This window comes from Zalophus californianus, chromosome 1 (assembly GCF_009762305.2).
Source record: "Zalophus californianus isolate mZalCal1 chromosome 1, mZalCal1.pri.v2, whole genome shotgun sequence".
NCBI classification, from domain to species: Eukaryota; Metazoa; Chordata; class Mammalia; order Carnivora; family Otariidae; genus Zalophus; species Zalophus californianus.
The window spans coordinates 86973667-87184952 of record NC_045595.1 but is presented as its reverse complement, the minus strand read 5'-3'; the positions used below and the strand labels follow the sequence as shown (position 1 = coordinate 87184952).

At 40.0% G+C, this 211286-nt stretch overlaps 2 protein-coding genes across 2 annotated transcripts; both read right to left on the bottom strand.

The window, feature by feature from the left end:
* Positions 1–25661: 25661 nt before the first annotated feature.
* On the bottom strand, positions 25662–183580 carry COL6A5 (collagen type VI alpha 5 chain). The gene is given in 45 exon segments (XM_027584713.2): positions 25662–26477; positions 42645–42886; positions 43602–43698; positions 45071–45760; positions 58645–58853; positions 61040–61127; positions 64418–64483; positions 64486–65076; positions 65624–65717; positions 68105–68589; positions 70661–70672; positions 74217–74253; positions 74370–74405; positions 76782–76844; positions 78099–78161; positions 79522–79557; positions 79679–79729; positions 81194–81256; positions 82580–82642; positions 83679–83741; positions 85183–85245; positions 85738–85773; positions 89449–89502; positions 89959–90024; positions 90912–90974; positions 92846–92899; positions 92987–93031; positions 93140–93166; positions 93511–93582; positions 95407–95460; positions 97033–97125; positions 97708–97850; positions 99764–99845; positions 99955–100295; positions 102023–102374; positions 102376–102599; positions 111727–112302; positions 114323–114544; positions 114547–114723; positions 114726–114875; positions 118121–118681; positions 123768–124400; positions 136433–137032; positions 138261–138356; positions 183494–183580. Coding segments are annotated over 44 exon segments (7824 nt in total). The 5' UTR covers positions 138328–138356; positions 183494–183580; the 3' UTR covers positions 25662–26457.
* LOC113918943 (60S ribosomal protein L36a) lies at positions 162241–162576 on the bottom strand. The gene has a single exon (XM_035726144.1). It carries the CDS (start codon positions 162559–162561, stop codon positions 162241–162243), a length of 321 nt encoding a protein of 106 aa, XP_035582037.1. The 5' UTR covers positions 162562–162576.
* Positions 183581–211286: the final 27706 nt, after the last annotated feature.

Genomic DNA, 211286 nt, shown 5'->3' with positions numbered 1-211286 from the left:
CTCATGGTATAGTGTCTAGATTCTAAGAGCAAATGTCTTAAGAGACAGTAGAAACTGACTATTTTGAAGTTTGGGCCCAGAAACCGACACAATATAACTTATGCTATAATGAGCAAGCAGTCCTACAGCCAAGATTCAAGGTCATGGAACATAGATCCCACTTTCTAATAGGGAGAATGTCAAAGAATTTGGGGGCCATGTCTTAAAATCATCACTTAAACCACTGTGATTTTGAGGTTTATATATTAAGGCAGCTAGTGTTACAGTTAGAACCACTACAAGTGAGAGAGAAGGAAAGTGCCAGTTGCCTAACATATTGTAATTATAGGTCACCAACCAACCAACAACAAAACCTGCAGAGGACGGCCATTAACTTTTGTGAATTATAAAATGAAGAGATCTTTACGGGGCTTCTGCAAAGTCCTACTGGGTTCAGCTTTAAAATGTACTTGCAGACCTCTTGTATGTCAGCAAAACCTACTCAACAACAAAAACACTGCAGGAGAAAAATGGCAAAGAACATGAATAGATGGTTCACAGAAGGGGAAATAAACAGCTGATGATATAGAAGAAAGCTGTCATCGTCATTTACTGGGTTGCCTGCCCAAGGCCCACTTCCCCATCCTAACAGCACTAGGATTTCCCTTGAGAAGTTATCACTTTCCCTCTAGCTATGATTCAGTGGGGGTGTAATGAGGGCACTGCCCATTCCCAGCCTGAGGGCAGCGTCAACTGGAACTTGAATGTTAAGAGAGGAATAAAGAGACCAAAACTGTGGGGTTCCATTTTGTTCTTGCACTGGTGTCCTGAGCAGCCTCGACCCAGGGATGCCCTTCTTACTGAGTCCAGTGCTGGCTGGGGGACTGCTTCCTTACCTCCCGAGACACCTGTGTCCTGCCCATTCTTTAGCCTGGTCTTCTAGCCTCCCATTAATCCTGTGGGCCTCTGCTGTCCCTCCTCTGCATGCCTCTTGTTTGAACCCATCCAGAACTATTTTCTGTTGCTCACAATGAAGGAACGCTAATCTATACAAATGTTCACTCATGACAGTAAGGAAATAAGTCTATGTTAAAGCAATGAGATAAATTTTGCTTATCAAACTGGCAAAAATCTTTAAAAAATAAATGGTACTACCAGTTTTGTTAAGGTTTGGGGGAAAAAAGGACTCGTTCATAATTGCTTGTGGGAGCGTACATTGGTACAATCCTTCTGGAAGGCAGGGCAGTATATGTGAAAAAGTTTAAAATGTGCACATGTTTTGACTGAGTCATATAAAATTTCTGTATAAAGAGTTAGCTGCTAGGATATTTATTAAAGTGCTGTTTTTAACTAGGCAAGATGAGAAATAATATATGTAACTTGGGTGATCATGTAATGTATCATCCATGAGGGGACAGTTTTGAGATTGAAAGAAGAAACTATTGATAATTATGCCAAGATAAGAGGCATAAACCTGCTTCAGGCAAATCCAGACGATCATAGTCACCCTGTACAAAGGCAGTGATCAGGGGGTAGTACCATCCTTATGGTACATCCTTCCTGTACTGCGCACCCAAACAACAGAATTCAGTCAACCTATTAAAAATGGTAGTAAATTAAAATTCTGTATTTATTTAGGCCTGTTTCTGGAACTTCATTTCACTACATTAATTCACCTATGTCTTTTTGCACCCATTTGAAAAATATTATGGCTTCGTGGTATGTTTCAATATACAGTAAAACAAATCATTGAGTTTTTTTTCTAATTCTTCCAGATCAAATTTACAACAATTTTCTCAAGTTCTCTGCCTACCCACCCCAAAATGTTAAATTATGTAATACTTTGGAGAGACATGACATTTTAAAATATTCTCTTTTAAGAATATGGCATGTATCTACTTTTGCTTTCTTTGATAATCCTCAGTGGAATTTATAGTTTTTCTACATTTCTTGTTATGTTTATGCCTATGTATTTTGCATTGTTGTTGTTGCAGATACTATCCCTTCATTATTGCTACATTAAAAAATATAGATTTTGGTATATATGTATAACCAACCATCCTACCGAAAATCCTTTCCAATATAATAGCATTTAATTACATTCTGGGGGGTGGATTTCTAGATTCTAGATTATCTATATTATCTAGATTTCATATTATCTGAAAAGAATAACAATTTTGCCTCTTCCTGTCCCATTTTGTTTTATTGTCCCATTGTATTTGTTAGTATTCCCTGAATAGAGCTAATGATAGTGTTAACAGGCATTACTGTTCATTTCTGACCTTAATGGGAAGGTACCCTGTTTCCTGTCTTCCACACATTGTTCTTTTCCCAACTCACCTACTTATGTCTCAGATCTCAATTCATCACTTCTTCCAGGATGACCAGTTCTGTAGGTCCTGGCTCGACCAGTCTCCCTGTTACTTTTTCACACTGCATCATGTCCCTTTACTTCATTGCACTCACCTCAGTTGTAATTTCAGATTTAGTTGTGTGGTTATGTGATAAATGACTGTCTCCCTCGCTTACCCGTAAACTTCATGAAATCTGAGAACTTGTCTGATTTTGCTCACAATGGTATATCTAGTAAAGGGCTGACCGGGTTGATAGCTTGACAAATATTTGTTGATGATAATAATTTTCTCATCTCTGAGATGAAGATTATAATAATACCTACTTAATAAGGCAGTTGTGAGGATTGAGTATATAAAGAGCTTTGAAGAGTGCCTGGCTATTATTATTGGAAAGATCTTATGCTCAAGAATGAAATGGATCTTTCAGGAAATAACCACAGTTATACACATGAATTTCTGCACAGATGGCAAGTGCTGGAGAAAGGGGCGTTATAAGAATAGTCTCACATTTTGGTGTATTTTAGGGGATTCTTAGTTTAGGAATCCATTTGGGAGCATCTCTGACATTAGTTACCTTGTCTTGGCTTACATGCCTTCTCTGCAAGGAAGCTCAGGATCTCTCAAAACCTATTGGACAGTAGAGATTTAACATTAAGCATGTCCTATTTGTTCAAATAATTTGCCCAGTCTATAATTTCTTTGACCACTATACAGATTTTTTTAAATTTTGTAACATTGAATATAATAAACTTTTTTCCTTTGTGATTTTTTCATTGCTTTTTGCATAGAAAAGATGGAAAAAATAATAGACAACAGAATCAGAAGCATAAATGATCAATATATATGAGAATATTTAGTTTCACAGTAATCAAAAGTATATAAATTAAAATAATGGGATTTTTGCATATAGAATTAACAAAAATAGAAAAAATATAATATTAATTGTTTGGATGTGATATGATGAGCTTATATAGTACAGATGAGAAATAAGTCAAAAAATGGGCAGAAGACATGAACAGACACTTCTCCAAAGTAGACATACAAATGGCTAACAGACACATGAAAAAGTGTTCATCATCATTAGCCATCAGGGAAATTCAAATCAAAACCACATTGAGATACCACCTTACACCAGTTAGAATGGCAAAAATTGACAAGGCAAGAAACAACAAATGTTGGAGAGGTTGTGGAGAAAGGGGAACCCTCTTACACTGTTGGTGGGAATGCAAGTTGGTACAGCCACTTTGGAAAACAGTGTGGAGGTGCCTCAAAAAATTAAAAATAGAGCTACCCTATGTATGACCCAGCAATTGCACTACTGGGTATTTACCCCAAAGACATGGATGTAGTGAAAAGAAGGGCCACATTCACTCCAATGTTCAGAGCAGCAATGTCTGCAATAGCTTAACTGTGGAAAGAGCCAAGATGCCCTTCAACAGATGAATGGATAAAGAAGATGTGGGCCATATATACAATGGAATATTACTCAGCCATCAGAAAGGATGAATACTCAACTTTTACATCAACATGGATGGGACTGGAGGAAATTATGCTAAGTGAAATAAGTCAAGCAGAGAAAGTCAATTATCATATGGTTTCACTTACTTGTGGAACATTAAGGAATAGCATGGAGGACATTAGGAGAAGAAAGGGAGGGGCACCTGGGTGGCTCAGTCCTTAAGCGTCTACCTTTGGCTCAGGTCATGATCCCAGGGTCCTGGGATCCAGCCCCATATTGGGCTCCCTGCTTGGTGAGACTGTTTCTCCCTCTCCCTCTGCTGCACCCCCCCCCCCCGCTTGTGCTCTCTCTCTCTCTCTCCCTGTCAAATAAACAAATAAAATCTTTAAAAAAGAAAAAAGGAGAAGGAATGGAAACATGAAGGAGGGAATCAGAGGGGGAGATGAACCATGAGAGACCATGGACTCCAGGAAACAAACTGAGGGTTTAGAGGGGAAGGGGGTGTGGGGATGGGTTAGCCCAGTGATGGGTATTAAGGAGGGCATGTACTACCTGGAGCACTGGGTGTTATACGAAAATAATGAATCATGGATCACTACATCAAAAACTAATGATGTATTGTATGGTGACTAACATAACATAATAAAATAAAATAAAATTTAAAAAAACTATTAAAAATGATTTGACAATATGTATCAAGAACCTAAATTTAATGTGATGGCTAATTTTATGTGTCATCTTAGCCACAGTACCAAGGTATTTGCTCAAACATTATTCTATGTTTTTGTGATGATAGATTTTTAGGTGAGATTAACATTTAAATCAGACTTTGAGTAAAGCGGATTTACTCCATAATGTGGGTGGGCCTCAACCAGGCAGTCAAAGTCCTCAATTAAAAAGACCTCTCTTGGAACACCTGGTGGGTCAGTCGGTTAAGTATCCTACTGTTGATTTCAGCTCAGGTCATGATCTCAGGGTTGTTAGATGAAGCCCCGCATCGGGCTCCATGCCAGGCATGGAGCCTGCTTAAGATTCTGTCTCTCTCTCCCTCTGCCCTTTCCCTTTGCCCAAAAATACAAAAATAAAAAGATCTCTCTCATGAGAAGAACTGGTGCTGTCAGCCAATTATGTTTCCCACAGCAGGAGATCAGAGTGGTGCATTATTCCATGGCTTTCCCTCAGAAGGAAAGAAACTTTGGATTCTTTGGACAAATGACCAATTCCAGGTTTGAACGGGAAAGGTAGAAAGTAAAACTGGGATATTTTGTATCAAAAAATAAGGAAATACTCAAAGACTAAGGGGGTCATGTATGAAAGGGCTCAGGAACTATCCTGAAGGGGTTACCATTGGCCACATTTGGGACAATGTGTGCACTGCATCAAAGAGTATTGCAAACAACTGATGGTTACCAGAGGGGAGGTGGGTGGGGGGATGGGTTAAATAGGTGATGGGGATTAAGGAGGACACTTGTTGTGATGAGCACTGGGTGTTGAAAGCAAGTATTGAATCACTAAATTGTACACCTAAAACTAATATTACACTGTATGTTAACTAACTGGAATTTAAATAAAAACAAAAAAATATATAGACCTCTCTTGAAGAAGAGGGATTTCCACCAGAAGACCGCCATCAGACTCAAATGGTAGCATTTCCTTGAGTCTCCAGTCTACTGGCCAACCCTGAAGATTTTTGCCTTGCCAGCCTCCACAACTGCATGAGCCAATTCCTTAAAATAAATCTCTCTCTCTCTATATATATATATATCCTATTAGTTATCTTTCTCTGCAGAATCCGGCCTAATACATTTAGTAATACTCAACTTGAACTTAGTAATACCATTTCTAGGAATCTATCACAAGGAAATAATCATAAATATAGTACAAATTTATATAGCAATAATAGAAAAAATGGTAAGAAATATCTTATGATTAAATAGGTATATTACACCATATGTACCCATAGAAGGAAAGATACAGTCTGTAGTCACTGAAAGTCATGTACTGGAATAATATTTACTGATATGGGAAAATGTTCATTTGTGGCATATTCCCATCCCTGTCCCTATATCTATGTATCTATGTACCTATCCATCTAGATCTGTCGAATATGGTAGCTAGCTAGTAGCCACATGTAGCTGTCAAGCACTTGAAATATAGCTAGTTAGAATGAGAAAATAAATTTTTAATTTAATTTTGATTGCTTTAAATTTAAAAGAACTTATGCTTAATTGAGGTATTAGAAAACTTTTAAGTATGGAACAACTTAGATATTTTGATCTACTCTTTTTTTTAAGACTCCATTTTTTAAAAAGTAGCTTTAGTTTCACACCAAAATTAAGAGGAAGGTACAGAGATTTCTCATATACCTCCTGCCCCCACAGATGGATGGCCTCCCCCATTATAAACATCCCCTAATAGAGTGGCATATTTGTTAAAATTGATGAACCTACATTCACACATTATGATCACCCAAAGTCCACAGTTTACATTATGGTTCATTCTTGATATTGTACATTCCAGAGTTTTGGACAAATGTACACTATGGATCCATCATTACGGTATCCTACAGATTATTCTCATTGCCATAACAATATGCTGTGCTCTACCTATTCATCCCTTCCCACTTAAAATGCTTTTTTCCTATTTTTTAAACTTGAATTTTATGAAATCTAAATACAGACTTAATACTTTTGATGAAAATTGAAATAAGCTTTAACTATAATGCCAGATTGTACTGCAAATTGTATTTTTGAAGTTTTCTATAATGGTCACATTATTTTTATAATCAGAAAACTGTTAGTTCAAAAAGAAAATATAAGGTTATTTTTAGCAGCAAGAAATAATGAAAATATTTCCAAATGTGCTTTTCATGACGTTCATAGTGTAAGTATCCTACTTTTCAGGAACAGAATTTCTAGGCTGTTGGAGAAATAATATTTCAAGCGGTACCTAAAATTTGAGGAAAGCAGTCAGTCTGGATCTACATGTGGGAATTTGAGAACATTTGTTAATACTTTAAATACGACTATTGAACACATTTTATGAAAACTCTTTTCTTGAGCCATGAATGATTTGTTACTATCTTTCTGAACTCTGGCTCTGAGTTAATGCTTTCTACTTCCTGAGGGATTTTATAATTAGATTTTGAAAAAGATAAACTGTCTCTGGAAACTATGTAAAAGACTAATTTCTGAACAGCTCTATTCTTGTGAAGGTCACACTTTGACCAAAGGAAGAGAGAGCTTGCAATTTTCACTGATATTTTTCTTCCTTTCTTCTGCAATGTAACAGTTTGTGAGTAAACTTTGAGGAAGGCTTTCCATCAGAAATTTTCTGAAATGGGATGATTCTGTCCCCCATCATCACTCTTATTCCACATCATAGGGCAAAATTCTGAGAGTCTACAGGGATTACAGGAATTAGCCTAAGCTATTTGTGACTTTCTTCCTACTCGCGGTCACGTCAACTCTAAATAATCCCTAAAGTGGAAATCATGAACACTGTGCACTAGCATTGATTATTCATTGGTGGGTATTTCTTTCTTTTTTTTTCAGATTTTATTTATTTATTTGACACACAGAGAGAGAGAGACAGCAAGAGAGGGAACACAAGCCGGGGGAGTGGGAGAGGGAGAAGCAGGCTCCCAGCTGAGCAGGGAGCCCAATGTGGGGCTTGATCCTAGGACCCTGGGATCACGACCTGAGCCTAAGGCAGATGCTTAACGACTAAGCCACCCAGGCGCCTCATTGATGGGTATTTCTATCTTTCTTTAAAGACAAAGAATCCGAGTATCAAAATATCAGAAACATTAAGTGTGTAGTAAATGTCAGAACTGGGGTCTACTATCTTTGAAATTCTAACACCAGTGTTCTTGTTTAACTGGAGTTTCTCAGTAGACAGAATGTTGTAATAGAAATATTTGCTGTTACACCCAAAGAACAAATGATCCAATCAAGAAATGGGCAGAAGACATGAACAGACATTTTTCCAAAGAAGACATCCAAATGGCCAACAGACACATGAAAAAGTGTTCAACATCGCTTGGCATCAGGGAAATCCAAATCAAAACCTCAATGAGATACCACCTCACACCAGTCAGAATGGCTAAAATTAACAAGTCAGGAAACGACAGATGTTGGCAGGGATGTGGAGAAAGGGGAACCCTCCTACACTGTTGGTGGGAATGCAAGCTGGTGCAGCCCCTCTGGAAAACAGTATGGAGGTTCCTCAAAAAGCTGAAAATAGAGCTACCATACAACCCAGCAATTGCACTGCTGCGTATTTACCCCAAAGATACAAATGTAGGGATCCGAAGGGGTACGTGTGTCCCAATGTTTATAGCAGCAATGTCCACAATAGCCAAACTGTGGAAGAGCCAAGATGTCCAACGACAGATGAATGGATAAAGAAGAAGTGGTAGATATACACAATAGAATATTATGCAGCCATCAAAAGGAATGATATCTTGCCATTTGCAATGACGTGTATGGAACTGGAGGGTGTTATGCTGAGCAAAATAAATCAATCAGAGAAAGACATGTATCATATGACCTCACTGATATGAGGAATTCTTAATCTCAGGAAACAAACTGAGGGTTGCTAGAGTTGGGGGGGAGGGATGGGGTGGCTGGGTGATAGACATTGGGGAGGGTATGTGCTATGGTGAGCGCTGTGAATTGTGCAAGACCGTTGAATCACAGACCTGTACCTCTGAAACAAATAATACATTATATGTTTAAAAAAAAAAAAGGAAGAAGAAGAAGATAGCAGGAAGGGAAAAATAAAGGAGGGGAGATCGGAGGGGGAGACGAACCATGAGAGACTATGGACTCTGAGAAACAAACTGAGGGCTCTAGAGGGGAGGGGGGTGGGGGGATGGGTTAGCCTGGTGATGGGTATTAAAGAGAGCACATTCTGCGTGGAGCACTGGGTGTTATGCACAAAAAATGAATCATGGAACACTACATCCAAAACTAATGATGTAATGTATGGTGATTAACATAACATAATAAAAAAAATAAAAGAAAAAGAAATATTTGCTGTTTGTTGTGCATTAGAAAATAAAGGAAACTTCTGGTTCAACATGGTGGATGACTACACATATCTACCTCTTCTTGAAAACCCTTTCAATGACAACAAGAGCAAAAATATTAATGCACAAGGACAAAGAGAATTAGAGGACATTCAGCCACTAATGAGAATTAACACACTTTTTTGGAAGAGAGAAATCTCTCAAAGAGAGTGGTGACTTCCTTAGCCGAGTGGAAAAAGCTACAAACTGTGGGTGTCCAAGAGAGACATACAAGACACAATCTGAGTCTTCTCTCAGAACCTTGGAAAAGCTTAAAATTTAAAGCAGCAGGTATAGTAAAAGATGTGGAGAAGCACAAAGCCACTGTGGGAGTGACTGAAATCTTCCATGCAAAATGGCTGGGGCCTTAGTTCTCTTCCTCTATCCAGAGTTCGTTGACAAGCTTCTCCACAGAGAGTTTCAAATGAGCTATTTGCTACTGACTCTTAAATAGAAACAGACAGCCAAAGATCACTGGGCAGTTGAGGAAAGTTTCTAATATGAGAAAGACTCAAACAAACAGAAAAAGTAACATGGAGAAAATAGAGGACTCAGAGCCAAGGCGATTGCTAAGGAAGTAGAACAAAAGAGAAGTAGAGAATGGAAAACAGGATAAGAAATTTAGAAAGGTCGATCTGGGAGATTTTAGCTTGCCACAAATAGAGGAGAGGGAATTTTCAAAGAAAAAAAAGAAAGTTCCCCAGAACTGAGAACTTGACTTTCCAGATTGGAAAGGCTCTCCATGTGTTCATCTCAATTAATAAAAAAGAAACACACTCAGATTGATATTTATGAATTTTAGGACTCTGGGAATAAAGAAATATCCTAAAAGCTTGTGGTGGGAGGGGCACTTCACATACAAAGAAATGGGGATTAAAGTGACATTTGACTTCTCCAACCAAAACAGGAAGCTACAATACCGTGGAACAGAGCTGTCATAATTTGGTGGCAAATTATACTCAATTCTATGCTCAACATAACATTTTATACACAGATAAACCATGTGTTACTTTCCTAGGGCTGCCATGACAAAGTACCACAAACCGGGTAGCTTAACACAATAGAAGTTTATTCTCTCAGTCTTGGAGACCGGAAGTCCAAAATCAAGGTGTTGGCAGGGGCTTATTCCTTTTAGAGCCTCCAAGACAGAATGTTTCCTTTTTCTCTCCTGCCTTCTGTGGTGGTCAGTTATCCTGAGTATTCTGTGGATTATAGATGCACCACCCCAGTCTCTGCCTTCATTATCACGTGGCCTTCTTTCCTCTGTGTGTCTGTCTCTTTACAAAGCCTTAAAAAAAAAAAAGATTTTATTTATTTATTTGACAGAGAGAGACACAGTGAAAGAGGGAACACAAGCAGGGGGAGTGGGAGAGGGAGAAGCAGGCTTCCCGCCGAGCAGGGAGCCCTATGTGGGGCTCGATCCCAGGACCCTGGGATCATGACTTGAGCCGAAGGCAGATGCTTAACGACTGAGACACCCAGGGGCCCTGTTCATAAAGCCTTCTTATAGGAACACCAGTCATCAGATTTTGGGCCCACTCTAACCCAGTATGAGCCCATCTTAACTAATTACATCTATGAAGTACCTATATCCAAATAAGGTCACATTCTGAGGTTCCAGGTGGACATGAATTTTAAGGGGACACTGTTTAACCCAGTACAAACCATCAACCAAGAATAAAGACATTTGGGGGCATGTAAGGAATGAACAATTTTATCTCCACGTATTGTTTCTTAGGGAAGTTACTGGGGGATATATTTTTCCCAAATAAGTAAGCCTCTTTAAGCCTAAGAAAAGAGGAAGACATGGAACAAGGTAACAGGAAATCTAACAAGGAAAACAGAATTAAGAGCCCCACAGAGCAGAGAAGGGGGTAATCTAGGAATGAAGTCTCCTAGGGCAAGGGAAAGAAAATGCTAAATATCTGATATTTGGAAAATAAAATTTCCAGTTGTTTGACAGAGCTTAAATTCCAAAATAAAACAGAAGTTGAATAAGAAAGAGAACATATACATAGTCTCTCTCTTGGCTCATTATTAGGTAATCCTTATATAGTCATAAATAGTAACCCTAATCCTTGATTTAATGAAAACTTAGGGACTATTATCAAGAAGGTGACACTGAAAAATTATGTTAAATAAATTGCTAAATATTCATTAGTCATAACAGGAAGTCAGCAAATGATGTGTAAAATTAATAGGACATAAAATTGCAATATTAGCATGTTATTTAGAAACAAAGCGATAAAAACTAGAGGAAGAAAGTAATAAAAGTTTATATTGTAACCTCTAGGAAACAGATCTGGGCAGGGAGTAAGAGGTAGCTGTTGTCTTTTAGTATGCTTTTTAGTGTTATTTGATTTTTATAAAATTTGAGCAAGTAATACTTTTATAACAACTCAAATTAAAAGAGAAAAGTGTAATGCAATACACTTAACAATTACCTGATCAGTGTGTTAAAATACAACTTCTGTGTTAACATTTAGGGATCCTAATTTAGTAGGAAGGGGGGCCTAGAACTGTATTTTAACAAGGCCTATGAAATTCTGATGGAAGTGGTTTCTGGACCCTGCTTTGAGAAACACTTTCCTGGAAATATCCACACATTTCTGGGACATCAACTCCAGCTGGTTTCTGGTAGAGACCAAGTGAGCTTGTTTCTATGTATGTGTTCACGTCCATCCCCTCAGTGATAAGTGCTGAAGTGAGAGGCCTAGATGCTGAGGTCAGGAAATATGTTCAGGCAGTTGAAAAGTCTTCCAACCAGTCAGGTTGCAAACATTGGCAGAAGCTCTGAGGGCAGTCACTCCTGTGTTTACAGGAGGCTGAGTCAGTCTGCTGGGTACTAAAAGGTATATACAAAATGAAATGCCATCGATTCTGCCACACCATTGCTATGGTGCCCAAGGTCACATCCAAGCCTGTGTCCAGGAGAATCTTAGACATGTACCCAGTGGGAATGCTGAAGTGAAAGCTGTTGCAGAAATCTGCTACTTAAACAGTGACAGAAGGTCATTGTGACAGCAAATGTATTGTAAAAGTCTTATAAAACCATGATCACCCATTTCTAAAGTTTGACACAACCCTGCTCCTTGGTCTCACTTGAAAGTTATCACTAGCCTCCCAAATAAAATCATAAGGGATGGTTCCTAACTTCTGTTGAGGAGTTGCTGTGAGCCAGGCACTCTTTGCTATACTTTATACCTGCCAAATCTTACAAAACCATTTTCACAGATGAGAAAAATGCAGATTCCAAGAAGTTAAGCCACAATCCCAGCATTATATAATCAGTATGTGAAAGAACAAATCTTACTTTTTTCCACAATTCCAAATTGCATCCTGGACCATCTTTAAGCCTACAGGATATCAAATAACAGAACTAGATCATTCATATCAAATCTGTGGAGTGTGATCCATTTATCACCAAATGTGTTCACTGAATAGAAATCCTGCTGGTCTGCCATGAGACTCTCATACGGGTGCCTTAGAGGGGGCCAAACAGAGCAGCACAACATGTGAGACCCAATGGAGCACCGGCAAGGGTCACCAAAAACCATCACAGCTCACTGTCACAGCTGTGGGTAACCAGCAAGCATCTACAGCCAGCTGGACATCCGAGGGGGTGATGAAAAGTGGGAGTATTACAGGAAGGGAGCAGCTGATTGTAAGCAAAGACCAATTCTCAAGATGAGGTCACTGACTGAAGAGTTTCAGAAAGTTGCTGCTGATACCAAAGAAAGTAACAAATTCTATGGGCCGCCTGGGTGGCTCAGTCAGTTAAGCATCTACCTTTGGCTCAGGTCATGATCTCAGGGTCCTCGGATTGAACCCCACATTGGGCTCCCTGATCAGCAGGGAGGCTGCTTCTCCCTCTCCCTCTGTCTGCCACTCTCCCTGCTTGTGCTCTCTCTCTGTCCAATAAATAAACAAGATCTTAAAAAAATAAAGTAACAAATTCTTAACCTCAGAATTTATAAACTGAAGGAATTTGGGGAAAGATTGTATTGATAATGATGATGAAGAGGAGGAAGATAGTAACAGCTAACATTACTTGAGTACTTTCCATATGCCAGGCATTGTGCTGAGTATTATCTCATTTAATTCAATGAATTACAGTTTGTATCCCCATTTATTGATGAAGAAATCAAGGCCCAGAGATGTGGGATTCACTCACAGTGGCACCACCAGTTAGGGACAGAGTTAGGACTAGAGTTCCATCATGTGATGCCTAAATGTGGCTGTTTTTTTTCCTCTGTACCTTATAGCCAATTTCTTTTCCCATGAGAATGTGTGAAAAGAGTACAGTCTTTGGAAGACCCAGGCAGACCCAGATCTAAATCTTGCTTTTCCTTGGATTATGTGACCCTCTCTTTCTGAGTCCCAGATCCTTCATTTATAAAAGAGAGATAATCTCTTACTTTTCCTTTTGTTGTCAGCATTAAGTGAAATAATGTATATGAAGTACCTATTACAGTGTCTGGTACACCGTAAGAACTCAACATGTGTGGGTTTTCTTTCTTTTCTTTTTTCTTTTCTTTTCTTTTCTTTTCTCTTCTTTTCTCTTCCCTCTTCCTCTTGCTTTGGGTGTGGACGTAATGTCTATTTAGTTTTTTCAGTTATCTGCCCTCTTAGATGGTAATCACCATATATCATATTGACCTTCCAAATGGTTAAACTGTGTATTTGCACACACACAAAGACACACAAAATGAAGTACTTGGAGGGAACAAAAACATTAAGAAACAATTTTAATAAATTTAAGAAACATTAAAATCGATCCTTTGTCTGTGTTGCTAATATAGTTAAGTAGTATTTAGCTGGTGTTGAGCTGTGCAATAGAATTGCCTAGAGCTTTAAAAATGCCCAGTGTTTAGGCTGTACCTCATACTAATTTAATCAGGATCCCTATGGTGGCGGTCAGGCATCAGTAGTTTAAAAAAACTCCTCAGATGCTCTCAATGAGCAGTCAAAAGTGAGAACCATTGGAGAGGAGTTAAGATGGCAGAAGAATAAGGGACTCTAGGCTTGCCTCATCACTCAAAAACAGCTAGATAAACATCATATCATTTTGAACACCCAAGAAATTGATCTGAGGACTGAGAGAGCACAACTGTACAACTAGAGATTAAAAAAACAAAAAACAAAAAAACCCGCCACATCGTGGAATGTAGGAGCTGTGGAGAGTTGATTTGGGGAGAGAAGAGTTGTGGGTCCCACAAAGAGGAGGGAACCCTGATCACTGAGGAGCAAGAGAGAAAGAATGAGAAAAAGAGTGAAAGTGCATGCAGAGAATTGCACAAGAAAAACTTTCCCCAAAACCATTGACTGGGAAGGGGAGAGGGGCTGAATAACACAAGTTTTTATTATCAGTGGAGCACAGAGTCTGAGGTTTGGAGGTCTGTGCTATTGCCAGGGTCACAACTGGAGGACTTAGCGGTGCTCTGGTGGAAAGGGCAGAGACCTGGGATTGGAGGGCATGGTCTGAGGATCCCCTGGGTCACAGGGGAGAAGTAGTTCCCCTGCTTGGAGTGGATTTGGGAGTGGTGGTACAGGGACAAAACACCCACAGATGACACTGAGCTGCCTCATTCCTTAGCACAGGAACAAAGACACTGGCTGAGGGCAGCAAACCTTAGTGTTGGCTTTTAGCTGCTCTTTACTATAAACTCTGAACCGCTGTGTGGTCACACAAGAGATTTCTGGGACAAGCTGCCAACGGCCACAGTGCGGTGAGACCCTCTCCCAGAGGGATCAGCATAAATCTCTAAAACCTGGTGTTTTGAAAGGCAGCCACATACCTGAGATTAAACACAGGAGCGCTGAGCCCCCTAGCAGGCGGACAGCTCAGATGCAGGAAGGGTGAAGGCAGGGATCTGGTGAAGGTGATTGTTTGCTCTTCTGTGAGGGCTTCCTGAAGACTGACAGGTACAAGCTCCCCACTCCAGGGACTAGAGAGCAGGGAGATGCCATTTTCACCCTGCCCATGAGGGCAACTTCAGGGAGCAAAACAGCACCACCTAGTGGAGGCTGGAGCTGCTTACACTAAGCGCTGCACCCTGCAGGTGCACCTCTACTATGGAAAGTCGGCCTAAGAACCAGAGCAGCAGGGCCCTCAGCCAGAAGACCAGCACAAACCATTCACACATACCAAGTCTCCTGATCGTGGAGTGCTGCAAAGCTTCAGCTCTAAGGGAAATAGGATCTAGCTTATTTTTATTTTAATCAAATTAATTAGTTAATTAATTAATTAATTTGGGTCTAGCTTCTTTTAATGAGCAGACCAAAACACACCTAGGATCTAGCTTCCTTTTTTGTTGTTGTTGTTCTTTTTGGTTTTTGTTTTGTGATTTTCTTTTTTTTAATCTAGCTTCTTTTAACAAGCAGACCAGCAGACCAAAACACACCTAGGATACCTAGGCCCTAGCTTCTTTTTTTTCCTTTTTTTTTTTTTTAAACCTCTTCTTAATATAGCCATTACTCTCGGGAGCAGGAATGCAATAGGCTTTCCTAACAATCACACACAAAAAAACAGTGACCCAGACATAATGCCAAGATGGAGGAATTCCCCCTAAAGGAAAGACAGGAAGAGGTCACAGCCAGGGATTTAATCAATACAGATGCAAGTAAGATGTCTGAACCAGAATTTAAAACAATAACCATAAGAATACTAGCTGGGCTTGAGAAAAGCATTAAAGACACTAGAAAATTCCTTACTGCAGAGATAAAAGAACTAAGAACTAGTCAGACTGAAATGAAAAATGCTATAACCAAGATGCAAACCTGAATGGATTTAGTGGTAATGAGGATAGACAAAGCAGAGGAATGAATGAAGATAAAATTATGGAAAATAATGAAGCTGAAAAAGAAGAGGAAAGAAAGGTATTGGATCATGAATGTAGACTTAGAGAACTCAGTGACTCCTTAAGGCATAATAACATTTGTATCATAGGAGTCTCAGAAGAAAAGAAAAAGCAGGTTTATTTGAGCAAATTGTAGCTGAAAACTTCCCTCATCTGGGGATGGAAACAGACATCAAAATCCAAGAAAAGCCCAGAGAACTCCCATGAAATTCAACAAAAGCCAGCCATCACCAAGACAAAACATCATCAAATTCACAACATACACAGACAAGGAAAGAACCCTGAAAGCAGCAAGGGAAAAAAGTCCTTAATCTACAAGGGAAGACAGATCAGGTTTGCAGCAGATCTGTCTACAGAAACTTGGCAGGCCAGAAGAGAGTGGCAGGATATATAATGTACATGTTGAACGGGAAAAATATGCGGCCAAGAATACTTTATCCAGCAAGACTGTCATTCAGAATAGAAGGAGAGATAAAGAGTTTCCCAGAAAAACAAAAACTAGAGGAGTTCATAACCATTCAAACCAGCCCTGCAAGAAATATTAAAGGGGACTCTTTAAGTGGGAAAAAAAAAGGACCAAAAGTAACAAAGACAAGAAAGGAACAGAGAACATCACCAGAAATACCAACTTTATAGGTAACACAATAGCACTAAATTCATATCTTTCAATAATCACTCTGAATATAAATGGACTAAATTCTCCAATCAAAAGACATAGGGTATAAGAATGGATTAAAAAAATAAGACCCATCTATATGTTGCCTATAAGAGATTCATTTTAGACTAAACAACACATGCAGATTGAAGGTCAGGGGATGGAGAACCATCTATCATACAAATGGACATCAAAAGAAAGCCAGAGCAGTCATACTCATCCCAAACAAACTAGGTTTTAAAACAAAGACTGTAACAAGAGATGAAGAAGGGCATTATATCATAATTAAGGGGTCTATCCATCAAGAAGATCTAACAGTTATAAATATTTATGCCGCCAACTTGGAAGCACCTAAATATATAAATCAATTAATAACAAACATAAAGAAACTCATTGATAATAATACAATAATAGTAGGGAACTTTCACACCCCACTTCTGGCAACCAGCAGATCATCTAAGCAGAAAATCAACAAAGAAACAATGGCTTTGAGTGACCCACTGGACCAGATGGACTTAACAGAACTATTCAGAACATTTCATCCTAAAGTAGTGAAATATATATTCTTTTTGAGTGCACATGGAACATTCCTCAGAATAAATCACACACTGGGTCACAAATCAGCCCTCAACAAGTACAAAAAGACTAAGATCATGTAATGCATATTTTCTGACCACAATGCTATGAAATTGGAATTCAACCACAAGAAAAAAATTTGGAAGTACCACAAATACATGGAGGTTAAAGAACATCCTACTAGAGAATAAATGGGTTAACCAAGAAATTAAAGAAGAAATTTAAAAAAAAATGCATGGAAGCAAATGAAAATGAAAACATGACGGTCCAAAATTTTGGGGATGCAGCAAAGATGGTCCTAAGACGGATGTATATTGCAACAGAGGCCTACCTCACAAAGTAAGAAAAGTCTCAAATACACAACCTAACCTTACACCTAAAGGAGCTAGAAGAGAAACAGCAAATAAAGCCTAAAGCCAGCAGAAGAAGGGAAATAATAAGATTAGAGCAAAAATAAACCATATAGAAATGGAAAAAACAGTAGAACAGATCAACGAAAATAAGAGTTGGTTCTTTGAAAGAATTAATAAAATTGATAATTCCCTAGCCAGCTTTATCAAAAAGAAAAGAGAAAGGACCCAAATAAATAAAATCATGAGTGAAAGAGAAGGGATCACAACCAACACCACAGAAATACAAACAATTATGAGAATATTATGAAAAATTTGTATGCCAACAAACTGGGCCATCTGGAAGAAGTGACCAAAACTGAAACAGGAAGAAATAGAAAATTTGAGCAGACCCATAACCAAAAAAAGTTGAATCAGTAATCAAAAATCTCCCAACAAAACAAAGACCAGGGCCAGATGGCTTCCCAGGGGAATTCTACCAGACATTAAAGAAGAGTTTATAACTATTCTTCTCAAACCGTTCCAAAAAATAGAAATGGAAAGAAAACTTCCATACTCATTCTATGAGGCCAGCATTACCTTGATTCCAAAACCAGACAAAGACCTCACTAAAAAGGAGAATTACAGGCCAATATCCCTGATGGACATGGATATAAAAATCCTCAACAAGCCACTAGCAAATTGAGCCCAACAGTACATTAAAAGAATTGTTCACCACGATTGAGTGGGATTTATTCCTGGGGTGCAGAGGTGGCTCAATATTTGCAAATCAATCAATGTGATGCACCACATTAATAAAAGAAAGGATAAGAATCATATGATTCTCTCAATAGATGTAGAAAAAACATTTGACAAAGTACAGCATCCATTCTTGATAAAAACCCTCAACAAAGTCAGTATAGATGGAACATACCTCAACATCATAAAAGCCATATATGAAAGACCTACAGCTAATATCCTCCTCAATGGGGAAAAACTGAGAGCTTTTCCTCTACAGTCAGGAACAAGACAGAAATGTCCATTCTCACCAGTACTATTTAACATAATACTAGAGGTCTTAGCCTTAGCAATTAGACAACAAAAAGAAATAAAAGGCATCCAAATTGGCAAGGAAGAAGTCGAAGTGTCACTCTTCACAGATGCCATGATACTCTATGTAGAAAACCTAAAACACTCCACCAAAAAACTGCTAGAACTAATACATGAATTCAGCAAAGTTGTAGGATATAAAATCAATGTACAGAAATCTATTGCATTACTATACACCAATAAGGAAGCAGCAGAAAAAGAAATCAAGGAATTTATCCCATTTACAACTGCACCAGAAATAATAAGATACCTAGGAATAAACCTAACCAAAGAGGTAAAAGATGTGTACTCTGAAAACTATAGAACATTTACGGAAGAAATTGAAGAGGACAAAAATAATGAAGAAAAAATTCCATGCTCATGGATTGGAAGAACAAACATTCTTAAAATGTCTATGCTCCCAAAACAATCTACACATTTAATGCAATCCCTATTAAAAACTCCCAGCATTTTTCACAGAGCTAGAACAAACAATCTTAAAATTTGTACAGAACCACAAAAGATTCCAAATAGCCAAAGCAATCCTGAAAAAGAAAGGCAAATCTGGAGGCATCACAAGTCTGGACTTCAAGCTCTATTACAAAGCTTCAGTCATCAAGACAGCATGGTATTGGCATAGATCAATGGAACAAAATAGAAAACTCAGAAATGGACCCACAACTATGTGTTCAACTAATCTTCAACAAAGTGGGAAAGAACTTCTAATGGAAAAAAGACAGTCTCTTCAACAAATGGTGTTGGGAAAACTGGACAGCAACACACAGAAGAATGAAACTGGGCCACTTTCTTATACCATACACAAAAATAAATTCCAAATGGTTGAAAGACCTAAATGTGAGACAGGAAACTATCAAAATCCTAGAGGAGAACACAGGCAGAAACCTCTTTGACCTCAGCCGCAGCAACTTCTTACTAGACATGTCTCTGGAAGCAGGGGAAACAAAAGCAAAAGTGAACTATTGGGATTTCATCAAGATAAAAAACCTTTGCATAGTGAAGGAAACAGTCAACAAAATTAAAAGCAGCCTACGGAATGGGAGAAGATATTTTCAAATGACATATCTGATAAAAGGTTAGCATCCAAAATCTATAAAAACTTATCAAACTCAACACCCCCCCAAAAACCCCACAAATAATCCAGTTAAGAAATGGGCAGAAGACATGAATAGACATTTTTCCAAAGAAGACATCCAGATGGCTTATAGGTATATGAAAAGATGCTCCACCTCACTTGGCATCAGGAAAATACAAATCAAAACCACAATGAGATATCATCTCACACCAGTCAGAATGGCTAAAACTAACAACACAGGAAACAACAGGTGTTGGCAAGGATGCGGAGAAAGGGGAACCCTCCTACACTGTCGGTGGGAATGCAAACTGGTGCAGCCACTCTAAAAAACAGTATGGAAGTTCCTCAAAAAGTTAAAAATAGATTTACCCTATGACTCAGGATTGCACTACTAGGTATTTACTCAAAGGATACAAAAATACAGATTCAAAGGGGTACATGCACCCTGATGTTTATAGCAGCATTATCAACAATAGCCAAATTTTGGAAGGAGCCCAGGTGTCCATCAACGGATGAATGGATAAAGATGATGTGGTATATATATATATATATATATGTGTGTGTGTGTGTGTGTGTGTGTGTGTATGTATATATATATATATACATACACACACACAATGGCATGTTACTCAGCCATCAAAAAGGATGAAATCTTGCCATTTGCAACAACATGCTGGAGCTAGAGAGTATTGTGCTAAGCGAAATAAGTCAGTCAAAGACAAATACCATATGATTTCACTCATATGTGGAATTTAGGAAACAAAACAGATGAATGTGTGGGTAGGGGAAAAAAGAGAGAAGGAGGGGAGGGAGACAAACCATAAGAGACCCTTAGGGATAGAGAACAAACTGAGGGTTGCTGGAGGGGAGGTGGATGGGGTATGAGCTAGATGGGTGATGGGCATTAAGGAGAGCATTGTGATGAGCACTGGGTGTTACATGTAAGTGATGAATCACTAAATTCTACTCCTGAAACCAATTTTATACTATGTGTTAGTTAACTAAGTAGAATTATTTTTAAGATTTTATTTATTGATTTGACAGAGAGAGACACAGCGAGAGAGGGAACATAGCAGAGGAAGTGGCAGAGGGAGAAGCAGGCTTCCCACTGAGCAGGGAGCCCAATGCGCGGCTCAATCCCAGGACCCTATGATCATGACCTGAGCTGAAGGCAGGCGCTTAACGACTGAGCCACCCAGGTGCCCCAACTAAGTAGAATTTAAATAAAAATTCGGAAGAAAAAAAAGTAAGAATCGTCGAGCTACACTAGAACAGTCATTTTCGAAACGTGGCCCCAGGACAAGCAGTGTCAACACCAGCTGAAAACTTGTTAGAAATGCACATTCTCAGGCCTCACCCCAGGGCTGCTGAAAGAGAAACTCTGGGGGTGGGACCCTCCAGGGGATTCTTATGCACACTCAAGTTTGAGGACCACTGGCCTAGATATCCAGTTCTCTCTCTTATTCTGTCTGAATTAATAGATTTTCATGTCCCACTCATTGCACCTTTTAGATATTGCCCTTTCATGTCCATGCATCTCCAACCTGAGCACCTCAGTCCATTCTTGCCTAGAAAACTGATTACCCTGGACTGGTTCCACTTCCTTTCAATCCCCTCCTCCCTCCTTAGCCAGTACCAGCTGTAATAAAGTCTAACCACACTCCTTCTCCGGTGCCTCCAGAGTAGAATCTAAACTCTCCAACATGGCACACAAGCTCCTCTCTGGCTGGCCTGTACCAACTTCTCTATGCCCATCTCCCATCACTCTTAGCGTCAGGTTAGCGATACCAGATCCATATAGTCAATCCCCTTCCCCATGAAGACAATGAAGCTTATGGTTTAAGCAAAAACCTATTTTAAAAACAAAGACCTGGGAGAGACAATGGCTTTTTGCTGGATTACTTATCAGATTTTTGCTTGACTAAAGTGTATCCATTTTTTTTTTTCATTCAGATCAAAGCACCTCTTCTCGAAGAAACCTTCTCTGGGTTCCCTGTCTGGGGTAAGGAGTCCTCCATATCACAGTGCTCTCTGCATACCCTCACCTTAGCATGACTACATTACATTGAAATGACCTCGTTCTGGGTCAGTCTTCCCAGCTAGAAGACCACGAGCTCAAGGCATATGTCGCCTTTTATTTATCTTTATATTCTCCATCTCTGGCATAAAGCATGCCAAATGGCATATGTGATGCCAAGCTGAGCTGAGAGTCTGCAAAAATGCATCGACTCATTTGCAGAGCTTCAAGCAAGTGAATTCTAAGCCTGTACTTCTCAAACTTAGATGTGCGTATGAATCATCTGGAGATTTTACATGTAGGTTCTGACCCAAATGACTTGAGGTGGAGCCCAGGAATTCTGCATTTCTAACAAGTTCCCAGGTGATGGTGATGTTGCTGGTTCATGGTCCATAAGCTACATCTTGAGCAATTAGTATTGTGGCCCCCAAAACCATGAAACACAGGGTACTTGTAGATCAATTTATGTAATACTAGAAAAAACCTTTTTACTTTATAGAAGTGATAGTAACTGAGAAGATAAATGATGATTTATGCCGTTTACTAGTCTATTTACTAAGCTATTCTCATAATACCTCATCATCCTGGAGTTGTATATACTCTTGTAAAAGACTGTAAACAGGCGTCTTGTGAGCCAGGCCTCCACACAGCTGTTGTTCTCATCAGAGGAACGGAGAACTTCCTTATCAGCAGCAATTGTGGAGAGGACAACTTCTAGCTGTTATAGGAATTTTTCTCAACACACAATCCAAATTCAGTTTGGGAAGTAGAAACTGGGAAGAAGTGAGGGAGGCCAACAGGATATTAGCCAGGATCAGCAAGATAGGGCTTATTCATTCATCCCTTCCCTGCCCAAAGAAAAACAGTTATTGAGCGCATACTACCCTAAGTTCCAAATGTGCTACAGGGTGAGCCTCTAGGGCTGTCAAGGTGGGTGAGTCCAGGAAGAACAGCACAGATTTTCAACCATGATTATTCAGATTTTCAACCCTACTGCTCACACTCAGATAAAAGACTTAGGAATCAGATTCAAGATGTTAAATGAAATTGCTCAGAGATATCACAGGATTCTTAGTCATCTGTAATTCTGACCAGCTGTTCTGCAGTGCATTGTCATGTCATATAAGGCTGCAGTGCTCAGTTATGGGTTGTTTCTGCTCAGAAATTCCAGGAAAGTATGTACTTTCTGCATGTGCCATGGCTCCTTTCTGAGGACATGCCATTTCGTTTACAGGTCACTCTATATTCAAATAGATTGGCTATTATGGTATGGTTCAAGAATTTCTTTTAAAATGTGCTGGTTTTTTCCTTAAAGCTTTTAAGAAAAGGCTTTTCGGCAACTAACCACACCCGCTGTGGCCTTAGCTTCCACTAATTCCCAGATATTCAATTCAGTCACACATTGCCCGTTGCACAAACATGCACACAGGTCTTTTTTCTTCTTCTTTTTTAAAAATTTTATTTATTTATTTGACAGAGAGAGAGACAGTGAGAGAGAGAACACAAGCAGGGGGAGTAGGAGAGGGAGAAGCAGGCTTCCCGCTGAGCAGGGAGCCCGATGTGGGGCTCGATTCCAGGACCCTGGGACCATGACCTGAGCTGAAGGCAGACGCTTAACGACTGAGCCACCCAGGCGCTGCACCGCCACCCCCCCCCCCCGACAGGTCTTGCGGGCTCTTGTCCCCTTGTCATTTTTCATGCAGTTCCCTTCCTATTCATAGGAATTTTTTCAAGATGAATGTGTTTATTCATTCATCAAACCTTTATTGGATACCTTTTAAGTGCTAGGCAGTATCCTGGGTGTTGGAGATACAGTGATGGACAAGTAGGGGTGCTCACTTGGAGTGCTTCACAGACAAGTGAATTAGACAAGCTGTTATAACCCTCCCTGATAAGGAGCTAGAGGGAGAGATCCCACACTAGGAGAATACACAGTGTGGTGGGGGTTACTGTCCAGCTTTGGAAAGTTCATGGAAGGTGTTCCCAAGCAGGTGAGGGCCAGCCCAGAAAGATGAATAGGAGGCACTAAGGGAAAGAGATTCCTTGCAGTGGGATGAGATTAGACTGGAAAGGTGAGCAAAGGTCAGATTTTGCAGGGTCTTTTAAGGCGTGGAAGGCATTTGTTCTGTTATCTTAAAGGAACTGGAAGGAGAGCATTAATGATCTGTAAGTACAGACTTGGTGTGAATCCCCTTTATTCCTTGAAGTATTCTCCAATGATTAAAATCCCAAATGATTTTTTCCTTTGATTTCCAAAGCAATTACTGGCTCTCCTTAGCAGCCTTACTCTGAATTCATGCACAGTATTTTTTATCATCCTATGATCATTCTCTGCTCTTGGTTCTCAACATTTTTGTCCACAGAACAACATCCAAGTATTATATTTTGGGCTGGAATGTCCAAAATACATAACACATTTCTTTAAAAGCTCCTTATATTTAAGTATAATTGTTCCTCCAGTGAAACAATGTCACTTTCTATCACCCCTCTTAACTCATGTGCATCAAATTGTGTTGTACAACCTGAAGTGACCACTCAGACGCAAAATTCACATGAAAAGTGAATGTACACTCAGTGGTAACACAAACTAATTTTATACATTAATCAAACTTATGTGGCATACTAGTGATGGGCAAGTTTCCCTGGTGCTTGCTGTTAAAGGAGAACCATTGTTCTAGGATGTTACCTAACTCTAGCAACCTTGACTTAATGCAAACTCATCAAGGGCAAGGACAGTTATACGTATTTTTAATTATTTAATTTTTTTTATAGAAACATGAGTTTAAGATTTTATTTATTTATTTATTTATTTGAGAGAGAGAGAGAGTACAAGCAGGGGGAGCAGCAGAGAGAGAGGGAGAAGGAGAAGCAGACTCCCTGCTGAGCAGGGAGCCCTATGTGGGGCTTGATCCCAGGACCCTGGGATCATGACCTGAGCCAAAGGCAGATGCTTAACCAACTGAGCCACCCAGGCGCCCCAGTTATACATATTTTTAAATTCCTCACAGTTCTTAACATGATGTTGGATGTAGCATAAGGATTTACTTGAATTTTATGATTATTTTTATGACTGGATTACTCTTTTTTAAATTATGAAATATGTCAGGCATCCAAAAATGTATAAAAAATAATATAAAGAACACCATTTTTTCTAATTTCCGGAGTAAGAAATAAGACATTATAATGATAATTGGACCCCTGCTTTACCCCTCCCCACTAAAAGATAACAACTATTGTGAATTTGGTGTCATATAGGTGGTGTTATACATGCTTTTATTTTAGTTGTAGGCAATCATAAATAGTAGGTAATATTGCTTCTCAGGTTTAAAATGTTGTATAAATGATGTCATAATGTATCATTCTGCAACATCTTTTGTTTCAATATTATCTTTTTTATTTGTCCACTGTTTATAGATGCAGCTCTAGTGTACAATATATCCCATTTAGGATATTTCAGTTGGTTTCAACTCTTCACTGAAACACACAATGCTGTGAACATGTTTTCATTTGGTTCATCTTATACATGTGTGAGAGCTTCTACAGGCATATAGATCTAGTAGTGGGACAGCTGGGTTGTAGGATATGTGCATCATTAACCTAACAAGGTATTGCTAACATGCTCTTCAAAGGTGGAACAATCCACACTCCCATAAGCAGAGTGTGAGTTTCTCTGGCTTCACATTTTTGATAATGTTATTTTCATATCTAGGGATCTGATGTATTCCTCATACATACATTTATACACATGTGTACATATCAGGATTCTTAGGGAAAAACAAAATTTTATTAAAGAGTAGAGTTTGCTTTAGATCTTCCCAGAGAGTAATATGTGGGTACCTTAAAATTTTTGACAGTCTAGCTTTAATTGATTGGTATATTTATAAATTATTCAAACAAAAAGAGTAATGTTAAGGAAAATTATGTGGGATAAGTGCAAAATTGCCAATAGTATTACCCTATCAACATAGTTGCTTTTAAAATACACAAAATCTACTCACTTGGCAATTCCCAGTTGCCTTGACCAAATTGAAAAATTTAAAAAATGAATTCACTATTGGCTTATTTTACATTATATATATATATATATATTTTTTCCAAATATGTTTAATCCTGTACTGGTGTTTCAATGGGCCTGAGTTAGATCAGGTAAATAAAAATGAACAGAATACACTTCCGGGTCAGACTTGCTTTTATTCTAGACATGTTTCTTGTTCCATTGTAATTCCCAAGAACAGCTCTGGTCATATAGAATATTCATGCTTTTCCATAAAATTTTTTCCCCAGCAAAAATCAAGTACATACAAAGCAAAGCATGTTAAAATGTAAAACAAATGATCACAGCACAAAACAGCCATTCATAAAATTAGCCTCATCTCACATTTTTCTTTCTCACGAATTCCATTCTTTTCTGTGTTGTGGTAAAGAGCAAGCATTGACTGTGGTGGTAGCAGCTTGGCAGGTGGGTTTTACAGGGCCCTCAGGGCTAGATGCGCCAGGAGAATTGTACCAGAATTGGAGAGATGGACATGAGTTTCTCATTCTATGAAGAGATAGGAGACATTCCTAGGAAATTCTAATTCTAACCACTCTTTATTCAACTGCCCAATTTGAGATGTAGATGTGATGAAAATTATGACAAAAATCTTCTTTAAGCAGATATATCATCATATTGCCACCTGAACCGTGCAGAGCTGTCAAAGAAAAGATTCAGTTAGCTTTTCCTGGTCAGTTATCACAGTTCACAGAAGAAATGAAATCATTGCTTGTTTCTCAGTTCTGCTTGTTGATGTCTTCACTCAGAAAAGTCTCCCTTTCGGATTTGAAACAGAACAAAATTAGCACGTTATTAGCCATTAGTTTCATGAGAAGTTCCTGTCCCTCACCACTCCACTTCTAACAGATGATTTATAGTTTCTGGTTAGAACCACATGGAATTACATATTGCCAATGGAGCTATCTTCCTTTTCTGCTATGATCACCTTGAGTCCTCACCACCTGCAAAACATAAAAATATGAATTGTCCTTAATGTCACCGGATTTGTTTATAATGTTCCCTCTAGACTCGACACCTCTTTTGCCACATATGAATTGAACGCACATAGTTTTGCCATTTTCAATAGTCAAAATAAAAGGGTGATGTGATGATATATACAAATGAGCAACATATAAGTAGAACTATAGATATGCTTCTTCCTGGGAAAATGTTGGTACATTCATCATCTGAAATTCCACACTTAGCACATTCAGTGGCTGGTATCACTGATTCAGAGCAGGAGGGAATGTGCAGAGCTAGGACTTTGCCCAGAATCCTTCTAATCTTCTTTTTCAGCATTAATTTCCAGGACAACATTCCTCCTCCTCCTATCCCTCTTCCCCTCTCCTCCCTAACCACCCTTGTGTGAGTTTTTGCTTCAGCATCGGCATCTACTATTCTTAAGAGGGCTGCTGTCCAGCCACTGGAGTGGCTTTAATCACATATAGCACGAGTGCCTAGGAATTCACAGCCACTGGCTGGTCGATGATCTGCTAAGAGAGTGAGAAAGCCCAACTTCTTTGTCTCAGGTCAGGATGACTCTGCAGCATAACTCAACATACCATTATATCTGCATGTAGCAAGCTGAAGCTGTACTTGGTACTTTGCCTGAGATGACACCCTTGTTTGTCTTCCACTCCTTCCCTGTCTTGCTTCCTCCATTCCCTTTCAGTTTCCCCTGTGAATGAGTGCCATCTCAATAAATCACATGCACACAGATCCTCACCCCAGGGTCAGCTTCAGGGAACCTGACCCAAAAGCAGGATATGAGAGATGATCCTACATACTTGTCTTCAGACTTACTTACATACCATCTCAAAGGAAAACAATCATGTACTCTTGCCTTGCGTATTTTAAAGTTAACATCTAATTATTTTCTCATTATGAGTTTAAGTATTTGAACAGGATGTAATTTGTGACGTATTATAAAAACTCACATTTAGAAATAAAACTCATTTTTATTATTTTTTAATAATTTTTTATTGTTATGTTAATCACCATACATTACATCATTAGTTTTGGATGAAGTGTTCCATGATTCATTGTTTGTGCATAACACCCAGTGCTCCACGCAGAATGTGCCCTCTTTAATAGCCGTCACCAGGCTAACCCATTCCCCCACCCCCCTCCCCTCTAGAACCCTCAGTTTGTTTTTCAGAGTCCGTCATCTCTAATGGTTTGTCACCCCCTCCGACTTACTCCCCTTCATTCTTCCCCTCCTGCTATCTTCTTTTTTTTTCTTAACATATATTGCATTATTTGTTTCAGAAGTACAGATCTGTGATTCATCAGTCTTGTACAATTCACAGCGCTCACCATAGCACATACCCTCCCCAATGTCTATCACCCAGCCACCCCATCCCTCCCACCCCCCACCACTCCAGCAACCCTCAGTTTGTTTCCTGAGATTAAGAATTCCTCATATCAGTGAGGTCATATGATACATGTCATTCTCTGATTGACTTATTTCACTCAGCATAACACCCTCCAGTTCCATCCACCTCGTTGCAAATGGCAAGATCTCATTCCTTTTGATGGCTGCATAATATTCCATTGTGTATATCTACCACTTCTTCTTTATCCATTCATCTGTCGTTGGACATCTTGGCTCTTTCCACAGTTTGGCTATTGTAGACATTGCTGCTATAAACATTGGGGTGCACGTACCCCTTCAGATCCCTACATTTGTATCTTTGGGGTAAATACCCAGTAGTGCACTTGCTGGATCGTATGGTAGCTCTATTTTCAACTGTTTGAGGAACCTCCATACTGTTTTCCAGAGGGGTTGCACCAGCTTGCATTCCCACCAACAGTGTAGGAGGGTTCCCCTTTCTCCGCATCCCCGCCAACATCTGTCATTTCCTGACTTGTTAATTTTAGTCATTTTGACTGGTGTGAGGTGGTAACTCATTGAGGTTTTGATTTGGATTTCCCCGATGCCAAGCGATGTTGAGCACTTTTTCATGTGTCTGTTGGCCATTTGGATGTCTTCTTTGGAAAAATGTCTGTTCATGTCTTCTGCCCATTTCTTGATTGGATTATTTGTTCTTTGGGTGTTGAGTTTGATAAGTTCTTTATAGATTTTGGATACTAGCCCTTTAGCTGATATGTCATTTGCAAATATTTTCTCCCATTCTGTCGGTTGTCTTTTGGTTTTGTGGACTGTTTCTTTTGCTGTGCAAAAGCTTTTTATCTTGATGAAATCCCAATACTTCATTTTTGCCCTGGCTTCCCTTGCCTTTGGCAATGTTTCTAGGAAGAAGTTGCTGTGGCTGAGGTCGAAGAGGTTGCTGCCTGTGTTCTCCTTCAGGATTTTGATGGACTCCTGTCTCACGTTTAGGTCTTTCAACCATTTGGAGTCTATTTTTGTGTGTGGTGTAAGGAAATGGTCCAGTTTCATTCTTCTGCATGTGGCTGTCCAATTTTCCCAACACCATTTGTTGAAAAGACTGTCTTTTTTCCATTGACATTCTTTCCTGCTTTGTCGAAGATTAGTTGACCATAGAGTTGAGGGTGCATTTCTGGGCTCTCTATTCTGTTCCATTGATCTATGTGTCTGTTTTTGTGCCGGTACCATACTGTCTTGATGATGACAGCTTTGTAATAGAGCTGGAAGTCCGGAATTGTGATGCCGCCAGCTTTGCTTTTCTTTTTCAATATTCCTCAGGCTATTCGGGGTCTCCTCTGGTTCCATACAAATTTTAGGATTATTTGTTCCATTTCTTTGAAAAAAGTGGATGGTATTTTGATGGGGATTGCATTGAATGTGTAGATTGCTCTAGGTAGCACTGACATCTTCACAATGTTTGTTCTTCCAATCCATGAGCATGGAACGTTTTTCCATTTCTTTGTGTCTTCTTCAATTTCTTTCATGAGTATTTTATAGTTTTCTGAGTACAGATCCTTTGCCTCTTTGGTTAAATTTATTCCTAGGTATCTTATGGTTTTGGGTGCAATTGTAAATGGGATCGACTCCTTGATTTGTCTCTCTTCTGTCTTGTGGTTGGTGGATAGGAATGCCACTGATTTCTTTCCATTGATTTTATATCCTGCTACTTGACTGAATTCCTGTATGAGTTCTAGCAGTTTTGGGGTGGAGTCTTTTGGGGTTTCCACATACAGTATCATATCATCTGCAAAGAGTGAGAGTTTGACTTCCTCTTTGCCGATTTGGATGCCTTTGATTTCTTTCTGTTGTCTGATTGCTGTGGCTAGGACTTCTAATACTATGTTGAATAGCAGTGGTGATAGTGGACATCCCTGCCGTGTTCCTGACCTTAGGGGAAAAGCTCTCAGCTTTTCCCCATTGAGAATGATATTCGCTGTAGGTTTTTCATAGATGGCTTTTATGATATTGAGGTAGGTACCCTCTATCCCTATACTCTGAAGAGTTTTGATCAAGAAAGGATGCTGTCCTTTGTCAAATGCTTTTTCTGCATCTATTGAGAGGATCATATGATTCTTGTTCTTTCTTTTGTTAATGTCTTGTATCACGTTGATTGATTTGCGTATGTTGAACCAACCTTGCAGCCCAGGGATAAATCCCACTTGGTCGTGGTGAATAATCCTTTTAATGTACTGTTGGATCCTATTGGCTAGTATTTTGGTGAGAATTTTTGCATCCATGTTCATCAAGGATATTGGTCTGTAATTCTCCTTTTTGATGGTGTCTTTTTCTGGTTTTGGGATCAAGGTAATGGTGGCCTCATAAAATGAGTTTGGAAGTTTTCCTTCTATTTCTATTTTTTGGAACAGTTTCAGGAGAATAGGTATTAATTCTTCTTTAAATGTTTGATAGAATTCCCCTGGGAAGCCATCTGGCCCTGGGCTTTTGTTTGTTGGGAGATTTTTGATGACTGCTTCAATTTCCTTAGTGATTATAGGTCTGTTCAGGTTTTCTATTTCTTCCTGGTTCAATTTTGGTAGTTGATACATCTCTTGGAATGCATCCATTTCTTCCAGGTTATCTAATTTGCTGGCATAGAGTTGCTCATAATATGTTCTTAGAATTGTTTGTATTTCTTTGGTGTTGGTTGTGATCTTTCCTCTTTCATTCATGATTTTGTTGATTTGGGTCATTTCTCTTTTCTTTTTGATAAGTCTGGCCAGGGGTTTATCAATCTCGTTAATTCTTTCAAAGAGCCAGCTCCTAGTTTCGTTGATCTGTTCTACTGTTCTTTTGGTTTCTAGTTCATTGATTTCTGCTCTGATCTTTATGATTTCTCTTCTCCTGCTGGGTTTAGGCTTGATTTGCTGTTTTTTCTCTAGCTCCTTTAGGTGTAGGGTTAGGTTGTGTATTTGAGACCTTTCTTGTATCTTGAGAAAGGCTTGTATTGCTATATACTTTCCTCTCAGGACTGCCTTTGCTGTATCCCAAAGATTTTGAACAGTTGTGTTTTCATTTTCATTGGTTTCCATGCATTTTTTTAATTCTTCTTTAATTTCCTGGTTGACCCATTCATTCTTTAGTAGGATGCTCTTTAGCCTCCATGTATTTGAGTTCTTTCTGACTTTCCTCTTGTGATTGAGTTCTAGTTTCAAAGCATTGTGGTCTGAAAATATGCAGGGAATAATCCCAGTCTTTTGGTACCGGTTGAGACCTGATTTGTGACCTAGGATGTGATCAATTCTGGAGAATGTTCCATGGGCACTAGAGAAGAATGTGTATTCCGTTGCTTTGGGATGGAATGTTCTGAATATGTCTGTAATGTCCATTTGGTCCAGTGTTTCATTTAAAGTCTTTATTTCCTTGTTGATCTTTTGCTTAGATGATCTGTCCATTTCAGTCAGAGGGGTGTTAAAGTCCCCCACTATTATTGTATTGTTGTCAATGTGTTTCTTTGCTTTGTTATTAATTGCCTTATGTAATTGGCTGCTCCCATGTTAGGGGCATAGATATTTACAGTTGTTAGATCTTCTTGTTGGATAGACCCTTTAAGTAGGAAATAATGTCCTTCTTCATCTCTTATTACAGTCTTTGTTTTAAAAATCTAATTTGTGTGATAGAAGGATTGCCACCCCAGCTTTCTTTTGGTGTCCATTAGCATGGTAAATGGTTTTCCACCCCCTCACTTTCAATCTGGGGGTGTCTTTGGGTCTATAATGAGTCTCTTGCAGACAGCATATCGATGGGTCTTGTTTTTTAATCCAATCTGATAGCCTGTGTCTTTTGATTGGGGCATTTAGCCCATTTACATTCAGGGTAACTATTGAAAGGTATGAATTTAGTGCCATTGTATTGCCTGTAAGGTGACTGTTACTGTATATTGTCTGTGTTCCTTTCTGATCTATGCTGCTTTTAGGCTCTCTCTTTGCTTAGAGGACCCCTTTCAATATTTCTTGGAGGGCTGGTTTCGTGTTTGCAAATTCCTTTAGTTTTTGTTTGTCCTGGAAGCTTTTTATCTCTCCTTCTATTTTCAATGACAGCCTAGCTAGCTATAGTATTCTTGGCTGCATATTTTTCTCGTTTAGTGCTCTGAAGATATCATGCCAGTCCTTTCTGGCCTGCCAGGTCTCTGTGGATACGTCTGCTGCCAATCTAATGTTTCTACCAGTGTAGGTTACATATCTCTTCTCCCGAGCTGCTTTCAGGATTTTCTCTTTGTCTCTGAGACTCGTAAGTTTTACTATTAGATGTCGGGGTGTTGACCTATTATTATTGATTTTGAGAGGGGTTCTCTGTGCCTCCTGGATTTTGGTGCTGTTTCCTGCCCCACATTAGGGAAGTTCTCTGCTATTATTTGCTCCAATATACCTTCTGCCCCTCTCTCTCTTTCTTCTTCTTCTTGGATCCCAATTTTCTAATGTTGTTTCATCTTATCGTATCGCTTATCTCTCGAATTCTGCCCTCCTGATCCTGTAGTTGTTTCTCTCTCTTTTTCTCAGCCTCTTTATTTTCCATCATTTGGTCTTCTATATCACTGATTCTCTCTTCTGCATTTATCCTAGCAGTTAGTGCCCCCATTTTTGATTGCACTTCATTAATAGCCTTTTTGAATTCGACTTGGTTAGATTTTAGTTCTTTTATTTCTCCAGAAAGGGTTTCTCTAATTACTTCCACACTTTTTTCAAGCCCAGCTAGTACCTTTACAGTCATGATTCTGAACTCTAGGTCTGACATCGTACCAATGTCAGTATTGAGTAGGTCCCTGGCAGACGGTACTACCTCTTGTTCTTTTTGCTGAGGTGATTTTTTTTCATCTTTTCATTTTGTCCAGAGGAGAATAGATAAATGAGAGAACAGAATGCTAACAGGTTAACAACGTCTCCAGCAAATATACTCTATAGAAATCAGAAAAGACCTGAAACCAGGGGACAAGAAAGGGAAAGAGAGAAGAGAAAAAAAAGGAAAAAGAAAAAGATAAAAACAAACAAAAACAGAACAAAACAAAACAAAAAAACCCAGAATATGATCAAATATGATCAGGCTAGTCCATCGATCAGTGCCACACACTAGATTTTGGGCGTATTTTGGTCTGTTAGAAGAAAGTGCCTGCTAAAATTTTAAAGGAAGAAAGACTTATATATGTACAAAATAAGGGTTGATACAATGAAGCGATGGAAGATGACTATAAAGATGAAAATTATAAAAGATTTTATAAAAGGAATTGATAAGATAAGAAGTTGTTTTTAATAAGAAAGAAGATTTAAAAAAAAGGGAGAGAATGTGATCAGGCAGGAGACTAGAACAAAGCCATACACTAGTGATTTAGGGTATATTTTGATCTGTTAGAAGAAACTGTATCTCCAAATTTTAAAGAGAGAACAACTTATATATATATATATATATATATATATATATATATATATATATGCACCAAAAATAAGGGTAACTACTATGAAGGGATAAAAATATGACTCTAAAAATGAAAAATAAAAACTTTTTTTTTAAAAAAGGGATTGATAAGATGTTGGTTGAAAAAGGGAAAAAGAAAAATTCAAAAAAAACAGTTAAAAAAATTAACTTCGAAAAACTAATGAATTATGGTAAAAAAGCCATGAATTCTATGGGCAGTATTCCCCTAGCGCTGGAGTTCTCCCGTTCTCCTTGATCGGTAAACTTGGTCTTGGCTTGCTGGCTGTTCGTGCTGATCTTCTGGGGGAGGGGCCTGTTGCCGTGGTTCCCAAATGTCTTTGCCGGAGGCGGAATTGCCCCACCCTAGTGAGTCCGGGCTAAGCGAGCTGCTCGGGTTTGCTCTCAGGAGCTTTTGTTCCCTGCAAGCTCTCGGTACAGCTTTGGAGGACCAGGGTGAAAATGATGGCCTCTCAATCTCCACCCGGAGGAGCTGAGAACTCAGGGCCCCGCTCCTCATTGCGCCCCCAGAGAAAAGCAGTTACTCCCGTCTCCCCGGTCTCCGGCCGCACTCCGTGCTCACCCGGCCTGTGACCGAGCGTTTCTATCTCTGGCAACCGACCCTGTGTGGAGTCTCCAAACCCAGCAGATCCCTGCGGTGCGCTCCCGCGCCGCTCCTCCCTGGGGAGGAAGGGGCGTCTCCCCAGCTCTGCTGCTTGTTGGGTCCCTGCTGGAGGAGCAGTGGCCCGACTGCTGTGAATCACAGTTTATGGCAACCCCGAGCTGAGAGCCCATTCCCTGGCTCCGTCTCTGCAGCCAGCTTCCCCGCTCTGATACCTGGGAGCTCTGCCGCACTCAGGCACCCCCGGTCTTTCTGTGATCCCGAGGGTCCTGAGACCACACTGTCCCACGAGGGTTCCACCCCCCGCTTAGCCACTGGAGCGACATCCCTCAGCGGAGCCAACTTCTGAAAGTTCCGATTTTGTGCTCCGCGGCTCTACCACTTGCCAGAAGCGGCCGACGGAGGCCCCCTCCCTCGCCGTCTATCCTCCCGAATATCGCCTCGGATTCACTTCTCCGCACGTCCTACCTTCCAGAAAGTGGTCGTTTTTCTGTTCAGAGTGTTGTTACTATTCTTATCTTCAATCTCCTGTTGAGTTCGTAGGTGTTCAGAATGGTTTGATCCCTATTCAGCTGAATTCCTGAGACCAGACGAAATCCAGGTCTCCTTCTCCTCCGCCATCTTGCTCCGCCACCCTCACATTTTTATTTTAATTTACCCAATAGAATATTTATAGCACAATGATTTGATAGCACCATTTTCCATTTAAAATATTATGTAAACATGCTCATGGTTCAAAGTCAGATATTTTGTAGTGTTCATTTTTCTCCTTAAACATGTATTTCCATTCCACTTCCCACACAGAATTTCATTTAACTATAATATATTTAAATGCTTTAAAATCTTTTATTGTTTGCCTAATCATAATCCTCTGCAAAAAATATACTTAAGCACATGCTTTTTATTTCCTGTGACTATAAGCTTCTATGTGCTAACATTTTTTTCTGATGGATTACCATTACAATTTATCAAAACAGCATATGTATTTAAATTTTGGTAATTCTGCCAAAACAAAAGTTAAAAATTTTATTGGAAATGCATTTCTTATTGAGATGGACAGTTTTTGCCTATTGCTTTTACTTACTACTACAATTTATTGTTAGAGTGAGGCAAAGTTTAATATTAATTCTATTAATATTTATTTTTATAGATTTAAGTACTGATAAATATTGTTTACATAGACAAATGGATTTTGAAGGAGTTTTATTATGGCAATACCAAACAAATCTTTGAAATCTGAGTTATGTGCCAAAAACTACACAGTAATCTTTCAAAAGGTTTTTTTTACAAAAGAATCTGTTACCTAGTCACTGGATAACATTTTCTCACTTCTGCGAAATGTACCCAAAAACACTTCACTAAACTTATCAAATGGCTATTAATAATACTGGTTATTCTTTCACTTACAGGTATGGTGTTTAACCTGAGAAACTAAAATATGGCTGGAAAATCTTAATATTGATAAATAAAGCACACTTCACATGTATGCTATTACTATATTTTTTATAATATTTCTTATGATCTGTTTTATATATTTTTTTCTTCAGAATTTTGATGCTCCAACTTAGCTCATTCTCTTAATGGGACATATCCCCCAACATAGCCTAATTAGCAGAACTAGTCCTTACAGTAAAACCAATCAACACCTCTTTCAGTTGGGAGATTTGGTCTTCCAATCAAAATAAGTATGTTACTGAGGGTCTCTGTGATGACATCTTACTTATGATTCCATTCCAAGATAGGTAAATGATCAAGGGTTTTGCTATGATTTTTTTGGCCTGATGAAACAATGCTTGCTCTCCATCGATACTTCACTTATAGGCTCTTTGCTTTGTTCTCACGGATTTCTCACTTAGAAGAGATCTATCTTTTGCCAAGATCAGGGGATGGAACAGGCCAGATTACTAAATGACACTTATCATCACTCCTACCATCCTCACTCTATAGTATACCTGAATTCAGAACATCCAAACATGAGTTCAAATACCTCATTTCTAGCAACACATTTCTTTCTTAACAGAAACATGTACAGGATGGGAAAGACCTGAAGGCTTAACGGAGGCCTGCAGATCCAGTATTTAAAATGACTCCTTGTTTGACAACATGCTCCCCACCCCCTGTCCTGTGCCTCCCTAGGAGGGTTTACATTTGGGAAAAGCACATAATCAGATTCAGAATGGCTGAGAAAGGGATGCCTAGGTGGCTCAGTTGGAAGAACATGCAACTCTTGATCACAGGGTTGAGTTCGAGCCCCACATTGGGTGTAGAGATTACTTAAAAATAAAATCTTAAAAAAAAAAAGGATGCTGAGAAATATGCTTTTTTTTTTTTTTTTTTTTTTTTGCATGAGGTGGGGGAGCATTTGTAAAACGGGATGCAGGAAAGGAGACCCTCCATGATTCCTCAGAGAGAGACATTCTCAGGTAGACAGAGTCCTTTAGACAGACTAATTTTTAGAAATCCTTGCCCTGGGAAGTCTGTGAGTCTCTCAGTATGAAAAACACTGGCCTTCCCAAGCTCCTCATTACACAGATAAGAAAGTTGAAGACTAAGGCAATCAGGTGACTATTTGAGATCACAAAGTTAGTTGGTGACAGAACCAAAATTAGCATCCAGATCTCTTCATTCCCAATCTGGCATTCTTTCTACCATGGCCATCAAATCTAATGTCATTTGTCATCATCACGGGCATCACCATCATCATCATAATTTTAAATAATAGTTAACATGTATTAAGCTTTCACTCTATGTAAAGTTCTGTTTGAAGCACTTCACATTTGTTTAGTGATCACATTACCCTACAACGTAGGCTCTATTATTATGTCCATTTTACAGATAGGGAAACGGAAGCTCAGAAAGCCAAAGAAATGTGCCTACGATCATATGAGCAGTAACTACAGAAATAGGAGTCAAATCCATGTCCCCATCCAGTGATCCCTGGATTCACTCTTTCAACTACTGCTTCCCAAAGGGTTTCTGTAAAATACTAGTCCAATAAGATGCTCCCTGATACAAGATTCTGTGGTCATAGTGGTTTCACTATAGCCCCTCTCAGAATCACAGTGAAGATTAGCCCAATAAAGGCATTGAGAAGTCCTGCAAAAATGATACCTACTTATCAGTGTTTTACAGGAAAAATTTCCCCCCAATTACCTATTAATAGCTAATGAAAGGACTCCCATTAAAGAAGACTCGTTTAGGCTCAATATTTGTAACACTAGGTCAGTGGTTCTCAAACTCTAGCCTGCATCAGAATCATCGGGAGGGCCCCAGCCCTAGAGTTTCTGATTCAGCAGGTCTTGGGTAGGATTCAAGGATCTGCATTTCCAATGACTTCCTAGATGTTGCTGATGTGATGGTCCAGGGACTACACTTCGAAAAACACCACACTTGATATTAGAAAAATAAAAACAAAGAAACAAGCCCTAAATTGGCATAATGGGAAAAGGCATACAGTTATAATTTTTAAAAATTCACATTAAAATCTTGCAAATGTACATTATAATGAGCAAAATAATCTGTAAATTAAGTTGATGGATAAAATTGAAAAGATTTTATCTTTTTGAAAAGAAAAGCCCACTCTCTTTGGGAAAACAAAGATAAGCATAGCAAAGATAAGCATATAAGGGCTGATCATTCTTCACAATGGATTTTTATTTTTAATTGTCAAATATATTACCAGACTTAGATCATTCATGTAGGATAATACCAGCTGATTATGTACCAAGCACAGTGTGTATTTTGACCTTCATATGTATCATCTCCAACCTTTCAACAACCCAGATAATGATTTTTTTTTCAGATAAAGATTTTATTATCTTTTTTCCATGGATTAACTTTAAGGTGAATATGTGTTCTATAAACATAATTGTAGGGTATAAATCTTTGTGACAAAATGGTATTGGACTAGGTGCTGTGAATATTCTTTGGTAAGACACTTTTAGATGTCTGCAGCTTCCATTTCCTCATCTATAAAAAGATACAGGACAACTCACTGATTTCTAAAGTCATTCCAGTTTCAAATTCTAATCTTCCATGATTCAAGAAAGAAGCCAAACTAACATTTCCTAAAGAGACTCAGACTGACTTCAAGGAGCAGAGCTGGCCAAATGTCACCAAATCAAGTTGTTGGCTAGAACTCTCAGAGGGAAATGAGTAAAGAGATTTCTAGTTGTAGGACATATAATTAAGTAGAAAAGTGGAGGAAACTTCTGGAAGAAAGAAATTTGGAAGAATAATAACAAACAAGAAAGGTCTCGGTAATGCTCACTTGATAATCCTTTTGAATTACCAACCTTATCATTTTCAGCAGCCATCTCACCTCAAGATATCTAACAGGACTGACTGAATAGAAATTTATAGCAGTGTTTTTCAAACTTATATGCACATTGGAATTTCTCTGGGGCTTCAAAAAAAAAAAAAAAATGGATGCCTGTGTCTCACTCCCAGAGAATATGACCTAAGTGATGTGGAATGTGAGCTGGACTGTGGAATTGTCAACAAACACCCAGGTCATTATAATGCAGAGACAAGCTTGGGAAATGCTGATTTATAGGGTTCCTTCCTGTGATTATGTTGTTAATTATATGCCCTGCTGTGGACTGAATTGTGTTCCTACAAATTCATATGTTGAAGTCCTATCCCACACATGACTATATTGGATATAGGGCCTTTAAGAAGGTGACTAAGGTTAAATGAGGTCTTAAGGATAGAGACATGATCTGATAAAAGTGGTGACCTTAGAAGAAGGGACACTAGAACCGTCTCCACCATGTGAAAACAGAGCAAGGTGGTTGTCTGCAAGCCAGAAAGAGAGCTCTCATTAGAAACCAAATTGGCTTGTGCCCTGATCTTGGTCTTCCCAGACTCCAGAACCATGAGAAAATAAATTACTGTGTTTAAGACCCCCAGTCTATGGCATTTGTTATGGTAGCCTGAGCTGAATAAGATATCCCCTCCTACATCCACCCTCTCTATCTCAGATCTGATTCCTTCTTCCAGTATTGGGACAGCACACTAAATCAGGACCTGCCAGACCAGGGTCAAGTCCCAGGAAGGCACTAAACCTATTTGAGCTTCAGTTTCTGCATCCAAATATGAGGGGTATTATTTCCTGTCTCCTACACAGGGGTTTGGAGGGAACTCAATGGGATCATTTATATGAAATTACCTTATAGATAATATGGCTCTGTACATGGGTGAACTGCAGCTGGTACATGCCACTTTGTCTCATTCAACCAGCCTCCCTTTCCAATCCCCTCCTTGATTTCCCTCTTGGGTCCCCTCCTCAGTATGTTCTCTCAGCCGTCTGGTCCTTAGTCATTTGGCCTCACCCCAACTCCCTGGTTCTCCCATCACTGCTTTCCTTTAACACATGTCTGTCAGCAACAAATCCTCTTAGTTTTCCTTTATCTAGAAATATCTTTCTTTTGCCCTCATTCTGGAGGGCTATGTTCACCGGATATAAAATTCTGTGTTCTGAGTTCTTTGATTTCAGTATGTGAAAGAAAAAGATGTTTCACTGTCTTTCATCCTCCATGGTTTCTGATGAGAGATCTACCATCATTTGAAGAATTGTTCCCTTCTTTTGTAATATGTAGATTTTCTCTAGCTGCTTCAAGATTTTTCTTTTCTGTTTTCAGCAGTTAATGATATGTCTTGAGTGGGGTTTTAAACTCTGTAAAGTTATATCTTCTATGAATTTGGGAATTTTTTGTCCATAATTTCCTCAAATATACATTTTCTTCTAACTGAATCTAACTTCCTTTTCTTTCTACTTTCCTTCTAGAATGCCAATGAAACAAATGTTGGCCTTCTGATATTATTTTATAAGTCTTCAAGGTTCGGTTCATTTTCAAAAATCCCTTTCAGATTATATAATTAACATATCTTCAAGTTCACTGACTCTTTCCTCTGTCATCTTCCTTCTGCTTTTTGAGGCTTTCCAATGATTTTTTTTTTTTAATTTCAGACACTGTATATTTTTTCACTTCTAAAATTTCCTTTCAGTTCCTGTTTTTATTATGTCTATGTTTCTATTTTATTATGTTCACTTAGCCAACATATCATACATCATTAGTTTTTGATGTAGCATTTGATTGTTTTAAAGATTTTTTAAATTTATTTGACACAGAGCAAGTGAGAGAGCGAGCAGGAGAGAGAGAGTGCAAGCACAAGCAGGGGGAATGGCAGGCAGGGGAGAAGCAGGCTCCCCACTGAGCAGGGAACTTGATGCAGGGCTCCATCCCAGGACCCTGGGATCATGACCTGAGCCGAAGGCAGATGCTTAACTGACTGAGCCACCCAGGCGCCCTGTTTTTGATGTAGTGTTAAATGATTCATTAGTTACAGATAACACCCAGTGCCCATCACCACACATTTCTGCTGAGAATGTCTTTTGGGTTCATTTCTGTTCATTTCAAGTTGTTTGCCTTTATCTCATGGAATAGAGTTCTCATAGCTGCTTCAAGGGCTTTGTCTGTTGGTTGTCTTTTCCTTTGAGAATAGTTCACATCTTCTGGTTCTCTGTATGTTGTCTAATTTTAGATTTTATCCCGAACATTTTGAATATTATATTGTATAGACTCTAAATCCTAGTATGATTCTGTGTAGAATTTTAATTTTTTTTGTCAGCAGACAATTAGCTTGGTAGGTTCAGAATGCCAAGTGCTGTGTTACCTCCTGCGGGCAGTGGTTCCATCCTCAGTTTAATGTCCAAAGCCTTTGCTGTCCTGTCCTGGATCTTCCTCATCCATGCACAGCTTAGTGGAGAGCCCAGGGCATGTGCAGCTCCCATAATTAGAGTTATAGGATCCCCTTCTCTACTTCTCTTCTCTCTGGGGCTACCCCCACATGCTGGGCAACAGGGCCTCTCTTCCTAGTTCCTCTGGCCAGAAAAACAGGGTTTCCCTTTAGTTTTAGCTAGTTAGTCTTCTACCCAGCTCCAAACGGTGCCCACCTTCAGCACAAAACAGTGGGTGAAATAGTGAGAAGAGGGGCGCCTGGGTGGCTCAGTTCATTAAGCATCTGCCTTCGGCTCAGGTCATGATCTTGGGGTCCTAGGATCGAGCCCCACATCAGGCTCCCTGCTCAGTGGGGACCCTGCTTCTCCTTCTCCCTCTGCTTCTCCCCCTGCTTCTGTGCTTTCTTGTGCTCTGCCAAATAAACAAGATCTTAAAAAAAAAAAAAAATGAAAGAGAGGGAAAATGGGGATTTCTTCCACCACCTCTGACAAACAAGGGCCCTTTTCCTAGTGTTTATATATATATTTATATTTGATTTTCCTTTTCTTACACTTCTCTCCCCTTTCTATATTCTTCTACCCAGAAATATGAGGTTTCTACTGAGTTTTAGCCTCCTGACCCACTGCCATTACACAGTTCCAGGACTGGGGTCTGCCCTCAGCACAAAGCCACAAAAGAAAACAGAAAAGAAAATGAGAAACTTCACTAAAATCTGCTTTTTGTTACCTTTCAGAGATCTCAGGTGGTTGCTTTTTGTATTTTCTCTAGAGTTCTCAGTTGTAATCAGTGGGAGAGAAAGGTAATATCGGCTTAGTCCATCTTGAGGCTAAAGTAGGCTTAGTCCATCTTGATCGGAACCAGATATTTCCTTATTTTTATACTTGATTTTCCTTTTCTTACTTCTCTCCCCTTTCTATATTTTTCTATATTTCCTCTATCCTCATCTCTCCTATTTTCCATCATTTTGCTGATTATGTTCAATATCTATATACTAGCTATACATATCATTATACCCATATCTAATTCATATAGTATAGATGTATATATGAAGTGTTGATATATATTACATACTTACATAGCATTGTACATATATACTGCATACATACATGGTATTTCATTATATAATCATGCCAAAATTTATTTATCATACCTGCTGTTGGGCATTTTTGTTTCCACTTTGGGGCTACTACAAAAGTGCTGTTATGAATATTCTAGTACATAACTTTTGGTGAATATATATTTTTCTGTTGAGAATATATATTAAAGTTGCTAGTCATAGTATATGTATACTTTCAGCTTTAGTAGACACCCAAGAATATTTATTTTAAAATAATTTCCCATATAGTTTTGATACACAGCAAAAATTGTGAATAGCTGCTCTAGAGCCTACTATAGCTTCCTGTTCTCCATCTTCCATTTTCCCTTTAGCTGTAGGTCCAGAACCATCTCCTCACATTGCCTAAGAAGCTGCCCTCAGCCTCCAAAGAAGTCTCAAAACCACAGCAGCCTTGTCCATTCCAGGCACCAGCTAGAAGCACACACCTCAGAGCAGGAAAGCCTAGGATACTAAGGGAGAAGGCAGACCCTCAAACACTGGAGGTTTGTTGCATAGCTCCCCCCCGCCCTGCATTTTGCACAAGGATGCAGGGCTCTGCTTGCTTACTCGGGACCTGTGTGGTCCTTGTTCTCATCCCTCTCCTGTCTCCATTCCCTGACACCACACCAAACATTGCCTACTTCTAGTTCTGGTTTTGTCAACACCATTGACTCCCTTTTCTGCCTTTCTAGAGTTATATCTTGTTTGCCTCCTCATTTTGGGAACCCCTTGCAGCCCTAGATGATAGGCACCTCTATCCTGTCATTTCTACCTGTCCTAGTGAGTTATCCTTGCTCATCCTTGCTCATCTCCCACCAGAGGAAAATCCAAACAAAAGTACTTCAGGGTCTTCAATTCTACTGTACCCAAGGTTACCTTTTTTATCTCGTTGTTTACCATCTGCTAGAGCTGGCATTTCTTCTGAATGTGCCTCTTCTTTATCGTTCATCAGTTCTCCAGTTGAAAAGAGCATGTATAACTTTTGGATCAAATCAGTAGTAGTCTCAGAACCATTACTAGGATTGTTCCCTAATACAAAGGAATGCTGCTCCTGGGAACCAAATTCATCAAACAGCTCACTGTTTCCTGTCTCTATTTTATACACCTCAGGAATAAAGCTAAGGTGACAGAGAAAAGAGATAAAAAATACATTAGCCAAGCCCCTTGCAGAATTAAACGTAAATACAGGCAGATATAGAACAGCAATAAATTTTGTGCATGTGATTGGAATAGTCCAAATAGTTTATGGATGAAATCTGACTCAGGGGCAATTTTTTAATATTCCAAAGGGAAATTAGAATGTTGTATCAGTGGTTTAGGACTCCAAAGAAGTCTTATTTTCACCACTGAATTTTTATTGACACTTAAGGGTTGTACTTTGCAAAATCAAACATAAAAGAATCCTTCTTACCAGTCTTCATATGGGTTCTGTTTTTTAAATGGCAAATGTTTTGGTTGCTTTTGCCATTTTTTATCTTTTGGTTTTTCTTCTGCTTTAAACTTGTGGTACCTAACATTTGATGTTGTAAGTTTTCTGTTTTGGCAGTACCCAATATTAGAGTGGTGTTATATAAGGTATTACAAAGAGCCTTTTCTTCTCATAAAAGCTACAGAAATGGAAACATGGTTTTTTCTAATATGGGTCATATTCTATCTGCTATTAACTCCGGATCTGTGAGTCATCACAAACCAGGAGTATTTTACACACACACACACACACACACACCAACCAAACTTGCATCCTGAAAACTAAAGCACCATTCATTGCAAATTATTTTTATAAGGACTGTTTCCAACTGTAGTATTACCCAAACTGTGAATTTGCCAACTCACAATACATTGTTTCCTGAGCCAACGTTTTCTGGATTGGGAGAGGTGATGTTAACACACTTGGGTCTCAGATCTGCAGGGGGATATTTGTTGATGGCACCTGGAGAAAGAGTGGGCTGGTTAATCTAAATTTTACCCTTCTATAGTCTATTGTCCAAAGTCAGTTCATCTTTTCCTGTGGTTGGAGGTGTCTTCAAGAGCAAATTAATTTTATAAGGTAATCGGCAAAGTAGACACCCTTTGATATTTGCAATACCTCATTGGCAAAGTCAATGAGATACAGCAGTGATTGAGTCAAAAATTCTCAAACTCTGTATTTCACAGGCTTGTGATACAATTCAAGGACATCTTTCAATCCCTTCTAACACCTATTTCTCTTCCTCTAAAAGGAAGGTCTTTCCAGAAGACACATTGAGCTATTGAAATTGTTGACCCTATTTATCTTAGGGTTGGAAGAAGGCATCATTTTTTTTTGCAAGTGACAAGCCTGCTACGATACCCATAAATTGTGATTTCCAAAATTCCTGAGGGTTACATGAGCCCTGGGGCTTTGTGAGTGGCAGCAAATCTGCATCTCTGTTATTCTCTGGTAAACTCGCAGGAGCTGCAAATAACTATTCAATGTGGCCTCTGCCTCACTCCTAATCCCAGCACAGGCCAGAAATTGCTTGATGTCACAAGCTCTCATGTATACTGCTATACCCATGTCTAAAATTGCAACTCACGGACAGAGGCTGGGGCAGTCACTCTCAAAGCCCCACTATAAAAAGACACCCTTAAGACCCTGCTTGGCTATGCCTGAGCCAGTTGTCTGGGACAAAGGCTCTAGAAGAGATTCTTGTCCATGGCTCAAAAGAATTAAAGTCATAACCAAAGGTAATTTACAATGAAAGATAAAACAGAAGTCCTGGAGTAGATGGAGGGTGATGGTAGTGGGATATTACTGATTACAGCACTGTACTTTGTTAAGGGTATAGGAATTGAAATATGGTTTAAAGAACAGGAGCACAGCTCTGGGTTCAGAATGCATGGGGCTGAGTCTCGAATTTGCCAACTATTAAACTGTAAGCTTTTGAGCAATTTATTTAATGTCTCTGAACCTTAGTTTTCTCACTTGTAAAATGGAGATACTAGTACTTTCCTTTGAGGGCTGTACTGAGGATTAAATGATATAATCCATTTAAAGAAGTTGGTACATAGTACCAAGTACATAGTAAACAGATTATGGTTAAAAAACACTTTCTACCTACATGGGGGTTTTCTGGCAAAGACCTTGACAGTGCAGCAGTAAAGTTCAAGGTCAATAAGACCTGATATTTTTCTCTGGTTTTCTCACTGCCTCCTACTCACACCTTAGACTATACCACTCGCCATTGAAGTAAGGATTTATTACTAAGCCAATTGGTGGATTGTACACAGAGACATTAAATCTACTGCAAAAGCAATAGAAGAGAAAACGTTTAATGACTTACGTCTGATTAAATGAACAAATGGCTTGACAAACTTCGTGATATAGTTCAAATCTGGTTTGTGGGTTCTGCCAAGCTGGACTAAGTGATGATCCAGTGGGTGGCTGGCTAATTCTTCTAATTCCTTGTCATTGTGTATAGGACCAAAGGAAAACACAAATATGGAGTAGCCCTGACACTTGGCTCTCAGCGCTACATTTCTTAAGACTTCCTTGTCTAAGGGGTTGGTTTCGCCAGCAGATATAACAAAGATAACTTTGTTTTTCCTCAGGTTGGGGGTTCCTACAAACACATTGTCAACTGTCCACTGCAAAGCATGGCCAATAAAAACATCTCCATTGAGCTGTTGAAAAGAGTCTTGGAGATGATGTTTCATTTGGAATATACTGCTATAAGTAACCAAATCAAATTCCAGGTAGATAGGGCATTCTTCACTGTTGGGCATATAGCCTGGAGGAGAATAGCTCAGGACTGCCACTCTGTCTCCTAACATGGAGGTCAGTGGGTCTGGGGCAATGTAAAAGTAATCAAGCACTGAGATTAGAAAAGCTTTCACTTCCTTAAACTCATCATTTCCTATTCTTCGGGAAGCATCTATGAGGAAGGCCACATCCATGTAATATTCTTGAAGAGGGGTATCTCCAGGTTCATCAGTAAGACCTGGTTCTTCTTTTCTGCCATGGTTTTCATGTCCTGCAATAGAACAGCTCAAGTCACTCTTTTTAGTAGAAGACTAAACTTGGAACTCCTAGCCAAGGATGACCAATACACATCTTGGGATTTTGCCATGCTTTATTCCCATAACCATGGCAGACAACATAAGTTAATTACAGTACTTGTTCCCAGATGCATTCTCTAAACATGTCTCTACACACTGCATGGGAAACCACTGGCATTCAACAGGTGCTGTCATGTGAAAAGAAACATATTTCTTAGCCTATTTCAGATCTTTGTCAAAGGACTGATTGATCCTCTAGCTATTTTCATATGTAAGATGAGAAACATATAACTATTTTTAGTGCACTCCACATGATTACAAAATTTGAAGTACACATTTGCATGAGATCTAATTATTATGCAGTGGCCCTAAAAGTATATATGTCAAAGTCATATTTGTTGATGTCACAAACACATATACCTTTTTCAAAATATGTACCATAGTATGATGTCATGAGAACAAGTATAAATGCTGACTTTAGAATCCAAACTCTGTGTAAGACCTTAAAAACTCTAAGATGTTGGTACTTAAGGTGCCAGTCTGCAAACAGTTTATTGGCCCAGGACAAAATAAGGAGCTTGCACCATGTTGTAAGTCATCAACATTACTAAGCACACTGTTTAGTTTGGCTATTTTTTTTTTTTTTTTTTTGGTAGCAAGACTTTCTCAATGAAGGAAACAGTGCCCTGATTTACATTCTGATGCTAATGCCTTATCTTGCTGTAGATCAGACTTTAAGTAGCACTGCTCTAAGCCTAAGGGATCATAAAACCATGTCCACAATCATGTGGATGGTGACTGGTCAGTGAAGCCACAACAGGAAATGCCAGCTCAGAAAGACAGGAAGTAGGTGGCCAATGTTCTTTTTTCTGTGAAAGAAGTGTGTCTATAAACCTAATCAAGCAAGAAGTAGATTTTTAACTGGCAAAAATTTATTGATCCCCATTTGTGCTCAACCCCATTATTCATGCTGTATATTTATTACTTTATTTACTCCTCATAATTCCCACAAATGAATTAATTAACCTGTATTAATGTCATAAAACCTTAATAATAAAATAGAATGCAAAAAAAAAAACCACCATAGATAATGTTATTAACAGGGCAAACGCTCCATTACATGTTTGTAGCTCAAATAATTCTGAATTTCTAGGGTAAACTCCACATTATTTTTTTTATCTATTGTTGAATTTTTTTGACAAAAGTTATGTAAAAATTGTAAGGTGTACAATGTGGTGTTTTGATATCACTACACCTTGTGTAATGATTATGACAATCAAGGTAATATTATTGGATTTGATTTACTTAAAATTTTGTTTAGAATTTTTACAGCTATGTTTATAAGGAATATTGGAGTACAGTTTCATTTTCACGTAAAGTCTTTGTCTGGTTTTGCTATCATGGTAATCTGACCTTAGAGAATGAGCTGGAAAGAATTCCTTCCTCTTTGGACTCTGAAAAACAAACTGGGGGTTCGGGGGGGGCGGGATGGGTTAGCCTGGTGATGGGTATTAAAGAGGGCACGTTCTGCGTGGAGCACTGGGTGTTATGCACAAACAATGAATTATGGAACACTACATCAAAAACTAATGATGTAATGTATGGTGATGTAATGATGTGTTCCTTGGCCAAAAACTAATGGTGTAATGAATAAAAATAAAAAAAAAGAATTCCTTCCTCTTTGATTTCTATAAGAGTTTGTGTACAATTGATATTATTTCTTCCTTAGGTGTTTTGTTGAATTTACCAGTGAAGTCATTTTGGCTTAGAGTTTTCTGTATGGGAAATTTTGAACTACAAATTCAATTTCTTTAATAGGTTTAGGGCTATTTAGATTACTTCTTGAATGAGCTCTGGTAATTTGTGAATTGCAAGAAATTTGTCTATTTCACCCAAGCTAATTTATAGGCAAAAAAATTATTTATCATATTCTCTGATTGCCCTTTTAGTATTTGTTTCCTCTCTCATTCCTGATATTAGTAGTTCTTCTTTTTTTTCTTGGTGACTTTGACTATAGGTTTATTGATTTTATTGATATTCTCAAAGAAACAGCTTTTGGTTTTACTGATTTTCTCTTTTCCATTTCATTGAGTTCCACTTTAATTTTAATTCCTTTCTTCTGCTGCTTACCCAGGGTTCTCCTTTTTCTGATTTCTTAAGGTGAAAGTTGAAGTCATTGATTTGAAAACTTTCTTCTTTACCAACATAGGAATTTAATGCTATAGATGACCTAGGTACTGCATTAGTGGAATCTCACAAATTCTGGCATATTGTGATTTTATTTTCATTCAAGATACTTTCTAATTTTCCTTTCGATTTCCTCTTTGACCATGGATTTTTTTTAGAAGCATCTTATTTAGTTTCCAAATACTTAGGGATTTTTTGAAGATCTTTCTGCTATTGATTTTTAATTTAATTCTGTTTTGGTCAGAAAATACAGTTAGTGTGACTTCAATCTCTTAAAATTTTGAGAATTGCTTTATGGCCCACAATATGGTCTATCTTGGTAAGTGTTCATGTGTACTGAAAAGAATATGTATTCTGTTGTTGTGTGGAGTGTTCTATAAATATCCATTAGGTGAGGTTAGTTGCTAGTGTGGCTCAAGACTACTGTCTTCCTGCTGGTCTGCTACCAAGTATTGAGAGAAGGTATTAGAACTCTGATGCTCTTTTCATTTTTAAAAAAAATCCTTTTTCTCCCTGAGTTTTATTTTGGATAATTCCATTACTACATCTTCAAGTTCACTGATTTTTTCTTTTACCAAATCTAATTTGCTATTAATCCCATCCAGTATATTGTTCATCCTAGACATTGCAACTTTTATCTCTACAAATTCTATTTGAATCTTTTTTTTTTGTATCTTCCATGTCTCTACTTTTTCACATATGAGATATAGTTATAATAACTGTTTTAATATCTTTGTTAATTTTAACATCTGTGTCAGTTCTCGTTTGTTTTAGAGTGATTATGCTCTTGATTATGGTCATGTTTTTATGCTTCTTTGTGTTCCAAATATTGTGAAATTTTCCTTTTTGGATGTGGAATACTTGTGTATTACTACAAATATTCATGTTACATGAAAACTATTTGTTCCTTTTAGGTCTTGCTATTATGATTTGTTTGGCTAGTCTAGAGCAGTGCTTAATTTAAGACTAATTATTCCCCCTACTGAGACAAGACCTCCCTGAGTTTTCTTTCCAATACTCTATGAATTATGAGTTTTTCCAGGCTTTCTGGCAAGAAAAGGCACTGTTCCTGGCCCTCTGTGAGCAACTGGAACTATTCTGTAATCTTTTCTGATGGTTCTTCCCCCAGGCTCAGGGCATTTCATCACATGCATGTGCCCTCACCACTCTGCTGAATAATTGAGGGGACCCTTTGCATATCTCTGGTGTTCTCTGTCTGTGCAGCTCTCTCCTCTCTGGCATTTTGTCCTGGGAACTCTTACCACTTTGGTCTCCCTGGATTCTCATCTCTGTCTCCTCATCTCAAGGAGTGCATTGGGCTTCACCCCAATTCCTTCTTCCTGCCCCATAGCAGTAAGCTGGAGCAATCATAGGTTTTACTTCATTTGTTTTTGTCTCTCAGGGATCAGTCTTTCATTTCCTGATGTCCATTGTCTTGAAAACTATTGTTTCATGTGTGTTGGTGTGTAGAGATACAAATATTTATCTAATAGGTGAGATCTGGCCATTTTGTTTGAGATGTTCCTATGTTCTCTTCCTTCTCACAAAAGGACTAAGAACTCATCATTTATATACCAGATTCTTCCTTTATCAATACATTTGTAGTAATTGACAAGATTTTGCATTTCACAAGCAGGTATAAAATTTGTGGGCTTCCCATTCCCCACCAGGAACCTAGTTTTAAATTCTTGGAATTGTTTATCAAGATAAAAGCCCGTGATTAAACTATTAAATATGAAATTGGAAGTGCAGACAAAAGCATTTATGTCATATTCTTCCTTGCTGTGACTGCTATGTAACATACTTTAGCCCTAAAACATCACCATCAAAAACACTTCTAGAGTTCTTGGCTATAGTGTATTAGGCTGTGAAGGTCAGTCAAATGGACACTTCTGTCATGTGGAAGTTTACAGTCTTGGAGATGACTAACCACTACCTGCTCTGTCATTAGGACCTTTGTTTTCCAACTACAGTATTTTGGCTTCTTTAAGAAGAACAATCAACACACTTGGTTAAAGCATGAGGAAAAGTATTTCATAAATGTTCTGATAGAAGAGGAGGATTGACTTATGATAGTGAAATATTTTTTCATGCATGCCCATATCAAAAAGATTACTGATTTTCCCCCAATTTTCTCTTTATAACTGAGCAAAATCTCCATCCTTTTCCAAAGTACCCTGAAGAATTATTTTCTAAGGAGGCATATTTTCGCCCACAAAATCTGTAAAAATAGGCTCTCTTCCTACTTACAGGATTAGCATGAGAATCAAGAAGCTAAATGTAGATTCTTATGGTTTGAAACTCTAAAATTAGTCAAACATGAAGCATGATTATTCTACTTTGAGTCAAAATTCATCGTACTTAGGGAGAGTCGGCCTTCAAAAATATTTTCTCTCAAGAAAACCTGGCAGGAGTGTGGACACAATATATCCATAGCTCACAGCAATGCTGTGTATTTTCTGGAAATGTCAGGGAGCCAAATTTCCATCTTCAAGTCTATGGAAGAATTTCCTCAGAATGGCGGAGGAGGAAAGGCTGGTTCATTTTATTGTGGAGGAGGCTTGGAAGGAATGAGGGATCCAGCTAGATTTCCAGGGAAGCGGCCTCAGCGATTAGCCTAACTTTGGCCAACATTTAAGCCACAATACGATGTGTGCTCCAGTAACTTTAGGGAGAAGTGGGGGTAGAAAAGGAACTTAGACAGAAAGGAGAATCTATAAGACCTGAGCCATTTGGACTGGGATTACGTATGCTGTAGAGTAGCTATGCTGCCTTACATGGCGTTTGTGGTAAACCTCAAGATATGCATGAGTTATCCAGTAATCTGCTTTGGAATTTGTCCAGGGGCCAAAATTAGCCATGTGTTCTTCATAGGCAAGCCACGTGTACAACTGGGGCTACCTTACATATCTATTTCTATCCACATGAACTGTAGATTAAATTAACCTTGTTTTATAAGACTTCCCATGAGGTTGGCAATGTTTTTTTTCCTGCTTTTCCACTGTCTGAGTATTTGATTGAGCATTCAGTTCACTTAGGTCTTATGCTCAGCTCTGTGCATGTCTTCTCTCATTTAACCTTCCACAGGGCACTATGAGGGTGGAATTACCATCATTCCCCTTTTACAGATGAGCAAGCAGAAGCTTGGAGAGAGAAAATTACTTGGCCAAGAAATGACAGCTTCTAAGTGGTAGAGGAAGGATTTGAGCCCCACTCATGTAACTCCTTCAGAAGAACTGGTCCTCAGATATGAGGGTAGAGCACACATTAAGGGACATATTAACCACTTCACCAAAGGCCCTGGGACCTGGTGTGAAAAATGAGGTTCTTGGTCAGTTGCTATTCCTTCTGAGTGAAGCCACTAGAGGAAGTTTTCTTCCAAAAGTAGGCAACCATATGAATTAAATAAAATTTGCAATTTTTTTTTTCTCTAGGCATTGTAGAGCAGCAGTCATGAGCAGAACATTTGGAGTTTGTTTGAGTCCTGTCTCTGCCATTTGTTACCTCTGCGACCCTGTGTCCCTCCATACTTAAGTTTCATTATGTAAAAAACAGTAATAATAAACTAATAAAACCTAATAAAGTTTTTTAGATAATTAAATAAATTTTGCACAGTGCCTAACATATCCTAAGTACTCCACAAATATAATTTTTAGAGGGAGATAAACAAATAGAAAAGTCCCAGACATCTGAAAATCCTGCCCATGTTACTATATTTCACAAATGAGAATTTCCATAAGAAAAAAATGCAGTCAACAGGTATTAGTGGAAGACAACTTGCACATGCACATATGCGCACATGCTCTCAGAAATGAGAAAACTCATTCTGCTGTGTTTGTGAATGTTTAACTACAGAGGAGTTGGCAATAATTTATGTACCTCTCCATTTAACGATGCCATCCCAGGCCTGTCCTCCCTCCTGTCTGCTGAGGTCACTGGCCAGGCTCTAAGCTGGGGCAGCAAGGGAGGGAGGCACAAGAATTTTATGCAAAGGGAAATACAGACATATTTAAAATTCCCTTCTTTTATTGTATGAGGTCCTCTTTCCCCCATTTGCCTAAACAAGTAGAAGAGACTGTCTTAACATAGATTCATCCTCTTCCCCCAAAGACGTAGAATAAATATTTTTCTTGACCTAGACTTTCTAGGTGGCACTTAGTCTGAAAGGCTCACTCTTGCAGTCTACTTCACACTCTGAAACAAGTCTGCAGAAGGTACCAGCATACTGAGAAAAAGTGACACATGCCTTAGGAATTATTTAGACCCAAGCTATCCAGATCTAGCATTTTGGTCTTTATGGTGTTATTCTGTGCTCTGGCTTCTGGATGAATTTATAAGCAGTTTATAAAGCCAGTTTATTCTGGCATTTTAGCCTCTGGATGAGTTTATAAGCAGGAATTTTTTTTAATGAAATTAAATTTTTGAAATAAAATTGCACTACTGAAATTATTTAAAAATAATTCTCCCAAATGATGATGTGATTGAACTTATTCTGAAATTTGGCAACTGGATTAATTTCATCTGTAAATGCAGACAATGCCATCACCAGGCAACATGGCATACATAGTTAAAAGTTAGTGGGCATGGGTTTAAGTCCTGGCTCTACCACTTAAAGCTAAGAGCTTGAAGCTCTTAACCTTTGCATCAGTGTCTTTATCTGTAAGATACAAAATGTAGGGGTGCCTGGGTGGCTCAGTCAGTTGAGTGTCTGACTCTAGATTTTAGCTCAGGTCATGATTTCAGGGTCGTGAGATCGAGCCCAGTGTCAGGCTCTGTACTCAGCAAGGAGTCTGCTTAAGATGCTTTCTCTCCCGCTCCATTTGCCCCTCCTCCTGCTCGCATGTGCACACTCTAAATAAATAAAATCTTTAAAAAAATACAAAATGTAATAAAATAATAATAATAATGATGATGATAGACTTTTTGGTAAAGATTAAATGAAATCATGTGTATAAAGTTCTTAGCATTGGCCTGGCACAGAGTTGTGCTAAGTAAGCAGTAGATTCTGTGGTTATGATTATTCCTCACACATTGTTCAATCATCAAGTGAGACAGTGCATATGGTGCTTTGAGAATTGCACTGCAGGGAATACATATTGGCCCCCAAAGCATTCCATCTGCACTTTTAATTAAACTGAATACTTTCTGACTCGTGTTATGCATTTTTTTGTACACACAGAATATACTCTGTCAGACCAAAAGCTCCTTGAAGACAGGGCCTCTGTCTGAGTCTTTAAAAAACAAGAAAACAAAAAACAAAAAAGCACTCCAAGCCCCCAAAGAGACTAACTCAGGGCTTAACTCAGAACAGGAGCCAATACATATTTGCTACATGAAAGAACATCTGAATAACCATGGAAAATCCACAAAAATGCCCAGTGTTTTCACATGGTAAGCCCTCAATGGGGGCTGTCACTGTCACCTTCATCTCGACCACCCCCCCACTACTACCATCCCACCCTCACACCTCCACCACTGTTCCCACCACCATCACCTCCCCACCACTACCAGTATCACCACCACGATCATCACTACCTCACTCTCATACCCCTACCTCCATCTCCACCATAAACAGTATCGCTGCCACCAACATCTCTACCACACACCTTTACCACCACCATCAGCAACAGCTAACACCTTCACCACCACTGTCTTCACTATCACTGCAACTAGCACCAACACGGTCATCACAACCCCCTCTAACACCACCACTATCACCCAATTACTACAAGTATCCAAGTTTTATTCCATAAGAAAGGGGTCCACATGAAAAAAAATGTCACTAGTATTCTAGAACACTGCTTTATCACTTGCAATAAATGATTGCTTGAGACATACAGAAACCTCATTTGAATTCAAATAGTCCACATACGCCAAACAATCATGTTGCATCAGTTTTGTCCACTGCAAAACCTTCATGGAAGACAACCAAAACTGTAATTACAATATAATAAATTCCCAAGTAAAAGTAAATGCAACAACCTCAGTCTATAGTTTAAAAAAAAAAAAAATCAGGAAACTCAGTTTATTCCCCAGAGAACATCAAGGTGGTTGCAATTTCCTAAAGAGTTCATGAAACATGTCATTAAAATTCAGATATGACCACAATTTTATTACTGACCTCCTCTTTAGAATGTATACTGAAATGAAAGTAGGACATTCAACTGGTCTTCCACAGGTGACTCAGAAGCCAATTCCGCTGCACTTAAGTCCAGGACAGATTTGAATTTAGCAGAAGTCAAGATAATATATTCAAATTCAATACATGACAGCAAAAATTAGAAACAAGCTAAGTGTTCAATGAGATAAATAAATTCATTCATTGAAAGTAACATTATGAGATACAGAAAATCAGTATGAAGCAAGCTTGCAGCAATACGTACAATGTATGACATAATATGATCTGAAAAGCAGGATATCCAATTGAATGAAATGATGTAAACCTATAGACCAATGGAAAAACCAAAGAATATATTCCACACTACAAATAGCTTTTGCTCAATTATTTGATTTGAGATTCTTTGTATTCAAATTTTATATATGATAGTACTTTTATAATTTTTTAAAAATTAGCAGAATCTTGACAGTATAACGGGGAAATAGTGGACAGGGTGTAGGAATTGTGAGTCCCCATTATGAATCTTCCTGAATGAACTTGCAGGCATGAAGTTTCTTCTAAAACTGGGTTTCTCCCACTATTGACAGTTTGACAGGATAGTTCTTTGTTGTGAGGGGAAGGTCCTGGGCATTGTAGGATGTTTAGCAGCATCTGTGGCCTCTGTCCATTAAATGCCAGTAGCACCTCCCAGGTGTGACAACAAAAACTGTCTCCAGACATTGCAATATGTCTCCCAGGGTGGGTAGAGTGCAATTACCCCCAGGTGAATTTGCAAGAGGTGATCACTAAATACCTTTCCAGCTCTAATACCCTGTGATTGAATCAAAGTTAAAAGACATATTGGTTTAAAAAAAAAAAAAAAAGCTGATTTGCAGATCAGAATCAGATTAAGGTTAGAAAAATAAAAAATGTAAAACAGAGCCTCTGTAAATTCCCCAAAGCACAATTCCAGGCTAGTTGAAAGGGAGAGGTGTTACTTCCCATTTCTGAGTGAAATTCATTGAAATGATGTTATCCTATGGCCTGAGACCCCCTTAAAGCTATGAGTGAGCCTCAGGCTGAGTTTGTGTTGGTATTTAACATTTCAATACAAATTATCTTGTCCTTTAATATTGAAAGTCAACTAATTATATCTTAAATATTGGTTAACCTAGTATCTTTGATGAAAGTGCTAGGCTTGTCACTGGGTCAACAGTTGCAACTTAATTAGAATTAAACCACCCATTTTTCATTACATAATTCCAGAGAACTATGTGTATTCCATTGGTAAGTAATTAAGAAGGACTGAATTTTCCAAAGAATTTTTATATTGCACATGTTGTGGTCAAAATTCATGATATTATCTCTATATATTTAGATCTTAAAAAGTGGTGTTTTTAGATGTTGGATGGAGGGAAGCATGACTGTTCAGTGGTTTTAGATGAGTAAAATAAAATTATAATGCAGTTCACCTGGAATCCTTTGGAAATAGCAATTCCCACTTCTGTTCTGTGGTACTAGGTACTCAATTTCTTTCAGCTCCATTGAGAATCGCAGAGCAAATCCGGCATGCCAAAGTGGTAGGATTGAGCAGTGGTTCTTAAAACACAACCTCTATTAGAACCACCTTTGCTGCTTGTTAAAACTCAGATTGCTGAGCCCCAGCTCTAGAGTTTCTGATTTGGTTGGGCTGGGATGTGTGCTGAGAAGCTGCATTTTAATAAGTTCCCAGTTTCTGCTGATGCTGCTGGTACTGCTGATGCAGGGACCAGATTTTGAGAATCCCTGGGATAGTGGATCTCAAATTTGCAGACATACAAAAATCACCTATGGTGGTTTTGAAGTTTCTAGCCTTTTCCTTACCACTCACACCCCTAAATATGAAGTAGTGATTCTGAGGAGGGCTTAGCAACCCGCAATTATGAAGGACTTGCAGGTGATTCTGATACAGACTGTCCTTCAGCTGCTATAAGGATTGGAGAGGGCCAGGGAAGGTGATGGATTGAAGACGAACTTGGAAATCAGAGCAGGTAGTAAGAAGCAGAGGGAGAGGCATAGATAGAGAGATAGTGATTGTGCTTCTCGTGGAAGATACACAACTCATTACCAGCCCACAGAACTCTGGAAACTATACATTTCTTTAGGTTTAGATTCCTGACTTTTCCCCAGGACTCTCAGTTCCAAGGGCAGAAAGATCAGCCCTCAGCCATAAGAATCACATTACAAATGAGGAACAGGCACGGCATATGGAGGTGCTTATGCAAGTTATCAACATTTTATTTGTGCAATACATCTGGAACTAATCAAAGTTCATCTCTTAGCAACTGGAATAAAATATCTGAACCACACAATGTACTCTCCATGAGGATGGCACATTATATAGAAAGTCCTCAGTAGGTTTTGGCAACTGGCTAAAGATGAGAAAGGAAGGAAGGAAGGAAGGAAGGAAGGAAGGAAGGAAGGAAGGAAGGAAGGGAGGGAGGGAGGGAGGGAGGGAGGGAGGGAGGAAGGAAAGAAGGAAGGAAGGAAGGAAGGAAGGAAGGAAGGAAGGAAGGAATAGCACAAAATCCCTAGACAACACTTGTGATGTGAAACTCAGATTTATTTTAGAGGATAAAAAATATCTATTATCCTTAAGTCTGAGACTCACACTGTTTGCAGGCTACCACAACATTACATAATCCTCCAGGGAACTCCCAGCACACTTCAACCCACCGCAGGAGAAATGAAGTGGAGAGGGGCAACTAATAATCTACATTTTTTTCTTAGTAGAGCCATGTACAATGATTTCTTCAGCCAAAATAAACCTTCCCCTGGCTACAAGCATCTTGATTCCCCAACATCTGGTAAACCAAATGAAAAAAAGTCTTTCTATTATTACTAAACAATGGTTGTTAAAAATGGCAACAAAGATGAATTATTTTTCTTTCTTTTTCTTTTTTTTAGATTTTATTTATTTATTTAATAGAGAGAGGGGACACAAGCAGAGGGAGTGGGAGAGGGAGAAGCAGGCCTCCCGCTGAGCAGGGAGACAGATGCGGGGCTCGATCCCAGGACCCTGGGATCATGACCCGAGCCGAAAGCAGACGCTTAACGACTGAGCCACCCAGGTGCCCCTCTTTCTTTTTTTCTTAAATATCCAATCATATCTGTCTTTTCCCAAAAAGATTCACATTTCTGAGTTATTAGACTTTAGGATGCTTACCTCTAACAAAATAATCACAATTGATAATTTGGTATTCTAACCCTGCCAAACAACGTTTTTTTTTTTCTTTTTAAACCAAACCATAATAAATTCCTGTACCATAACATTGAAATGAACACCCAAAAGAAGAAATATCTTATTCTCTTCTTTAAGCTATGTCTATATGATAATAAAAATTGTTTAACTAAAAGATATACACAATGAATACCTTGATGCCGTGGTACTACAGACATTTCGTTTTACTGCATTAACGTCTTTTTTTAAGCCTATTTTCAACTAATGATTGACTTTTTTATTATTAATTCTAGCTTTGAAAAGTCAGTGGTTTTAAAGTGAAAGTGCAAATATTGGTCTTTCATAAATAGGGGGACAGTGTGGGGATGTGAGTGTTGAACCCAAGGAAAAGAAAAGGTATTTATCCAAGGAAGTTGCTGAGAATGAATGTGATTCATTCTTAGGAATAACTGGCATGAAATTGGCCCCTTTTTCTTTTAAACTTGCATCATCTAACAACTTACATGATACTTCAGACATAATGCTTTCAATGCTGTTATTCTGGCGAAATGAGCATTTTGGAAGCCTCTACATGCATAGCTGGAAATGGTTGAAGTCTATTTAGAATGTCCTCCCTTTTAATGAAAACACAGACAAAAATCCTATGTATCTGATTTGTTTGAAACCTATTAAATTCTGCCAGAAGGTATTCTTGCTTTGCCATTCAAATGTAGAGAGCAGGGCAGAGGGACGGTCTGTGCTCTCTCATTTCCAAGTACCTCAAAAATACCATACCTTCTCATGCAATCACAGAGTCCGAGGCACTGGTCCAGCCAGCTTTTAAAGTGATTTTAATCCGTCCTTTGCTCCGATGTTCTCTGTATTGTTTCCTTCTACATCACACTAACCTTCTAGAGAAATCTTAAGCCTGGTGAGAACATCAGGGACATTTCTTAGAGCTCATATCACTGGTCATCTCAGTGGTGCCTATCACCATGTAAACCTTCATTTTCAACAAAAGCAGTGGCTGTAGCTACCACCTTGAACTTGAAAAAATTTGCCTTAGAGAACAGCCTTCATTTACTTGATTCTCTGCTAGTATTAAAAGACGAGGACCTAGGGGCACCTGGGTGGCTCAGTCATTAAGTGTCTGCCTTCAGCTCAGGTCATGATCCCAAGGTCCTGGGATCGAGTCCCACATCGGGCTCCCTGCTCTGTGGGAAACCTGCTTCTCCCTCTCCCTCTGTCCCTGCTTGTGTTCCCTTTCTTGCTGTTTCTCTCTCTCTCTGTCAAATAAATAAATAAAATCTTTAAAACAAAAAGAAGACGAAGACCCCGTTATTTAAAAATTCCATCATAACTTTTTGTTTCCTTACCAGAAGTTAAACTTGCAATTTCTTCAGAATCCTGACCTTTTTCATATGTGATCGCTAATTCTTGTGGCATGAGCATGTGGCTTGGTATGTAAACCAAATGGTTACTTCCATTGTCCTCCCACAAGAAGGAGGAGTCTTTCCCAGCACTTAATTCCTGGCCAATGAAGCTGTTCTCTCCTGAAGAAATCTCATATGGCTCAGGAGTAAATCTAGCAGATAAAAACAAAAGTTTGAGATGAATCTTGGTAGCTTTGGGGAATGCAAATAAAATATCTCAACAATTTGATATAGTTACTTAATCATTTCTTAGAAAAAAAACCAAGTGGTAAATATCTAAATTCCTTTCAATAAAATTATTAAGATTTGTTATTATTAAAAAGAATAAACTGACAAATAAACAATTCCCATTTAGCCTTCCTTTTCCCTCATCTGCTTATAGCCTAATAACTATTATTTTGGAATAAATTGAGTCTGATTTGCCACAGAGTTTTAGATAAATGACAGGAAACTCGATCATAGGTTATTTGGAACAACCATACAATCTCTCAGATTGATGTCACTCCCCATAGAAAACAGAGAAAACAGAAATCGAGAACTGTTCTGAGAAGAATAAGATTATACAAAACTTATCTCATTGACATCAGATCTCTTAAAATGGTGTCTACATTTATATTTTTAGGAGTTTAAGAATTCTCTGTGATAATTTGAGAATGTGTTTTTATTTAGACGATGTTAGAAAACATAGTCAATATAAGTTGATTCTTATTTTTGTTCTATTTATGCACCTTTATGTCATTCAATGTCCATGTTCATATTTGTATTTGATACTAGTATTTGGCACCTGGCAATATTACTTTAACTGTTGGGAGTTAATGAGGAAAGGGAAAAAAGTCAGACATAATACATGAATAATACATTCACACAAAGCTAAAGCCAAATGATATGACACACAATATGAATGACAATTCTGCAAGAATACAGGAGAAGACAGCGGTGAGGAATTAAGGCATCATGCGACAGAGTAGGCAGCCTGAAAGCAGGCATACCTCTGCAACATGCATCATATTTTACATTTCTTTTACCACATTTTTTCAGTTTTCAGGAATTGTATTTTGGCAAAGCATAATCATCCATTATTAAATTAGTGTTTTAAATTTGTATTTTGCTGAGTTTGCATGGATTCGATGCACATTTATTTTAGTCTGATAGTTGCACAAGAACTATAAACAGAGTATTTGCAGCTATATTTATGTTTGTATGTATCTGAATAACATTATATTTTGTCTGCAGTTCTGTAAGAATTGATTTGCCTTTAAATGAATTTATGACCTATTCAATGCTGGGAAATATTGCTTCACATGACATCAGTGCCATATTGTTCTTCAGGTGTTGGCAGCTGACACTTCCTTGCTAAACTGCCAAGTGAATGAAATCTGACATTATAGGAATATGTACTTGAATGAATTCTGAGCACGCTTCATCTTGCCATTGTGCTTCTGGATGTGTGTAAGAGACCTTATCTATACTGAGAAGCTCTTTGTTTAATTGCAATCTGAGAAGAAGAAGTAATTACGGGCTTAAATCTGGGTTTTTTGCAAGGCTGCAGTTAGGGATCCAAGCTTGGGGAAATACAGAGAAGCAGAGAGAAACCAAATGGGCCACTCATTCTGTTTAGGTTCAAGAATTTATTCAGATTATTTATATTGTTACTTAGGATACAATTTTAAGAAAAAATACTTATATGTGCAATTACATGGTGGGATCTTTTATGCTATCTTTTGTGGGGGATGAAACAATGAATTGTATGTAACCCCAGACTTCACTGAGACAAGACATTGGGATAAACTGTAATAACTGCCTCCACAGAAGTTAAGAAGGTACACAAAAGTAACGATTTTCAAAGTAAAAATGGGCTTCAAAGAGGAGATAGCTTCCGTCAGGGCCATGGACGTTGGGTAAGCTTTCACTGGAAGGGACAGGGTTCCAAGTGGTGTGACCCAAGACCAAGGAGGGTGAAGCAACTGTTCACACAAGGCAGATAAGAGTCCATTGTGGCCAGAATTGAGTTCTGATCCTGGAGAGAGATGGGAAGTGAGGTTGCAGTGGCTAAGGCTATATTGTGGGTTCTATTCTGGGATAGATTTCAATGTGGGAACTGCTCAGGAAACCATGAACTGAAAGGCAGAATTGTAATACAGTTCATGAGGATGCTATAGAAACATCAATCCATAAAGCATCCTTGCTGTGAAGCTTCTGCTACAGAAAATGGAATACATGGGAAGACTTTACTTGAGAGACCTTATTAGCTTCCTCAACCTAATAACCTGCCATCAGCAATTATACACCCATCAGTCAATTAACAGTCGCTTATAAATAGAAGAGATTCCTAACTCACAGAAGATCACTATTTTGATAAGCTTCTCCTCTTGAGATGAGTCTACAGGCATTCTCAAGCACTGGTGGTGGGTACTCGTTGAATCCTCCTATGGAGAGAGCAAAGTTAGAGTTAGGTTTTTAATTCAGAAATTATGTTTGCTAAGGAAAAAGAATCCCAAAAGGAATCTTCTTGAAGCAATCAATGTCACTAAAATGTTTCAGCAAAACTTGGCCGGGGTGGAAGCAGAAAATAGTAGCAACTAGAAACAGCATTTAAAACTTGATTTTAGAGTGTTTTGCAGCCAAAGAATTAGTAGGCTCATGGAAAACAAACCTCCTCAGATTGTTCATTTAAGGTTAATTGTGATGCAGAAACACATGATTTCCACATGCTCAGGCTAACAGAATCTAAGGGAAATTTATTCTGAATCTGTCAAGTTTTTCACTCGCGTTTTTGTTAATAGAGCAAACATAGAAAGGGTAGCATTTTATTACATGCTGCTATTTCTGTTCTTCTGTACCCATTAACACCAATTTCCTAGGAGGAAAATAATCAAAGAAAAAAGATTTTGGCTTACTGACCTAAATAATATGCTCCATTATTCCCTTCCCACTGTTGTTTTATATTAAAAAGTATATCATTATTTTTCTCATTCAGGAAAATACTTTTTAGTTAAAGGAGGCTTTTGGCCATGGAATGATCCACAATTCCATGAAAATATCTCAGAGAATGTTTATGGTTTTATAACAATTGTACTTCTCTTGTTCTAAGATGAGCATTCCCCACCCACCCCCCACCCCCCATCCCCCATTTCTCTGAAATAGACTAAGTCTTCTAATCAATTGCATCTGCCAGGTGCCGTTAGTAAGGCGGGAACAGTGATACAGGACGCATTGCCTGTGCATGTGGGAGCAGCAAACATGCCGGTACCAAAACTTGTAGAATGAGGGTAGTAGTTTAGGAATAATCCCCAGAAGTATTAGTAGAGGGGTCTTTTAACCACTACGAACCAAGTGGTTATGGGAAGGCACTGAACTGGATATATTTACCAACATTGTTCAGGTGGCAATCAAAAGTAAGCTAGCTCTAATCATTGCAAAGCCTAACTTAAGAGCCCAGCAAGACCAGCTTTGAATTGGTTTTATAGAGTTTTTTAAAAGTGCTGTGTCGCCATCAATCTTGATGACATAAAGAACAATACTGCATTGAACAAGATAGATCTCGGTGAATTGGAGTCAAGAAATAGCTCACAGGAGTCCAGTTTATGAATGTAAAGAAGTGCTAGGAATGCCCCCACCAGTCTATTTCACACATATTCCCTGTTCATGCATGCACAAGAGTGACATCTGCCAGTTTGTCTAAAAGAACTCTTCAGTTACTATACAAAACTAGAGTTTGCAGATAGGCAAGTTGGTATCAACATTTTAATCAGAAGCACTTTTTTATTTATTTTTACATAATATAATGGTGTATCATACAATTGAAGGCATTTAGAGTTAAAGAAATAACATGATATTCCCAAGGGGGAAGTTACTGGATTTTGCAATCAAATATGAGTTACAGCAAAAAGGTGGAGCCCTCTCTGCAATGGAGAGTGAACTCTCAAGATATTGTCATGATAGTGCTATTGGAGATTCCTTGAATACCAGGGCCACTTTGGACTTTAAAGTGTGGTAGTTTGTTTCCAACAGAACCTAGGTCTAAACCTGGTAGAGTCCCAGAAAGAAAGGGTTCAGCCCTGATTCTGTAGGATGCCCTAGAGGCAGGGTTTCTCAACTTCAGTGCTATTGACGATTTGGGCTGTATCTTTTTTTTTTTTTTCGGGGGGTATCCTGTGCATTGTAGGATGTTTAGCATCATCTCTGGTCTCTGTGTACGAGATACTAGTATCCTCTCCCTCTCCCTCAGTTGTGACAAAAAAAAAAGTATCTCCAGACATTTCCAAATGTTTGGGGGGACAAAATCATTTCCAGTCAAGAACCACTGCTCTAAGAGTTTCTCAAACCATTTGTGGGAAGGTATTTTTATTCCTAATCCTTTGCAGACTGACACTTGTGGTTTCTATCTTGTTATATGAGACAGAGTACACTGTTCATGCACTTGTATGCTGTGGCAATGTCTACATTGCTACCCTATGACCCAGCAATTGCACTACTGGTATTTACCCCAAAGACACAGATGTAGTGAAAAGAAGGGCCATATGCACCCCAATGTTCATAGCAGCAATGTCCACAATAGCCAAACTGTGGAAAGAGTCGAGATGCTCTTCAACAGATGAATGGATAAAGAAGATGTGGTCCATATATACAATGGAATATTACTCAGCCATCAGAAAGGATGAATACCCAACTTGTACAGCAACATGGATGGGACTGGAGGAGATTATGCTATGTGAAATAAGCCAAGCAGAGAAAGTCAATTATCATATGGTTTCACTTATTTGTGGAACATAAGGAATAGTATGGAGGACATTAGGAGAAGGAAGGGAAAAATGAAGGGGGAATCGGAGGGAGAGATGAACCATGAGAGACTATGGACTCTGAGAAACAAACTGAGGGTATTAGAGGGGAGGGGCTGGGGGGATGGATTAGCCTGGTGATGGGTATTAATATTAAGGAGGGCACGTACTGCATGGAGCACTGGGTGTTATACAAAAACAATGAAGCATGGATCACTACATCAAAAACAAATGATGTATTGTATGGCGACTAACATAAACATAATAAAATAAAATTTAAAAAAAAGTTCGCAGATGCTTATTCTCAATTTATGTATTTCTCTCTTGCAGATCAGTTTGTGGGTATTATCCATCTAATGGGTGACATTTTGTAGGGCATTGGCCTCAAGACTTCCTACTCAAAGTGTCATTCTTGGACCAGAAGCATTGGACATCACTGAGGAGACTGTTAGAAATGCAGAATCTCAGGCTCTACCCTGTACATACTGATCCAGGACTTGTGTTTTAATAAGAGTCCTGTGTGATTTGTATGCTTATGCTCTTCTGGAAGCACAGGTCTATGCTGTCTTTAAACCTTCATACAGGTCTCCAGGGCATGCCACAGTTGAAAATAAACTAGGTGCAGTGGGCAAACTTTTATGTAAATGCTCATCAAAGGACTGCTAAAACTTCTTTAGGTTGAGCAGGTGTGGGCTCTAGAGACCTCCAATCACTCTGTGCTTTTAGTGCTGAGATTTTGTAATAAAGACATTCTATCATGAAAAAGTCTCACCACATTAGGACCAAGGAAAAACAAAGTATAAGTAGGATGTGTCCCATCCCTGTCCCCATCTTCACCATCTAATTTGTATATTTGGGTAGCTATAGATTCAAAGATGTGTTACTATTAACAAACACTAATTTATTAAAACAAAGAAGAAAAACAAAAAATGACTTACGTCTGATTGAATAAATAACTGGCTTTATAAACTTCGTAATATAATCCAGATCTGGTTTATGAATTCTCCAAGCTGTATAAGATGGTGATCAAGTGGGTAGCTGGCTAACTCTTCCATGTCCTCATTATATGCAGAGCACAGGGAAATCACAAATATGACATAGCCTTGACATTTGGCCCTCAGAGCCACCTTCTTTAAGAATTCCTTTCTGTCATGATATTCTCCAGCTGAGATCACAAAAATGACCTTGTGTTTTCTCAAGTTCGGTGCTTGTGGGAAGAGGTTCTCCACAGCCCATAGTAGGGTATGGCCAATGGTGGCTTCTCCTTTTAGCTGTTGGAGGGAAGACTGGATGTGCCTCTTCATTAGGACTCCGTCATTGTAAGCTGTAAATCCAAACTCTGTTTTCACCACACCCTTCTTTCTCCTAGAACTATCCCAAGGAGAATAGCTCAACAAGGCAATCCTATCACCAAAGTCTGAGATTCTAGGGTCTGATGCAATGTGGAAGTTGTCAATCATAGAGCTCACCAAGGTTTTCACAGCCTTAAACTCATCATTTGCTATAGTCCGAGAATTGTCTAAGAGGAAGGCTACATCCATGTATGAATTTTCAGGTAAAAAAATCTCTTTGATGCAATCATTCGGAAAACATTTATCTGAAAACACATAGAGAGACATGATTGGTTCAATGTCTGCACAACAAGACACTGTTGTTTGAGATCTTTTTCAAGTGATTCAGTGACTGATTACCAAGAAATAATAATCTGATCAATACCTCTTTAATCTCACATTATTTAAATTAATGAAGAATTTTCAATGTCCCAATATTTCTGTGGCCACTAGAAGGCAATTTGGGAAGGTCTTTGTAGAAAGCAGATGTAGGTAGTATGTATGCTTGAAGTCGGCAAGTCACGTCTAAACTCATTTAGAAACTATTCTCAGTATTTGGGAGGTTTTTGATACACACTACCAAACTGTCCCCAAAGAAAATCCACATCAATTGGGATGGTATTTTAAACCAATTTTCACATTCTCTGGAAGCTCTAAATATTACAGAAATTGAAACCCTGATGTATAGTGTTGGAAGACGGGGAAACTTAAAATAGAATCTATATTCAAAACTAGAAATATCTGATAAAGCCAGATTTAATAACTCACTCAGAAGGCATTTGTTGCTGCACAATAAATTCTCATGAGTCTTACCATAGCAAAGTGTACAGTGTTGAAATTTTTCTAATGGCTCATACTCCCCATTTGGAGAAACTGGGATCACCTGAAATGTTCCAGTGTTGTCAAACTGTAATGAAAAACAAGTATATGCTTATTTGTTCATTTTCTTTAACCATTATAAGGAAGCTATTGTGTGCTCACTTTAAGGATTAGTTTGAAAAACCCCTAACTAATCACCATTATCTTGCATTAGAGCCCTTTGCTCTATTCAGTACATCTTCTCTCTTTCTTTCTCTCTCTGCTTCTCTCTTCCTCTCTCTGTCAGACACACACCATCCCCCTTTTATTCTAGACAACACAAAGAAGTATGTAAGGCAGGTATCAGCATCTTTATTTTATTGTGAGAAAAATATCACATGATAACCATCAGATTCACCCACCGGGGCAAGCATTAAAATCTCACACTTATTTCCAATTCTGAAATTCTTCACTGAATTGTACATGCTTCTTTTTTTTTAAGATTTTATTTTAAGTACCCCATGTGGGGCTCAAACTCACAACCTAAGATCAAGAGTCTCATGCTCTACCAACTGAGCCAGCCAGGCACCTCTATATGCTTCTGGTTATGCACCAGCTGATTATGTACAACACATCAGCTTCTGAAGTTGGATCCTGCAGAAATTTTATCTACATACAAGTTTCCCTTGGCCTCTTTAAGCAGTGATCCCAACTATTTCCACCCCAATAACACTATGTAGAAGAAAGTATATCTTTCAGATGTCAAGTGGACTTCTTCGATCACAAATTCTGATTTAAAAGTTTATTTCCAAAGATAGTAGACAAAAGACACTAAGTCTATTCAAAATTCTTGGTAGTACAGGGCCTGATTTTGTCTGTCTCTTGATTGTTTTTCTTGCATTAATACTTACTGAAATGGGCAATATGTAGCATTCATTCATTCTCTAATTCACTCATTCATTCAGTGAGTCAATAGCTATTTATTGGGCATTTACTCTGTTCGAGGCACCATGGAAGGCAGATACTTTCATTACAATGAAAGAAACCTATCATTCCCAGGTGATGATGAGGTATCTCTCAATCCACAAGGATACTCATGCTTTTTTCCCTTCTCCCTTGGGAAGGTAAAGGGTTAGAAAAGCCGCACCCTGTTTTTCTGTAAAGTGTGGAGTGAGCATTTGAAAATACTTATAATTATTAAGTCTTATAATCATAAAGCATTTACCAAATTCCTTACTATTTTTTAATGAAAATTGGATGCTTTGGGTATTATTTTGTATTTGATCTTGTTTGTCCCACATGGGAAGACTAAATGCTGCCTTGGTAAATCAAGGAAGTTTATTCATAGGAATAAACCATATGCTCTTCATTCATTCATTCGCTCATTCATTCATTCAAAAAATACTTATTGAATGCCTGTAATGTTATAGGTAGTGTTCTAGGCTCTGGGGATACAGAAACGAACAAAGCAGATAAAATCTCTACCTTATAGTGCAGTAGGGGGCACATACCATAAAATAACAAATAAGTAAATAATCTAGTATGTTGGGAGGTAATTATTTTTATAGAGAAAACTTTGACTTCCTTCAATCCTTTTTGTCAGTTTCTATTGTGACTCTCCCTGTGGCTCCTATTCCCAAAAACTACCTGGATTTGTCATGAGCAGATTGATTCTCTTTGTGTTATAGAGGGCTTCTTTTTCTTTTTACAGTAGAAATATAGATGTTTGTGTATATATCTAGACCTTTATAACCTCTTGGACGACACCATGGCTTCATCCAGCTCCAGGAGCATGTCGTTCATGGACAATCCGAATAAATTTAAAAACAATAGAACAGTAGATGGAGAAATTCTTCAGTTTGGGGGGGAGGAGAGGAAGAAACATAGGTTCCTATAAGAATTTGCCAATCCAAACCTCTCTTGGGTTCATATGTTCATTTACATTAAATGTTTTACACAACATTAGGGGCTCAGAGATCCCCTAAACTTCATCCATCATAAGTTAAGACCAGCTATTCAATGAGATATAGCAAAGCAGATGACAGATGTGAGAAACACCTGATCTGCAGGAGGCTGGCAGAACCCCATATTCATGGTCCCTTCTATCAGACAAACCTTAGTTCGAATTTTGATTTAGCCATTTATTAGCTGTACAAAATTGGAGAAGTCATTCAAATTCTCTGGGCCTCAGTTTCCTGTGTTTTAAATGGAGATAACAACAGCATTCACTTCAGAGGGCTGTGAGTATGTATGTCAAGTTCTAGGGACAGTGCCTGGCGTACAGCTAGAGCTGAGCAAATGTGGCTACTGTTATTACTGACTACTGTTGTTATTAGACATTGGATTTCATGGACCCTGGCAACAACACAGCTGGGGAAATTGCAGAAAATATCTGTATCATGTGTCATGTAATATCATGGATCCCACCCCCCATACTCGCCACTATCCCCATCTTACCATGTTACACATGAAGAGGTTGCCAAGAGAAGTTCTTACCTCAAAAGCCTCAAGGAAAATCCTTTCGTTAAAAGCAAAGACTGCCGGACTGATATCCAGGGCACTGAACTCCATGGTGGCGGTGATGATGGATGACTGACTGGCCGCTTGTCCATTACCGAAAAACACAGCAACTTTCCTCACATTGGCTCCCGCATATGTCCGCTTGAAAACGTTCCTGGCCACAAACCTCATTGCATTACCAATGTCTCGGGCTTCTCTGGGGGGTCGATATTTCATTTGGGAAATAAGCTGGAGGAGCTGCTTCTTGTTACAGTAGTCTGACCCACGGATGAGGTAGCTGGTGCTTGAGTCATAGGAAACTACAACAACTCTTGCTCCCACAGGGCAGTTACTTTCTCTGATGTCAAGGTCACTGACAATGGATGTAATGATTTCCCTCATTTCATTAAATCTCTGTTCGGAGATACCGTAGGACTGGTCCAGGGCAAATACCAGCTCTGTTGGGTACACTGGACATTTTTCTGCAAACACGAAAAGCAGAAGTATGACGTTATTTCACTGATCAAAAGCCCTTCCCATTCCTTTTACTCCAGGGGTGAGGCTGGTTCACACCAAGGACTAGGGAGATGCAGGTGCTGCCTCCAGCTCCAGAACAAGAGGTACGCACAAGTAACTCTTTGTTCATGTTAAAGTGTTACATGAGTCTAGAGCGTGCATATGCAGTGGTATAATACTCAGACTTCACAGCCCTCAATCAGCCTGCTATTTAAAAAGAAATTGACAGGAGTACTTGGGCTGATAGAACAGTTCTGAATCCTGATCGTGGTGGTGGTTACATGAATCTATGCATGTGTTGAAATGGAACTCACACACAAAAAATTATTTTTACTGTAAGTAAAATTTTTAAAAAATTAATAAAAGGAAATGATAGCTTTGAGGGTTTTGAGTTTACTGTCTTCAAAAATCTTCAGAAATGATCTACTAATAACTATAGTCAGTCAGAAGATTTTCATCCACTTATGCAATAAATTTTCACTAAGTAGCATGCTGGGTGATATGCAGGGTGACATACCTTGAGATACATGCAAAGATGACCCAAATTCAAGCCTGCCCTCAAGGAATCTATCCTGGAGATGATTGCTCCATGGAGAGGTACAGAGTGACTATTATTCTTCATGAGCATTTGGAGGCCAAAGAGGCTGTTTCCCAAGAGAGGGGCCCTCAGAGCCCTGAGAGACCCTGAGAGCCCTGAGGGACCCTCAGAAGCTAGCTTTTAAATGAAAGCAAAGGTGGCTGGAGGAAGGGAGCAACATGACCACAGCAGGCTTGCAATGAGCTGTTATAAAAATGGGGCTGTTTGCAATTTCCAACTCAATGCTAATAATCTTCTGGTGATTGAACTTTAGGAACCTCATAGGGAATCTGCCCTATGTATCAAACCTAACTTTTCAAGGTGCTATTAAAGTCTGAACACAGGAAGAGAAAAAGGGATTATTTAAAAAACAAACACCCTCACCTACATAGGCTGCTCTACTATCCTCAAGCTGGCTAACTCCCCAAGCACATTAGATTCTAAATATCCCATACTCCAACCCACTGTTCTCAGCAATAGAATAGGAGAGGAAAGGTTGATTTAGAGATGTTTTGAATCAAGGAATTTACAGTGAAGAAAAAATATCAAAGCTAATAATGAACAGTAAAATATGAAAAATTAAGTATTCTTCCCTTCTTTGCCCTAATACTAAAAATTATTCAAGAAGCGGTAGGCAAGCGTCTTCAAGACTGACCTATTGTCACAAATTCTCCCAGAAAGCAGAACCAGTTTCTATTTGTTTTTATTTTCTCCTTTTCCTAGTGCCCAGCAGAGTACCTGATAAACTTAATTCAAATCCATGAAGTTTCATTGGGTACTTATATGTGTAAGTTTTGGGGGGTTTTTTTGGTCTGTTTATTTTTCAGAATTAAAGTTGATGATGCCAAATTTGGGATAAGGTCAAACTTTTGGGATAAGTCCCTATGGGTCTACTTCAGCAGGCTTCTGGAAGTCCAGGAGCTCTTGACGTTGACATAACCGCTTCAGCGGCAATGGGGTCCAAGGGATCTAAGGTGCCATGCGACACCCACTGGTAGTCCAGGCCCCAGGAAGACCATCCACAGCAAGGTCAGGTGTACAAGAGGTGGGCACTTGGTGAGATGAAATATGTGTGTGTGGGTCAGAGACAGGAAAAGAAACATCACTGGTCCAAGAAGCCAGTGTCCACAGGGTCAGCAACAGAGCAAGAGAACGTGGTCATTCAGAGCCCGGTCCCTGAATTCCCCAGCAATGCGGGCCGACTCCATAAAGAAACTGAATTGTGAAACTGAGACAGGACCTAGAAAGCACAATAGTGTGAAGGGGCTTGGGCCTGGGTGTCACCATTTTACAATCAGAAACATGACATTGACAACTATAGCCATAATCACAAAATTGAAGTGTCAGCATAGAAGGAAGAAGTCCTTTTTCCCATGGGGCTGAGAGTTTCTTTCAAATGGGTCTTGTCAGAATGCAGCTAATTACTTCAGCCAGAAGCACAGTACGGTAAGAACACTCACCTTTCCAACAAGCTATAAAAGAGAGAGAGAGAAGAATCTGTTACATTTTTGGCACACAGACAAAATAATCCCCCAGAACAAAATTTCAGCAAACCTTAACATTTGTTTGACTCTACTTGCAAATGAGGCTAATTCCCAAATTACAGGAAGTCAAGGTTAGAGGCCTGAGGAACACATACACTGAATTTTATTAATGGGTGAACTTCCTGACCTTTTCTCCTTGTGAACCATGGCCAGCAGACTTCAGCACAATTTCGGCTGAAATCTGAAACACTGATCACTTGTCTTAGAAGTAAAATAGATGAGCCTCAGATTAAAAGGCAAGATAGCTCAAATTCAATTTGTTTTGTCTCTCTTCTTATAGCCTTGAGAGTCATTCAACAAGGCAAGGCTAAAATATGGAGCTTATTTTCCTCCCACCTTGGGAACCTCTCTTTCCTGCAGAAATGTGGGGATTTCCAAATAAACTTGGTCTCTGCTAAAAAATACAGCGCTTGGGTTAGAGTGATCTCTGTATCTAGAGAGAGGAGGGAAACTCCCAAGGGTTTCTCCTGAGCAAAACAGCATCTGGTTTTTCTAAGTGATTTACTCTATAAACAGGGGACCAGAGGGAGATGTTGGTAAATCTTTAGAAAGCACTGGCCTGACAATTTCCTTGCTCATGTTTCCAATTCTTAAAAAGCAAATGAGTCACTCCGATATAATAAAAGATTTTATTAGCACTGGCAACAACCTAGCCTTCACCCTGCTGTCCCACAGCTCATGCTCTCTCACATCACCCCTATTAGCACCTTTTGACTGTTTTAATCCTGTGGCTGCTGAGATGCTAACCGCCAGCAGACAGGACTCAGAACCCACCGCCTCCTCTGCATCTCAAGGCCTGCAGCAGATCCCTTTTTCTCTGAGAACCTCCATTTGTCCACCTCCAACCTAGTTGTGAGGCTAGAAACCCAGGCTCTGGAAACAGATGCACCTGTCTGGGTTTGAGTGTGGCAAAGCTGCTTGACTTCAGGGAAACTACTTGATCTCTTTAAGTGATCCTAAAAATCTTCTTTATTTTTCCTAAAAATCTTCTTTACTTATGCCCCTCCCTCCAAAATTCTAATCATTTGAGCCCTCCTATTTTATTTGCAACTGGTGGGTTGGCTGCTAAGGTGTGCCAATCAGGGCTTTGATCATGTACCCTTCTACCTATCGGGTTATTGTTCCTGCATTGATGGTCTTTTGGGCTGACATTTGGAGACTAACTGCCTTAACCTGTGAACCTGTGATAGTACCAATGTTTTATGGTTAATTGTTTTGTTCAATTAACAAAAGTCACTTCTGCAGAGGCTGCTAGGTGGGATGCTGCTGTGGTTTTGTTTAAGCTGGTGCAGTTTCGTCTTAGCTGTCCCAGCTCCTTGTTTTCTTGTTGGGGACCCTGGCCCTGACTACGTAACTGTCCAATTAACTCCTAACACAACCACCCCCACTCCACATTCCTTTCAGCCCCCTAGAGCTCTTATTTTATTCTGGGGGTGGAGTCCCAATCACCAGCTCAGGACTGGGGCCTCACCCCGGTGTTGCAGGGCTGGGATGCTGCAGGACTGAAAAGCAAACTTGGTAGACCAGGAGTTCAACCCCACAGGGCCTTCATGATGTCACCTATAAAGTGGGGCCCTCTGAATTAGCTCTAAAGAACTGTCACCGAAACCCCAACTTGGTTCTGCATTCTGGAGTTCCATGCTCCCCAATCAGCACCGTGTCTGGTTACAGAACCCACATGCCCCTGGCTCCCTAATTTCTTGGCTAACTCCTTTCATTCAGTGTTGGAAAATTGTCTTTAAATCCCTAACCCTCCACAGACCAGTAGTCACCTCCCCCACAACTTCCTTCCCCTTCTTTCTTCCTTGGGAAGATATCTGTTGATTTCCTGAGAAGAATTCCCCTCCCCTCAATGGCTCTCTCCCTCTGTTCTCCCCCCCCCCCCAGGACCCCAGACCCGGGTTCTCACTTCCTCTGTGTGGTGGAGAGCCTTTCGATTCTCAAGCAGTGTCTTTCACTTGGGTCCTCTCCCTTTGCGTCTTCTGTCCCTTGGCATTTCTTGCTTTTTTTCAAGCTACCCACATTTGCTGGACCTCCTCATCTCTGCAATGCCATTTGCTGTCCTTTGGCCCCACTCTTTTTGCTAAGATGTCTTCCTGAATTCATCCCTTGGGTTTCTGTTTCTTTCTCTGTAGTTTCACATCCTTAGGACCTCACCCATCCCTGTTGGCCTCAAGGGCCACAAGTCTGTGAGTGACTTGAACATCACAGTCTCCTCACTTGATCCTCACCTTTATGACAGTCCATTTATTTAGCTGCCTGTAGATAATTTAGGGCCCATACGACATCCCCCTATCTCTAAAATGTTTAAAGTCATCTTATTTTCCCACCAAGTGATTTCCCTTCACATTTCCTCCTGCCTTCTCATCCTCAGTGGTCCTAAGCCTCTCCTGCTCTAGCGTTATACTTATTTCAAACTTTTTTTCTTTTTGTTTCTTCCTTGCCCCACACTTGCAATGATTACATCTTTATCCAGTCTCCTGTGGTAAAGTCTCTCCAATTTTCCCATCTGACATTCTTCTGACTGTGATTGTATAAGCATCATTGTAAGTCACAATGGAAGCATGAAAAAACAGATCACTTAAAATTCTACCACTCTAACAAAGTAAGTTGTTACATTTTTCTACTTTTGCTTCTAGAACTTTCTCTGTCTTTTACATATAGGTAAATATTTACCTATATGTAAAAATAATGAGGATCCAATTTAATTTTCTGCTTTTTAATGACAATATTATTTATATTCTGATTGAGTCTTCAAAAAAACCAATATCTGCTTAGTATTTGATCAGAAAATGATGCACTATAACCTAATTATTCTCTAAATGCAAATAGTCTAAAGGTATATTCATTTTGCTCTAATGAATAATATTTCAACAAGCATATTTGCATATAATTTTTCTTTCTTTTGCTTTATTTCCTTGGGATAAATTTTCAGAAACTAGATCACTGGGCTTCTTCTACCTCACTTCCCTTTCTTCCTAACCAAAGACAATCTGTCTATTTGTTGACTTCTGCTTTATTCCTCTGCTGAAACTATTCTTTTGCCACTCCCTCATCACTTCCCCATAACTGAATTCAAGTACCCCTGTCCAAGGAGACTTCATTTACTAAGTAACTAACTGACTAAACCCAAATCTCCATGCTCATCCCTTTAACACCAGGCCCTTGCAGACCTTTGTACCAAATCGTGTGAGCGAATTCACACACCTTTTGAGTTGGATTCCAATTGTTTCCCATAAGCACATTTTCTCTCCTATATGAATCACACTTCTTGAGTCTCTTACTTATACCCCTTTCCCTCCCACCTTTGATGTGAGCTGTTCCTACAGCAAGTACTCAGGACAAACCTGTTGCAGAGGACACACGCCACCAGTGGATTCAGCTTACTGATTCTGCATACCCACACCACACTCATCCTCAGTGCCCTCACCAATCCACCAACCCCCCCGTCCCCTGACACACAGATACTCACGACTATGGTCCCGCATGAACTGGATCAGCTCACATTGCTGTAAATAAAAAAAGAGAAAGAGAACAGAAACATGAGCACAATGACCTCTGAGGGGCCATATTTATTTGCCAGTGGACTGGTTAGGTTTTCATTTGTGAATAAGGAGATACATACGGAATATACAGGCTTCCCCTCCATGCCTTTCATGCCCTAGGAAAACAAAACCAGAGCAAGTTATTGGGATGTGAACTGGAGTCTTTAGTGACAAAACAAGAGTAAAGGAAAAAAAAAAAAACCTCATTCTTAAAAGCACAGCTGGCAGAGAGTGGTTAAAGTATTCCTGAACTAGGAGATTATGATGCTATTTCCCCACTTAAATCAATGGTGTAAACTTCTTTGTTTCAGTGTTAGATCAGTTAAGCTAATGTCTGCCCAGAGTGAACGGAATTACTTTTCTAGGTGAGAAGAAACAAAAGTATTTCTTAAAGATGTTTGTACTAAGGATATAATACTTAAAAGGCACTTCTCATGAGAAAAGTTGAAATGTAAACAGCAGGCTTCCCAAAGCATGCCACAAGGAAAGGAATTTATTAAGAATTCAGAGGTACAGATGTATGACAAATCAAGGAGTTTAAAATGCAGGTGGTAGCATACACCTCTACATATGTGAAAGAACTGGAGATAATTACGTAGCAAGATGGGCATTATACAAAAGAAGAGCATTACACAAAAGAGTAAGCTCATAAATGCTGAGAGGTTATAAACAAAGGAGTACGCATGATTGGCTGAAATGAATCAAGGAAGCTTCCTAAAAAAAAAAAAATGCTTTTTTTCAAGCTTGAACTTTTTTTCTCTTTTCCCCTATCAGGATCAGGCTTCTCCGTGGCAGCAGTTCTTAACATGTTCAATGCACATAGGTCTCTTTTGGCAACTGGTGAATGCTAGTAGGCTGGCTCCAGAAAATTCTATTACAGGCTCACACTCATACAATTTCACTGGCCTCAGAAGCTCAACCAGGGATGTCAGTGTAAGAACCCCTGTCCTAAATGACAACTGGGTCATCTGTCCATCCATCTATCCATCCATCCATCCATCCAATTAACAGTTAAACGTCTACTGAATCCTGAGGCGGCCCATTGTGCGCTGCTGGTGTTATCCAGAAATGTTGTGGCATCTGTAATTCTACCCACTGGGAGCACTGGTTCTTCCTGACCAGAATCAGGAAATTACATATCTCACTAAGAAATGCAGAGTCCCAACCTTCCTTTTCTAAGTTATGGCACAAGACAAAAAAGAATGCACAGCCATTTAAACAGAGAGAGGAACAGTTTCTGGCTAATAAGTAAGAGTAGGCAGTCCACATCTTACAGAGGATCAGAGCTCCAGAGCATCTGTCCTAACGGACCGAGTTAAAGAAGAACTTCAATTAAGTTCTTAAGCAGAGGCTGAGGACTGAGAGCCCAAGACAAAGAAGCTGATCTGATTCTAGCAGACCAGCAGGCCCAAAAGAGAAAAGCCACATTCTGGTAGACCAGCAACCCCAGGACAGTGAAACCATGCTCTAGTGGACCAGCAGGGCCAAACACAGAGGCTGGGAAGACGTGGGACCCCACATGAGAACTCCAGAATCTGGAAAGGAGATAAATCCAGAGCAGATCAGTATGGCTCAGAAACTAGAGTCTCACCCAGGAGACTACATATTCACCAATTCCTTAACATGAAAGAAAAAAAAAAATGTATTAGAGTATCCTTTAGAGCCAGTTGACTCTCACTCTATTGTCATCCATTAAACATCCATGCTTTTGTCTTCTCTATGAGGTCCCAAGTTAAAGAACTCCTCCAGGTAGTCACAAAACACTCAAGAGTGCACAGAACAAGATAAGCTGTTTTTCCACTCTGTACACAACGCTTACTGCGCCTTCTACACAAACCCCGGTGCTGGCAACTTTTAGTTCTTACCTGACTATGCTCATCAGGGGAGAGAGACGTGTAACTAAATCATTATGATAACAGGAGAGGCACTAAAATAGAGATATGGGGCGTTTCATCACTGGGAGATATGCCTGACTCTGCCTGGGATTGCTTCCAGAGGTGACATTTCTCTTGCACTTGGAAGCAGAGTGTGAAGCTGTGGTTATATTTCCAAATCTCTCTGGAGTCTATATTTTGAAGTTGGGAAGGCAACAACAGTGATTTGGAAAACTATCAACTTGTCTTGCATGCTGGAACTTTGCCAGGACACCTTTATGATGCTTATACATTCCCATCCCTATTTTTAAACTTTAGTAAAAAATAAATAAATAAATAACAGTTACAGCTAATATTTGCACTAAACTTTATCATTCACAAAGAGTGCTCACATTTGAGAATCCGGTCCTCACTGCTACCTTTTGAGGAGGTAGGACAGAATATGCTGTCTCCATTTTAGAAGTAAACCGAGAGAACAGGTGACCAGCCAAAGGGCACACAGCCAGCAAGAAGCAGAATCTGGACTTGAACCCAGTGCTCTGACTTTAAAATCTGTACCCCTTTTGGGGAACAACCTAGAAACTAGTATAGGCTACTTATTTCTAATGGTGTACTTACTGTCCGTCCAGGAGGGCCTGGGGGTCCTGGAGGTCCCTCTTCACCTTTCAGGCCTATGGTGAGCTGCAGATAAAAACATGTTTTAGTTTCCACACTGTCTATCCATGGAAATGACCTCAGTTTTAATGAGGCTTTATAATTGAAAAAAATTTTTTTAAGATTTTATTTATTTATTTAGAGAGTGTACCAGTGGGGGGAGGGGCAGAGGGCGAGGAAGAGAGAGAATATCAAGCAGATTCCAGGCTGAGCACAAGCCTGATGTGGGGGCTTGAACCCACGACCCTGAGATCATGACCTGAGCTGAAATCAGCAGTCAGATATTTAACCAACTGAGCCACCCAAGTGCCCCTTAAAAAAAAAGTTTTTAAAGAAAGCAACTATTAATTCAACTCAAGTAAATTCCTTACTTGTAATATAAATAGCCATTCTTAACCACTGGAAAACCTCCATTTCCCTTTTAGACCCTCCATTTAGTGACATACTTTGCTCTGGCACTGGCCGTACATTTGAATCTAAATTAGTCATAAACTAGGATTGGTGCTAAAAAAAAAAAAAAAAAAAAAAAAAAAAAGCAAATATACTAGGGCACACAGAGATCTAATTAAAAACCTCCCATCTGCAAAGGATCAAATACAAAAAATAATTCTCCACATACATAAGAGGACATGGGTGGGCTGTGTCATTCCCATACTTCAAGGTGATAGATACAGATGTTAATGACATTTATCCAGCCAGATGGAAAATATCTCTTTCATGCTGATAATGACCACTGATGTTACGTTCACACTTCCAAATGAAAAGATGCTTGTCTCAGCATTTTGTTTTTTAAAAAACTATAACATTTTACTTTACACTTGGCTAATTAGAAGGTCTCAACAGCCTTCCTTAAAATGAATGCCTTAGATGACCTTGGGTATGGGTAATGGAACGGTCAGAAAACTCTCAGGAACACAGCGGGAAGATGTCAGCTGCATTTCCACTCCGGGTTAATATTCTGGGCTTTAATATGTGGCTTAGAAAACACTGGAAGGCACTGACATTTCTTGGAATAGCCAGTTATCAATCTATAAATCTTTAAAATAGTTCAGATTCATGAAAACATAGAATTTTAGAGCTGAAAGTGATCTTTGGTGTCAAGTTCAAGTCTCATGTTATAGAAAGAGAGACCCTGAAATGCTGTGGTGAAGGTCACAAAGCCAGGAAGTGGCATTTCAGATGCCCTTGGGTTAGAGCAATAAACCACATTTATTATTACAACATAAAAGCCACAGTCTTCTAAAGAAACATTTATTATTTCTGGAATTATAGGTCACTTACTGTTAATCCCCTAAATCCTTTGGGTCCAGGACCCCCAGGAATTCCAGGATCACCAACAGCACCCTAAAGATTCAGATATAAGAAATCAATATATTAAAATATTTGCTATGAAAGAATAAAAATAATTCTCTCTAATCTAAAACCTAATTGATCTTATAACTATACTATATATTAAACATTAAATGTCACCTTCTCCTGTTGCTTGGAACTAAGTTATTGATACACCTAAATATTCCCCAAACTATTTTTAATTTTCTAAGAATACAAATATTTATGCATGAATATCAAGGAAATGGCTGCCCAATCAGCTACTAAAAATATCTAAAGAAAAAATGCTTGATGATCAGGGAAAACATATGGAGTATTAACTACAGAAAATACTAAATAATTACTTCCTAAATTCATGAGTCATTTCTGAAAAAGCTGAAGGTAAAAAAAAAAAAAATTTGCTCTGACCTTGGTGGGAAATGAATTTTAGTACCTATTTATCAACAAACTAATTTCACATTTATCCCTAAACTGAAATATGCTAATTTTCTCCCTTTATCAGTAAATTAGAAAACTGGTCTTCTGCAATGAGAACTGTTGTCCTAGTAGTTAGTTATATAGTTCCCTCTTGCACCCTTCTCTAGCTAAGAAAAGAATCTCTTCTGGTAATTCATCCATTGAAAGCACTTTTAAGAGGATTCAAAAATTGACTGTTTTCCTGTAGTTGATTTGATTTGCTTAGACATTCAATTTTTTGTAATCCATATTTTGTATTTTAATTTGAGCACCAACTATTGGAAGATACTCTTCTGGACAGGACACTTAAAAAAAAAGAAAAAAAAGGAAATCTTATCCCAGAATTCCAGTGTACAAGAACAGGGGCTGCTCGGACTGAAAAGGAAGGTATGTCTAGTGGTAGAGCACAGAGGGGGATTTCAATCTGGAAGGCTAGGAGGGATTCTGGAAACGTTTGCTCAGGAGAGGAACACGAGTAGGTCATTCTGTCGAAGACGCCAAGTGACAGCGGTGTTTGGGACTAACTGAAGCACGGAGAAGGTGGAAATGGAGACCATGAGAAGAATGTTGCCACCTTCCAGGCAAGGGGAAGTGAAGGCCACAATGATAAAGAACAAAGAGCAATAGCGGAAGCCAAGAGTTTGGAATGAGATTCCCGAGGCAGAGAAAGCAAGAGCACAGAAGAACTAGACTTGAGAGGATGTCTAGAGGTAGGAGTTTCAAGACCGGGCACATCAGGCAACAAAGGACAGCACAGTCTTTTCCAATTTAAAGGTCCAGAGTAGTTAAGTATGGTCCTTTACTCGGGAAGCCCTGGCAAAACAATTGCCCTGCTTTTTTGCTTTTTTTCTTTAACCTTAATTCTCAAGTAGAAAGTTAAGGTCATGGTAATTTCAAAACAAGGTCATGTGCACAGTACCTTTTGCCCCATATCTCCAGGGAAACCTCTTGGGCCCTACAATTTGCAGCAAAGAACATAAATAAATCAACAGACCACTTCTGCAGTATGATCGTTTCTTCTTATATTATTTAGGTTGATTTCATCAATTAAAGAAATAATTGCTTTCCATATTTACCTTGATTCCTTTTCGTCCCATATGACCATAGCCTGGGATGCCATAATCTCCCTGTGAACATACCAGTTCATTTTAATTTCTCAAAAGTGAAATTTAATTGCAATCTATACTGGTAGCAGGAGAGAAGCACTGGGGACTTCCAGTGGAGGGGGCCTTATCAGTGACCTTGAGCTCTGGGGACATGCACATTGCTGGGTTTTCCTCATTTCCTGCTATATGCCCTGGTACTTTGGCCAGCTCCACCCTGCAAATACTGCCGAGGGCAGAGGGATGCTCAGGACCAAGGGACGCAGCGGCAGTTACTTGCCTGGAATACTGAAGCTGATTCAAAGGACATGCTGAGGAATTTCCCCAAAGAAGAATTGCTAACGGCTGATAGCCATACGGGAAAATGTCCTCCTCACTAGTAACCAAAGAAATGCAGTCTGAAACAGTAATGAGATGCTATTTTTTGGTAATTGGTAAAGATCAAAAAAAGAAAGTGACAAAGCCCACTGTGGGTGTGGATGCCCTGAAGCGCACATTCTCCTACATAACACATGGGTGCATTGTATCATTTGAATATTCCTGAGGCCACTTTGCAAAAGAGTTCAAGGCTTAACTTAAATAGGCACATACATGTTCTTTGAACTGGTCACGCTACTTCTGGAAATTTCTACATAGAAATTATGATTTTGTCTAAAAATTTAGTTAGATACAATAATGTTCATTGCTGTGCTGTTTATGACAATAGAAAATTGAAAACAATCAGGCATTCAATAGCAAGAGATTGGTCAAATGAACTAAGGTATACACATTCAGTAGAATATTTTGAAGCTATTAAAAGTGATGTTTAGGGGAAAATGTAATGACATGGAAATATGCTCATGATACACTGGTAAAAGGGAAAAACTGAGTAATTTTTTTGGTATCTCCAGGATGTTAATAATATATATTTCAAAATAGTGAGATTATGGGGAATTTTTCTTCCCCATTTCCCATCTTTTATGCTTGGTAAATTTTCTACAATATCGATATATAACGCTTATAATAAACATTATTTTTGAAAAGAAATGAAAAAAATCTTTCCTATATTGGCTGTTCCATGGACAGAGATGCTGGTATGGAGAGCCGCTAGAACAGATGGCTCATTTTTTGGCTCTACTCCCCTCTTCTTGCTGTTGCCGTAGAGTTTTGCAAGACAGGGAGAGAGATGGGTAATTCTGTTTTTCAACTGCCATGCATCTATATGGCCATACTGGTTGTGAAAATATTGAAATGTCCTGCTGTAATTTATCCATTATCCTTTCTGCAAGCCCCCCTTGCCCTCGGGCTGTTTTCCCGTGCTTTAACAGACAGACTAGCTATAGAGGGAGAGCTGCAGGGGGTGCGAGTATGTCCCTGCATCTTCCTAGGAGGTCCTAAAATACCTTTCAATACCCCAGGCGCTTAGGCTGGTGGCATCAGTCCCCTTCTCTTTACCACAGAACTGAGCACTTGGAGCAGTGAAAAGTTAAGGGTCCTAAAATGTCATACCTGTCTTCCTCTTTGTCCGGCTTGCCCCATTGGCCCTGGATCTCCAAGAATTCCAGGTTCTCCCTAGTAAGTGAGACAAAAAGAGCTTCAGATCAGTAAAATAAAACGTGGCTCCACCATAGGAGTTGAGATGGGGAGACTCGAGCCTTTCAGTGAGGGTTCAGTGCTCAGCAAGGAGATGGGGTGTAGGAAACGAGTAACGATCTCCCCAAAGGTAAGCAGAAAACTGCAGCACAGCCCAAGCCTGGGCACAAGCACTGCTTTCCCTGGGGGATGGGAATGACTGAAGGAGGAGGCGAAGAGTAGAAAATCTCCAGGGAAAGTTGATTCATTGGCTGATGTGTTTGCCCATCCAAGGATTTACTCTCCCGGAAAATAAAATGTTGAACAAGATAGATGTGGTCCTGACTCACCAAAAAAAAAAAAAAAAATGTGGTTGGAAAGAGAGACGATTAGACAGGCAATTATAAACTCAGGGGGCTACAGCAGTGAAGGAGAGGGGAATCTAAATTGGATTTGGTGGGGCTAGGGAGGCGAGCTGCCTGAAGGAAAGGAGCAGGGGCGCTGAGGCTTGACGGCTAAGTTATGTGAGACAGAAAAAGGATCGTGGAGGAGTGAGGATGGTCTGGGTAGAGGGAAGGCATTGGTGAGAAGCCTGGGGCAGGCGTGCAGGAGGGAGAAGTGCTCTGAAGCCTCAGAACTAAACAGGGTCAGAGGGCCTTCTAAGCTGCTTTAAAGTTTGGAAATTTTCCTAAGAGCCATAGGGAAGTTAAGACTGGCTGCATAATTTGTGGGGCTCAGTGTACAATGAAAGCATAGGCCCCATCCTCAAATACGAAGACTTTCAAGATGGTGACAGCAGGACATTAAACCAAGCATGGGGCCCTTCTGAGCTCGGCCCCCAGCGTGACCGCACAGCTGCCTGGCCCGCAAACCTGGCCCCGGAGCAGGGAGCCCCCGGAAGATTTGAACCAGGGGAGTGGGATTTTGAATGGGCCCATAGTCTGCGATCTGACAGACTCCAACAGAGCCGCTTCAGAGACAGTAGGGTGAATTAGAGAACTGTATGCACAAACAGATTTGAGTCTGGACACCCCTTACCTCCCTCCTGGACTCTGCATTCAGGACACTGGGGAGGTGAAGAGATTTTTCAGAGTTGTTTCATGTCTGAGATCACTGCGTCTCTCTTAGTGAAATGGGGCCATTTCAGGAAAGAGATAAGCAGTTAGAAATTCTTTGCTCAATGGGAGGAAAAGAACGTTATCAGCAGAAAGCCGGTGGGTGGTTGATGGTTCCTGGATCATGTGAGGAATTAACATGGAAATCAAGAAAAGAAGGGAGGTACTTTTTTCTCAGTACTTGACATCTTAAAGAGGTAACACTTACTTTTTTCCCTGAAGGCCCAGGACTTCCAACGTTCCCTTTAGCTCCCACTGGCCCAGAAGAGCCCTGAATGAAATTGTGAGACACATATGTTGGCCCTGTAGCAATTCTTAGAAAACCCATTAGATTAGTTTTGCTTTTCTTCATGTCATTTCCAACAGCTCCTTGATGCCTCCTTAACAAGAGATCCAGCCACCCAGGGGAGAGAGACATCTGCACGCAAAACAGGTGACTCAGGGTATAGTCCTGGTTAGAGGACCATGAGTCTTCCTCTGCAAGGATACTACTGGTCCATGTGGGGCCTTAGTGAGAAATAGAAAAGGTGCCCTTGACATGACAAATGTTAGTTCTAAATGCCACAGATTTGTTATAATGTACTGATTTTATGAGAACGAGACATTGCCACTTGTGTGCACTACACCATGTGCACGTCCAAAGCAGAATGTGTTTCAGTCCCAATCTGCAAATGGGCAAAAGTATCTTCCACGAACATGCTGGGTCCATAACTGGGCAAACACAGGTATTCCTTCTCTTCTGAGCTCCTGCTCTCAGAGCTGAAGAACTGAACAGATTCAGAACATTTTTCATAGGAATCCCTCACCATCCGAACTCGTATTACTCATTGTCAGAAACTCAGGGACCAAATAGATTCAGAGGGTGAATTCAAAGCTGAGCTGAGGATTCAAGTCAATTTGGGTAACAAAGGATCTTTGTAGAGTCAATTTCAAATATCTACAGTCAATGGAGAGACACATGGCACAGATAGATTTTTAAAAGTCAGAAAAACCAGAATAGTGTGTTAGGATTTGAAATGTCCAGAAGTCAGCAGGATTTGTATTCTTCCAAATGCTTTCTTCAGGCTGAGGCGATGGGTTTGTACCATCCCAGCAAAACCCAGTGAAGGAGAGAGAGGGCTTAAGAGACATGCAAGGAATCAGAGCTATGCTAAAAACTTGTCCCCGGTTTTTCCCCCCAAGTCTGTCCCAAGTTGATTGAAAAATAAAATACCCTATATGTAGATAATATAAAATAAACTATATAGGAAGATGTGTTTGAAGTAAGAGGAAATGGTGTTGCTGGAGACCATTCCTGGGTTACTCACCTGAGGTCCTTTATGCCCCTCGTTTCCCTTCTCTCCTTTCCTGCCGGGAATTCCATTTAACCCCTTTTGTGGTAACAAAAGAAATACAGTGCGATGAAGCAATGAAAACGTACTTATGAAACACGTCCACAGAAAAGCACTGGTCCAACCCTTCAAGTAGCCTTTTAACTCTGAGGTTAAGCATATCTTACAATAAGAATGGAGAGGAGGCCCAGACTCAGTGGTACAGATTTTATCAAGGAATTCTTGCCTGGGTCTAAGAGCATCCCACTCTGACAGGGAGAAATGAAAAGGAGAGCAAAGGGAGAAATAAAACCCTTAGAAGAAGGAAGGAAGACGTAAATAGCAGTCAGATGGATTCCTTTGTTGGGGCAGGTTACCTGGGCCAGAGTCCTTATCATCAATGTGTAAAATAGAGAGCAAAGTTGTTTCAAGTTCTCACAAAAGGACATTTTAGCAGAGGAATTTAAGCATATTTTCTACTATACTTACCAACAAATACATGTATATATACTATATTTACCATACAATACACATACAGATCTTTTACGTAGAAGAAAAAACTAGAGGTGCTGATAAATTTTCCCACTACCAAAGCACCAGCTATAAAATGGCCTCAGCTGCCCAGTGCAAATGGTGGTTGCACCCACTGGACTAGCCTTGGTTCACTCCCTAAGTATCAAAGGGACCCTAGAGTAGCTGAGGTAACATCACCCCTTCCCTACAAAGCCTGGGGATAGATCTAGACTGATCCCATGGTTACTCAGTCTAAAGGATTTGCTAGCTGGTGGCTTGGTTCAGGGACCCCGGAATCCTCAAGAGAATACCAAATTCTACCTTAGTGTGAATCATCTGAAACTTCCTAGAAGAAAAATGAACATAGGTCTATGCACACCTTCCAGACAAGTTCTGGCTTACAGGGGGCTTCATAAGGTAACTAAATACTTGTGTATTACAAAACCATTACCTAGGGATGACCCCAGCATCTTTCCAACATGAGAGACAGAGATGTCCTGACTCCGACGCTCATATCAGTAATGATATGACCAAGAAAAAAATGGCTCATGTAAAGCCCCATCAATAATATTCTAAAAGCACACTCACCCCCTGTGAATCAGTTTTAGATGAGTTGAGTAATAGTTTCCAATTCCTAACTTTCCTTCATGGGATCTGTGTGCAGGGCTTCAGTTAATAAGGAAAACCAATTTGTTGATCCTTATATTCATTACTAATAATATTAAGGTTTTAATAACTCATTATTACTAACAAGCTGATACAATAGTGGTGAGCACAAGAGCATCCATTTCCTCTATTCAAAATAGGAGAAGGTTTGATGGAGAAAAATCACTCTTCCATGTAGAATTCCAGAAACATGGTCCAAGGAGAAAGGCGAGAGCAGATTAAACATTTCTCAGTTATTTATGTTTATACAGAACTACCCACCGACTTCCCATCAGGATAACTCAGCATTATATATCAATATTTACAAAATTCTTCAACACACCTGTGGGCCTTGTAATCCGTCAGCTCCCTGGGTACCTTGAGGTCCAGGATTTCCCGGCTCCCCCTGATGAACGAGTTTTCAGTGTTAACACTTTCTTCAGTTTCCATATAGATTATCTCTTTATACTATCTAGTACTATAATATATAGTACATTGGTACTATTTTGACTGAATCTTGGCTCACCCCTTACTTGGTCTAGGATTTTATTCATTTCCATACTAAAAAATGAACACAAGATCATTTCTGACTCTAGTAAAGAATTTCACTCTCGTGCAGTCGACTCCCGGTGTGGGTGAAAAGCAGTCAAATGGACAGCAAGTCCTCTTGTCTAGGACATGTCTGTGAAGGGGGTTCTGCCTTAGGTCAGGCCTGTCCAGTTCCTGGCAGCTGAACTGATGGACCCTTGTGTTTCCCCGCATCAGTGGGGCCATGTCTAGTGCTCTGCACTTCCTACAACGTCCTTGTCAAATGCTCATTCATTCCCAGGGCCATCTGCATATAAGAAATCTCCTTGGAACCGTCTACCATGGAAGGCAGGAAGTAAAGGGTACTTACCGAGACACCTGGGGGCCCCCTTCGGCCTTCCCTTCCCTGGAACAGAAAAGGCAAAGTGTTAGTGTTGTATATGTATCCAGATGGAGGATTCTTTAGAGGCAAACCAGCCTGTTTCATTCCCTGACAGACGTAAGTAATGAGTAGCTCACAGAAATGGCTTCCCCAAGGCACTTTCCAAAGACAAGTTTTCACACTGGGCACTTCATTATAGACTAACATTTGGGGGATTGATTGAAAGCCAATCTGAAAGTCGTTACAGATCCAGCTCCAGTCTAACAGCCTCTGACAACTATTCGGGAGGCTGTTTGGAGAACCAAATCATTCTGAAGAACCTGTCTTCTATCTTTCCCTCTTCAGCAAGTCCACAAAGTACTTTCTGCTAATCAGAGGCTTCCTATGTGAGAACAAGCTGTGTCCTCTCCATCTCTCTGTCCGAGGCCCTGAAAGTATCTTAGGGAGAGTAAAAATTGTGAGATTCAGTGCTTCACATGGGCCCGCTGAGGTTTGTTTCCATGGAATTCTACAAGAAGGAAATGGCTGATGGGGTCTGCTCAACTATGTGGTGGTCCAATGGCACTGCCACACTCATCTGAGAAAGGGGCTGATCTCTGAAGCCAGAAATCTGCCTGCACTTAACCAGAGGTGATTTCCATGTTGCCAGCTCAGGCTCTCCCCCTAGTGGCTGTTTTGCCACACCCCGTCCTTTCCAGACTGTGATCAAGGCAGATGATTCAGATCTCAGATCCTAACTTCTTTCCGCCTAAACAGCAACAATAAAATCTGTACCCTCAAGCCCCCCTCGCCCCTGCCCCTTTGAGCGAGCTGTGGAATATCTCAACCATCAATTTACTTTGTATTGTGATAAACAACTATGATTACTTTAGGTACAAGACAAAGACTTTATTTTTAAAAAGTTTTACTTAAATTCAATTAACTAACATATAATGTATTATTAGTTTCAGAGGTAGAGGTCAGTGCTTCATCAGTCTGATATAATACCGAGTGCTCATTACGTCACATGCCCTCCTAAGGACTTTAAAAAAAATTCTATGAATTATTGAACACTACATCTGACATTAAGGATGTACTAAATGTTGGCTAATTGAATTTAAATTAAAAAATAAAACATCGAAAAATAACAATAAAATAAAATAAAATAATTCTATTCATGCATTCAGAAAGATAGCCATGGAAATTATTTGAGAATCGGTTTTCTCTCAGCTGCCTACCTTCTAGAGTTCCTTCGAGTGAACTACCTGACCAAGTATCATCTCCACCAGGTTGGCTGATGATAGGAATTCCTCCACTGGGGTTCTGCCCCCCACTCAGGGACTCTCCTTTCAAAATGCAAATGCCCTTTGGGAGAAGTTATCCATTGTACCTTGTCAGCTCTTTGTACCTTGAGGTGACTATAGAGCTCTTGACATATGAAAGTAGGGAAGAAATGGCAAACAGAAGTTGAGGCCACTGTTATCCTGCGATGTCATAATTCCATTAAAAAGGGTAAAAGAACATTTATTCCACATCAGACAATACTGCACAATGTTTAGGGATGTGTCTTTAGAAGTCAGGCACTCTTGAGCTCGACACTGCCCCTTAAAGCCTGTGTGGCACAGAGCAATTGTGCAATAAGTCTTAGCCGGGAGGTTAGGACCCCAGACTCTGGAGTGAGATGGTCTGGGTCCAAACCCCAGTTCTGCCACTTGCTACCTATCCTGATCCTGGGCAAGTTGCCCAAGGGTCCTTGAGTATTCTCATCTGTAAAATGGATATAATAACAGTATCTACCTATTAGGTTTGTTATGAGGATTTAATATTTGAGAGTGATCTGATCAGGACCTGGCACAAAATAAATGCTACAGAAGTATAAGTGCTATTATTTATAAGCATTTGTGTGTGGTAGGCTAAAACCAAGGGGCCTGGAATGTCATTTCAGGTCCTCTGGTTCTCAGTACATCACTCCACTGTTTTGGCAACAGCTGGTACAATTAACTTGCCTAAGTTGGAATTCTGTCACAGAGGAGGCAGTGTCTTACACGTTTGCTTGTGTTCTTAGAACCTGTCACCTACTTAAGATCCTCTGACCCTCAGAGAGAATTCTGGCCTTCACTGGAAAGGTGGGGGAAGAGGTAGAAAAGCTTGATGCTGTTTTATATTCACAATGCCTTGTTCAATTCAGGAGAAAACTGGTTACCAAGGTAGGAGGTGGGCAGGGATGTGGATGAAGATGGGAGAGGGAGGCTGAGAGCCTCCTGTCTCTGAACTGACTTAAAGTCATTGGCTGGTTTGTCCAAGTAGTAATCCCCAGCCCCACCCCTAGCAGCTCTTTTCAAAAAGTGCTTGATTGATGGTGGCAGTTACAAAGCTCTCTCAAACTAAGAGTATTTTCTCTTAAACCAACAAAAATACCTATTTATCTTTAAAATTCATTGCATCTGGGGCATCTTGCTGCTCTGCTGCTTCCTCCAGTTAATTTTAATTCTCTTGTGTGGAGAGAGGGCAAAGTCCCAAAGAATTTTTACCAGAAGCACCGGGACACCTAAGCCATCTGACCATAGATCTTATCCCTTAAGAACTATGATTCAAGATAAACAAAGGCAAGAGGAATTAAAACACATTTCTCTACTATCTATTCCAGAGAGAAAGGCAATCAGCCACAGCCTTCAAAGTGATGAGAAGACTCCAAATCTGTAATAGAAAAGCAAGCCAAGTATTTTCAGTTCCCTCTTGAATAAAGCTCGGGGCCAAATAAATCTAGGGCTCTGTGCATTATTGTCTTTTTATAATCTCCATTCTGAGTGCATGATAAAGGTTTTTTTTTTAAGATTTTATTTATTTATTCATGGGAGATGGAGGAGGGGAGGCAGAGGCAGAGGGAGAAGCAGGTTCCCCTCTGAGCAGGGAGCCTGATCCCAGAACCCCAGGATCACCACCTGAGCCAAAAGCAGACGCTTAACCAACTGAGCCACCCAGGCACCCAATAAAAGGGTTTCTAACACATTGGAAATGTCACCTCTCACTTCAGTAGTCCACAAAAAGAAAAGTGATTTTCTTGGTTGTTCCTTAAAAAGAAGGGAAAATCTAATATCCCTGTTTTAGGCTTCATATCACATGAGATGCTATAAAGTTGTCCTAGGGTCTCAAGGTTGCCACAGGCTTGGCCCTAGTCACCAGTGTTTTGGTTCATTCAGGAGAAACTTATCTGTAACTCTTCTTTCCCATTGGCAACACTTGAAGAGAAAGAGAGTATGTTTACCCAATTTTCTTACAGAAGCTCAAAGATGCTAAGCTGCTGGAGGAGGGCTTTCATGTTAAAGGCACTGACTCTCCAAAGACATTCAAAAGCTTCTGGAAGGTGGAAAGAGGAAGGCAGACTGTCACAGAGGTTCTCAAGAAGGAGTGATTTTGCCCGCCCCCCCCCCCCATTCCCCACTACCCTCATCCCAGACATTTGGCAAAATCTGCAGACATTCTTGTCTATCACAACTTGGGGGGAGTGAGCTACTGACATCTAGTGGGTAGAGAACAGGGATGCTCTGAAACATCCTATAAAAGCACATGATAGCCCCTCACATCATCTGGCCCCAAATGACAATAGTACCAATGTATCAGCCCTGGACCAGCCAGCTCTGCAGTGGCAAATATTGTGAATGCTTCTGTGGCACCTTCAGGTGATAAGGACAGAAAATAAACGTTCACGGAAATACTTACCCTACTTCCTCTGGAATTGGGATTGCCTGGTGTCCCTTTCTGTCCAGTTCTACCCTAGAAATACAATTGTTTCCCCAAGATTGTAAGACACAAGATTCTGAATAACTACATCAGCATAAAAACCTCATGCACTATTAAAACAGCAGAACAAATGTATCATGCTAGAATCTTTCTGCATATTAACACTATTGGGTCTGTATCTATTAAAGAGGAAAATGGTATAGCAACATGCACTGCTAACTAGCAGTTTCCCCATATAATATCACCTGCCAGAAACTTAATAATTTTACCCATGGAAGTGTAACCTACTACAGATGTGTCTTGTTTTCAGGAAATAAGGCTCTTCTACATATGAACTTAGGGGTGTTATTCAATTATAGAAGGGTTACATATTTTACTAAGTAATTAATTTAGACTTTATGAAAGTCTCAGCTCAGTAACAGAATTAGTCATTCATACATATGTAAAATAGGTCTATAGATTCTATGTCTGTAAAATAGATCCAATTACTTGTCTTCCTTGTTCTCCTTTGGAGCCCTTTTGTCCTTTGATGTTACTGTTTTGTCCTGGATAACCCTAGAGGAAGATTTAAAAAGTATTTTAGAACAAAGAAATATCAGCTTTTTTTTTTTTTTCCAAATACCATGGTACAATATTCAAGTAGTAAGCTAATTTGGGTTAAGTAAGGAAGGGTAAGAGAAAATTCACCATATTTGCAACTGATAGATTTTTGAAAAAATGACAATAATATATCCCCAAGTTTGAAGAGGGTTTGGTGACAAATGAAGCGATAAGAGTGTTTGCTAAAGACCACCTGCAGACACCATGATGATTTTCTCTTCTCTGTATTGGCAGCTTCAGTGATGCACTAGTCCAAACATGCTTATGCTACTCCCTTAGAGATGCAATAAGATTCCTTTTTTTTTTTTTTAAAGATTTTATTTATTTATTTGACAGAGAAAGACAGCGAGAGCAGGAACACAAGCAGGGGGAGTGGGAGAGGGAGAAGCAGGCTTCCCGCTGAGCAGGGAGCCCGATGTGGGACTCGATCCCAGGACCCTGGGATCATGACCTGAGCCGAAGGCAGACGCTTAAAGACTGAGCCACCCAGGCGCCCGCAATAAGATTCCTTTTTAATCAAGTCTGCAAATATGGAATCTGTAAGATTAGAAGCCCAATAAGCAAAATTATGGAAATTTCTCCCCAAAAGGAACTTGAAAGTCTCAACATAACACTAAGGGTGATTAGGATGGAACATTTCCCAGCTCCAAATTTCCAATATAATCAGCCAAGATCAGATGCACACAGATTTTTTTCCTAAGCAGTTAAGTCTCAGTCAACACCTACTATGCCGACTCCCAAGACAAGCCTTCACCTATAGGTTAATGGGAGACACATGGGAAAGGAGGGAGCAACTTGGAGCAACTACACAATTCAGAGTCAACTAGACCCAAGTAACTTACAGGATCTCCTGGAAAGCCCTTCTCCCCATATCCCCCAGGGGGGCCTCTGGAACCTGGGCTGCCCTGGAAAAAAAAAAAAAATTTCTGAGTTAGCTTGTATGAGGGTTTTATAATGGTGTTAAAATGTCAAGTGTGTGTTTTGGGGGCAAGAAAACCAATCAGATGAAATGATCCATGTTCCTCTCTCCCAGCCAGTTTCCTCAGACTTCTCAAGCAATACTCAGTGCAGTTTTAAGCCTATAGGATTACCTATGGTGAGGCTGAGCAATGGGAAAACTCTCATGATTTAGCATAGCACATCTGACAGAACTTTCTGCAGTAATAGAAATGCTCTATATTTGCATTGTCCAACATGGTAGCCATTAGCCATAGGTAGCTACTGAGCACATGAAATGTGGTTAGGACAACTGAAGAGCAGAATTTTTCATGTTCACTAATTTGAATTTAAATTGTCATATATTAGTAGTAGTGTATTGGACATCGCAGCCGGTCTAGGAACTTCTGACAGTTATAATTAAATTGCCCACTGGAAACCTTCACAGGAATGTTCCACTTGTCACCTCAAACTCAAGTGTTCCCAATTCAGCTTGTCCAAACCAGGGTCCTTGAAGGCATTTTGACTGACTACTCATTTCCTGCGTCTCTGATCACCTACATCTAGAGACCTTATGTCCCAGAGCCAGAACTAGAGTAAGAGAAGCAAGTTACCACAGGGTGCAAAATTTAGGGAGACACTCACACTTTGCATAATTCTGAGAATGAGCACTTTCTTCAATCCTGCGCTCTAGCTGCTCATTCCAGCCCGGGCCCTGCTAGGTTCTTCGTAAGTCTTGTGTCTGTTCTCACCGACGTTGCTTTACTTGAAGCCTTCATCACTTCTCACCTCAATTATTCTAGATCCTCTCATCTTTGCCTTGTATCTATGTATCATATGACACATCCTCCATACTACTGCCAAGTAATATTTCTGACATTCAAATTCAATTGTGGTCCCTGTACTTAAAATCATTCAAAGACTCACAATTGCTTAATGGTTAAGAGCCTAACTCCTCCACATGGCCCACCAGTGCCTTCCCAACCTCTTCCCACCACCTCTAGAGCCTCACCTCCCTCTACCTGAGCTCTAATGCTCAACTTGCAGTGCCCCAAGCCTGCATGTCTTTGCTTGTGCTGTTCCCTCTGTCTGGAATCCCTTCCTCCATGTCTTGCTAATGCCTATCATCTTCAGCTCAGGGACCATTTCTTCTAGGAAGACTTCCTGGACTTGCTCCCTACCCTGCTGAGTTAGGTGCCCTTCTCTAGACTCTCATGTAGCTGCCTACAACATGGCCTCAATCGCATTCTGCACTGTCATTAGCTATTAATATATCTGTCTTTCTACGGCCAGGGATCCTTGAGGACAAGGACAGTGTGGTTCATCTCTGAATCTTTAGCACTTAACTCAGTGCTTGGCACATGCCAGGTATTCAAAATATTGGATAAATAAATGGATCAGAACATAAAAACTGAGCTGCTTGGTACTAAGTAGGGACATATTAATAAGTATTGAAACAAATTTAAGGTAAAAAATGTTTCACTGTGATTTGCTATAGCAAGGTCTCCAAAATAATTCTGTATTTTTCCCTTGCTTTTTATGTTGGGTTTTTTTTTTTTCCTGATGCAATAAAGAGAACATGGAAGCCGCTGACAAGCAAAAACATTCATTTTCAGACTTCTGAGGAATATGCCCATAGAAGAACCTTGCATGCCTCAATTCCTTCTCGCTGGAATTCTTGAAAATTCCCAAACGGGACTGTAGCATCTACTCAGTAGTAACAGAACTTCATTTTGTGGTCAAGTCGGCTGTCAGTGTTTCCCCACTAAGCACTGCTACACAGCAGTTAAGACTGTCTCTCTTACCAAATTCTCCTTCTTTGATGTATTGAAAGTGTTACCTGAGATCCTGGATCACCTTTTTCTCCCTTTTCCCCAGGAAATCCACGAAAGCCCTAAAAGAAGTCAAGGAAAACAAAATTCCCATTTAAAGAGAAATACAACCTCGTGACAATGTTATGGTAACCTGAAAGATGGCTTACCTCTTCCCCATCCAGCCCGTCAATCCCATCCTCTCCTTGCTCTCCCTAAGGGACAATGGAGCACCATCAGGTCAGAGGAGGGCTCTGCCACATGCTTTTTGGGAAACTAATCCCATCGGGAAATCAAATTGGACTGAGAAGACACTACAGTACCTTACGTCCAGAAAATCCTTTGGCTCCCTGTAAAAGATGAAATCTCTCTCACTGACATGTCAAAGACAGACAGCAGGTGGATTCACAGGCTGTTGGAGCAAGAAGGTGTTGCCTCCCTAAAGAAGGTGATTGTGTGTTCCTTTAATTGCTTCTGGCTCTCTAACCACAAAGGGATGATAGATGGATTGAATGAATGCTCTGAACTCATTGAGATTTCTAAGAAGCAGAATTAGTCCACAGGTGAGGACACTGACATGTAACTGGAGAATGGCAAAGGGGGGTGGTGGGAGAGAGAAAAGGAGGGAGGGAAGGAAGAGAGACACAGAGCATGTTGTAGGGAATTCAAAATCACATTTCCAGCAGAGCCTTACCTTTTGACCTTGTTCCCCTGGACATCCAGTAATCCCTTTATCTCCTGGGGGTCCAATTTCTCCTCGTCTTCCCTAAGAAAAAGCAACCAAACAGGTATCCAAAGTGACTCTTTTGCCAGAAGTTGCGAGCAGTTTGTTTGCTTTTTACGACTGAAGCTAGAGCACAGGAGCACTCTGAGCCCCACACAAAGCACAGCCTTCCACAAATGCATTCGTTTAACTCTGGTTTTCCCCTCTATTCAAACGCCTTCCCCGTCAACTTTGGGGGCTTCCTTACAGACCCAAGATCTCACAGAGATGCAGGATGAGCCCAGTTGCTTCACTGTCCTCATTAGGCAGCACAACAAAAGTTTTGGAAGACGCTTCCCCTTCCAGCCACCTTTCAAATACTCCAGTAATACCTGTTGGCCCTGGCACAGTACCCAAGGTCCCAGTGCTGCCCTGGAAAAGCCAGCACTGCTGATGGTACTGAAGCAAGCTGGTCCCAGAGGACCAGAGCTGAGTAGAAGCCATTGATGGGACAGGCCACTACTACAAGAACTCAAGGATGGGAAGTGCTAGTGCTCACAGAAAGGTGAGCACCAGGTAAAAGAGCCCCAAAGTCAGACCATCTACTGGGGGAAGAGTGCTCAAGGTCAATGATGTGTGTGTCTCCCATCAATCCTGTTTCTCCCAGGAAATATTTAAACACAGGTAAATGCTAGAGTAAAATGAATCTCCAGAGAAAAGGAATGTGGGGCTCCTTGAGGGCAGGAACCCCTCACTGTCTCTTTACCCAATTATGTCCCTTGTGCCTGGCTCAGTCAGATCTGGGTGCAGAATGGGTGCTTAGGGTTTGCTGTTGGGATAAATAATTGTTTAGCAATGAGCTTGATTCTTTCCTTCCTGGTAGCGGAGGGGAGAAGGGATTTTCTTTCCTCCTGCTTTGCTTTTTTTATTCTGAAGATTATTCCCAGGAAAACAGGAGGCCTTGCTCATGGCCACATGTTGCTGAGAGATGCTGAAACATTTTGACTTCCTGTTGACTGGACTGTTAGCCAGATGTGGGTCATGGCCAGACAGCCACGCTCAAGGACCTCCATGCTACCTGGGTGGGCTCCAAGACCCCTCTGCAGGTATGTGGTGGGTGGGTTAGAGCATTCCCCTCAGTGGTCATTTTGTAAACTAGGTCAGCACTAGAGCCTTAGAGGAATATATCAGTTTATAGAGCAGGAGACTGAGAGTCAAGAAGTTAAGTGTGTTGCTAAGGTTTCTTGTCTAGGTCAGCCCTTGGCTGCCTGACCAAACCTATGCTTTTAATTATACCTGCCCAGATTTAATTTTATTTTAAATATTGCTGCCCAGACGGAGAGCTAGCTTGATTCTAAGGGGATGGAGATGCAGGCTGGATGCTTCCTGAACTTTCCCCACCACAAACAGAGCCACTCAAGTGTTTCAGTTCCTTCAAATCTATTCTCATAATTCGATTAATGAACCAAAGGAGAGTTCTGGTTTTAGGATCAAAGACTGAGATTAGAAAACCTCTGTGTTGCATGGAACCATGAAGTCATGCCTTTCCATGTACTAAGCACTGAGCTCCAGGTCCAAAGATAGCTTCTCACTAGTATCTAGTCCTACTTTGCCCTGCGTAGGGGAGACAGGACCATGCCCCGCTCCCTGCCACTGATAAAACATACCAGGAAACATGTGGGTGAGCCTGCTCCCTCCTTCCCTGAAAAGTGGATTTGGTGAGTGCTTATGATCCAGACCAAAAAAAAAGGGGGGGGGGAAGCAATCTGCTTTCAAAACCACCAAAACCCCCCATATAAACAAAACCCTTTCTGTAGGAACATAAAGCTGTCCATGCAAAAGAAAATCATTGCTTGTGTTGGGGGTAGGAGGGTCAGAAAAACTTACAGGGTCTCCGTCCTCTCCCCGGTGTCCTCTGCTGCCTTTCAGACCTGGAGAACCCTGGGAGGATAGAGAGAAAATACATTTCAGCAGCTTTCTTCAATCTGAACTTGTGAAATCGTTAGGCATTGTAGACAAGTCCCTCCCTTCAACTTGGTGGCAGCGTCTACAGGGGTGGCTTTGAGTCTGGGAAGAGTCTGACAACCCCTGACTCCTACCAGAGGCTGACCTGCGGAGCCCACTTTGCAGCTCAGGGCGTCGGGGCAGATCCTGTGCCTGAGGGGCTGCATGGTGGGCAGCTGTGGCCCCTACAACTCTTCTAGAAGGCAAATCGATCACATTTCCAGAGATCATTTTATTTCCTTTTGCTTTTCTGAGAGATAAAGGAAGAAAAAGCACTTCTCCCAACAAGGAGGTTACATACATTTCAATTGTGATCACTTCTCCCTCTGCCACGTGTGGTTTAACTGCCTTGTGGCTTATTGGTGGCAAAGGTTTAATCAGAGGTTTGCTTTCCTCACCGTGTAACACAGGTCCTGCCTGTCTGCTTAGTACACCTGGGAGCTGTGCTCTTGGAATGTAACTCTAATACTGACCAGAGCAAAGTGAGGAGAGAGGAAACTGTGCTAAACAAAACATCGTAACTCGGTAAAAAGGCCAAGATCATGTACCCACAAGGATGCACAATGCAGAACTCATGAGCAAGTATTACATTTGCTCTCTTAAAAAAAAAAAAAAAAGACTCCTTTTAATTATGATATCTAAAATGCATTTGAAAAAGCACATAAAATAAATGAAATATAAAGTCACAGCTTAATTATTATAAAGTGAACATCCATGTAGCCACCAGCCAGGCCAAGAAATAGGACATCACTGGCACCCAGATGCAGCCCGCTGCCCTCCCAATGCCAGTCACTCCCACCCCCACCCCACCCCAGGGAGCACACTCCTGGCTTTTATGACAATACTTTCTTGCCTTTTTTATACTTTATTACTGAATTATTCACCCCTAGACATAAGTTAGTTTTGCCTCCTTTCAAACCTTTTATAAATGGAATCATACTCTATGTATGCTTCTGCGTTTTGTTTTGTTTCTTTGTTTTTGCCATTACTGTGTTTGTAAAACTTATTCATGCTGTTATATGTACCTGTAGTTCATTCAGCCTCAGCACCTTAGAGCATTCCATTAATGAAGACACCATGACATATTTATTTAAGCTGTTGTTGTGTAACTGATCTTCTAGAATTCATTTTTAAAGGGCTATTAATCTGCAATGCTTTGCTCTTTTTGAGGTTCAATTTCATTCATGACTGAGGAAATACAACCTTCGCCACTGTTTCTAACACCTCTTGCACTCTTCAAACTGTTTAAAGCAGGTGTGAAAGTATAAATTGCAAAACCAAGGAACGACGTCACAAACGATATGTAAGAAAAATGGGAGTCATTCTTAACGGCAGTATCAAAAGTGAGTCCTTCTGAACTGGCTCCTATACCACAGAAATCGCATGGAATAAATCCCCAAAGCAATTACATCAGCATCAAGTGAAAGCTGCAAAGTGCACTACTTGGCCTCAGTCCCACCCACCAAATCAAGGCACACTGGGTAAAATAGTTTCACAACTGAATGGCACCTTCGTGGCTCGTAGTCCTCGGGATCCATGAGAACCTGGAGGCCCTGAACACTTGCAAAATGTGCAGCAGCAAGTCTTCTCTGCAATGTTTCCCTGGAAAAAGCAACCTTGAGTGAGCAACAATGGTCAGGAACTTCACGGCATAAGAACCGTATTCATATAGATCATAATGCACCACCTACACGGCCATCCTCTCTCTTTGGGGGAGGGGCTGCAGAGGATCAGAGGTGCTCTTTGACTTAATACTGAAGACAGGGCACCGAGCTAGCAACTGAGATGCATCATTCCCTCTCCCAGGAAATGACCTGTCTATAGAAAGGGCACCTGCCACACGGATGGCCGCAGGCTAAGTCTGCACAAGACTAGTTGGCTCCTCCTTGACAGACTCTTGTTTTCTGGGGATTTCTGCAGTATAAACTGCTGGGAGTTTTTCTGTGTGACTAGGGGCTGGTTGTTTTTTTTATTCCCCGTACATTCATTTGGTGAGATGATAAAGGAGGGACGGACACACAAAAATAAAAATACACTGCTCTGGTCTTTCATACTTTTTCATCTACTAAAGATCATGCACTTCATTTAGTGGGGCAAGTAAGGCAGTCTCTAGAAATACTCATCAAAACTCCAATTTCATTCCGATGGCCTTTTGAATAACTGCATTTCTGCTCCACAGCTCACCAGGTACTGTGACAGCATCTTGCCCACTTCTCTCGTGCCAATGGTCAGGTGAGTTCTGTAATCAAATCCCTTTCCAAACTCAAAGCTGGAAAACTCATCGTGGGCAGTCGTGTTTAGGGACACCACCAGCAGAGCATCAAGTCCTAATCAGTAAACATAAGAGATTCAAAACCAAAGGGGTCGCACATGAAAGAGAAGGAAAGCCCATCATATTTCTACTCGATGAGTGATGTTCAGAGAACCAGAAAAGGGAAAAGGAAACATAAGAAGAAGTAGGACTCTTGATGTATGAAGAACCCAACAGGCTTACTTGCTTGTTCAGGCTTCAAACCCGACAGAAAAACACTAGCAGAAAACTGTTTAATGCTTCACCACCAAGTTTTGATTCAATTCTTGGGTATTTGAAAGCAATTTTTAAGAAAGGGCATTGTTCATCTTCAGAGGTTTTCTGAATTTTTCTCGATGTAAATTAATAATCGTTCTCAAAGTCATCTCCATGGCCAAACACCCCTGGGTGCCCAGGCCCTATGAGCCTGAGGAAAGCCCAGGGTGAACACCTGGCCATAGCGAGGACTTCATTCATTCATTCATTCACTCACTCATTAATTCACTCATTAGTCCATTTACTCTACCCAACTTTCATTAAGCAAATCTTGGCTTATTAGAAGCCTATTATGTATTAATCATTATACCAGGGACACAAGATGAATAGGATAGGCACATTCTGTCCAGTCCAATGGAAAAGGTGGACAGCAATCAGATGGCTGCTCCGTAGTGGTAAATGTCCTGAGAGGGAATGGCAGGGTGCTTTGAAAGCCTAAAGGAAAAGCTCCCAGCTTAGCCTTAGAAAGCCGTAGAAAGTTTCTGGGAAGAACTGACATCTACGCTGATCCTGAAGGATGAATGGAAGCTGGTCAAGGCAGAGAACCAGAGACAGAAGGTGGAGAAGAACTGGGGAGGAGCTGAGATGGGGAGAGTTCTAGGTAGAAGAAAAGTGTATGCCAGGAATGGAGGCCTGGGGGACTGAGGTGTGAAGCGTGCTGGAGGAAGAAGGGGGTGGCTCTGTGTGCCTAAGATGCTGTGTGGGGAGTGAGGGAAGGCCAGAGTGGGGAGCGGAGCCAGACCCTGTAAAGAACCAGAGGCTGTACTGAGGAATGTGATGTGCCCAGAACAGTGGGAAAGGAGAATGATACAACCCAGCAATCAAGCAGGAAATTTTGTGGCCTCTAGGGAGGTTGCTTGTGGACATTAAACCCCAGAAGCCAGTGTGAGTCTATACCCAGGAAGTCTCAAATAATGCACCCCATCTGACAATCACTGGAGCCTCATGTCACTGTATAAGACTCTCAACTTCTGCATTTAGCTCCCAGTTCAGTCTGAAACTGACATAGATTGGGGATATATATATATCCTAAGAAGTGTTTTTCAAGATCTGTGTGGCTATCTTTCACATGAATAATCAGAAACAGTAGGGAGTGTCCTAGGTCAGGAGCCCTGGAAGCAGAATCTAAGAGAGGAATTTGTGTGTACGTGGTTTATTGAGGGAGAAAGAGGTGGAGGAAAGGGAGGGGAAAGTTGTAAGCAAGAATGTGTCTCAGTAAAATCTTCAACTTGGTATGATTCATGACGGACTCCGGGTTGTAAACTATATCAGAGTTGACCCGCTTGAGGCATGGGTGCTAGGCTTTTTATCCCTATATCAATTTTTTAATTTTATTTATTTATTTATTTATTTATTTTTATTTTATCCCCTTCCATTTCCAGGTGGGACGTGGTATAAACCCACCCCCACTCCAAGGTAATGGTTCAGGTCAGTCAAGGACACATGACTGTAGAAGGGCACAGGTATAAGTACCTAGCCATGGCATTTGTGGCATTTGGGAGATGAGTGTACAGGCTGGTCAACAGGGTTTGGGGAGGCGTCAACAGGGTTTGGGGAGGCATCAACAGCATCTGCTACCAGTGGCCAGACAGACCCCAAGATCTACAACACCTGAGTAAGAAGGGACTTGTTAGCATATTCTATGCTTCACCACTTAAATTTGCAACTCAGTACCTGCTTCTCTGAGCCTGGTCGATTGATCTTCAAGCATTATCTCGCTTTCACCCCCAAGACCATCTGAAAAGATGAGTAGCACCTAGAGGAAGAGAAAAGCAGAGGATGAAATGATGTGAAAATGAAATATATAATTGGGGAGGAAGAAATGAAAGAATGTGGAGATGAGAGATTGAATGTGATATGAGTACCTGTCCTTGGGATTTAGATCTATCCTTAAATGTATCCCCCAGCGACTGCAGGAACTGTGCATTCAGATGAGTTGGGCCATTGACAGTGACTTGCAGCAGGCTGTCAAATATTGCTTTCTGGTAGATTTGGAACTTGGCAGGGAATTCTTGGTCATTGTTCACCTTGAAGGCCACATTCACTTGCACCTCTGTGCCTGCTCCACAGCTGACCCTCCTGATGGAGGTGATGTCCTCTAAGATGCCTGGGAGGTAGGATTTCAGCCGGGGGTGGCCATGGAACAGCGGCTGCCCCAGCAGGTGAGTGGAAATGTCAAACCCGACCACTATGTCCATAAAGCAATCTGGAGACCAAGGGAAATGAGGCCAGATTAATAAGTAGACAGGAGCAAGGAAGAGCTGACCAGGCAGAAAAAAGAAGAGCAGTCATGGCATGGCCCAGGGCTGGAGGGTCCCTAGTATCCAGTGTTCAAGAAGGAAGATAATGGCTGCTTGATCAGCACAGGTATTTCCTCTCTCCTCTTTCAAATATTTCAAGTTCCAATAGCTATTTCAAGCTCCAATCATGGTTTAGCCTCATTTTCAGTGGCTGGCTGTGTGTGTGAATGTGTGTGCATGTGCGCACATGCCTATTTTCTTCTTTTAATGATGACATATTATGATTCATATAATCATAACATATTAAATATTTGAAATATCCTTAAAGATTATTTAATCCAGAGGTCACAAACACAAATGGCTATGAAGGCCAGGTGGATAATGTAAAGGAGTTAGAGGGACAGGGAGCAAGCAAAGAGAATGAATGGAGAACAACAACCCATCTGTTCACTGCTCAACTCCCACTGAGAGTAGCCATGCGGGAGAAGGGGCCCAGTGTGGTCAGATTGCCTGATTTTTCCAAGGAAAGCCTGAAATCTTCTATTTTTCATGTGAAACATTCAGTTTGTAAAAGCTGTCAACTAATTTTAACAATTTGTCAACAGCAGACAGGACCAACACAACTCAGCTGCAAGTCGCCATTTGATCACTTCTGACCCAGCCCAGTTGCTCATTTTACACGTGAGGAAATCATGATTCCTGGAGGTTGCTGCTACTGCACCAGAGCAAGAACCCTGGCTTTCGGATTCCGGTGCCAGAGCCTTTTCCACCACTGTAATCTGCTTCCGGCCGAGCATCCCAAATGGGGTGTAGAAGATCTGGAGAGCTTGGAAAGACCAACCCATTTTGTGAAAGAAGTGGTTTCAGCCATAACTCTAGGAACAGAAGCACGCCAAGGAATTTCTGCATGTTGTACAGATTCCACAAAATGTTATATCCTGAGGTACTCTCCTCTCAACTCCTAGCCCAAATGTACAGAACCTGAGTCCTACACAGTGACTCTCAGCTGGAGTGAATTTTGGCCTCACCATCAGATGGCTCATTGTTATCCCTTCATTTCCTTCCCTCCCTGCCCTCTTGACTCACTTACCTTACCCTCCTGGCCTTTGCAGCCATTGGTGTTTGTGACCTCTGGGAATCAAATAATCACTAAGGACAAATTCAAATCTTTACTGTATTATGATTATACAAATGCCATCATTAAAAGAAGAAGAAAATATGCCCACACATAGGCTCAAACAGACAAACACACAGACACACACACAGGAACACCAAGTCCCTTACAAGATGGTTTAAAAAACTTAGTAAAGCTGCCAACCAGCCAGTGTCTGTTTTACTTACTTCCCACTGGACACAAGGCATTATTCTCGGCCTGCCCACAAGTGGAGGGAGCAGAAATAGGAGACTGACTCTCAGTGGTAAGAGGGGCACAAAGGCTGGCTTGCAGTGAGGGGACAGGGCTGACCAGAGGACACAACCCAGGACTTCCTCCAGCCTCTGTACCCTTTTCCTCATCTCTGAGCAAGGCTGGCTGATCCCAAGCTTCCTGGAAACAGAGGAGAGGTCTATTCTCGCTGCATCCTATTCGAAAAAATGTGTTCAACTAGAGCCAGCCCCCAGGATACCTTGGGAAATGAAGCCCAGGAAGGTGGCAATTAAATCAAAAACAAAAAAGACCAAGGGGAGCACTTACTGGTTTTCCCGCAGCTCTGGCAGATTTCACGAACCATTCTTTTTTTTCACATCCACATTCATTAATTTATTAAGTCTTGGAGGGTGATTATTTTTTCAGAATTTCCTGTTATCGGCAGAAGTTGCTCCTTATGAACATCCCCTATGCCCCAAACCAGGACACAAATTCCGAGGTTTCTCAGGATTTTCACTTTATCTGCCACATCATAGGGGGGATCCCTGGGTGTGATAACAACCAAAGTTTGAGGGACACCAGCATTTCTTCTCCCACCAGAAGACGGATCGAACATGACTTTCACTTTTTTAAGGGCCTGGTCAATTCGCGGAAACCCCTTGCTCTTGGTGATGGTTTGGAATTTGAGTCTTCAACTCTGGTATAGTCAGAGAGTTTTTCAACTCGATAATTTTTTGGAAGCCACTCCCAAATTGAGCCAACCCGATTTTTATTCTCTGGTTCTGAATGTTAAAATTATCAATTAAGTCTGACACGAAAGTTGTCATGGTAACAAACTGTGAGTGGGAGACCATGTCAGAGCCATCACAAAAGAAAACCACATCGGCTTCTTGAAGGTCACACCCTGCAATTTGGAAAAACAAAACAATTATTTTCCTCATGAATTATTCTAAATTTTCCCCTTCCTCGAATTCTTCAATTGCTTTACTAAATCCCCACATTAGTAGCAAATTGAGATAAGTTAACAGAAGAGAGAATCACCGATTGGCCCTCAAGGAGAAATAGTGTGAAGGAGAAAGATAATAGACTTTGTTCCAAATTTTAATATTTATGTGATCCATTTGAAAAGACATTGAAAGTTGCTTAGAGAAAGAAGTTTGAATAGTTTGAATATGTTCATTAAAAACTAATTGCAATCATTAATAAAGTTATGGCTTCTTGTTGGATGAAAAAAAAAAGTAATTGCAAAAGCTAGAAATCCCTTTGACACACCCCAAATTGGAAGGTTCACCCAAGTCAAGGTAATGGTACCCCTGTACTATGGTTAGTATTCCTGTTACTATTAATACTACCATTTGTGTTGAGAATTACCATTTTAAAAATGTTTTTGGCATACAATAACTTAATATTCATGACCATATTATGAGGAATTAATCTAATTTTATAGATACAGAAATGGAATTCAGAGGTTAAGTAACTTGCCTAAGAATACACATTGCTATACAGTGGAGCGGGTGCCTGGACTGCCTCATTCTTTTTATCTTTAAATCCAGTATTTTTTTCTACTGCAGTTTTTTATAATATCATAATCCAAATATTAAAATGTAATGGGAGGAGGGCGGAGCAAGATGGCAGAGAAGTAGGAGACCTGGATTTCGTCTGGTCTCAGGAATTCAGCTGAATAGGGATCAAACCATTCTGAACACCTACAAACTCAACAGGAGATTGAAGAAAAGAATAGCAAAAACTCTCTGAACAGAAAAGCGACCACTTTCTGGAAGCAGGGACCCAACAAGTGGCAGATCTGGGAAGACTCCCCTTCCTCCCCCGGGAGGAGCGGCATGGGAGTGCACCACAGGGATCTGCTGGGTTTGGAGACTCCACACCAAGTTGGGTGCCAGAGATAGAAACGCTCAGTCACAGGCTGGGTGAGCACGGAGTGCGGCCAGAGACTGGGGAGATGGGAGTGATTGACTGCTTTTCTTTGGGGGCGCACTGAGGAGTGGGGCCCCAAGTTCTCAGATCCTCTGGGGTGGAGATTAGGAGGCCGCCATTTTCACTCTCATCCTCCAAAGCTGTACGGAAAGCTTGCAGGGAAAAAAACTCCTGAGAGCAAACCCGAGCAGATTACTTAGCCCGGACCCAGCAAGGTTGGGGCAATTCCACCTCCAGCAAAGACATTTGGGAACCATGGCAATAGGCCCCTCCCCCAGAAGATCAGCAAGAACTGCCAGCCAAGACCAAGTTTACCAATCAATGAGAACGGCAGAACTCCAGCGCTAGGATAATACTGCACATAGAATTCATGGCTTTTTTACCATGATTCTTTAGTCTTTCAAAGTTAATTTTTTTAGCTTTCTTTTTTTTTCTTATTCTAATTTAAAAAATTGTTTTTGAATTTTTCTTTTTCCCTTTTTCAACCAACATCTTATCAATCCCTTTTTTAAAAAACATTTTTATTTTTCATTTTTAGAGTCATATTCTATCCCTTCATAGTAGTTACCCTTATTTTTGGCATATATATATATAACTTGTTCTCTCTTTAAATTTTGAGATACAGTTTCTTCTAACAGATCAAAATATACCCTAAATCTCTAGTGTATGGCTTTGTTCTAGTCTCCTGCCTGATCACATTCTCTCCCCTTTTTTTTACTTTTTTTTTAAATCCTCTTCTTTCTGTTTTCAAACAACTTCTTACCAATTCCTTTTATAAAATTTTTTTATAATTTTCATTTTACAGTCATATTCCATCCCTTCGTTGTATCAACCCTTATTTTTGTACATATATAAGTTTTTCTTTCTTTAAAATTTTGGAGGCACTTTCTTCTAACAGACAAAAAGACACCCAAAATCTAGTGTGTGGCACTGATCTATGCACCAGCCTGATCATATTTGATCATATTCTGTTTTTTTTATTCTGTTTTTGTTTGCTTTTATCTTTATCTTTTTTTTCCTTTTTCTTTTTTCTTTCTTTCCCTTTCTTGTCGCCTGGTTTCAGGTCTTCTCTGATTTGTTTAGAGTATATTTTCTGGGGACGTTGTTGCCCTGTTAGCATTTTGTTCTCTCATTCACCTATTCTCCTCTGGACAAATAGACAAGATGGAAAAAATCACCTCAACAAAAAGAACAAGAGGTAGTACTGTCTGCCAGGAACCTACTCAATACATTAGTACGATGTCGGACCTAGAGTACAGAATCATGATTTTAAAGATACAAGCTGGCTTGAAAAAAGCATGGAAGTTATTAGAGAAACGCTTTCTGGAAAATAAAAGAACTAAAATCTAACCAAGTCAAAATCAAAAAGGCTATTAATGAGGTGCAATCAAAAATGGGGACACTAAGTGCTAGGATAAATGAGGCAGAAGAGAGAATCAGCAATATAGAAGACCAAATGATGGAAAATAAAGAGGCTGAGAAAAAGAGAGATAAATAACTACTAGATCCCGAGGGCAGAATTCAAGAGATAAGCAATACCATAAGACAAAACAACATTAGAATAATTGGGATCCCAGAAGAAGAAAGAGAGGGGCAGAAGGTATATTGGAGCAAATTATAGCAGAGAACTTCCCTAATTTGGGGAAGGAAACAGGCATCAAAATCCAGGAGACACAGAGAACCCCTCTCAAAATCAATAAAAATAGTCAACATCCCGACATCTAATAGTAAAACTTACGAATCTCAGAGACAAAGAGAAAATCCTGAAAGCAGCTCGGGAGAATAGATCTGTAACCTACAATGGTAGAAACATTAGATTGGCAACAGACGTATCCACAGAGACCTGGCAGGCCAGAAAGGACTGGCATGATATCTTCAGAGCACTAAACAAGAAAAATATGCAGCCAAGAATACTACAGCCAGCTAGGCTGTCATTGAAAATAGAAGGAGAGGTAAAAAGCTTCCAGGACAAACAAAAACTAAAGGAATTTGCAAACACAAAACAGCCCTCCAAGAAATATAGAAAGAGGTCCTCTAAGCAAAGAGAGAGCCTAAAAGCAACATAGACCAGAAAGGAACACAGACGATATGCAGCAACAGTCACCTTACCGGTAATACAATGGAACTAAATTCATATCTTTCAATAGTTTACCCTGAATATAAATGGGCTAAATGCCCCAATCAAAAGACACAGGCTATCAGAGTGGATTAGAAAACAAGACCCATCGATATGCTGTCTGCAAGAGACTCATTTTAGACCCAAAGACACCCCCAGATTGAAAGTGAGGGGGTGGAAAACTATTTACCATGCTAATGGACACCAAAAGAAAGCTGGGGTGGCAATCCTTATATCAGACAAATTAGATTTTAAACCAAAGACTGTAATAAGAGATGAGGAAGGACACTATATCCTACTTAAAGGGTCTATCCAACAAGAAGATCTAACAATTGTAAATATCTATGCCCCTAACATTGGAGCAGCCAATTAGATAAGCCAATTAATAACAAAAGCAAAGGATCACATTGACAACAATACAATAATAGTGGGGGACTTTAACACCCCCCTCACTGAAATGGACAGATCATCTAAGCAAAAGATCAACAAGGAAATAAAGACTTTAAATGACACACTGGACCAAATGGACTTTACAGACATATTCAGAACATTCCATCCCAAAGCAACAGAATACACATTCTTCTCTAGTGCCCATGGAACATTCTCCAGAATTGATCACATCCTAGGTCATATATCAGGTCTCAACCGGTACCAAAACATTGGGATTATTCCCTGTGTATTTTCAGACCACAGTGCTTTGAAACTAGAACTCAATCACAAGAGGAAAGTCGGAAAGAACTCAAATACATGAGGCTAAAGAGCATCCTACTAAAGAATGAATGGGTCAACCAGGAAATTAAAGAAGACTTAAAAAAAATTCATGGAAACCAATGAAAATGAAAACACAACTGTCCAAAATCTTTGGGATGCAGCAAAGGCAGTCCTAAGAGGAAAGTATATAGCAATACAAGCCTTTCTCAAGAAACAAGAAAGGTCTCAAATATACAACCTAACCCTACACCTAAAGGAGCTAGAGAAAAAACAGCAAATAAAGCCTAAACCCAGCAGGAGAAGAGAAATCATAAAGATCAGAGCAGAAATCAATGAACTAGAAACCAAAAGAACAGTAGAACAGATCAACAAAACTAGGAGCTGGTTCTTTGAAAGAATTAACAAGATTGATAAACCCCTGGCCAGACTTATCAAAAAGAAAAGAGAAATGACCCAAATCAACAAAATCATGAATGAAAGAGGAGAGATCACAACCAACACCAAAGAAATACAAACAATTCTAAGAACATATTATGAGCAACTCTATGCCAGCATATTAGACAACCTGGAAGAAATGGGTACATTCCTAGAGATGTATCAACTGCCAAAACTGAACCAGGAAGAAGTAGAAAACCTGAACAGACCATAACCACTAAGCAAATGGAAGCAGTCAACAAAAATCTCCCAACAAACAAAAGCCCAGGGGCCAGATGGCTTCCCAGGGGAATTCTACCAAACATTTAAAGAAGAATTAATACCTATTTTTCTGAAACTGTTCCAAAAAATAGAAATGGAAGGAAACTTCCAAACTCATTTTTATGAGGCCACCATTACCTTGATCCCCAAACCAGACAAAGACCCATCAAAAAGGAGAATTACAGACCAATATCCTTGATGAACATGGATGCAAAAATTCTCACCAAAATACTAGCCGATAGGATCCAACATTAAAAGGATTATTCACCATGACCAAGTGGGATTTATCCCTGGGCTGCAAGGTTGGCTCAACATCCCCAAATCAGTCAACGTGATACAAGACATTAACAAAAGAAAGAACAAGAATCATATGATCTTCTCAATAGATGCAGAAAAAGCATTTGACAAAGGACAGCATCCTTTCTTGATCAAAACTCTTCAGAGTATAGGGATGGAGGGTACCTACCTCAATATCATAAAAGCCATCTATGAAAAACCTACAGCGAATATCATTCTCAATGGGGAAAAACTGAGAGCTTTCCCCCTAAGGTTAGGAATGCGGCAGGGATGTCCTCCATCACCACTGCTATTCAACATAGTACTAGAAGTCCTAGCCACAGCAATCAGACAGCAAAAAGAAATCAAAGGCATCCAAATCGGCAAAGAAGAAGTCAAACTCTCACTCTTTGCAGATGATATGATACTTTATGTGGAAAACCCAAAAGACTCCACCCCAAAACTGCTAGAACTCATACAGGAATTCAGTAAAGTGGCAGGATATAAAGTCAATGCCCAGAAATCAGTGGCATTCCTATCCACCAACAACAAGACAGAAGAGAGAGAAATTAAGGATTTGATCCCATTTACAATTGCAGCCAAAACCGTAAGATACCTAGGAATAAATCTAACCAAAGAGGCAAAGGATCTGTACTCAGAAAACTATAAAATACTCATGAAAGAAATTGAGGAAAACAAAGAAATGGAAAAACGTTCCATGCTCATGGATTAGAAGAACAAATATTGTGACGATGTCAATGATAACTAGATCAATCTACACACATTCAATGCAATCCCCATCAAAATACCATCCACTTTTTTCAAAGAAATGGAACAAATAATTCTAAAATTTGTATGGAACCAGAAAAGACCCCAAATAGCCAGAGGAATGTTGTAAAAGAAAAGCAAAGCTAGCGGCATCACAATTCCGGACTTCCAGCTCTATTACAAAGCTGTCATCATCAAGACAGTATGGTACTGGCACAAAAACAGACACATAGATCAATGGAACAGAATAGAGAACCCAGAAATGCACCCTCAACTCTATGGTCAACTCATCTTTGACAAAGCAGGAAAGAAGGTCCAATGGGAAAAAGACAGTCTCTTCAACAAATGGTGTTGGGAAAATTGGACAGCCAACATGCAGAAGAATGAAACTGGACCATTTCCTTACACCACACACAAAAATAGACTCCAAATGGTTGAAAGACCTAAATGTGAGACAGGAGTCCATCAAAATCCTAAAGGAGACCACAGACAGCAACCTCTTCGACCTCAGCCGCAGCAACTTCTTCCTAGAAACATCGCCAAAGGCAAGGGAAGCCAGGGCAAAAATGAAGCATTGGGATTTCATCAAGATAAAAAGCTTTCGCACATCAAAAGAAACAGTCCACAAAACCAAAATACAACTGACAGAATGGGAGAAGATATTTGCAAATGACATATCAGATAAAGGGCTAGTATCAAAATCTATAAAGATCTTATGAAACTCAACGCCCAAAATACAAATAATCCAATCAAGAAATGGGCAGAAGATATGAACAGACATTTTTCCAAAGAAGACATCCAAATGGCCAACAGACACATCGAAAAGTGCTCAACATTGCTCGGCATCAGGGAAATCCAAATTTAAACCTCAATGAGATACCACCTCACACCAGTCAGAATGGCTAAAATTAACAAGTCAGGAAACGACAGATGTTGGCGGGGATGCAGAGAAAGGGGAACCCTCCTACACTGTTGTTGGGAATGCAAGCTGGTGCAACCACTCTGGAAAATAGTATGGAGGTTCCTCAAAAAGCTGTAAATAGAGCTACCATACGATCCAGCAAGTGCACTACTCGGTATTTACCCCAAAGATACAAATGTAGGCACCCGAAGGGGTATGTGCACCCCAATGTTTATAGCAGCAATGTCCACAATAGCCAGACTGTAGAAAGAGCCAAGATGCCCATCGACAGATGAATGGATAAAGAAGAAGTGGTATATATATATATACAATGCAATATTATGCAGCCATCAAAAGGAATGAGATCTTGACATTTGCAATGATGTGGATGGAACTGGAGGGTGTTATGCTGAGTGAAATAAGTCAATCAGAGAAAGACATGTATCATATGATCTCACTGATATGAGGAATTCTTAATCTCAGGAAAGAAACTGAGGGTTGCTGGAGTGGGGGTGGGGTGGGAGGGCTGGGGTGGCTGGGTGATAGACATTGGGGAGGGTATGTGCTATGGTGAGCACTGTGAATTGTGCAAGACTGTTGAATCACAGATCTGTACCTCTGAAACAAATAATGCAATATATGTTAAGAAAAAAAAAGGGAAGAAGATAGGAGGGGAAGAATGGGGGGGGAACTGGAGGGGGAGACGAACCATGAAAGACGATAGACTCTGAAAAACAAACTGAGGGTTCTAGAGGGGAGGAGGGTAGGAAGGTGGGTTAGCCTGGTGATGGGTATTAAAGAGGGCACGTTCTGCATGGAGCACTGGGTTTTATGCACAAACAATGAATCATGGAACACTACAGCAAAAACTAATGATGTAATGTATGGTGATTAACATAATAAAAATTTTAAAGAAAAAGAATGTAATGGGACAAGTGCTAATGGCTAGTGAACAGGGCAAAGGGTCATCTCCCTGAAATCCAATGTGAAATGTCCCATAACCCAGGGATAATATTCTACCCTCAGTTCAATCAAATGCAGTGGCTGAGACAGGGGCAGCACTAAAGCGATTACTAAAGACAATTGAGACAAAAGAATGCCAGCTGCCACACAGTTCTTTCTAAGGGTAGTCTGGTAGACACAAAGACGACTGCCCAGATAGATCTTCGAGGAAGGATTTCCTGCCCAGCTGCGGGAGTGTGGTCAACAGAGGGCCTCTGGCTGTCAGCTCCTTCAGGGTCAGCCTCACTGCAGAGAGAAGTCTTGCAAAAGACCATGCCCTTCCCAGGGCAGCCCACATCTGGGGACTAAGTGGGAAGGGGACATAACCACCCCAGTCATCTTAGTCTGATGCTGGACAACACCAATGGGCAATACACGCTCCAGAGCTCTTTGCCAGGTTTGGAGCTTTGTCAAGCATGCCTCACTGTGCAACTTCTTCTGCCCATCCTACTTTCCCACTGTCCTTCACAAGGTGTGGATCCCTAATAAACACCATGCATCCTAGACTCTGCCTCAGTATCTGCCTCCAAAGGGTAGGCATGGGAGATGAGAATAGAACAGACTCCATCTTTGTAGGAAAAGACTATAGTCCTGGTGGTGTACTAGATTTGGTGGGGACCCAATGATAAACAGGAGGCCAAGCCTGCCCAAGGAAGTCAGTTTTGTGACAGATAAAGATAAAGAAATAGCAAATATGTGTTCAGTGCTACCACCAGGATAAATAGAAGGTGCAGAATCTGGGAGACACCCTGGGATCACTGTCAGGTATTGGGTCAGGAAACTGGCAAATAAACGTTGAAACATGACAAACTAGACGTAGTGAGGGAATATGGCCTGGTGTGTTCATCGTGGATAGAATGCTGTGTACAAAGCTACAGAGGTATTTCAGATTGACAGGAGAGACTGTGAAGTGGGGAGCAGAAACAGATGAGGTTGGCGATGTGGGCAAGACTAGATGGAACTCAGGAATTCAGAAATTGTAAACTGTAAGCAGAGCAGTGAATAGTCCAGTGTGTGTTAGGAATATCACTCAGTGTTCAGAATGGAATGGAAGGTGGCACGACTAAGGGCAAGGAGACCAAATTTCAGGGTGGAAGTCTGGGGGCAGGCTAGAACAGGCAGAATTGAGAAGGTCCTGCTGCCTTGGGAAAAGTCACAATTTTTTTTAAAGATAATACCATCATCTAGTATCTGAAACCAAGGAGATGAATTCGTTGCTCACTTTGAGCTCAAGTGGCAAATCTTACACTTTCCTCAAGTGTGATACCTGCAGCCTACCCTACCCAGTGGTATCTCATGGAATCAGCTTAGGTCCCTTCCCTCCCTGTTCCTACCCACCAGCCTCCACTACTCCATATTGAACTCCCATATCCTTCTGTCTGTATTAGTGGCTCTTATCTAGAAAAGCACATTAGACTACTTCAACTTCCTATGGCCCTAGAGAATGCCTATAATCCCATTTAGACAGCCCTAGATCTTTGAGGACAAAAGTCTCTCTGTCAAATCATGCAACCCTGAGTCTGGCCTGCAACTGGTGCTCAGTGGTTGCACTGAGACCATTAATGGAATGGCACAAGAGGTTCTGAAATGGGGTAAGGTGAATATGATCTGAAAATCACAACTTACACTCATGTGCATTGCTACACATTTTTTCTTGTAGAGGCGGGTAAATATCTTTCAGTTTGTTGAAATTATCTACATGGAATGTATTGTTTTTACTCCCTGCCATAGCCTCAAGTTCAAGTTGGTCGGCCTGTCCTACACCCACTGCGTAGATATCAATGCCTTTGTTTCTTAATTTCAGTGCTGTCTCATTGAGCAGATTTCGGTCATGGGACACCCCATCGGTGATGATGATCAGCATCTGCTTCACATTTTGATGGATGCGGCTGCCATATTCCTCCGTGAACATTATGTTTGTGTAATCAAGGGCCCTGGCAGTAAAGGTATTCCCTCCGGTGTTCCTGCGCCTCCTCAGGTGCTCAATGACTGCGGATCTGTTTGAATATTTCCTAAGGTGGAAAAGAACCTCAGGATAGTCCGAGTATTTGAGAGCTCCAATCCGAACTCGGTCGCTGCCAACATCTGCTTTCTTCACCAAATGGATAGTTAGATCCGTCATGCTTTCTTGCTCTTGTGTGTTTATGCTGCCTGAATGATCCAGCACAAACACAATGTCCAACACTTTAATATTTTTACAATCTGAAAGAAGAAGAAAGCAGGCATCACAATCTTTCTCCAGTGTATTCTACACAGACAGCTGAGAAGGGAGAAAAAACTAACCCCTGCCATGAACCTACTATGTGCCAGACACTGCGTCTCACTTGTTAGAGGCGGCTGCTGCCATTTCACAGAGTAAGAAACTGAGGCTCAGTGATGTACATCTTGCCCAGACCATGATTCTGCAGACATTGTACTTGACAGTGACTCTGCAATGGGTGATTCTTAAGCCACACCACTCTGTCCTGCTATATCTCATTAGGACATGTGATGTGTTTTGCTAGGCAGACTTTCAACTGAACGGAAACATCAGAAGGTAGTTCAGTATCAATATAATGGTGAGATATGACTGATGTTTGCCAAACTGGCCCGCACTTTTAAAGAGCACAGAGGCTTTCTGTATCAGCTGGGATTTTTGTCCTGCTCCCTCTGGCTGCAGCTGTCTTTTCAGCTTCTTCTAGACAAACTGTCCCATGTGCACCACGCCTCTTTGCATTCATTTGTGCTCCTTCCCCTCACCTCCTGAATTAGAACCCAGAAAGGCCCCAGGTAGGGAGAGCTAAGGCCCTATCACTTCCCCGCAGCCCCAAGATCTCCTCTTCATTGGAAGTCAAGGGAGTACTCTGGACAGGTCTCCAAAGGGTGGGGTTTCTCTCCCCTCTTTCCCTTCCCTCTTCCCCATGTAACTTAACCATATGCCTTCCACAATTTCACTTTCTCCATTTTCTACCCGCATATGGTAACTCCAATCCTTATTTCTGGCAATGAGGTCTCAAATTCTCAAGTCTAAGATGCTATGGATGAGCCCATACTATATCCATAGGAACCTGGGGCAATGACATGACTTGATGTTTATGAGTCAATTTGATGTGTGAGTCAGCTGAAATTTCATCTTATGCTCCACAAACGTTGTTTATCAAAATGAAGAAATACCAGGAAGACCTCCATGGATTTCGAAGGTGGGGATGTGGTCTTAAGGCCAACCTGTCTTAGAATGTCTCAACATTACCAAGAGTTTGAGGATCATTGCCATTTAGACTAAGCTGTTATGAGAGAAATTGCAGTGCCACTGCCTAAAACTCAGAGTTTACACTAAGACATTTTGTTTGTTAACTTTGTGAAAATTTCTCACACAGAATTCTGAATAATATAGTCCAAGGGAAGTCTCTATGCTGCCAGGGGAACAACACACAACAAATTTACCAACACTTCAGTGTTTTCTCTTCGTTGTATCCAAAACACAGATAACGGTCCGTGGTAGGTTTAAAAGCACAGGTGTTTTTTAGTCTTATGTGTGGATTTATGGCAAGTTCTTATCCAAGAACCATTAAAGTTGATGGACTCAAACTAAAGATTCGCTTGACACAACCTGAAAAGCACTACAGTTTGTGTGAGATAAAAATGATGATCCTGAGCAATCATTTTTAAAAAGTAACAAATTAAAATTTTCCAAAGGGATAGATACACAAACAGGCAAATGTAAAATGCCTCACTGATAGAGGCGGAGAAAAATAAGGTGAAGGAATGAAAATACACACTATATCTTTAAATAAAGAGGATTTTTGGGGGGAGGATATGCTTAGGATATTGGATTTGATTTAACTAAAAGGAAGATGAATTTGTATTTCTAGTTATTTACTATTTGACAATGATTACAGGTAGGCAAGAAACAATTCTGGGGAATCATTTGGGATCAAAATTTTCTTCTGGAAAATCTAGGTATGCAGGTAGTGAAGAGTTTTAAGTTCAATGGAAAATTCTGAGAACTTTTTGGAATAGATTTGAAGTCTCCACAGCCAGACTGCTCTGTTGCCAAACTGGCTGACAAGATTGTTAAACTGGAATATCGCTGGAGGTCACAGGTGTTCTAATACAACATAAATAAGACCAAAACTTAACACCAAAGTCCAGATAGAGTCTAAGCCCATGGTACAACCCACTGTTCACCCTATGAAGTCAACAGCTAACATCCAGCGTCCTGAAGGATAACAGTGTCACTTACCATGGAGAGCACATACACGAAAAATGAGTTTGCTTTCTATTGTCTTTAGATCATCAAAGTTCTCAACGTGGAAGACCAGGTTGCCATCCCCACTGATCTCCTCCAGCTGCGTCCTATTGGCACCAAACACCCCCACAGAGAAGATGACCACACCTTTGTCCCGAAGAGCTTTAGCAGGCTCTCTCACAGGATCTTGTGCTTCTCCATCCGTGATGAGGATAAGAACTTTTTGACCATAACACGGCCCCCCTTGGCAGGGGGGAAGTATTGATTTACAGAAGTTAGTGCATTTCCGGTCAAAGTGTTTTTGTTGATGAGAGACATTCTGTCTATTGAATCAGAAATTTCGTTTTGTGTAAAGTATTTATTAAGCTGGAATTCTTCCTGAGTTTTATCACTGACTGAATGACACCAATATGAGTTCTGTCTGGACCAATCTGAATCTTAGCTAATAGGTTTTTCATGAAGGTTTTCATTTTTCCAAAATTTTCATGTCCTATACTGCCAGAACTGTCCACCAGAAACATGATGTCAGCCTTCATGTCTTCACATCCTGCATGTTGTCAAAAAGACCAGAAATGAGGCAGGTTGACATGATTTTCAGAATATAGAGAAACAATAAGACAGAAATAAATGCATTAGTCAGAAAACATCAGAAATTAACTCAAGCACCTGCTACTGCATTTGAAAATTTTATCTGCTGCTGTAGTAGAGTCCTGCTGACTACAACCCTGAATCAGAAATCCACCGAATCCAAGAAGTTTTAAAGAGGAAATGCAACTCCAAAGCATATATTCATTTATGCATCGTTCATTTATCTGTAATTCATTTATTCATAATTCTTGAGGTGTATGAAATGCCAAGTATCAGGTTATGTGTTAAAGGATGCAATGATGATCAAAAAAAAGGAATCCGAGAAAAAGCAATCAGTTCCCTACACTCATGGGACTAATATTCAGGGTTTTATATACAATGTAGAAACACAAAATTCTAAGCAATCTCTATATGCCATTATTTTCTTGGATAATTTAAAGTGATTTGATAAACATTATAAATCAATATTAAAAATTGGGATGAGAAACTTTATTACTAGAGATAATAAGTGCATTAGTAAGCACATATCCATTCAGCATGGACTATTCCTTTATTTATATATAAAATTTGTAGATATGCTACTGACTGGAAATGGACATATTTTTGTATACATATATATGTGTATGTACATGGATGTACACATCGAAGACCAATTTCTATAAGCCATAGAAAAAATCCAGTGTTACTAATTCATTGTACAGGTATGTGTGAGTACATCTATCTATCTCTTTCTATATAATATGTAAATATATTGTCATTAGCAGGTATCTCCTTAGTTTTATCTCTTTGGCCTACCTGCTGTCACTGCCATTCTCTTAGCGGTCCTTCCCTCAACACTCACAGAGTCTATCCCATACTATTTGAAAATAAACAATTAGCATTAGTCAAAGAAGAATAAAACAATGCTTATTATTTTTTAATAATTTATGTAAGGCCCACCAAGGAACATTAAAACCACCATTTAAGATCCAAGCTGCCTGGGGCCATCTTGAAAGTCATCAATAGAGAGGTCACTAAGTATCTTTGTGGCCTTGGCAAGGCCCCACGGCTGTGAAGTGTGGAAGCCTCCCTTCCATGAAACATATGGAAAGGAGTAGACTTTTACATGTGGTTTAGTATTCACAAGGTCTACCTCCTTATATCTGTTTGTGACAAGACTGCTTCCCCTCCTCTAATATCCGGTCTCCCATCCCTCCATGTCAATGTAGTTTCAACTAGACAGATGACTGCCCAGGAAAAGACCATATTTCCTAGCCTTCCTTGAAGCTACACATGGGCCTGTGACTAAGTTTTGGTCAATAGATATGAGCAGAAGTGACTTGCCCACTTCTGGATCTTAACATTAAAACAATTGAGTGTAGTGGGCTCATATGGCCCTTTCTCCCTTTCCACAAATGCAAGGTGAAGAGAACCAGAGCTTCACTTTTGACCTAAAGATGGGAGCTATGTGTTGAGCACAGAATAGCCTCTCTGCTAGACCTGTACTAGTCACCCTGGACCATTATATAAAAGAGAAATAATACCCCTCATTGTGTAGTTTGGGGTCTTTTTGTTACAGCCCCTTTTCTTGCCCCCTAAACAATAAATACACTGTGTCTCACTCCATGTGCATCTGCTCTGAGACTAGTCAGTGTTTTTCTAGGTCCTCAGGCTTTGGTTCCTTAGTTTCCTTGCCTCTCTTCACCATCTTATGGCTCATTTCCTTATCCATAGCTTGCCTCCTCTCAGGTGTGCAGTGCTCAGGCACCTGCACTGCAACTACCTGACCCACAGGAGATGAACTGCACCTCCTCACACTGGCCCAGGCCCGTCTCCCTTGAAAGATTGAGATACAATCTGTTTTCTGTTTCCTGGAACCCTTTTACTTTTCTTTGCATCAACCCCAGGAAACGTTGGGGAACTTTTACTCTTGTACTTTTTCTAGACCCAACTACTGTCCATAATGGGGAGAATAATGAACAATATTGTGATTTGGGATTTTGCTGTGAGCTCCACTTATTTGCTATCCATTTTTCTTTTTTGTTCTTTTTTTTTGTTTTTTGCCTTTTTATTATGTTCAGTTACCAACATACAGTACATCATTAGTTTTTGATGTAATATTCAATGATTCATTAGTTGCATTGCTTATCTATTTTTTTATTTTAGTGACTCAGAAAATCCCAAAACTTTTTCACTTTTGTAAGTTCAAATAAGTGAAAATTCTTTTATTTTTCTCATCAGTGAATACATTAACCAACTTCTACCATAGCTTCTTTTTATGTGGCAGTTACTAGGTGCCCATGTGCATTATTTTAAGTGTTCCTCATGCATTATCACCTTCAAGCTTCACTAGGCCTGCACACAGGGATGAAGGCAGGTAGACAGTATGTAACCCGTTCGAGGTCCACAGCTAATAAGGTTGGGGTTTGAACTTTGACTCATTGACTCCAGCATCCTTTATCTTAACCAATAAGTTAACATGCCTCAGCACATGAAATTTTCATGTGCTAATACTAGCAATCAACACATATCATCTTTAATTAGTAAGTGGCTATTACTAATAAAAGAAATCACAATCAGGTAGAGGAATTTGCAAATTGTTCTTCCTAACTTTTGTTACATGAGTTTTAGTCAGAATGAAAATGCAACTATGTGTTTCTGTTACAAGTAGAAATAAGCAATTGTTATATGTGTACTAGATATGCATTCATAATAGAGAAATGATGGTTGATGTGTGTTATGCTAAACCTATAAGGATCCTATGATGTAGGTGTTACCCTTGCTTAGTAGATGAGGAAGTTTGAGGGTCAGGTAGGAAAGTGAGTTGGATCCTAAAGCCAGAGCCCATTTTCTTTCCACTGTGCTCATCTGTTTTAACTAGCACATGCACATACACATTCACATACACACACATGCACACAGGTGCACACACAGGAGAGAATCTCTTACACGCCATACCAGTGGGCTTTGGCAAGGCCACAATATTCTCAGCAACCTTCCTACTTATGACTTTCAAGATGGCCTCAGGGCATCTGTCTACAGAGAGATTTTCCAATATTGGCAATTGGTTTAAAGGTGCTGAATCCCTCCCTGGTGATAAAGGAAGTTAGCAAAATGTTAACCAGACAACTGGTCACATCACTTCTTGTCTCAGCCCACCTATTAGTCTGCCCAAAGTACCTAATGAAGTACAGAGTATTCTCTGTACTTTTTTGTTTTGCTTACCTTTTTCAGTGCAAATTCTTTGAACAACTTCATTTTTTATGCTTCTTAAAGAATCAAAGTTCTGCCCAAAGCTAACCCTTTCTTCTTCCCCAGCAATTTGTTGGAGTTGTGCTTTGTTAGCCTCCCCAATGCCAACAGCATGAATGGTGACTTGCTCAGCCCTTAATCTCTCAGCAGGCTCCAGGACTTCATCGGTGGACCTCCCATCAGTCAGCACAATGAGGTAACAGGGAACCTTGCTTGTCCTATGCTTCCTATCCTCTTTTATTCTTGACAGCATGAAATCCAGGGCCTCCCCGGTATGGGTGTTGCCTTGGAGTTGCTCAATGTTCAAAATAGCATTTCTTAAGTTCACATAATTAGAACTGTCACTGATATAAATCTCCACTCTCATCTTATGTGAATACTGCACAGCTCCAACTTGGACTTGGTCTGGGCCAATGCTGAACATTCCTGTCACAGCCAACATAAATTCCTTGATTTGCTCAAAGTGTTTTCTCTGTATGCTGGTTGAGCCATCAATGAGGAAATAGATATCAGCCTCTTTTGTATCTATACAGCCTGAAAAAAAAAAAAAAAAAAAAAAAAGGAAGTGGAAAATGCATTCTTTGTTAATTACAGAGACTCTGGGGAGAACTTTGCAAGAGGGTTTATAGAGGAACATGAGACCATGAAGGTTCTAGAGAATGAAAACTCTTCATCATTTGCACAGAGTCTGTCTGCTTCATCAAACCTGTTCATGCCCATTTTCTCCTTTGAAATTCACAACAATGATCCTATCACTGAAACAGAGTGACCTCCAGTGCTTTGTCTCAGGTCACACAGCCAGTTAATTAAAAGGAAGGACCAGATTCCCAAGTCTCCTGGCTGCAAGTTAAATTGTTTTTCTAGTATTGACACGTGACTTTTTGGACAGTTTATGCCTTATCATTTCTTGAGAAATAGAATGGAGGAGAAGACCTACTGCTCTTACTTCCCCGATAACCTCTTCTTCCTGGAGCAACTAGAACACTATATTTAAAACTAGAACCAGATCATATTACTCTTCTACTTAAGTGGTTTATCATTGCATTTAGAATTTAAAAATAAAAAACTGGCCTGAACTTTCTCCCTGCTTTTCTCTCAGACCCTATTTCCAGCAATTCTTCATCTTACTCACTGTGCTCCAACCATGCTGGACTGCTTTCCATACTTTCAAAGTGCCCCAGGGCTTTTGCACTTGCCCTTCTCTCTTCCGGAATATTCTTCCCCCTAAATATTCACATAGCTGGTTCCTTCTTATCTCATCATGGATATGCCAACTCAAATGCCAGTTCTTCAAAAAGGCCCTTTCTTCCCCTCTAGCTAAAACACATCAGTCATTGCCTATCCTATTATCTTATTTTCTCTATGATACCCATACTTTTTGAAGTTATCTTATTCATTTGTTCATGAGCACAGACTGCTTCCTGCCACAGAGTGTCAGCCCCACGAGGGCAGAAACTGCCTCCTTCTTTGTTTCCACCTAGTATACCTGGTACATCACAAGATTTCAACAAAAAAATTTTAAATAAAAGAGATCTCAATGTTCCTTCCTTTGTTAAGTAGATTCTATGGAAACATGCTTTAACTTTAATAATTATCTATTTACAACTCTATCAATTACTGAAATTGGGTAGGAGAAAGAGCATACTTTTAAAATTTAGGTTACTTGTGCAATTATCTGGTTGAGTCTGTGAAAAGATCTTTAAAATACAAGATAATTTAGTCATTTCACAATATTTTCTTTCTTGACAGCTTTTTGGCAACTTGTAGCTATTGACACTACTTCAGGCTATGGGGAGTTGGTCCTTAAGACATCAGAAATACTGGAAATAAGTTGGGACCTGAGAATTAAACTATGAAATCAATACATAAAATATTAGGGCAAAGATAAGCAGTTATCTGCAAAAGATAGGATTAATCTCAGGCCAGCAAAACTTAATAGCAACCAGAATGGATTGATTTATATACCTAATGAGGAAGAATCAGGGTTTTTTTTCAGAATAAGTACAGTGGTGGTCAGCAATGAAGGAGAAAAAAAATGTGAGTCACGGTGGGTAACCAAGGCCATGCCCTTGGAGCTGTGCTGTCCAATACACTAGCCCCTAGTCACACGTTGCTATTAAAAGGTAAATTTAAACTACTTAAAATTCAATAAAATTCAAAAATCAGCTCTTTAGTTGCACTAGCTACATTTCAAGTTATTAACATCCCCATGTAGCTAGTGACTATTGTATCCAACAGTGTAAATACAGAACATTGCCATCATCACAAAATGTTTGGACAATGTTGAAGAAGAATGTGTCACCTGGCCCAAAGGTCTCACCCATACAGTTATACAGAGATAGAGATAGAGAGAGATGTATATTTTGACTTTAAAACAGAGTCATCTACCCAATTGAACGATACTAGACATTTCAATCATAGAACTAATTCCATTGCTCTGATTCTGCAACCTCCAGCAATATCCTGATTTCAATTTAGTTTCTCAGTATGCATGCCTATAGGCAGAAAATGTACTTCTCAGAGGACATGTATGTCCAGGCCCCTGGGCACTGATAGTCATAAATATAACTGCCACTCTTTTTCTATACATCAGTCTCTTGGTTTGATTAATGTGAATCTCTTCCTGATTTAATGAAATCTCATTTAAAAAACTGGCTACCTACTCTGTGACAGATGTGGTGGATACAGTGACTAAGTCAATATAGATTGGTTCTCTGTGTTTGACCATTCTGAAACTACGAAGCTGGCCATCATACTCTAGACCATGGCAAATTCACTAAGATCAAGATTCTCAAACATTGCTAACAGGAGTTTATAAGGGACCTTACTAAAATGCAAGTGCCCAGGCCCTACTTTGAGACTGATTCATTAGGTTTTGGGGAGGGCTTGGGCCAATGAATTAGTGATAAACTCCCCAGGAAACTGATAAGTTCGCAGCAGATACGGTTGGTGCTTAGCCTGTATCCCCTCAAACTCTACCATTTCTGTGCCCATTGGCTCCTAACACTCTCATTCTAAGGGCTCACACCTGTGTCTGTTTGTGGGTAGGTTGCGCTCAGTATGCTAGAGCCTTCTTTGCCTGGGGCTTGAAGAAGTGCCTGGAAATGTACATTCTCTCATGTGCTGGAATATAAATTCTCTAGATACACTGCCCCCTGACTGGGACAATTCTAAGGTTTAACCTACACTGTCTCTAGAATGGCCCTGTAGAATTGAACCTCCATGGGACTTGGCTTATCATCCTTCCCTTCCTGGTCCCAACCCTCACTTTAGTACCAATCTCCAGTTTTCCCTGGGTATATTTTCTAATATATCAATTTCACACAAAGCCTTCTCTGGCATCTACTTTTGAGGAACTCAACCTGAGTCAGGTACCAATTTTTGAGAGCCACTGAATTAATAAAAAGCCACCTACCGAGGCCTTATGAAGAACAGCTATCCCCCTTGGATGGCCCTTGCCTCTAGCCTTGGTCCCATAACTTCCCATTTAGAATTTCTATAATGAAAATAATAATTTATTTGTCACATGATTGTAAAGTCTCCAAAGAGACCACACTACACATCCCTCCTGTGCCCTAATAATTGGTACTAGACCAAGGTGGCTGCCCCTTGGGGAATTCCCCCACAGGTCACTCAGGAGGGAACAGAGGACTTGTTTCTTGCTCCTGTGTGTAATGTATACATGCCACAGAAAATCCAGGGCTTGCCCAGGATGAATTCTTAAACCTTCAACTGATGGGTCTGAGTTTAAAATTGGCCTTTAATACCATTGGAAGATTACAATTCTTTTCCATGTGAGTTCTGCCAAATTCCAGTTCCAATTGTTCAGAAGCATTTTATCCACAAAGAAAATGTATGAAGACAACAGGTATCTCAGAATTAGGTAAACACAAAGTCACATCAAGTATCTCTTGATATGTACCTTTGAAAAGAGCTTAGTAAAACTATAGCAGATTCATAGTGCATCTTAACTAGGATATCTTCACTAGAATGATGGAAGACAAACATAATAGAAAAGATCAAAAAGTGCAAAAATACTCATGGTTGTACATAAAGATATAGGTGCAAGGATGATATTATCCAAGATGTTTAGAAGGGAAAGACACGTGTAACGACCTGTGTATCCAACAGTTTAGGATATGTTAAACAAATTATATTCCATTCATACTGTGGAATTTTATTGCCAACTTAAAAAGAATGTTGCAAAATAATATTTAAGGAAATGGATGAAAGTTCATGATACAAGGTTGACAGAAAAGTGGGTAAGGACGATAATACTGGTTATCCCCAATATTATTGTCGCCTATAATACACTAATTAAACCCCCAGTTTTTACCAAGATACTGGCAGCCCTAAATAAAGACTACATTTTCCAGCTCCCATTTTTACAAAGGTGTGACATGTGACTAAGTTCTGGCCACCGGGATGTAAACAGAAATGATATGTGTAATTTCTGGGAATATCTTTGAAGAAAAAGGTGGAAGCCTGCCTACTTCCTTCTTTTTTTATCATTCTTGCTTGTTGCATATGAATGTGACACCAGGAGCAATTATCTTGGACTATGATCCTGGGAATAAAAACTACAAATGGCAAAAAAATAATGTAGAGAGAAACAGGGTTCCTGACACTGTGGTATACCACACCAGCTCTGTCTACCTACCTTAGGACTTATTTGTGAAACAGAAAAAAATAGTTTCATCCTCATGGTTAACTGCTGTTTTTATTTCTGTTGGTCACACCCAAATGTAATTTGTATTACCCAACTATATATTCCTGCACTGTACGGTACAATAGCCATCAGCTACATGTGGCTATCAAAACTAAATTGAATTAAAATTAAATTTAAAATTCAGAGCCTCAGTTACACTAGTCACATTTCAAGTGCTCAATAGTCACATGTGGCCAGTGACTGCCTTACTGGACAGAGCCAATGGAGAACATTTAATCACAGAAAGTTCTGTTGGGCAGCACTAAGACGTCTGATGCTATACCATCTTTTAAAAATGTGTATGTGGGCACCTGGGTGGCTCGGCAGGTTAAGCTTTCAACTCTTGATTTCAGCTCAGGCCATGAGCCCAAACCCCAAGTCTGGCTCCACACTGGACGTGGAGCCCACTTAAGATTCTCTTTTGCCCTGTTCCTCTGGCCCTCCCCCTCCTAAGTCAATAAATAAATAAAAATAAAATGTGTGTGTGTGTGTGTGTGTGTGTGTGTGTGTGTGTGTACATAAGTAATAGGGAGAGAGAAGAAACCAAAAGACATGAGAAATAAATGTTAAAAATGGTTTTATCTGAAAGACAGGTTTATAAATTATTTTATTTTCTTCACGTTCATCAATATTATTAAACTATTTTATAATTCACACATATTACTTTTTTACATTTTATTGAGGTACGATCTACACACTAAAAAATTCACCCTTTGTAATCATTTGATGATTTTTAGTAAATTTATAAAGTTCTGCAACCAAAACCAAAATCTAGTCTTAGACTATTTCCCTAACTACCAAAGTTCCCTCATGCATTACAGTCAGTCCTCACTCCTGCCCCTACTCTAGGCCATTACTCATATTACTTTTATAATAAGAAAATTGTTTTGTTTTGTTTTGTTTTAAACATACCTGTTCTGTCAAGGTCCATTTGCTCAGCACGAGTAGAAATTTGGGACCAAATTTCATTGTGGAGCTTTTTCTGGAAGTTTTTACTGTAAGCTTCCAAGTCTGCATAGGACTTGAGCATGGAAACCATTTGTCTCGGAGGGTAAGACACTATTTCTTCTAACTGGGTGTTGTCAGCCCCTTGGATGTTCACGCCAAATACAGTCACATCCTGCAGCCGAAGCTGTATTGCGACATCGCGCACTTCATCAGTTGATGGTCTGTGAGTGACCAAGACTGCGATCTGAGGCACTCCCTGGTCCCTTCTGCTGCCAGTTGACTCTGAGAAGGCTTCTAGCCTCATCTTCTCAATGGCAGCCCCAGCATTGGATTTCCCAGCCTGGACAAAAAGCTTCTGGATTTGCTCCTGAAATTCATACTGGGTTGTGCTTGAATTTAGAAAGGAAATAATCTTGGCTCTATCACTGTAACTCATAAGTCCAAGGCGTGTGCAGCTGTACCTCACATCCATGGAGGTGGCAATGTTCCTGAGGAAATTCTGCAGGTACCTTAAATTTTGTCTGGTGCCAACTGACTCATCCACTAGGAACATGAGGTCAGCTAATGAATCTTTCTGACAGGCCACTGGGAAGGGAACTACGGAGAGAAAAAAAAAGCAGGAAGATTAGTACAAACCACTGGCCCAGAGTGAGGAAGGCACTTTACAGATTGTCAAAAGGCATTAGTGAAAATAGAGGTAGTCATGACAGATGTAGTTAGCACTGTTTTCTTTTAATAAACAACAGATAAAAATTCTGAACAAGACTTACAAGGTCACTGACTTCAGAGTCTTTGCAATAATGTTCCTTCTCTCTGAAAAATGCCTCTTACCAACTCTTCTATCACTCCCCACCACCACCACCATCATGATCTTCATAACCACCATCACCACCAGTACGACAACCCCAGCACCAACCACCACTAACCGCTACCACTCTCACCCCCACCACCATCAACACCCACCAATGCCCCCACATCCACTTCTACTATCACCCCAAATATCACCAACCAACCACCACCATACCTCCACCACCACCATCTCTACCTCTACCTCTACTACTACCAACAACTATTCCCAAACCACCATCACTACCACCAACCACCACCATCACCACAACCACCATATCTACCATCACCACCTCCATGTCCACCACCACTCTCAAGTGCCAGGCAGGGTTGGGGTAACAGAAATATCTTTGACCTCAGGAGGCTCACATTCTATGGGGAGGACAGATAACTAGATTATATTATTTCAGTGCTCACAAGGAACTAAAACAAGTCAGTCAACTGAGTTACTATTCTGGGGAGGTGGGATGAGGACTAACTTACATGAGATAAAAGAAGTCAGGGAAGGCCTCTCTAAGAGGATTGTATTTGGGCTGAGGCACGAAGAGAAGGATTCAGCCATGTGTCCTGAAGGAAGAGGAATTCTGGCAGAAGGAATAGGAGGAGGTGAGAACAAGAAGACCAGAGCGTCTGGTGACAGTGTGTGAGGGGAACAGTGATGGATGAGACCAGAGAGAAGTGGCTCCGGAGTCATATGGGAGTCACACGATCTTTAAAATATCATCCCAGTTGCTGAGGAGAGATAACAAATTCAAGGATATCCATTAAGAAACAATTGCCCTAGTCCAGGAAAGAGATCATGTTTCTTGGACAACCATAATAGCAGGCAAGATGAAACAACAGGGTAGTTGTGATACATGAATTAAAGGTAGAACAGAGAGGGGCTTGATGATAAATTGGATGCTAGTGTTAAGAGACAAAGAGGAAGTGGTGAAAAATAGGTTTTTGGCATGAACAACTGAGTGGATATTGGTGGTATCTTTTTCCAAGACAGGGAAGACAGTAGAAAGAACAAGTTGCAAGGGGGATTCAAGAGTTCCATTTCAGTCATGCTAAGTTTGGGATATTATCGAAGATGCCAGGTATGCAGTTGGTCGTATAACTCTGGAATTCAGGGAACAGTACATCATATGTACAGAAAATGCCTACTCCAGGCACGGGTGGAGGAATGATATCTGTGGAAAGCTTAGCCAAGAGATAAGCTCAATCTTGCCAACAGCTACCCATTAGGATTATGAGCTCTATAAACCAGAAGATATGTCTTATTTATCTCTATCCCTCCAGTACCTGGTGCCTAGTGAGAACTCAAATTAAAAATAATTCTCATACGGGGGGCGGAGCAAGATGGCAGAGGAGTAGGAGACCTGGATTTCCTCTGGTCTCAGGAATTCAGCTGAATAGGGATCAAACCATTCTGAACACCTACGAACTCAACAGGAGATCGAAGAGGAGAGTAGCAACAACTCTCTGAACAGAGAAGCGACCACTTACTGGAAGATAGGACATGCGGAGAAGTGAATCCGAGGCGATATTTGGGAGGATGGATGGCGGGGGAGGGGGCCTCCGTCGGCCGCTTCTCGCAAGTGCTAGAGCCGTGGAGCACAAAATCGGAACTTTTAGAAGTCGGCTCTGCTGAGGGACGTCACTCCAGTGGCTGAGCGGGAGGTGGAAACCTCGCGGGACAGTGTGGACTCAGGACCCTCGGGGTCACAGAAAGACCGGGGGTGCCTGAGTGCAGCAGAGCTCCCAGGTGTCGGAGCGGGGAAGCCGGCTGCAGAGACGGAGCCGAGGCGCGGGCTCTCAGCACAGGGTGGCCATAAACTGTGATCCGTGGCCCACTCAGGCCACTGCGTCTCCAGCAGGGACCCAACAAGCAGCAGAGCAGGGGAGACTCCCCTTCCTCCCCTGGGAGGAGCGGTGTGGGAGTGCACCTCAGGGATCTGATGGGTTTGGAGACTCCACACCGAGTCAGGTGCCAGAGATAGAAACGCTCGGTCAAAGGCTGGGTGAGCACAGAGTGTGGCCGGAGACCAGGGAGATGGGAGTGACTGACTGCTTTTCTCTAGGGGCGCACTGAGGAGTGGGGCCCTGAGTTCTCAGCTCCTATGGGCAGAGAGTGGGAGGCCACCATTTTCACCCTGGTCCTCCAAAGCTGTATGGAGAGCTTGCAGGGAACAAAAGCTCCTGAGAGCAAACCCGAGCAGCTTGCTTAGCCCGACCGACAAGGGCGGGGCAATTCCGCCTCCGGCAAAGACATTTGGGAACCACGGCAACAGGCCCCTCCCCCAGAAGACCAGCACGAACAGCCAGCAAGCCAAGACCAAGTTTACCGATCAAGGAGAACGGGAGAACTCCAGCGCTAGGGGAATACTGCCCATAGAATTCAAGGCTTTTTTACCATGATTCATTAGTTTTTCAAAGTTAATTTTTTAAACTGTTTTTTGTGGGGTTTTTTTTGAATTTTTCTTTTTCCCTTTTTCAACCAACATCTTACCAATCCCTTTTTAAAAAAAAACATTTTTTATTTTTCATTTTTAGAGTCATATTTTATCCCTTCATAGTAGTTACCCTTATTTTTGGCATCTATATATAAGTTCTTCTCTCTTTAAAATTTAGAGATACAGTTTCTTCTAACAGATCAAAATATACCCTAAATCACTAGTGTATGGCTTTGTTCTAGTCTCCTGCCTAATCACAGAATCTCCTTTTTTTTTCTTAAATCTTCTTCTTTCTTCTTTCAAACAACTTCTTATCTTATCAATTCCATTTATAAAACCTTTTATAATTTTCATCTTTACAGTCATCTTCCATCCCTTCATTGTATCAACCCTTATTTTGTACATATATGTCTTTCTTCCTTTAAAACTTTAGGAGGCACTTCCTTCTAACAGACCAAAATACACCCAAAATTTAGTGTGTGGCACTGATCTATGCACTAGCCTGATCATATTTGATCATATTCTGTTTTTTTTTTTGTTTTGTTTGTTTTTATCTTTTTCTTTTTTTTTTTTTTTCTCTTTCTTTTTTCTTTCTTTCCCTTTCTTGTCCCCTGGTATCAGGTCTTTTCTGATTTGTATAGAGTATATTTGCTGGGGACGTTGTTGCCCTGTAAGCATTTTGTTCTCTCATTCACCTATTCTCCTCTGGACAAAATGACAAGACGAAAAAAATCACCTCAGCGAAAAGAACAAGAGGTAGTACCGTCTGCCAGGGACCTACTCAATATGGACATTAGTACGATGTCGGACCTAGAGGTCAGAATCATGACTTTAAGATACTAGCTGGGCTTGAAAACAGCGTGGAAGTTATTAGAGAAACCCTTTCTGGAGAAATAAAAGAACTAAAATCTAATCAAGTCGAAATCAAAAAGGCTATTAATGAGGTGCAATCAAAAATGGGGGCACTAACTGCTAGGATAAATGAGGCAGAAGAGAGAATCAGCAATATAGAAGACCAAATGATGGAAAATAAAGAGGCTGAGAAAAAGAGAGATAAATAACTACTAGATCCCGAGGGCAGAATGCGAGAGGTAAGCAATACGATAAGACGAAACAACATTAGAATAATTGGGATCCCAGGAGAAGAAGAAAGAGAGAGAGGGGCAGAAGGTATATTGGAGCAAATTATAGCAGAGAACTTCCCTAAGTTAGGGAAAGAAACAGGCACCAAAATCCAGGAGGCACAGAGAAGCCCTCTCAAAATCAATAAAAATAGGTCAACACCCCGACATCTAATAGTAAAACTTACAAGTCTCAGAGACAAAGAGAAAATCCTGAAAGCAGCTCGGGAGAAAAGATGTGTAACCTACACTGGTAGAAACATTAGACTGGCAACAGACCTATCCACAGCGACCTAGCAGGTCAGAAAGGACTGGCATGATATCTTCAGAGCACTAAACGAGAAAAATATGCAGCCAAGAATACTATAGCCAGCTAGGCTGTCATTGAAAATAGAAGGAGAGATAAAAGGCTTCCAGGACAAACAAAAACTAAAGGAATTTGCAAACACAAAACCAGCCCTAAAAGAAATATTGAAAGGGGTCCTCTAAGCAAAGGGAGAGCCTAAAAGCAGCATAGATCAGAAAGGAACACAGACAATATACAGTCACAGTCACTTTACAGGCAATACAGTGGCACTAAATTCATATCTTTCAATAGTTACCCTGAATGTAAATGGGCTAAATGCCCCAATCAAAAGACACAGGCTATCAGAGTGGATTAGAAAACAAGACCCATCGATATGCTGTCTGCAAGAGACTCATTTTGGACCCAAAGACACCCCCACATTGAAAGTGAGGGGGTGGAAAACAATTTACCATGCTAATGGACACCAAAAGAAAGCTGGGGTGCCAATTCTTATATCAGACAAATTATATTTTAAAACAAAGACTGTAATAAGAGATGAGGAAGGACACTATATCCTACTTAAAGGGTCTATCCAACAAGAAGATCTAACAATTGTAAATATCTATGCCCCTAACATGGGAGCAGTCAATTATATAAGGCAATTAATAACAAAAGCAAAGAAACACATTGACAACAATACAATAATAGTGGGGGACTTTAACACCCCCCTCACTGAAATGGACAGATCATCTAAGCAAAAGATCAACAAGGAAATAAAGACTTTAAATGAAACGGTGGACCAAATGGACTTCACAGACATATTCAGAACATTCCATCCCAAAGCAACGGAATACACATTCTTCTCTAGTGCCCATGGAACATTCTCCAGAATTGATCACATCCTAGGTCACAAATCAGGTCTCAACCAATACCAAAAGATTGGGATTATTCCCTATTTTCAGACCACAATGCTTTGAAACTAGAACTCAGTCACAAGAGGAAAGTCGGAAAGAACTCAAATACATGGAGGCTAAAGAGCATCCTACTAAAGAACGAATGGGTCAACCAGGAAATTAAAGAAGAATTAAAAAAATGCATGGAAACCAATGAAAATGAAAACACAACTGTTCAAAATCTTTGGGATACAGCGAGGCAGTCCTGAGAGGAAAGTATATAGCAATACAAGCCTTTCTCAAGAAACAAGAAAGGTCTCAAATACACAACCTAACCCTACACTGAAAGGAATGGGAGTAAGAACAGAAAGAAAGCCTAAACCCAGCAGGAGAAGAGAAATCATAAAGGTCAGAGCAGAAATCAATGAACTAGAAACCAAAAGAACAGTAGAACAGATCAACGAAACTAGGAGCTGGTTCTTTGAAAGAATTAACAAGATTGATAAACCCCTGGCCAGACTTATCAAAAAGAAAAGAGAAATGACCCAAATCAACAAAATCATGAATGAAAGAGGAGAGATCACAACCAACACCAAAGAAATACAAACAATTCTAAGAACATATTATGAGCAACTCTATGCCAGCAAATTAGATAACCTGGAAGAAATGGGTGCATTCCAAGAGATGTATCAACTACCAAAACTGAACCAGGAAGAAGTAGAAAACCTGAACAGACCTATAACCACTAAGGAAATGGAAGCAGTCAACAAAAATCTCCCAACAAACAAAAGCCCAGGGCCAGATGGCTTCCCAGGGGAATTCTACCAAACATTTAAAGAAGAATTAATACCTATTCTCCTGAAACTGTTCCAAAAAATAGAAATGGAAGGAAAACCTCCAAACTCATTTCATGAGGCCACCATTACCTTGATCCCCAAACCAGACAAAGACCCCATCAAAAAGGAGAATTACAGACCAATATCCTTGATGAACATGGATGCAAAAATTCTCACCAAAATACTAGCCGATAGGATCCAACAGTACATTAAAAGGATTATTCACCATGACCAAGTGGGATTTATCCCTGGGCTGCAAGGTTGGCTCAACATCCACAAATCAATCAACGTGATACAAGACATTAACAAAAGAAAGAACAAGAATCATAGGATCCTCTCAATAGATGCAGAAAAAGCATTTGACAAAGGACAGCATCCTTTCTTGATCAAAACTCTTCAGAGTATAGGGATGGAGGGTACCTACCTCAATATCATAAAAGCCATCTATGAAAAACCTACAGCGAATATCATTCTCAATGGGGAAAAGCTGAGAGCTTTACCCCTAAGGTCAGGAATGCGGCAGGGATGTCCACTATCACCACTGCTATTCAACATAGTACTAGAAGTCCTAGCCACAGCAATCAGACAACAAAAAGAAATCAAAGGCATCCAAATCGGCAAAGAAGAAGTCAAACTCTCACTCTTTGCAGATGATATGATACTTTATGTGGAAAACCCAAAAGACTCCACCCCAAAACTGCTAGAACTCATACAGGAATTCAGTCAAGTAGCAGGCTATAAAATCAATGCACAGAAATCAGTGGCATTCCTATCCACCAACAACAAGACAGAAGAGAGACAAATCAAGGAGTCGATTTTATTTATAGTTGCACCCAAAACCATAAGATACCTAGGAATAAATTTAACCAATGAGGCAAAGGATCCGTATTCAGAAAACTATAAAATACTCATGAAAGAAATTGAAGAAGACACAAAGAAATGGAAAAATGTTCCATGCTCATGGATTGGAAGAACAAACATTGTGAAGATGTCAATGCTACCTAGAGCAATCTACACATTCAATGCAATCCCCATCAAAACACCATCCACTTTTTTTCAAAGAAATGGAACAAATAATCCTAAAATTTGTATGGAACCAGAAGAGACCCCGAATAGCCAGAGGAATATGGAAAAAGAAAAGCAAAGCTGGCGGCATCCCAATTCCGGACTTCCAGCTCTATTACAAAGCTGTCATCATCAAGACAGTATGGTACTGGCACAAAAACAGACACATAGATCAATGGAACAGAATAGAGAGCCCAGAAATGCACCCTCAACTCTATGGTCAACTCATCTTTGACAAAGCAGGAAAGAATGTCCAGTGGAATAAAGACAGTCTCTTCCACAAATGGTGTTGGGAAAATTGGACAGCCACATGCAGAAGAATGAAACGGGACCATTTCCTTACACCACACACAAAAATAGACTCCAAATGGTTGAAAGACCTAAACGTGAGACAAGAGTCCATGAAAATCCTAAAGAAGAACACAGGCAGCAACCTCTTCGACTTCAGACGCAGCAACTTCTTCCTAGAAACATCGCCAAAGGCAAGGGAAGCAAGGGCAAAAATGAAGTATTGGGATTTCATCAAGATAAAAAGCTTTTGCACAGCAAAAGAAACAGTCCACAAAACCAAAAGACAACCGACAGAATGGGAGAAAATATTTGCAAATGACATATCAGATAAAGGGCTAGTATCCAAAATCTATAAAGAACTTATCAAACACAACATCGAAAGAACAAATAATCCAATCAAGAAATGGGCAGGAGACATGAACAGACATTTTTCCAAAGAAGACATCCAAATGGCCAACAGACACATGAAAAAGTGCTCAACATCGCTCATATCAGGGAAATCCAAATCTAAACCTCAATGAGATATGACCTCACACCCGTCAGAATGGCTAAAATTAACAAGTCAGGAAACAACAGATGTTGGCGGGGATATGGAGAAAGGGGAACCCTCCTATTCTGTTGGTGGGAATGCAGGCTGGTGCAACCCCTCTGGAAAACAGTGTGGAGGTTCCTCAAACAGTTGAAAATAGAGCTACCATACGATCCAGCAATTGCACTACTGGGTATTTACCCCAAAGATACAAATGTAGGGATCCGAAGGGGTACATGCACCCCAATGTTTATAGCAGCAATGTCCACAATAGCCAAACTGTGGAAAGAGCCAAGATGTCCATCGACAGATGAATGGTTAAAGAAGCAGTAGTATATATACACAATGGAATATTATGCAGCCATAAAAAGGAATGAGATCTTGCCATTTGCAACGACGTGGATGGACCTGGAGGGTGTTATGCTGAGTGAAATAAGTCAATCAAAGAAAGACATGTATCATATGACCTCACTGATATGAGGAATTTTTCACCTCAGGAAACAAACTGAGGGTTGCTGGAGTGGTGGGGGGTGGGAGGGATGGGGTGGCTGGGTGATAGACATTGGGGAGGGTATGTGCTATGGTGAGCACTGTGAATTGTGCAAGACTGTTGAATCACAGATCTGTACTTCTGAAACAAATAATGCAATATATGTTAAGAAAAAAAGAAGAAGAAGAAGAAGATAGCAGGAAGGGAAGAATGAAGGGGAGTAAGTCGGAGGGGGAGATGAACCATGAGAGATGATGGACTCTGAAAAACAAACTGAGGTTTCTAGAGGGAAGGAGGGTGGGGGGATGGGTTAGCCTGGTGATGGTTATTAAAGAGGGCACGTTCTGCGTGGAGCACTGGGTTTTATGCACAAACAATGAATCATGGACCACTACAGCAAAAACTAATGATGTAATGTATGGTGATAAACATAACAATAAAAAAATTAAAAAACAAATAATTCTCATAAATCTATCAATGTGCTCTGCACCCCATGCAGTTAGCTAAAACAAACTCCCAGCATGACCTACTCGGGTTAGTATTTATTTGCAAATAGCTATTACTATGAATAACAGTAAACTGTGTGCCAAATGCCATACAAGCCATCTCACCCATATCAAGGTAGGCACTACTATCCTCACATTATGGGTAAGGAAACTGAAGCTCAGAGGTTAAATAACTTATTCAAGGCCATTAGCAGGCAAGCCAGAGTCTAAATCTAGACCTCCCTGACTCTGAAGTTCTTACTCTTAACCTCTAAAGGCAAGGATAATATCCCATCAAGCAAAACCTTGTTGTACTATATTGTTGTGAAGTAAATTAGGTGAGAAGCACAATCAGCACACAGAACCCTCTAAGAAGGTGGTAAAATCCTACTGTCCTGCAGAGCACAGACTAAGCAGCCACCTATACAGTTGAAGGATGTCCCAGGTCCCCAGAGTGGAGGGTTACAGGAGGGTTTCTTCTCTGAAAGAAAAAGAACATAAATCATAAGAACTTGCTATTTCTCCAAGGCAGCAGGAGTGAGAGATCAGGAGAGTGGAAGGAGAGGGATTTCCTGGTGCCTCAGAAGCAACACTAACTGTGGTAGAACCTTGTAAACACTCAGTAAAACCCATTTCCTCTTCTTGGGCATAGAGCTAGACATGACTTCCCAGCCTCACTTGCAGCTAGGTGTGGCCATGGGACTAAAATCTGGATAATGAAATGTGAGCAAAACTAATGTGTGTCTCTTCTAAGCTTATCCCACAAAACCTTCCCATGAGTGATCTTTCATCTTTTTTCCCCACCCACCAGCTGTACAACAATCCCCAGGGCACCTCAGAAGTCACAATTCCCAGGGCACCCTGGAAGTTATACGTGAAGATAGAAGAGCCACCACCAACCCAAGTATCTAAATAGAGGAGAGACAGCTGGTCACCTTGATCAGCAGCCCTGTAATGCTAAAGGGAAATAAACTTCCTATTATTCAGGGAATCTATATGTCATTTATTTATTTTTAAATTTTTTTAAATTTTATTTTATTATGTTATGTTAGTGTCTATATGTTATTAAGGCCTGAACTGGTCCTACTAAAAAACCAGGCCATAGCTATAGCCATGGAATCAGTAATGGTGGGGCAGAAAGGAAGTTTCAAGGTCATCCTAGCTCCTACCACTTACAAATGAGGATGCTGATGCAAGCCTCAGAGAGATGACATCAATTCCCCAAGTTCACACAGCCAGCTAGTGGCAGTGTCTGGGTCTTCTGACCTTGTGTTCAGAGCACTTTGTACCATACCAAGTGGCTTCCTTGAGTCTTAGAACTAGATAGTACCTGCTCAGAATGGCCCATCATTACCAACTAAGTGCGGAGGCAGCCAAGAAAATCCATTTTGCCAGGAACTCTTTCTACCTTACTCTGGAGAGAATGGTGGGAGCCTCTCATGAGTACGGCACACTTACCGAGTGCCTTTCTGGAGCTGTGCACTGGCCGGTTCTGCCTGCCTAATCATCAACACTGCGTAGGCAGCTTCCGGTCTCAGTTTACCCATTCCTTCCTAATGCTGTCTGGGATCACCTGCCAAGTAAACTATTTGTACTCAAGAGTCTTCTGTTTTGAGGTCTCCATGGAGCACTCATTTAAGACATAATAAAGCATTTTTCACGTGAGACATTGTAAGTCAGGGGGGTCATAAGTATTCCTCCTTTTGGCCAAGGGGATCAAGAATGTAAGCAGATGAGAAGGAGGTCTTTTGCATTTCTGTGTGAAAAACAGGGATGTCCAGCGGCTGATGGGAAGGCAGATGTGGCACCTGGTGGTTCTGATGGGTGGCTGCTTTGAGATAAAGCTGAGAAACAGCATCCCCCAAGGGAAACCAGCTGCAGTAACTGAAGTAAGGTGTTACTCTCCGGCAGCTGTGCACACAACAGGCATCATCATGGATGATGGAGCCGGAGAGGAAGGGCCTGTGATGCCACACGAGAAACTCTTGGTGGCTCTCAGAAAATAAGTTGGGGAAAATTTTTATGTTGGGGGATGTGATAGCTAAGGTGCTACATTATACAAGAAAGGGTGCTGAGTTAGTTCAATTTGAGCTATTCATGGGTCTCGTTCATACCCATAAGCTTGTCAGAAATATTTCCAATATTCAATTTGAAGATCCAGTCTACTGTCAAGTATGCTATTATTTAATGGCAGCTCTTAGAAACTGAAAAAAAATAGCATTATTGCAAGACACATCCTAATGTCAAAAATGTTCAAATGTGTGGAGAAAAATGTGTCTTAGATGTAGAAAATACAAGCACAAAATGATTGGATAACTGAGAGGGGGAATGAGTCAAATTCCTGTCTTTAGCAGGTCCTGACACTCATTAGAGAGATTTCATGTGTAAGGAGAAAGAAACAGTGCAGGAGGGGATAAGCCAACACAGCAGACGGAGGGCTCAAGACCTAGCCCACTGTGGCTCTACTGTACAACCGAGGGTATACTCTTCTCCGCCTGGTCTCATTTGAAAGTTATCCTTCCCATTTAGTGTCACTCTGTATTAGCTGACAGGCATTTACGGAGCATTCACCATGGGCCTCATACCGTGCCAGGACTGTGAGGGCCAGAGAACAGACTCGGAACTTCTTTCTTCATCTGTAAGACTTCCATTTATTCGCTCATTAAGAAATAGAATGCTAGGGGAGCCTGGGTGGCTCAGTCGTCAGGCGTCTGCCTTCGACCCGGGTCATGATCCCAGGGTCCTGGGATCAAGCCCCGCGTTGGGCTCCCTGCTCCGCGGGAAGCCTGCTTCTCCCTCTCCCACTCCCCCTGCTTGTGTTCCCTCTCTTGCTGTGTCTCTCTCTGTCAAATAAATAAATAAAATCTTTAAAAAAAAAAAGAAAGAAATAGAATGCTAGCTCATTGTCAGGCACTGTGTAGGCCTGAAGAATACATAGATACATCTAAGTGCCCAGTTCTGCCCTCAACATGCCACCAGTTCATTGGCGGAGGAGACCAACACAAAAAGGAGTAATCATTCACTCTGGGAGGCGCTTCTGTCATCAAGCATGCAAAGGAACTGTGAGGCACACGAAAGAAATTTGAAAGGAAAGCCTTCCAACAGGATAAGACTACGGGGCTGAGATTTAAATGATGTCAGGAGTCATCCAAGCTGTGAGAAGACAAATGAGTGCAAGAGGGTGCCTGTCAGAGAAAAGACACAAGCAGACACGGCAGTTGGAATTGACAGGAAAGTGTAGAAATGTCCAGGACTTCAGTGTGGCGAATCACCAGAACTAGGACTCAAGCTGCAGAAGATGAGGGTGGAAGGTGCAGAGCTGCCTGCGTGGGACCCAGGCCTTCCTTACCTTCTGTATCGGGAGGGGCGGCTCCATCCCTGTACTGGGTGGCTTCCTTGATGATCTGTGTCATGTTTTGGGAAAACGCGCCAAGGTCCCTGACCGACCGGAGCTTGAAATGGAACTGAGCAGTGGCCATGGCCTTCAGCTCCTCCTCAGAAGCATCCTGCAGCCCCACAGAGACGATCCTCACCCCGTCTTCCCGCAGGGCCTTAGAGGCCTCTTCCACGTCATCCTCAGACTCCGCGGAAGCCAGGACCACCAGAATCGGGGGAAACTGCTTCCTGTCCCTCCTGCTGGCCGGTGCAGAGAAGTAGGTCCTGTGAGCCTCCCGGAGAGCGTTGCCCACCCTCAGGGAGCCGCCCATGAAGCCAAAGTTCTTCTTGAGGTGGGTCAGCATGGGGTTCCTGCTCTTGAAGGTGCCCAGCTGGAATGCACTGTGGAGCTGGTTACTGTACTGGCCCAGGGCCACGCGGTACTTGTGGGCCTCTATGGGCAGACTGCTGATCATTTTGTTGATGAACGCTTTCACAAAGGGGAAGGAGTTAGTTCCCAGGTGATCAGAGCTGTCCACCAGAAACACGATATCTGCATACTCAGGGCCCGGCCCTATCAAAATAAAATGACAACAAACCTAAACAGGGTAATTGATTGTTCAGCCTTTACATTTGAGACCACAATACTCATTTGAGATTACGCCCTCAGTTAAGAGTAACTCAGAACCCCAAGGAAAATGTCTTCTGGAGGTCAAACAGAAGAAACTGTTCTGGTTTTTGTGAAAATGTCAAACAAGAGGACTTTTGTAAAATGAAGCAATAATTCTTTTCTTTCTCAACTCTATACCAGAGACTTTTTTTTTTTTGATTGTGGAACTCCAAACTCTGATAATATACTAAAGAATAAACAAGAAAGCCCCCCAAGTGGTCTGTGGATTAAGAGTAACTTTTAGAAACCATATCAGGTAAGCAGGTGTCTTGGGTTGGAGAGTTTAGAAGCAGATCTAAGACAGGGACTAGGGGGGCAGGAGCTTCACTGAGGGGAAGCAGGATAAGGGAAGGAGGAGAGGAGCAAAGCACCATATTTGCCTGATCTGAGAGGACTCTGGAGCATGTCACTCTCTGAGGCAAGAGGGCCAGTTTGTTATACTCTTCTCTCAGTCAGTCACTGGCTGCAGACCATCCCTAGGAATTGCAGGGAAGGAGCGGTGGGCTACGGGCACAATCTCCTGCATTAGCTGACTCTAGAAGAGCCAAGAGCAAGTCTCTTGAGAAAGTGGGACATGTCTGTGAGCTGTTACAGGCAATATTCACGGCAGCTGGGTCCAGAGGTAGGGCGGGGGGCGAGCAGTGTACTAGCCTGATGAAGAGAGTCGGGGCCCAAGGGAGGCACCACCAGCATCCACTTTAGCAGTTGGCCACCTTCATGCTGGAAATTAGTGATGTGCTAGTAAATGCCTAACAATTGCTCTCTCTCTTTCCAAGTTAACTCAGAAGTTTATCAGGAAATCCTAGGATGCAGACTGACCTCCAAAACAAATGAGTCGACTCTATTCACAGAGACATGGAACATTGGAACCTAAGCAAATCAATGAATAATTAAAGTTCTTCTAGCCAGGTGTAGCATAATTCATGCTTTTGCCCCTGGCTTTCTGTCACCTTTGAGAGATTAAGTTTACTTGACATAGCATGCCTCCAACTACGATTCAGTCAATGCTGTCTGCTTTGATTTTTTAAGTACATAAATAAATCCTTTGTTTCTATGTATTAAACTGAATGTTAGTTAAGGCATAAAAATGTTTCTTTTCCTAAATGATAATAAACATAAAGTATACCGGTACCTGGACTCTGATCTGCCAATGTTTCAGTCCAAAGGATTAAGACGAATATAATTAGCAGGATCTTCATTTTGTTAATGACAGTTTCTTGCTTTTATTCTGTAAAAAATGTTATGTACAATATGAAAAATCTCATTGTATAACAAGAAATAACTACTGGAGAATCGGGGTTAGAATGCAATTCACTGAACAAGTACCTGTCAAGTAATGCCAGGTGTGTTTCAAATGCTCATGAAGCATTTGGAGTATATACTGCAAACAGAGAATGCTAACGTTTGCTGAGTCCTCGCCATGGCTTAGATACTTTTGTCAGTGCTTTATGAGTATCATCTAATTTAATCTTCACAACTGTCTTACGGGGAGGGACAAATACACTGGCCATGTGACATATGAGGAACCAGCACAGAGTGGCTTAGTAAGTGGTAGATCCAGGATGCCAACCCAGACAAGGTGACTGCAGAGTCCAAGCTCTTAACCACCATACATATGTGTCATATGAAATCTGTGTCCTCACAAATCACCTATTCTTTACTTTTTTTTTAGATTTATCTATTTATTTTAGGGGGGGTGGGGGGAGAGGCAGAGGGAAAGAATCTTCAAGCAGACTCCCCACTGAGCATGGAGCCCAAAGCAGGGCTCGATCCCATGACCCATGAGATCATGCCCTGAGCTGAAACCAAGAGTCAGGCTTCACTGACTGAGACACCTAGGTGCCACCTTAACCTTCTATTTTTATGTCAACAATGACTATCGTGTGTGTTCACACCTTGGCTCAAAAAAGCCAACGGCTATCCATGTCTCTCTCTCTCTCTTTTTTTAAAGATTTTATTTATTTATTTGAGAGAGAGAGAGAGAGAGAGAGAGCACAATCAGGGGGAGAGGCAGAGGGAGAGGGAAAAGCAGACTCCCTGCTGAGCTGGGAACCCAACATGGGGCTTGATCCCAGGACCCTGGGATCATGACCTGAGCTGAAGGCAGACACTTAACCATCTGAGCCACCCAGGCACCCCCTCATGTCTCTTTCTTCATGAAACCCTTGTGAAAACTGTTCTCTCATTTACAGATACTCAGTTTTACAAATTACTTAAGCTCAGCATTTCTCTCCATGCAGCTCACAATCAATCAGAAATCTTCAGGGGACATTATAATCTTTTAGGAATTCCATCAATTCAGAGTTGTTCTTTATAAAGAGGAAAAGAGATCAAATGACCAATATTAAAAATAGAGCTGCCTTAAGTGAGATACCAAAGGTATAAGGGCTGGGTTTTCTTCTAGAGTTGACTTTTCCAGCACTTCTTTTGAAATTGATGATTATTAAGGAAGATTGAAAGAATCATTGGAATCTAGATTTGGAAGAGACCCAACAGATCATTTAGACTAACCCCTTATCTTGCTAAGGATGGCTACTAACAAGGCTCCCCAGTAGTTAGTGGCTGAATCATGTCAACGATGACTTTTAAATCTATATTCATCGTATTCTAAAATACCACATATTTTACTTATTCATTAATTTTAGTATTGAGATACAATTTGCATACTGTAAGATTTACCCCCTTTACAGTGTTCAATATGTTTTAGTATATCACAGAATTTGTATCCATTATCACTAATTCCAGAACATTTTCATGACCCCTTCCCACAAGAAACCCCATACCACTTAGTGGTTAATCCCCACCCTCCCCTTCCAACTGACCCTGGCAAACACTGATCTACTTTCTTCTCTATAGATTTGCCTGTTCTGGACATTACTATAAATGGAATAATATAACATATGGCCTTTTGTGTTTGGAATTATTAACATAATGTTTTCAAGATTTATCTATGTTGTGACATGTACTAGTGCTTCATTCTTTTTTATGGCTAATATTCTATTGTATGGATATACAACATTTTAAAAAATCTATTCTTCTGTTGATGAACATTTGAGTTGTTTCTACTATTATGAATATTGCTGCTATGAACATTTGTGTACAAATTTTTGTGTGGATACATGTTTTCATTTCTTGAGGAAATACTTTGAGTAGATTCCTAGGAGTGGAATTTTTGGTCTTATGGTAACTTTATGTTTAACATTTTGAGAAACTGCCAAATTGTTTTCCTAAGTGGTTGCACAATTTTGCATTCCCACCAGCAATGAATAAAAGTTCCAACTTCTCTACATTGTCACCAACACTTGTTATTTTCTGTCTTTTTTTATTCTAGTGGGTGTAAAAGTGTATCTTACCATGGTTTTGATTTGCATTTCCCTAATGATGAATGACATTGAGCATCTTTTCAATTATTTATCGGTCATTTGTATACCTTCTTTAGAGAAACACCTATTCAAACACTTGGCCCATTTTTAACTGGGCCCATATTTATCTTTTTTTAGTGTGTAATAAGAACTAATTATATAAACTGGATACTAGACAGTTATCAGATATATAATTTGCGAATATGCTCCTCCTACTCTGTGGGTTGTATTTTCACTTTCTTAAGGCTGTCTTTAAGGCACAAGTAATTTTAAATTTGATCAAGTCCAATTTATCTATTTTTTCTTTTGTTGCTAGGGCTTTTGGTGTCATAGCTAAATCACCATTACCTACTCCACAGTCATGAAGATTTACTCTGATGTTTTCTTCTAAGAGTTTTATAGTTTTAGCTTTTACATTTAGGTCTTCAATCCATTTTGAGTTAATTTTGTGGGTGGTATGAGGTAGGGATACAATTCTATTCTTCTTTATGTAGATATTCAATTGTCCTAGCACCGTTTGTTGAAAGGACTTTTCTTTTACCATTGAGTTGTCTTGGTATGCACAAAAACAAATTTACCATAAGTATATGAGTTTATTTTTGGACTCCCAATTCTATTTCATTTATATCTATATGTCTATTCCTATGCCGGTACCACACAGTCTTGACTATTCTACCTTTGTAGGAAGTTTTGAAGTCAGGAAATATGAGTCCTGTAACTTTGTTCTTTTTCAAGGTTGTTTTGGCTGTTCTGGGCCCCACCTATTTCTAAATGACTTCTAGAACTACTTTGTCAACTTATGCAAAAAAGGCAGCTGGAATTTTTATAGAGATTGCCTCCAGTGTGTAGATAAATTTGTGCAGTATTATTATTCATTTTTTAAAGATTTATTCATTTTAGAGAGAAAGAAAAAGCATGAGTGAGCATGAGCAGGGGGTTGCAAGGCAGAGGGAGAGGGAGAGAAAGAATCTCCAGCAGATGCCCTGCTGAGTGCAGAGCCCAACAAGGGGCTCGATTTCACAGCCCTGAGATCATAACCTGAGCCAAAATCAAGTCAGATGCTTAACTGACTGAGCCACCCAGGTGCCGCCAATATTGCCATTTTAATGATGTTAAACATTCCAATCAATTAATATAGATTGTCTATGGAGGAGAGAATTTGTTTTAACTCCTTGCTCCATATTTCAGTAATGTTTTTCAAGAGGAGGAAATTATTAGAAGTCAGGGATAAAAGGAAGGCCTCTCTAAAAAGCCATGCTGATTTAGGAATCAATAAATATTCAGAGCTGTATATATTTCCTTCCTCTGGTTGGATGTATATTTGGAAAGTGAGACTGGGCTGCACCCAGCCCAGGATTAACTCAGTTGCCCTATTCGCCTGTGGGTTCTAGAACCTCAAAGAAGATATCCTGGGTGGCCATCTGTGTGCAGTTCCACTCCAGCCTGCAAGCCTTGGCTTGGCTCCACTCTAGTTCCCTCTTCAGCTGAGGTCCCCACTCTGCAGGTCTTGGCACCAAAATGGTGAAGCAGCAGCAAGTGAGGTAGGCAGGCATGTCTTACTCATTTATTTTTATTGCCTTTCTCTCCCTAGAGCTTGGAATCAAGCTCAAAGAGAATGGGGATTTCTGTCTGTCTTGTTCATCATTATATCTCCAGCTTTTGACACATAGTAGGCACTTACTAAACACTATACATAAATATTGTAACTTTGCATATACACCATTTCACGAATATGTGCATATATCTATAACTTAATTTTGTAGAGGTGGAATTACTAGATCTAATGTATGTTTAAGATTTTATGAGTATTGCCAAACTGCCATCCATTGGGTTATACCAAATAATATTCCAATACCTGTCCCCCCAAACAGCATGTTCCATAATTTTCAATTCACTGTCTTTTTTTCCAACTTGTTGAGATACAATTGACAGATTACATTGAGTAAGTTTAAGATGTACCACTGATTATTTGATAAATGTATACGTTACAAAATGATTACCACAATAAAGTTAGCTAACAAACTTACCTTTGTGTGTGTGTGTGTGTGTGTGTGTGTGTGTGTGTGTGTGCTAAGAACTTTTAAGATCTATATTCTTGGCAACTTTAAAGTATATAATAAGGTATTATTAACTATACTAACCATACTGTACTATAGTTAATGTAACTACAGATGTAATCATCCCCTAATCTTATTCACCTTAGAACCGGAAGTATGTATCCTTTGACTACCTTCACACATTCCTCCCCCACCCCCCTGAAAACTACTACTCTACTCTGCTTCTGTGAATTTGGTTATTTTAGATTCCACACATAAGTGAGATTGTTCAACATTTGCATTCTCCATCTGACTTATTTCATTGATCATGATGCCCTCAAGATTCATCCATGTTGTTGTAAATAGCAGGATTTCCTTCTTTTATGGCTAAATAATATTCCTGTGTGTGTATGTGTGTATCACATTTCTTTATCCATTTGTCTGTCAATGACAGGTTCTTTCCATGTCTTGAATACAGTAAACAATGCTGCAATGAACATGAAGATGCAGATACTTCTTCAAAATAGTGGTTTTATTTCCTTTGGATATGTATGTAGAGTGGAATTGCTGGGTCATATGGTAGTTCTAGTTTTGATTTTTTGAGGCACCTCCATACTGTCTTCCGTAGTGGCTGCACCAATTTACATTCCCACCAACAGTGTATAGCTGTTCTTTTTTTCTCCACATTCTCACCAATATTTGCTATCTTTTGTCTTTTGGGTAATAGCCATTCTAACAAATGTAAGGTATGGTTTTGATTTGCATTTCCCTGATGATTAGTGATGTTGAGCACCTATTCATGCACCTGTTGGCCATTTGTACATCTTCTTTGGAAGAATGTCTATTCAGGTCCTTTGTCCATTTTTTAACTGGACTATTTGCAAGTTTGTTTTTTAGGGGGAAGCTATCAGGTTGTATGAGCACCTTGTATATTCTAGATATTAACTCCTTATCAGATAGGTTTGCAAATAATTTCTCCCATTCCATAGGTTGCCTTTTCATTTTGTTGATCATTTCTTTTGCTGTGCAGAAAACTTTTTAGTTTGATGTAGCCCTGCTTGTTTATTTTTGCTTTCATTGCCTGAGCTTTTGGTGTAATAAACAAAAAATTGTTGCCAAGACCAGTGTCAAGGAGGTTTTTCCCCTTTGCTCTCTTCTAGAAGTTTTATGATTTGGGGTCTTATATTTTTAAGTCTTTAATCCATTGGAGTTAATTTTTGTCAGTGGTGTAAGATAGGGGTCCAGTTTCATTCCTTTGTATACGGCTGTTCTGTGTTCCCAATACCATTTGTTGGGAAGACTATCCTTTTAACCATTGAATATTCTTGCTTCCTTTGTTGTATATTAATTGACCCTATGTGAATGAGTTTATTTCCAGGGTCTCTATTCTGTTCCATTGGTCTATGTATCTGTTTTTATGTCAGTACCAGCCTGTTTTGATTACTATAGCTTTCTCGTATAGTTTGAAATCAGGAAATATAATACCTTCAGCTTTGTTCTTCTTTCCCAGGATTGCTTCAATTATTTGGGGTTTTTCATTGTTCCATATGAAGTTTAGGATTGTTTTTTAATATTTCTGTGAAAAATGCCATTGGATTCTTGATAGAGATTGCATTAAATCTGTAGGTGGCTTTGGATATTATGGATATTTTAATAATAATATGAACACAGATATCTTTCCATTTATTTGTGTCTTCTTCAATTTCTTTCATCAATGTCTTATAGTTTTCAGTGTAAAGATCTTTCACTTCTTTGGTTAAATTTATTCCAAGCATTTTATAGTTTTTGATGCTATTCAAACGGGATTGGTTTTTTTCTTTTCCTGAGAGTTTATTGTTAGTGTATACAAATGCAACTGATTTTTGTATGTTTATTTTATATCCTGCTGAATTTTTTCATTAGTTTAAGAGTTTTTTGGTAGTCTTTAGGATTTTCTATATATAAGATCATGTCATATGCAAACGAAGACAATTTTACTTCTTTTCTAATTTGGATGACTATATTTCTTTTCTTGTCTGATTGCTCTGGCAGTAGGACTTCTAGTACTATGTCTGCTGGTTCACAAACTGGCCCCTGTACACAGAGGGCAAGGAGAAAGTAAAGAAAGAGGCAGACCACTCCAGATTGGTAGGTGGCAATAATAAGCGATGGAATTTACTCATGAGGCTTTTCTTGGGTGGAAGCAAGATAAGTAGATATCCACAGCCACCCACCAGAATCTTAAAAGTTTATGTAGAGGCCTTAACTGGGTTCAATTACATATATTGTCTAGATGGCCTCAACCACACCTTATTCTCTTGAGGTGATGTCCTTGGACAATTCCTAATATGGGAGTGTTGGGTATAGCATATATACTAAGGACAGGGTAGAGATGAGGAACTTCTGATTGCCTGGGCCCAGCTTGAGAGTCAACTAGCAGTCATGTCCTCTTGATTACCTACTCCAACAATGTTGAATAGGATGGTAATAGTGGGCCCTCTTGTCTCATTCCTGATCTTAGAGAAAAAACCTTCAACCTTTCACCATTGAGTAGGATATGCCATACTTGTCATATATGGCCTTGATTATGTTGAGGTATGTTCATTCTACTCAATTTGTTGAGAGGTGTGTTTTAATCAGTAAAGGACACAGAATTTTGTCAAGTGCCTTTTCTGTACCTATTGAAATAATCATAAGACTTTTACCTCTCATTCTACTAATGTGAGATATCACATTTATTGATTTGCATATGTTGAATCATTCTTGCATCCCAGGGATGAATCCCACTTGATCATGGCATATGATCCTTTTAATGTACTGTTGAATTCAGTTTGCTAGCATTTTGTTAAGAATTTTGCACCTGTTGTGAAGAACACTAGGTATTATATATGTAAGTGTTGAATCACTAAGTTGTCCATCAGAAACTAATATTACACTGTATGTTAAGTAACTGAAATTTAAATAAACTTTTAAAAAAGAAAGAATTTTTCATATATATATTCATCAGATATAGTGGCCTGTAGTTTTCTCATAGTGTCTTTTTTTTATGTTTCTTTCTTTCTTTTTTTTATTATGTTATGTTAATCACCATACATTACATCATTAGTTTTTGATGTAGTGTTCCATGATTCATTGTTTGCGTATAACACCCAGTGCTCCGTGCAGTACGTGCCCTCTTTAATGCCCATCACCAGGCTAACCATCTCCCCACTCCCTCCCCTCTAGAACCCTCAGTTTGTTTCTCAGAGTTCATAGTGTCTTTATCTCAGGTTAATGTCTCAGGTTCATGCCAGCCTTGTACAGTGAGTTAGGAAATGTTCCCTACTCTTCAATTTCTCAGAAAAGTCTGAGAATTCTTCTCTAAGTGTCTGGTACAATTCACAACCATGTGGTCCTGTACTTTTCTGTGTTGGAAGGTTTTTGATTATTGATTCGGTATCCTTACCCATTGGTCCATTCTCTATATTTTCTATTTCTCCTTCATTAAGTCTTTATTTTATTTTATTTTATTTTATTATGTTATGTTAATCACCATACATTACGTCATTAGTTTTTGATGTAGTATTCCATGATTCATTGTTTGCGTATAACTCCCTGATTTCGTCTTGGTAGGTTTTTTGTTTCTAGGAATTTATCCATCTCTTCTAGGTTATCAAATTGTTGGCATAGCTATCCATAGTCTCTTTGAGCCTCTATATTTCTGTGGTATTAGTTGTAACATCTATTTATAATTTTACTTATAATTGCATTATTTGAGTCCTCTCTCTTTTCTTCTTGGTGATTCTAGCTAAAGTTTTGTCAATTTATTTCTCTCTTCAAAGAATCAACTCCTATTTTTGTTAATTTTTCCTACTGTTTTTCTATTCTCTATTCCATTTATTCTGTTCTAATCTTTATTATTTTCTTCCTTCTGCTAACTTTGGGCTAGGTTTTTCTTCTTTCTCTAGTTTCTGAGATGTAAAGTTAGGTTATTGAGATCTTTCTTTTTGTCTTAATGGATGCATTGATAATGGTAAACTCTCCCCCTTAGAAATGCTTTTGCTACATCCCAGAAGTTTGAGTATGTTGTGTTTCCACTTTTGTAGAGCCACCAGCTGGGCTCTGTAATCATCTCCGGCCCAGCAAGCTCACAGGCTGTGTTCCCCAGCAGGAAGGTGTCCACATTTAGACTCTGCGACTAAGCAGTGCTGTGGGACAGGCTCTGCAATTGCTCTTGGTCTGGTGGAATCTCAGGTTGTGTTCTGTGACTAGATGGTGCCCCTGGCTGGACTCTGTGTTAAGGTGGAACCACCATCTGGGCTTTGTTAAAAATCAAGGACAGATAGAGCCTAGCCTCGAAGGTCCCCTGAGCAAACAGAATCAGTAATGCAGGCAAAGCTTAATTTAGCTCATTTTAGGAGGCTAACTTGACCAGGATCATTTCTTATTTATGCCTCTAGAAATCATAAGTGAACTTGAACTGTTTCTTAAAATCGATATGAGGCAACCACTGAAAATTGTAATATTGTAATCAATCACCGTGAAGCATAAACAGTCACTGCTTTCTCACTATATAAGCTGCCTTGTAACGATACACCCCTGAGACTCATTCAGTGTTCTGGTTTGAGTGCTCCTGTTTTGCAAACTGTCTTTTTGCAAACTGTCTCTTTATGGTGTATGACTTTGCTAATTACCACTTCAGTGATTCATTGGTTTTATGTTGGTTATTTTGAACTTTTGACATTTCATGGAGTTAGAAGTGGGATCCATGGAAGACCTCCAACAACTCCAGTGGCAGTGGAGTTGACAGAAGTGCTGGTACCCAGAGCCCACTGAGCTCACAGCTTTCTCCCCAACCCTGGAGCTTGAGGTGTCTCTCTTGGATCTGAGCTCCGCTCTCTGCATTCTGAGCTCTCCAACTGTATTGTGTACACTTGTCTTCTGTTTCTGTTTTGCTTTCTGGTTTCTGTTTTTGTTTGCTGATGGGTAAGTCACCCATCCTATTCAAAAATCGGGGAAAACACACAATTCCAGATGTTTTAGAACAGCTATTAGAAAACAGAGCCCCTCGTAGTTAATCCTAACTATTTTAGGATATCCAAAGGTAAGATAGATTCTACCTGGTCCTTGGACCATGATCTTGTGCCTTTCTGGCAAAATGGGTGAACTTTTTAATAATGTAGAATCACAATGGCTATTCTGCAGAATTTTTGTTTTAGATAGGTTCATCTCATGTGGCACCCTTAAAAGAAAGGATCCCAAACCTCTCAGAGACAATGGAATTCATTCTTTGATTGATATGCAGAAGCTTCTAAAAGACAAAATGACTTCAAAAATAGTTCTAAAAGGATCCCTGCAGCATACAAATAAAAAAATCTGTAGTAAAAAACTTTGGCCTTCTGAGCAGGTACTTAACTTGGTCCATCTGTCAGAAACACAATTTGAATTCAACTATTTTTTTTTTCAGTTTTGTACCTGAGACATGGCTAAAAGTTTTAAAACAAAAGTTATAAGATCTCTGTGTCTATCTGTACATTACACATGACTATGTGTGTATATTGTGACTATGGGATATTTTTCTACCTCCAGATGGTATTGCCAATATTAATTTGTAAAGAGCTCTATTTAATTGGCTCAAAGAAAATTAAGCATTTATATAAATCAAGTATACTCTCAGAAACATGGAAACTAACCTGAAGGTTTTTCAAGTTCACATGATCTGGGATAATCTTCGATAAATAAAAGCTAATTTAAATTTGTAGGCATTTCTTCAAAATTTGTCAACAAGCAAAAGAATTTAAGATGATGGTTAATTATTTTGAGATCTAATCCAAGCATAATTGTTAAAAACAAGTAATTTAAGTAAATATAAATAAGATCAAAGTTTGCACAAAGTTAAACTGAATAATGGATATTCATTGAGTATCTAAATCATTTCCAAATAAGACAAACACTGAATGTTAAACATAAGTTTATCTACTTTCAGCTTTTTAATTTTTGTACAGAGACCAAAAAAAAACCCACATTTGAGTCTATTAATAAACATGTTTTATGCCACACTGAAAAAAAATTTATTATGAGAAAGGATATGGTTCTAACAATTTTTGAAATGTTTTTACAAACTGGCTAATCTACTATAGAATGCTAATCTATGACAGTTCACATTGTGTGCTCTCTAATTTTCACTGGAAAACAACTTGAGCTATCAAATCGTTAAAAAAGTTGGAAGAAGAGCTGAGAATACAAAATGAACCAAAGAGAAATTGTCAGAACATTTAGAGTAATAAGCATAAATGAACATTGCAAACTGTGTGCATTGGTGCTAAGAGAATGCAGGCAACGAGGCAAGCATCCCTTTGGAAGGTGAGAAGCAGGGGAACATCCATGAGCGCTTTCTCCTATGGCAGAATGATTTACTGTAACTTCTTGTTTTTCCAACTGTGGTCTCAGACCATTGGGGAATGGTGATTAATATTTATTTAAATAGAAAATATACATATTATCTATATCGATCCATACAGATAAATGGATAATATATATCTTCATTTTATCTATAATTTATAGATTTATATTCTGTATATAAATAAAAGAGAATAACTTCATAGAATTTAAAACAGAGTACATACATGGAATATACTGAAAGGAGAAAATAAGTGCCTGCCTATTAAACTTTATTTCAGTTACTTATATGGTTTTATATACATAAGTATGTGCTGGGCCACAATATACACTATATTCCTTGCCATGGAATGATCCAACATGTTTTAAAGCCACTGCTCTTATAAAACAATAAACTGAATAACAAAAGGGTCTGTGCAACCAGCCAAAAAGGTCAATACAAGACCAATCACCATTTCTGTCCTGTACACACACAGTGGTCACACACACACACACACACACACACACACACACACACACACACACACCCGCCCAGGCTGTGATCACTCTGTGAGAGGTTCATACTTCGTTACCTTCTCTTTTCAGGTTTGTAGCCAGACAGCAATCTTGGTTTAAAAGAACTTTCCCCATTTCTTAGAACTGCTTACAAGGCTGAGAATTCTGCTCATGGCTTCCCAGATACTTATAGGGCTGCCATTTCAAATCTTTATTCTGCCTACTCAACATAGAACAAACTTCTTTAGCAATGACATGGGGATCCTGTTGCCCCTACCCGTTCTATCATTCCCAATCCAAAAGAGCAGTGTCAGGATGAGCCTATAGACATGAGCGAATCCCATATTGTAATTCCCAAAAGGGATATGCTTTATTTTAACTATATGACCTAGGAGTTCATACTCATTTAACATAGTATATAGGCAATTATGTTATCCTGTAAGAGTAAACCTATAATTACTCTGCAACAATTGCCTTGCATTCTTGTCTAGATAAACTTTGTAAGTTTTGAAATTGAGAAAATAATATTTGAACTAATAAAGTTGAAATTATCAGCAAAATAAAAGAGGTTTGGGGAAGTTTTTTGTTTGTTTTGTTTTTGTGTTTGTTTTTATATAACTACTAGAAATAATAAGGATTAAAAAATGACTATACATGAAAAATAGAAAATGTGTTTTCAGTAAAAGAAGGTATGATGAATGGAGATGCATTTTTGGTAAAAGGACTAAAAGAAGGTAATTTTATCCTAAAGTAAAATGATTATTGCAGAATAAGAAGGAAAAAGAACAAAACCTATATAAATAAAGACAGCTGTGGTAGGTTTGTGGAAAATCAATCTTGAGAAAGGAATTTTTTTTTAATTTTATGTATTTGCGAGAGAGAGCATGAGTGGGGGAAGGGGCAGAGGGAGAAGCAGACTCTCCACTGAGCAGGGAGCCCGATATGCGACTCGATCCCAGGACCCTGAGATCATGACCTGAGCCAAAGGAAGATGCTTAACCAACTGAGCCACCCAGGCGCCCTGAGAAAGGAATTTTATGTGTGGTCAGGCTAGGATTAAAATAGATTTAGTTAAGTTAAAAAGAAAAAAAAAAGGAAAAATTGTGATATCAAAAGTATACTGGAGCAAAATTAGAATATGGTTTTCTTTCTGTTAAAAGGACACAGTTTTCTTAGATTCTGGTTTGTAAACAAAGGTTTTTCTTTACCATAAGTGTATTATGCATAAAAAAACAAAGATTCTATGTTTTGTCTCTATCAGGTCTTTGAACTTCCTAAGAAAACTGAATCTTCTCTACCAAAAGAGCTAAGTTGTTCTTTGTTTTTTAACAACTATGTAACTTTTGCATCTGTTAAATTTCATGGGAAGCACTGTCAAATAAGAAGTGATACTAAACTTTCTTTAAGAAATATTTATATGGAAATTATTCATATAAATGTTCCAGAAATCATACGGAATTCCTGGGTATCAGATTTGTCCTGATACAGTGTTATCAGCCAAAATTCCAGCTACTGTCTTATAATATTTTATATCACAGATAACCAAATTTTTCTGTCAATTATATGATAAGGAACTCTTATCTGATCTTTAACCATGGCCGTTTTTAAGTCATTTGTCATTTCTGTTTTACTCTGAGACTTTCATAAATATGTTTCATCTTCAGAGAAATTCATGGACAAGTATTCCAGAAAGCAGGTTTCTGATAACTTTAAGATCGTAGCACTGAACTGGGTAAGAATTTCTAAAACTTTGATGGAAAACAGATGAATTTTTAAAACTGCCAACATAAGATCAAGATCAACATGAATTAATTACCGAAGACTAAAAGAACTAATGAGGATGATTGTAATTTTTATGACTTAATTTAAAACATAGCTGTTTTTTTAATGTTTTGTTTTCTGGATTTAAGAGAACCTATATGGTCAATCACTATTTTTACTGCACTTATCATAAATAATCAAGCCAAGTTTTTTAAAACTAGACTTAATTTATAAATAAATTTGTCTTGCTATTGTTGTCTTTGATGGAAAGGAAATGATTATGCAGGAAAAAATTACATTTCAGTAATATACCTTCATAGAGATCAGATTCTAATACTGTTAATTGTATTTGAAGATTGTTTTCTACCTGTAAATTGGACTGGGTCCTGTACTCTAATTTCCTCCAATAGGTGGCTAAAAGTCTCCAAACTAACATTTTCAATTTTCTCCCACTAATTTGACTTGGAACCACTATGAAACAAAAAGCTGCCCTTTTCCCAAAGCCATGCAAGCGAAAGCTGGACAACTTGATATAAACTTCAGAGACTCAGCACAACAGCTCAATGTGTGAACAATCCTCTTGCCTTTTGCTCTGGGGCCACTCAGAAAGGTCACCAGACATATTCACACTGCAAACCAGGAAAATCTGTCTGATTATCACTGCTTGCCTTCCTCCGTCTAAGGATGTGTAGAACCTGACATCTAGAAATCTTCTCAACTGGCTTCTCTCCAAACTCAGAGAACTGAATTTATAATTTGCTCAAACTGTTAACCTTTGTTTTTCTTTTGTTTCCACAGAAATGCCTCTCATTAAAATGCCTGCTTTCTCACATTTCATAGAGAGGCCTAATTTAGAAGAAAGCCCACCTGCAACATGGCCTCCTGAAATCTGACAACTTCAAGTTCACCCGTCCTTACCTGGTCATGAGGATGTGTGTTTGCTAATACATCATGTTGTGGTTATGTAAAATAACTTGTGAAAAAACCGTACAGGGGCTTAGAAAGGTAAAGCCTGAATCTGATTATAACCGATTTGATTTATTTAATTGGTTAAATCCTTGGCTGTTCTCATATCAACCTCTCAGGTGCTCTGTTTATTCTCAAAGATTTTAAATGCTTGTCTGCAGCCACTCTTATATGCCAAATGGTGTCCATCAGGATCAGACAACTGGATGAAATCAACAATAACTGCATGAATAATGAAGAAGTGATTACACGGCCCTCTGGCCTGATGACCTGACTAATGGAAACAGCGAATGTGTGATTCTTCAACCTGACTACATCAACAGTGGTAACGGAGAATAACGCTATCATGGTTTGGACACGCTCTCAGCCTGCCAAGAGAAAGCCTGAACAGACGGAATTGTTGAAATCAAGGATGGATGGAGGGGAGTCTTGAAAGTTCCCTGAACAGACAGAACCTGCTTAATCATGCAGACAAAGTTTCATTTAGCTTTTTTTTGCAAGGCTACCTTGACCTGCATCATTTCTCTCTTGTGCCTCTAGAAATGATAAGCAAATTTGAACTATTATTTATAATTGGTATGATATAACCATTGAAAATTATAATATTGTAACCAATTCCTGTGAAGAATAAAGGGTCACTGCTTTCTCACTCTCTAAGCTGCTTTATAACAATATACCTGAGACTCATTCCATGTTCTGGTTTGAGTGCTCCTGGTTTGCAAACTGTGTGCACAATAATTTTTACCGATTACTACTTCGGCGATTCATCGGTTTTACTTTGGCTATGTTAAACCTTTGACAGCTTCACAGTCGGACAAAGCTCTGTTCTGCAATCAGGCAGGGGCACAGGCTATCTGTCAAATGTGTGGGGCTGCAGGCTGAGCTTCACAATAGGGTAGCCTGCTGGCTGTGCTCTGCTCTTGGGTGACACTGCCATCCAGGCTCTCTACCTGGGCAGGGCCTTCCCCTGGATCCTGCAGTTGGGTGGGGCTGGAGACTTGTTTTGAGGTTGGGTGGGGTCACTGTCTGGAAACCTTGGTAGATTGAAACCACAGTCTCTGCACCCCAATTGGGCAGAGTCACTGGCTGGGCTCCCTGCCTAGGCAATACCAGAGGCTATCTTCCAAGGCTGCCCAGGGTCACTGTTCCATCTCCCAGGTCAGGTGAGGCTAGAGGCTATGCTCAACGATTGGGCAGGGCTGCTGGCTTGGTTCCCCGCCTGACGAGGGCTTCAGGAAGGTTCCACAGCTGCCAAGGTTCTCTGACCAGGCCTCTTCTCAGGCAGGGCTAGAGGCTATGCTCAGCAGTTGCACAGGGCTGCGAATTTGCTTCCTCGCCTGGGTGAGGCTATAGAATGGGCTCCATGGCCTATTCTGCCATTGGGTAGGGACTCAAATCCCTCCCTGGCCGGACAGGGCCATGGGCTAGACTTAGTGGACGGGCAGAGCTGCTGGCTGGGATCTTGCCCAGGGGCTAGTGCATGCAGACATGTGATCCAAAAAGATCTGAGTGCTGGTTGTGCTAACCCAGGTTCCCCTTCATCTCTGTCTGATCCTTGGTGGTCAAGTCCCACAGATTCCCCCCAGTGATCCCCATGTCAGCCTGAGGGAGTGGTACACGGTCAAAGCGAAACTGCTTCTCCTACCTTCTAAAGTTGTCTTTCTCAGTCTCTGTGGCCTAGGGCGTGATTCTGAGGTTTTCACAATGGTATCTTGCCTACGCATAGTTGCTAGTCAGTCTTCTTGAGAAGGGGACTGAAGTTGGGAAAACCCATGTCGCCATCTTTATGGCATCACATCCAGGGGCTCCTGGACCATGGCCAAGAGGGGTTTGAGCTGATTCCCAGATCACTTCAGGGTCCACAGGTGAGGGTGACTCTGCCCAGGTCCCTTGAGTATGGCGCTTGTGACAGGACCAAAGCCAAGGAGGCTGTAACTGAGCTCTCAGGGATACAAAGCTGTTTCTGGGTCTGTGGCAGAGACCACAGTTAGCAAGTCAGGTACCTGGGCTGGAGCCTGCCTTCTCAAAATGGTTCTCCATGGTCTTGTACTACCTTGGGTTTCACAATCTCCTGGAGGGATCCCAGTGCTCTCACAAAAAGACACTCCTGTTCAGAGATGAATGCCAAAGTACGGTTGTTGGGGATCAGGGGTGATGAGTGAGGGGTGTCTTATTTTGGCATCTAACTGATGGTTTTCACTTCACCTTTTTATTTGCTTTTTCTATTACCTCTGCTTCCTTTAGTATAAGCTGTTCCAATTTGTCTACCTTTCACACTGCTTGCGCTCTTGAGGGAAAACTAATTGGCATGGGTAAGCTCATTTCTCATTCCCTTGGCTAGTAATGTGTTCCTGAAGAAGGGTGAAACCTGGTGTCCCTCCGCATGGGGGGGGGGGCAGAAAAGAGCAGCCTCTCAGAGCAGAAAAACTGCAGTGCTGTAACCCAGGCCCTCCACTCCCAACCCCCCTCCCAGCCCCAGTTCTTCCCCACACACCTGTGGGGAACCCCAGGCCCTGTGCTTATTCCTGAGCAGCTACCCTTTATTAATTATTTATTATCAATGGTTCTTGGTTCTTCCATGGCTCAACTCCCCAGTCTCTCCTGATTGGATTCGGCAGAGGAAGCCAGCAGCCACTAATAAATGGCCAACCTGTCCAAACTAGCAGAGAAAAAGGAAGGAAAGATGAAGCTAAAGAAGTCGCAAGACATCCGAGTGGGGATCCCAGCACCTAGGAGAGGGTTGACTCACACCTCCATGGATCGTCTTAACTCTAAGTATCTCCGATCCCGTGATGTTATGATGGCAAGTCCTGAAGCCGAGAGCGGCAGGAGCAAGTGATACCTTGGCGAAGTCAGTCGGCCATGCTGGAGGATTTCTACCCCAAACCGGACTTAGGGCACAAAGGAACTCGAAGTTCAAAAAGCTGCCACGTGAACCAACTTGTACCTTCTCCCACTTTCAAATGCTCAAACTCTGAGGCTGATCGGGAATTCGAGCTAGCACAGTCTCTGAGGGGGGAATACCCAAGCCCACCTCAGGACGCATTGGTAGCTAAACCACACATCTAAAGAGAAGGTCCCACACGCAGTACCGGACGGCAATGAGGTGGCCTCGCTATTTCCCATAGGGATGTTCCGCGCATGTCGGCCGGCCATGGAGAGATGGAGAACGGAACTCCTTCACCATTGCCAGGAGACAAAATAGGAGAGTGATAATGGAATAATGAATAATTATCTCCCTTCTAATTACATTCCACAAATCTCCCCCATTCTGAATGGCAAACTACTTTCTATGAGGCGGTCTGTTTTAAAACAGAAGGCATGAGGTCTAAACGTGATTTGGTGAAGCAAGGAAACAAAGAAGCTTAATTTAGTGAAATACACAGGCGCAGTGCAAGCTTCCAACCTCCTGACAGGTTTAGACACTGAAAGAAAACAGCAATTATGCAGTAAGTTACATCGACGGCACTGGTGTCAGTCTTGAGCCCACTGGATTGAAAATAAGTATGTAAATAGTTTATTGGAGGTTTATACTGCTAAATCTTAAATTAAACACAATTCAAACAGCATTCTGCAACCACCAAGCTTCATTTCTCTCTTTCTCTCCCTTTGCAGCTAAAGGAGCAAGACAGACTGAATGATGGTAAGAAAGTAAACTCAGGCCATCTCACCTTCTGTGCCCTACCCTGTTTCCCCTCTCTCCACCGTCCTTGGTTATTCATCCCTAACTTAGGGTACGTGCACCGCAAGCAGGCCAAGAACAGGCTCCCACCAGGATATGGAGCTCCAGCAGGGGGAGAAGGATGCAATTTAGGAGCCACAGCCTCCAGCAGGCTACAACTGCCCGTGGGCCCCCACTCACTACCAGCTGAGGATCAGAGGCCCAGTGAGGTTGTAGAGCATGGCCAATGTCACACAGCTGGTCCATGGAAGAGCTGAGGCTTACAGCCTAGGTCTCAGCCTCCCTAGTGCTCTGGTCATTTCTGGGAACATCAGGGAGGCACACGGGTTTCCCTCTCAGAAGGGACAGAGAGGCCAGATAATTACCCTTATTTTCCTGTGCTGGATGCCCACCTCATGGGGGACACATGGCTCTGCTGCCCTTGGTTTTCATGCTTCTCTTGTTTTTCCCATGGCACCACTCCACAGAGAGGATGTCCCCTCTTAACTACACCTCCAAATCCATCAACACACTCAGACCCCCATACTAGCTGCTCAGACTTCCGAGACCATCCTCTTGCTTTGCAATGGTCACATTTTGTCTTGTTCTGTAGTTACTGGCCTACTTTTCCTAATCCCCTACTTCTACACACACACACACACACACACACACACACACACACACACACACACACACCACAAATACCTGTAAGTTTGTTGAAAGCAGGATTTGGCCTTTCTTCCCTCACTATTGAATGTCCATTTGCCTAGGTCAGTGTCTGCTCTATAGTGAGTGCTCAAGAAATAGTTGTTGAATTAATTACTTAGACGGTGCTAGAAGCTCCATCAGTCCAGCCATTTCTACTCAACATACCTCACACAGCAGCAATTCCAGGCTTTTCTAGAAGCAGAAGGCCATGCTTGGAGTATCCTGAGATTGCTAAAGTAATGTCCTGTGAGTGGGAAGCAAATTCCACCAGTCTGAGCAACTGTGTAGCAAAGCTATGTTGGACCATTCTAGACAAGTCCTTTGGAGCCTGCCATCGCAGCAGAGGTCATACTGTGTGGACAGTCCTAGTTCCACTTTAATAAAAAGCAAAGGCCTTCCAAATCCCCAGGGTCAGCTCATCAGGGAAGCAGATTTTACGGGAGGGAAGAGATTTGGCATCATACTAGGACCAGTATGTCCTTTTAAATAGGTCAGGCAAAACAGGTGAGAAGCGAGGGTCCAGAGTTCCAGATTAGCTAGAAACAGCTTCAGGTCAGTGCCATCAACATTACTGAGTTACCATGATGCATGAAGCTCAGGCTAGGAAACATAGGAAAATGAAGGTTAAGAACCAGTCCTTGCCAAAGCAAGTGTAGAATTTTTGCCAGGCAAAGTCCAACTCATGACTTAGAAACTCATTAAAGTCTTCCTTCCTCTGCAGTCTCATTGGACTTTATTTTATCCTATCTGTATATTTATATATACACATACATGCATACGTACACACATGTACACATGTGTGCATCTACATCCACACACACGTCTGATTATTTCACTTGACAAACACTTCTTTTTTTTCTTTAAACTTTTTGTTATGTTAATCACCATATCATTAGTTTTTGATGTAATGTTCCATGATTCATTGTTTGTGCATAACACCCAGTGCTCCATGCAGAACGTGCCCTCTTTAATACCCATTACCAGGCTAACCCACCCCCCCAACTCCCTCCCTTCTAGAACCTTCAGTTTGTTTTTCAGAGTCCATTGTCTCTCTGGTTCTCTCTGGGGTTTGTCTCCACCTCCAATTACTCCCCTTCATTCTTCCCCCCCTGCTATCTTTTTTTTTCCTTAACATATATTGCATTATTTGTTTCAGAGGTACAGGTCTGTGATTCAACAGTCTTGCACAATTCACAGTGCTCACCATAGCATATACCCTCCAAAATGTCTATCACCAAGACACCCCATCCCTCCCACCCCCCCACCACTCCAGCAACCCTCAGTTTGTTTCCTGAGATTAAGAATTCCTCATATCAGTGAGGTCATATGATACATATCTTTCTCTGATTGACTTATTTCACTCAGCATAAGACCCTCCAGTTCCATCCACGTCGTTGCAAATAGCAAGATCTCATTCCTTTTGATGGCTGCATAATATTCCATTGTATATATATATATACCACTTCTTCTTTATCCATTCATCTGTCGATGGACATCTTGGCTCTTTCCACAGTTTGGCTATTGTGGACATTGCTGCTATAAACATTGGGGTGCACGTACCCCTTCAGATCCCTACATTTGTATATCTTTATGGTAAATACCCAGTAGTGCAATTGCTGGATCGTATGGTAGCTCTATTTTCAACTGTTTGAGGAACCTCCACAATGTTTTCCAGAGGGGTTGCACCAGCTTGCATTCCCAACAACAGAATAGGAGGGTTCCCCTTTCTCTGCATCCCTGCCAACATCTGTCGTTTCCTGACTTGTTAATTTTAGCCATTCTGACAGGTGTGAGGTCATATCTCATTGAGGTTTTGATTTGGATTTCCCTGATGCCGAGCGATGTTGAGCACTTTTTCATGTGTCTGTTGGCCATTTGGATGTCTTCTTTGGAAAAATGTCTGTTCATTTCTTCTGCCCATTTCTTGATTGGATTATTTGTTCTTTGGGTGTTGAATTTGATAAGTTCTTTATAGATTTTGGATACTAGCCCTTTATCTGATATGTCATTTGCAAATATCTTCTCCCATTCTGTCGGTTGTCTTTTGGTATTGTGGACTGTTTCTTTTGCTGTGCAAAAGCTTTTTATCTTGATGAAATCCCAACACTTCATTTTTGCCCTTGCTTCCCTTGCCTTTGGCGATGTTTCTAGGAAGAAGTTTCTGCGTCTAAAGTCGAAGAGGTTGCTGCCTGTGGTCTCCTTTAGGATTTTGATGGACTCCTGTCTCACATTTAGGTCTTTCAAACATTTAGAGTCTCTTTTGTGTGCGGTGTAAGGAAATGGTCCAGTTTCATTCTTCTGCATGTGGCTGTCCAATTTTCCCAACACCATTTGTGGAAGAGACTGTCTTTTTTCCATTGGACATTCTTTCCTGCTTTGTCGAAGATTAGTTGACCATAGAGTTGAGGGTCCATTTCTGGGTTCTCTATTCTGTTCCATTGATCTATGAATCTGTTTTTGTGCCAATATCATACTGGCTTGATGATGACAGCTTTGTAATAGAGCTGGAAGTCCAGAATTGTGATGCCGCCAGCTTTGCCTTTCTTTTTAAACATTCCTCTGGCTATTAGGGGTCTTTTCTGGTTCCATACAAATTTTAGGATTATTTGTTCCATTTATTTGAAAAAAATGGAGGGTATTTTGATGGGGATTACATTGAATGTGTAGATTGCTCTACTTAGCACTGACATCTTCACAATGTTTGTTCTTCAAATCCGTGAGCATGGAACATTTTTCCATTTCTTTGTGTCTTCCTCAATTTCTTTCATGAGTATTTTATAGTTTTCTGAGTACATATCCTTTGCCTCTTTGGTTAGATTTGTTCCTAGGTATCTTATGGTTTTCGGTGCAATTGTAAATGGGATCGACTCCTTAATTTCTCTCTCTTCCGTCTTGTTGTTGGTGGATAGGAATGCCACTGATTTCTTTCCGTTGATTTTATATCCTGCCACATTACTGAATTCCTGTATGAGTTCTAGCAGTTTTGGGGTGGAGTCTTTTGGGTTTTCCACATAAAGTATCATATCATCTGCAAAGAGTGAGAGTTTGACTTCTTCTTTGCTGATTTGGATGCCTTTGATTTCTTTTTGTTGTCTGATTGCTGTGGCTAGGACTTCTAATACTATGTTGAATAGCAATGGTGATGGAGGACATCCCTGCCGCGTTCCTGACCTTAGGGGGAAAGCTCTCAGTTTTTCCCCATTGAGAATGATATTCGCTGTAGGTTTTTCATACATGGCTTTTATGATATTGAGGTAGGTACCCTCTATCCCTATACTGAAGAGTTTTGATCAAGAAAGGATGCTGTACTTTGTCAAATGCTTTTTCTGCATCTATCGAGAGGATCATATGATTCTTGTTCTTTCTTTTGTTAATGTCTTGTATCACGTTGATTGATTTGCGGATGTTGAACCAACCTTGCAGCCCAGGGATAAATCCCACTTGGTCATGGTGAATAATCCTTTTAATAAACTGTTGGATCCTATTGGCTAGTATTTTGGTGAGAAATTTTGCATCCATCTTCATTAAGGATATTGGTCTGTAATTTTCCTTTTTGATGGGGGTCTTTCTCTGGTTTGGGGATCAAGGTAATGGTGACCTCATAAAATGAGTTTGGAAGTTTTCCTTCCATTTCTATTTTTTTGGAACAGTTTCAGGAGAATGGGCATTAATTCTTTAAATGTTTGGTAGAATTCCCCTGGGAAGCCATCTGGCCCTGGGCTTTTGTTTGTTGGGAGATTTTTGTTGACTGCTTCCATTTCCTTAGTGGTTATAGGTCTGTTCAGGTTTTCTTTTCTTCCTGGTTCAATTTTGGTAGTTGATACATCTCTAGGAATGCACCCATTTCTTCCAGGTTATCTAATTTGCTGGCATAGAGTTGCTCATAATATGTTCTTAGAACTGTTTGTATTTCTTTGGCGTTGGTTGTGATCTCTCCTCTTTCATTCATGATTTTGTTGATTTGGGTCATTTCTCTTTTCTTTTTGATAAGTCTGGCCAGGGGTTTATCAATCTTGTTAATTCTTTCAAAGAACCAGCTCCTAGTTTCCTTGATCTGTTCTACTGTTCTTTTGGTTTCTAATTCATTGATTTCTGCTCTGATCTTTATGATTTCTCTTCTCCTGCTGGATTTAGGCTTTCTTTCTCTTCTTACTGCCATTCCTTTCAGTGTAGGGTTAGGTTGTGTATTTGAGACCTTTCTTGTTTCTTAAGAAAGGCTTGTATTGCTATATACTTTCCTCTCAGGACTGCCTTCGCCGTATCCCAAAGATTTTGAACAGTTGTGTTTTCATTTTCATTGGTTTCCATGCATTTTTTTAATTCTTCTTTAATTTCCTGGTTGACCCATTCATTCTTTAGTAGGATGCTCTTTAGCCTCCATGTATTTGAGTTCTTTCCGACTTTCCTCTTGTGATTGAGTTCTAGCTTCAAAGCATTGTGGTCTGAAAATATGCAGGGAATACTCCCAATCTTTTGGTACCGCTTGAGACCTGATTTGTGAGCTAGGATGTGATCAATTCTGGAGAATGTTCCATGGGCACTAGAGAAGAATGTGTATTCTGTTGCTTTGGGATGGAATGTTCTGAATATGTCTGTGAAGTCCATTTGGTCCAGTGTGTCATTCAAAATCTTTATTTCCTTGTTGATCTTTTGCTTAGATGATCTGTCCATTTCAGTGAGGGGGGTGTTAAAGTCCCCCACTATTATTGTATTGTTGTCAATGTGTTTCTTTGCTTTTGTTATTAATTGGCTTATATAATTGGCTGCTCCCATGTTAGGGGCATAGATATTTACAATTGTTAGATCTTCTTGTTGGATAGACCCTTTAGGTAGGATATAGTGTCCTTCCTCATTTCTTATTACAGTCTTTGGCTTAAAATCTAATTTGTCTGATATAAGGATTGCCACCCCAGCTTTCTTTTGGTGTCCATTAGCATGGTAAATGGTTTTCCACCCCCTCACTTTCAATGTGGGGGTCTGTTTCGGTCTAAAATGAGTCTCTTGCAGACAGCATATCGATGGGTCTTGTTTTTTAATCCAATCTGATAGCCTGTGTCTTTTGATTGGGGCATTTAGCCCATTTATATTCAGGGTAACTACTGAAAGATATGACCTTAGTGCCATTGATTTGCCTGTAAGGTGACTGTTACTGTATATCGTCTGTGTTCCTTTCTGGTCTATGCTGCTTTTAGGCTGTCTCTTTGCTTAGAGGACCCCTTTCAATATTTCTTGTAGGGCTGGTTTCGTGTTTGCAAATTCCTTTAGTTTTTGTTTGTCCTGGAAGCTTTTTATCTCTCCTGTTTTCAATGACAGCCTAGCTGGATATAGTATTCTTGGCTGCATATTTTTCTCATTTAGTGCTCTGAAGATATCATGCCAGTCCTTTCTGGCCTGCCAGGTCTCTGTGGATAGGTCTGTTGCCAATCTAATATTTCTACCATTGTCGGTTACATATCTCTTCTCCCGAGCTGCCTTCAAGATTTTCTCTTTGTCTCTGAGACTCGTAAGTTTTACTATTAGATGTCGGGGTGTTGACCTATTTTTATTGATTTTGAGAGGGGTTCTCTGTGCCTCTTGGATTTTGATGCCTGTTTCCTTCCCCACATTAGGAAGTTCTCTGCTATAATTTGCTCCAATATACCTTCTGCCCCTCTATCTCTTTCTTCTTCTTCTGGGATCCCAATTATTCTTTTTTTTTTTTTTTTTTTTGAAGTGAACATAACCTCATGATTTTATTGTCTTCATAATATTAACAAAATATGAAGCTTAGAACTGGATCACTTGGCCCTTTCTCTTCTTATCTCCTCCCAGTTCAAAATGCTTGCATCTCTTAATAGCCAGCATTCTCTTAGATCTGCAATTGGGCTCAACACATTCAAGCCTCAGCACAATCTTCTTTGTAGTTTTAGCCTTTTTCCGGAAAATCGGCTTAGTCTGCCCGCCATAGCCACTCTGCTTCCTGTCATAACGCCGCTTTCCCTGGGCATAAAGAGAATCTTTGCCCTTCTTGTACTGTGTCACTTTGTGGGGCTGGTGCTTGCCACACTTCTTGCAGAAAGTCCGGCGGGTTTTAGGAACATTCACCATGTTTGCGAGAGTGCTATCGGCATGGAAAAGTGGGATCCCAATTATTCTAATGTTGTTTCGTCTTATGGTATTGCTTATCTCTCGAATTCTGCCCTCATGATCCAGTAGTTGTTTATCTCTTTTTTTCTCAGCTTCTTTATTTTCCATCATTTGGTCTTCTCTATCACTAATTCTCTCTTCTGCCTCATTTATCCTAGCAGTTAGTACCCCCATTTTTATTGTACCTCATTAATAGCCTTTTTGATTTCGACTTGGTTAGATTTTAGTTCTTTTATTTCTCCAGAAAGGGTTTCTCTAATAACTTCCATGCTTTTTTCAAGCCCAGCTAGTATCTTTAAAATCATGATTCTGAACTCTAGGTCTGACATCGTACTAATGTCCATATTGAGTAGGTCCCTGGCAGTCGGTACTACCTCTTGTTCTTTTTGTTGAGGTGATTTTTTTTGTCTTGTCATTTTGTCCAGAGGAGAATAGATGAATGAGAGAAAAAAATGCTATCAGTTTAACAGTGTCCCCAGAAAATATACTCTAAACAAATCAGAAAAGACCTGAAACCAGGGGAAAAGAAAGGGAAAGAAAGAAAAAAGAAAGAGAAAAGAAAAGAAAAAGAACAAGATAAAAACAAAAAAAAAGAACAAAACAAAAAAACAGAGTATGATCAAATATGATCAGGCTGGTGCATAGATCTGTGCCACACACTAGATTTGGGGTGTCTTTTGGTCTGTTAGAAGTAAGTGCCTCCCAAAATTTTAAAGAAAGAAAGACATATATGTACAAAATAAGTGTTGATACGATGAAGGGATGGAATATGACTGTAAAGATGAAAATTACAAAAAATTTTAAAAAAGGAATTGATAAGGTGTTTGAAAAAAGAAAGAAGAGGATTAAAAAAAAACTAAAAAAAAAGGGGAGAGAATGTGATCAGGCAGGAGACTAGAACAAAGCCATACACTAGAGATTTAGGGTATATTTTGATCTGTTAGAAGAAACTGTAACTCAAAATTTTAAAGAGAACAACTTATATATATATGCCAAAAATAAGGGTAAGTACTATGAAAGGATAGAATATGACTCTAAAAATGAAAAATAAAAGTGTTTTTTAAAAAAGGGATTGATAAGATGTTGGTTGAAAAAGGGAAAATGAAAAATTAAAAAAAAAACAGTTAAAATTAACTTTGAAAGACTAAAGAATCATGGTAAAAAAGCCATGAATTCTATGTGCAGTATTCCCTTAGCGCTGGAGTTCTCCCATTCTCATTGATCGGTAAACTTGGTCTTGGCTGGTTGTTCGTGCTAATCTTCTGGGGGAGGGGCCTGTTGCCGTGGTTCCCAAATGTTTTTGCTGGAGGCAGAATTGCCCCGCCCTTGCTGGTCCAGCTAAGTAATCTGCTCCGGTTTGCTCTCGGAGCTTTTGTTCCCTGAAAGCTTTCTGTACAGCTTTGGAGGACCAGAGTGAAAATGGCGGGCCCCCAATCTCTACCCGGAGGAGCCGAGAACTCGGGGCCCCGCTCCTCAGTGCGCCCCCAGAGAAAAGCAGTCAGTCACTCCCGTCTCCCCGGTCTCTGGCCGCACTCCGTTCTCACCCAGCCTTTGACCGAGCGTTTCTATCTCTGGCACCTGACTCGGTGTGGAGTCTCCAAACCCAGCAGATCCCTGCTGTGCACTCCTGCACCACTCCTCCTGGGGGAGGAAGGGGAGTCTCCCCGGCTCTGCCGCTTGTTGGGTCCCTGCTGCAGGAGCAGTGGCCTGACTGGGCCGCAGATCACAGTTTATGGCAACCCCGAGCTGAGAGCCCGCGCCTCAGCTCTGTCTCTGCAGCCGGCTTCCCCGCTCCGATACCTGGGAGCTCTGCCACACTCAGGCACCCCCGGTCTTTCTGTGACCCCGAGGGTCCTGAGACCACACTGTCCCCGCGAGGGTTCCACCCCCCGCTTAGCCACTGGAGCGACGTCCCTCCGCGGAGCCGACTTCTAAAAGTTCCAATTTTGTGCTCCGCGGCTCTATCACTTGCCAGAAGAGGCCAACTGAGGCCCCCTCCCCCACTGTCTCTCCTCCCGAATATCGCCTTGGATTCACTTCTCCTCACGTCCTACCTTCCAGAAAGTGGTCGCTTTTCTGTTCAGAGTGTTGTTACTCTTCTTATCTTCGATCTCCTGTTGAGTTCATAGGTGTTCAGAATGATTTGATCCCTATTCAGCTGAATTCCTGAGACCAGACGAAATCTAGGTCTCCCACTCCTCCGCCATCTTGCTCCGCCCCCTCGACAAACACTTCTTGAGAATAACTATGTTCTCTGGACTGTTGTAGGCAGTTTGGATTCAGTAGGGGATAAAAGAGACAAAAATCTTCACTCTCCTGAAGTTTTCATGCTGCTTGCTCACATGTGTGCCTCCCCCTCCAGACTGTAAACTTCTTTGGAGTGGGGACCACAGCATGTTTGCTGCATCTTTACATCCCCAGTGCTCAGCACAGAGAGAGTGCTCAGAAAGAAAGGAGAGAAGGAAGGTCTGAAGCCAAACACTGAGGCAAACACTTCTAAAATAAGCCAAAATGATGTGTCCTCTCCAACAAGGGCCTGAACAGAGTGCAGGGAAACAGCAGAATTAAGGAAATCTTCAAGGAAGAGGTGGCATTTGGATTAGACTTGATGGATGCCTAGAATATCAAAAGGCAGAGATAATGGGCGGAGATGGCTCTGGTGTCCATGGTGCTGGGACAGCAAATCTCGAGGATGGCAGGATGGCAGCAAGCGGCCGGTGTGTCCTAGAGGCTGCCGGCTTCTGCTTTGGCTGTGGGGCAGGATGTGGAATGAGGAGGGGCGGCAGACACAGCTAAAGAAAAAGGCAAGGGTTGGGATGACGAGATGGCAGAGGGCTCTAAAGGCTGCAAGGAGCATTTTAGGAGTGACTCTATTCTGTTGGCAATTATGAGCTGATGATGGTTCTTGAAGGAAGAGGAGGCAAGGAGATTCCCTGGGGATACTGTGGAAGCGCTGATATTTGCATCAGCGGCACTTTGACTAGACAGCCCCTCACTCCACTTTCCAAACCAAGGGGTTACCTTATGCCCAAAGGGTAAGAAGAGAGATCAAAGACCTAAGATACAGAGGAGCCCATAGCTTGGTGGTGCAGAGCATCAGTACAAGGAAACAGTTTCTCAGCTTTTTCTTATTTGGGGAAGGACTGGTATCCCATTCTGAGGACATCTTCATCAGAGCAAATTAGATTAGGACTGAAGGCAGAAATGTTGATGCCACTGTCTTCTAAAACCAAGACAAATAAGGCACCTAAGAAACATGGGCTGCAGCTTAATTAACAAATCTACCAGCTGTCACTTGCCCAGTCATCCAATACTGCCATTTATTGATAATTAATGGAACTGTTAATAGGCTCTTGGACACAAAGAGTAAAAGCCATTAAATAGTCCCTCCAAGAATATATAGCCTACTTAGGGAGCTGGAATAGTTGTATGAAAAGATAAAATATAAAAAGCACCAAATACTAAACTCCAAAGTATAGTAAGGGTCAGAACTTGTTGGTTTCTAAAATGTCACTGTAGACACCATCATACAATAATGATTTATGGCACCTACTCCAGTGCCTGGCACACACTAGATGCATAGTAAATATTTACTGGAAAGAATAAATGAACATGATATTTTGGAATAAGTTATAAAGAATGGAGTAAGAAAGAACTTTAAACAAATAAAACTTTGTTTTATGAAAAATATCAACAAAAGCATATAAAAACACTTGATATATTCTAACAACTTCTACAAGTTTGATCAAGGGTTGGGAAAAAATTCATCATTGGAATTCATAATTCAAATTGTGATCTCCTTTCTGAGACTTGGTTCCCTAATATGCACAAGAGGGTTGAACTTCAGCAATAAAAAGCCTTCCTTTTGTGAATCAGAACCTGGTTCTTCTGCTGAAGACAGGCTCTGATGAAGACAGAAAACAAGCAGGTCCATCCCTCCAAGGTCTGGACCTCTCAGACGAGGCAGTCATCCTTCTTACCAGAACATGAGCAGAAAACACATGAGTACATCCAGAAGGTTCCTATAACAGAGGCCCCAGGCATCAGAAATTTTCATTTTTCAAGTATTATTAATTACCCTTCAACCATCTCATCCAAAACCTTCTTACAGACCAAATTTATTTTTTAATAAACATCCCCAGAAAGAAGAATGTCTTGCTTATGTTTCTAAGATTTCCATCTGCTAAAACTTCAGAAGGCTTGTTATATCCACATAGGAATAAATGACATTGAACTATAGATGCCCTTTATATCATAAAACTCCCCAATTAGTTATATCTCCATCTATATTCTCACTGCCTGATTTCTACTGGAGTGGTAGTTTGCTTTCCTGCAGTAGTTTATCTCCTTGAATCTGTGCCTCATTATTGGTGCTGCTGCTGACAAAACAGAACGTGGCTCTGCTCTTCGTTCTCATTACAACTTTCTGAAAAGAAAACAACCTCTGGGCTGGTGGTTTTCAGCCATGGCTACACACTAGATAACCACTAAAAAAATTTTGATGCCTGGTCCCATTCCCAGAATTTCTGACTCAATTGGTCAGGGGTGTGGCCAGAGCGCTGAGATTTTTAAAGCACCCCAGGTGATTCTGATGTTCAGCCAAGACTGAGAACCACTGGGTTAGGCCATCCTAAAGGGCCTAAACAAGCTCTCTATAGAGAGTACAGGGGTACATTCGCAAAGAGAAAAAAGTCTGTACTTCAGTGACCTTATCTGTAAGTTGTGATCAATAATGGTTGTAGCATTGTGTTGTTGAGATGTTTATATGAGATCACATATATATGGCATCTTGCAGTAGACATCTATTTGGTGTCCCAACATTCACAACTGCTTCTGAGAAGCTATGTTCCCTACTTTCAATCCATGTAGTTGCTGTAATCATTATCTTGCCCTTATTCCAGGAAAGAACACCTGACTTAAGCCAGCACTGTTCTAATCACTGATTGATCCAAGGATGAGCACCTGACCTAGACCATCAACACCAATAAGCATCAGCCAGTAGATGGGCTTTTGCTAGATCTACTGGGAGGAAGAAACTCTCTTGCTGCAAAGATGCTAAACTGGTAGAATATAAGCCTAGAGCTGCTGGGGTCATCTTGCCACCATGAAGGAGAACCGCAAGATCAAGAGAGACATGTTTGTGATGACATCAACTGAACACTTTGATCAGCCTGACATGTCCTTGGCTCATCCTTAGGTATTTTAGTCAATAAATCCCATTTTGTGCTTGAGCTAGTTTGATAGTTCACAGGCAAAAGAATCTGGACCAACATGCACTTGACAACCTTTGAATATGCTTAGATACTAGACCCACTGGAAAATTCAGGATTGGGGCCTCTAGAATGGTTCCTTCTTGCAACTCTGCAGAACCAGAGTGTCTAGAGAGCTCTCAAATTCCCAATCCCTCTGGAGCTGACCAAACTCCATGGTACCCACACTGTTTCTTCCTCTGTCCCAAGCCTGAATAGCCCTTGTCTTATAGACATCTTAAAATCACAGCTAGACTTCAAGACCGCCTGGCCTGTCCCCTGACTACTGTGGCTGCATCTACCTTCCATGTTCCCATTTTCCCCAAACATTCAGCCTACACCACTAGTTTTTAATAGCTCGTGTGTGTATTTTATTATCTGTATTGTTTCTTTCTTTGTTCATGTTTGGTTGATCCATCTTTAGTGTAAGTTTTGAGGGAAGGGATCATGTTTTAGTCTACTTTTGGGTTCTCCAAATACAATGCAAAGCAAGTAAATGCTTGCTAAATTTAATTAAAAGCATACAGTAGGTTAGGGGATAAATGCAAAGTTGAGTGTGTGGAGTGTGATCCCAATTTTTTTTAATTGTCAAATATATTTATTTTTAGGATGTGGGGTTGAGGACACTTTTAGTTGATTCTTAAATTAAAAATTTTTTTTCCTAAGTAAAGCAAACAAAAAATTGGGTGAAATAATCCACAAATATGTGATGCCGTTTTCTAGAATAATACCAAATTAAAGACTGTGTTGTTTCAGTATAGTGATTAACAGCATCTTGTTTCTCTCTTAAAAGCATCCCAGGACTTTCAGTTTCCAGTTTGGCATGTAAGGAGCTTGAGAGTCATTACTACGTCCTAACACAAGTAAAAATATGAACCATCTGAAAACCAACAACTCTTCTTGGATCCATCAGATAAGTGAAGTAAGAGGGTAAACCACGGCTCCATTAGAGGCAGAGACAGGTGGATACAGAGAATCACAACTCATCAGAGCAGAATCCCATGTGCAGAAATGTCTCTGGATACCTCTATGGGAACCACAGTGCCAGGGTACAGGAAACTTAACTATAATTGACAAATTGTTGGAGGCTCAATGTGGACAAATAGGAGCATTAAAAACTCCAGGGGAAGGCCTACACTTTTGTAAGTTTTACCTCCAGGAGCTCTACCACATTCTCCCAGTGAGGATCCCAGAAAAACCGCTGTGCTTCCAGCAGGAGGGCCAGTGGGGGGTGGGGAGGGAGAAACCATTTTGAAATATTCCAGAGTTCTGTTCTTCTTAACAAGACCTGCCCTCAGGAGACACTATTTTACCAGAGTCTAACCTACTCGGGTTTTACCAGAACCTAATCAACCTGGAAGGGAAATACCTAGCTCCAGCCCCCTGTAGCCATCCTGTCCCAGCAAAGGGGGGTGAAAAACCTGAGAAGCACCTGTGAAGTTCACAGGCCAGGAGCACAGGCTCACTAAAAGACCGAGACCCAGTCATAGAAATATGGAACACTTCCCTTCCATCCACACTTCACTACCACATCACTAAACATTTATTGCAGTCCCTCTTGCACACTACGTCATATCCAATTTTCAACAAAAAATTGTAAGGCAAGCTAAAAGGCAAAAACAGTTTAAAGAGACAGATCAAGCAGCATAACTAAGAAAGAGCAGGGATATTGGCATTATCAGACTAGGAATATAAAATAACTGAATAATATGCAAAGGGCTTTAATGGAAAGAGTAGACAGCATGCAAGAACAGATGCGAAATGTAAGCAGGACATGGAACTGTCAAGAATCAAGAAGAAACACAAGAGGTCAAAAACACTGTTACTGATGAGCGAGCAGAAGGCAAGCTGAAGACAAAGCATAAGCTGACCCTGTAACCTCCCCCTACCCCCCACTCTTGGGTGGGACATGTGTGACATTCTTCCAGGGATCTCCCAACTAAATGTTAATACCTTGCTAGAGGGGAAAACAACCTTAACTTGACAATGGCAAGACCTAAGGTGGGCATGTACTGCATGGAGCACTGGGTGTTATACAAAAACAATGAATCCTGGATCACTACACCAAAAACTAATGATGTATTGTATGGTGACTAACAACAACAACAACAAAAGACCTCTGGTATCTTGTAGGTATCTTGTAGGTCGGTCCTCTTTAGCATATGAAAGTTCTTTTGAAACCTCCCTTTTTCTTACTTCCTCCAACTGCCAAGTATATAATCACCACTCCTCAGGACCCCAGGGCAGCAGCTCTTTCTGCCCACAGGTCCTGTCCCCGTGCTTTAATAAACCACCATTCTGCACCAAAGATGCCTTAAAAATTCTTTCTTTGTCGTCAGCTCTGGACCTCGCCCCACCGAACCTCACCTATATTCCAAAACCCCGTCATTACAAAATGAAAAATGCCTTTAGTGGGCTTATTGGTAGACTGGACATGGCTGAGGAAAGAATCTCTGAGCTTGAGGATATGTCAATAGAAACTTCAAAAACTGAAAAGCAAAGAAAAAAGTCTGGGAAAAAAAAATGGAACAGAATATGCAAGAACATCCCTAGATGTTCTTGGGACATCTACAAAAAGTAGAACATACTTGTAGTGGAACAACTACAAAAAACAGAACATACTTGTAGTGGGAATACAAGAAGGGGAAGAGAGAGAGAAAGGAATAGAAGAAATATTTGAAACAATAATGACTGGGATTTCCCTTAAATTAATGTAGACACCAGATCACAGATCCAGGAAGCACAGAGGCTAACAAGCAGGATAAATGCCAAAACAAAACAAAAACAAACAACAGCACCAACAAAAACTATACCCAGGCATAGCATACTCCAACTACAGAAAATCAAAGATAAAGCAAAAGTCTTGAAAGAAGTCAGTAGAAAGAAAAAAAAAAAACCTTATCTATAAAGAAGCAAAGATAATTATTATATCTGACATCTCCTCGGCAACCAGCCATGCAAGAAGAGTATGGAGTGGAATATTCAATGTATTAAGAGAAAAAACCACCAACTTGGGATTCTGCATCTTGGAATATTATCCCTCAAGAGTGAAGGGAAAATACACATTTTCTCAAACAAAAATGGATAGAATTTATCACCAGCAGACTCGTCTTGCAAGAAATGTTAAAAGAAGTTCTTCAGGGAAAGAAAATAATAGAGGCCAGACACTTGAATCTACATAAAGATTCAAGTTTTAATGGTATCCAGGATTTATTTTAATCAGGTATAGTAAAACATGCAGACACTAAAATGATTGTCATGAAGGAAGAAGCATTTATTTCAGCCCCCTAATAACAGGAGGCAAAGCACAAGACAAAAGGCCATCTAGGGAAGAACTAAGGCAAGAGGAGCAGGCGGAGAAAGAGAAAGGAACTGTGAGTGGGAGCTTCCATTGTGGTTTTCCTGGGAAGGAATGAGTGAGGCCAAGTCAACAAGCCAGGTGGATTTAGAATTGGATAGTTTGAATAATCTCAGTGGGCTCTGGGCTGTCAGGGTGGTCCCTGGTTGTCTAGCACAATCCTGGGATGATTAAGAAAAGGGGATAATGCCCCAGAGTTCAAGAGCCCAGTAAGAGTAGTCAAGTGCGGGTATGGACTCGGGTTTGGTTGGTTTACTACCAAAGAAAGGCTTGCAGGCAAATTCTTTCCTTATCTCTAGGAATTAGTCAACCATGGGGAGAGGCAGTCCCTCCCTAGTCAGCAAGACTCCAGATGCCAGAGCCTCAAGAATACAGAAATTAAGAAAATGTAGTTAATATAAGAGCATTAGAGAAGGAATAAGTAAAGCTAAATACATTTATTCTTATTCTTAAACAGCCTAAGAAATAATTGTTCAAAATAATAATTGTTCAAAATAATAATAATATCCTCAAAAATAAAAATATAATTGATGATTATAGTTTATATATAAGTGAAATGAAAGATAACAATGATACAAGAGACAGGAGGGATGAAGTAGGGATACTTGGTTATTATAAGGTATTGGCAGTACCCATGGAGAGATATAGTGTTATCTGAAAGTGGATTTGGAAGTAACCAAGATGTCCTTCACCAAGTGGAATGGATAAATACACTGTGGGACATCTGGACACTAACAGTATTCAGAGCTCAAAAGAAATGAGCTATGAAGCCATGAAAAGACAGAGGAAGCTTCGATGAATATTGCTAAGTGAATGAAGCCTGTCTGAAAGACTACATACTCTATGACCCCAATGTAGAAACATCAGGAAAAGGCAAAACTATGGAGACAGTAAAAAGATCAGCAGTTGCCAGGAGTGGGGAAAGGAGGCATGAATAGGCAGAGCATGGAGGATTTTTAGGGCTGTGAAACTACTCTGTGTGATATTATAATGATGGATATAGGTCATTATAGAGTGAACCATAATGTAAACTATAGACTCTGGGTGACTAAGACAGTAATAAAACCAACTTGACCTGCATTTTATTAACCCCATGAGCTGGAAATTCTAATCAATGTCAGTAACACTCTATTCCTTCCAAGTTGCATGGACTACTTCTAAGACACCTCCACCTTGCTGTACCGATACATATTCCCATTCCTTACAGATCAAACTCACACCAGTTTGCATATTATTGTTTGAGAAGCTTTCCTACTCATAAATGAATCATAATGCATGCTAACCAAAAGCAAACTTGACTCTTAACATTAATATATAGTCAAAACTGAGGCTGCATCATAGTATAAACCTGAGGGATCCAAAAATAAATCTGAAATTTTATGCCAAACTTGTAAACTAGTATTATTTTCTTAAAACTTTAGAAGCGGAATTATAAGCCATTGGCACTACAGTTCAGGAACAATATTCTCAGCACGGTCATCTGCTGGATTATTCCTGAGGCCACTGTGTTGCATTCATGCCACACGAAGCAAATACTCGCTTGCAGATGACATTCAGAAAGAGCATGTTATGTGGAGATACATTTTTTTCCTTAACACTGCTCATTTTCCCATTCTCTTTTTTTTTCTTTTAAAGATTTTATTTATTTATTCATGAGAGACAGAGAGAGAGAGAGGCAGAGGGAGAAGCAGGCTCCCAAGGAGCAGGGAGCCTGATGCGGCACTCAATCCCAGGACCCTGAGATCATGACCTGAGCAGAAGGCAGACGCTTAACCATCTGAGCCACCCAGGCGCCCTTTCCCATTCTTTTTATATTCTTTATGATGTATGGGATGAAGATAATTTAATATAAATATTGACTACTTGGCGATTTTCCTTCTCTTAAAATTTTGAGCTGACATAAAGGGCATTCCCCCCCCCCCCCTTAACAAAGGCTGAAGGAATGTGAGGAATTCAAAAACAGAATTTTTTGTCTTGAAAGATTGATGGTGTAGGTGGCAGTAATAAGTAAGGATAAAATCCAGGTCCTAAAGATAATCTGTTTTTATATCGTGAGTGCTAACACACTAAGCCAAGAGTCAGCAAACTTTCCCTGTAAAGAGCCAGACAGTAAATATTTTGGGCTTTGACTCCAGTACAAATACTCAATTCTACCCTTGCAAAAGCGAACACAGACAATCCATGGAAACAAATGAGCATGTCGGCAGAGCTCCATTAGGACAGCGGTGGGTCCCGCCGCTGAAATTTTGCCTTATGAGGTTCCCATCAGAATCAAGTTAATTAAAAATTATTTTTGATATAACTTTTGATACTTAAAAATGTTCTTTTTTCTGTCGTGGGCAAAACTTAACAGACTTTTGTGGGCCCTTATGTTAAGAAAAAATTTAAATATTTTTGACCCTAAAAGTTTAATTTTTTCCTTCTGATTGATTGTTAAAGAAATTAAAGCATTTCATGAGGCCCTAAAAGTACTGGGGTCCCTAGACACGGTGCCTTCTGTGCGTAGTGGATAAGTTGGCCTTGTGCGGCTGTGTTTCAGTAAAACTCTACTTGGTGGCAGGTTGCCAACTCTACACTAAACAATTATACAAGTTTAGTATTATGATACAATCTCTATTATTCTTCCTGGTATATATATATTTTTTAATTTTAAAAACAACTGTTGGCTCAAATATTCCTCCTCCTAAATGCACCTCCTAATTTAAATTTTATTAATACTCATATTATCTGTTAATCTATTTCCTTATTTATTTAACTATTTGAGAATCCTCAATAATTGTTACAGACCAGTATGGTCATACTGGTTGAAACCAACACCTATTCTGAACGTTCAATGCCTAGTCATTAAATATTCTTAATATCAGTTTTGTATTTACCTTATTCTTCCTAATAGTTGCATAGTACTCCATTATATTGATGCAGCCTACTTTATTTAACCAATTCTCTATAGATTGTTTCCAATTTTTTCACAATTCCAAACAATGTCACAATAAACAGCATTGCACAGTGAAGGAAGTATTTCTATAGAATCACTTACTAGGAGTGGAAATTCTGGGTCAAAGGAAATGCATATCTAAAATTATAATCAATATTAGACAATTGTAACAAAAAATGTTATGCCAAATCGTGTTTTCCCACAGGAACATATGGGAGTCTTTATTTCTCCACATTCTCACCACACAATTTTTAAGTTTTGGAATCCTGATTAGAGGGAGGAAACTCCATATTACCACATGGCTCTTTGAATTTGCAAGATTATTAGTGAGACTGGTAATTATATTTCTCTTACGAACTGTATACTTAAGATCTTTACCCATTTCCCTCATGAGTGTTTGTCTTGCGTTGATCTGGATACACTCTTAAAATTTATGAATCTACACAGTGCTGGATTTTTTTTTTTTTTTTTTACTTTCATTGCTTTATAGATGGAATCTTTTCTTTTACTCACCTCACTAAATTATTATTTGTACCGGCTACTTTACTGAACCTTCCTGCTAACTCAGATTATCCTAGTATACTCTTCTTTTAAATACAAATGATGATACATTGGCCCCTTCTTTTTAAATGTACATATATTAGTCTCTTAAACTATTACATTTACTGGAATTTCAACAACAATGTTAAATAATGGTGTTAATGTTCCTAACTTAATGGTAATATTTCAAGTTTTTCACCATTAAGTGTGATATGCTGACAGTAAATATTTTGTTATTTATAATATATATTTATAATATATATTTCTAATCATAGAAATTTATAATATATATTTCTAATCATAGAAATAAGAAAATATCCCTTTTTTTTTCTTATCTTAACCTAAGATTTAAGGAGATCAAGAATGGCTGCTAAATTTTACCAAAGACTTTTTCAGCATGTACTACGTATTACCTACTGAACTTATTAACAAAATATTAGTGAATAATTTATTACAGCTCTTAATATTTAACTATTTTTGCTTTTCTAGAACAAACTCCACTTAGTCAATTTATTTACAGAACTTTTTCTTTCTTTTTTTTTTTTTAAAGATTTTATTTATTTATTTGACAGAGAGAGACACAGCAAGAGAGGGAACACAAGCAGGGGGAGTAGGAGAGGGAGAAGCAGGCTTCCCACCGAGCAAGGAACCCAATGTGGGGCTCGAGCCCAGTACCCTGGGATCATGACCCGAGCCAAAGGCAGCGGCTTAATGACTGAGCCACCCAGGCACCCCTCTTCTTTCATTTTTTGATTGAATTTTATAGGGGCAAGAGAAGTCTCCCGATCTGTTATCATGAAATTATCTTTTAAACTTTAGGGTTTTTATACTGCAGCTTTTTATTTTTAAGAACATAATTCTTGCTCTGTGATCACAATACCACAACTATTTCAATTTTATTTCTAAGTTTAAATAGAATTAATGTGCCCTATAAGTCCATATCCATTCTTTTTTTTTTAAATCCAATTAGCCAACTTTATAGTACATTATTAGTTTCAAATGCAGTGTTCAGTGATTCATCCGTCTTCTATAACACCCAGTGCTCATCACATCACATGCCCTCCTTAATGCCCATCACCCACTTAACCACATCCTCCCACCCACCTCCCCTCTAGCAACCCTCAGTTTGTTTCCTATGATTAAGAGTCTCTTATGGTTTGTCTCCTTCTTTGGTTTCATCTTGTTTCGTTTTTTCCTCTCTTCCCCTATGATCCTCTGTCTTGTTTCTCAAATTCCTCATATCGATGAGATCATATGATACTTGTCTTTCTCTGATGGACTCATTTCAATCAGCATAATGCCCTCCAATTCCACCCATGTTGATGTAAATGGTAAGATTTCATCCTTTCCAATGGCTGAGTAACATTCCATTGTATATATATACTACATCTTCTTTATCTATTCATCTGTCCATGGACATCTGGGCTCTTTCCACAGTTTGGCTAATGTGGACATTGCTGCTATAAACATTGGGGTGCATGTGCCCCTTCAAATCACTACATTTGTATCTTTGGTGTAAATACATAGTACTGCAATTGCTGGGTGGTAGGGTAGCTCTATTTTTAACTTCTTGAGGAACCTCCATACTGCTTTCCAGAGTGGCTGCACCAGCTTGCATTCCTACCAACAGTGTAGGAGGGTTCCCCTTTCTCCACATCCTCACCAACATCTGTCGTTTCTTGACTTGTTAATTTTAGCCATTCTGACTGGTGTGAGGTGGTATCTCATTGTGGTTTTGATTTGTATTTCCCTGATGCCAAGTGATGTGGAGCATCTTTTCATACATCTATAAGCCATCTGTATGTCTTCTTTGGAGAAATGTTTGTTCATGTCTTCTGACCATTTCTTGACTGGAGTATTTGTTTTTTGGGTGTTGAGTTTGATAAGTTCTTTATAGATTTTGGATACTAGCCCTTTATCTGATATGTCATTTGCAAATATCTTCTCCCATTCTGTAGGTTGCCTTTTAGTTTTGTTGACTGTTTCCTTTGCTGTGGAAAAAGCTTTTTATCTTGATGAAGTCCCAATAGTTCATTTTTGCTTTGTTTCCCTTGCCTTTGGAGACATGTCTAGCAAGAAGTTGCTGCAGCTGAGGTCGAAGAGGTTGCTGCCTGTGTTCTTCTCTAGGATTTTGATGGATTCCTGTCTCACATTTAGGTTTTTCATACATTTTAAGTCTATTTTTGTGTCTGGTGTAAGGAAATGGTCCAGCTTCATTCTTCTGCATGTGGATGTCCAATTTTCCCAACACCACTTGTTGAAGAGACTGTCTTTTTCCCATTGGACCTTCTTTCCTGTTTTGTTGAAGATTAGTTGACCATAGAGTTGAGGGTCCATTTCTGGGTTCTCTATTCTGTTCCATTGATCTATGTGTCTGTTTTTGTGCCAGTACCATACTGTCTTGATGATGACAGCTTTGTAATAGAGCTTGAAGTCTGGAATTGTGATGCCTCTAGTTTTTCTTTTCTTTTTCAACATTTCTCTGGCTATTTGGGGTCTTTTCTGGTTCCATACAAATTTTAGGATTTATTTGTTCCAGCTCTGTGAAAAATGTCGATGCATTTTGATAGGAATTGCATTGAATGTATAGATTGTTCTGGGTAGCCTAGACATTGTGACAATATTTGTTCTTCCAATCCATGAGCATGGAACATTTTTCCATTTCTTTGTGTCTTCCTCAATTTCTTTCATAAGTGTTCTGTAGTTTTTAGAGTACAGATCCTTTACCTCTTTGGTTAGGGAATAAACCTTAGGTTTATTCCTTTACTTAGGTAAAGTCCATATCCATTCTTGGATTCTTTATTTTGATTTTTCTTTTTGCCACCTAAAGCAACCAGGTCAGCACTGTCCAACAGAAACAGAATGCAAGCCAAATATGTAATTTGGTTTTTTTTAAAGATTTTATTTATTTGACAGATAGAGACATAGCGAGAGAGGGAACACAAGCAGGGCGAGTGGGATGAGAAGCAGGTTTCCTGCTGAGCAGGAAGCCCAATGCAGGGCTCGATCCCAGGACCCTGGGATCATGACCTGAGCAGAAGGCAGCCGCTTAACGACTGAGCCACCCAGGCACCCCAAGCCACATATGCAATTTTAAATATCTTAGCAACCACAGTAGCAAAGAAATACATGAAATTAATTAAATAATGTATTTTACTTAACTCAATATACCCCAAATACTGTAATTTCAATGTGTAATCGATATAATAATTATTAACACAACATTTTACATTCTTTTTTCATTTTAAATCCTCAAAATCTGGTATGTATTTTACTCCTATAGCATAACTCAACTCAGATTACTCACATTTCAAGCACCCAATAGTCACATATGATGAGTGGTTACCATACTGGACAGCAAAGCCATAGATCATGATACACAAAGGAAATGACATTATTCTTTAGGTCCTCAGCCCAAGGTCTTCTACCCCACAGGCTAAGGAGATCAATGTCTCAGCAGATCCACAATCCTTACGACACACACCAGTTACAAAGCACTGGGCTAGACAACTTTTAGGAAGTGGCTAAGGAAGACAGTGTTTCTCAAGCTTTAATGTGTACAAGAATTACCTGGGCATCTTGTTAAAATGCAGGCTCTGATTCAGTAGCTCTGGAGTGGGGCTTGAGATTCTGCATTTTTAACAAGCTCCTAGAGGATGCAGGTCCTCAGAAAACACCTGAGTAACAAGGATTAGGTTATAAGTCCTGACATCTGGTATAACTTGAAGAATGTCTTTCTGATACCTTCCCACTTGCCATCCACAGCAATCTAAATCAGTGGTGTTTAATGAAAATATAGCACAAGCCATCTACTGAATGTGACTATAGAATTCCCTGGTCTCATTCCTGCCATTTTCCCTCTAAGCTCTCATCACTGAGTCATTGTCTTCTTTTTTTCAAAGATTTTATTTATTTATTTGACAGATAGAGTCATAGCGAGAGAGGGAACACAAGGAGGGGGAGCGGGAATGGGAGAAGCAGGCTTCCCGCCAAGCAGGGAGCCCGATGTGGGGCTCGATTCCAGGGCCCTGGGATCATGACCTGAGCCTAAGGCAGACGCCCAATGACTGAGTCACCCAGGCACCCCTGAGTCATTGTCTTCTGAAATCTGATGCTGCTAAGATCATTTATATGGCCAGTCTAATTTATTTTTTTATTTTTCTGCTTGAATATTTTATTCTTTTTCCTTAAATAACACCATGCTAATCTTATTTGGGGTTGGGGTTTTTTGTTTTCTCAGAATATGATGAAACTTTTGACCTGCTAATGCAGATGTTCTTTTACTTTGGAAAAGTTTTCATCTAATTAATCTTTCTCAAATGAGAAATAGTTTGTGACACATCTATTTAATATACAGTTTTATTGCTCCTTTTTATTTGCCCCCAAACTATTTTTAAATCAAAGGTACATCTTGACATTAATGATAATTTGAGATCACAGACATGCAATATGTTTTATATTTATTTTCAGTTCCTTTTATCCTCTTTTTTTGGTCAGAAAATCCACATAGTCTGATGCTATTTCTCTCATTTTATATCACTATTTTTTTAAAGATTTTATTTATTTGTTTGACAGAGAGAGAGACAGCGAGAGAGGGAACACAAGCAGGGAGAGTGGGAGAGGGAGAAGCAGGCTTCCTGCTGAGCAGGGAGCCTGATGCAGGGCTGGATCCCAGGACCCTGGGATCATGACCTGAGCTGAAAGCAGATGTTTAACGACTGAGCCATCCAGGCGCCCCTCATTTTATATCACTATTATTCTAACCATTTTTCTCTTTGTCCTTGCCCTCTGCAATCTATGAGATTTTTTTCCAAAATTGTCCTCCAAGTCAAAACCTAATTTTCCAGCAGGTTGACCCATGCCTTCCAATTTGGGTTTTGGTTTTATGTCCTTTCTGTGCTTTCCTTGGCTTTGTCTTTTTTGCATTACCTCTTGCATTTCTCTGAGCCCTTGCTTTAGAAAACCTGTGTTCTCTAATGCCTTAGAGTTTAGAGTAATTTTCTTCTGTTTCCTGGAACAATTCTTTATCTTTGTGTTGCATATAACAAATGCTTCCTTTTTTCTTGGAAGTATTTTTGCATAAAACCCATACTGATGCTTTAGGTTTTCTGTGCATTTCTTTGAATGTGTGTTTCAGCGAGGGTGAAAGGTAAAGTTCAGGCAGCAGGGATCCACAGGATTTAGTCCTACACATTTCACATTGATAGTTCTCGGCTATTCTGTAGTTTATTGTTACTGAGAATAGACATTTCCCTCTCATTATACTCTTAGCTGCTTGTTACTACTTTATAGAAAAACTATTGGTTTCTTTCCTAAATTTATCTTGCAGTCAGTTATCTCAATTAACTCAATTGATTTCCAGTTTTTCTCTTAGCTATGGTCTATGTGAAACAGCAAGCACTTGCAGCATGCATGTATTTCTTATTATGTACCAGTCACTATTTCTTGTTCTTTATCTTTACAACATCTCTATGAGGCGAGTACTACTATTACCTCATAAGACAGAAAAAAATAGTGGTGTTACATGTCTTACCCAAGTTTACACAGCTAGTAAGTGATTAAATGCTGATTTGAACCCAGGTATATAGGCTTTTAGATCATTAAATCATCTTGAATTATGAAATTACAAAATTTCATTATGTTATCTCCCTCTTTCCCAACTTTTTCTTACCTTATTGCAATGGTAAAAATGAAGTATGCCAAGTTATCTTCCTTCTCTCATTTCTTCTACAGCCTGACCCTTCCTGATTAAGGAGGTCAACTGGGTGCCAGAAAAGCTAAGGTCTAGAGTAGCTCTGTGCTGAGCATGTGCTCATACACAAGGGTTTAATTCTAAGCCTCAACTTTTCTATCAATGAAGTGGTAATAAACACATCTATTTTTTGACCTCTCAGGATTACTGTGAGATTTAAATAGAGCCATTTATGTAAACTGCTTCAAGACCTCAATAGAGATACCGTTATTAGCACAATTTCACACCCAGAGCGCTTCTAGTTCAGGGGCCTCTCTGCTTAACTTGAACATCCTCAAGCCATCTAGTTGCCTAGAAACTTATTATCACATCTTCTCTACCACCTTCTATTCTCCAATGCACACACATGTACACACCACTATCCACCACAACCACTGTCACTTTACTATCTCCAAAGAACCATTCTTGTCCTGCATTCATTTTTCAGAAACTCCTAGTTGCCTATTCATTACCCAGTATTCCCTCTTTATCAACAGAACTCCTATACTGATGGATAGGGCAAGGTGCTCAGCTATAAAAACACATTTCCAAACCTCCGTTGCAGCTAATGTTAGCCAATGAAATAAATACTGAAGGTGGATGAACCGGTAGAAGAGTAGGTCTTTTTGCATGATGATTATACCCTCACTACTAATAAAGAAACAGGCTCAGAGAGGTAGTACAGCTTGCCCCAAAACTTTCAGTCTCTCTGACTGCAAAGATAATGTTTCTTCCACTGCACTACACTGTCCTTATCTATTCTGGTCTCTTCATATCCTTTATTATCTTCCAACCAGGCTAAGGGGGAAGTCTCAAAGTATCACTCCTGTCCATCAAAGAAAGTAGAATTTTACAGTGGCTTTTCAGAGACCAAGTCTTGAATTACAGTATGACCCCAAAACATAGCTTGAAGGATTAGAATTCAAGCAGGTCAGAAGAATCCAGGGCAGGACCACAGAGCAACTGCCAATGCCCCACTGGCTTCTCCTTCCTCATAAGGTAAGCATGAATCTCCTTTGTATCCTAGGTCCCAACTTTGCCCAGTGTCCATCACCTCCTCCTCTGTACCTGCTCAGAGAGGACCTGGATTTGAGATCCTAGGAGATTGACAGAGGCATCCTCAAAGCAAACTCCAATGCCATGAAAAGTACACATCTCAAGTAAATTCCTGTCCCCCACTGTCAGAGCTAGAGGGTTCTGGATAAATGTCCCAGGGTTAAAAATTATTTTCTTTTGGAAGGTTATTTGAACTTGAAGGAGGGAAATAACAACATAAAATATGACCAAAAAAGTCCATTATCAAAGGATGCTGAGTATATATGCCCTTTGAATTCTTATGACCAAGCTCTGTGTGCAGCTATGATTCAGGATGAGGAATATTTACAGTGGCAAGCTTTATTTTCACAGGCACATGACATTCTTAGCAATAACTTGTAATTTTAACTGACATTTCTAAAGTTGTTTTCAAAACAGAAGTTAGCCTTTGACATCTGTGAGCAAGCCTCTCAAATGTTTTAACTTAAAACATGCATACATAATTAACCATGATCATTGTATTAAGTATTTTGTCTACTTAACATATTAATAAAGATTCAATATTGTAACCATATAGCAGGTAGGAAACTCTGGGGAGATACTTTGGAATAATGCTGGCAAGTACCACATCAAAAGCATACATCCTGCATCCACCCATTGACCAGAGGGGAAAACTGAGAAACATCCACAGACATTTGCTCCAGAGTCTCAGAATGACTCAGTAGTAGATTTAGACTTAATATTTAAGTTAAGCCACCAAAGGAGAATAAAAACCACAACTAACAGCAAACCATTCATACAACTTTCATCATCAAATATGTCATGGGCGAGGTTCTCAGCAGGGATGAAGGAATCTGCAGGAATGGTTCAGAACCTTGGACATCAGGGAACAGCATAATTTGGGTCCCTATGGCATCCATAATCATTTCCAAAGGGCTTTCCCATAGCAACTGATTTCTTCTCAGAGTTTGTATGAGGTAGCTAGCGCTGGTACCGGATTCATCAATGAAGATGACAAATTGTCTTTCTCACTTTGATTCATAAGAAATCTCAGGATCCCTATATGTTCTACTTGTAAAATTTATCAAGTAGACTTCAATACAAACATCAAAAAATATGTCTTTAAGGATTTTTAGAGTTTTTATTAAGGATTTTTGTTCAGAACTCACAAAGTAAATCTCTTTCAAAATATCTAATCTGGCATTCTGGGTTAAAAACAGTATCAAAAATTAACCTCAGAAGGAGTACTTAAATACCAAAACCCGAAATAAATGTGAGGGTATGAAGCACTACACCAAATTACAAAGATCCTGGTTAAAGGAAAACTACTCCACCAGTCTGGAGATTTTAAAAGTACACAACTCCCTCCTTCACTTCGAAAGAACCTTGCTTGGAGCCTTGCACATAGTAGAGACACGGTAAAATTCCTTAAAGCCCTGAGTGCTCTTTGGAGGAAATCAAAGATCACAGTTCACAGTTTGACACTGAACAGCAATTCCCACACGCCATGAGTGTTTCAAAGTTCTTGTTATATCTGAATATATCCCAGCATCTAATGCCTCATGGCTTATTATCTATGCAGACCTTCCTGTTCACTTGGAAGTTCCTACATGGAGTGAGGGGTGCAAGTCTTAAACTAAATGACCTTAAAGTCAGGGGTAAGCAAATGTTAGCTTCAGCAGACTCTCCTGGAGGGCTTGTGAAAACATACATTCCTGCTCCCCATACCTAGAGATTCTGGTTCGGCAGGTCTGGCTTGGAGCCCAAGAATTTGCATTTCTAACAAGGCCCCAGGGGATGGGGATGCTGGGGGTCCTTGCACCACACTTCAAATAGCACCGCTCTAAGGTCCTTTCCAATTCTAAAAGTCTAGCCTTTAAGAACCTAGTCTCAACAATTTGCAAGATTCCTTAGAGTCTGGGATTTTAGGACATCCCACAGGTGCAAAATCACCAGAGGGGAATAACCTCATTCATACCGGCATTATCTGCCCTCTGCGCTTTCCTTGCCCACCTGGGGCCTCAGGCCCCGCACCTCACACTCACCGAGCTTCCCGAACTTCCCCGGGTCTGGGGCCGCTCAGAATCCCACAGCCCAATCCCCAGCTCTGCAGAGGTCCGCAGGGCGCCCTCGGTGGACCTGAGGGAGCGCGCGGGAAGCCAGGGTCCGCGCTGCGCCGCGCAGGTGGTAACCAGCTGCAGCCTCTTATAGCTGCCGCTGACCCTTGACCTTGGCCAGGCTGCCCTACTAGCTGGGGCTTTTAACTGCTCGCGGGTTTACATGTGAGTGTCTAGAGACAGTCCAGCTGCCTGTTGGCTTAGCAGCGATTCCGGAGAAGCCGGGGGCTGCCAAAAGAACTTGAGAAGTTTCTCAGAAACCGAGGGCAGCCTTTATCTGCTGGCTGCTGGGCTGAGGTCACTGCTGCTGCTTGGTCTGAGGACACACTATTTAGTGCCAAGGATTTACTAACTGGTATCTGCAGAACCCTCCTGCAGAGAAGCAGAGAAAATTCCAAAAGAGGGGAAGCTGGGGTCAGAGAGAGAGAGAAAGAACACCTATGCTAAGGGTAACAGTTCTCTTCAGGAGCTTCCAGCAAGAGCAGAGTTGGAAAGTGGAGCAGGCAACAGAAATGAAGATGTGATTTAGCACACAGATCACAATGAAGAACTCCGGAAGCACTGTCTAGTCTTAGATGAGGGCTTGTTTCTTTGCTTGGCTTTCTCCTGGGCATGTGCTCACAGCTGAGCTCTTATATGTACACGTGTTCCCAGCTGGTGTCCTTGAATACTGTCTGTCTGTGCCCAGTGAAGAGACACGCTGAAGTCACTCACACTGATGAGAATTTGTTAAAAAGCCAAGAGCAAACACAAGAGATGGGAGCTTCCTCTCACTCAGCATGGACCTCTGAGGCACTAGGCTGCTTGATTCTGGGACTGCTTCCGAAGTAAATTAGAACGTTTCCAAGTATTTCTCAGAAGGGATGGGGTTGGAAGGATGGAGAGAAGGAAATTGAATGAAGGCTCTCAGGAATTCCCCCCCCTTTTTTTTTAAACAGAGAACACAAATAGGAGTAAACTAATAACTTAGTTTTTTTTTTATTAACAAGGGGGGAAATGGTTTTCCTCAGAAGATGGGGTATTTGCTCTAAGCCAAAGGGGTCCTGGACTTCTGGAATCCACTTAGTACAGTCAGGATTATGGGATGTTCTACACAGAACATCCTGAAATCCTGGATTTGAACACAGTTCTGTTCAATTTTGGGAGGAGGTCTCAGCCAGGACCACAGGGGGCAGAGACCCACAACCTGCTTATTTGGTTCCTCTCTCTACTAAGGGCACACATGTGCACGTGTGTGTGTGTGTGTGTGTGTGTGTGTGTGTGTGTGTGTGTGTTGGGGGGTGAGAACGTGTGCTTTGAGTATTCACCATCCTTGGTGCCACCCACCAGACCTGTTCTGACGATCAAACACAACCCACCTCAACAATCCTCCAAGTGATATAATGAGAATCAGTGTAACCCAATACAAGCAGAATGGCTGGGGAAGATGGGAGGCTATGCTCTTTGTACAACACGCAGCATTGTTTCTAGAACATGATCAGAAAAAAACTTCAAGTTTCCATAGAACAGTTTCCCTGGTTGAGATGCACTCCCCACCTAACCCAAGACCCATCCTCTAATATCAGTGAATCTCAGATTCTGTTCAGACTCTTAACAGAGAATGTGCCCTTGGCCATCAGAGTGAAACACAGCAAGCGACACTGAAGGCTGGAAGCTCCAAAAGCTGGAGTCCTGGGGACAAATTACACTTCCAGTTCATGTTCATGCCTGGCCCCACTGGAAGCCTTGCTCATGCTGTGTCCATACACCCTCAGTGTGCAAATATTTATAATTTGAACCTTCCTCCTCAACCCAGAGTAAAATCCTGAGGGAGGAAAGGAAGCCGGCTGCACTTCAGGAGAAGGGTGGGACCCTTTCTCCACGATTAGTGAAGTAGTATTCAAATAGCGTTGGGGTCAAAGGAAGTTGGCTTCTGAGTAACTTTTCTGGAAAGTATTATTTTAGGAATGTTTTTACTTACAATACAATTCCAATGTAGTTTTCACGACCACAATGACACAAAAGTGGCTTTGGGGATCTACATACAACCTTTTCCAGAGAATTCAACACTTCCTTTTCCTTTCTTTTGCTTGTAAAACTTAAACAACCTTTTTCCTTGGAGAAATTTTAATGCAAAGTTTGCTTCTATTGAGAATTACATTCATCCTCCTAAGGATGCATTAATATCAATTAATTTGTTTCAGAAAGTAGGAGTTTTAAGCTGAACATTTGAAGGAATTCAGACACTAAAATCACCAAGTTTTTGATTTCCTAATACAGAAAATAGTCTTATTGGACTTATTTTACATGTATCTGACCTTGGCTTCATTTTCTCTAGAAAATGGCCTTTTTCTCTAGAAAATGAAAAGTTATTGAGTCAAAGAAAAGGAATCCAGAATTTCCAAATTGTGGAAACAATATTAAATGTTTTTCAGAGAATTCACCACTGGTTATATTTGCTGTTCATTAACCCAACCTCGACAGTCTGGGATTTTTGCAACTGTTTTAAATAACGAGATAACGTATCAAATTGTGTTCTAGCCTTCATTCTTTAGTTCCCATGGAGAAATACTGGTGGCATTTCCAAAAATGTGAAACCCATGCTACCAGAAATACACAAGATGATTTTGGATAGGAGATGATTTAAATGAACATGATTGACTTTCTCCTTGATACAATCAGAATTATTAAAAGATGCGGGAAAAAGAAAACACTTCTCTCACCAAGTGACTCAATGTCACTCTGTCATGCCTGTATACCAGTAGGTAGAACAATAAATAAAATGCAATATTGATAACTAAGCCAACATACTTTCTTGAGTGTCCTTGCACTGGCTGTTTCCCAAGTGGCTTCAATTCAAAATAGTATGTTCTTGTAGCATACTCGGGGACAGCCTGCCCTCAGCTCCCATAGTGAGAAGAAGCCTAAAATCTCAAAGTACAAGTTCCCTTGACTTAGCCAGCAAGGATGATAGCTATAAGCCTTTCTAAACAGCCCAAATCCAACTTCAGTTTTGTATCTTCACCTTGATTTTAAAGGTAATGAAAATATGGTAAAATATCTTTTTAAAAATCCTGTTGAACAAGAATATCAATTTTATTATGTATTTCCAAGCTATTTTGGGGAACATGTGCTATCCTTGTTAATGCAATACCATCTGAATTGTAATATGAATTTTGATAGTGACATGATGTAAAAATGGTGGAGATAATTGTGTTTGTCACACCACAATGTCATAAGAATTCAATGAAATACTGTATTCATGTGTCTTAACATGTTGAATAAGAGCTTAATCCTTGGAACAAAATCAACCTTTGTTTGAAACCCAGCTGTTTTGAGGAGCAAGATGGCGGAGGAGTAGGAGACCTAAATTTCATCTGGTCCCAGGAATTCAGCTGGCTAGGGATCAAACCATTTTGAACACCTACGAACTCAACAGGAGATCGAAGAAAAGAATAGCAGCAACTCTCTGAACAGAAAAGCGACCACTTTCTGGAAGGTAGGACGTGCAGAGAAGTGAATCCGAGGTGATATTCGGGAGGATAGACGGCGGGGGCAGGGACCTCCTACGGCGACTCCTGGCAAGTGATAGAGCCACAGAGCACAAAATCGGAACTTTTAGAAGTTGACTCCACTGAGGGACGTCGCTCCAGTGGCTAAGCGGGGGGAGGAACCCTCGCTGGGACAGTGTGGTCTCAGGACCCTCGGGGTCACAGAAAGACCGGGGGTGCCTGAGTGCAGCAGAGCTCCCAGGTATCGGAGCAGGGAAGCCGGCTGCAGAGACGGAGCCAAGGCACGGGCTCTCAGCTCACAGTTGCCATAAACCATGATGTGTGGCTCAGTTGGACCACTGCTCCTGCAGCAGGGACCCAACAAGCGGCGGATCCGGGGAGACTCCCCTTCCTCCCCCAGGAGGAGCAGCACGGGAGTGCTCTGCAGGGATCTGCTGGGTTTGGAGACTCCACACCAAGTTGGGAGCCAGAGACAGAAATGCTCGGTTACAGGCTGGGTGAGCACCGAGGGCGGCCAGAGACCAGGGAGACGGGAGTGACTGACTGCTTTTCTCTGGGGGGCTCACTGAGGAGTGGGGCCCCGAGCTCTTGGCTCCTCCGGGGCGGAGATTGGGAGGCCGCCATTTTCACTCTCGTCCTCCAAAGCTGTACGGAAAGCTTGCAGGGAACAAAAGCTCCCGAGAGCAAACCCCGAGCAGATTGCTTAGCCCTGACCGACAAGGGCAGGGCAATTCCACCTCCAGCAAAGACATTTGGGAACCACGGCAACAGGCCCCTCCCCCAGAAGATCAGCAAGACCAGGCCAGCCAAGACCAAGTTTACCGATCAATAAGAACCGCAGAATTCCAGCACTAGGGGACCACCGCACATAGAATTCATGGCGTTTTTCCCCCCGTGATTCTTTAGTCTTTCAAAGTGAATTTTTAAATTTTTCTTTATTTTTTCTTTTTCTATTTTTTTAATTTTTCTTTTTCCCTTTTTCAACCAACATCTTATCAATCCCTTTTTTTAAATCTTTTTTATTTTTCATTTTTAGAGTCATATTCTATCCCTTCATTGTAGTTAACCTTATTTTTTGTATATATATAAGTTGTTCTCTCTTTAAAATTTTGGGATACAGTTTCTTCTAACAGACCAAAATATACTCTAAATCTCTAGTGTAAGGCTTTGTTCTAGTCTCCTGCCTGACCACATTCTCTCCTTTTTTTATTTTTTTCTTTTTAAATTTCTCTTCATTCTTTTTTCAACCAACTTCTTATCAATTCCTTTTATAAAATCTTTTATAATTTTCATCTTTACAGTCATATTCCATCTCTTCATCATATCAACCCTCATTTTTGTACATATATGTTTTTCTTTCTTTAAAATTTTGGGAGGCAGTTTCTTCTAACAGACCAAAATATGCACAAAATCTAGTGTGTGGCACTGATCTATTCACTAGCCTGATCATATTTGATCATATTCTTTTTTTTTTTCTTTCCCTCTCCCCTGTACCCCGCCCCGGTTTCAGGTCTCTTCTGATTTGTTTAGTGTATACTTTTCTGGGGTTGTTGTTACCCTGTTAGCATTTTGTTCTCTCATTCATCTATTCTTGTCTGGACAAAATGACAAGATGGAAAAACTCACCTCAAAAAAAAGAACAAGAGGCAGTACTGACTGTCAGGGACCTAATCAATATGGACATTAATAAGATGTTGGAACTAGAGTTCAGAATGATGATTATAAAGATACTAGCTGGGCTTGAAAAAAGCATGGAAGATACTAGGGAATCCCTTTCTGGAGAAATAAAAGAACTAAAATCTAACCAAGTCGAAATCAAAAAAGCTGTTAATGAGGTGCAATCAAAAATAGAGGCTCTAACTGCTAGGATAAATGAGGCAGAAGAGAGAATCAGTGTTATAGAAGACCAAATGATGGAAAATAAAGAAGCTGAGAAAAAGAGAGATAACTACTGGATCACAAGGGCAGAATTCAAGAGATAAGTGATACCATAAGATGAAACAATATTAGAATAATTGGGATCCCAGAAGAAGAAGAAAGAGAGGAGCAGAAGGTATATTGGAGCAAATTATAGCAGAGAACTTCCCTAAGTTGGGGAAAGAAACAGGCATCAAAATCCAGGAGGCAAAGAGAACCCTCCTCAAAATCAATAAAAATAGGTCAACACCCCGACAACTAATAGTAAAACTTATGAGTCTCAGAGACAAAGAGAAAATCGTAAAAGCAGCTCGGGAGAAGAGATCTGTAACCTACAATGGTAGAAACATTAGATTGGCAACAGACCTATCCGCAGAGACCTGGCAGGCCAGAAAGGACTGGCATGATATCTTCAGAGCACTAAACGAGAAAAATATGCAGCCAAGAATACTATAGCCAGCTAGGCTGTCATCGAAAATAGGAGAGATAAAAAGCTTCAGGGACAAACAAAAACTAAAGGAATTTGCAAACACAAAACCAGCCCTACAGGAAATATTGAAATGGGTCCTCTAAGCAAAGAGAGAGCCTAAAAGTAACATAGACCAGAAAGGAATAGAGACAATATACAGTAACAGTCACCTTACAGGCAATACAGTGGTACTAAATTCATATCTTTCAATAGTTACCCTGAATGTAAAAGGGCTAAATGCTCCAGTCAAAAGACACAGGGTATCAGATTGGATAAAAAAAAAAAAACAAGACCCATTGATATGCTACCTGCAAGAGACTCACTTTAGACCCAAAGATACCCCCAGATTGAAAGTGAGGGGGTAGAAAACCATTTACCATGCTAATGGACACCAAAAGAAAGCTGGGGTGGCAATCCTTATATCAGACAAATTAGATTTTATTTTCCTTAAAGATTTTATTTATTTATTTGACAGGGAGAGACACAGCAAGAGAAGGAACACAAGCAGGGGGAGTGGGAGAGAGAGAAGCAGGCTTCCTGCCGAGCAGGGAGCCTGAAGTGGGACTCAATTCCAGGACCCTGGGATCATGACCTGAGCCGAAGGCAGATGACTAAACGACTGAGCCACCCAGGCGCCCCCAGTCAAATTAGATTTTAAACCAAAGACTGTAATAAGAGATGAGGAAGGACACAATATCATACTTAAAGGGTCTATCCAACAAGAAGATCTCTAACAATTGTAAATATCTATGCCCCTAACATGGGAGCAGCCAATTAGATAAGCCAATTAATAACAAAATCAAAGAAACAGATCAACAGCAATACAATAATAGTAGGGGACTTTAACACCCCCTCACTGAAAAGGGCAGATCATCTAAGCAAAAGATCAACAAGGAAATAAAGACTTTAAAATGACACACTGGACCAAATGGACTTCACAGACATATTCAGAACATTTCATCCCAAAGCAACAGAATACACATTCTTCTCCAGTGCCCATGGAACAGTCTCCAGAATAGATCACATCCTAGGTCACAAATCAGGTCTCAACCAGTATCAAAAGATTGGGATCATTCCCTGCATATTTTCAGACCACAATGCTTTGAAGCTAGAACTCAATCACAAAGGGAAAGTCGGAAAGAACTCAGATACATGGAGGCTAAAGAGCATCCTACTAAAGAATGAATGAGTCAACCAGGAAATTAAAGAAGAATTAAAAAAATGCATGGAAACCAATGAAAATGAAAACACAACTGTCCAAAATCTTTGGGATACAGCAAAGGCAGTCCTAAGAGGAAAGTAGATAGCAATACAAGCCTTTCTCAAGAAACAAGAAAGGTCTCAAATACACAACCTAACCCTACACTGAAAGGAATGGGAGAAAGAACAGAAAGAAAGCCTAAACCCAGGAGGAGAAGAGAAATCATAAAGATCAGAGCAGAAATCAATGAAATAGAAACCAAAAGAAGAGCAGAATGTATCAACAAAACTAGGAGCTGGTTCTTTGAAAGAATTAGTAAGATTGATAAACCCTGGCCAGACTTATCAAAAAGAAAAGAAAACCAATCCAAATAAATAAGATCATGAGTGAAAGAGGAGAGATAACAATGAACACCAAAGAAATACATTTATGAGAACATATTATGAGCAACTCTATGCCAGCAAATTAGATAACCTGGAAGAAATGGATGCATTCCTAGAGATGTATCAACCACCAAAACTGAACCAGGAAGAAATAGAAAACCTGAACAGACCCATAACCACTAAGGAAATTGAAGCAGTAATCAAAAATCTCCCCAAAACACAAGAGCCCAGGGCCAGATGGCTTCCCAGGGGAATTCCACCAAACATTTAAAGAAGAGTTAATACCTATTCTTCTGAAACTGTTCCAAAAAATAGAAATGGAAGGAAAACTTCCAAACTCATTTTATGAGGCCACCATTACCTTGATCCCAAAACCAGACAAAGATCCCGTCAAAAAGGAGAATTACAGACCAATATCCCTGATGAACATGGATGCAAAAATTCTCACCAAAATACTAGCCAATAGGATCCAACAGTACATTAAAGGATTACTCACCATGACCAAGTGGGATTTATCCCTGGGCTGCAAAGTTGGTTCAACATCTGCAAATCAATCAATGTGACACAATACATTAATAAAAGAAAGAACAAGAACGATATGATCCTCTCAATAGATGCAGAAAAAGCATTTGGCAAAGTACAGCATCCTTTCTTGATCAAAACTCTTCAGAGTATAGGGACAGAAGGTACAAACCTCAATATCATAAAAGCCATCTATGAAAAACCCACAGTGAATATCACTCTCAATGGGGAAAAGCTGAGAGCTTTCCTCCTAAGGTCAGGAACATGTCAGGGATGCCACTCTCACCACTGCTATTCAACATAGTACTAGAAGCCCTAGCCACAGCAATCAGACAACAAAAAGAAAGAAAAGGATCCAAATTGGCAAAGAAGAAGTCAAACTCTCACTCTTTGCAGATGATATGATACTTTATGTGGAAAACCCAAAAGACTCCACCCCAAAACTGCTAGAACTCATACAGGAATTCAGTAAAGTGGAAGGATATAAAATCAATGCACAGAAATCAGTTGCATTTCTGTACACAAATAAGACAGAAAAAAGAGAGATTAAGGAGTCGATTCCATTTACAATTGCACCCAAAGCCATAAGTTACCTAGGAATAAATCTAATCAAAGAGGCAAAGAATCTGTACTCAGAAAACTATAGAATACTCATGAAAGAAACTGAGGAAGACACAGAGAAATGGAAAAACGTTCCATGCTCATGGATTGGAAGAATGAAGATTGTGAAAATGTCTATGCTACCTAGAGCAAGCTACACATTTAACACAATACCTATCAAAATACCATCCACTTTTTTCAAAGAAATGGAACAAATAATCCTAATATTTGTATGGAACCAGAAAAGACCCCGAATAGCCAGAGGAATGTTGAAAAAGAAAAGCAAAACTAGAGGCATCACAATTCCAGACTTCAACTCTATTACAAAGCTGTCATCATTAAGACAGTATGCTACTGGCACAAAAACAGACACATAGATCAATGGAACAGAATAGGGAGCCCAGAAATGGACCCTCAACTCTATGGTCAACTAATCTTCAACAAAGCAGGAAAGAATGTCCAATGGAAAAAAGACAGTCTCTTCAACAAATGGTGTTGGGAAAATTGGACATCCACATGCAGAAGAATGAAGCTGGACCATTTCCTTACACCACACACAAAAATAGATTCAAAATGGATGAAAGATCCAAATGTGAGACAGGAATCCATCAAAATCCTAAAGGAGAACACAGGCAGCAACCTCTTCGATCTCAGCCGCAGCAACTTCTTGCTAGACACATCACCAACTGCAAAGGAAGCAAGGGCAAAAATGAACTATTGCAACTTCATCAAGATAAAAAGCCTTTCCACAGCAAAGGAAACAGTCAACAAAACCAAAAGACAAGTGACAGAATGGGAGAAGGTATTTGCAAATGACATATCAGATAAAGGGCTAGTATCCAAAATCTATAAAGAACTTACCAAACTCTATCCCCACAACACAAATAATCCAATCAAGAAATGGTCAGAAAACACAAACAGACATTTTTCCAAAGATGACATCCAAATGGGCAACAGATACATGAAAAAGTGCTCAACATCACTTGGCATCATGGAAATGCAAATCAAAGCCTCAATGAGATACCACCTTACACCAGTCAGAATGGCTAAAATTAACAAGTCAGGAGATGACACATGTTGGCAAGGATGCAGAGAAAGGGGTACCCTTGTACAATGTTGGTGGGAATGCAAGCATCCACTCTGGAAAACAGTATGGAGTTTCCTCAAAAAGTTGAAAATAGAGCTACCCTATGACCCAGCAATTGCACTACTGGGTATTTACCCCAAAGATACAAATGTAGTGATCCAAAGGGGTACATGCACCCCGATGTTTATAGCAGCAATGTCCACAATAGCCAAACTATGGAAAGAGCCAAGATCAACAGATGAATGGATAAAGAAGAACTGGTATATATATACAATGGAATATTATGCAACCATCAAAAAAAAGAAATCTTGCCATTTGCAACAACATGGATGCAACTAGAGGGTATTATGCTAAGCATAATAAGTTAATCAGAGAAGGACAGGTATCATATGATCTCACTGATATGAGGAATTCTTAATCTCAGGAAACAAACTGAGGGTTGCTGGAGTGGTGGAGGGGTAGAGGGATGGGGTAGCTGGGTGATGGACATTGGGGAGAATATGTGCTAGGGTGAGCGCTGTGAATTGTGTAAGACTGATGAATTACAGACCTGTAACTCTGAAACAAATAATACATTATATGTTAAACAAAAAAAGAAGAAGATAGTAGGAAGGGAAAAACGAAAGGGGGGAAATCAGAGGGGGAAACGAACCATGAGAGACAATGGACTCTGAGAAACAAACTGAGGGTTCTAGAGGGGAGGGGGGTGGCAGGATGGGTTAGCCCGGTGATGGGTACTGAGAAGGGCACGTATTGAATGGAGCACTGGGTATTATACGCAAACAATGAATCATTGAACACTACATCAAAAACTAATGATGTAATGTATGATGACTAACATAACATCATAAAATAAAAAAAAATGCTGTAAGAAAAGAAAAAAAAAACAGCTGTTTTTTATTGGCTTTGTGATTTGGGGCAGTTTACTTCATCTTTTTCTGTCAGATTTCCCCTCTGCTAAACATGGATAATACCTATGCTACAGAATGTTGTGAAGTCTGGATCTGTCACCTATGTCTAATATAGTATATAGTAGATGCTCAATAAATACTACCTTCTTCCACTGTGCTTATCTGAAGTCTTGTCCCGAAAGTCATTCTGTACAGCATTTTTTTCCCTGCTTGGTGGAAATGGCACATTTCACAGACACATCGGAGCACAGTAATTAATGATTTCACACCCAACAACAGAGGTCTTTATAGCAAAGCATTCCTCTACAGGAGAGAACGTGAATATTTTAGACATAGCAGAATTCTGACCTGAAACTTTCCTTGCCTTTGCCTAGAGTGTGCAGGATGTGAGGTTATTGAAAGAGAAACTGCAAGTATTAAGGACAGAGAGGACTCTGCAAGAAGTGAAAACCCACATACCCCAAGCTCAGTGGAGTTGCAGATGACCCCAAATAAGAAAGGCCTAGCACTATAGATGCTTTCTCACCACTTGTAATGCAAACACTGAGTGGCATGCAAGCCCTGTCACTCGCTGGAGACTGTGCCCACCTATCTTTGGCTACAGTGAAGGAGAAAGCAGCGTTTGCTTTTTAGACACACACACACACACACACACACACACACACACACACACACGCACGCACACACACGCACACACACGCACACACACACACACACTATATATGTTTTATGTATATTTACTTTTTCCCAGGAGGAATAATAGTAGAAGCAACTATTTGTGTTCCCTCTCTCACTGTGTCTCTTTCTGTCAAATACATAAATAAAATCTTTAAAAAAAAATCTTTGCCCAACCTAAGGTCACTAAGATTTTCTATTTTTTTCCAAAAGTTTTATAATTTTAGGTTTCACAATTAGGTCTATGATCTACTTTGCATTAATTACTGTATATAATGTAATGTATGGATTAATATTTACTTTTGCATATGAATATCCAAATATTCCAGCACAACTTGTTGAAAAGTTGTTCTTTCTCATACGAATTACCTTTTCACCTTTATCGGAATCAATTGATTATATATATGTTGTCTATTCCTGGATTCTTTATTCTGTTTCATTGATTTATTTGTCATCTTTATGCCAATACCACACCATCTTGATTGTTGTAGCTTTATAATAAGTCTAAAGTCAGATAGTGTAAGTCCTTCAGTTTTGTTCTTCACAAACTTATTTTGGCTATTCTAGATTTTTTGCATTTCCACATAAATTTTTGAGTCAGATTGTCAATTTTCATTTTAAAAATTACTGGAGTTTTTATTTGAATCCTGTTAAATCTATAGATCAATTTCAGGCCTGGTTAGTACTTGGATGGGAGAATTAACATTTTAAAAAAGATTGAGTCTTTTGATCTGTGAACACAGTTATCCTATTATTTATTTAGATCTTTAATTTCTCTTAGCAATGTCTTATAGCCCTGAGCATACAAAACCTGTTTAGCATATCTTTTGTGACTTTTATGCCTAAAGAGTTCACATATTTGAAACTATGGTAAATTGTATTTTTTAAGATTCAATTTCTACTTGTTATATGAGGTATAACTTTTATATTGAGGTATAATTAACATAAAATAAAATTCACAAAGTTTACATGTATAATTCAATTAGTTTTAAAAATAAATAATTGTGTAATCATCAATAAGGTAGAATATTACCATCACCACTGCAAGTTCTGTCGTGTCCATTTGCAATCCCTTTTGCTGACCTCAGGTTTCTGGCTACCACTATTTTTTTCTATCATTATACTTCCTAGAATACCATGTAAATGGAATCAGATAGTATGAGCCTTCTGTGTCTGGTTTATTTTACTGGCTTTTGGAATGCATTAATATTGTTGGTATATAAGTATTTTGTTTTATTATACCTGAATACTATTCCATGTATACCACAATTATTTATTCATTTCCATGTTGATGGATGTTTGAGTTGTTCCCAGTTTTGGGTTGTGATGAATAAAGCTACAATGAACATCCATGTACAAGTCTTTGTATGGACAGATGCTTTCATTTCTCTTAGATAAACACCTAAGACTGGATGCCAGGGCTCCACCAGTTATCTTATCAGAGAAGTTAATATATAAGTAGTTAACTAGGTCATTGAAAAGGCAAAAAGTGACCACTATGAGACTTCCCTCTCTGGCACATGTAAGGATATCAGAAATCTCCACTTTATCTTAACAAGTAAAAAACTTAAAATACTGAAATAACATTCTCTTTTAGGATCTATACAAGAGATGAGGACACAGGGCAAACTGCTGCCCCCAAGATTAGAGAGACAGATAGGTGAGTACATGAAGTCAAGGCTTACCAAAGCAGAGACTCATGAGTGGAAACACCCAGGAAAACAGGTGCCGGGGTAGGAAAACCTGATCTGCAACTGTGAGAGTTAAAAACTCCAGAAGAACCCATTGTAGGTGTGTTCCATGATAGTGTGAGATTTACCTCCAGGAACATAGTAAATATCAAAGAAAAATCCCTCACCTTCTGGCAGATGGAGGGGGAAAGAATTCATCTTGTAATACACCAGGACACTCTGTATTTCCTAACAAGGCCTAACATCAGGAGAAAGTAGTTAACCAGAGCCTAACCTGCTGGGGTGTTATCAGAAGCTAACTGATCTCGGGGAAGGAAATACCCAATTCCAGTTCACTTTAGCAATTCTGATCCACCTAAGAGGGGAGAAAAATCTGAGAAGCACAGTCCGAGGCATAAGTTCATTTGAAAAATTGAGACCTAATCAGAAGGAGAATGCTTCTCCTTTCCCCACACCTTTACTACCACATTACAAAAGGCCTATCTACAGCAGCTCCGTTTGCCCATGATATCATGTCTGACCATGAAGAAAAAATTACCAGGCATACCAAATGGCAAAAAACACAATCTGAAGAGTCAGAGTAAGCATCAGAACAAGACATGTCAGGAGGGTTGGAATTATCAGACCAGGAATTTAAAATAACTATCATTAATATGTTAAGGGCATACTCTAATACTGTAATATGGTGGTATGTTAATCACTTTAGTATAAATGGAATAGGATAGAAGTATTAAAAATAACTATAGGGGCACCTGGGTGGCTCAGTCAGTTAAGTGGCCAGCTCTTGATTTCAGCTCAGGTCATGATCTTGGGGTCTTGGGATTGAGCCCCATGTCAGGCTCCATGCTCAGTGGAGAGTCTGCTTGAAGATTCTTTCTCTCCCTCTCCTTCTACCCCTCACCCAACTAGAGCTCTCTCTCTCTCTTTCTCTCTAAAAGAAATGAATAAATCTTTAAAAATAACTATAGCTATACTAATTCATTATATACTATATAAAAATGTAAATTGTGACATCAAAAACAAAATGAGGTGGGTGAATAAAAGGAGAGGGTTTTTGTATGTAATCAAAGTTGTTATCAGCATAAAATATATTGTGACATCTATAAGATATTTTATGTAAGCTTTGTGATAACCACAAAGCAAAAAAGTAGATAAAAGATAAGGAAAAGAGATTCAAAGTATGCCATTACAGAAAATCATCAAAGGAAGAAAGCAAGAGAAGAAGAAAGGAACAAAAGAACTGTAAAAGAACCAGAAAACAGTAAGATGGCATTAATAAGTCCTTACCTGTCAATAATTGCTTTAAATGTGAATGGATTAAATTATCCTACTAGTAGACAACATGTGGCTAAATGGATTTTTTTGAAAAAGCAAACCTAAGCCCCAAACTATATGCTATATGCAAGAGAGTCACCTCAACTTTAAGGACATACCTTGGTTCAAAATGAAAGAATAGAAAAAGATATTATACACAAAGGAAAATCAAAAGAGAGCAGGGTTAACTATACCTATATCAGTCAAAATAGACTGTAAGTCAAAAACTGTAATAAGAGACAAAGAAGGTAATATACAATAATAAAGGAGTTAATTCATCAAAAGTATGTAACAACTGTAAATACATATGCACCCAACATTAGAGCATCTAAACATATTAAGCAAATATCAACAGATCTGAAAGGAGAAATAGACAATACAGTATTAGTAGAGGACTTCAGTGCCCCACAGTCAGTCATGAGTAGATCATTTAGACAATCAAGAAGGAAACATGAGGCTGACCAACCTTGTGCCACAACAGTAGCACGTCTGACTCTAAGAAAGAAACATGAGACTTGAGCTTCACATTAGACCAAATGGACCTAACACGTATGCAGAACATTCCATCCAATAGCAGCAGAATACATTCTTCTTTCTTTAATGTATTTTTTAAAATTTTATTTATTTATTTATTTGAGAGAGAGAGAGAGAGAGAGAGAGAGCACGTGTGAGAGAGCGAGAGAGAGAAAGAGCATGAGCGGGATAGGGAGAGGGAGAAGCAGGCTCCCCACTGAGCAGGGAACCCAATGCAGGGCTTGATCCCAGGACCCTGAGATCATGACCTGAGCTGAAGGGAGACACTTAATTGAGCCGCCTAGGCACCCCAAAATACACATTCTTCTTAAGCACACATGAAAAACTTGCCCCAGAATAGATCATATGTTATTTCCTTTTTTTTAAAGATTTTATTTCTTTATTTGACAAAGAGAGAGACAGCTAGAGAGGGAACACAAGCAAGGGGAGTGGGAGAGGGAGAAGCAGGCTTCCCGCTGAGCAGGGAGCCCGATACAAGGCTCCGTCCCAGGACCCTGGGATCATGACCTGAGCTGAAGGCAGACGCTTAATGACTGATCACCCAATCATATGTTATTTCTTAACAAAAACAAATCTTAGCAAATCTTAAAAGATTTAAATTATACCAAGTATCTTATCTTACCACAAAAGTATGAAACTAGAAATCAATAGCAGAAGAAAAATTGGAAACTTCACAATTATGTAGAAATTAAACAACATATTCCTGAATGAATAACAGGTTAAAGAAGAAATCAAAAGGGAAATAAAAAATATATCTTGAAACAAACAAAAAGGAAATACAATATACCAAAATTTCTGAGATGCAGCAAAAGCAGTTCTAAAAGAAAAAATTTTTAAAGATTTTACTTATTTATTTGAGAGAGAGAGGGCATGAGTGGGGGGAGGGGCAGAGGGAGAGGGAGAAGTAGACTGCCCACTGAGCAGGGAGCCTGACAGAGGGCTCATTCCTAGGACCCTGGGATCATGACCTGAGCCAGGGCAGACACTTAATCCACTGAGCCACCCAGGTGCCCCTAAAAGGGAATTTTATAGCAATTAATACCACATAGGAAAAAAAGGATACATGTTTAAAAAAAACCTTAATGTTATATTTCAAGGAAAAAGAAAAACTAAGGCCAAAGTTAGAAGGAAGAGGATAACAAAGATTAGAAGAGAAATAAATAGAAAGTGGGAAAAAATAGAAAAGATCAACAAAACTAAGCATTGGATTTTTAAAAAGATAAAAAAATTAACAAACTTTTAGCTAGATTTTCTAAGAAAAAAAGGATTCATAAATAAAATTACAAATGAAAGATGAGACATTACCACAGAAATACAAAGGATTATAAGAGAACTACTATGAACTATGAATTATAAATCAACAAATTGGATAGTCTAGGTGAAAAAGATTAATTACTAGAAACATACAACCTGATAAGACTGAATCATTAAGAAATAGAAAATTTGAACAGACCAATAATGAGTACAGAGATTGAATCAATAACTTCACAAGTCAGAAAAGCTTAGGACCAGATGCCTTCATGAGTGAATTTTACCAAACATTTAAAGAAGAATTAATGACAGGGGTGCTGGGTGGCTCTGTTGGTTAAGCATCTGACTCTTGATCTCAGCTCAGGTCTTGATTTCAGGATCATGAGTTCAAGCCCTGCATTGGGCTCCACGCTCCTCCCTCCCAAAAAGAAATTAGTAACAATCCTTCTCAAACTCTTCCAAAAAGTTGAAAAGGGAAAACTCCCAAACTCATTTTACAAGACTAGAATTACCCTCATACAAAAACCAGGCAAGGACACTGCAAGAAAAGAAAACTAGAGGCAATTTCCCTGATGAATACAGATGCAAAAATTCTCAACAAAATGCTAACAAAACACATTCAACAGTACTTTATTTTTTTTACAGATTTTATTTATTTATTTGACAAAGAGAAAGACAGCTAAAGAGGGAAGACAAGCAGGGGGAGTCGTAGAGGGAGAAGCAGGCTTCCCGCTGAGCAGGAAGCCCGATGAGGGGCTCGATCCCAGGACCCTGGGATCATGACCTGAGCCGAAGGCAGACGCTTAACAACTGAGCCACCCAGGCGCCCCTTATACATTCAACAGTACTTTAAAAGGATCATACAACATGATCAAATGGTATTTATTCCTGGGATGCAAGTATATTTCAACATATGCAAATCAGTCAATGTGATACACCGCATTGATAAAATGACATATAAACATCACATGATCATTTCAATATATGCCAAAAAGGCATTTGACAAAATTCAACATCCTTTTATGATAAAAAGAACTCTCAACAGAGTACGTTGAATGGAGAAAATACCTCAATACAATAAAGGCCATTTATGACAAGCCCACAGCTAATCATACTTACTGGTGATAAGCTCAAATCTCTAACATCAGGAACAAGACAAGGGTGCCCATTATTATCATCCTATTCAACATAGTACTGGAAGTCCTAACCATAGCAATTAGGTAAGAAAAGGAAATAAAAGAAGATGCTGAGAGCATGGAAGATTTTGCTAATGACTGAGTTCCAGAAGATGCAGTGAGAGGTTTAGGGGCTTTGGAGATAGGTGGAAGAAGGGACAGAAGGATTAGGGGTGCACAAAACCTTATGGGGGTGAGAGTCCAGCTAATCTTTGAAGACCTGAAAATCATGCTTCCTATGGTGGCTAATGCAGAAAGGACTATAGCATGTGACAGAAAAGCCCAAAAGACTGAGGCAGAGGGGGCTGGTGTGGCCTTCAGCTGGGGATGAGGGTCTTGCTAAAGCACCAGGAACTCTGTGGTCCTGTCATCACTCTTGCCAATGGCAGTACTAGAGCTAGGAAGAGGCCACCCAGGAGTTCTGTACCCTTCTACTATCTCCTACTCCAAAAGATATATAGACTTTTGTCCAATATAAAACAAGTGACATGAAGTTATTTTGCAAATCTGGAGTATTATGTGTAAAATAACCAAGCTTATTTACTTTTTGCTGTTATTAATGAATGAATAGATTTGGCTTCTTAACAATCATGCATTTATCTTCTGAAACATGGAACCTGCCATCATAGTTCTATTAAAAGAAACATTAATGGAACCAATATGTTAGATTATGAATGAGCCTAGAAATGATCTAGCCCAGTCCTTCATTCAGAAACAATGGTTTTCCAGGATGCCTGGGTGGCTCTATCAGTTAAGTGTCTGACTTCGACTCAGGTCATGATCTCAGGGTCCTGGGATCCATCCCCGCACCAGGCTCTGCGCTCATCGGGGAGTCAGCTTGTCCCTCTCCCTCTCCTTCTGCCCCTCCCCCTGCTTGTGCTCTCTCTCTCTCTCTCTCTCTCTGAAAGAAAGAAAAAGAAAGAAAGAAAGAAAGAAAGAAAGAAAGAAAGAAAGAAAGAAAGAAAGAAAGAAAAAGAAAGAAAGAGAAAGAAAGAAAGAAAGAAAGAAAGAAAGAAAGAAAGAAAGAAAGAAAGAAAGAAAGAAAGAAAGAAAGAAAGAAAGAAAGAAAGAAAGAAGAAAGAAAAAATGGGTTTCTTTTGAGAAGCAGAAACATGCATACTTGGGCTATGGACTCCTGGTCCCTTACCCTCTACATCCAACTTAAACAAAACCTCCAATCCCATCTTTTAGTGACATATTCGTATCAATCTCTCCATACATAAAATGAGGGAAATGGTATCAGCCTATAAACAAAGCTGTGAAAGAACTACTGCATTTATTTATTTTCTTTAAGTCAACTCAAATCTTGCTCTGAGTCCCCATCTCCTTGGATTGCTGGATAATTCACTATTAGCTGCTGTTGTGGTAATTCCTTTCAGAGAGGAAAGCAGAAGCCATGTGAGCTCCATGACAGCTGAAAACAAGAGAAGAGCCTTTCAACTCCAGGTGCTTATAGTTGACCCTCTCATCCTCATGTCCAAAACCCAGTGGTCCCTCATGGTCTGAAGCTCCATTTGAGAGCTCTATGTGGGTATGGAATTCTTTGTCTAGGCAGCAAATGTGAGCTCAGGGTTCCATCTTTCTGAGAATTAAACAACAACAACAAAAAAATTAAAATCCCAGTCTTCTAGGAAAAGACTGGTAGTTTTATAGCCATGTAACAAGTAAACACCAGAATGGGTTTTTTTTTCTTTTCTCTAACTTTATTGTAAGAATATAATATACAGTACATATAACATACAAAATGGGCTTTAAACCTATTTGATTAATGGTTACTGGATTCAATGAGCAAATACCTCTGGAAGTCTCATGCTTTGGGAATCAGCCAATAGGTGGTGGACTCCCTCTATTGAACCTGCTTCTAACGCTGAGGTCAATTCACTCCTGCCTCTGAAAACAACACAACCCACAAACACCAAAACCCCGTGTGAGATCGATCAGTGGGTTGAATTATTCAATGAGATCTTGCCTGCCCAAAAGATCTCTCCCTACAAAATAAACAGTAAATTCACCTATTTTATTTCAGACAGTGAAAGGTGCTCTCTACCTTCAACTCCTTCTAGATGCACCTTATGCTAAGAGTTGCTTTCTCTTGCCTCATGGCCTAAAGCTTTTTCAGTCTAGAAAAGCCTCTCTCTTTCTGCTACTATTGCCTTCTAGCAGAATTCCCAAATCAAATGTCATGAGGAGGAAGGGATGGTATCAAATTGAGTAGAGTTCACCCCACCTATACAAATCCAATTTAAAGCATTTCAAAGACATTGTGTGTCCCAAAGACATTTCTTGGTGGATGGGGTTGGGACTTCTGCTTTATATCCATTCTTCTCTTTCCTAACCGCTCCTCAAAGGCATATAGCATAATCTCTTCAGTGAATTTAGCCTCCAACAAAGATGTGAAGATCCTTTGATTTCAAGCAGCTTTAGGTTTTAGCCTTGCCAAAATCATAAAAGTAAAAAATAAATTTAAATCCCAGGAATTATCCAGGGTCTGGATACTTGCTTGAAATGGTAGAAAGAACAAGTGTAGGAAGAACAAGTACAAATTAATATTTGAACCTATCACATAGCAATTGAATCTTATTAATTTGGACCTTATTAATTCAGCTAGTAATAATTTAGGCACATCATGAAGGAGAAAATATTTTAAGGAAAAAAAATGTTATTTAGCAAATCCTATTTGTATACAATTTATTTTCCAATTACAAATGATTCTTATCGGGGCACCTGGGTGGCTCAGATGGTTAAGCATCTGCCTTCGGCTCAGGTCATGATCCCAGGGTCCTGGGATTGAGCCCCATATAGGGCTCCCAGCTCAGTGGGGAGGCTGCTTCTCCCTCTCCCTCTGCCTCCTCCCCTGCTCATGCTCTCTCTCTCTCTGTATCTCTGTGTCTCGAGTGAATAAATAAAATCTTAAAAACAAACAAACAAATGATTTTTATCTATTCATTAAAGTTTGTCTAAGTGAGCTCTATTAGGGTATGTATGTTTTTAGTTCAGACAATGTTATAAACTTTGTTTCATTTTCATTTTGGGGATTCATCAAAAAATGGGCCATTTTTGGACCATATATATATATACCACTTATAACTACATAAGTTTCAATCCTCTTATCTGCCTATGAAGATTATAATTCTTACCTCACAGAGCTTTATGAGGATAAAGTACAAATACAGTAAAATTTGAAAATATAGTAAAACAATCAAAGTTTAGGTAATATTTACATTTTTTAAATGTACTGGGCAGCTATCATGTTTAGAGCACTATGTGATAACTTGAAGATACAAAGAGATACATGAAAATACCAATCCTTGAGGAATTTATAGTCTAGTTGGGGAAGGAGCATCAGTCCAGATCTCCAACTTTGAGCTGAGTATTCTGTCCTGGGGACCAGGTAGACAGTACCCAAGAAGAAGAGATTAACAAGTACAAACTTCTAGTTATAAAATAAATAAGTCATGAAGATATACTATACAGGGAATTTAGTCAATAATACTGTAATTACTCTGTAGGGTGACAGTAACTAAACTTATTGTGGGGATCATTTTATAATGTCTAAAAATATTGAATCACTATGATGTACACATATACATGTAAACATTTAATAGGATACTGTATGTCAATTATACTTCAATTAAAAAAAAATTGAGTTCCTGATCCTGTGTTTTCATGCCCGCACCAGAATCTGCTTGTCTTTTCCTGCCTTCCAGTCCACTTCCTGGACAGTTCCTGACTCTAGCTTCATTGAAGTCTCTCTCTACACTTCCCACTAAGGTATGAAACTGAAGCTGATCCTCAGGGACTCTGGGACAAACCCTCCATCCCTCCTCAGGTAGCCCTATTTTAGTCTATCTGTGCTCCCCACTGCTCTGAATAGTAACTCCGACTGAGGGAGCCTTGCTCCTGCCTAAGAATGCTCTCTGTCTCATGGAAAGGAATCAGGCACATAGTACACTAACCATGATATGAAGTAATACCAGCTAAGAACCCGATGGAGGATCCACAGACAATAAATGCAATATAAAGTTCAGGGAGAGTTATCCCTGAGAGCTGGACAAATCAGGGATGTGGGACTTGAATTGCCATTTGTTGGAAGGGTAAAAGCTGGAGAAGCAGAGGGAAGGTGTGAGGCATTCTGGGAAAGTAAAAGGAAATCATCACAGGGCAGAAGAGAAAGTCTATAAGATGAGGGGTGCCTGGGTGGCACAGTCAGTTAAGGATCCAACTCTTGATTTCAGCTTAGGTCCTGATCTCAGGGTCATGAGATCAAACCCTGCCATTGTGCTCCACACTCAGCAAGGAGTCTGCTTAACACCATCTCTCCCTCTCCTTCTGCGCCTCCCCCACCCTGCTCATTCTCTCTCTTTCTCTCTTAACTAAATAAATCTTTTTAAAAAGTCTGAGATGAAACCATCAACTAAAGAGCAGATTCTTCAATGGATTGTTACAATATTGCATTGCTGTTTTATTTCCATCCTTTTCTAAAACCATCACCAACACAATTCCTACCCCCATTCTCAGGGCCACCATCCCACCATCACTATCACTGCAGTGAACAACATACCCAAACACACCCACGCACTCAAATTACTTTATCTTTTAATTCTTACTTTGGAATAGAACCAAAATCTTTTGGATCATTTGTGATATTTTGTTTCCTTTTAAGGGCTTAATGATGAGAACTACTTAGCCTGATCCTTGTTGTCTTGCTTCACTGCCCAGAAATTTTGAAACCCCATAAATACAGCATCTTCCACATTTTCACACTCCAGGTTCAATATTTCTCAGTCCATAAGGAAAATACAGGCCACTATATTATGTCAGGATAGTTATTCTAGCATCTTAACCACCGAGGTGTTCTTCTGGTCATTTCTGTGGCACAAGACATAACAATCTTTACATTCATTGCTTTATTTACCAATTAGGCAAACATTTATTTAGTCCCTACTATATGCCAGGCACATGTCCTGCAATAAAAAGTAAAACCTGACAGAATCCCTGCTTTGTAAAGAGTTTAGTGTTGGAGAAGAGGTGGATGTTGTGTTGGTTATCTATCATTATCTCTTGCCACACAATAAATTACTTCCATACCCAGTGGCTTAAAACTACAGTGATTATTATTATCTCAGACAATTTCTGTGAGTCAGGAATCTGGAAATGGAAATGGTTTCACTGTGTGGTTCTGGCTAAGGTTTCTCAAGAGTCAAGATGTTAGCCAGATGAAAGCTCAACTGGAGATGGAAGATATGCTTCCAAAATGGCTCACTCACATACCTATTGGCAGAAGGTTGCCTAACTAACCTCATGATATGGCAGCTGGCTTCCCCAAGAATGAGTGATCCAAGACGGCAAGGCAGAAATAAAAAAGTCTTCCATGCTTTCACCTGAGAAGTCACACAGAGTAATTCCCAAGTACACTAGGTTCCATAGGCCAGCCTCAGTCAATATAGGAAAGGACTACACAAGGCATAAGTACATGGAGGTGGGATTCATAGGGCATCTTGGACACTGGCTGCCAGACATTAATAAATGATAACTCAAATAAATGCAAAATTATAACTACATTAAGGAGGTCTTTATAGTTTTAAGATTATTGAGACTCCATTAAAATATTCTAAGTAAGGGTACAAAACTTACATTTTGAAAAGATCGCTCTATGAATTCTGCCTTGGGCAGTATGGCAGACAGGGCATTATGAAAAGTTCCATCATCATGAATAAATGAGTTACTGGGTAAATTAGAACTTACATATTTTTTTAATGCATTGCTGAGCTCATACGGAAGTACAAAAGATCCCTAAAGGCCAAAAAAAAATAAAGAGTACGTTAAAATTACAGAAGTAGGCAAAGATGGACAAAAGTTGATGCTTCTGGGAGAAAAAAGCCAATTTCAGGAACCTAGAATTGGGAGGTCATGGCTAGCTGATTCAGGGAACAGGAGAGCAGCCTTTAGCCTGAAACATGTTGGGAGTCACTTAGAGGGTCCTTGAAGAAAATTCTGTGTACTTGCAAGGGGAGCCAATATGGGAAGGAGCTCTTTATATTCCTTTTCTGCATGGAAAAAATTATAAAAATAACAACAAAAGACTTGCTGAGAAATGATCACTGTAGGCTTGCTCCAACGTGGGTCTGGGATTTAGGTTTATACTACCTCTGCCTCCGTAATCGCCAGACCTAGAAATTAAAGGGTTTCCATGCTGGTGGTTCCATGTGATACCCAGTCAAAGCAAATTCAGATTCTTTCTGAATTTTGAATAAGAATAGAAATACTAATTGTAGACTTTATTGAGTAGACATGTTATATTTTAAGAGTAATGACTTAAAAAAGTAATGACTTAAAAAATAATATTTTCTTAACTAGTAGAAGAGAATAAATGGATTTTTTAAAAAAATGCATTACTATACCATAGGAAGAGTACAATATTATCTTTATAAAATATGCAGAATAAAATACATTTATTACGTTAATTCTGGTTATCTCTGAATTCATGCAATTTAGTGGTTAAGAAGGTGGACTCTAGAATCAGATAGCCTAGGTTCAAGTCCTACCCCCAGTACTTATAGCTATGTGATCTCAAAAAAGTCATATATCTTCCCTGTTCCTTAGCTTTCTCATCTGCAAATTAGAGGTTATAACAGTGTATATCTTACAGAGGATTCAATGAGTTAATAAATGTGACGTTCTTTTTTTTAAGATTTATTTATTTCTTTTAGAGAAAAAGAGAGAACATGCGTGCGTGAAGGGGGAAGGTGCAGGAGAGAATCTTCAAGCCGACTCCCCCCTGAGCACAGAGCTTGACCCGGGGCTTAATCTCATGACCTTGAGATCGTGACCTGAGGCTAAACTAAGAGTCAGAAGCTCAACTGACCGAGCCACCCAGGTGCCCCTAACTGTAAAATTCTTAGAACAGAAAGCGATATAGAGTAAGTACGTACAATGTTACTAAGATTTATGTTTAAAAAAAGAATATTTTTATTTGCTTGTCTACATACAATATATCTGTGGAAGATTCACAAATGCACTAATAAGCATGGTTGTTTGTGAGGAATAGAGGGAGACAGACTTACCACTGTAAACCTTTTAGAGAACAGTTTCAAGTTTAATTGGGAAAGACATATGTCTGCAGTAACTAAACTCACGGTACATTATTTAACTTCATCTAAGATTAAATACTTTAGTGAGGAACCTTAGAAATGCCTTTCAAGTATGGTTAAGTATGAGCTGTCAGAACCATTCCATAGGCTAAGGATATAGGCTAAGCTTTGTTAAGTCTTCGAATAGTATTCATCCCAATACAATGGAACTAGGTAAGCAATTTAGTAAATGAAAGCATTGGGGGAAAATAGCCCAAAACGTGCTTGGAAGGATAAGCATGGTCAAACATTATGTAGGCATGTTGTAGGGTTTGCATTTTATCAAACATGTTGAGAAATCTTTGAAAGGTTTTAGGCTGGAAAATGACTTGAGTCCATTTACATTTTAAGTAGAACTTTGTCCCTGCTTTGTGATAACCAAATGGACAAAAACTACACTGAAGACTATTACAGTGGTCCAGATCAGAGGGATGGTGACTCAGACTAGGCTGGTGGCCGTGTAAATGGAGGGAAGTGGCCCGAGCTAGCTGTAATATGAAATAAAATACTTTGGTCTGGCAATAGATCTGAGGTGAGATATGAAGGGAAGAGAAGTGTTAGAGCTGATCTGTAAATTTCTGGCTTGAGCTTCAGGGTAGATGACAGCTTTTAATGAGATGGGGGGGTAAGAAAAAAGGTTATTTTTCTTATCACAATCCTAATAACTGAGAAAAATGGGTGCTTTAACTAGAGGATGTTTCTGTCTTCTTAAACCAAACAAAAGCAACATCTTCAGTATAAAAGTTTTCATATACTTGGAAAACAATGTTAAGTAGCAGATGTGAACATGCGGGATCAAGACAGCTGAGCGCAAGCTGAATGGCTTTCTACGAAAACATGAGAAATTGAGGGGAGACAGCTCTGCATGGGGTGCGGGGAGATTGAGAGGCCCTCAGCCCTTGTAGGAATAGTAGCTGAAGACCACATCATAATGCCCCTAGCTAGTGGAGCGTGAGCTACTCTAGCTGTGTCCTGCCAAGCCAAGGAGCCATCAAAGAGGTCAGTTCTCAAGTTTAAGCAGTCCAGGCCATATTATCGTACTATCGTCTTGGTCAAATGAAAATGGATCTTAAAAAAAAAAAAGAAAGAAAGAAAATGGATCTTGAAAAGGAGCCTTCATCTTAAGAAAGAGATAAGAGAACTTTTCCACCCCCATTTGATTCTTGAATACCTTTTTTTGAAATCATACCAATATTCAGCAGTACCACTGTTGGGAAATTCTTCTTTAATCCACTTAGTCTCTGAATTATGTTTTAATTAAACCACTGTCTCCATCCTGACCTTAAGAAAGCTAGAAAACAGTCAGAGTCATCATCTTTGTGGAAATAATTTTAAGTTAACACTCGTAAAGGCTAGTGGAACCCAGAGGTCAGATGTCCCCATATGATCTGTTTTTCCTCTTTATGATGCTTGTCTGTTTTTCCTCTTTATGATTCTTAACCACCCCAAACTCAACACTAGTTGCATTCCCTAAAGGGAATTCACTTATATTAAAAGCATTAGTGAGCAGTGCAGATTTTGTTGAAGACTTTTGAGTGGGCAGTTGTTGTACTGCCCTTAATCAGTACAGGCCCTAATCACACACCACAGAGCAAACTAATTAAAAAATTCTCATTAGACATGCTATCCTAAGTCCCTTCTTCCCTCACCGTCTCCCCAGGGAGTTCTCCCTGGCCTTTCCCTTGCAGGGTGCTCCATTTCTCAGTGCTCCCCACCAAACCTCAATACCTCCCCCATTTGATTGGATTTTTTCCCTCTGAAGTGTAAACTACAACCTACCACGGTTGTTCAATAATAAGTCCTCAAGGAGTGGAAGACGTTATCTTTTTCTCTCACAATTTTTGAAGTTCTTGGGTTTTGCTTGGCTTAGCTAAATTCAGTACACATGGCATCCTTCCAACTTTGCAGCCACAGGTACGATTTTTTAAAAACCGATTCCTCTAGTACCAGCACAAGGAAAACAGGAAGATTCCGTTAAATGTACGTGGTGCACCTACCTGGGCTCTTTGAGGAGGCAGTTCCCCAGAGAGTAAGTTGAGGCCAAGCCACAGAGCACCACAGGGACTCAAAGGATGAGAGCCAGAGGAGATTGTGGATGCTCACTCACTGATGATCAAAGCCAGAGATGGGGCGAATAAGAAGACCACAGGCCCACAAATGAATGTGCAGGACTCCAGGTTCCAGACATGGTCACCCATTTGTCCTGTGTATTATTAGCATTTACTGTAGGGTGGATATGAACATGAAAGAGCTAAAATACCATCCAGTCTTTCTCCACCTGAACCACAGAATACAAACATATTTAGAACAGCTATTTCCCTAAGTCTCCCAAGAATGGTACATAATTAGTACCATTCTAGATGCAAAGGAAAGAAGTTAATTCATGGCATGCAAAGGATGTGTTAAGTCAGTGGTTTCCAACGCTAGTCAGTATCAACCACCCCCCAAGGGCTTGTTAAAACACAGATTGCTGGAGCCCACCATCATAGTTTCTGATCCAGCTGATATAGTGTGGAGCCTGAAGAAAACGTGCATTTCTAACAAGCTTCCAGGCATTGCTGTGCTACTCATCTGGGACCACAGTTGGAGAACTAGCACCTTAAGACAATAGGGAATAATTCCCTTGGAGATTCTGGTTGCTAAAGGTCGAACTGCACTAAATCATGTGTAGTTTCTCTTCCATGCATATCAGTGTTCTGACTTAACGATTTCAGTGCCATCCCTTCTATACCAAAGGTTCTGAGTATGACATTTAGAAGCCATTATGAAATTTTAAGCAGAACTGAGCAATATGTAGACCTTGCCCTTGATATTGATTTTTAATTCTTTCCTCCAAAGTGCATTTATCAAACTTAACACCATAATAGCAGAATAGATGGTCCATAACTGAAAATAAAGTGGCTCTGAAATATAACCGAACTGTGGATATTATACCACACCGGTATGCTGATTAGCCAATCAATTTTAATTGACCTCCAGTAATGTACTTGGGACACATGACTTGTCACAGCACAAATGCATAGGACACCTTTTCTACCACAATCCAGTAGGAAAAAGAGATGAGGAGTATACAAATACCTCCAACAGTGGAGGAGCATTTTAATGGCACTAACCAAAAAGGCTATATGAGTTTGTAAGGGCAAATACAAATTCAAAAAAATTGTTTTAAGTCTCTCTAGTATATAAAAAAAAGGAAGAGACTTCCCACTTCCCTTTTCTTAGAGCATTTACTTTAGAAAATTTGTATTTCTAAATTCTTTTTCTGCCTCTTCGCGACATATATAAATCTTTATAAAAGCTAAATAAGCCTCTTGACAGTTTTACAACCCAGAAATGTTTTTCTCGAGGATTTGGGAGCCATCTCTTTAAA

Coding starts and splice junctions, on each gene's coding strand:
- LOC113918943 (XM_035726144.1), bottom strand. CDS start 162,561: ATGGTGAATGTTCCTAAAACCCGCCGGACTTTCTGCAAGAAGTGTGGC.